General features: G+C 50.7%; 3 protein-coding genes across 8 annotated transcripts; 1 reads left to right on the forward strand and 2 right to left on the reverse strand.

Annotated features, from left to right (window-relative positions):
• Nucleotides 1-30,780: 30,780 nt before the first annotated feature.
• Nucleotides 30,781-156,975, reverse strand: RNF144A (ring finger protein 144A). Of its 6 annotated transcripts, none has more exons than XM_032592726.1 (9): nt 129,420-130,214; nt 83,452-83,585; nt 79,942-80,087; nt 68,747-68,905; nt 68,584-68,644; nt 61,201-61,408; nt 54,883-55,030; nt 48,917-49,006; nt 30,781-35,096 (listed from the first exon to the last, which is right to left on the reverse strand). In XM_032592726.1, the coding sequence occupies exons 3-9, from the start codon at nt 80,074-80,076 to the stop codon at nt 34,965-34,967; spliced, it is 933 nt and encodes a 310-aa protein (XP_032448617.1). In that variant the 5' UTR covers nt 80,077-80,087; nt 83,452-83,585; nt 129,420-130,214; the 3' UTR covers nt 30,781-34,964. The 6 variants fall into 6 exon arrangements, with proteins under 6 accessions (XP_032448617.1, XP_030167565.1, XP_030167562.1 ...); XM_030311705.2 differs by having other exon boundaries at nt 68,801-68,905; nt 129,420-130,211; XM_030311702.1 differs by lacking the exons at nt 83,452-83,585; nt 129,420-130,214 and adding an exon at nt 156,812-156,975.
• Nucleotides 156,976-170,031: 13,056 nt separating this feature from the next.
• Nucleotides 170,032-187,104, reverse strand: RSAD2 (radical S-adenosyl methionine domain containing 2). The gene is made up of 6 exons (XM_032592727.1): nt 186,453-187,104; nt 180,275-180,436; nt 176,351-176,580; nt 173,594-173,743; nt 172,748-172,780; nt 170,032-170,877 (listed from the first exon to the last, which is right to left on the reverse strand). Exons 1-6 carry the CDS (start codon nt 186,805-186,807, stop codon nt 170,713-170,715), a joined length of 1,095 nt encoding a protein of 364 aa, XP_032448618.1. The 5' UTR covers nt 186,808-187,104; the 3' UTR covers nt 170,032-170,712.
• A 7,155-nt stretch (nt 187,105-194,259) lies between these two features.
• Nucleotides 194,260-207,367, forward strand: CMPK2 (cytidine/uridine monophosphate kinase 2). The gene is made up of 5 exons (XM_030311709.1): nt 194,260-194,934; nt 196,536-196,650; nt 197,571-197,772; nt 203,608-203,841; nt 205,787-207,367. The coding sequence occupies exons 1-5, from the start codon at nt 194,275-194,277 to the stop codon at nt 205,902-205,904; spliced, it is 1,329 nt and encodes a 442-aa protein (XP_030167569.1). The 5' UTR covers nt 194,260-194,274; the 3' UTR covers nt 205,905-207,367.
• The last annotated feature ends 79,574 nt before the right edge of the window (nt 207,368-286,941 follow it).

Raw genomic sequence — 286,941 nt, forward strand, 5'->3', positions numbered from 1 at the left:
GTGTGGCAGGTGCACGAAGAGGTACCTGTCTGCCCCTCCTTTCCGGAGCCTGGGCTCCCCCTGCCTGAGGTCTCTGTTGCTGGCAGTGACGACCGCCAGGCCCACGGCGGGGCAGTGGCCCCAGAGTCCTGGCCTCAAGCTCGGAGGGCAACGCGGGGCCCGCCCGGCTGTCCCAGATGCTAGCCTGTCCCCTCTGAAACTGACCACTTGCTTTCTCTTTTTTGCTGTCCTTTCTTATTTCGGTTTATCTCGCGCGGGATGTGGCGGTAGAAAGTATTCTAAGAGAAGCTGAAAGGAAGCTGGGTGGGTACAGGGTGGAAGGCCCGGAGGCAAACACAAAAATCCACCACTAACAGGCAAAACAAAAACACCCAAATAAAAAACAAAGTCACAAAAGAATGCAAAGCACAGGCCCGCCTGAAACTCGATAAACGCAGTGCTCGGGTGCCACCTGCTGGCCGCGTCTCGGCACCGCATGCTGGCAGGCGGCTCCCCATCCAGGACCTTCCACTTTCCAGCAAACCCCACAGATCTCAGGCTCCTCCCCTCCAATCCTGGCGCCGCAAAGTCTTTCTAAAGCGTAGGACTTAACTGTCACTTCCCAATCTAAAACCCTCCAGGGGCTCCCATTTCATACAGAGGCAATTTCCCCCAGGAGGGCATCAAAACCTGACCCTCCTGATCCTTCCAGCCTGGCTCCTCCGGGCTCCTTGGTGAAACCACCCGCCTCTCTCTAGGTTTGGCTCAAGCCTCCCTGCCCTCCTCCCCGCCTTTCCCAGCCCGGCACTACTTTCGCCAGCTCCACGCAAGGTTCGTGCCCCTTCGCGCACCCATGGCCCCTGTAGGTTGTGAGGTTCCAGCGGGACTGGTTTCTCCCTCAGAACAAGGAGCGTGAAACATCAGAGGCTTCCAACCGCTGTGTGTTGAGTTAATATTTGCAAAGAAAATGCCGGTCCTTGGACCAGGCTCCAGTTCTGCTCCTCTTAGGCTAAGAATTGGGAGCGTTTCAAGCACCGGCTGTCTCGCACAGTACAGTGGTGACGAAGGTCCTGTGGTCGGTCTCCTGAAGTTCTGCCCCGGGGACCTAGCGGATCCCTTCTTCCTGAGCCTTGTGAGCACGGCTGCCCCCAGGAGGATCACTAAGGCAGCGGGAGGCTCTGTCACCCCCCGCAAACGACCTAAGAGTGTCCCCCTCAACTATCAGTTCCCTTCTCACTTTCTTTCCTGGAGCAGAGCCCTGTCCTCCCCACTGCCAGCATTTTCTTGCTCATCAATCTTTCCTCCTATTTGCACCACTCAACACTCTCATCTCTGGGCAACAAGTCTAGCCTTGAAACAAGTGTTTTACAGGGAAACCCCTCAGACGGGGCTCAAAGGATAAACCTGTCGCCAAGCCTGTTCTGCCCCTGCGGAAGAGTCTAGAACCTAACCTAGAGTCCCGCCAACCCAAGAGTCCCTGCGGAAGTCTAGAACCTAACAGCCAAACTGGTCGTCTTTCCACTTGGATGCTCAGCGCCACGGACGACTCCATGCATCTAAACTCCTCAGTTCCCTGCTCGCTTCAAACATTCTCTGCCTCCCGAGGTCCCTGTGCCGAGCAGAGAGGCACTGCCATTCTCCAGATGCCCAGAAATCTGGGATTCCCCACCAGCACCTGGTCTCCCTTGCTGCCTGCATCCCTCACGCACCATGTGCTATCGATGCAACCTTCTCGGTATGACCATGAAGAGTGCACGTCTCCCGGTGGCCGGTGCCCCTCATTTCAGGCCACCGGGGCCTGTGCTGGCCGAAAGCTCAGCCCTCCTACATTACGATGAGAGATGCAGTGACCGGAAACCCATGTGAGCCCCTGACTCTAGCCTGTCAGAAATCTAGTGCGGTTCGACGGAAACTCCGATTCCAGAGACGGCGACGGCTCCAGGCCCTCCCGGATTTTCCTCTTGCCTCTTACAGGCCGATCGAGGGCTTCCCTCCACGCCAACCCAGACCCTGCAGCAGGTTTACGAGGGCGGACACGCACTTGCGTGCACGCGCACGCACGGCTCTTTCACCCCAAGCACTCTGGGGGGCTAATTAATGGCCGAGAAATGGGGGCAGCGCCCCAACTCCCTCCGCCGTCTCTTAGCACCCCCTCCTGCGTCTGCCCCCACGCTCTGGCAAGAACCGCGACTCCTCCCCAAGTCTCCGGGGATTGGGGGCGGCAAGCGGGTCCCAGCTTCTACCTTAAATGACCCCATCACGGAAACTTTTCTGGAGTCTCCCCCGCTTGTCACATCCCTGCTGCGTAATCCTCCCTCACTCGCACTGCCGGGGCCTCGAGCAGAAAGAATCCAGAGAGATTTGCCTCCGGTCTTGAAAAGGTGGGAACGGCCACGTCTTCTGACTTGCCAGCATTTACCACAAGTTACAGGGTTCTTTCTCCCCCCAGATTAGAAAGGTTTTGTGCAAACAATTTAAAAAGCCTTTTAAAGGTCGGAGCGCCTGGGTGGCTCAGTCGGTTAAGTGTCCGACACTTCGGCTCAGGTCATGGTCTCATGGTCCGTGGGTTCGAGCCCCACGTCGGGCCCTGTGCTGACGGCTCGGAGCCTGGAGCCTGCTTCCGATTCTGTGTCTCCTTCTCTCTCTGCCCCTCCCCTGCTCGCGCTGTGTGTCACTCTCTCTCTCTCAAAAATAAACAAACATTAAAAAAAAAAAAAAAAAGTCTGACAAAGGTTAAGAATTAGGGATTTACCAAATAAATAAGAAAAAAAATAAGGATTTAAAATCAGATTGAGAAGCTGAACTCAACCTGGCTCACTCAGTCAACCCCAGGGAAGGCAGGAGCAGACTTTGAGGCAGAAACCCGGAAGGCACTGCCTATCTCCAGGCCTTCCCAGCCTCCAGCCCGGGGTCAGCTCCCCAGATTCCAGGCCAGCCCTGCCTCCTTCCGGGGCGCTCCTCAGACCGGCCGCCGTCTCCCAGGGCACCTCACCCAGGGCACAGTGATCAGCGTCCCACCTGCCTCCCAGGGCTGCGTCCCAGGGCCCCCGTGTGGCCGGGAGCGGGAGTCAGAAGGGAAGAAAACCACATTCGGAAGCAGAATAAAGGCCAGAGGAGAGACGCCAACTGTTTCTTCAGTCCCAAGGGGCCGGTGTGGGAGCAGAAATAGGGATCGGGGCCAGAAGGCTGGGAGCCGAGCAGCTCAGGGCTAGAGAGAGGCAGGCGTGAACCCGGGGAGGGGGCTGAAGGGAGCCGACGCCTGGACCAGAGTGGGAGTGCAGAGCATCGTGTCTGCCTGCAGGCTGAGGGGGGCGAGGCTCGGAGAGGGCAAGGCACACCCGGAGTGGGGGCTCCTGACCAGGACTGACTGTAGCCGGGCACCTGCATCAGGCTGAGGTCTAGCCGCCCGGCTGCTCGCACTAAGCTGCTGAAATGCGTGGACTTTCGTCCCTGCGATGACCTCATGCGCAAACCGACCCCTCTTCTACCTTTAGGATCCGTAGGGAGAACCTGCCTGTGTCTGCACTCTCGGTCACTCACGCACACACGCACATCCATACAGGCCCACGTGCGTGCACAAGCCCGTGTCTGCCGACGCACACTCTCATACAGGCCCACACTCGTGCACAAGCACGTATCCACACGTGTGCACTCTCATGCATGCACACGTGCGTGCAAAAGCCTGTGTCCACATACACACACTGATATAGGCCCACACTCGTGCACAAGCACATATCCACACATGTGCACTCTCATGCATGCACACGTGCGTGCACAAGCCCTGTCCGCATACACATACTCATACAGGTACACATTCACACACAAGCACGTATCCATATATGTGTACTCTCATGCATGCACACGTGCGTGCACAAGCCTGTGTCCACATACACACACTGATATAGGCCCACACTCGTGCACAAGCACATATCCACATATGTGCACTCTCATGCATGCACACGTGCGTGCACAAGCCCTGTCCGCATACACATACTCATACAGGTACACATTCACACACAAGCACGTATCCATATATGTGTACTCTCATGCATGCATATGCATGTGCCCAAGCCCGTGTCCACATATGCACACTCATACAGGCACACACTCGTGCACAAGCACATATCCACACGTGTGCACTCATGCATGCACACGTGCGTGCACAAGCCTGTGTCCACATACACACACTGATACAGGCCCACACTCGTGCACAAGCACATATCCACACGTGTGCACTCTCATGCATGCACACGTGCGTGCAAAAGCCTGTGTCCACATACACACACTGATACAGGCCCACACTCGTGCACAAGCACATATCCACACATGTGCACTCTCATGTATGCACACGTGCGTGCACAAGCCCTGTCCGCATACACATACTCATACAGGTACACATTCACACACAAGCACATATCCACACGTGTGCACTCTCATGCATGCATATGCATGTGCCCAAGCCCGTGTCCACATATGCACACTCATACAGGCACACACTCGTGCACAAGCATGTATCCACACACATGCACACGCGCGTGCACAAGCCCATGTCCACACACGCACACTCATACAGGCACATGTAGTTGGGCACATGCACACGTGCACACTTCAGTCCCGCGACTTAAAAACAAAAAAGCTTTGGCCAGAAATCTTTTTGGTGCATCTTCCATGTCAGGGTGAGCCCCATGCACAGGCCCTGACCACAGACAGGAGGCTACTTCTCAAAGCAGAGGCAGCTCTGGGGCCTCCCGGACCCGGACACACCCCCTGGAAAGCATGAGTCACCCTCCTGCTCTCGGCCACAGGCCCTGGCCTCCTGCCTCTGCTCTGCCTCCCACGGGCAGCAGGTCGGGGGGCCCTGTCCAGGCTCCTCGGCTCCAGCAGGACGGGCCCTGGAGCAGAGGCCGCCCTGCGCATGAGACTCCGGGGCCTTGAATGTCAGTGCCCACAGCCCTGAGGAGGGCCCGTCAGAGGTCAGCTCCAGGGACAAGGAGCGAGCAGATGGGGCTTCCAGACATTTCTGAACCTACCTTGAGGACAGTGACCCTGGGAGTGTTCAGTTAGAAACGGATGCTAACCCAGGTCACATGAAGGTTGATGTTTTGACACATTAAGGCAGCTTTCTTTTCTTTTTAACGCTTCTTTTATTTTTGAGAAAGAGAGAGAGACAGAGACAGAGGGAGAGCAGGGGAGGGGCAGAGAGAGAGAGAGACAGAATCTGAAGCAGGCTCCAGGCTCTGAGCTGTCAGCACAGAGCCCAACACAGGTCTCGAACTCACGAACCCTAAGATCACGACCAGAGCTGAAGTCAGACGCTTAACCGACTGAGCCACCCGGGCGTTCCAAGGCAGCTTTCTTTTCTACCCCAAACTTTAAACTGGGACCCTGACATTTACCAGATTACGGTGGAATCAGCAACGTCCAAGTCCACATTCATAGGAGACGCCACATCCTATGTCTCTCATGAGATTCTCAAGGCCAATAAATAGACGAGTCACATATAAAAGCAGCACCTGTAACTGTATTAGCCCGTCATGTCCCCAAGGCAGGAATTGACAACAAACTTCTCCGTACCCTCCTGCCTCCTTTTAATGGGGTGGAGCACAAGGTGACGTCTGCAGAACACCTGTGGCATATCACCAGTGCCCCCTGGAAACCTGTCTGGGAAGCGCTGGTCTGCAGGTCAAAGGCCAAAGTGTCGGCGCCATGACAGAGGTGACCGCTGTCCCGTCCTCCCCGTCACGGCTCCTCCCTGTTCTCGGCAGGTGCGCTGTGTTCCAGTCAAGCCAGACAACTTAGTTTCCTTGTAGGCTTTCTAGCGTCTGTGTTGACTGCGCTGCTCTTTTTGAGCGGGCTGCCCTCCTTGGATGCCGTATGTCCAAACTGTACCCACCCCTCTAGGCTTAGCGCAAAGCCCCCTCCCAGCGAAGCTTCCCCAAACCTCCAGTCACGGCACCTACCCCCGCCCTCTGTTCTACAAAAGCCTTGCTCCTGTAGCTGCCCCAGTCTGTGAATACCTTCTGAGCAAACTCTGCCGTGCGGCCCTCCCTGATTCATCCCCGGGCATCTCAGATCCCGAAGGGCTGGCAATTAAACAAGCCCGTGAAATAAATGACCTGTACCTCCGTCCTTCTTCGCATTCCTCAAAATGGAAACTCAGACTTCCAGCTTCTGCTTCTCATCAACCCCCCATCTCCTAACCAGGTTAGAAAGAAATGCCCCATGTCCGGGAGGCCTGCGCTCTCATTTGAAGTTAAACTGATAGGGACTGAATCAAGAAGGGACCAGAGAGAGACGTGACTTTGGGTGAATCACTCTTTCCTTCTATGACTTCATGGGCTCGTCGGCAAAGCTAAGGGATTAAGTCGATGATCTTTTAAAGTCTTTTGAACTTCGACCATCTGTAACTCCAAGGTTTGATAAAGTGAGTTATTTTAAATTTATAAATGAAGGGTTTTGAGCATGAAGTGGACAGCACAGAGGCTGTAACAAGTTTTTTTAAGAAATATTTACTTGGGGTGCCTGGGTGGCACAGTCGGTTAAGCGTCCGACTTCAGCCAGGTCACGATCTCACGGTCCGTGGGTTCGAGCCCTGCGTCGGGCTCTGGGCTGATGGCCCAGAGCCTGGAGCCTGTTTCCGATTCTGTGTCTCCCTCTCTCTCTGCCCCTCCCCCGTTCATGCTCTGTCTCTCTCTGTCTCAAAAAAAAAAAAAAAAAAAAAAAAAAAAAAAAAAAGTTAAAAAAAAAAAAAAAAAGAAATATTTACTCATTTTGAGAGACAGCACACACACACACAGGGAGAGAGAGGGGCAGAGAGAGACACAGAATCCCAAGCAGGCTCCACGCTGTCAGTGCAGAAACCAACAAGGGGCTCGATCTCATGAACCGTGTGATCATGACCTGAGACGAAACCAAGAGTCGGACATTTAACCGACTGAGCCCCCCAGGAGCCCCAGAGGTTGGAGTAGTTTTAATGCCACGGCGCTACTTCATCCATCACTGTGATCCTTTTCACTAGTCTTGTAATTACCATTGACTTATAACCCTCTACGTGCCTGGAACTTTGCATACGTTTCCTTCCGTACCGACGATGACCTACAAAGCGGAATCACTGGTTTATGGAGCGCTGGGTTCAGGCCAAGGAATGTTCCAGCATTGCACATGTGGCCACGCAAATCCCATCATCTCCAGTTCCGAAGCCTGTGGCCGTCCCGCCCCTGGAGTAGGCAGGGGAAGTCCCATCATACCTCTCCCGGCGTGGCTTCCACAGGAGGCCCTGAGAGTGTAATGAATGAAAAAAATCCGTGTTCCTGCAGCATCACGGAACACGGACTGTTTGGGAGGAGGCCTGGCCCAAAGGGGCAAGCAGCCTCATCCCCGTGGATGGGTCCCTAGAAAAGCACTCTGCATTAGAGGGGCTGGGGCTGGGCATGTGGGGAAGGGAAAAGCCCACAGAGGGCAGGGAGGAAGACAAAGGCGACTGTGTGCAGGGAGGGGGCCACCCCCAAGGAGCAGCAGAGTTGGAAGACAAGCTCACATCACGCCGCACACAGCTGACCCCAGATGGGACTGCAGTGTGTTTAAGATCTAAAGGGCAAGCCATGCAGGAACAGAAAAGAGGTCAGGGGCGGGAGTGACCGAGAAGTGCGTCTTTTTCTAAGAACATGCTTTCACCTCCAAGATACGAAACATGAAATTATTTCCCTCGATATTTTTAAACGCCAGATTCTTACACGCTTGGGAAATTTTACACTTTTTTCATGACTGAAAGTGAATGGTCTATTTTAGTTTTCTAAGTGCAGTTGCTTATCACGATCGCCAGGGGGAGCTTGCAGCAGGTTTTACCCACCCCCCCTCCCCCCAGGCTCCATCTCTAGAAATCAGGAACCATTCGGTCTGGGTCTACATTTGGGAAAAGGTCCAGGTAATTCCAACGTACAATCCAACTTAAGTACCACTGTGTCAGGTGACTGTAAATTATCAACGATCACAAGATTCATCTATTCATACTTTAAAAACATGGTTCAGTGATTACTCAGAGCCTAGCATTTTATTAGGGGACAAGCCAAGGCAAATACAACCTTAGTCCCTACTTCAGGGAGCTCACAGGCTGCTGGTGATGGAGACCTGCTAATGCTAACCATGGGCTGCCTGTCGGTGCCGGGACACACCCTTCCCCTTCCCTCCAGCAAGTGAGGGCAGAGTTAGTCCCACTGACATTCTGTCGAAGGAAGGAAGGAAGGAAAGGAAGGAAGGAAGGAAGGAAGGAAGGAAGAAGGAAGGAAGAAGGAAATGAGGAAGAAAGAAAAGAAGGAAGTAAGGAAGGAAAGCAGGAAGGAGGGAGGATAAGAATAAGGGAAGGAAGGAAGGAAAGAAGGAAAGGAAGGAAGGAAAAGGAAAAAGGAAGGAGGGAAGGAAGGAAGGAAAGAGGAAGAAAGGAAAAGAAGGGAAGAAAGAAAGAAGAAGGAAGGAACGAAGAAAGGGACAGAGGAAGGAAGGAAGAAGGCAAGGAGGGAAGGAAGGATAAAGGTAACACATGTTTGAGGGTAATATTAATAATTCATATTACTCTATCTTTAGAGAGAACTTTTCATGACCTTTCCAGATTAAACACAGCCCTAAAAAAAGAGAGTAGTGAAAAAATGTTCCACATCATATGTCAGGAGGGAATTTAAATTAAAACAACGAGATACCATGACGTAAATATCAGAATGGCCAAAACCCAGAACACTGACCACATCTAATGTGCTGAGAATGTGGGCGAGCGGGAATGCTCTCATCGCTGGGAAAGAAGAGAAAATGCTGTGGTCACTGTGGATGACAGTTTGGCGTTCTCTTACAAACCCAAATGTACTCCTGCTATATGACCCAGCACATGCACTCCTGGGTATTTAAACAAAGGAGCAGAGTGGCACCTGGGTGGCTCGGGTGGCTGAGCATCTGACTTTGGCTCAGGTCCTGATCTCCCCGTTCGTGAGTTCGAGCCCCGTCTCAGGCTCTCCACTGTCTGCGCAGAGCCTGTTTCGGATCCTCTGTCCCCCTCTCTCTCGGCCCCCCCTCAAAAGTACATAGACATTAAAAAAAAAGAAACAAAGGAGTTGAAAACTCACGTCCACACAAAAACCTGCACACAGGTATGTGTGGCAGCTTTATTCATAACCGGCAAAAGCAAACAAGATGTCCTTCGGTAGGTAGGCAGGTAAATAAACTGTAGGACGTCCAGATAACAGAATATTACTCAGCTAAAAAAAATGTGCCATCAAGCCAGAAAATGACATAGAGGAAACTGAAGTGCATACCACTGAGTGAGAGAAGCCGATCTGAAAAGGCTCCACACCGTATGATTCCAGCCACATGACATTCTGGAAAAGGCAAACCTAGGGGCGCCTGGTTGGCTCAGTCGGTTAAGTGCCCAACTTCAGCTCACGTCACGATCTCACGGCCCATGGGTTTGAGCCCCGCATTGGGCTCTGTGCTGACAGCTCAGAGCCAGGAGCCTACTTCGGATTCTACGCCTCCCTCTCTCTCTCTCTCTGCCCCTCTCCTGCTCGTGCTCTGTCTCTCTCTCTCTCAAAAATAAATAAACATTAAAAAAATTAAAAACAAAAAAGGCAAATCTACGGAGACAGCATGAAGATCAGTTGTCCCCAGGAGTTGGGGGAAGGAGGAATGAACAGGCAGAGCACAGAGGACTTTCAGGGTAGTGAAAATACTCTGTGATTTTCTAACGATGGATACATGGCATTATACATTTGCCCAAACCCACAGAAGGTACAACACCAACAGTGAACCCTAGGGTAAACTGTGGGTGCTGGCTGATTACTATATGTGAATGCAGATCCCTCAGCGGTAACAAGTGTCCCCCACTCAGGTGTGGGGTGTGGATGCCGGGGGGAGGCTGTGCAGCGTGGGGTCGGAGGGCATATGGGATGTCTGCACCTTCTCTCAGTTTTGCTAGGAACTTAAAATGACTTTAAAAAATTCAATCTTTTTTAAATTTTACTTATTTTGAGAGTGAGTATGTGCATGTATAAGTGGGGGAGGGTCAGAGAGAGAGACAGAGGGAGAGAGAGAGAATCCCAAGTAGGCTCCATGCTGTCAGCACAGAGCCCTACTCGGGGCTCAAACTCATGAACCGTGATATCATGCCCTGAGCCAAAAATCAAGAGTTGGATGCTTGACAGACTGAGTGATCCAGGCGCCCCTAAAAAATTAAATCTTAGTAATTTTAAAGGACAGTAGATCCAGAGGGATTCTCTGTTATAGGTGGCTTTCATACTGATGAGAATGAGTTCTGGGAAAGACAGCTAATTCTTCTTGCCTTAAGCCACATATGGTCCAAACGACACAAGTGGACAAAGTCAACTGGGACGGTGAAGCACTGTCAGGACAAGGAGCTTTGTTCTCTTTGCCTCCCTGTAGGTGGATCCAAGGGCAAGCGTTTCCATCTGGAGGCAGCGTTGTTAGCGCACCAGGCTCTCGCCACGTCCAGGCAGTGGGACGGCAGCTCCGTGGCCCACACGTTGGTAATGGTGGAGTCATCTCAGCCTGTCATCATCTGAACCCGTCTTTGGAAACCCAGAGCTAAGCCAGGAAGGTTGGCAGACTGGCAGATCGGCCAAGGTCAGGCTGGCTTCCAGGGGCCAGAGGTGACAGCCTGGGCTGGTTCCCTAAAGCACACATGGAGGAAGTCCTTGGACGGGAGTCAGGGCTCTTTTGGGAAAGGAGTTCAAGCCAGAAGAGCAGAGTTTTGTGGTCAAGTATGGAAAGGGGTGAGCAGAGGTCTGGCCGCAGGAATAAAAGTGAAGTGAGGAGCCCCCTACCCTGTAACACTCAGGGCTCCGCAGAAACCAAGCACATCATGGGGGGACTCCTCCAGTGTCCAGGGAGGGGGAGCAGCAAGGGGGCAAACCCGGAGACGCATCTGGGATATTCTTCACCTGTCCACAGGCCCGGCACGAGGTGGCCTGACCACTGCTTCAAGTGTCAAGTCCTGAGAGGTGAGACTTTGGGATCACCCCATGCCACTTTCTCACGATGCCACCTTCTACAATTTTGCTTATGGTTTCTGCCTCAGTTTCTCATCAGCGAAAGCCCAGCACCCGGGATCGAGGAAATGACGAGTCACAGGGAGGGGAAATGGCTGAGCGGGACACGTACCACCGAGGTGGCCCTTGATGGCTGCTTGCTCCCGGCGCTGGTGACAGTGGTTGTCCCAGCGAGTGCGGGCGTGGGCAGGGAGCCTGTCGTGACTGCATTCCTGGCGGAGGAGAGCCAGCTGGGAGCAGGGATGTGAGAGAGAGAAAGGGAGAGAGAAAGAAAGAGGCCGCAGGGACGTGGCATGGCTCGGTCACAGCCCTTTTTTGCACGGGGTGGCCTGTCACTGGGGCCACTTGCAGCCCAGCGGCGGAGCAGATAAACCACTTCATTTTCACGGCGTTAAATTACGGCCCCCTAGACACGCTGCTGAAGCCACTCTCCCCACGGCTTTGGCAGGAGACAGGGCTTCTCCGTTAACCCTGGCAGGTGGGGAACTGCCCCCAGCCACGCCCTGGGGAGGGCGGGGGTCTCCGGAGAGCAAGGAGGCCAAGGCCAAGCCCGGATCCTCCCCAGGCGCACGCGGCCCCATGGGCTGGCTCCAGCCACGAGGTCTCTAACAGGAGTGCTCTCTGAGCAGAGCTTTGGAAAAAGAACCGTGTGCTGTGTTCAGAAACCGGTTCCGCGCTCAGGAAGGGCAAGTCTTCGCCGTTGGCCGGTCAGTTCCTCAGCGGTGCTTGTGGATAAGTGTGCAGGCCTGCACGCGGCTTCCCATCCGACCCGCCGCTCCCTCTCCCTGCGGACCTGCTGGAGCCCCCGTAAGCCCCACATCGCTCCCCCTGTTCAGGTCCCAAGGTACAAAGGATCCTTGGAAATGAACTGACCCTTTTTCAATTATCCCCCCCTCTTTTTTTCTGTCCGGGGAACATCTTTCAAGACCCAATTTAAACGCTAGCTCCCCTGGGACCCCCCGCCCCACCCCATACTTATTTCCAGAAGCTGTTGCATCACAGCCCCGGGACGTGAACACATCTGCATCAGTCTGCACCTGCCCCTCTCACGGCCAGTGCCCATCAATCCCAAATGCTGGCTCACAACCTTGTCTCTATCTTGTAGACTAGCTTCTCTATTGAGAAACCACCCCCCAAAATCTGCATACAGATCCCTGGCACGGGGCCTGGCACACACTGAATGCTCAGTAAATGTTTGATAAGCTGAATGGGACAGATGCTGTGAACAGGAAGGCGTTAATTTTTGCAGGAACGCACGTGCTGGGGAGGAAGGTGCTTCTTCAAAGCCGTGTGATGGTCTATCAACACCGCGCCTATCTGTAGGCCGCCTGTGTCCCCCGGGACCCGGCGGAATGGGCCTCCTCACAGCCCAAGGCCAAGGAAGCCTGGCTAATTTGCAGTAACTCCATACAGGTGAGCCTTGGGAGAGCCGGTGCTACAGGCCTGGGACAGCACCCTGTAAGCCTGGTGGGGGCTGGGGGGCTGGCTGCATCCCGCAGGCACCTCCGATCGGAAGCTGGGCTTTGGCCGACCGGTAATTATCCTCCCGATGACTGCTTATGTCATGCTACTGCACAACTTCCCTGATTACATTCAGGAGCACAGAGTACAGCCGTGTAGTCAGTATTAACATGGAGAAGTTGACTTTCATCCCCACTGCCCGGTCAAAACAGCATCCCATAGATCGGCCATATGCACCAGGGCCTTCAGAATGCTTTTAGCGTCCCCCGAACCATTTATTATCCTTCTGAGAAACTCCCGAGGAAATGATTAGCCGGCAAGGACCGCAGAGTTTCTGCAGGATCGTCTATACGACAAAAGTGTGGGGGAAGAAGCTGTATTTACACAGGATTTCTAGTAAAATAAGAAATCAATTGCAATGTCCCTTTTAATTCAACGTGATAAGCAATTATATTAACAAAGGGTTTCTCACAACGGCAACGCATCCTCAACCCACACAGTTAACCTTCAACCACACCGGCCATCTACCCTCAGCAAACCCGGGGGAGGCTAGGATTTGAGAGCACGCACTGTGACAAAGCCGTCCCGTGTGCACAGGGGAGCACTAGCTTGGGCGCCCCCTGCAACATCATTCACAGAGTCAAGAAACTTGGAAACTACTTATGTAAGTAAGTTCCATCGGAACAGCCTGACATGGTAACTGGAGGATATCAAACAGAGATTTTTCAAATGTTTTTTGGCCACTAAGCACAAGAGGAAACACATTTTCCACTGTGGACCTGCTGTGACTGACGATACATTCCCAAGAAGCCTCAGTAATACACCCTGTCTCCAGGGCTCTCTTCCCTTTGAACGTGGGACAGCCTTTGTGACTGGCTCCACCAAGAGCCTGTAGCAGAAGTGACGCCATGCGACTTCTGCAGCTGAGTGGGAAACGTGCCATCGCTTGAGCCTTGTTTGCTTGGAGCTCAGCAGCCATGCTGGGAGGAAGCCCAAAGTGGCCCAGGCGGAGAGACCACCTGGTGGATGTTCTAGCCGAGAGCCAGCTGAGGCCCCGGAGGGCACCTGTCACGACACGTGAATGAAGATGGTTCCTGATGCTTCCCAGGGGCCAAGCCTCCCCATCTTTGATTCGTCCCAGCTGGGCCCCCAGACGTCACGGAGAAGGGAGGAGCTATCTCATGGGTCCTGCCCCCAAATTCCTGCTCTGCGGGACCACGAGCAGAATACGATGGTTGCCCTGAGAAGGTTTGTCAGTGACCATTGTAACTGCATCACCAGCGTGCATGTATACGTATAGGCAACAGAAATAAAAGTTTTACAAAACAATACTTTCCTTTTTAAAAAAATCAAGCTATACTATAGGAAAAACCTAATGAGAATTAACCTCTTCCTCCCTGTCATTCGCTGGTGTCTCAGTCACATTTCATTCCAAGAAATTCTAAAGATACAGGACTTCCTTCCTTCCCTCCAGAGTCGTTTATTTGTTCCGGGCCCTCTGCTCTATTCTGAGGTCTCAGAAGTGAGAAAGACACAGCTGTTCCTGGCACAGGGCTTATGACTGAGAGAGGAGGAGACACACTGAATGACTTTCAACAGGCTTAACTCTTAGACTCGAAGGCATAGAGGTTTCTAAGAGCCTAGGAAAATATGTCACTACCATCACCACCAATGAATCACTGGCTACAAACTTTTGTTTAGAACTATAAAGTTTAATTTGTAGTTCTCTAAATGTCTCCAAGAGTAACATGTCAACTAGTCAACTATAACTCAACTCCTATAGTTGTGCATTAAGATTACGTGTGATGGGGTCTGTGGTTGCCTCCTGGACCCTCAGTACGATGGGAGGTGGGGTTACCGGTGGGCAGGCAGGCAGGTGGGCAGGTGGGCCTGCATGAACACAGATCTAGTAAGGCTCTGGAGGTGGGTGGTGCCAGAGAGGCTCTCGAATAGTACACAGAATCCACCAGCTTTTATGTCAGGGAAGGTTCCCAAACCCCTGAAAACTGGCACCATGTCACTGAGCCACTGTAATGTAACGGATTTCCTCTCTGTGCAAGGTGTTGGCATGGGATGGGGGGGGGGTGCCGGGGAAGGCAGAATTACACCTGCTCGCAGGAACTTGCTCGTTCACCCTGGGCATGGGCCAGGGCTCCGCCCTCCTGAATACACAGAAGAGTCAGCTCTGTGGCAAGACAGATGGACAGAAGCTCTCTGAGTAACACTCAAGGGGCTGAGGGCAGAGAACGGGGGTGGGGAGCTGACTTTGGGAGGTGGCCTTCCCTCTCGGTCTCACTCCCAGCACAGTCTGGGTTGGAGGAGCGGGAAGAATGTTCCACGCACTATGGCGTAAACCTGGGAGGGCCAATTTATGTCTCTGTGCCTCACCTTTCTCACCTGGGGAGTAAGTGTCTTCCTCGAGGTGTTGTTCATGCATAAATGAGTTCATGCATAAAAAGCATTTAGAACAGTGCCTGGCATGGTGTAAGCGCTTAACAAACATCAGCTTGTTATATTGTCTCCATTCACAGATAGGACAGCAGTTACTTAGCACGTTCAGCCTGCCAGGCGTTGGGTTACTCTGCTCGGCACAGGGCAGGAGTGCCAGACCTCACGCCAACACACCGTTATCCCTGATGAGCCTTTGACTTAATTTCAAAAAGTCACCCATCCCTTAGGACATTCTTCCTGCTTCTTCCAGAAAATTATCACATATTCAGAGAAACGTGAGACAAACGTGAGTATGAATCAGACATCTCAAGCAGCGTCCTGACCTCGTGTCGGTCTTTGTACAAACAGGAACATGAGGTTGCTCCTGCCCTCCAAAGCTCAGAATCCATTTCCAAATAGTGACAGGCATCCTTGCAATCTGGTGTGAACACGGCAGGATTTCTCGGCAGTGAGACACTCAGCAGACTTGGCAGAGGGGAGGCTGAAAAAAGGGTTCCTAGAGGAGCTGCTGAGAGCCGGTCTTGAAGGCTGAGCACACCTTCCCGGGGGGATGAAGACAGGGGACTCATCACTGGCAAAGGGACCGGCCAGGGGAGGGCCCGTGGAGTGACGGAGTTCAGTGTCCCTTAGGGACCTCCACGTGTCCAGTGCAGCTGGAGGGGATCAAGGCATCCAGCAGGACCATGTCGCCTCCGAGGCCCTGGATAGAACCTGGCCTCTTCCAGCTTCTGGGGCTGCTGGCTACCCTGGTGCTTGCTCCCTGGCTTGTGATGACAGAACTCCAGTCTCCGCCTCTGTTTTCATGTGGTATTGTGTGTGTGTGTGTGTGTGTGTGTGTGTGTGTCCAAGTTTCCTCATTTTATAAAGACACCAGTCATGCTGTATCAGGGCCGTCCCTAATCCAGAATGACCCCATCTTAATTTGATTACATCTGCAACAAGTCTATTTCTTTTTTTTTTTAAGTTTATTTTGAGACAGAGAGAGAGAGCATATGTGCACACAAGTGGGGGAGGGGCAGAGAGAGAAGGAGAGAATCCCAAGCAGGCTCCGCACTGTCAGCACAGAGCCCGACAAGGGGCTCGAACTCACGAACTGTGAGATCATGACCTGCGCCAAAACCAAGAGTCAGACACCTAACCAACTGAGCCACCCAGGCGCCCCCTGCAACAACCCTATTTCTAAATAAGGTCACTGGTAGCATGGGTTAGGATCTTCACATTCCCTTTTTGGGGACATAATTCAATCCACGCAGGTTCAGACACTATTTGGAAGCTATTTCCCTCACCTGGTCTTCATTCAAAAAGCTCCCTTTTTAGACTTCTTGTGGTGGTCATTTTGCAACATATGTAAATATTGAATCGCTATGTTGCACACCTGAAATTAATATAATGTTATATGTCAATTATAGCTCAATCAGAAAAGAAAAAAAAAAAAAAGCTCCCTGTTACTGTCCATGCAGTGGTCTTTATCACTCCATTCTTCTGGAAGTCTCCTAAAGTCCCCAAACCCAGTCCCTTTGACACCATTATTAAGTGACATTATTTTAGCACTTCCAGGCACAGGAAAAAGACAACTCAGAACCTTGAGGAGAAGCCCCAGAACTGTTGAGAACGAAGCTGTTTCTGTCACTCAAGGCACAAATTCTAAAATATTTCAGGGAGTTCATCTCCAGGATGGTAAGAGACTTCTATCAGACCAGCGAGAACTGTGTCTTCACCACTGTGTGGATCGATCACTTTCTGCAGAAGTTTCCTGGGTACAAGCGGGAGTCTGATTTCTCATCCACCTGAACACGAATCCCCTGCCCTCATCCCTCCGAGATCTGGGAAGAGGAGCAAGAGAAAACTTGCTGACAATCTGTAATTATTTACAAGGGCTAGAGACTCTGACAGTGAGAGAACAGGACACAGAAAGAGAGACAGAGACGAAGGGAGACGGGCGCAGAGAGACACGGGTGTACGGAATGAGAGAAAAGTAGCAAGTGACAGAGAAAGAGAAAGAAACAGAAGCAGATGGGAGAGAGTACTGGAAAGAAAAGAGAGTACTGGAGGTACTCAGGAGGGTACACAGGTACCGCTGGAACGACGTCATGAAGGGAAAAGAAAAGCCGGGTAGAAAAAAGTCCTACCAAGTAGTATGCCGGGGCCCAAGCATGCTTTCAAACTAGCACTCATTTGTTGCTGTAAGTGTGGCACGATCCTGCTATCCATTGTGACCTGCCAGCCCCCGCCAGGGCTCCTGGGGGCTGAGGCAGACCTCCCCGTGGGCCCTGGGCCCGTGCACAGCAGCCATGGGCAGTGGGTGGGGGGCTCCAGGTGCACTGGGCTGCGCCCAACAGCGGTCCCCACAGCCCCTCGCCCGCCACATCCAGCTGGGCCAGCCCCACACGAAATTGGGGGCTGTGGGGGCCGACGGAGCTGGACTGCTTTCCCGGCGGGCTACTACTGACCTAGGGCAGACAGACGCACCCCCCAGCTCCCAGGTTCCTCAGCTGGAAGACGGAGCGGTAACTACCTCCCAGGGTCGCTGTCAGGATGAGGTGCTGGCGTGTGCAGAGCAGGGGCCCAGGGGCTGCAGCGTGGGAAATGCTGGTTAACCTCCACTTTCCCATCCGTAGGGACTTCAGTGTCCCTATTGGTGACAGTCAGGCCTCTGCCAGCCCCTGGGGTCCCAAAGTCTCCACGCCCACCTTAAGTTTCATCAGCGGGAGGCTGCTGTGATGTCACCACTCCACGATGCTGCCCTCCGGGAGCTGGCTATACCTTCTCATTGTCCCTTCCTCTAGTCCCTCACAGCTGGCGGCCGGGACACTCACTACACCTCTATCCCTGTGGTGCCTGCGGGCACTCTGAGTCTGGCTTTTCTTGTCTGCCTGGCAACCTCCAGCCCAGGCTGCCATTTGGAATGCCCCCTCTCCAGTCTTGATGGCCTCAACCTTGACTATCATGTCAACACTCGGAATCATCACGATCTCTCTCATTTCTTATCCTTGTTTGTTGTTTCTGATAGTAACACCACCCTCCAGGCCTCCTTTCCCCCATAGTGTCTGAAGCCTGTCATCAGACCCCACCATCATTTTCATGACTAAATTTCTCTTTGGCGTCACCTAAATTATTTACCTTTCCTGTTTTAGTTTCCTTGTCTTTCTGTAAAAATTATGGTAAGAACGCTTAACAGGAGATCTACCCGCTTAACGACTTTCTGCATGTGCGTTACGTTTTTCTGGACCCTTCGTGTGCTGTCGTCCAACAGGTCTCTCGAGCTTGTTCATCCTGCCTGACTGAAATTTGATGCCTGTTAGTTAGTAAACCCCCTTCCTCCTTCCCCTTAGACCCCAGCCATCACTACTCCACCCTTCCATGCTGTGAATTTGACTACGACAGATACCTCGTACGAGTGGAATCAGACAGTGTTCATTTTCTGTGGCTGGCTTATTTCAACAAACATAATGTCCTCAAGGTCCATCCATGTTGTCACAGGTGGCAGGACTGCCATTTTTAAGGCTGATTAGTGTGTTTAGACCATTGTATGTATTTATCTGTTCTCCATTCCCCTACAGTTGCACACTTGGGTTGTATCCATATCCTGAGTATTGTGAAGAACTCTGCCATGAACACTGAAGTGTTCATTTCTCATGGAGATCCCAATCTCAACTCTTTGGGATAAACTTCCGGAAGGGGGTTTGCTGGATCTTATGGTAGTTCTAGTTTTCATTCTTTGAGGAACCTCCCTCCTATTTTCCACAGTGGCTGCTCCGTTTTACGTTCCCACCAACAGGGCTTGAGGGTTCTGTCTTCTCCATGGTCTTGTTAATGCTTGTTGTCTTGTTTTTGTTTCTTTGTTTGTTTGTTTTGATAACAGCCATCCCGACAGTCATAAGGAGATATCTCCTTGCAGTTTTGATTTGTATTTTCCTGATGATTAGCGACGTTGAACATTTTTTCACTTACCTGTTGGTCCTTAGGTTTAAAATGTGGGGTAAAAAAAAAAAAAAAAAAAAAAAAAGGGGTGCCTGGGTGGCGCAGTCGGTTAAGCGTCCGACTTCAGCCAGGTCACGATCTCGCGGTCCGTGAGTTCAAGCCCCGCGTCGGGCTCTGGGCTTATGGCTCAGAGCCTGGAGCCTGTTTCTAATTCTGTGTCTCCCTCTCTCTCTGCCCCTCCCCCGTTCATGCTCTGTCTCTCTCTGTCCCAAAAATAAATAAAAAACGTTGAAAAAAAAAAATTTAAAAAAAATAAAATGTGGGGTAAGAGCACCTGGGTGATTCAGTCAGTAGAGCATAAGACTCTTAATCTCTGGGTCGTGAGTTTGAGCCCCACACTGGATGCAGAGATATGGAGTTTACTTAAAAAATAAAATAAAATGTGGGGTAAACGATCGAGCTCTCAGGGATGGCACAGAAATTAGACATACGGACACTACTGACTTATCCCGACTCCCCACACTCATCCTGCTATTGAGGGACCTGCTCTCCTGGCCCTGTTGGTTCTCAGTGGTCAAACGAGAGTAGCCATTCGATGACCGTCCAGGCCCCCGGCTTCGGTTGATTCAGCCTGAGGAAGGCACTTGATCAACTCCTTCCAACTAGAGTTCTTCCCCAAGAATTGGCATTTGGAACTTAGGGATGCCCACATCAACTTAAGTCCTCTTTGAAGAGTGAACGTAAGCAGTTCTTGCCAGGAAACTGATGTGTGGGGAACCGATAAAGTTAGCCTTCAGGAAGGAGGAGAGGTCAATGCAAGAAGATGGAGAGAAGACTGAGTTCACTGTAAAGACCACAGCTTTTTTCCATCCCAATAGATTTCCTGTACACCTGCCTGTATCCTTGTCATGAATCCATCTGCCTTCTTCTTGCATGCTTAAAATAGCTTGATGTGATCCCTGTAGCCCAAAGAGCCTGAACTAATACACCATGAACAGGGGGCACTGTTTTCTAAGAGGGCTGCCCCTGGGAACCAATTCTGTTTCCCCATGATTAGGTGCATGACTTTGGACCGAATACTTCATTTCTAAGTCTCCTGTGCTCAATTACAAGGTAGAAATGAGACCACCAAAGTCACAGTGTTGTTGAGAGCTTTAAAGAAGAAAAGGCGCCTTCTAAAACACTAAGTGCCATGTTGGGAACAGGTTAAACCCCCAGGGAATGTTAGCTTCTCTACCATTATTGTTGTTACAGCCGAGCAAAGTCACGGACGTGTAACAAGCCTGTTAAATGCAATAGCTGTTTATATTTACCACAAGCTGGCGTCCGTGACTCTGCTCTCATAAAATCTTTTCTTCGGGATCACCAACGCTCTCCTTATGGCTCTAAATAACAGATACTTTCAGAAAGAGCTAACCTGAATTTTATGCAGCATGAGACATTAGACCATTCCTTCCTTTTGGAAATGGTTTATTCTCCACTCCTATTTTCTCCCTCTACCTTGCAGACAACTTCTCCTGAGCCTTCCTTCTATAGGTAGCTCTTCTTCTGCCCATGCTTTAAAGTTAATTCCCTGCCTTGGGCCTCTTCTCCTTTGGCAACTCTCTCTCTCATCCCTCTTTGGCTCCCATATCCTTACCGTCCACTTGTATAACAATGCTCCAAAATTAATATCCCACCCTGAATACTTACCTAAGTGTTATTCTCATATATCCACCTGTCCTTCGAATACACCCACTGGGTGCTCAGCCTGTCCATAGCTAAACCAACAATTTCCCTCCCATCTCCATCCTGTTTCTCCCCCATAGTCACTATCCCAGGGCACTCTGCACATTCATTCAGAATCTCAAGCCAAAAACAGGGAGCTGCTGACTTCTCCCTGTCATCTCCACAACTCTGCACCCAAGGAACTGCCAAGTGATGTTCCTTACGAACATCACTAAATACAACCTCTACTCTCCAACCCAACTGGCCTTGGTCAGGACCTTCATCATCTCGCCGCTGAACTCCCGCCACAGCCAGGTCTGTGCTCCCAAATCTTGTGTCGGCAGTCACCCGGGACTGAACTGCAAAGCCGATCGTGCCCCCGACCTGCCTACAACTTAACCTGAGGATAAACGTCAAACTTGAGCTCTTCCGTCTCTACTCAGGGCTCAGACCACAAATATTTCCAGCCGAGTTGCTGTCGTTGTTTTGTTATATTTTTGTTCCTCCTAAAGAAGGGTCTAAAGAAAGGAGAGGAGCTGCACAGGTACTTACTGGACACTGTTCCATCTGTAGCGTGACCACCCCCACTATGCTGCAGGGGCAGAAGTTGCATATCTGAGCTGGTGAAGAAGCAGTGAAGCCAGTGATCGGTCTGTACCACAATCAGTCTCTGACCCGAGGAGAGAATTCACTTCTCAGTGAGCAGAGATACGGAGAGAGAAACTGCATACGTGTCTCTACAGTCTCCTCTGGCCCGTATCACTCAACACCGTGCGCCCTGGAACCAATGGTGAGCAAACCTCATTTATCTCACTCCCCTCCAGAGATGCCTGCCATCTATTTTAACTTGGGACAATGATGTCCTTCCCACCATGGATGCTATGCCTTGTGACCTTTCCTTGTTGAGACGGAAGGCCTCCTTTCTATCCCTCTTTTCTCGAGTGTTCCGAATCATTACTAAGAACACAGCAGTGACTGGTACCCGCATGTCCTCCCTCTGTCCATGTCAAAATCCAAGTCAAAGTCAAAATGAAATAGGTTCGAGCCTAGACTACCAGTGTGGGTGCCTGTATCTGCTCTTTCTCTGACCTCTGCCCAGGCCAGGCTGAGGACAACAGCAGGAAATAAGAGGCCACACAAAGCACAGCCGAGTCCATCCAACTGCCCCAGCTGAGGTAAGGGACACGGGACAGGCCCCAGCCTCGACCCGGAGAACCACGTACCCAGCTGACCCGGAGCTAATCCCAGGGGCCTGGGTGAGCTCTGCGGAGGCTGGAAGAAGTGTCCACACCACCACTCGATGCATGGACAGTAGTAAATGTAAATGTTCATGGTTTTCAGCCGCTAAATTTGGGTGGGGATGATTAATTACCAGTAGCACACTGATACGCTCCTGCCTCTTTTATCTGGAGTAAAATGGGGGGAAATGCCTACCATACAAAATAGATGACTTATACTACATATGATACTTGATAAGTAATGCCTGTCGAGTAATAGGTCTACAGCACAGAGTGAGCATTCCTGCATATTAACTTCTGAGACTCTAGAACTGTTTCTCATTCTCGTGTTGGGTAATTTGAAGAGCTGCGATATCCTTACCACAAGTAAGCGTGAGATGTCATTCTAGGCCTCAGCATTTGGCCTAAATCGTGAATGCCAAAGAATGGGTGTGCTAACAGTCAGCAAAATTGAACAGCAGGAGACTTATTCCTGAGCTGTGCCCTCCCTGAACTGGCTGCCTGGGGATGGAATTCTGCCCTGACCCATGGAAATGTGCGCAGATGGGTACAGGAGACAAGCAGTTCTCTGGGAAAGCTTTGGTTGATGTTAGTCTTCTGCCCATCCGGGAAGAAAAAGCCATCAGAAACCTCACCACGGGGCTTAGCTCCAGCATGTTCCCTCGGAATATGATTAATCACTCTCTAAATAATACAAGTCTTCCAGGAACAATAGAAGGCAGTGACTACAGAATATTCATAAATATTCAACCGAAGCCTAGTGGAAACGTTATACTCCCAACAGGGTTCTGTGCTGACATTGGAAGTCAGACCCCAAGTCAGACCCACAAAACCGTGCAGAAAAATATTTACATAAGCAAGCTCAGTGTGGGCTACGTTATGCTTTTGCCTGGACACTGGGAATGAATTTGGGCCTGATGATGAAGCTCCGGTCTGAGTGCCAGCAGCCTATTTATGTCTGTGACCCACTTTCATGTTGTTGGGGGTGAACAGAGTAGGGCTACTGGGGCCACTGCATTAGCAGAGCCCAGGTCATCGAAATATTGTCTTATTTGCCTTTTGATTCTGTGGTGTCCATTCGCCCTTCTAGATTTGGTATCCAACCCCTAGACACTAGGAAAAATAAAGTGTAGACTCAGGCCCTATGTTCTCTCAAGGAAAGTGCATTCCACAAAGGAATACAGACTCATAAATGTGTCACTGCAATTGATCTCAAGTGTCAACCTGGTGACTAGACCGAACGGTAGGGGGCTGCAAGAGGAAGGAGGGGCTGCGGATGCTGGTCTCAGAAGGTGAGACAGGGTGGTGGCCAGATCTGCAGGTAAGTCTTCACAGAGGATGGGACGTGAGCGGGTCTCTAGGAGGAGATGAGAATTTGCAGGTGAGAAGACAGGGCGGGAGATTCCATGCGTCTCTGCTGTGGTCTGGGACAGTGAAGGCCTGGGTGGTGATGGTTAGGGAGCATGAACTGGAAAAATCGGAGCTAAATCTGGAACAGGAATCTGGAGACCCAGAAAAACACAGTGGCCTTTCCCTCCATCTCATGGTTGGTGAATTCTAGCTGCAGTTTGGGCGAGAGAGGACGACTCGGAGGGCACTGGGCTATGAGGCTGGCTGACTCCTTTGGAATCTGATGGGAACAAAAGGAGCACCAGCCCTGCAGGCTGCCGCGAGCTTCGAGAATGGGCTGGCGGTTGCCTGGACATTCGTGCACTTGGACCTGAGCCCTGTTGTCTTTGTCAACGTCCTCCTGGCTACTGATGTCTCTCTCTCTGAGAAAGCAGAGTGCCAGCAAAATCCAGCCAGAAGCCTCACAGTTAAAAAAAAAGCAAAACATTAGAATCAGATCTCAGACCTTCCAAAGTTCTGAAGAAAGTACCAAAAAGGACAAAAGACAGAAGAGAAAACCGTGCGAGAGAAGCACAGTGGCAAGTGTGCGGGAGACAAGGAAGCATGGCCGGTGGGGCTCCGTGGATTCTGTCTAGAAAGCCCTTGTTGTGAACCTTATCCTGACGGGCTGCCGCTAGGATGGGCGATACTTCGAAACACTGCTGTGTCCAAAATCAGCATTTAAGCGCCACTTTCCCCTGCCAACAATTTCAGGTCCTGAACACCACGTGTGCAATCGTGACACCAGGCTTTCAGCAGATTCGGAGAGCCACAAAGTAGCACTGCATTTTTTTTTTTTCTGCCTCCAGCACCCTTTTCGCTCAAGAAAATGAACTTTTAAACAATTCCTATTAAGCGATCCACTCAGGGAGCTTCTCTGCAACCCCCCACCCACGACCCCTGTGATTGGCTTAGGGTTTCTCCCTCACCCCTGCCGACTTTGACTTGGGCTAAGTTCCAGGGTAACAAAGCACCGGGTGGGAAAGCTTGGGGTTCTCAGTAGTCAGCATCTCCTGAGAATTGATGGAGATTTCCATTGGACTCCTGACCCCTGGTTACTGGCACCAACACCGACTGAGGTATCTGCCTCCACTTGGCCCCCAGGCCTCTGTCTACAAGAAGCACCCTGCATTTCTACCAGAAGTTTTGTTTTCCCCTGCGTCTTTGGTGCACTCACTCTACCCAGAAACCTCAGTATAGACACCACACTGTTGCCCGACTCCAACAGCGCTGGGCTGGCGGTGGTGGCAAACACAGAGGACGAGAGAGCAAGAAACACTGAAAACTAAAACCTTAGGTTAATAGTACAACAGTGTCCTAGTTCATCCATGGCAACTCTCACCAGGCCTCATTGGGTCTCCTCTACCCACTCAGGTTCTTTTTTTTTTTTTTAATATTTATTTATTTTTGAGAGAGAGTGTGTGTGCATGTGTGCAAGTGGGGAAGGGGCAGAGGTGGGGGGCAGGGAAAGAGGATCTGAAGTGGGTTCTGTGCTGACGGCAGACAGCCGGACGCGGGGCTCGAACTCACGAACCGCGAGATCATGATCTGAGCTGAAGTCGGATGCTCAACCTACTGAGCCACCCAGCACCACCCCCCTCCTTTAAGTTCTTCATAAAGGCACATCTAGACACAACAGGCATGTCCAGGGGGCGTAGAGAAGGGAGCATGCATACAGCACCACAGAGATGCCGTCCAAGAAATACAGAACGTGGGAGCCCTCTGTAGGAAACACGGCTCCCTCTTTCACAAAAAAATATTGTAAGGAAAAAAATCTGAGGGAAGAGAAAGCGGCAGAGTCAAACACATGTAGATATGCCCAACCACAATGTTTGGACCTTTCTGAGATTCTGATTAAAACCAACTAATGCAAAATCTGTGGAATAATAGGGGAAACGTAAACACCGATTAGAGATTTGTGATATCAAGTAATAATAGCTGATTTTTTAGATACGATAGTAGTAGCAGACTTATAATTAATAGTCCTTATCCTTTAGACACACGCAGGGGCACCTGGGTGGCTCAGTCAGTTGGGCATCTGACTCTTGACTTCTGCTCAGATCCCAGGGTCATGGGATCGAACCCCATGTAGCACTCTACACCGAGCGTGAAACCAGCTTGAGATTCTTTCCCTCTCTCTCTTTGCCCCTCTCCCTGCTTGCTCTCTATAAAATAAAAGAAAAAAAAAATTTTTAAAGAAAAAAAAAAGAAATACCTGGAGAAGTGTTTAAACATTGATAAGATATCTGATATTTACTTCAAAATATAAAGGCTGAAGAAAGTAAGATATGGAGAAAACCAGAGTTTCTGGCCATGATCTGATAATAGTTGAACATAGATGTTGAATTCATACGGGTTCCTCATATTGTTCTATATCATTTTGTATATGCTTGAAGTTTTCCATAATACAAAGCTAAAAATAATCAGTCTGATAACAGCTTTGTCTTCGTACTTTCCCTATACACACCCTCTTGTTTTACAACTGGCCTCCATTGCTTGTGCTGTTGTGTTATCCTCTGCCTGGAGCACCCTTGTCTTGATTCTTAATTTTCTTCTCTTTCCTCCATTTCTGACCTAATCCCTACTCCTGTTGGCTCTTCGAGTCTTCATGTGGTGGCCACCTCACCTATCACGCTGATTCATCTTTGCACCTTAAATATCTAGCACGGTGCCTGGCACACTGTTGATACCTACATTAAAAAGAAGACTGTTATTTTCGTCTCTTCAGTGTTGTGGGGATTAAGTCACATGTGTCCACTGACAAGTATCGGCTTACGTTTGCTCTTCCGGGAAGATGTCTAAGGGAAAATGTACCATGATTCTTTTCAGTTCTTACCTACCCACCCCGTGGGATTATCCTGGAGTTCACAGGACTATGTAAAATATATCAAGGACAGCCTGGGTGGCTCAGTCGGTTAAGCATCCAACTCTTGATTTTGGCTCAGGTCATGACCTCATGGTTCGTGGGATCGAGCCCCATGTCGGGCTTTGCGCTGACAGCGTGGAGCCTGCTTGGGATTCTTTCTCTCTCCCTCTTTCTCTGCCCTTCCCTCTCTCTCTCTCTCTCTCTCAAAAATAAAGAAACTTTAAAAAAATTAAAATATATTCAGGTTGATGGAGGGCAACTAGAACTTGATAATTCTAAGACTGTTAGTAAGATAACTCCAATCTCCATAGGAAGAATGGAGCCACTCCAGTAATTACACACAAAAAACAAATAGTAACTTCCCCATCCATTATGGTCATGCCATCAACAGAGTCGACAGAATGGAGGTTATCTTCACTATTTGGCAAACTTGGCGATCAGAGAAAAACACTTGTCCCAAGTTCATTCAGCTAATGAACTGAGAATGAGATCTAGCTCTCGTGATTCCCTGATGCCCTGGGGCCTCTATAACACTTGCCAGAGGGCCACCCAACTCCTGTTCCTCCAGATCAGAAAGCCTTTCCTCACTAAGCTGTCCCTAAATCTTGCTTCTGGAATGAACCACGGAGCACTCACTCCGCAAATATTAGATCTTCAGTGTGCATCAGGTGCTGTGCTGGAAGTGGAGCTAGACAGGTCAAGAGAAAACGGGCTGGCTGTCAGCTTCGAACGTATTGCAGATAGATTTGACACAAGCCATTGTGTCACCGTCTCCAATAAGGGATATAGAGAGCTCCGTGTGACACAAAGACAAAGCTTGGTGGTTTTAACCCTCAATTTGGCCACAGTTAAGGCTGTAACGTACTTCTCGAAGTCTCCCTTCTCACCTCCAGCTGATGAATGAGCCATTTCTTTGGATAATCCAGACTGGCGAGAGCTCTCAGGGGTCAGGACCGAGCAGGTCCTGGGCAGGGAACGTGAGGCATCTCAGCACATGAAGCTCCAGAGAAGAGCTCCGAAGGGAGCTTGCCCACATGCCGCACCAGGCAAACGGTCGGGGAGCTTCTGGTGTACATGGGGATTATGGCTCTCAACGCAGTGGATGCAGAAACCGGAGATCTGCAGATGACCAAGGCACCAGTGACTCCAGCAAAGTAGACACTGAAGCAAGGGAAGAGGGGACCAAGCCAGGTGGGAAAGCCATGCAATCTGAATTATAACAAAACACGCAAAGGCAACTCCCTAACAGGAAGGAAAGGTTGAAGGCTGTGACAGGAAATGCTGCTGAGAGAATACCGAAGGCTGGGGGTGGAAATGAGACAGGGCTGCAGAATTCACTAGAACGACCCAGAAAAGATCTATGAGGCACACGACCCTTAGGTGGAGTGTGCTGAGGAGGGCCAGTGGGCAGGGAGCTACTGTCCCTTGCAGGCCTGTGTCTGCCTCGCCCTCTGCCTGTCCAGTGTGCATTTTTTTTTTACAGCTGTATTTTGCTTGCGTTTTGCAAAGCAGAAGTTCGCTTTGTTGTAACTGCCCTTCTTTTCCGCCCTCGCATTGTCTGCTTCTCCTAATTTGTAGTAACTCCCCGTCTAGTATCACCTGCATGTTTCATTACGTGCTGATTGCTCCTGTCATGAATAAAAACATTAAACGATTATTTAATATCCATCCTGCACTGACAACCAATCAGTTGTGCAGAATAAACAGGTTACACTCTAAACATGCCCCAGTCCTTCTGCCCCTGAAAACTTCTCAAGCAACTGAGCGTGGGTAAGTTTTTGCCCTTTCCCCTTCGTGGACCAAAAGGATTATTTTTTCAGGATCTTGGGTTTCAGGTGGAACCAGAAAACAAAATCTCCAGAGATCCTCTCTCCCCAGAGGGATGTAACGTTACCTAATTAGTCCTTTCTTGTCTATTGCTTTTGTTTTTAAGAACTTACATCCTGGGTGTCTGGATGGCTCAGTCGGTTAAGTGTCCAACTTCAGCTCAGGTCATGATCGGGCGGCGCATGAGTTCGAGCCCCGCGTCGGGCTCTGTGCTGACAGCTCAGAGCCTGGAGCCTGCTTCAGAGTCTGTGTCTCCCTCTCCCTCTCTGCCCCTCCCATGCTTATGCTCTGTCTCTGTCTCCCAAAAATGAATAAATGTTAAAAAAAAAATAATTGATTTAAAAGAATTTATGTCCTGCCAAGGTTCCCGTCCTCTCATGTAGGACAGTGGCTTGTAAACACCACCAGACCTTGAGCCCCGTGAGGATGGGGGCGAGGAAGCTTCGCATCTTTTGGTGTCCTTGTTGCTGGTGATTTCCGCAGAGCAGGTGTCTGGCATCCCTTGTTTCATCCATCTCCTGCGCATTCATACTCAACCTTCAGCTAAAGTGAATCTCTTCCAGAATGAGCTGAGTGGCCTTTGCCAACATCTGCTTCTGTGGTTTCCAATTTCATCCAGGATCTTATTTTTATTCCAGTTCACACCCTGGGGAATGTCGATTTCCAAGGTGATCCTGTCCTGGGAAGTACTTTGCTGTCCTGGGAGAACCGTCTGGAAAAATCCTCACGGTGCTGTTAATGCCCCTCGATCCTAGCAAGGCTGCCCTATTCTCACGTCTCTGAAACCCTTTCTGAAGACAGGTTCCCTTGGTCACCACTGGCCCCTGCCCTTGAAGTGCTTACATCCCGAGTTTTCTTTCTACACACCGTGGGGCGGGGCCTCTGCTCCACAATCCACCAGTCACTATTACCGGGAAGAGTCAACAAGAACACACCACGTGAGGATGACAGAGATTGGGGCAACACATCCACCAGGCAAGGAAGGTGAAGGACTGCCCCCAAGTGACACCTGCACACCCTGAGCTCAACTCGGAATAACCTTCCCTGCCCACGTGCTGCCCATCGGTGCGGCCCCCACCTCTGGCGCCCGGTAATCTGGGTCCCTCTGAGTCTTTAATGTTGCCAAATATCACCACCGAGGCATTCTGGGAGGGAAACAGATCATGTGCCTATAGATACAACATGCATACAGATTTCTCTGCTCAAAATTGTTTCTCAGCAAGAGCATTCTCTGGGGCTATTCCTGCCTTCCAGATTAGCTCAAAGAATCAAAGTCCAACCAGAGTGCGGAAGCCCTGTTTCGGGGAGGGGAGCTTCAGCAACAGGGGTTCTGGACCCCAGCTGGGCAACCCCTCACCTTTTGTTCTTGTCTGGCCTCTGACTGGCCTCGCCAGGGCAGGACCATCCACCTGTGGACCATACTCCCTATTATAGGTTGCACTGTGTCCCCAGGAAGGATGCTGGGAGTCCTGACCCCCAAGACCTGCGATTGTGACCTTACTTGGATTTGGGTCTCTGAAGATGATCGAGTGAGGATGAGGTCATAGTGGACCAGGGCAGGCCCGAATCCGATGACTGGTGTCCTCATAAAGAGGAAAGGTGGACACACACACACACACACACACACACACACACACACACACACACAGACACACACACACACACACACACACACACACACACACACACCACACACACAGGAAAACACCACGTCAGGATGACAGCCTGGGGCAGTGCATCTACAAGGCAAGGAGGTGAAGGAGTGCCAGCAAAGCACGAGAGGCCAGGGAACAGGCTGGGATGACATCCCAGCCCAACGGTCCTCAAAAGGAAGCGACGCTGGTGACACGCTGATCGCAGACTTGCAGCCTCCGAAACCATGAGGGAATAAACTTCTGTTGCTTAAGCCCCCCAGTCCTCCAGTAATGTGCACGGCAGGCCAATACCCACTCCCCACAGCTTTAGAGCTGGGTTCCCAAGCTCCACACACTGGGCCCTCCGAGGTCGGACACTTGGGAAACTGGTACCCCGATGGGCCGGATGGACCAACTTCCTGGACTGGCCACTCCCTGAACGCTCCCGCCCCGAGTTTTGCTTAGCTGACGCCTACTCATCTGCAAGGCCACACACGGCATCTTCCCATCAGCCTCCTCTGACTCGCCACCCTCGCCGGGCGCGGTGCATATGTATGCCCTCCACATAGTACTTGGCACACCTTATTCTCGGCACCAAACGGCAGACCTGCGTCCCCTCCAGACTAGGAGCTCCCGGTGACTAGGAATAGTGTCTTGGGTGCCAGCAAATCACCAGTTAACAAAATACACCCCCTCTGATCGGCACCTTAAGCTTCTAAGGATGGTTTTAAATGTAACCACAATACAGGGAACAGTCCCCATTCTTAGCCTGCTGCTTCACGTAAGTAAGGTATATATTCTCCCACAAGTTTAAATGCAGCAAATGAAAATCAAAATGAGTTACCAGACTCACTATGAAGACAAGCAGAATCTGTATTTATTCTTCTTTTCCTGGTAGGAAAAGGACGCTCATGGATTGTTATGACGCTGCCCGCAAATCTTGACAGGCTTGTAAATATTCGTCTTGGCACGGAAGCAGCCAACAGGGAGATGCTTTCTGATGCCGCGTCACTGGACCGGAACCACCAGGAGGAGAGGGGAATGTGTGGCCGCTTACCCAGCGACCCGGCAACTCAGATCAGTTTGGCACCAGGAGCTGTGAACACTCCCAACGGAGAAAACCTCAGAAGAGGAAAGCGGTTCTGCCCGTGACGGGAGCCCCCCCCCCCCCCAACCCGCCCTCACTCCCGCCTCCAATCGTCGTGTTTTCAACCTCTGGGGCCAGGAGTCAACGAAGAGGGGACAAAGATGGAGCCAGACCAGATTTACAAAAGTAACCTGTATTCCAGCCAAAATCTCTTTAAAAAGAAAAATCCCTTTTCTAAAGTGGGGGGGGGGGGGCGGGAGACAAACTATGTAAGACACAATACATTTAAAATATGTATTGAAATTACAAATCAAGCTTTTCCATGTGATTCCAAAGTACAAAACACAACATTAAAAGGCATTCAAACAGCTCTTTTATACATCACAGTGTTAGTGGCACAAGATGGACTGACATGTCAAAAACGAGAACCGAACTTTTGTTTTTTACCACCGTTGCCAATACATACCGTCTACGTGTGCATGACCCATTCGTGCATATTTTTATACAAGATAAAAATACACCCGTGGCAAAATGAGCAAAGAATGAAGGAAAGGTCAGGCATGTGGCTGGTACTTACCCCCAACCAAGGCTCCCAGGAGTGTGGAAGACGAGATTATACCAGCCGAGGAAGAAGGGCGCCCGTGGGGCTCTATCAACCAAAACAGCATGCTCCCCTACTACTGACGCATTAGCAACTATATTTGGGCGCAGGCCCTTCGTTCCATGTGGCATTTTGGGCAATACCAGTCATCACCTCTTCATTTTGTGTATCTTCCTAAGGGCTTGGGTTAACTATAAAGAATAAACAGCTTTGGTATTTTTTAAAGAGACCTTCACGAAGCTTTAGACATGCAAATATTTTCCCTTGATGATTTCAGTGTCATATATATATGTATATATACACACACACACACACATATATATATATGGAGACTTATTAATAAATGAGAATCTGAGAAATATACAAAAAGCCCACCCTGGTTCTTTCCAATCTCCTAATTTTTAAAGACTATCAAGGGAAAATGTCTTCTCCCAATTTCTTAAATAACTTTAAACTTTGCAAGCAAGATAGATGAAAAAGATAGACTCATCTGGAGTAATTTTTAGATCTCTGAGGATCCCTTTCCCCACGGGCCCTGGACTCTAAAAAGGAACCGGCCTGGTCCCACACACACTGGTTTTTATGGAATACTATTCCATAAAGAGAACTTGCTCCCCTTTGCAAAAGGTGTGAGCGGTGGTGGAGGTCAGTTCCCCGGGCTACGGCCACTCCCACGGGGTGAGGAAGAACTGATATGGACAGCCGGTCATGCTTTCCAAGGATCTGATTATGCTCAGGTCCTGAGTTGATCTCTGCTACGCGAACATCTACAGTGACTCCTCCTCGGAGGGCGCCGGCCTCTTGTGACCGCTGCAAAGCTCGAAGGCCAGGCTGCAGGGGACATGACAGCCAGACTGACAGACTAGGCCTGTCCCGCAAAACCACCCAACGGGGTCAGAGGGACTCGGATGACCCACAGGTCACCCGCACCCTCCAGGGCCACCCCAACTGGACACCGGTTGAGTCAGCCATGACCTGAGGACCTTCTTCCCTCCTCGCCAGGATTTCAAGGGCCTCGAAAGGGGTAAACATACATGTGCTTCCAGAACGTCGGCATGAAGACCATCCGTGAAAGGGAATGTCATCTTCAGTTAAGACAAGCTATGCCATGTAACAGCCCACCACCAAGTGCAGAACTCCCCAGGTTTCACCAGGGAGTGAGGGCAAGGTTAAAATCCAAGACGTGGGCCATCTTCCCAGGTTCCGTTTACATTTTACATCAGGCATGGTTAGTACTGCACCCCCATGAACAATGGGGTTGGCGTTCCCTACTGAAATAAAAGCGTCACACGGAGGAAATTGCAAGTTTATGTAAGGATCCCATTGTAATCCTGCTGGTATCTTCCCAAGGAACAGACGATTTTAGCTGTATAACTACAAAATCAAATTGAGGCATGCTTGGTGCAAAAACTCGGGAGCAAGCAGGTGCCAGTGTGGCTGCGGCTGGCCCGAGAATCTTCATGGTCCCTACCTGGGTGAACCACGTGCTTGTGAAACGTGTCAGGGGGTGAAGGCACAGGCTGGTGGGGGCTATGAATGGGCAGGGCCTGCTTACAGATTTCTCCGGACAGACGAACAGCCCAACCCGCTAGGAATAGAGACCTGAGCTCTAGCCCAGGGAATGCATCCTTTCCAAAGGCTCCCGTTCTACCTCGGAGGAGAGGGGAACGACCGCGGGGACTTGTGCGGTATGCAACAGGACAGGGATGGGGTGAGGCCTGCCCCCTCCTGGATCAAAATGGAAACAGGGCCGCAAGCCGGCCGCCTCTGACAGGCATTTTAAAGGGTGCCACTAGACAAGTGCATTCACTGATCCCAGCCTGGGCCACTGACTCGAGCCTCAGGACTCACTCTGAGTGTCACCTCTCCAGAAAGCCACCTACCACAAGGCCCTGTCGCAACAATTCCAGCTACAGAGACTCACTGCCCAGGCTCCACTGAAAAGACAGTCTCAGGCATGTTTTTATTTTGTTACTGAGTAAGAATTCAGCTGTGGTCATAAGGAGAATGTTCTGAATATGATTTTGACACAGACTAGCTTCCTAATGGCTTCAGTTTCATAAAGATAATAAATACTACAGGTGAAGAGTGAGGTGACGCTGTTCCTTCTAACCTAGCAAATGTTAAGAAACAAAGAAGTGTCTACACGGGGAAGGAAAGCAGGACCCGAGGCCAACGCAGAAAGGTAGAATCAAACACACAAAAAACCCGCCACATTTTACAAATGTGCTCACAATAAGCAAACACGTCAGATTTTCCATTTCACTCCTTTGTGGAATGTGTAATAAGTTTTAAAAAGTTCCGCGATAATAAATCGACAACAATTGCCTTTCTGTTATTTCAGAGGCCCCCAAGTTCAATGTAATCGGTTTGCTCCTTAAAAGCACAGGTGGCCTCAAAGGCCATAGGAGAGCCAACTCTCTGTAAAGACGCGTTCTCTGCGTTTTAAACTCAGCGGGTGGAGCAACGTGTGTCTTAGTCATCCGCGCGTTCTGCTGCCATGGTAACAGTCACACACGGCCTAGGAGAGACCGAGTGGTACAACCCCCTAAGTGAAAGGGAAGGTGTTTTCAGCGGGGCAAAATGGTTAGCAATGGGACTCGGAACTCTGTAAGGTAACAGGATTTCTCCAAAATAACTTAAGTCATTTAAACAACTGAAAATCAGGAAGCTTGTCCCCCAGGCCCCAGGGGCGTGCTCCAGTCCTGCCAGGAAGCCCTGCCTAAGAGGATCAATAGCACTATTCGCTCCTCACTGTCTGCGCGAGGAGGCTGGGGCAAGCAGCCAAAACATACCGATTCTCCGCAGAGCCATTCCCGAGTCAAACATTTGGTTTCCAAAGACATTACAAAATATCTGCTCATACCTGGACGAGAAGAGATAAGCCCCATGAGCTGAGCTGAATCACCAAAGAGAGAAAAAACAAAAGGAAAATCTAGTGATGAAGATACTCCTTTAAACACGTCAGTATCGTCAAAGAAACGCAACAATATAGAAAGCGCGTTTCTAACAGCACACCGCTTACGGTGTTCAAAACGTCGTCACAGGTTTCAAGAAAAACACAAAGAGCGCATAAGGCTTTCTAAATCTCCTGAAAAGTGGCCGAGCCAGAAAAGTCATTTGAACAGTAACTTCTTAAAATGCACATTTCAAGAAAGGCATAGGATGGTTTAGATGCACCTTGTTGATTTTTCACTACTCAGTTGGAAAAACAAAAAGACACCTTCTAAAAAGGATTTTACTAAATGCCATTAGTAATAAAAACAGTTGTCATAAACAGAGTGCTTTTCTCAAGTCAGAATTATTGGATTCTGCCTGAAGTGAGTTGTAATCCTTAAAAGACTCCTTCTCTCAAAAACATGGCACCATCAGGACGCCAAGGAGGAGACGGACAGCATTTTGCACAAGAAGGTCTCTGAAGCAGCCACCAGACACTCCTAGTCTATCGCCACTGGAGAGAAAACTGCCCGGGGGCCTTGCACAGCGCCTCCCTTGTCAAGTCGGCAGAGATCGATTGTGTGGGGACGCACCCTACCCACTGCAGCCTGCCTTCCCCATGCCCAGGTGACTGCACCCGGGGCCTCGGCAAGCGCTCTGACATCAGTCCCTGAAATCACGGCATCCAGCGTGACACTGTGAAGCTCTATGGGGCACATAAGGCAAGAGAGATGTTTAGTGAGGGGGGCGGCGGGGTGGGGTGGGGGCGGGCCACGCTTCCCGGAGGCAGGGGTCTCGTTCCAGCATCGCGCCTTCCTCTAGGTGGGTAATGGGTCATCGTCACCTTTACTGCACTTGCACTTGCAGCAAAGTACAAACGGAGTGGCCAAGAGCAGGAAAGGCGAGGCCACCAACAGCAGGAGCCCAAATCCAGCAAAAATGCCCACGACCTGCAGGAAGGAAACATAGGAGCAGAGGGTAAGGTGGCTAGTCTGTAGGTTCCACGACTGAAATATAAACCACACAACCATCCATCCTCCCATCATCTACTCATCTGTCATTCATTTATGCATCTACCCAGCCACCCATCTACCATCTAGCCATTCATCCATCACCCATCCATCCACCCATCCATCCACCCATCCTGCATCTACTACTCATCTACCCACCCATCCATTCATCCATCCACCCAACCCATCTTTCCACTCAGCCATCCATCCAGCAAACGATCACCCATCCCCATCCTATCCCCCCATCCACCCATCATCCACCCACCATCTACCCATCCGTCATCCATTTACATCCACCCAACCCATTTATCCACTCAGCCATCCATCCATACCTACATATATCAAACGATCACCCATCACCCATCCTATCCCCCATCCACCTATCATTCTATCCTTCATCCATCTACTCATCCATCCATGCATCCATTTGTCCACCTATCCATCAGTACTTGCTTCCTCTCACATCCCTGCCCTTTCATTTCTTTTCTTCTTCCCTTTCCTTTCCACCTCCGTCCACCTAAGGACCCAAACTACCATCCATTGATACACCCAGTTAACAAACAAGTATCCCCTGAGCCAGACCTGTATGAGGTCTTACAAATACAGAGACACATCAGATCATGGCCCTTGAGGAGCACCATTCAGTGTGAAAGAGAGACTGAGATTCACCAACTGACAACAATACATTTACAGAAACTGCCATCAGGCTCCAGGCATAAAGGGAGTCCAAGGGTCAGACACTGCATTTGCTAAGGGAAGGAAGGCTGCCAGTGGGGGACATGCCTGAGATACAAAGATAAGGAGGTGGTTAGCGTACAGGAAAGACTAGGATAAGACGGGAGAACTCGAGAAAAGGAACCAGACCTGTGTCACTCCCAGAGTTTAAACCCAGCACTGCTTTTAAAACTGACTGTTTACAGGTTCTGACTTTGTTTTATAACACATGCTTATGCCTCAGTATGAGCAGGTGCCAAGAGGAATAAGCCTCAAATGTAGACACGTTGTCATCTAAGTCAGACAGTGCGGTTGGTCAGGAAAGCAGGGTGTTCCTATTTTGACAGCCCAACATTCGCCCCCCCCCCCCCCACCCCCCCCCAAGCAGAGGACAATGCAGACACTGAAACCTGATGACAGAGTCACAATGCCACCTAGTGTTCACAATGATAAACATGACCAGTCCGGGCACTCTGTAATGCTGCTGACCTTTCCGTGTTTCCCTCCTCTCTGCGCCTCATTTTCTCAATACAAAATAACGTGAGATAAAAAGAAATCTAAAGGTCATTTATAAGCTCTGAAAGAAGGATACCCTAGGCTATAAGCACTCAAAGAAAGGAACCCCATTTTCCGTTTTGATTTCATGCCTGAAAACCGTCACACTGGCATCGCACATTGCATTTATAACAATAGCAACAAATGCTAGGTAAGCTAGTATGCTTTTGCCCAGTTGGGAAGTCCATTGTCTGAACATAGATGCGATGGGAATATAGATGATTGAAATCAGATCGGCTTTGTTAAAATCACATGCATGCTGATATTTTAGAAAATATGAAAACACCCGAAAGCTGTTACTTGGAAGGCCCTGGAGCCATCTCCACTACCTGGAACGTACTGTCCATCCCAAAGAAGGGACACTCTGCGATCGGAAACATATCAAAATCCTTGACCAAATGCACCTTCCTGGCCAATAACACATCCTAGTTTCTACCCCGTTTATCCTGCCTCTTGCTTCGCATGCCATGTAGTAAGCAAGGTTAGCCACCCAGTCTCCTGCGATGCAGATACTGCCAGAAGGAAACCAGCTACCAGTAACGAATCAGACAGGATGCAAATATCACAAAACAGAAGTAGTCAGTGAGCATGTTATAACGTGAGAGGCACTAGATTGTATACTACAGGTGATACAGATGAGTAAACAGTTCCAGGCTCTGGAGGGACTCACAGCAGAATGTTGTTCATCCTGGCAAACTCTGAGACTTAGAGGTACAGCTTCTCGGGCCACCTGGGTGGCTCTGTCAGTTGAGCATCCGACTTTGACTCAGGTCACGATCTCACAGTTAGTGAGTTCGAGACCCACATATGGCTCTGTGCTGACAGCTCAGAGCCTGGAGCCTGCTTCGGATTCTGTGTCCTCCCTCTCTCTCTACCTCTCCCCTGCTCATGCTGTCTCTCTCGAAAATAAGTAAACATTACTCAGTCGGTTAAGCGGCCGACTTCGGCTCAGGTCATGATCTCGCGGTCCGTGAGTTCAAGCCCCGCGTCAGGCTCTGTGCTGACAGCTCAGAGCCCGGAGCCTGTTTCAGATTCTGTGTCTCCCTCTCTCTGACCCTCCCCAGTTCATGCTCTGTCTCTCTCTGTCTCAAAAAAATAAAACGTTAAAAAAAATTTTTTTTAAATAAACATTAAAAAAATTTTTTAGGGGCGCCTGGGTGGTTCAGTCGGTTAGCGCCAACTTCAGCTCAGGTCATGATCTCATGGTCTATGGATTCAAGCCCCACGTTGGGCTCTGTGCTGACAGCTCAGAGCCTGGAGCCTGCTTCAGATTCTGTGTCTCCCTCTCTCTGCTCCTCCCCTCTTTGCACTCTGTCTCTCCCTCTTTAAAACTAAACATTAAAAAAAATTTTTTTCAAATTTTTTTAGGGGTGCCTGGGTGGCTCAGTCAGTCGAGCATCCGACTTCGGCTCAGGACGTGATCTCACAGTTTATGAGTTCGAGCCCCACGTCAGGCTCTGTGCTGACAGTTCAGAGCCTGGAGCCTGCTTTGGATTCCCTCTCTGCACCTCCCCCATCCATTCCCTGTCTCTGAAAAATAAAAAACGTTAAAGAAAATTAAAAAAAATTTTTAAAGTATGGCTTCTCAAATTCAGACTGTATCTTCAGAGTATAACATAGGTTCTGTGACCGTATAAGCCTCTGTGCACAGACCAGTGCATCTCCTGTAACAAACATGCAACAGACATTTAGGAGACTGACCCAGATGAACAGAAACTGGTACGTTTTGAATCCTCTCCTCCAGAGAGTTCTAAAACCACATTCCAGCACTTAGGAACTATACGCCAAAATCAAAGATGCAATAAGGTGAATGTATGGAACCCCTTTAATTCTCTGACACTTGGCATTTGAACACGACATCGAGGCGCACCCAGCACACCACACGCCAGATGTGGGAGAGCTGGGACAATGACAGGAATAAGGGACCGAGGGCTGTGGTCGCTCACGGGTCTCCTCCCAATTCTCCCTTCAGTGCCATCACGGGGCAGCACTTGAAATAGCCAGGATGGGAGTGTTTACACCGCAGGAAGCAAACACCCCTGCCAGGTAGGCTGCTGTTAAATGACTATCAGCGGGTGGAGGCGTGCCCTTGAGGCAGGGGAAGCCACAAGGTAAGCGTGGGGGCTGTGTGGAGTCTAGCCAGGCGCTAGGTGACAGCTCCGCTCTCTCCTGCCCACCCTTCGTAACAGCTCCTCTTTTCTCCGCTTAATGAATATCTGTTGTTCTGAACTGTGCGGTGCAGGGCGATTTGTTCTCTGAAAGACGGGGGTGGGGGGGCCAGCAGGAGGCAGGCAGCCGCAAGCAGTGACAAAGGGCTGAAGAGTTCTGGGCAGAAACAGATTTGAGACTCAGAAAACAGGTGCTGGGAGTTCAGGGTGGCTCCTTAGGGACGTGGCAGGGCCAGCAGGTGTGAGCCAGGTGTGCACGGGCTGAGGCATCAGGAAGAGAGAATTTCAGGCCGGCTGTAGGACGGTACAGGAAACAGAAACACAGACGTGTGCGGCAGGACGTCCGGGCGGGGTCCGGCAAGGCCAGAACGGAGAGCTCAGGATCCCTGCTCGCAAGTTGAGCATCATCTCGTTGAGAAACCAAGGGGGTAAGTTCCAGGGGCTTTGTGGAGGACGGGTCCACAGTAGGGAAGATGGGGCTAGGAGCCTACAGGACTCACAGCAGGCCGGGCAGGTGGAGGGAGGGGACAGTGACCAGAAGAGGCACAGACGCAGAGGGTGTTCAGAAAGCAAAATCAGCAAGACCTGAAGGCCTCCAAGAACCGTGCACTCAGTTTTGGCTTGAGGGGGATGGACGTGCCGTCTTGGTAACGAGAAGAACAGTGAGCTCCATATGGACGTTCCGAGTCTGGGAGACCCGCGGGCACCCAATGGAGATATGGAGGAGGCAGTGGGGACGTGAATCTTGGGCTCTGGGGAGAAGCCAGCAGATTTCAGGACCATTAGCACCGAGATGTTCAAACGAGTGACTGTCTCCCAGGGACGGAGCACAGTGAGCAAGGGAATGAAGCCATCCCACCACCTGTGTGCAGAAGAGAAGGCCATCTCAAAGGCCACCATAACCACACACCACAGAGGGTCCCAAACACTGGACATCTGTCTTTCTTCCACAGTCCTCGGGGGCAAGAAGCCTGAGACCCAGGTGTGGGCAGGGCTGGTTTCTCCCGAGGCCTCTCTCTGGGCTCACAGACGGCCGTCCCTCTGTGCTGGTCTGTCCCCATCTCTTCTTATAGGGACACCAGTCATACTGGATTGGGGCCCACCCAACAGCCCCACTGTAACTTCATCGGCTCTCTGAGGGTCCATCTCCGGATACAGTCATGTTCTGAGACACCTGGGCTTACACTGCAACACGGGAATTCTGGGGGCGCCTACCCCAGCCCTTGACAAGGGAGAGCATCAGGACTGGGATTTTAGTCTATGTGCTGAAGTGAGCACAGGATTGTAGGAGAATCAGAAGAACTCAGTGTCGGGAGCCCCCGAGTGGAGAGGGAGGAGGGCGGGGAGGAGTGGGGGCAGAAGCAGGTGGCAGGGGACAGATGCACTGATTCTCCCACCTCCCTCCAGGTCTGAAGGCTGGGAGGGGCACAGGAGACTCAGATCCCTCGGCACGGGCTCGGGGTGGCCCCCAAAGGGCTGCCTGCATCCTCTAGACAGACGTCTCCTCGATTCCCTCTCTTCATCTCCTGGCTCCGGAGGGTTCCGGGTACACCCACGTTCCACCTCTGCCCCGTGGGCTCCGGGGACCCAGACAGTGTGTTCCACGGGGGAGGGCCGGCCACAGCCGGGTGAACAGACACATTTCCACGAGCACAGGGCAGGGGTGCCGCCGGGGAAAGCAGACAGGGAGGGACCTGGGAGTGGGGTTCAGGGAGCAGAATAGAAACACTGGCTGGAGGGGAGCAAGCAAGCCCTGAGGAAGTGGGGGTCCAGGTCACTGGGGCCTTTCGTCTGAGGGCCATGGAGGCCAGCAGAGCACTTCCCACAATGGAGGGGGCTTGGAGGGAAAACCTCAGTTCTGCCCATACACGTCCTGTCCGAAATGTCCACCAGGCACCCACGTGGGGACAGCGAGCGGCATGAGATGCCTCTGCTGGGAGGTCAATGGGGCTGCGACACAGGCAGGGCACGTGGTCATAGGAGGGGCAGGGAGGACACCAGGAGGGCTCCTTGTTGTCACAAGGGCTGGTCCCACCTCCCTACAAAACAGGATGAGGAAGTCATTTCGGGCCTAGATTACAGTCCAGCCCAGTGCTCTCATTTCACAGTGCAAAATCTGTGGCCAAAAGCGATTTGAACGGTCTCGAAATTTGTTTAAGACAGAAGGGCGGGCATCCTGAGTAAGTACAGGAGACAGTGCGTGTCTCTCTCACTGAGCTCTGGGAAAAGTACTGGTAGGACAGGGCCCTGCATGAGGCTCCCAGGACAGGGGTGTCTGTGGAACAGGACTCCCACCCGTCAGCCTGGACTCAGAGGGCGTCAGCAGCACGCCTCCACGCACACACATGAACGCAGAGACCGGCCATCAGCTGGCTATTAAACGCCATCCTGTGGCTAAAAGTGAGCTCTCCCGGGGCGTCCGGGTGGCTCGGCGGGTTGAGCATCCAACTGTGACTCAGCTCATGATCTCACGGTTCGTGGGTTCAAGGCCCGCGGCAGGCTCTGGGCTGACGGCTCGGAGCCTGGAGGCTGCTTGGGGTCCTTGCCCTCTCTCTCTGCCCCTCCCCTGATCGTTCTCTCTCTCTCTCAAAAATAAACATTTAAAAATAAATTAATAAGTAAGTAAAAGTGAGCTCTCCTTCACTGTGAGGTGTCCCTGAGCACGAAGACGGTGACGCTTCCTGCTCAGAGGGGAAGGAGGAGCCCGTGTGGAGAGGGCCCTCCTCCCCCGTCAGGTGCTGGCGTCCAAGGAAGTAGACTTATGTCGTGCAGAGGAAAGGCACACGATGGCCGAGTTCGGGGCCAGCAATAGCAAAGGCACCGCGGTTCACAGCAACCCTGTGTAAAGTGACGCGCGGGGCCGAGGGCAGAGCACAGCTGTCCACCCCGGCTGCTCACCCCAGGCCTCCGCAGCTTAGTAAGGAGCGGGCCACGTCTCCACCCCTGCAGCCACAGCCGACACACCCGCTCCTCCTTCCTGTTTGCAAAGGTGCCCTTCCGCAAGGAGAGCCTGCCGAACGAAATCAAAACAAGGACATCGCTCGGGACAAAACGGAATTGTATAAATCCTCTACGCGACAAAGATGCATTTTTCCATTCATCTGGCAGAACACTAGGTAAAACGTGTCTGGCATCTAATGTTTTTACTCCCACCACAATATCGAGGGCAGCCTGCAATCGTCACAAGGAAGCACCACAATTCTCACAAACGATCTCTTAAATAATTTTACCGAACTATCGAAAGGCAGGAAACGCGAAGGAGCAGGAACCTTGTCCAGCAAGAGATGACACTGGGCTTTCAACCACAGCCCCTACACACAGGAGTCACAGGGCACTGCCTTCAGGGCCGTGTTTGCAGTACTGCGGAGGTCTGTGTCGGCGAGGCCCCGAGCGGCCGACAGAGAGGCACTTCCCTGAGGAAAGCTGAGGAAGCCAACCCCGGGCAGAAGCTCCAAGCGACATCTGTGTGCCTCAGGGCAGCACCTGACCCGTCTGGGGGATGGTGAAGCAGTCTGGGGGTCAAGACCAGAACTTTAGTAAACAGCACATCGAGCAGGTAGGATACATGTGGGTGTGTGCAAGTACTTGACGGGTTGAAGGGGCTGTGTGTTTCTACCTACAGGTCTCAGTCAAGTTAAAACTCCAAAGCCATTGTTGAATGCGCTACGGCCTGGGTATGTGATGGCGGGGGACAGGAGCAGGTGGGGGAGTAAGACCCTGGTCCTGAGGGACCAGGAATGCCAGGATGAGAAGTCTTCAGGTTGTATCCCATCTGTGCATTCTACTCTGCTGCTCTTAAGCCTGCTGTGGCTCCCTAGTGCCACAGTTTTTAAGTCAAAGCATGACACTGGGGGTCTTCTCCAGGCTCAACATACTCTGCCCCAGCTTCCCATCCGCTGCACTGAACCTCCAGGCACCCCCATCCTGTCCCCAGGGTCACATTCTGGGCCCCTGTTTCATGGCCCCACACGCCACAAGTCTTTTCTGCAGCCTCCCATTTCAGAAACTTTATGGTTAGAATTCTTTGCCCCGCTTCCATAGTTTTCCTCAAATCTTCCAGCCTAAATAATCAACGAGAAATACTTCTGTGCTTCTCACATCTCCCTCCGCCTTGCAGTCCTATGAGCTCCTGAAACATGCTTGATCATTGTCTGCTGGGCTTCCCTCAAAGTGCTGCAGGAGGCCACATAGGTCAGCCCTGCATAGACAGAAGACAGACAAGGTGGCAGGAGAGATGGAAGAAGCCAGAGGACCAGGCGGGCCCCTGGAGGTGATCTAACAGGCGGACAAAGATGAGCCCAGGCGAAGCTGGGGGTTTCCAGGCAGGGTGGGTGTCCTCTCAAGTGCTGCCCCCTTCACCTGTCACTCTGTCACACCAACACTCCTGCCCCTGCTCCTTCCAAACACACCTGCTCCAGGTCCAGAGGCCACTTTTCTTAACAGGAGCCTTTTTGTTTTCCCCCAGACAGGGAACAAGTCACAGCGCCTCCCAACGACAGCCAAGTGCTATTTCTCCTGAACAGTCCCCAGCCGCCATCAGGCCCCCACCAGGACACCAGCAGCTCCTGCAGGATTCCTGGAGAAAATGGGCCAGCCGGACAGGCCCCTCTGCTTCCTGTCCCACCCAAAGGGAAAAGTAGCTGAGTGAACAAGGACAAAGGTCCCTCCAAAGACGGCTGGCTTTGAGTAGGAAAGCCGTGAACTAGTCACAAGAAAGCCAATCAATGGACCACAACTTTCAACCAGGTTGATTTCTGGAGCATCTTCTGGCTCAGGCATGGAGCTGGGGCGTAGGGCCACAAAGATGAGCAAAACAAGTCCCAACTATGGAGGACAGTCTATCTCTCTTAAGAGTTAAGCCACACGCTCGAGAGGGGAAAACAAGAGGGGTCGCCATAAGTGATGGTGTTGAAACAAATGTTCGCCCGGGGTGAGGGAGGGGGGCTCTGGTAACAGTTGCGGGCGGGGGGGGGGGGTCACGGAGGACGTGACCCTGACCTTGGCTATAGACAAAGGGAGTAGAATCTCCATGAGCCAGACTGGGACAAGCAGAGGAAAGAGAGAGCCGGGGAGATCAGGAGGACACCGGGGTTTGGCAGGACCGCGGTCCCGCAGGCCAGTGAGTGGAGAGCAGATGGCGTCGCCAGGCCCTGGAAACAGGGTCCCACCTGCCGTTCTGGGGGTGTCCAGGCATCGATCAACCACCACCCCAGGCGCCTCACCAACACTTCCCGGACATTTCAGAGATGAGCTGAAGGGGGACAGGAAAACCCATTTCTGCTCAAGAAGCTTTGCACTAACACAAAGTGAGGCTCCCCCCGCACCGGGATCAGTAAGAAGCCTGCGGGGAAGTGGGCCCCAAGCAGGAGCCTGTGTGAAGGGGGAAGGGGACCCACGGCCCCAGCGGCTCAAAGGGCGGGAGACGCACACCGAAATGAGGACTAAGCTTCCACCCGATGCTTCACCCTTAGAAGGAGCCACGAACGCCCAAGAGCCTCCGGCGGTGGGTGGTCTCTACCTTGTGCTGGCGGTGGTCCTCACTGTCAACACCGAAGGCTCAGGAACAGCTGGGGCGTCCTCTGCACACGAACATCTCTCCCGGGTGGCTCTAGCCTCCACGCCAGACTCCCTGGGTGCGTCCAGCCCACAGGCCTTGGCTCCACCCCTTCCCACTTCCCACAGTGCCCCTCGGTGAGTCCAGCCCACAGGCCTTGGCTCCACCCCTTCCCACAGTGCCCCTCGGTGAGTCCAGCCCACAGGCCTTGGCTCCACCCCATCCCACAGTGCCCCTCGGTGAGTCCTACCCACAGGCCTTGGCTCCACCCCTTCCCACTTCCCACAGTGCCCCCTCGGTGAGAGTCCAGCCCACAGGCCTTGGCTCCACCCCTTCCCACCGTGCCCCTCGGTGAGTCCAGCCCACAGGCCTTGGCTCCACCCCTTCCCACAGTGCCCCTCGGTGAGTCCTACCCACAGGCCTTGGCTGCACCCCTCCCACTTCCCACAGTGCCCCTCGGTGAGTCCCAGCCCACAGGCCTTGGCTCCACCCCTTCCCACAGTGCCCCTCGGTGAGTCCTACCCACAGGCCTTGGCTCCACCCCTCCCCACTTCCCACAGTGCCCCTCGGTGAGTCCCAGCCCACAGGCCTCGGCTCCACCCCTTCCCACAGTGCCCCTCGATGAGTCCAGCCCACAGGCCTCGGCTCCACCCCTTCCACAGTGCCCCTCGGGTGAGTCCAGCCCACAGGCCTCGGGCTCCACCCCTTCCCACAGTGCCCCTCGGTGAGTCCAGCCCACAGGCCTCGGCTCCACCCCTTCCCACAGTGCCCCTCGGTGAGTCCAGCCCACAGGCCTCGGCTCCACCCCTTCCCACAATGCCCCTCGGTGAGTCCAGCCCACAGGCCTCGGCTCCACCCCTTCCCACAGTGCCCCTCGGTGAGTCCAGCCCACAGACCGTGGCCCCACCCCCTCCCACTTCCCCTACTTTGCGTGTTTTGTGATTTACCTTTTCTTCGTTTTGACACTGGTTTCGCAAGGTGTTTTAATAAACCGTTTTCCCCCAAATCTAACACTAACCTTTGGACACCCTCTACTTCTGTAGCTATGACCTTATCCGTTCCGGGAGCTTCTCGCACCACAGAGAAGATGTCTCCGTGGGACCCGACACAGTGCATGCTTCTGTTCAATTCTCCCGCTCAGTTCCTGCGATCGGGGGCACCCAAGTGGCTTCGGGACCTAGCTCGGAGCGGGCACTCAGGAGCCAAAAAGGAGCTGGTAGAAAGGGGTTTCAGGCTAGCGCAGGGTATGGACCCTTGTGTCTTGGATTCTTTCTCAAGTGTATTTCTTTAGTCCTGTTAATGACTGTTACCAGGATCTCGGTGCTGCCCAGGACCCCCCAGGGACATGTAACTCTCTCCGTCTGAATGAACAGGCACACGTGATAAGGTGTGACTGCCCAGGCTCCAGGAGAAAGGGGGACACAGCTCCCATCTTGCCCTCGCTCTGTCCTGGGGCTCACGCTTGCCACTAGCTGCCATGTGGTTAGAAGTTCAGGCCACGTGGACAGACACGGTTAGGAGCTCCAGATCCAGCACCAGCCAGGGCCCTGCTGTGTCCAACTACCCGGAAGGAACTGAAGGACACTGAAGGAACTTCTATCCCGGCTAATGCCAACGGGGACCGAGACAAGCCTTCTGTGGGCCCTTGTTCACACTGCGGATGGTGAACACGGCGAACGTGAGGATATGAAGCCAGTGCATTTGGGGAGGCTTGTCACAACAGCAATAGGTAGCCACCTTTGAGCAAGTCACATTCCCTCGGCTGGGGGCTCATTCCCTACATGGGAAAGGCTGGAGCAGAACATGATCCCTGAGTCCTCCCTTTGCCCTGATTGCCAGTGATCCCGCACAGGTGCACACGACAGCCTCCCCTTACGGGGCTGCTGTGCCAAGGCAGGGAGCCCAAATCAGTGCGGTTCATCCCCACCAGACACGGGAGGAGGACAGCAAAGGAGGAACGTGGCCTCGCCATGGTTCCCTTTCCTGCGTGGGGGAGAGGGTGCGGATATCGTTATGGGTAGAATCCTGTCCCCCCAAATATGTTATGTGGAGTCCTGACCCCAGGACTTCAGAACGTGGCCTGATTTGGGAATCGCATCTTTATAGAGGTCACCATGTTAAAATGAGGTTCTTAGGGTGGGACTGGTGCCCTTACTGAAGGGGAACAGGGACCCAGATAGAGTTGCACAGACAGACGGCCCGGCCAGCACTCAGGACTGGAGGGAAGCATCTGTGAGCTGAGGAACAGTGCGGACCGATGGCCCCCACCAGAATGGGCAAGATGGGGTCCCCTATAGGTTTCAGAGGGGGTGTGGCCCCGTGACACCTGGTGCCTGACATGGCTCCAGACCCTCAGGCACACGCTTCTGCTGCCGTGCTGTTCCAGACGCTTCCTCGTGAATGACCACAGACGGCCAAACTCACACACAGGCGGGGCTGAGCCCCAAGGTGGCTGTGCTGGCAGGAGGCAGGACGCGCACCTGTCTCTCCAGACCCTGGTCGGAGCTCGGGCCCGGGGCCAAGTCTCTAACAGCTCTGCTGGGCTGCACAGCGCGCACCGCCGACAACCCACCCAGGCGGGTGCGCGGGTCACTGGTGTCTGGTGTCCAGAGAACCGTGCGACCGCCACCACTTCAGTCCTCCACCCACTTCTCAGAGGGCGCGGTCCTGGAACCCAGCCACAGATCTGTGTTGACACACTGCCCGCAGCTGCTGCTCTCCACGAGGCACATCTGAGGGTTGCGACAGAGAACTCACCGCTGGCAACCCGACACTTTCTGCCACCGGCCCCCCCTGCCGGAAGGCCTGAGTCAGCCCCCTCCGGCATGCACCTCGTTGGCTCGGCCACGTGGGCTGTAATGATGGCGAGTGAGTGACTCACAGGGCATCTGCCCCGAGACCGGCTCCTCTACCCGAGATGGGCCGGCGGACCCACCTCGGCCAGCCGCACAGGCGCTGAAACGTGAGAGTGGGCAGAGGCCCTTCGAGCCGCTGGGGTCTATCCTCTGACAGCATCTCTGACCCTCTGCCTCACCCTGCTCGGTCTCCTCGGACCTTCACGCCAAGGTCCTACCAGTCAACCCTCCCTGTCCCCTCTGCCTGCCTGACTGTCCCCCTCCTCTGCCTGACTTTCCCTCTGCCTGGACTGTCCCCTGCGCATACGTTCCCCCTCTGCCTGGACCGTCTCCCCTCTGCCTGGACTGTCCCCTATGTCTAGACCAACCCCTTCTCTGCCTGGACTGTCCCCTCCTCTGCCCCGACTGCCCCTCCTCCGCCTGAACTGCCCCCTGTGCCTGGACTGTCCTTCCTCTGCCTGGACTGTCCCCTATGTCTACACCACCCCTTCTCTGCCTGGACTGTCCCCCTCCTCTGCCTGACTTCCCCTCTGCCTGGACTGTCCCCTGCGCATACGGTTCCCCCTCTGCCTGGACCGTCTCCCCTCTGCCTGGACTGTCCCCTATGTCTAGACCACCCCTTCTCTGCCTGGACTGTCCCCTCCTCTGCCCCGACTGCCCCTCCTCCGCCTGAACTGCCCCCTGTGCCTGGAATGTCCTTCCTCTGCCTGGACTGTCCCTTCCGCCCTGTCCCCCTCTCCCACAGCCAGCTCTTCTTCGTCACTGTGAAATTCACTAAAGGAAACTTCACTTAAAAGGCATCAGGAGGCCAGCAGGTAGAGCTCAGACGCCACCACTGTCCTCAAGGGCAGACCCAACAGGGACCTCGCACTTGGATCCTACTTTAGCTACTACTTTGTTTCCCCAGAAGGAGGAAGGACACTTTCCTCCCCCACCACCCCTGCCACAACCCAGCCAATGAGCCGCTCACAACTCAGCAGTGAGAAGCCACTACGTTTGGAGCCCCCCGGTTTATTCCAAAGGACTTCTGATGTGTGTGAGGGGCTTGCCAGCGCCCCCTTGCTTCTATGAAAGAGAGTTCCTCCCCTTTGCTCTCCAGACTGGTCTGTGATTTGGCTGTAGCTTGTATGTCCCAAGCTGCATTTCCAGGCTATTCCCAACTAAACCCATTTTTGTTGGTAAAATAGCTGGAAGTTTTATTTTTAGGGTTAATACCACTCAGCACTCCACCATGGGTACCACCGAATGGCCCTTCCCGACCACACAGTCCCCATCACATCCCCTCCACAGTTGAACTCCTACCACGTATGTCCTGCCGGTGTATTATACACGGCACGCATCTATCTTATTCACTGGAGTACATCTATCTTACTCGCTGGAAGTGTTCCGGTGAATAAGACAGATGAATCTTACTCTTCCAGTGAATACCCTACCCTAGGATAGCGCCCGGCACGCAGCAGGAAATAAACGCATGTTGAAAGTATGAACGAATATTAACGCACTGGCCCTCTGTAAACCCCCACAGGCTGCTGCTGCTCAGACACTACCAGGTAGAGACTTTTTCCTTTCTTTCTGCTTTTCTTTCCTGTGACTAACTTGCTTACCTCCAGGCTTCTAGAAAAAAAGCTCTTCATTAAGGGCCATGCAAGACAGAATGGATCACCGCCAAAGCCACGAGTAAGGTGCAAGAAACCTACAGTCTGACGTTCCAAGAACCGCCACGCGCCAAACGCGACGCCTGTTTGCCACAACTTTGGGCCGGGGCTACCAGAAGCACAATCGCAGAGCAAGAAAAGTTCGGGCAGGACCCACCTTTACCGGCTCTACTTTTCTAAACAGCACGTCTCCAACCAACTGGCTCGCACACACACTCTCTCTTCCGGGGATCAAAGTTCCAGGTGAGTCACCTCCTACCTGTGTCCGATGCCAGATCACAGATGCCCTGGAATGGCCCAGCTTGTTCCGGCACGGTCCTTTATCGTAATGGATCAGGAGGAAGTCATCCTGGAAGAGGAGAGAGAGCAGGGTGGGTGGCAGGTTCCTCGAAGTTCAGCGAATGAGTCCTGCCTGGGCCAAAGTAAGTGGGGGACAGGGGTGGGGGGTGGGGGGCACAGAGGAAGGGCTCACACCCACAGCACCGGGCCGCCTCCTGGGGACCTCCCTCCTCCATTCTCTCCCCGTGGCCTCCCCAAGGGGACGTGGCCTCGGGCACTAGAGGGAGCCCTGCCCCAGATCTCTGGCTTTTGCAGGGGAGAGGCTCTCAGTGCAGTGGGGCTTGTGAACAAGTAGGTCAGAGGCCCCAGCTACTCCGCCAGCCACTCCCGGGCCTGGCTGTGTTTGATGCCCCCAGAGCTCGGCTGCCTTTACATCCTCCGGCCGCCCGCCCGGCAGGATTACCCCCGGATTAGATGATTCTCTTGATCTCCGGTTCATCCTCCTCCATTAGTGCCGGGCTTCCCACCTGGGAAGTGCGGCTTCCTTTCAGCTCAGACCATGAAAACCTACTCATTCCTCAGCAGCAACCAGCTCGGGCACCATCTGCCGCCTCCAACTCCTCCAGATGTCTGAAGTGAGTTCTGACCCACGGAAACATCCTGTTCCCGCCTCCCTCCGGGCGCTCTCACCTCCCACCCTCACCTCCCGTCTGATCGCTGTCAGGTTCTTGGGATGGGGACCCTCAGCCGGGGACAGTCTCTAACTATGTTCGGGGCTCAGCGCTCGGCCCCCAAATCCCGAGCCCGCACCAAGTGAGCAGGGAGGGGCTTTGCACACAAAACCCTCCGCTCCCCCAACTCCAGCAGGAAATGCCGTTTCTCTCCCGTTGAACACGAGAAACAACAGCCCAGTAAACAGTGCAGAGGAGGGGCCCAGGGCCGCGTGCTCATTTAACTGGGGGTGTAAGCAGCCGGCCTCCCCCTGAGAAAGGGATGAATGAGCACGGGGCCCCGGGTCTCGGAGAGGCCCGGAAGTCACTCTTCCGCGAGCCCCGTGGAGCCGGACATCAGCCGTGTGCCCGGCCCTTAAACCCAGCTCTGTCGGAACCGGACTGGGCGGCCGCCGTCCCCCGGCCCTCGGCTCATCCTGAGAACGACGCTGGCAGAAGATCCGGGGCTTTCACGGGCCACCCTCGCAGTGCCAGAATGTACACCCACATCAGCAGACCCTGGCTTTTCTGGGGCAGCAGCAAGAAGCTTCTGCGGGAGTTGCCGTCCCAGCCTGCGGCTCCTGCCTCAGGGCCTCTACCGGTCCCCGCGACTGTGGAAGGAAGCCTAGGTACACGTGGACACAAAGCTTCTTCCAGCCGGTGCTTCATCTGCTGTGAAGCTACTCCTGACGGCGTCTGTCCACCGCGAACCCCCCTCGCTTCCTTGAACTCTGAATTACGCCCTCCTTCATCCTGATATTAACTTACTCATACACTGAAATTAATGTTTCATTGCTATGTCTCATTTTCCCGGATAGACTATCATAAGGCCTTGAACCGGAGGCTCCTGAACAGCTTTTGAATTTGTTTTCTGAAATACAAAAAAAAAAAAAAGCGGGGAGGTGGGGTGGGGTGGGCAGGGCGATCACTGGCTCCTCAAGATCATGGACTCCGCCAGCCTCCTGGAGACAGCCTCCACCCCAGCCTCTGCTCAGAGGAGTCCAGTGGAGCCTGGACACTGGGGGCCAGCTTCCGGAACAGAATGAAAAGCTTGTTCAAATAGGTCCTTTCTTACACCTGACGAAAGCACTCGAAGATGCTTTTACAAAACACACTTGATTTCATTGTGATGTTAAGCTTCCTGGCGAAGCCCTGGGGCAGAACCCCCCACCCCCACCCCAGGCCCTGCCAGGAATCCAGGTGTATTTTTGTGGGAGGCCAACATTTCCCTTACTGTCGTTCAGGGAAGTTTCATTGAGCCCCTGGCTGGAAACAGAAACAATGGCGCGTGAGCAGAAAGCTGCAATCGCTGCAATCATGGAGAGATTCAAGGATAAAAGTAAATCCCCCCCCCAGGCCTTTTGTGTCAAATTCGGGCTTGCACCAGTGGGTTCTCCCCCCAAACTGTTGTCTTTTAGAGACTGAAAGATCAAAGAGTAGAAACCATTAAATCTTCCCGGATTCCCCTTGAGAAAAGGAAGTACAATAAAACCTTGGATTGCAAGTAACTTGTTCTGGGAGCATCCCACGAAGACGAGCACACGTTTCTAATAAACTTTAACTTGATAAACCAGAGATGTCTTCCAATAGGAGACCTACGCGATGCCGAACGTCACGTGATCACAACTGAGCCAATGGTTCTTGAAATTCACTCTGATATACAAATGCTTTGGATTACAAGCATGTTTCCAGAACAAATTCTGCTCGCAAACTAATTCCAACTCCCACAGACAGAATGCGTGTAGTAAATCAAATGAGTTTGGGGAGGCTGGGTGGCTCAGTTGGTTAAGCGGCCAACGTTGGCTCAGGTCATGATCTCACAGTTTGAGTTCGAGCCCCATGTCGGGCTCTGTGCTCAAAGCTCGGAGCCTGGAGCCTGCTTCTGATTCTGTCTCCCTCTCTCTCTAGCTCTCCCCCGTTTGTGCTCTGTCTCTGTCTTTCAAAAATGAATGAATGTTAAAAAAAAATTTTAAATAAAATGGGTTTGTAGAACAAATTGCACAGGGTGGGCCATGTAACAATTACTTCATTAAAAACTATCCTCCCAAAAAATAAAAGGAAGAGAGTACATGTGTCCCTTTCAACTGTGTGGCGATGGCGGGGAGCAGGGGGAGCACAACGTGCACACCAGTGAGGGTCCGGGCCAGGTGCAGAGAGGAGAATAAGGCCCACAATGGAAGGAAGCAGCCTGATGTGATTTATAACTCCTCGACGTGTACATGTGCAAGAGGCTGTCTCAGGTGGAGAAGTTCCCGAGATGAGAAAGACCAGTAAAGTGCACTCCTGTCTTAGAAGTACTCCTGGCTTCCAGCCATGTGCTCATGCACCCGTCTTAAATCATGGTTATTGTCCCTGATAAATGGCCCCAGGGCAGACTCGCTTTCCTTGAGAATCTGCTTTCTAAGCCACAGGGTCATTTTTCAGCAGCTCTTCCTTTACAGAGACTAACAGGAAGCACTTGGCCAGGAGGATGATGACTTTCAAGGTGGAAAAGGGCAGAGACGTTCCTCTGTCATCAGTTCAGGCAGAGCCAGGAGGGTCCAGGCCTTCTGCACAGGGTGGGGGAACCCGGGCCTCAGAACGGAGTCAGACAGACAGAAAGACAGACAGACGGGGTGTTTCTCCAGGGACCAGAGCAGAGCCAACAGCTTTGTGTTCAACGGAGACCATTCCCTTTCTTGTAACTTCATCAAGGCAGCACAGTGATCTCCCCTCCCCACCCCAACCGAAACTAAACCTGTTGTCAGCTCCTTTTCAATCCGTCCCCAGAAAAGTCTCCCAGGAGATTTGCTAACATGTAACACAACTGGCATTTCCCTTCCTTTCCCCTGTAGGAAAAGTTGTAAGGAGTCGCAAATTGCAGACCAGACACTAGATGATAACATCAGAATTTAAAAATCAGATTTCCCCCCAAATTGGATTATGGTAAAAATGCAAAATTATAGACATAACGTAGAGAAAGGCCACATATAATTTTATATACATACATTTGTAAGAACTTTAAGGCCCCAAGGACTTTGCAGCGCTTGAGACATCCTTCTAACATCTCTCCCCACCACGCAAGGTCATAGAACAACTTGTTTGGATCTACACTAAAGAAGATTAACCTTGCCAAACCGATTTATGAAACTTGCCTAGGATGAGAAAAGGAAGCCTCCAGGATAGAAAACAGGTGATGACTCACTGAGATTTGTTCAGCTACACACGGTTCTGCTGTACATTTCATAACTGAAAGTTAATAAAGGAACAGAAGCCTTTTCCAAAAAACAACACAAAAGAAGCAATCTAATATTTTTAAAGATGGCCCTTAGGTTACAGATCTGTTACCTTCTTTAAGATTCCATCTCAAATATGCACGTATATTCCTGACAATCTGTAGGCCCGTCCTGAGGACGACAGGCAAACTTTCAAGGTCACTGACCACTCTGATGTAGCCCCTGAGAGGGACACTCACCCAGACCAGCAGAGTGATATCAGAGTGAGGGTAGCAGGGGCAGGCTGTGGGCAAATGAACTCCTAGCGATGGAAAGCAGGGGTGTGTGACAACCCCTCCTCTCTTTCACTAGTTTTAGAAGAGTTGCACACAGTCATCCTTGCTGTCCAGGACATACATACACAAACACACAGGACACGGGACTTGATTTGCTTGGACTGTCACTGATCGTAATGATTTTAACAGATGATCATTTCTGGTACTTAATGATAGTTTTTTTTTTTAATTTTTTTAATGTTTTATTTATTTTTGAGACAGAGAGAGACAGAGCATGAGCAGGGGAGGGGCAGAGAGAGAGGGAGACACAGAATCCGAAGCAGGCTCCAGACTCTGAGCTGTCAGCACAGAGCCCGACGCGGGGCTTGAACTCATGGAGTGTGAGACCATGACCTGAGCTGAAGGCAGACGCTCAACCGACTGAGCCACCCAGGCGCCCCTTAATTATAGTTTTAAAAACCTATGTACAGGGGCACCTGGGTGGCTCAGTGGGTTGAGTGGCCAACTCTTGGTTTCGGCTCAGGTCCTGATCTTGTGGTTCATGATTTCACACCCTGAGTCGGGCTCTGAGCTGACAGTGTAGAGCCTGCTTAGGATTCTCTCTCTTTCGGTCTCCCTATCTCTGCCCCTCTGCACACGCCCTCTCTCTCAAAATAAATAAAATTTTTAAAAAAATAAATAAAAACCTATGTACAAATAAACTCTTGTAAAACTAAAGTCAGAATGTCATCACTTTGGCAAGATGCCCAGTCTCCTCATATGGTTGAAGAAGAACATCGAACTGAAATCAGTATCCTTTGCATCTGGCCTTGAAGCTCCAGAGAAAACCAGGTGCTTCGAGAGGGGAGGGTTGTGTGCTCTCGGTGGGGACTTAGCACATGCAGAGCTACTGGGGTACAGAGTGCTTGGGACACATTCAGCACAGGGCACACTTGGGAGAAGGTGGCCATATGAGGCTAGAAACTTCCATTCTGCCAGATGGCACAGAGTGTATGTTTTTCTGCCCTGTGGGTGACAGAAGGTCACTGAACTGTGCCACTGCCAACATGTTCCCCAGTGCCCTGCCTCTGTTTACCCTTCCTATTCCACTAACACTCCTGCTTTGGCCTGCGTGTTTGCATCCTCCCCTCCCCCTCAAATTCATACATTGAAGCCTGAATCCCCCATGTGATGGTGTCCGAAGGTGGCACCTTTGGGAGGTGATCAGGTTCAGATGAGGTCACGAGACGGGTGGGTGCCCCAGGATGGGGTCAGTGCCCTTATTCAACGAGGAGACACCAATCTGTCTCTCTGCTACGTGAGGACACAGTGAGGAGGCGGCCGTCCATAAACCAGGAGGAGGGCTCTCTTGCCTCTCTGGGCACCGAGGGAGGTCAAGAGCCAGGAACCGCATCTGCTGGCACCCTAACCTTGGGCTACCGGACTCCAGAATCAATGCCTGTTGTTCCAGCGCCCACTCTCTGGTGTTCAGTTACAGCAGACTGAGCCCAGATGGTCCCCGCAGACAAAACCAAAGACCTTGAGACCCCGCCCCCCACCTGCCCAGGCTCAATCCAAGGCTGAGCCGCCCTTTTGCTTCTGGAACCTCTGCACGAATTGCCATCTTCTGGCACCACTGCACTGGGGGAATTAATATTTTCAGAAGCACAGAAAAACATCTGATAATGTTCTTTCGGCTTCCCCCGGGCACACTCTCTAAGCTCCTCAGGGCAGCAGGTGGGTTTCGCACCCAGAGGCTCTACTCACGTCCAGAGACTCGAGGCAGTACCAGCAGAAGGCGTGCTTGCAGTTCTTACACATCATCTGCGCACACCCTTCGTCCCGCTCGATGTACACCTTGCACTTGGGGCACCGCTTGATGGGCGCGTCGTCCTCCTCCAGTTTGAAAGCAGAGCTGCGGGAGAGAGTCTGTCAGTGATCCGCTCAGCGGGGCCCGGGAAGGGGAGGGGAGGGGAGAGGCGTGGGCAGGGCCGGGCTGCAAGCTCTAGCTCAGCCAGAGGGGACGAGGCCCCTTCTCTTTTTATTTTGTTTTAATATGAAATTTATTGTCAAATTGGTTCCCATACAACATCCAGTGCTCATCCCAACAGGTGCTCCCTACGATGCCCATCCCCCCCTTCTTATCAGATGTTACAGAGTGAAACCGATGAAGCTAACCCTCCAAAAAACAATCACCAAAGAAACTGTGGGTCAGCCAGTTGGGTTCAGGGGGGAGGAAAAAGCAGTGTCAGGAGGAATTCACGTTTAGATATGTGTAGACAAACAAAAGAAATTATGGCAGGGCGCCTGGGTGGCTCAGTCGGTTGGGCGTCCGACTTCGGCTTAGGTCCTGATCTCACGGTTCGTGGGTTCGAGCCCCGCGTCGGGCTCTGTGCTGACAGCTCGGAGCCTCGAACCTGCCTTGGATTCTGTGTCTCCCTCTCTCTCTGTCCCTCCCCCGCTTGCTCTCTCTTGCTCTCAAAAATAAATAAACATTAAAACTTAAAAAAAAAACTTTCTCTCCCCCACTCGCTCTCTCTCAAATAAAATAAAACATTAAAAATAAATACATAAAATTATAAAAAAAAAAGAGAGAAACTATGGCAAAGGCCTATAATGACGGTATCTGTGTAATGGGATTATGGTCAAATTGTATGTTCCTTATTCATGTATCTGTATAATTTCCAAAGGATCGATGACAATTTTTATACACTTTGCTATTATCAGAAAAAACAGTTACAGATACATGCTCAATCGTTTAATTAGATCTACTGGGCCTGTCTTGACAGAATCGCTTTCCTGGCAAGTCTGGTTGTCCTGAGGGGCTGGGGAGTCAGGTGGTTAGCCTGAGGGGCTGCAGGCCTGGGGTCACGTGCTGGCTCTCTGCAGACAAGCTCTCTGGGGTCACAAGCTGTGTAAGAGCCGCTCCAGGCCTCAGCCCTCCCAGCGTGTGCATGCTAGACAGTGACGCGTGGCAGGAGCCCAGCGTAGCACCGAGCATGGGTGAAGTGACCGATACATGACAGCAACGATTCTATGCTAATAAAGACATGACAGAGATGCGTCACTGTGACGGTCCATCCCACGCTATTAAATTGAAAGGGAAGGCTAAAGAAATATGCATGGAAACATCTGGAAGAATAAATGGTTAACTGCTACAAGAAGTTATCACGGGTCATGGCAACACGTTTGCCGTATTAGCTGAACCCGCTACATCAGACCAACACCGCCAGGGGAAAAATGATCTGCCCCTGGGACCGAGCAACCCTTCCAGAACCCCATGCGTTCGTGAGCATACGTTCACTGAGAGTGGGCAAATTCTGGCATTTTGGGTGCGTTCTGGCTGGCGGATCTTCCACAGGCATCACAGTAAATGCAACGATCAAAAACGGTTTGACTTCAGTAGAGCTAATCTGATGATCAGTGGAGGCTCCTCGTCCGTGAGGCCTGGGCTCCAGCTGAATGCGGTTCTGTTCTGTTCACTAGCAGGTGACCAGGGAGGACATGCTGGGAGGAGGCAGGCTGTCGGTGAGGAGCCCCGGGTCTAAAGACGCGTGAGTCCCGGCCCTGCCACTCGGGTATCACCAGTGTTAGTGTCCCCCTTCCGCCACTAGAAACGAGGCTGGTGCCTCCCCATTGGAGGCTGTTGTGAAGCTCAAAAGGGTCTCCGTGCGTGTAGTACATTCACACGGAACCCGGCACAGGGGTAGCAAGGCCCGCAGTAGGTGGCAGTGCCTGTCATGCTGTCACCGAAAGATGACACTGTCTGTGGCTCAAACTCTTCTCTAAAGGGAAGGCAAAACGCCCCGCAGGCTGGTTGCACACGTGACTTAGAATGAACCAGGGCGGTCACGGTCACAGGCGCGGGCAGGTAACCCTGTGGGAGCCTCCGGCAGGACCGGACACAACGCGAGCCGGCCGCTCCTGAACATGAATCTGGTTTCTGCAGAGAGCCAAAAAGTCACCAGATCCGTGACTGAGGCCGGCTATCAGCTTAGATAACACTGTTTCAGTTTGAAAGCCGGCAGTGACCTTCACGTCATGAAAACCAATCTTCTCACGTGATTCATGAACGGGGAGGGGGCGTAACATCAGTGGAGAGTGAAGACCCTCTCTCAGGGAGACTTTTTAAAATGGAAACAGTTAGGGGTGCTGGGGGTGGGGGGGCTCGGTCAGTTGTGCGTCCAGCTCTTGATTTCGGCTCAGGTCATGATCTCACAGTTCATGAGATCGAGCCCACACTGCACTGGGCTCTGTGCTGACAACACAGAAACTGCTTGGGATTCTCTCTCTCCCTCTCTGCCCTTCCCCTCTCCCGCTCGCTCGCTCTCCAAATAAATAAACATTAAAAAAAAAAAAAAAAGATAGAGGCGCCTGGGTGGCTCGGTCAGTTGAGCCACTGACTCTTGGTTTCGGCTCAAGTCATGATCTCACAGGTCTGGGGATCGAGCCCCAAGTTGGTCTCTGTGCTGACAGTATGGAGCCTGCTTGGGATTCTCTCTCTCTGCCCCTCCCCTGCTCAAGCTCAGTCTCTCTCTCTGTCTCTCAAAATAAATAAAAATAAACTAAAAAAAAAAAAAAAATGGAAACAGTTAAAATATGTAAGCTCTGGTGTGTTGTGGCATGTATAGAAATTTACACGGTACGGACAATGGTTTTCAAACATATTTTGGCATTTGAATTATATTTCAAATTACTACTAATGACAACTCTCACTAGAAATTCAAAGTTATGAAGGCAGATAGGAGCCCTCGACAGCTTCCTCATGATCTGCACGTTCTGATGTCTTTATGCGTTTATTTTTTTTAAGTTTATTTATTTGAGAGAGAGACAGATAAAGCTGGGGAGGGGCAGAGAGAGGGAGAGAGAATCCCAAGCAGGCTCCATGCCCCCAGCATAGAGCCCGATGAGGGGCTCGAGCCCTCGAGCCTTGAGATTGAGGAGAAAAACAAAGGCAAGAGAAATGTAGCTTAGATTAAATCTCCTTACAACTCACAGCCCACAGATAGAGCTGAAACATGCAGGTTCCTTGAATCAGGTCAAGGAACTCATGGCTGCCTCACTTCCTTAATGTTTTTGTTTTACTAAAGACTAAAAGTAACCTTATCTTAACAGCAGCTACTCCAAGGTCCTGAAAGCCTTGCTTTCAAATTCCTTAGAGACTTACGCCATCCCTCACCCCAACCTCAAAGTATATAATCAGTCACTCCTCACAACCCCGGTGCAGCTCTGTCTGTCCACGGTCCTGTCCCCTCACCTTTTTGCACCAAAGACATCTCAAGAATTCTTTCTTAGCCGTTCACTCAAGAACCCCATCAAGATCACGACCTGAGCTGAAGTCTAGAGTCTAGAGTCGGACGCTTACCCGACTAAGCCATCCAGGCACCCACGCATGTTCTGATGTCTTTAAGGGGTAGACGGGCCAACACAGCCGCTGACACCAGTCAAGCGGTGAAGGGAATGGGGGAAACAACCCTACCGCAATGAAAACAGCTGAATGTACCTCAGTTACAAACGCCACCTGCCATCAGCCCCAGGACCAGCGAGCAAGAGGGTGTGGTCAGGACTTCGCAGGCTAAAGACAGCACAAACCCCCTTCTAAAGAGCTGGCTGCTTCTGGGCTCCGGCGACTGCCAGGAATTGGGGATGCAGGATGGCTCAGTGTGGCTCCGCGAGCCAGAAATTCAGATTTTTTACGTGACATCTTTTGATGTTTACGTTTCCGCAAAATGAGACTGGTGAATTTGGATCTAAATTTCCCTGTGCCATTTTTTTTTTTTACTATGCAAAATGTGATATTTTTCACTTTTGTTTGTTTTTGTTCTTTGCGAGGTGTACAATGTGATGATTTAATACACGTGTACAGGGTGCAATGGCTGTCGCCCTCTCCAATGACCTGAAGAGACCAGAACATCACAGGTGAAGAAATACTAAGTCATCAGCCTCCCAACACTCACTAGCTTCAATCTGAAGGTTCTACGCTTAAGAAACATCACGGCTGGGTCCCTCCTCCACCCCACCCAGGATGGGGCATCAACTCTTTCTCACTCCCGATTTTCCTTCTTAACAGAATGTAGAAACCCACTCACTTACTGAGTTTCTCTCTCTCTCTCTCTCTCTAATTTTTTAAAAAAATTATTTATTTTGAGAGAGAGAAACAGAGAGACAGAATCCCAAGCCTGACGCGGGCTCCATCCCAGAAACCTTGAGATCATGACCTGAGCTGAAGTCAAGAATTGGATGCTTAACCGATCTACCCAGGTGCCCTGGGTGTTTTCTTTTAAACAGGTAACCGGGTTGCCCACCCGCCTCCTCCTTACCTGGTCCCCACCCTGGACACCCAGCTCTCCCAGCGATGTGCCCTCTGACCACACAGAAGTGTGTTTCTTCTTGCAAAGTTACGAAACATTAAGAACCTAAAATACGAGGTAAGTGACTCATTCGAGCATTTGAGTGCCTGCTGTATATGCCAAGATCTGCGGCGACGAGAGTTCAAACCAACACAGGCTGTGATGTCAGGAGCTCAGCCTCGTGGAGGAATCGGCCACGTAAACGGATGCCCCAGGGCACAGTCTGGCTGGCCTCGTAATCCAGGCAGGCCAATCTCCAGTGGGGGCACAGAGGGTGGGGTCACCAGCCCCGCCCTGGGGGCTGGGCAGCCTGACAAAGGACGGACCTGAGCCGTGCCTTCCAGGGTGGCGAGTCGACTCCAGGTAAAGGAGGAGGGTGGCGAAGGGGCGTCCAGACACAGGCGCAAACGTGCAGACTCGGGAGAGGAGGGCTGTGCCCGAGGGACAAGAAACAGTAGGTTCTTTGTGCAGGTGGAGCTTCGAGGAGCGGGGGCGGGGCAGCAGAACAGGGAGAAGAAAACGGGGAGCAGCTGGTGACCACACGTTCGGGTGGATGGTGGGAGTCCCTCCGTCAAGAACGCAGCCTCAGCAGGCACAGGGCCCACGTTGTCTCGGTAAGCCATCTGTGCCACAGACCTTGCAGGCCCAAAATAGCTGAATATTACCAATGTCTTGTGATTCAGCCTCCTTAACTTCAAGGCACACACACTGATGCCACAGGGCCCACCTGGTGGTCCGGCGGAGGGTCCGGCCAGAGGGCGGAAGGGCCTAGACGCAGTCCTGCCGCCCCACGTCTTTCCGACCGCCCCCTCTGCCAGGCAGACGTAACCTCTTGGTCTCGGGCACCTGGGAACCTCTTTTTGGGGATGCGTCTGGTACTTACAACCACGGCCCACCCACTCCGGTTCCCGTTCCTGCCCCCGTTCCTGATCCCGTTCCTGACAACGGAGTGTCGGAAAAACTTCAGGTATCACGGGTCATAAAGCCCGCAGTGACAGGCGTTTGTCACGCGTCTGTCTTTCTGGAGAGGCAGAGTGCGGTTTGTCTCCTACAAACTTTACAGAGCCACTGCTTTGCTCGCTACCCGACATGTAATCGGTTCTCAAAAATAGTCAGCCGGGGCGCCTGGGTGGCTCAGTCAAGCATCTAACTCTTGATTTCAGCTCGGGTCATGATCTCATGGTCCGTGAGTTCCAGCCCACATCCGGCTCTGAGCTGACAGCATGGAACCTGCTTGGGATTCTCTCTCCCTCTCCTTGTCTCTTTACCCCTCCCCCACTTGCGCGCGCGCGCTCTCTCTCTCTCTCTCTCTCTCTCTCAAAATAAATAAACAACAACAACAAAAAAATCAACCAACCAACCATCCTGGGTTTAAATGAGGCTGAAGAACGGGGCGCCTGGGTGGCTCAGTCGGTTGGGCATCTGCCTTCAGTTCAGGTCGTGATCTCTCGGTTTGTGGGCTCGAGCCCCGCGTCGGGCTCTACGCTGACAGCTCGGAGCCTGGAGCCTGCTTCCGATTCTGTGTCTCCCTCTCTCGCTGCCCCTCCCCTACCCACGCTCTGTCTTTCTCAATAATAAATAAACGTTAAAAAATTGTAAATGAGGCTGAAGAGGAAGAGACGGATCCAGATGGCGGTCGGATCTTCCGGAGACACATTTCGGGAGTCGTGTTCTTCCCTCCCCCCAGCCCCCAGCCCCAGCCCGTGCCTTCCACGGCCGCCCGTGAGGGATGTACCTGGTCTCTCCGGGAAGGAAAGTGATGGGCATGGTCTCCGGGCAGCCCTGGCCGGGATGCCAGCTGGCTTTGCAGGCAGAGCAGAATTCCACGTCACAGGCCTTGCACCGCACCAGCTGGGGTGTCTGCAGCCCCATGTCCTGGAGCTGGCACACGGCCTGGCAGGTGGAAGTTGGGCACCAGGTCCGACAGGGGTCCAGCAGCACCTCTAGCGCAAGGACAAAAACAGCCACGTCAGAGTCCGCACACGAAGGATCTCATGGTATGTTCGGACTGAGGGATCTCGTCAGCGCAGGGCTGCGGGTCTGTAACGGGGTGGGAACGTCCGGACCACGTCGTCTGACATTCTACGCCCTTCGTGATCGGGTGCCCATCTGGTTCTTTCTCCTCCCCTCCAGACACTGCCTATGACCCCCCCGCCCCACACAAAACACACTCAGAGTCCTTTAGAGATGCTGCTGTCTGAACCCGGGTGGTACCCGGGATGCCCCTGCCTGCGTTGCATCCAGGAAGCCTTGCCCGACGGCGGGGCAGGATTTTCTCCGAGTGCCCACAGGCCACGGTCCAGGCAGGCCTTCTGCCCCCTCGTCTGCCTCCCCAGGACGCAGTTCTCTACAGTCAGGCCCGTGTCTTCAGTCTTGCAGCCTCACCACCTCGCCTCCGGCGAGGCGCGCAGCAGGCGCTCGGACGATGCCCAGTAAGGGGGACAGAGAGAGAGGAGGGAAGGAACGTGGCCAAATTCTTCTCCACAAACGGCCCGTTTGCCCAAGGCTGCCGCCCTTCCCAGATTTCAGTCTAACCGGGGGCTAACTACTGTGTGAAAGGGCCGGGTTTCCCATCCAAGTGGAGCCCAAACTGCTAAGAAGCCCCACTAAGGGAAGTTAGGGAGGAAGCGCGTTTTGACAAACAGGATACCCTGATGTTCCCACTCCTCCGTGTCCCGGTGCAGAACTGGCAAGTCTTTGAATCATCAGTCCCGAGCTGCCCCTGCCTCATAAGCCTGGTCATTCGTCTCATTCAGCGCTTGTCTGGGGTGACACTGAATCCTCAGTGACGGGCAGCAGTCAGGACCCGACAGGAAACCGCACAGAATGCGAAGTCTCTTCCAGAAAGCTATCGCGGGCCAAAGGATTACAGACTATTTTCAAAGGCCCTCAAGTAGGCCACTGGTTTCTAAGCTTTCCAGCAGTTGCTCTGGGGAAGTAACCCGAGACCGCCGAATTTTGCCAGGGAAACTTGGAAGGCAATGAAAGGCACTTGCAAGTTTCCTGGCCGTGTGACCCACCGACGGCCAGGGTGGGTGAAGCTCACCTGCGTGGAAAACGGGATCTGTGTGCACTAGGGATCTACCACAGCCTGGGGGGCTGGACGTGTGCCCAGACTTCACCTACACGGGCCGCCCCGGGACACACGTAGGCGGTGCCACGTTCCCCAATGAAACAGGGAAGCCGGATTCAGCCCTCTAGGAATAAGCTGCGTCAGGTACAACCCTGAAGACTGTCTTCTATTCTGGGAACTGGCAAACGTTTTCTGCAGAGGAGTAGACAGTGAGTATTTTGGTCTTTGAGGGTCATGCGGTCTCTCTCCAAGCACTCAGCTCTGCTCCTGGGGCACAGAAGCAGCCATGTTGATCTGTAAATGAGGGTTCCAATAAAGCTTTATTTATAACGCCAGGCCATGGGCCCGGCCCCTCTGGCCAGCTGGCCATGGCTGGCCCACTCCTGCTCAAATGCAAGTCCTCCCCTGACCTGTTTTTCTGAAGGAGGAGTTAATCGGGGGGCAGGAAACCATCACATTGGTAGGTCTAGGGGAAGGTTTAGTAGAACCTATTAATACAAAGGAACTCTGGAATCCAGGAAAAAGTGCTGCTTTTTAACCGATTTCTGTTAGAGTAATGAAAAATCTTTATGATGTTCCTAATTGTGAGTGAATGAGTAAAATCAGCTCTTCTCATCAGTTGAGTTTCAGGGTTTGCTTTTTTAGGAAAGTTTGTGGCCGTCAGATCCCAGGTGGTGCCTCCAAGGCACATGTGTGCGGAGCCAGCCTAAGCTGATGGGATGGGAGAAAGGAGGAGGGAGCGAAGGCCCCACGGAGGTCCCCCCTGGGGAATTAAAGCTAGGCAGGTGACCCCTCGGCCCTCCCCCTGCCCGGCCTGATTCATGTCCTCATGTTTCTACACGGCTCTCTGCCTTGGGTGCTCGTGAGTGTGTTAGGGGAGCCCAGCTCCACCCCAACTAGATTCTGGGGTCCCCTATGGGCACAGCCCCTGAGGGAGGGCGATGCAGGATGGGGGCCCCCAGCACAGCAACCCCCACGTGACACGCAGAGAAATCCTCAGCCTGTTCTGTTTTCTTTCCAGATGGACCCCATGGTTAGTGCTGATCTGAGAGCTTCGGTGAACACGCTGCCCTTATGCAGACCCCTCTGGTTCCCAGGACCCTCCTGCCCCTTCCTCTACTCTGGCTTCAGGGAGGGGCTGGCTCCCCACGCCGCCGGTGACCCCTCCTCATGCACCTATGGCTGTGCCCCATCCCCCCTCGCCCAGCAAACGGAGCTACGAGCCAGCCTCGTCCTCAAAGGCCCAATTCTGTCATGGAGTGCAGGGTGAGCAGATCCAGTTAAGGTTTCCATGGCAATGACTTAAATTTTGAGACTTTTGTCCTCGTGGAGCTGTGACAGGCTCTCCCCTGTCCCCTGGGGAGAGATTCCCTATCAGAGAAGCAAAGGGCAAATAATCTGTCCCATGTGCCAAATGCAAACATCCTTCCCCTGCTGCCAGGGCACCACAAAACCTGTGAATATGGCCCCAGGGTTTTTGACTTGGACTTCTATTAATATTCCTCTCTTCACCCCCACTCCTGAATTTTGCCAGCTGGACAGGAATCGATCAATAAGAAAATCCACTGGGAAACACCAGAGCGCTATTCTTTTCAGGACGCATGTAGGTATACACATCTAGACCTGTCAATCACATACACGTATATATAAAGTACGTTATGCATGTTGTATCTTGTATGTGTTATATCCAATATTTTATATAGACATTTCTATGTATAGCAAATATTGTCAAACAAGGCAAGCAGCATATTTTTTGGCATACCAGAAGAAACCAATCTCAGCTCCCATCTCCCAAAGATACATGAATAACAGATTAGGGGCGCTTGGGTAGCTCAGTCGGTTGAGTGACTGACTTTGGCTCAGGTCATGATCTCACAGTTTGTGAGTTCGAGCCCCACGTCAGGCTCTGTGAGGACAGCTCAGAGCCCGGAGCCTGCTTCGGATTCTGTGTGTCTTTCTTTCTCTCTCTCTCTCTCTCTGCCCCTCCCCCGTTCACACTCTTGTCTCTCAAAAATAAACAAACGTTAAAAATATTTTAAAAAATAGATTAATGAAGCAGGTCCCTAATTGCTCTGTCTATAAAAAGCCCAAGACTTTTAAAAAGGGCACTTTTCTTTTTTAAACATGGTTTTCTCTGAGAAGCACACTACAAGAGAGGGCGTGCCTAGCGTCCCGTCCCTCACTGACACGGGCTTTCACGGCACCGCTGGCCAGGCTGGCCAACTGGCTACGACACGGAGGCAGTGAGTTCCATCCTGTGGGGATCCCTGGCTCTGGTCAGGCCTGATGACCGATGGGTGAGCCCAGCAAGTCGGTTCATCTCTCCGGGCTCTATTCTTGTTTAAAGCACCGACACAATGCTGGACAAGACTCCCCTCCAGCATGCATCTGACTTGCACGCGGCTGTCAGACGAACCCGGGAGGCTGCAGGCCCTGTCTCTGGGTGGCAGGGGCTTTGGGACAGAGGAACACGCAAACGAGCACCAGCAGCCCGGCCTGGCAGAGCTCAAACAGGAGCACAGGTACAGCGTCGTGGGGCATGCGAGTGAGGGAGTCTCCCAAAGAGCCTACCTCCACCAGCCTCTGGAGGCTTCCAGATGGGCAAGGGAGCACTCGGGGGAAAAAAACAGAGGCGCCCGCATGGCTCAGTCAGTTAAGCGTCTGACTCGGTTTCAGCTCAAGTCATGACCTCACGGTTTGGGAGTTCGAGCCCTGCGTTGGGCTCTGTGCTAACAGTGTGGAGCCTGCTTGGGATTCTCTCTCTCCCTCTCTCTCTCTCTGCCCCTACTCCACTCGTGCTCTCTCTCTCAAAATAAATGAATAAACTAAAGAAAGAAAGAAAGAAAGAAAGAAAGAAAGAAAGAAAGAAAGAAAGAAAAAGGAAGGAAGGAAGGAAGGAAGGAAGGAAGGAAGGAAGGAAGGAAGGAAGGAAGGAAAACAAGCCCCACAGCCTCCGGCTTGTCAGAAACCCAACTGGAGGAGTGGGGGAGATCAGATTAAAATCAGGGTTGCTAGACTTGAAATTAATAAAACATGCTGTGTCAACCACACTTCAATTAAACAAGAGAGAGCAGAGCGATCAAGGCTGTTATATCAGATGAGTCATTCTAAGACCCAATGGAGACAATGTCTGCAACTTAAAGCCACCACAGAACTGTTCAGTAACTAACTGTTGTCAGAAGATCTGGGAACAGGGTTTTCTTCCAGGGTATCCTCCCTGGCTGCATTTCAAAAGGACAGAACAGGCTGAAACTTGCTCTATGATCCTACCTCAAAACTTGTTCAGTGCACTAACTAGAAGTAACAGCTTTACTTTTAGCTCTGACATCTTGTTTTTTAAGTTTATTTATTTGTTTTGAGAGAGAGAGAGTGAGTAAGACAGGCAGAGAAGGGCAGCAAGAGACAGAGAGAGAGGGGGGAGAGGGGGAGAGAGAATCCCAAGCAGGCTCCATGATGTCACCAGAGAGCCTGACACGGGGCTCAAACTCACCAATGTGAGATGAAGACCTGAGTTGAAATCAGACGCTTAACTGACTGAACTCCCAGGCATCCGTCCCTCCTTTAGCTCTGACATCTTAATGCTTCATTCAGAAGGGTCTTTGGTCATACTGAGTCTGAGTTCACTTGGTGTTTTTGTGACTTTTCACATAATGCTAGCAAAATGTTCTAAAGTCATGGGTTTGAGAGATTCCATTAACCTAAGTCAAGCTGGCTTCCTTTTTATGCAAAGTTTTTATAAGAAAAAGTCTTTGACTAAACCAAAGCACTGGAAATTACAAAGTATTTGAAAGAACAAACTCAAAATTATTAGGTAGGAAAATTTATCCAGCTGCATTTTTAAATTAAATTCCAGGCCAGGAAAGTTAATTTTCTTGTAACCCAAATAACTGCCAGTTTCTGTCAGGATTCTCTCCAGAAAATATTTCCAGGAGAGCCTGAAAGTCTCAGAAATCCGAATTCATCAATTTTATAGCTCCACATACTGACTCTTGTATCACATGGCATTACATTTAAGCTGTAAACCACCCCAAACTAAATGATATATGGCATTTAAATAAACAGGCTCTTGAAAACAATTTCAGTGCCATCAAAATCCTGTTTGATTTTATTTTTTTTAAGTTGGCCACACACTGCCTTTTTTTGTTTTCCAGAAGTAAGCCTCTAAAAGAAATGCAACTATCTTTAGCATTTCTTAAGGAAAAAAGAAGGAGGAGGGGGGGAAGGGGAGAAGGAGAAGGAGAAGGAGAAGGAGAAGGAGAAGGAGAAGAAGGAGAAGGAAGGAGAAGGAGAAGGAGAAGGAGAAGGAGAAGGAGAAGGAGGAGAGGAAGGGAAGGAAAGGGAAGGGGAAGGGGAAGGGGAAGGAGAAGGAGAAGGAGAAGGAGAGGAGAAGGAGAAGGAGAAGGAGGAGAAGGAGAAAGAGAAGAGGCGCCTGGGTGACTCAGTTTGTTGAGTGTCCGACTTCAGCTCAGGTCATGCTCTCATGGTTTGCGAGTTCGAGCCCCACATTGGGCTGTCTGCTGTCAGCCCAGAGCCTGCTTCGGATCTTCTGTCCCCTCTCTCTCTGCTCCTGCCTGGCTCAGGCTTGCTCTCTTACTCTTGTGCACTCTCTCTCTCTCCCAAAAATAAACATGGGGGAAAAAAAGAAAAGAAAAAACTTTCTACATTCAGCTAAGCTGGGAATCTCTTGACACTTGGCTCTGGTCCATTCTGCCTTCCAGTCCCATCTTGATGGTGTTTCCCAGGGTTGTGTCTCAGTCGTGAGCACCCGATGCAGACCAGGCTCTGGGTACCAGACCGGGAAGAGGGGAGGGCATGCTCGGACCATTCCAACCTGAGCTGAGGTGAGAGTTCGGATGTGTTATCTACACAGTGAAGTTTTGCATGAGGAGCGTCACCTACCCACATCTGTTATTCTGCTCCTTTTCAGAGGAGCCCAAGGTCCAGGACATATATGCAAATGAAGGCAAATGGAATTGATGGGCTCTTTAGAACATCATCTGATGACCCTGGCACACTTCAGAGAGCAAAGCTAAAGACCAGTCCTGGATGTCCAACCCGTGTGAACGCTTTGTGACGGCCACCTCGAAAATGACGCCGTCGCTGCTCTGCACATGCCACACCGTGCTCCTGGAGAACCCCGAGGTCTACGGCAGGTCCGGCTCCCACCACGAGGGCTGTGCAGGGCCCTCTGGGGGCCTGAGGGGGATCTGGTCCACACTGCGCCCCACCCACTAGAGGTGGAAATCAGGCGAGCTAGTTAGTCTCTGGGGTGTCCTGTTCACACATGACGACAACCAGCAGGGCTGTCCGGACACTTACTGAGACCAGGGACTCAGCATCAGGTGCACAGTGAATGTGGAGGAGCAGGGTGCTTTCCTGTCTGGATGGCAGTCATCATAACTCACCTATGCTTGGTCTCAGAACTTCCTTGTGTGCCTTTGGATCTTTTAAATTCTGCATAGGTCCCAGAATTTGGTCCTCAAACTATTAGTCCTAACCCGGCTGAAGAATAACAACACCCTGTGAGGGTGAAATCTCTTTAGAACACCCCCTAAGGCCAAATCCCTGTAAACGAGTTATGTTTCATGAATCCTTCTTATGCCCAAATGACCTTATGACCCAACAACAGTCCTTCCAACTGTGAATTCTCTGCAGAGAATTCAAGGTGACAAATTTCACAGGGTGCCTGAGTGGTTCAGCCGGTCAAGCGTCCATCCAACTTTGACTTTGGCTCAGGTCATGGCCTCATGGTTTGTGAGATCAAGCCTCACGTCGGGCTCTGTGCTGTCAGCAAGGAGCCTGCTCGGGACTCTCTCTCGCCCTGTCTCCCTGCCCCTCCCCCAGCTTGCACACGCTCTCTGTCAAAGATAAATATTAAAAAAAAATTTTTTGAGAGTGACAAATTTCAGAAATCCAATTTACATTGACTCTCTCACTGTGGTAGCCAAATGATGCGTAATCCTAGCCACCAGAAGCGCTCTCCCCGCCGAGTTACCTTTCTTCTATCACAGGAATCATCACCGGCTAATATGCTAGGCCACCTACCTCTTTCAAATTGTAGCTTTTTATATCTTTGCATAATTTCAGCCGCCACCATGCACTCGATCTAGAAAGAAAAAAAAATACAAACAAGAAGTGTAACAAGCCGACGGCTAGACTATGATACCAGGTCAGCCTAAACCGAACCCACGGCTCCCGCAAAGCCAACCGAGCAGGGCACAGTTGCACGCGTTAAAAACCGGATTTGTTCGGGGGCTCGTGCCTCGTCCTCCTGCAGGTGGCCTTGCTTAGGGCAGGCGGCATCGGGGCAACTGATCGCAGTTTCCAATCCTTCTTTGATCAAGAGCTCGACATACTGTTTCAGGCACTAAAAAGAAAACAAATCAGAGAAGTATCTGTAAACATCTTTACTTCCTTAAGGGAGAAAACTTAGCAGGTGCGGAAGAGGTGATGAATCGAGCACGTTGTTCCCTTACGGTTTCATATTTTCCCTAGGTCGCCCATAGCAAACACCGAATGAGAGGTTTCATTCACTCGAGTACTGATGGGGCGCCCCCCTGTGCCATGCTGGTCACAGAACTGAGGCTGCGGGTGGGACCCCTGCACACGACCTCAGCAAACACCAAGCCAGTGAGTCTAAGAGGAGGAGGAAGGTCGGGAAGGAGTATTTCTCAAATACATGTTAGACATCGGGCACCGGACTCAATTGTTATACTCCATTGTTTCATGTACTCCTTAGAACATTCTTTTTTTTTTTAATGTTTATTTATTTTTGAGAGAGAGAGAGTGTGTGTGTGTGTGCGCGCGGGGAGGGAGAGAGAGAGGAGGAGACACAGAATCTGAGGCAGGTCAGAATCTGAGCTGTCAGTATAGAGGCCGATGCGGGGCTCGAACGCACAGACCACGAGATCATGACCCGAGCTGAAGTTGGGCGCGTACCCGACTGAGCCACCCAGGTGCCCCTACTCCTTAGAACACTCATACAGGACAGGCATGACTGTCCCATATTTCAGGTGTGAACACTGAGTCACCAAAGGAACTTGCCAGCTTACCCAGATAGCAAGGGCAGAGCCCAGATTCAAGCCCAGCCTACCTCGACTCGGAAATGCCCCCACGCTCCCCCTTAGGACCCTCTGCCGATCCTTACTGACACCCCGCTTACTCAGTGATAACTTACTACAACCTCCCCTACGGGGTGGACTGTTGCAAAGTCTCAGGTCAGTCAAACAGAAAAAGCAGGAGGCACAGCAGGGTTCTAGCGAGGATGATGAGGGTGTACCCCGTGCCGATTTACTCCTGCTTCAGTCTACCAGCCTGGGAAGCCCACACTCCCCTGCAAAGCACATTATAAAGCCCAATTAAAAGAAAAACATGGGGGCGCCTGGGGGCTCAGTCGGTTCAGCATCCGACTCTTGATTTCAGCTCAGGTCATGATCTCCTGGATTGTGGGATCGAGCCCTGAGTCAGGCTCTGTGCTGACAATTCAGAGCATGCTAGGGATTCCCTCTCTCCCTCTCCTTCTCTCTCTCTCTCTCTCTCAAAGTAAATAAATAAACATTAAGAGAAAGAAAGAAAGAAAGAAGAAAGAAAGAAAAAAGAAAGAAGGAAAGAAAGGAAGAAAGAGAGAAGAGAAAGAAGAAAAATCGAGAAAAAGAAAAAACGCGACGAAAGACACTAAAGAAGACCTAGACATCGAAAAAGGAAAAAACAAAGAGATCGCTTCTATCTCGAAAACAAAAGATAGAGCGAGAGAGAGAAAGAAAGAAAGAAAGAAAGAAAGAAAAGAAAAGATAAGATATAGCCTTCCCCAGGGAGCTCACTACCAAAAGTAAACAGAGACAGACTTTGAAGAGCTCAGAGAAGAACTCAGAGTACTAAACCTGGGGCCATTAAGTGAAGAGAAACCAGTGTAAAAATGACAACAGCATATCCTCAAATCAACTTGCGATCACAGCCCAGTTCAATATTTGGGGTTCATGAGGCCAACACCACTGTTATAATAACACTATTAAAAGTAATGGTGATTCATCGAGAAAAGCCCATAAGCTATGTTTCCCAAGCCTCCACTTCCCCCCAGACGTGTTCCGCATTTCCCTAGAAGGATGCGTGGTCATTGCTAATGGGTGTGCCTCAACTGTCCCTGTCCCTATGCCCGGGCTAAGCCTTCCTCTCCTACCAGCCTCGTTTTCCCGACCTGCACTTTGGGGTGCGTTAACCCACCTCCTGGTGGAGCTGTAAGAACTTCACGCAAGAGAATCCAGAAGACCGTGTGGAAAGCAGCGTATGCCTGATTATGTAAAGAATAATTTGATGTAAACGGGTAATTTCCACCGTCGTAGCACATCAGGATACGTCGTCCACGACAGACCCCAGGTAGCAATTTCTCTTAAAAATACCAATCAAGGTCATCCTCGGAAGGAGCCATTCCCCGGAGCCTCCCTCCAGAGCGCTAAACAGAACGCGTGGCTTCACCTGTCACCTGCCACGCTGGTGCCCAGACCCCGGCCCCGAGTTCAGCCTGCCCTCCTCTGTCCTGCCCGGGCCCCCCGTGAGTGCAGTCGCTCCGAACGTCTGTCACTCACAGACCACAGACAGTTTACCGGCACGACGGCTGGGAAGAGAGCTCCCGGAGAACCAGGCGTGGATGAGCCCCGCAACGAGGCACAGGGTGGTCCCGGGGGTCCACTCATCGGAACCAACGTCACAAGCGGGGGAACAGCAGAGGAAGAGGGAGCAGTCACACGGAGCCTCCGGCGGGCCCGGGCCCCGCCGCAGCAGCTGCTCGGGGAAACGGCAATGTCGCGGCTTGGCGGCCGCGACCCTCGCAGCAATGGTGTGTTTACAGCCAGGACGAACGTGGAAATGTCCTGTTTACGGCTCGTGCCGCGCGCGGAGGGAGAAAGACCACAGCTTTTGGAGCCAGACAGACCCATGGAATCCTTGTAGGCAGAGGCCACGGCCGGGCTCCTTGGCGGGTTCGGGCCGCAGCTCCCTCGGCCATAAAATAGGGATGCCCCGCTTGCTGGGCTCTGGGGACTGAAAGAAAGAACGTCAAAGCGCCCGACACAATTCCTGGTATGCGGCCCGAGCCAAGCAAACAGCGACTCCCGTTTCCTGCGCTCTGTCTACCTGTGCGTGTTTCCTACAGTCACGGGCATAAAAACAAACCAAAACCGTAGCCACAAGAGGATTCGTTTACGGTTTATGATCAGTTTGTCTTGGGGCGCCGGGGTGGCGCCGTCGGCCAAGGGACCGACTTCAGCTCAGGTCAAGCTCTCACGGGCCCCGCGTCAGGCTCTGTGCCGATGGCTCGGAGCCTGGAGCCTGCTTCCGATTCTGTGTCTCCTTCTCTCTCTGCCCCGCCCCCGCGCATGCTCTGTCTCTGATTCTCTCTCTCTCAAAAATAAATAAAAACATTAAAAAAAAACCACAACAGACTTGCATGGAGCAACGATGAGTGTGTCATGTTTGGCTGGGAGCGAACATCCCCGGCCCCTCAGATGCATCTGTGCTGTTTGCAAAATGATTATAACGAGTACGCTCTGGGAGCATCAATTTGTTTACTACATGAAGAGAGATGATCTAAGTGTCTGACCAACCATCCACTGAAAACAAGCCCGGTCTTCTTCCAGATACGCAGTGGGTCATGACTCACAAGTCACGGCTTTCAATTTAATAGCTAAAAGATGTCTTAAAAGGCACACACAAAAATAGGCAGAGAAGCTCAGTAAACTACGCAGTACAAAAGCAGATATCAATGGACTTCCTGCTATCATATTAATTATAGCTCCCAGTGATCAAAGGTCTTCACGTTAGCTGTTAGCCCACTACCCACAGCCTTCCATTTCCCAGATGAGAAAACAAAGGCTGGGGGAAGCTCAGAATGGCCCCGAAGGCATACTCTGTAAGTAAGGGAGCGGGGACTCACGCGTGCCAGAGTCCAGACAGGTGAGTCTTTGTTTCTTGATTTTAATTTCTGCCTTCTTCCTCAATTAACAACCCTTTCAAATGTAATCATCTATTATGCATCTTCAGTGACCTCATCAGTGTTTTTGTTAGAACGGAGAATTGTATGTTCTTTAAACTGGCAAAGTCTAGGGGCGCCTGGGTGGCTCAGTTGGTTAAACTGGCAAAGTCTGAGTCAACCAGGAATGTATCTGTACGTGCCCATGACGCTCAGATGCAAGGACGGTCCCAGACACCAAGCCCCGGACAGCCACTGCGGGGGGAGGGGCTCATCTGCAGGTCATGGTCGTGCACTGTGCCCGACGTCCCAGTGGGAGGACAGGGGCCCCACCCGGACGGGGTCAGGAAGGCTCCCAGAGGTGACATGCTGGCCAGAGGGACAAGGACATCCCAGGAAGGGGGGTGTCTGCTGCACAAAGGGCAGGAGGAGGGAGGGGAGGTGTCGAGAGCCACGGAATGTTCCAGGAATTTCCTTTGGGACAAGGACATCCCAGGAAAGGGGGTGTCTGCTGCACAAAGGGCAGAAGGAGGGAGGGGAGGTGTCGAGAGCCACGGAATGTTCCAGGAATTTCCTTTTCCATTTCGTCTTCCAACAGCCTGAAACCCAGTTCCAAAGAGGAACGGCAATCCATTTCCCACCGAGCAGAAGCGGGCCAGAGACGCAGGGCCCTGCCTCGGCTACAGCGAGTCTGAAGGTTGTGTGTTTTCTCACTTGAGGGCCTGGCGGCTGTGGAAGATCCTGAGAGCAGGAGAAAACTCCAGAAACCGTGCTCAGAGGGGCCCGAGGAGCCCAATGCTCCGCAGGGATCCACTACTTAGGAACATCACGTGCAGGCAGGTCCACGCAACGGCGGTGGGACCCCAGTGAGCACTGTTTGAAGGGCAAGGACCCCGGAACCGCACAGCTGGCTTCACCTCCCAGCTTACCAGCTTGGCAGATGTGAGCAAGGAGCTTCGCCTCCCCGAGCCCCCCGGGGTAAGCCTGCCGCCAAACCCGCTCCAGCCACCAGACCAACCTGCGGCGGCTGCGGTCACCGGGCGGGCGGGCACCACACGCCTTCCTTGGGCCTCAGCTCTGCAGCCGCCTGCAGCCACCGCCCCCTCGGGTATCAGCGCACGGCTGGCCCCCCACGCAGGGACACGGGCGTCCTATAGCCCTTCGTAGGCCTGTGATTACAGATGCCGGGTAAAGACGCGGAGCGACAGATTGGCGTGGAACCCTCTCCTTCCAGAGCACCGGGGTGGAGGCCCTCAGGCACGGCTCTGTCACATGTCTGGGGTCTAGGTCGATTCAGCCAGTAGGCACGGAGCACCTGCTTTGGTGACAAGGACCGCTGGAGCTTCGTGGGGGCAAGGGGGAAGCTTGGGGGGCCCTCACTTCACAACAATCAAAGCAAAGAGAGACACGAGCCAGTTGCGGGTGGCATGAGGACCGTGCTGGACGGGGCGGCTGCTCATTCAACACAGTCCGGCAGAGAAGGAAGTGTCCGTCCCTGTGTCAGGTCCACACGAGGCACACAACGCCAGAAGGCTGTCTTGATGACCGGGGGTGTCAAGCAGAGTACCTGGGGCTGGACTGGACTTGCCCCATCAAAGGCTACATCACGAGAACCCAGTCTCAGCGGGGGGAGGGGAGACCTGAGCGGGGCAGGGAGACCAGGTAAAACGGCTCAGGCCCATGGTCCCCATCAGGGCCACGTGGCGCTCCGGCTTTGGGCAGCGGTGGTGGTGACAGCTCACGGGTCGGGAACTGGGCACATCCTACAGCCCGGCCTGAAGCCACTAGGGACTGGAAAACTTGACCATCGAAACGCGGCATCCCCCGGGGTCCCGCACGAGGCACAGGCAGCCCTGTGGACGGAGCGCCGGAGGACGTTCCAAGAGCCGGGCCGTGCCCAGTGCCCGGCGGGCTCCAATGAGGCGGGACCCGGAGTGGGGTGCAGTGCGGGGCTGAGGGAAGCCGGGAGGTGATGGTTAGGATGGCCTGAAGGGGGCCCCATCCTGCTCTGACAACCTGCAGGCTTGCTGGGGATTCAGGAGCCTGGGCACTGCTGCTCTCCGCAGGACGGATACCCCAGGGGAAGGAGGACTTTCTCCCGCACAGTGACCGACCGGGGGCTCCCGCACTCCCTTCCTTGGTGCAGAGGCCAAGCTGGCCAGTGGGGAGTGGACAGGTCCCAGAGAGTGCACCACCCTCCTGCAGGGAGGACACGCTCCTCCCCAGGGAGCACAGCCTCCTCGAGGGGGCATACAGTCCTCCCCAGGGAGCACAGCCGCTTCCAGGGAGCACAGCCTCCTCCCTAGAGGTCACGCCCTCCTCTGGGGAGAACACACTCCTCCCCAGGGAGCACACCCTCATCCGGGGAGCACACCCTCCTCCCCAGGGAGCACAGCCTCCTCCCTAGAGGTCACGCCCTCCTCTGGGGAGAACACACTCCTCCAGGGAGCACAGCCTCCTCCAGGGAGCACAGCCTCCTCCCTCGAGGTCACACCCTCCTCTGGGGAGCACACCCTCCTCCAGGGAGCACACCCTCCTCCGGGGAGCACAGCCTCCTCCCTAGAGGTCACACCCTCCTCCCACCACACCTGTAAATAAGCTGCAAGGGAAACAGCAGGTGTGGACGACGCTTTCTACCTGCTGAGTGTGAAATACCAAAGCCACAGAGGAGCAAAACTGAGTGACCAAACCTCACCTTCCTCACAAAGAAGGCAGGTCAGAGGTGTCTGGTGGGATGGGGTTAACACGTACGCTAGAGATGGGAACACTAAGAGGCCAGCATGCCATCCACTCAACAAATTCAGATTCACCCCCGAGCAAAGTCTAGAAGCCAAAACCGTGCAAGAACAGATGAGCCCCGGGGGGACGTCTGCCAAAGGGAGTCCGCATGCTTCTAAGTGCGGCTCTGGGATCACGCGCGTGTGGGGTAAAGGCCTGTGAGAGAAGGGGGTGCACGTATATGACTCTGAGGACCCAAGCGGTGCAACTGCTCAGAGCTGGGGATGCCTGAGGGCTCATTCCAGTAGAGGGAGAGGCCGCTCCTCCCACCTCTTCAGGCCACGCGGTCTCCTCTGTCCACACCACTGAGGATGATTCCATCAAATGGCGATACCAACGGTTTGTTTGTTCTTTACCTCAGATAAGAAGGGGCCGGGAAGATGGGTGGGTGGATCCATCCGGGTACCTTGCCCAGGACCCCACCTGCCACAGACCTGGAAGGGTCTCCTGGATGCGAACACAGAGGTGGGCTTGGGGATGGAGAGTCAACTACACAAGACGGGGACAGAGAAAGCGGGCTGCGAGTGCCCGTTCTGGGTTGGAAGGTGCCAGGATCCAGGGATATATGACCTAGAGAGCAGCACGCGGATGAGTCCAGAGCGTCCCTCTAGCCCTGTGCGAAGTTCCCCAGAAAAGCAGGCGCCAGGAGTCAGCGTCGTCTTAGGGGCCGCTGGTGGATAAGCATCACGTCTGGGTGCAAGCGGCCAGTCTAAGCAGGCCTTTTCGTCTTTCTGGGCTGCAGTGGCCCCTCGTGAGATGGGAGAATTCTGCCCACTTCACAGGGTTTTATGACAGGTGCATGCGGTAAGTCACCAGCAGTTAACAAATCTTATTCCCTATCCTTTTCTATCCGCCAGGTAGAGCTTCAGGGGGACCCTGCAACAAAAACCACGCTGGCATGCCTATGAGCGGCGTGGACAGAGAATCCGAGGGGTCTGGGTGACGCCTTGAGGCAATGCAGATCAGGAAGCATGTGGGCCACATCGACACGGAAAGGCCTTGCAGAGCTACGTGGCCACAGGCCTGTCACCTTGGCAGCTGGAAGCCCCAGCCCTCTGGTCCATTCTCAGCCCTGGGCCCCAAGGCACCTCAGCCTGCAAGTGTGCCTTTTCCCATCTAGAGACCCCAGACTAGGAAGAGGCCCTCTACACCACGGAGCCCCCAGCCCACGGAGAAGAGGCCGGGAGTCTGTGCCCCTCGGAGGCCCAGGGTGCTCAGAGCACTTGGGACAGAGATAATCCACCGGGCTCGTGGCCCCCAAACACCATACTGGCAGAGCAGGCCTGGGTTCAACCACTTCACATGGTTTCAGTCTCCCCTGTAGACTCTGGTTTGAATAGAGACCCTGAACTGCAGGACCCTTTGAAAACTACTTCCCAGGATTCACTCCTACCCTGGGGCGAGCCAGAGGTAGCTTCCTCTAACTCTGAAGACACTAACATTTCTCAGACTCATCTCAGAGAAGGAGAGGCAGGATCCGAGCAAGAGTAGTTGCGACAGCGAAGAAGAGAACAGTCAGAGAAACACCTGAGCCATTTTAGAACTCAAGCTGCCTGCCGTTCCAGCAACAAACATTTTGTGTGAGCTCCACTATGTGGACCATGACACAAAACCAAATCCCTGCTCCTCTGGTGGAGGGTATAGGTAAGCAGACATCGTGACAACACAGTGGGACGAAAGGAACCAGAAAAATAACAGGAGCTGGAAGCTTCCGACAGTTTGGAACCATTGAGTGTAGGAATAGAGGAAGTGGACAGAGAGAGTCAGGAATGGAGCTTTGAGGCTGGATAAAAGGGAGGGACCCAACTGCACGGTGGCATTTCCACTCAAGAAGAGTCTCAACTCCAGAGGGGGTCACTTGAACTAGCTATTGAAGGACACGTGAGTGTGGACAGAGCCATCACGGCAGGCAAGCAAAAGTGGGGGTGTCATGGTGTGATGGGGCCAGACGGGGAGGGTTTTGCTGGGGTTTCCACCGGTTTCTAAAGCGTAACAGTGACATAGCCGGCGGGGCCTGGAGGGGCTCCCGACCAGAAATCGGCAGTGTAGACGTGGGGGGAGATGAGCAATGTGCTACCTGCCCGGAAAGTGGGCGCTCTGAGGGCAGCCTTGGGTTATCCACCTCCCACGCCCGGCCATGGCCACACAGGAGGCAGAAAGCGTGGGGGTCCAGAGTAGTGGGACAGGAGGACAGGAAATTGCTTTTGACCAGTCAAAATTGCTTTTTGACCTTCTTCCAGTCAGGCCAACTTTTCTGCGTGCCACAGTTTGCCATCGTTTGGCCGCTGTAGGAAGAGCATCGACTACACAGACCGCGAGTCTCGGCTCGCTCCGGGATGGGCTCCACCATTAACTCCTGGGGAACAGCATATACGGATGTGGCAAAGAGGCCCACGAGGTCAGAAACAGAGCCTGCATTTCAAGGCAGAGACGCCAGACTGTAGAGTCAGTTTCCCCATGAACCCTTTCCTCCTCAAAATCAATGTACCTCAGAACTTAAGTGTAACTCTTCTGTGATTATTTATTAAGAGGGCGTCCTCTGGTCTCGCACAATTTTCTCTCTTCGCTCTATCCCACGTCCCCACGTCTGTCCCCCGGGACATCACAACTCTCTGGCTGTGGCCGTGGCGGTGGGTTGGGGTGACGTGAGGCCCCACACCGAGAAGGAATGGGGCGTGGGCACCTGCCCCACTCTCGGTCGGTCAACACGCACCTGCTTCCCCTATTCACGCTGCAGAAACGAGCGGAACTGTTCTCAACATTTTAATTTTTAATACCTGGTGGTGAAAAAAAAAAATCTCCACTGTCACGCCATCTCCGAGAGCTGCAGGTACCCCGTCTTTGAGGGGACAGAGCTATCTTCCCCCTTTCAAAGTCCCCTGGCTTACATTAAGCATTTGATGTGAATTAGAGTTGCTTGTTTTTACTACAATTCTCTACGAACAGAAACCCCAAACAGCAACAGCGAAAGCGGGTGAAAGGCCAGGGAAGGAGCAGATGGCAGAGACACAGCAAAGTCGCCCAGAGGCGCAGGGCAGAGGGGACTGGACTCCACTGGTGGAGACAGGAAGACTTCGCTTCCGCCAAGAGGGAGGCGATGTGCACAAAGCGGATTCTCTAATCCACCCAGACTTTCTCCCCCATCCTGGCGTTTCCTCTAGAAATGAAAAGGAGTCCAACACGCTGCAGTAAGTAGCTGGAGGTCTATCAGTCCGCCCCTCCCGCGTCCCCCTCCCTCCCATCCTTCGCCATCTCAGGAAAAGGTCAAAAGCAATTTCCTGTCCTCCTGGTTGAAGTGACTTTCCTGAGGCTTTAACGACACACACTTCTCGCACGTCAACACCAACGCAGACTCACTGCAGTTTAGGCCAGCGACCCTTCAGTGATCAGTGATGACGAGTCCTGAGTAAACCCGGGGTTCCAGCCCCTCGGAAAGCCAGCGGCTGGTTCAAGCCCAAGTCAGAAGATGGAGACATAAATGTTTGCCGAGCTCATCTCCCCCTCTGTGAAACGGAGATGGTAACATTGAAGGTGCCGGTGCCCCAGGGACATCAGGAGACAAGCGAAATAAGGCCTGTGAAGCGTGGCCAGGAAGGAAGAACGCGTCTCCTGCAGAAGGCCAGGGACAGCCAGCTAGTGCCCGGTACTAACCTAGACATCTGAAACATACACAGGCAGGCCACCCAGATGGTCCATTTATAACGCGGTTAAATTCAGAAGCAACTTCTTTGGTTTCTTATAGTTGGAAGAAAACAGTTCTTTTTTTCTTTTCTGGACTTCCCCCCCCCCCCCCCCCTTGAATGGGAAGAACCATCAAGTAGAATTCAATTAAGATGATCTGAAAATAAACCCCTACACCCTCATTTTCCCTTTCCGAAGGGTCACATGCTGGGTCTGAGTTAGGCCTGATGGAAAGAGAGGTCCCTATAATCACTACCAGCAGATCATCTGGCCCCCAAATAGTGCTGGAGACAATCTGCAGAAATTTAAACGTGATGTCAACATCCCCTCTAACACTACACCAGCGAAAGGTGACGCGAATAGCTGAATATTCAACCTGTGCACGATCACTAGGTCAGCACTCTTGTAACCTCAAGCACAGAACTGTTCAATTCAATTTAAAATGAGGAACGGTAGGGGCGCCTGGGGGACTCGGTCAATTAAGCGTCTCACTCTTGATTTCCGCTCAGGTCCTGATCTCGCAGTTAGTGAGTTCGAGCCCCGCATCGGGCTCTGAGTTGGCAGTATGGACCCTCCCTCTCCCTCTCGCTCTGCCCCTCCTGCACTCCTGCTCGCGCTCTCTCTCTCTCTAAATAAATAAATAAATAAATAAATAAACTTAAAAAAAAAAAACTAAAAATTGAGGTAAGGTGAAGCTTTTCCCTTCTGGAAAGGCGAGCACGCGCCGTGATCAGGTCTTCTAAATTGCATCATCACTAGCTTCTAAAATTCTGTTTGATCACTTTTGGATCACGAGCACCTGTGACGGCCATCTACCCGGGTGCCCGACTGATTTGAAGGAGGATTCCTTCAGCAACCGCGTGACAGACTCGGTCGCTGGCAAGGGTGGGGTCAGAGATTTGCCGGGTGCCGCTAAAACCGAAAGCGGAGGCCTCCTCCCGAAATTCCTTCCAATAGTGGTTTTCTCCGGAAGGACCAACCAGAGTACAGAATATGCACTGGCACTGGGCGATGGTGGTCATCTGCTCCACCGGGTACTCCCCAAGACACAGCTTGCACGACACCAGCGGATCGAGGGCCAGGTCCCACGTGGGCCGGTACCGCGCTGTGGTCATGGCAGAACAGTCTGAAACGAGAGAAGCACAGGGCGTCAGACCCCCGCATGGCCTCCAGCAGAACCGAGGCAGGAGTCACCTCTCTCGACTCCACGTGGGGCCCCAGGGAGTGGCCAAGGGGCGGTCGATGGGCCCAGGGATTTAGCTCATTTGGGTCCTCGGAGCTTTAACCAGGGGTCCCTGGGTCCCCTGGGTCTGTGGGTGATCCCTCCCCCACGCAGAGGGTAACGATCATGTCTACCCTCCAAATGGCAAACGACCCACCCCCTTGCCGCCTTCCCTCCATCCTTCTGATGGGCACTGAGTAAGACACGCCCCCACCCCCACCAACCGAGCCCCTCGTCTAGGAGGGCAAATCCTCAGCAAGCATGGAGAAGAAGCTTCCGTTAAAATAGTCTGATCAGACCGGACTGTTCTAGGATTTCTGTTGCAGGAACATCTCAGGGAAGGCGGTGGAGGGGCGCCTGGGTGGCTCAGTGGGTTGGGTGTCCGACATCGGCTCAGGTCAAGATCTCATGTTCACGAGTTCAAGCCCCGCATCGGGCTGTGTGCTGACAGCTCAGCGCCTAGAGCCTGCTTCAGATTCTGTGTCTCCCTCTCTCTCTGCCCCTCCCTTCCTCTCTCTCTCTCTCAAAAATAAACATTAAAAAAATAAATAATAAATTAAAGAAAGAAAGCGGTGGGTGTGGCCCCTCCCCCTCAGTCTTCAGTGCCCTCCAAATGGAATCCACCTTTCCACACCACAACACCCAGGTGTTACCCGGCCCCCCCAGAAACAGCCCCAACACCACTGCCTCCTTAAGCACTGGCAGATTTTCTCAAACGTAAGCTTCAGGGAGACAAGGGCCTCTGGCAGACTTGTTCATTTACACGGGTCAAGTGCATCCTACGGTGCCTGGTGTGAACCCCAGGCACCCCAGGAACTTCCCCATCCTGCGGGGACGTTCTCTGGTCACTTCCCAACCCGCCCACAGTCTGCTTCCTGATAGCATGTGTTTTCTCTTTGTATTTATCACACTGATTCCCACTGCTTGCTGCTTGGGGAAGACAGGGAAGGTGCGTGCCTCTAGCCTCTGGCTCATCGCCTGACCCACAGCGACCTCTCAACAACTGCCTGTTGAGTGAATGAACAGATCCTTGTATCTCGGGCTACGTCTTCTCAGTCTGAACCCCTGGCACCCGATCTAAGCCCGGCAGTCAGTGTGCACCCGCAGTAGGTAAGCGTGCCCGTGCTCCCCAAACTCAGAACCGAGTACGATTCAGTTAAAATTTCAGGCGCAGTCCCCAGCCATCTGAACTCTGAGAGAGAGCTCCTACTATCCAGCTTTCAGGATCCAAACTGATTTAGACAACCTGGCATCCTTCTCTGCCCAACCTCACCTTTGAACTGAGGGACTAAATGACGTAGACAGCAAGAGACACCTGCGTTCCCTGGTAGTTTGTGAGGCCGCGAAGGGAGGATCTGTCTTGTCCTGCCTCATACTTACAGCCGAGGGATGGATACAGAATGACAAAGACCTAACCCATGAAGGAACAACAAAAATAACTTGGAACACCAACCAACGGCCGGCACATACACAAAATGATTCTAGCATCTTGGAAAGATTCAAAGATGCAGGAGACACCATTCCCCGCCTTGGGGCGTCTTCAGATTCGGTTCAGGAACCCGGAACCCGCTTGGCCAAAGAGCAAGCTAACCGATACTATAAGGCAGTATATGGTTTATGTGCGAAATCGGTGCTCAAGGCACTTGGTAAAGATGAGAGTAAGTCTGGGTAGAAGACTCCTCAGCAAACTGGAAGAGCTTCATGAGGAAGACGAAGCTTGAGTGTGGAAGGGAGGCTACATTTCACATGGGGAACAGGGAGTGGCTATCAAAGCAGGAGGGAACAGGTTTCACCAGGCGGACCGAGCGTGGCAGGACCACAGCAGAAGCAACAGGAAACTCTGTGCTCTGAGGGCAAACTGAGCGTCTAGAACAATTACGGTGCGGTTGCCTGACCGTCGTCAGCCATGGTGTGCTTCCGTGGGTGAGGGGGTGGAGAAGCGCCATCTCCCGGGGTCGTTGTGAGGTCGAGAGAGGTCATGTGCAGGACCTGGCACATGTAGGAAATGCTCAGTAGAGACCCCCGCTCCTCTTCCCCTGCAAGGTCTCATTTAGCCAGCTACTCCCAGGGGCGAGGAGTTGCCACGATTGCTTTCTACAATCTACTCATATTCCCTTCTCAAGTTTCACCAGTCGTCGCTGTGGATCCTACACTGGGTGTCCAGGGCGGGGGAGAAGGTAACTGCAGAATCTTGAACTCAGACGGATTAGACACAAAGAACAAAGGAGCATAAGTGATGAAAAATAACGGAGAAGCAGGGGGAGACCCTGACCTTTAAGAGCCCAAGCAAAGGAGGGCAGTTACTGGAGGCCGGCAGGAATCTGCACAGAGACAAAGAGGAGAGATCAGCGGTCAGGGCAGGAAAGGGACGGCACCCAGGACCCCTCCCCGGAAAGCTAATCACTGGGAGCAACTTAGTCTAAAGTGAGTGTATTTTCTGTTGTTTGAAAAGAACTCTTTGACACAAACGCAAGGAACTTTTGGATTGGTCAGAGTCTCATAATTTGACCTACAAGCCAACGGGCCAACACTTAGGTGGCTTGGGGTCAGTGAGCTATCTCGGGGCACACATAACCCCCCCACACCCCGTGGGATATGTGTGACATTCTTCAGGCACTTCTGGGTGCCCAAGAGCAAAGGAAAGGACAGAAAACAAACGGTTAAACTGATAAGAGTTCACATCAGTTCACAAACATCTTAGTACAACTACAAAAAAGGGGCAATCTTACCAATAACCTAAAGTCCAGAAACTCCCCCGTGTCTTAATGCTAATGCTTTGCTAGAGGCAAAAACCACCTTAGCCTGACCATAGCTAGGCCTCTGCTATCCCGGGAGTCTACTTTAGCATATGGAAATCCCTTAAGAAATGTCTTCCTGACTGTACCTCCCCCGACTACATAGTGTATAACCCGTCACGCCTCACAACCCCAGTGCCGCTCTTCCTGCCCACGGGTCCTGTTCCTGTGCTTTACTAAAATCACCTTTTTTGCACCAAACACATCTTCAAGAATTCTTTCTTGGTCATCAGCTCCAAACCCGTCCCCCTCCCCATACCTCATCATCATTATTATTTTAAATGTCCACAAGCATTTTCTGAATCCTGGGCTCGTGAACCAAGATGTTTTTTCTCTCTCTATCCCTCCACATCTTCTTTTGTTTTATTCCTCAATGATTTTTTTTTCAAGTAACAATGCTTAAAGCTCACTGTACAGAGCGACGATTCCATTTTGACTATGGAGGTCCGCCAGCCCTAAAAGGGATCACAAACCTGTACCAGAGGCGTCGCAGCTATGGGCGGCGGCTGCTGACTGGTGCGTCCCTCCCGGACAGCTGGGGGTAGGTGGCTGGGAGCTCTGTCGCAAAGGCCCAGTCTCGGATTCTGGAGGGCTCTGTAGCAGCGGTCTGAGGGTAAAGAGGTCCCACGTTGGAAGGGAGAAGGGTTCTGCCACTTGGGTCACTGACTTTGGACAGACTAGGAAACTGTAGTTGTTTTCACGGCATAAAATTACACACCGTACCCTCCCGCATCCACTTGCTGGGAAGGGTGAGAAGAAATAGATTTAGGACTCCTGGGACACTTTACCTGTCCGGGAAGTGGGAGTCACTGTCCTGTGTCAGGTTTAAAGCCCTGGGCATTAACCCATATGGACTAAAGGGACAGACAAGGCGCGAGCATAGAAACTGTATGATCAACTTAGTCTTTCAGGAAGTGCCAGGGACGGCGGTAACCTTCAGAAGCAGCACACGAAAGCCGAAGGCCCCTGCTTTACTGTCCGCTGTTCAGTGTGGCCCCCGATCGGACGGCACCCCAGAACGCGCCACAGGACGGCTGACATCTAACCCTTCAACACAGAGTCCTCGCAGCCCCCACCCCGAGTCCCGGGCAGACCAGGGGTCACGTGAACGCTCGCCTGCCCCACCCACTGTGTACCACCTTCACCCTGGACCACTGGTCGCCTCCTGGCCTGGTCGCTCCCAGACTCTCCCCGCTCCTCCTGGCTTCTGGGCTTGGCTCTGTTTCCTGTTTACGGCCTCTCTGAAGATGTGATCCTTAGCACAAACTACAGGCTTGACCTCTCACTTCCTTTCCTCCTAGACCATGATTTCCACTTGACTTCTGGACACCGTGGCTTCCCACTGCCCTGCACGCCCGGCAGCCCGGCCCCTCATTTCCCTCTCTGGGCGCTACTCTTAAAGCGGGTCAGATGCCAATTTCCTGGTCCCTCGTCAGTCAGTATTCTTTCTCCTCTAGACTGGATACTCTCTGAGGTGCCCCAAATCAGGATTCAAACGGGGGACAACGGGACATAACAAAAGATATTTTTGAAGCCCGTCATGGACCTTCCCGACACACAGGATGGGCTGAATATGATTTTACAAACACTGAACAGCTGCAAACTTGAAATAGGAATTTGCTAAGAAAATCACAATGCACAATAAAAGAAAAGAAAAACAATCTTTGTTTTCCTAATGTGAAGGTCAAGTCCTATGAAGCCAACTATTTTAAGCACATCTGGTCAATGACAAGCGTTGCTCAATGTAAGTAATTCAGAATGTTTACCAGGCAAGTTACTTGTTAAGCGTTGCAGGAGTCACGCAGAGCAGGCACTGTGGCGCGGGAGGTGTGGACACGGGAGCAGAAAGGGCCGAAAAGGAAGGCAGTCGCATGTGAACACGAGCTCTGGTTGCCGTCCAGAGACGTCCCCCCGCTGGGCTAGGGGCTGCGTACTTGTGCGGGTCCCTACGCTCCCCGCCTTCACCCCTTCCAGGAGAGCAAAGGAAGGAGGGGTAACTGACTGCCAGCCGGTCACTGCCCACCCTTCCCTCTCCCGAAGACCACGCACAAGCCCCCGCTGGCCGAAGCGCTGTCTCCCCCCGCATCCTGCCTCCCCCCTGCATTCCCCCTTCTTCACCAGGGGTCTGAACCCTCCCAGCCCTTCATGCCCACCATCAGCCCCTGGCGTTGTGAGGTCCCCCCCGGTCCTCTGAACCCATCAGCTGCTGACCTGTCTGAGTCTCTGCTGCACGTGGTCATCGGCCCTGAACACGCGCTCCCCACAACACCAGCATCGGCACCGCCGGAGGACTTGCTGGTAACCCAGACCTTCAAAATCAGAAACTCTGGGGGAGGGCGGGGAGGAGGGACAGACAGAATGTGCGTCTCCACGGGCCTTTCCGGGGATTCTCCTCTACAGGGAGGGTTGAGAGCCACTGGTCTACGCCATTCTGCCTCCGGCACCCCCCACCCAGGTCGCGGGCTCCAAAACCCATGTGGGCTTAAGCCCGACAGACACATCATCCCTCCAAACATCGCAACCGAGCACCGTGTCTGCCAGGCACCGGCGAGACTCGGTATGTTGATCTTCATTTATTCTTTTTAGGACATTCTCTGGGGGAGTGTGGCTTTCCAAGTCTGCCATATGTATTAGCTTCTCTCTCCAACTTGCTAATATATTATCCAAGGCTAGGTGTCATTCTCTCTCCTTAACAGTGCTAGTCACAGGCACACACTCATATTCTATATGCGCATACGTATGTACATGTAGACACGTATGTACGTATAGACACATCTTGGTTGCTTAACGTGCATCAGGCATCACGGTCATCACTTCCATGCATCATTTCCTTTCTCCACACGGTGCCTTTGGGACTTTAACAGTCTGGGGTTATTCCAATTTTACAAACGAGGAAACCAAGGCACAGAGATAGCGTGACCTGGTCAAGCACACACACCCACTGACTCGCAGTCTGCAAGGTGCTGACGCACAGGCACATGACCGCCCTGCTAGACCTCCTTTGTGTCTCCTTCTGGATCACGGGAGAAGGGCGCCTCGGTGAATGAAATATGCCAGTTTATTTAAGTGGGCACATTCAGACAATAAACTATTACTCGGGGCTGGAAAAACGGGAGCTATGAAGCCACGAAAAGATGTGGGGGAATCGTAAGTGCGTGTTCCTAAGAAGCAGATCCGAAAAGGCTACGTACTGTGTGCCTCCAACAACGTGACATTCTGGAAAACGTAAAATTATGGAGACTGTAAAAGAGATCAGTGATTGCCCACGGGGGGAGTGGAGAAGGGGATAAACAGAGTGAACAGGCAAAGCCACAGAACATTTTTTAGGACAGTGAAGCTACTCAAAACGGTATTGCAATGGTGAATATGTGTCATTCTACATTTGTCAAAACTCACAGGATATATAAACAGCAAGAGGGAGCCCTAAGATGGGTGCTCTGAACTGTGTTCCTGCTCCCCAAATCCCTAAGGGGTGGCCCTAACCTTTAATGTGACCGTTTGCCTTTAGGAGGTAATGAAGGTTACATGAGGTCATAAAGACTGGGGCTTTCTGGGTGGCTCAGTCGGTTCAGCGTCCGACTCTTGGTTTCGGCTCAGGTTGTGATCTCACGATTCCTGAGATCAAGCCCCGTGTGGGGCTCTGTGCTGACAGTGTGGAGCCTCCTTGGGATTCTCTCTCTCTCTCTCTCTCTCTCTCTCTCTCTCTCTTCCCTTCCCCTGCTCATGCTCTCTCTCTCTCTCTCTCAAAATAAATAAACTTAAGAAAAGAAAAAGAGCGGGCTTTGATCCAGTAGGACCGTGGCCTTATAAGAGAGGACAATGCGGGTACCTCCCTCTCCCTCCCCCACCGTCTCTCATCCACTATGAGGACCCAGTGAGAAGGCAGGCGTCTTAAGCCGGAAAGAGGACTCTCACCAGAACCTGAGCGTGCTGGCACCTGATCTCAGACTTCCCACCTCCAGAACCATGAGAAATAAAGTCCTGTTGTTTAAGCCACCCGGTCTGTGGTGTTTTGTTCCGGCAGCCTGAGCTGACACAGTAAACCATGAACTTTGGGTGATTATGATGTGTCACTGCAGGTTCATCCATGTAACAGGTGCCCCTCCGGTGCATGATGTCAATAGTGAAGGAGGCTGTGCCTGTGTGGGGACAGGGCGGATACGGGAACTCTGTAGTTGGCCCTCAATTTTGCTATGAACCTAAACCTCTAAGAAACAAAAGGGGTTTTTTGTTTGTTTTTTAAGGCTACATACTGTATGGTTCTAATCATAGAACATTCTGGAATTGGCAGACTGTAGAATCAGTAGACAGATGAGCAGTTACCAGGAGATGGGGAGGGAGGAGGGAGAAGAGGGCTGAGCAGGTGAGGCGCAGGGGGTGTGTGAGGGCATGGAAAGTACTTTTGTAGAATACTGTAAGGACAGATGCGTGCCCCTATGCATTTATCAAAACCCATGAAACAAAACTTCACAGCACAGGGAGTGAACCTGGATGCATGCACGTTTTTAAAACAATACTCTAGGAAGAAGGACATCCTGGCATGGAATGCAGGCTGGGAAGAGAAACTCGAACTCTACTACAAGGGTATCAAATGACCTCACCGCAGGGGTGGGGAAAAGCCCTGACCTGAGTAAGTCTGGAAATGAGTGGAACCTGTAAGACCGCAGGCAAACGGAACTGTCCATAAGCCCCGGACCCCAGCAGACAAAGCGGTCTCCGCTCGAGTGTGGGTTAACAATTCTGAAACTACTAGGCATCCGTGTACTAGAACAAGCAAGCAAGCGGACTGTGGAAGGTGGGAGTCAGGCTTCTCGCTGTCAGAGTGGAAGGTCCCAGACAAGCGAGAGAAGGTGGCTGGAATGATCCACGAGGTCCTGGCTTAGAGCTGGAGACATCAGCACAGACTCAACGATTAGCTCAATACAGGTGCAGCCCACCACACTCGGCACGTTACAGACACACGCGTCGTCGAGGGACAACACACGCACGGCCGTTCCCCTGCTCTGCCGGCTGGCGCACACAGGCGAGGGTGCCCCGGCTCGCCACAAAGCACACCAAGTGCCCAGAGCCTGCTTTCTGAGGCCACGCTGCAACAAAGGAATGAGGGCTCAAGGGCGGCTTGAAGGGCTTGCACAGGAAACGTTCCGGATGATCCTGGAACACTCGGTAGTGCCACAAAGCAAGGAAGTACTCGAAATAAACAGCCACACTGCTGGGGATGTGTCACGGCAACACAATGGGCTCCCAATGGCTGAAGCTGGGACAGTCTGAGCGACAAAGTCATAGGGACCATAATCAAAAATATAAAATAAGTGTCCATAAGCTCACACTGATATACATAAATGATGGAATCAGTAAGTAAATGAAATGTGTCCATAAGCTCACAATGATATACATAAATGATGGAACTGATAAATAAATGGTGGAGAAAAGGCATATTCCATAGCTGCTCCCCGCCCCCAGGAGTTGGGGCACAGCTCCTGACTCTACGTGTGGCCGCACGGGGCGACATCACGCAAAGGGACAGGGTGGATGCGGGGAAAGAGTAACTGCACACGGAGAAACCTGGCACATGCCTCGGCCAGGTGATCAAGGCAAGCATCAGCCGCGGGGAGTCACGACGATCGCACGGACCCTTGACGTGACAGGACAGAAACAGCACTTGTGCCTCTGTGGTTTTCTCCCCACAACCCACAACCCCAGCCTACTCGCCACGAGGAAAACATCAGACAAACCCCAGTCGAGAGGCATCTACAAAATACCGACTGGTCTTCCCCCCCTAAACTGTCAAGGTCATCGAAACCAAGGTACCGGTTCATGAGCCATGGCAAGTGCAGCACACTCCTACCAGATGTCAATAATAAGGGAAGCTGGGTGTGGGCGCAGGCGAGCTCCTGGTACTTCCTGTATCTGGGTTGCTTTTCTAAACCGAAATCCAAATCTGCTAACCTAAATCTAATCTAAATCTGTACATCTAAATCTAAACTGTGCTAAAATAAAATGCTTATGAACAAAACAACTTTGCCTTTCCACTTAAACCCAAATAAGACACAGGAATGCAGATTCTACTGGAAAGAAAACATTCCAAGCCATTGTTTTCCCAAACAGACTTATCAAGCGTGACGCTAAAAATCTGAGGAATACTGTCCTCAGTCTAGTCGGACAGGCTTGTTTATTTTTAACGATTAAACTCCGTGTGGTTTCTAACATGCTGACGAACCCAGTGACGCTCCAAGAAGGACGTCGAGTAGGACCGGACAGGACCACACACGCTCACTCACATGCAACCACACGCCATGCAGGTTCTGTAAGGGCGGAATAAACTTCCCCCGTAACAGGCTTCCCTGCCTTCAGAGTCTGCAGGGGCCTGAGGGGAGCAGATACGATCAACAACGGAGAAGGGACGGACCAGAGAGAGGGCCCTGGCCTGTCCGAGCTGTCGTCACGCAGAGGACCAGTTCTTAACAGATCCACTGGAGAAACAGCCATAGCCACGCGGAGGGCTTCGTTCCTCACGAGGACACACACCTGCACAGGTGAGGGAGAAGAAGAGGCCCATCATTTGCAGCTTCCTAACCGCACAGTACCCCAAGGTCGACGGGACTCTGAAGAAGGCTCACGTCACGGGAGCCGTTTCCTCCCACGGAGCAGGCCCCGCCCCGCCCCCATCACGTCACCCAGAGTCTGTGCACCTGCCCTGCCAGAAGAAAACGTCACGACTGATACAGAGACCGCTGGCGGAAAACTTCCCGTAGCAAGGCCCCCAGGAAACCCACGCAGATGTGACAAAAATCCTGCTGAAAATGCCCCCAGAGGAATTCCCGGTGGCGGCCAGGACTACATATGACCTTGAGGTATGACCTTGAGACTCTTCCTCCCCAGGCTGAGCGGCTCTGCGGACCTGCTCCCCGAAGCTGCCTCCCTGGTGGGCCGCGTGGCTTGGGAAACGATCGGCATTCACGGCAGAGAACTCACGGTCTCGTTTCTAAGGCGGATAAAATACTCCTTATTTTATGCAATCAAATATGCAAAAAAACGCAAGCTGCAAATGCCTTGGTGGCTTCCACATCACAGATGACTTCCCACAGACGGCCCCAGACAAGCCTGCCTCTCTGACCTCCGTCCAGGAATGAAGTGCAGAGGAGACACAAAGGACCTATTGTTTCTACTTCAATTTGCCCGCAAAAACATTACACTTTGGCTACGACAAGTGACACTTTAGAAGTCAAACATAAAACAACCATTACATTCCAAGGCCGAAGGGGGTCTTTGGATTGTTTGTCCTCTTAGAGATGATTTCCTTACTCTATGCCATTTAGGGATTTGCTAAGAGGCCACACACCGGCCCCAACACCACCTCCTGCTACCCGATAATGAACTACCCTTAATGTATTCTGGCCGACCTGCCAGTGACATAGTCACGGTCTCCTACTTTGTTTCAGATAAGGGCACGGGAAAATGAGCACCTGGATATACTGACGTCTACGACAAAGGCTGAGCAGCCGTGGGCCGTCCCGGCTCCCTGCCCCGAACCACAGGACACGGGCGGGCTGCGGGAGGCTGGTTTCCGTGGTGGCGGGGAGGTCAGTCCTGGCCGGCGGCAGGACGGTTTGGGGGGCACGGCTCCGGCCAGCTCGCGAGATTGGCAGGCCAGGCGCCAAGTGGGATCCCTGCTGCCAGGACAAGTCTGGGGAATTCCCGGGTGTGGGGTCTTGTCGATCCTGTGAGTTCGGGGCACGTGATGGAGGGAGGAGCATGTGGTGGGGGTAGAAGCAGGCCTCTGGGAAGAGTCAGGAAACCGGGGACGTCATCGTCTCTGCTCTGCTGCTCAGCGACCACGCAAACCCTCATGGTGCATCGCCATCCTCCGTGGACCGACGGCCTCGCCTCCACCGTGGCTGGGAGGGCTGGCCTCCAGGATCCCCCCGGCTCCTCGGACCCACCTGAGCAGGTGCAACTCTGCTCCCGTGACAGGCCTCCTGCTCCGGCTGCTGCCATGGCAACAGAACGTCTTCCCGGAGGTGACAAATGGGTCCCGACGTGAGAGCGGTGGAGGACAAACACGCCTCCCTGAGAAAACCCTGCTGCCACAGCCCCCAATTCAGAGCACACGATGTGCCCGCGCCCAGGGGCCCCGTTCTGTCCATTAGAGCATGTACGGCAGGTCCTGTTTTACGAAGCAGCTCTACCTCCCCAGGTCCTGTCCCTCCTGGTCCTGATTTACACTCCCTAATCCATTCACACGGTAACTTAGCCACCGTCTACAGGTTCCCACAACGTTCTAAGCACTGTTCTAGACTCGGGATTACGAGCAACAGAGGCGCCACGCACAGAGCACCCACTGATAACCCAAACCCTCTTTCTCTGCCTAATGCACCTGCTTTGGAAGATCCCATCCAGAAAGAAAAAGATCAAGTACAAGGTATAAAATGACAAGGGATCTGTTCAGAGAAACTGTAGGGAAATCGAGGGGAATCACCTTCTTACCAATATTAGGCTGTGGTTTTAACTTATTTGATCCACTTCAACGAGAAAATTAAGTAAAATCTGTGACTTCCAATTACGTGGAGCGCATTTCTTTTTTTTTTCTTTTTTTAAATTTTTTTTTATTTCTGAGAGAGAGAGAGAGAGAGAGAGCGAATTGGGGAGAGGCAGAGATAGAGGGAGGCGCAGAATCTGAAGCAGGCTCCAGGTTCTGAGCTGTCAGCACAGAACCCAATGCGGGGCTTGAACCTACAAACCGTTGAGATCATGACCTGAGCCCAAGTCAGACGCTTAGCCGACGGAGCCACCCGGGCACCCCGGAGCACATTTCTCACTGCACAGATATTCAAGAATATTTCAAGATATTTCAAAAATATTTCAAAAGTTCAAGAATATTTGGATTTTGTCTTTGCTTTCTGTCCAGAAGCTGGACGGGGAAGGTAAGAGGGCAGAGGGTCCCTGAAAACACAGCAGGAGGCAGGTGGGAGCGCTCTGGGAGGCTGAGGGGCTGCGGGAGAGGGAGGCAGGAGCTGCGGGCGGTTCCAGAGACAGAGAACTGGCAGGAAGACACTGGGGCCCACTGATGGGTCTCAAATCACCAGGAGGCATCGGTGGACCCCGTCCCAGGTCCTGGAAGGCACACACGCAGCCCAGGACCAAGGCACATGCCAGGGGAATCACGCAGGCCCTGCACAACGGGGAAGGGTATACACGCTTAACAAATGGAGTCATTCCCGCCCAGCTCAGCAAACTGAGATCTGATTCCAGTTTCAGCCTCTCCCAGGAATGTGACCTTTTAAAAGTCCTTCCGAAATGTCCCGATCGGCCCCGGGGAGGCCATCCGCGGGATCCAAACCCTGCTGTCCTTTCCCCCTGAAAAGAACACGACCTGGCCTCAAACAAGCCTTCCTTTTCTTCCCCCGGTAGCTCCTTGACCCGCCGTCCTTCCCACGAACACCTGTCCCTGTGCGGCTGCTGGGACATCTCTCCGCTGGCTGCATGCCGTGCTGCCGGGTTCAGGGATCGCTCTTCACATTTACTTGGTTGGGTTTTGTTTTTCTAACGCTACGCACACACTCGTCATTTTCAAATGCGGATCGACGTCGCTGGGGTGGAGAAAACCTGAGCCGCAAGGGTCCTTCGGCTCATACCTGCTGCAACCGAGGGCGGAGACCTGCACCAGGTCACCAACCGGAGGGGACCCCGCAGCGCCCGGCCCGAACGCTGTTCCAGTCACCGGGAATGATACCGCTGAGCAGATGCACAGTCCAGGCGGCCTGCCCTCTGGGAGCTTACGGTCCACGGGGGAACGGAGAACGCGTCCGTAAGGTCAGCGGGTACAACGCACAGCATGCTAGCCAGTACCGTGAGTCCTGTGGGGGGGGCATTAACCAGGGAGGGGGAGGGGGTGCAGAGACCCTGCGCAGGGATGCAGGGTGCTCCTTACGCCAGCGGGTGAAGGGGAGCCTACTGGGGAGTGACTGCAACAATCCAGGTCAGAGGTCGGGGCCTGTCCTGCAGGGAGGGCACAATGACAAACAGGACTGATGACAAGCGGTCACATTCTGGACAGACTCTGCAAGTAAAGCTGCTGGAAGGCTCACAGTCGGGTGTGGGTGTGAGAGGGGGCGGCGGGCAGCCCCAGGTCTCTGACCTAGCAGGCAGGACAGGGCAAGGAGCGGCCACAGGAAGCCGGGGAGGGCAGGTGTGGCGCCTTCCGGAGCCGCGGGCTGCGGGAAAATCAGCGAGACCCCTGAGCCCACCCGCTCCTCTCCCGGGAGGCAGGCACAGTGCTGTTAGCAGCAGAGAAGGCAGGCGCGGGCCTTCCTGAAGCAGGCTCCGTGTGCGGCCAAGGTCCAGGCCTTTTCCTCAGATGGCCTTCAAACTCGGAATACTTTTTTTTACATTTTTAAAGATTATAAAACGACCGAGTCGCAAGCACACAAAGACATGTAAGCCAGCAAAACTCACATACTCACTATCTGGCCCTTTCCAGAAAAGTCTGCCGACCCTGCTTGTAGAGGCTGGCATCTCGGCTTCCGCGCAGGGGGCCAAGCAAGGATTCCTGAACAAGACTGTGGCAAGTCCTGCCGGAAACCCCCCGCTGAGAGCAGATTCCCCGGTCAAGACCACGGGAGGACTGCAGGGGCCTGAGTCTCAAAAACGCCACTTAACACGCGCACCTGCTCCGCACGTGACATGGTGGGTGCTCGTGACAGAGGCATGCAGCCTCTCAAGGACATGTTGCCATTTCCGCACCTGGGCGCTCCCGCCGCTGAGACCCACAGGCTCCCAGGATGTGTTCTAGAAGGAGGACCCAGGCCAGAGGGTGCAGCCCACACAGCCTTAGCTCTGAGGACACTTCTCAGAGGGAATGCGAACAGGGGCCTTCCACGCGCTTCTGCTCTCGGGGGCCAGGAGCCCGCACGGACGGCCCCGCGGACAAACTCTGCAGCCCCCCGGGAGTCCACCCACGTTCAGTCTCCTCGTCTCGCGATCTGGAAGCCGTAGCAGGTGACGCCTGCCGAACACAAGCGGCCACACTGACCTGGGGCACGCCGCACACGTGACAGAACTTTCCGGTGCCGTCTCCAAAAGGGACTCCACCTCGGGGTATCGTCGGAGCTCACTTCTAACTGCTCGTAAACCGCAACCCGCTGTGCACTGAGTTGCGCAGCACCCACGTTATGGGACACGGGGCCTCAACCATCTTCTCGGTGTAAAAACGGTCTGAGAATCGTGAAAGGGCCCCATTTTTTAAGTTTATTTATTTTGAGAGAGAGTGAGAGACTGCCAGCAGGGCAGGGGAGGCAGAGAGAGAGAGAGAGAGAGAGAGAGAGAGACGGAATCCTAAGCAGGCTCCACACTGTCAGCCCGGAGCCCGACGTGGGGCTCAAACCCATAAACCCTGAGATCATGACCTGAGCCAAAATCAAGAGTCTGAACTCAGCCAACTGAGCCACCCAGGAGCCCAAGAAAGGGCCCCACTTTGTTTTTAGACTACAAGTGAGACAAGCCTGAAGAAACACATGTCACTCCAGCAGGACCATCACTGGGACAATAACGTCACTAATCTTTGTTTTCCAAAGCACGGTGGTCTACAGACCATTTACATCCCCCACTAGCTTTCAGTCCTCTGATCACCCACATAAAAACACGGGTACCCCCTAACCCCAAGTACACCCTAACCGCTGCACCTCCAACCGCCTGCACCCCTAACCACTTGCACCCACAACCATCCACACCTGTAACCCCAAGCACCCCCAACTGCCTGCGCCCCTAACTGCCCACACCCCCACCGCTCGAACCCCTAACCGCCCGCACCCCTAAACGCCGGCCTTTCTAACCCCAAGTACCCCCTAACTGCCCGGACCCCTAACCATCCACACCCCCTAACTGCTGGCACCCGTCACTCCCTGTCACCTTCCCCTCTCACCCACCCCAGCCATTCTCTGACACACACTATGTGCACATCATGTTCTGTTTGCCTTCTTCCCCCTGAAGAGAGTAAGCTCCACGACGAGGGTATTACCATTTGACAGTTGAAAATCCTACTCAAAGAGAAATCCTGCCATACATTATCCTGTTCTCTCCTATACTGCCTCGCTAACTGGGTAGAAAAAAGTACTCACATCGATGGGACGATGCCTGTTTCACTGCGGTGGAGAGAATTCCTTTCCCCAGCCGCCGAGCAGCCAAGCAGACAAACTGCCCCCTGCACTGATAAAATAGGGGAGGTTCAAGACACCGATTTTCTCATCGAATCACACTGAATGGCGTCTCGTGATGCTCTTAGGATTAGCTGCCCTGTGCTTTAGCGTCAGTGTCCCCACTTCTACTCTGCAATTCATCAATCCGCCCTACCGAGGCAGGAAGTCCGCTTAATTATCCTCCCTTAACCCATGAAGAAGTGAGCCCGAAGAAGATGAATAATTGGCCCAAAGTCCAGGGTGACGAGTAGTAATTCCAGGATTCTAACCCGAGGCTTACGAAGCCCACGTTCCCTTCCGGCACCAGACTCCCCGGCCGCAGCAGGTTCCCAATGCTTGCACCACCCCACCAGACCCCCGTCTGCCCCATCAGCACACAAAGGGGTGACGTGACCGCCCATCCCGTGTCCCACCTGCTAGGAAACAGAAGAGGCTCCCCTCTGAGGAAATACACCTCTGACGTTTTTAGCTTCCTGCACCTGAGAAGAGTATTTGTCATCACAGAGACCCCTCCGGTTGTTAAATGAGGCATCTGGATGGTGATGGTAATGATAAGACCACTCGGCTGGCTACGATGCAGGAATCCATCCAGCACTCAACCCCTCAGTCTTCCCACAAGGCCAAGGCCAAAGACTGTAAAAGCTAATACTCGGGGAGGCAGCATATCTCTCATTTTAATCGGAGTCTCCTAATGTCTCCATGAGGAAGGCTGGCCCTCACTAAGTCCTCACACAGGACCATGAGGAGATCAGGAAGGGTGTGCCCACTACAGCTCCGTCCCACAGTCAGACTATTCCCAACATGACTTGCATATCCACACCCCAGGCTCAGCCCCCCACCCACTATTCCAGAATTCACGTTGATGCAAGGCCATTCCAATCTCCCCCTCTCCTGGCCTGGCCGAAGAGACCCCAAGTACAGATGAGCTTGCCAGATGGACAGACGAAGAGTCACGAAAGGGAATGGGACGTGTGATCTCACGACAGGGACAAGTGATCATGGCGGTGCTGGGAACCCCTGCACGCCCCACCTGCTCCCCATGCCTCGCCCATCCCCACACTTCATCCTTCGGCTGGAGGATGCTGGGAGCTCTATTACATATGAAAACAAACCACAAGACTTACTCAAAATCAGCTCTGACATGGTGGCCTGGATCCACGGTGTAGAAGCGCAGCTGTAAGTTAAAGAGTATTCCAGGAGAGAAGAAAAGCCCCGGACGAACGAGGCCGGTGCTCTGACGGCAGAACCCGTTCACTGTTTCCTGAACGTGAAGCTTTGTTCCAAGCCCACCCCTGAGGGATTCGAACATAATCAAATAAACTGATGCAACCTTTCCTGAAAGGGAAACACAGACGCAAACTTCAAATTAATCCCAGGAAAACACCAGCAACAAGCTGGGAGCAGGCTTCCAGGAGGAAGCATTCCTGCTGGGAATTCCCATAATAACACGTGTCTGTAAATCGTATTTACTTCCAGCCCAGGGTTAGAACCTGGATCCCCGCCCCCCCCAACCAGGGCCGGTGCCCCTGTGTGCGAAGCCCTCAGCTGTGGAGAACACACAGGGCGGCCTCAGAAGGACCGAGTCGTGAAAGACCTCAATGAAAGACAGGAAGCCATCAAAATCCTCGAGGAGAAAGCACGCAAGAACCTCTTTGATCTTGGCCGCAGCAACTTCTTACTCAACACGTCTCCAGAGGCAAGGGAAACAGAAGCAAAAATGAACTATTGGGACCTCATCAAAATAAAAAGCTTCTGCACAGCGAAGGAAACAATCAGCAAAACGAAAAGGCAACCGACAGAATGGGAGACGATATTTGCAAATGACACATCAGATGAAGAGTTAGTATCCAAAATGCATAAAGAACTTATCAAACTCAACACCCAAAAAACAAAGAATCCAGTGAAGAAATGGGCAAAAGATATGAATAGACACTTCTCCAAAGAAGACATCCAGATGGCCAACCGACACATGAAAAAATGCTCCACCTCACTCTCATCAGGGAAATACAAATCAAAACCACAATGAGATACCACCTTACACTTGTCAGAATGGCTAACAACTCAGGCAACAACAGATGTTGGCGAGGATGCGGAGAAAGAGGATCTCTTTTGCGTTGTTGGTGGGAATGCAAGCTGGTGCAGCCACTCTGGAAAACAGTATGGAGGTTCCTCAAAAAACTAAAAATAGAACTACCCTATGACCCAGCCATTGCACTACTAGACATTTATCCACAGGACACAGGTGTGCTGTTTCAAAGGGACACATGCACCCCCATGTTTATAGCAGCAAGACCAACAATAGCCAAAGTATGGAAAGAGCCCAAATGTCCATCGATGGATGAATGGATAAAGAAGATGTGGTATATATTTACAAGGGAGTACTACTCGGCAATCAAGAAGAATGGAATCTTGCCATTTGCAACTACGTGGATGGAACTGGAGGGTATTATGCTAAGTGAAATTAGTCAGTCAGAGAAAGACAAAAATCCTATGACTTCACTCAGATGAGGACTTTAAAAGACAAAACAGATGAACATAAGGGAAGGGAAACAAAAATAATATAAAAACAGGGAGGGGGACAAAACAGAAGAGACTCAGAAATAAGGAGAACAAACTGAGGGTTACTGGAGGGGTTGTGGGAGGGGGGATGGGCTAAATGGGTAACGGCCATTCAGGAATCTACTCCTGAAATCATTACTTCACTATATGCTAACTAACTTGGATGTAAATTTAAAAATAAATAAATAAATAAGAAGGACCAAGTCGTTGAAGCGATAATGGGTCTACAGGGACCATGTTCTCCTACGGACGTAAAACTTGGGTCACTTGAGAATCATCAGTATAGAATTATGGGACCAAAACTAATACAACCGACTCTGTGCAACCCATGTTGTCCTCATTCACAAGTCCTCAGACACGCCAACGGCTGTGGACGGATTTCCTGGTGTTCCAGAAGGACAAAGGTCCAAGTTCTGCAGGGCTGTGTGAGACCAGGTCTCCGCTCCTGGGCCGCTCACCTGTGCGAAGATGAAGGGAGGAGCTGGGGTGCCTTCTCTGGGCTCCCCGCCGGCCGTGTGCCCACAACAAAGTGACCTCGGCAGATCTCCCCTGCCTGCAGACAGCCAGGGTTCCCCCCGGTGTCAGGCCTCATAAGCCAACTCATCACCCTCTCCCCACACACGCTTCTAAGCATCCTTCCGGACTTTCCTCTTCTCCCCGGCACTTATCTGTCTTGTTCAACTTCCTTCGATTCTGTCCCCACTCCAGGATGTGCTCTCCTTGAGGGCAGCAATTTTCATCTGCTTGGCTCTCTCCCGCGTCCAAAGAACTCACACGGAACTGGCATGGCAGAGAAAGTCCATAGAAGCAGGTCCACACCATGCGACGCACCGAAACTCCTTTCCGGGGTAACCGTGTTGAAAGAATTACCTCTTCTATTATCTTAGAAGCGTCCTTCGTAACAGGGAGGATTTTTATGCCCGTGGAATAGCAACTACCTGGGAGAATGTTCTACATGACACCTGGTATAATGTGCTACATGGAGAGTATCTGCAGAGTGGAAGGCTCAATGACTACTAGCAATTAGGTGTGATCTGCTCTACAGGGAAATAAAAACACTCGTTTGGGCCCAATAAATTTATGTGAAAATTGCCCAAGGAACCATGTCATCACCCATGCTTTGGTGTGAACTCGTGTAGAAAACGTGCCAGGTGTCTCTTCCTGGGAACGCGGGCGCTGGCTTCTGGGCTCGGGTCTGCCTTTTAGCCAGCTCCGTGACCTTGACATCTCTCAAGTGCTCTGCACCCTGATTTACACACGTAGGAAATGATGGGGTTGATTTTCCACCTGTAAAAATCAGCTGCACGTTTTCTAAATGATAATAACTTGGTTCGAGTCAAGGAGAAACCCATCAACGTGACTGACGGCAAGAAGCGATGACAGGCCTTAACAGGCAAGAGGCGAGATTTACCCACGACCTTCAAGGCGTTTCAATCCTTTGATCACAAAGCCCCATTTCTAGGAATTTGTCCATAGAAGAAAAAAATCAGGGGCATGAAAACGTTCATTACAGTATTTCTCACAATGTTATAAAAGCTGAAGGGCATAAACGTAATTTTTTAAAAGACTATCAAACCAGAAAAAGCAGGAGAATGGAAAAGGGTGGGCTTACACGCTGAAGTTCAAAATGATACAGCACGTGGAAAGAGTTTTTTGTCAAAATCTACAAACCTTTACCTACATTTACCCACTGACCCAGATATCCCACTTCTATGCACGTGACCACTGACTAAAGAGAATCCCGGTGGTCCTGTTCAAAATGCCAAAAGATTAAAAACAATGCGAGTTAGACACTGGTTAAATAAACCGTGGAACGTACACTGTGGATACCACGCCACCACAGACAGAGCAGAAAAGCCTTCTACGCATTACGATGGAAAGATGTGCAAAAGACATTAAGTGAAAAGAGCAAAGTATATGCAGTGGCACATGTTATATACCAAACGTTGTGTAATCTTCATGCATACTCCCATTTCTTCTTGTTTGCATAAAGAGGCAGTAGATAAATACCCTATATTCTAATTTTTTTAATGTTTATTTATTTTTGAGAGAGAGAGTGTGTGAGTTGGGGAGGGGCAGAGAGAGAGGGAGACACAGACTCCGAAGCAGGCTGCAGGCTCTGGGCCATCAGCACAGAGCCTGATGCGGGACTCGAACCCACCAACTGTGAGATCATGACCTGGGCCCAAGTCGGACGCTTAACCGACTGAGCCACCCAGGCGCCCTGATCCTAGTTAAAACAGTCTTCTAACAGGACGGAGAGGCTTGAGGGTGGAGAAGAGAGAGGCAAAGAGAACTTCCCGATATTTACAATTAAATTAATTTGCCTGTGAATGCCATGGGTAGCTCTATTTTGAAATTACAAAGATTTTAATGAAATGAACTTAAACTTCATAATCACAGTAGTTTAGGATAAGTAAAGGGTCTCTTTTCTGATCCTTCAATCAAGAGGGTCGTGTCTATTCATTCTACACACCTGCTTGCCTACTTAAAGTTGGGAAATGTCTGTCAGTATATACAAATTGAGAGAAAAGTTCCAAATGATATTTAGTAGCACTTTTTCCTCTCGGAGCTAGCTCCGAGTTCCAAAAATGTCAGTGGATATCTGCTCTCCTACGTGTCTCTTCCGAATTTAAAATCTGACATTTATTTCATCGTCAAAAGACCCAACATCCTCTGATCAGCTGCCTGTCAGCGTTGAGATTTCAGACAAGTGCCTGTCAGCTCAGGGAGTAAGGCTTTCGCAGTTCCAGGCTTTGGGGGAGAGTTTTTGGTTTTCCCACAAGGCAGAAAAAAAAAAAAAAAGCCACATTCATTTGAGCAGGAATTCAGAAATAATAATAGTAGCTCATGTTTATCGAGATCTCCTCGGCCACCAGCCACCTGCTCGCAGGACGGCTTGGGGAGGTGGGGGCCGGTGTCCCACATCTGGTGGAGGACCCCAGGCACAGGGAGCCCCGTGACGGAGACGGGGTCCAGTCCCGTTCTCCCACCCACAGGCTCTCCCGTCGGAAGTGACACGGGACTGTGCGAAGCCGCGACACTCCTGGCCACGTGCAGAAGCACGCGCCAGTCACATTCTTGTCTTAAGGATGGTCTTGTGCACACACTACACTCCCGGAGAACAGGTGTACGAAGCTCCCCTCCCCCCCCCCCCCCCCCCCAGATCAGGAGGTGGTAAACGAGTGAGCGACGATCCAGGGACGAGCACAAACCATGGCCCCTACACGACGGAGTCCAGAATTGTGACCTCGTCCTGATTTCTGCGGCCCTCCTCCGGCTGCCGCCCTAAAGCCCAGTACAGGTGCCGAGCGTCAGTCGGCAAATTGTGTCCATAAAGGGTCAGACAGTATTTTGGGTTCCGCGGGCCACGGAGTCTCTAGCAATGACCGGACTCTAGTACTGCAGCACCCGGGCAGCCAGAAACGATTCCTAATCCGCCGTGGTCCCTGGTGCGGGGCCCCTTTGGGGAAGATCCTGCTCCCACCATTCCAATCTCTCCCCTTCTCCACACACGGGTAACTAACAGACTTAGTTAATTCGGTAACTAAATAACACCGTTAACTCATGCTAACAAGGGTTTTTTTCCCCCCCTAAAATTTCACTTCCTCTCCAAAATGCCTGAGCCTGCTGTGAAGACAGGTCACGGCCTCATCCTCTGAGCCTCACACAGGACTCAGACCCAGTCTACACAGAGAGAGAACATTCTATTCTGGCCACACACCCTAGGGATTATTGTTCGAAGAAGTCCGGGCCTTCCCACTCACGGCCTTCATGGCGCCCGTCCAGTGGCACAGACGTCCACCCACCTCGTTCTCCACCTGGTGAATCTGCGTCCCCCCCTCACGAGCCAGCTGATGGCGTCTCCCGAAACCCCCACAGCACAGGCACGAGGACCCCCTGTGAGTCTCACGGGCCCCGTGTCCGAGGCACCTCACACACCACTTGCCTCCACAGTAAGGTTACAAGAGTCTCAGGGTCAAAGCCATACCATCTGGCCCCATGCCCCTGACTCTTCTGTGGCTTTGAGGACAACACGGCGGCCTTACGATCCCCATACACACAGAGAGGTGCAGGACCTGCCCTAAAATGAATCCAGACAGACGGTGGTTACACAGGTCGTGCAGTTCTGAGAGAAGACCCTCAGTCTCCGTATCCAAGGAGCCCAAGACGCCACTTGAGCCTCACACAGACAGCGGCCTTCGCGGAAGGCGTGCAGTCTCCAGGATCAGGGGCCGCCGGGTTTGAATCCCAGCTGAGCCAACATGTTACCACGTCAGCCGTGCTACCACGGCAAGTCACGTAAATAAGGCTCACAGCTCCCGCGGCGCTACCTTAAATCGTATGACGCGCACATCGCTTCATTTGATCCTCTCGCTGGCTGCGAAGGACACACGCCTACCCCACGTCAGACAAGAGGGCTGAGGTGCTGAGGTTCCACAAAGTCTCCAGGGTTGAATATCAGAGCCCTGATTCCCCCGGGTAATCTAGGTCTCACGGCTCCGACCATGCACTCAAGGCCTCGGGGGCCACGGCGATGGCGATGGCGATGTTGTCTGCTGTCATCGCCGGTTATTCAACGTGGGCTGTTGGGGTTACTCTACCCCCATTGGTACAGGTGTGCACCGTCTGGCTAAGTGAGCCAGAGAACTGGCCTCCCCGCCTCTCTCCCGTGCAGCCGCAAGTGTCTATAAAACGTTCTCCTCTGCGAGTTTCGGCCAGGACACGGCCCAGGGGTGGGTCCCCTGACCTCCAGGTTGGACACACCCCGGAGACACAGCCGGCCGCCTTGCCAGCCGTGGTCACAGGAACCACCTGCGGCAGGCAGCCAATGTCTTAGGTAAGAGTGTTCATAAGCTGGAGGGGCCGGGAAGCAGAGGACCTAGAAAGGGGAAGGGGTGCCAAGGCGAAGCGAACCCCCCATTTCCACTCCAAGAATAGCAAACAGCCCAAAGAAGAAGCCACCTGGGGCTGTTTCCGCTCACTCCAACCGGCTGGAAAAATTCTCCTAAAGGTAAGGATGACTTACAAACATATGAAGACGTGCGACTTAAGACGGGTGGGGGTGACCGGAGGAAGTTATGTAAGATGCCTGCCGGAGGCTGGGGGGAAGCTGTCTCCCAAAGCCTGACAAATGAACAGAGGGGCACGGCAGCATCTCAGGCTGTCACTCGGTCTTGCTGCAGAACCGCCACGCAAATGCGCGAGCGAGCGCGTGCCCGCAACCCCCGCCTGGGAGGCAGAGGAGGGGGAGGCAGCGGAGGAGGGGGGCCAGCTAAAATTAGAGTCTACTGAGCGGTGCCGCTGTTGCTCGGGCTTCCAGGGGAACGGGTGGGTTCCCCTGGCTCCAGCCCGGTTTGCTGCTACTTGGGTGAGGCTGCGAGCATGGAGGGGAGAGCCGTCCCCCCCACCCGGCTGCCGTCCGCCCCCTTTGCAAACCGGGAAGAAAAGAGGAAGAAAACCGCATTCAGTTCAGCAGCAGCAGCAGAACAGGAAGCTGGAAGTATCTCTTCTGTGCTTTCTTAACTTAGGGGAGGAGAACATTCAAGGTCTCATTTCGAAGGTGGAGGTGCAGGTACAGGTTAGAGAATGAGGAACGGCATCCGTGCCAAAAATGCGGCAGAAGAGCGAGGGAGGGGCCCTGGGAATCCTGTCGCCCGAGCCCTCATTCTATAGAGTCCAACGTCGCAGGGCTGAGGGGCGCAACCAAGCCAGAAGACGGGACTCCCGATTCCCAGATCGTTGGAGTTGCCGGCCCACCACACGGAGATCCCAGGGCTTAGCCTGAAGAAGAAGGGATGGCCCGTTCCTAGCAGGCCGTTCCGCGTGGCTGGAGTGATGGGCAGAGGGCAGGAAGTCTGCCAGAGTGAAGGCCCAAGGAAAACGCTGAGTTACCCTGAAACTCCGTCTGGTTCTTAGCCAGACGTCACCTAAGAACCCGGTTCATTTCTCAGCCTTAACCATCACATCGCAATTTTATTTTTATTCCGCATTTTATTCCGCAACATTCGTGATCTCTCTGGCACCTACGCTGAACAGGATGAGGGTCATCCTATACACCAGACAGGCCGACGGGTGGGGCCCCCTCCCACCACGGCCAACCTCACCCCCTGCAGATCTCTCGGTGCCAGAGAGATCGGGCTGACTCAGGAAGCGAGACACCTGCAGGCCGAGCGTCACAGACTCTTGGAAACGGAGGGAACTGAGAGACCACCGCTCCCCACGGCCCTCCCCGAGGCCCCGAGTGACTTCCGGGCCGGGGCCAAGCTCAAGCCAGCCGGAGTTCCTGCCACAAGGACCACAGAAAGGGGCGGTGGGAAACCAGCCGTCACCAACGATAAAGTAAAACAAAATGGTGATCGGTAGTTCTGACTTGATCTCCACTTGCCGGATATCCTACAAGGTGCGTGCTCCACTTCGTAATACGAAAAACGGGTAAGAGAACGTGAGAACGAGGAAAGAAATGTTTAGGAAAACAAAGTAGGGCCAGGCGTGATGTCGGTGTACAAAACTCATGTCCTCGAGGTTGGTTTATTTGTTTTAAGAAACATTTTCGTGCACTAAGTTTTGTGCAGGCCACGCTTTGGAGGCACTTTAGCTCAACACTTTGAACAGGGCTGAGGGCACGGGGGGAGGAAGGACAGGAGGCACTGGGCCACCTGAGGAGTCGCCACAGGAAACCGGGTCGATGACCTTGTACAGGAGGAAGGACCTCGTACATGAGGCCCTGGGACCCGACGGCCTGGGGCCTCACGGGCCTGCAGCGCCCACTCTCCAGGGAAACTTGGGCAGGTGACTGAGCCACTCGTGCCTCGGTTTCCACAAAACGAGGATGACACCTGGATTAGTTTGCTAGGGCTGCGGTGAGTGGCTGGAACAATTTACCGTCCGGCTGTTCTGGAGGCTGAGCCCTGCGATCAGGTGCCGCGGGGCTGGGTCCTTCTGAGGCTCTGAGGGACAGTCTGTTCCAGGCTTCCCATCTGCCCGGGCTTGCAGGGGGCTATCTTCCTCCTGTGTCTGCCCTTCTTATGTGCCCGTCTCCAAATGTCCCCTTGTCATGAGCACGTGTGAAATGGTGGGTTACGGCCCGCCCCGACGACCCCGTTGCCACCTGATTCCCTCTGCAAAGGCCCCGTCTCCAGTAGCAGCACATGCTGACGCCCCGGGGATGTGACTCTGAGGGCACACAGCTCAGCCCACAGCGGCGCTCACCTCAGAGAGCTGTCGTGAGGACCACATACCTGAGCAGCTGGGGCACTCCACTGATGGTGCCCCAGCTCGGTCATAACGTCCCCCGCCCCATCACGGACGACGGGCCATCACCACGGTCGCAGCCCCGAACGGGGAGGCGGGAGACCCGAGTCACGCGATGCCACGGCCACGGTGTCCCTGCCCCGAGACCCCATCCGACCGCCAGGAGTGGGCCACCATCCGCCAACCTCACACGCCCTGCCAGGGAATGGCGTGGTGCTCAGGGGACACAGTGACGGTCACCACCCGTCCCGATGTTGGAGGAGGGTCACGTGACTCTCAGAGCCACTGGCAACGGCCCCACAGGTCCCAAACTGAACGCTCTGTCCTGAGGGACAGTGCTCGGCTTTTCCCTAGACGTTGCGGCCCCACCGCTTTGTAAACGACAAACCGACAGGTACTCCTGGCTGCCATTTCGTCTGTCTGGAGGAAACGAGCCACTTGCCAAGTGTATGCGCCCCCCGCGAGGACCGCGGGCTGGCCCTGCAGCGCGGGGGGGGGGGGCTCTCCCACCCCCGACTCCTGCGGGGGGGGGGACGCGGGGCCTCGGCACTGCCTGTGCCACGGGGCGCGATTACTGGACTAGTGTTCCACGCGCCCAGAATAAATCACCGGCTCGCCCCGGCTCAGGATGTGCATAGCAGTCGGGTAAAGCTGGAGACTGCCGACCAGAAGTTTGTTCTGGCATCGATTCTGACCTGGCTTCCTTCTGTGCCCTAAATGTTCACCGTCCTCCTCCTTCAACCAAAATAAAATACAAACGAACTCTGCCAACATATTTTAACTCGTGAGTCATCCTGGAGGATATTCTCATTCTGTATTTTCTAATGCAAATAAGGAAAGCCAGACGGTTCCAGAACCTGTGTCCAGAGTGGCCGCGAGAGAAGACACTTGATGAAGGGACACGCGCAGGGCTGGGGGGGGGGGCGCTGGATGCCGCCCTGCTGTCTTTCCCGCGCACAACCCGCAGCGGACATCCCCACCCTCGTCCTCTGTCGCCTGTCCCACGGCACCCTGGCAGTGGCCGGGCAGGAGGGGCACACGGTTAAAAGCAACGGACAACAAATCCCAGAGAATTAAGAATCCTTTTGGGGCGCCTGGGTGGCGCAGTCGGTTAAGCGTCCGACTTCAGCCAGGTCACGATCTCGCGGTCCGTGAGTTCGAGCCCCGCGTCGGGCTCTGGGCTGATGGCTCGGAGCCTGGAGCCTGTTTCCGATTCTGTGTCTCCCTCTCTCTCTGCCCCTCCCCCGTTCATGCTCTGTCTCTCTCTCTCCCAAAATAAATAAAAAACGTTGAAAAAAAAAAAAAAAAGAATCCCTTCGAGAGGAAACCCTTTCCCCTACTCCCCAGACGTCAACAACTCCCTGCATGCAGTGACGCATTTCTGGAAAACATCAGGGCTCCCTGAGATGCTAATCAGAGGCCCACCGAAACACAGATGCCAGAAGCAAACAGATTAGTGCTTTGAGTTTAAAAGTCCGTTCGCGTTCTTCAACGGGTCTGGTTCTCCCAGCAAGCTCTTCGCGTCACACCCGGGAAAACCGAAGCGTGTGCAAGACTTGACCCACCTCCCCCCGCAGCAGGGACCCTGAGACAGAGACCGACGCCGGTCGTTTATCTGGGAAGCGATGCTGCAACGGGGCTGTGGCTGCGGGGGTGTGGGGGGGGGGGGCTGGGCCAGGCAGCCGGTAAGGACCTGTCCTCAAGCAACCGCCAGCGTGGTTACCGGGAACTGATCCCCCTGGGGACGGTGGGGGCTCCTGTCACACCCTGCTCACCGTCTCGGCATCCTGGAGGTGGAGAGGGTCCTGTCCCTACCTCTACGCCAGAGGGCAGGGAGGGCTCCAGGAGGGGCCGGGGTGCTCATCTCTACACCTACAGCCTCCACAGGGGCAGGCCGAGGGGGGGCTCCTCGCATCAAGTCCTCGGGCAGGAGACGCAGGTGCCCACAGCCGGGCCACGCCGGGGGGCGGGTCTCCCGTCCTGCCCCAAGCCCTGTCCTTCCAGGAAGCTTTTCTGCGGAAGGTGACAAGGAGCTGGGTTCTTCTGTGGATGGGGAATTACGTGTCTCCCGTAACATTTGCGGAGCCTGATGGGCGGTAATTTGTCAGAAAAGGCAGATTCCTGTTGGGGCAAGAACAACCCACAGGCACAGACATGGGTGAGAATGTATTCCGCTCCGTGAGAGACCTGCTAAGAGCCTCCAGCCCTGGGGTGACCACGAGGAAGGAAGGCGCAAAGAATGGACCCCGGAGAGTCCCACGGTGGGGGTGGTGACCGGGGGTGTGCAGGAGGACGCGGGGACGGCAGTATCGCGACACCGTTAGCAGAAATCGGGCAAGAACGCGAGGGTTAACGTGGGGAAAGGTGTCTGTGCAGGATAGAAACATGCATGTGCAAGCACAGAGGGCCTCCAGGTGGCGGCGTCCAGGCCGTGTGCCTGTCCGGGTACCAGCGGCCCAAGGATCCCGGCAAGTGCAGATCCGACCGTCGCTCCTCCGTGTCCCGCACACACAACTCCTGCCCTGGTTACTCCTCTACCGAACAGAGAGGGTCTCTGGACCCCGCACAACCGCCTCCAAAGCACGGCCTCCCGGCGGTATTTACTAGACTGCAGAATGCGGGGCGGGGGGGTCATGGAAAAGGGACCCAGCTTCAAATGTTCTCTTTATAATAGGCCGTTTGGGATATTTCTGGTGAGCAGGGATTCTGACAGTGGCAATTTGTCCTTCTGCCAAAACAAACCTCAAAGCCCAGCCTTTCAGGTTCTGGGAAGGCCGGGGCCGGCCCGCCGACGGGACACTGCCCTTCAGTCTTCGTGCCGGGCTGTTGTGGGTTCGGCAGCCCGGCTCCCGGGTGAGGACAACATCCCCCATGCGGAGAGTAACCCCAACGTTAAAAAATTCCCAAGCCGCCCTGGCCGATGTGCCACGATTAGATGCACTCGCATGGTCGACCAGGTCGCCTCTTTTTCTCACTAAATACAGGGCCTAAGAATGAAGGCAAAGCTGGTGCCTCACAGGATGGGCCACACAAATGTCTGCTGACTGAATGCCTCCTCTCGCGCTGGATGTGTGATTGGGGTGTTTTGGGGTGTTTCCCTTTCTTTCTTTCCTCTTTCTTTTTCTTTCCCTTCCTTCCTTCTTCCTTCTTCCCTTCCTTTCCTTCTTCCCTTCCTTCCCTCCCTACTTCCTTCCCTTCCTTCCTTCTCTTCCTACTTCCTTCCCTTCCTTCCTTTCCTTCCTCCTTCCCTTCCTCCCTCCCTCCCTCCCTTCCTTTTCTTTTCTTAAATAACACTAAACGTTTAACTCTCGCAAAACCACAATGCACACCCTGTTTAAAAACAGGAAACAATAAATGAAACCACAGTGAACACACTGGTTCTTAAAACAGAGATTCCCTTTTTAATATGACGCAACTTAATTACAGACAAAATACTGTGCCCATTTTGCCGTTTACCTGAAAGGACAGGGGCACGGCTTCCTCTGTGGAGTCCTAAAGACACTACCCTGTGCCATTTTCCAGAAGTGGACGCCACTGGCTGTCCACTCTGGGTCTCTGGTGAAGTCACATTCACATGCACCTGCTCTCCACATAAAACGCTTACATCCGTGTCCACAGTGTAAGAGGGGACCCGCCCCGCGTAAGGCACTGGTCCCCAAAACTCCTTAAAGGCCCTAAATATACAGAGCTTCCCATATCCGGGTAATTGAGAGAAAAGGCCCTCCCTGCGGAAGGGGCCTGGGGCCGCCAGCCCACTGATCCGGCACTTTCCACCGGCCCCAGTGAGCACGGCTCTGCAGACACCATCGGACATCTCAGCCTCCTCACAGGATCGGAAAACCTGCCTCCTGCCACTGTCCCCAACACACCCCCGGACAGCACCCAAGGACACATCCCATTTCCCTCCCGGCCACCTCAGGGACCAGTGTCTGCAGAGCATGTGACATTCCTGGTGACAATCCATCCTCCCAGCACGCGGCCAGTTGAGCTGCGCGACGACACTGGTCCAGACGCCACTCCACTCGGGGCGTCCTGCACAAGCCCTGGGAGGGCTCCTTCAGACGCAGCGAGCCAACCTCTGCACCGACCCTCCTCGCTGCCTCCTGGGGCTCGAACCGCAGACGGGGACTCCCACAGGAGGAGAATCCGGGCAAGGGAGAGGGGGATGCACTGTCCTTTACATCTCTGCTCCTCTGGCAGTGGTGCTCCTCTTGTGGTTGGTGCTCCTCTTGTGGCTGGTGCTCCTCTGGCGGTGGTGCTCCTCTTGTGGTCGGTGCTCCTCTGGCGGTGGTGCTCCTCTGGCGGTGGTGCTCCTCTTGTGGTCGGTGCTCCTCTGGCAGTGATGCTCCTCTTGTGGTCGGTTCTCCTCTGGCGGTGGTGCTCCTCTTGTGGTCGGTGCTCCTCTGGCGGTGATGCTCCTCTTGTGGTCGGTGCTCCTCTGGCGGTGGTGCTCCTCTGGCGGTGGTGCTCCTCTTGTGGTCGGTGCTCCTCTGGCGGTGATGCTCCTCTTGTGGTTAGTTCTCCTCTGGCAGTGGTGCTCCTCTTGTGGTCGATGCTCCTCTGGCGGTGGTGCTCCTCTTGTGGTCCGTGCTCCTCTGGCGGTGGCGCTCCTCTTGTGGTCAGTGCTCCTCTGGCGGTGGTGCTCCTCTTGTGGTCGGTGCTCCTCTGGCGGTGGTGCTCCTCTGGCGGTGGTGCTCCTCTTGTGGTCAGTGGTGCTCCTCTTGTGGTCGATGCTCCTCTGGCGGTGGTGCTCCTCTTGTGGTCGGTGCTCCTCTTGCAGTGATGCTCCTCTGGCGGTGATGCTCCTCTGGCGGTGGTGCTCCTCTGGTGGTTGGTGCTCCTCTGGTGGTGGTGCTCCTCTTGTGGTTGGTGCTCCTCTTGTGGTTGGTGCTCCTCTTGTGGTCGGTGCTCCTCTGGCGGTGGTGCTCCTCTTGTGGTCGGTGCTCCTCTGGCGGTGGTGCTCCTCTTGTGGTCGGTGCTCCTCTGGCGGTGGTGCTCCTCTGGCGGTGGTGCTCCTCTGGCGGTGGTGCTCCTCTGGTGGTTGGTGCTCCTCTGGCGGTGGTGCTCCTCTGGTGGTTGGTGCTCCTCTGGCGGTGGTGCTCCTCTTGTGGTTGGTGCTCCTCTGGCGGTGGTGCTCCTCTTGTGGTTGGTGCTCCTCTGGCGGTGGTGCTCCTCTTGTGGGTGGTGCTCCTCTTATAGGTGGTGCTCCTCTTGTGGGTGGTGCTCCTCTGGTGGTGGTGCTCCTCTGGTGGTGGTGCTCCTCTTGTGGTTGGTGATCCTCTGGCGGTGGTTCTCTGGCGGTGGTGCTCCTCTTGTGGTCGGTGCTCCTCTGGCGGTGGTGCTCCTCTTGTGGTCGGTGCTCCTCTGGCGGTGGTGCTCCTCTTGTGGTCGGTGCTCCTCTGGCGGTGGTGCTCCTCTTGTGGTCGGTGCTCCTCTGGCGGTGGTGCTCCTCTTGTGGTCGGTGCTCCTCTGGCGGTGGTGCTCCTCTTGTGGTCGTTGCTCCTCTGGCCGTGATGCTCCTCTGGCGGTGGTGCTCCTCTTGTGGTTAGTTCTCCTCTGGTGGTTGGTGCTCCTCTGGCGGTGGTGCTCCTCTTGTGGGTGGTGCTCCTCTTGTGGGTGGTGCTCCTCTTGTGGGTGGTGCTCCTCTGGCGGTGATGCTCCTCTTGTGGTCCGTGATCCTCTAGCAGTGGTGTTCCTCTGGTCTAGGCCTCTTCATGAGATCTCCAACAGCTCTGCCCACACGCTGGTGACACGGGCCAGTCAGCGGGTGAGGAATATGAGACTCCAGCTCCCAAAGGGACGGTCCTCAAATGCACACCTGCCAACCACGTGCAGGCCGCGGGCCCTGCACCTTCCCCTCGTCTGGGGCTGCTTGGGGGCAGGAGCCACATGCAATTCGTCCTAAAAACCCCCAAATCCTCACCCAGCGGCTGCATATAAAGGACATTCGACCCAGAAGCCCTGAGTTTTACCTCTAGATGTGTCATTAACCAGCTAGAAGGGTTTGACTCTTCAATTCAGAGGAAGGACACAGGGAAGGAAAGAAGGAAGAAACACAGAAAAAGAGAGAGAAGGACAAAGGGAGGGAAGGAAGTCAACCTCCTTGGTTTATTGGACCCTCTTGTGTAATGTTCTTTCATTCTATCATTTTGGATGGAGGCGGCCAGGGAGACGGCATCCACATGGGTCCACACATTCAATTACACACATTAACTCTGAGAAGGGGATGGAGCGAGACGAAGTGGTTTCACGTAGGAAAATACGACGCCAAGGAGCAGTTGAACACGTGACAAGGAAGGTCTGGGAGCTTGGAGAGGGACACGGCCCCAAGGCCGAGCAACGAAGCAGGACAACGCCAGCGCAGGGAGGGGATCTGACCAGGGGGTGCCGCCCACTAAGTCCGACGCCCCAGCCAAAACCCAGTGGAAGTTCCTTCATCTCTAAAATGCACGGGCATGTTTCAACCCAAAGACTCCTTGCTTGGCCAGAGAGGGTGAATGGAAGTCAGGCTCGCATTCTGAGGTACTGAATGCTCCCATCATCTGAGATCTCTCTGTGTGACCTCGACCCCTGCTCTCCAGACCTCTGTGCGTCTTTGTGGAAGGCAAATGTCAGACAGAAATGTCCTCACGCATCTCACAGAAACTGGATTTCGCGAGTCAAATGCTTCTCTGGGACTCGTAGCCTCATTCCAGGCCACGTACAGCTAACTCTTCTCCAGTCCTCTGCTTTAGCGCTCAGGACGGCCCCTTCTCAGGAAGGCCTCCTCATTCGGCCATCTTTTCCAATTACCATTATGCTCACGTGTTCTCTCTTCCACGGCCAACCCTACCGTGGTCCAAAGACCGTCCCCCGCCAAGGGTTCAGCATCCACCTCGTGATGGTGCAAACCATAGGAAGAGCATGGGGTTGTCCAGACACGAGCTGAAGATCTTCTGTGTATGAGCCCTGATGTGGGGCTCGAACTCACAAATCGTGAGATCGTGACCTGAGCCAAAGTGAGACGCTTAACCAACTGAGCCACCCAGGTGGCCCTATATTTTTCTCTTTAGAAACATCATGTGAGGGGGCGCCCCGCGTCGGGCTCTGTGCTGACAGCTCAGAGCCTGGAGCCAGCTTCAGATTCTGTGTCTCCATCTCTCTTTGCCCTCCCCCACTCGAACTCTGTCTCTCTCTCTCTCTCTCTCAAAAAGAAACAAACGCTGAAAAAAAGAGAGAAAAATAACACAAAATGCATAAAGAAAACAAAGGCTAAATCCACAAACCAAGAAAGACATCAACGACACCAGGTTTATCTCAAACACCCAAGCAGTTTTTTTAAGCTCTCCCCAATACCACACGCACACGCACACACCCCTCAAATTGGCATGACACTGACCAATGACCTTACGCGATTCCTTCACTGCCAAGTTCAAAATAAAATGCGGACCAGTTTTTCCTTCGGTTGAAGGAAGTACACAGACCCCCTGTGAACGTGGGTGCCGGGACCCCGTGTGTGCGCAGACATTCCGGGCATTTCCGCGCCCATCGTGCAGAGAACAAGCTGTCGGCTCCTGTAGCTTCCATCAGCCCACCTCTGCACCCCAACTCGTCTGAGTCATGACTGCTCTCTGCACCTTCCAGACTGGATCAAGTTTCTTCGGCTGCGTGGGTTGGAGAACACCTTCCGGAATACACACCGGCCACTCTCGTCGCCCTGCCGAAGTAGCAACCGGGGACCCTGGGAGACTCATCGCACGCTGCCGCTCCGACAGAACAAAAGCAGAGGCTCCCTTCCCAGCATCAGAAGCAAACTTTTGCTCGGCTGAATTTTCAAAACTAAGAACGCAGCCAGATTCCAGGCTGGTTCTTGCTCCGGAAACTTCAGAGAGCTCGGCTCTGCTGTGAAGATTTCCTTCCAAAGGAACAAACGTCCACGCGGCCCATCCTAGCCCATCCCGGGGGAGAAATGGAAGAGAATAAAATCTAAGGGCGGCCTTGAGCCGAGAGCCACGCCGAGGCAGTCTCCTTTCCTCACCCCGCGTTTCCATGCGGTTCTCCGACGGCCTCCGCCGTCACGGAACATCCTCCCAGACAGGACAGGTAGCCTGTACATTTCTAAAGAAAACCTGATTCTCAGAACCCCAGAATGTGAGGGCCGGGCAGCAGGTGGGTCTTAGGAAACCAAGGGTCACGGCAAGGAAGTGACACGGTGCTAACCACGCAGGCCCCGGGTGAGAGCAGGCGCTGAGGTCAGAGACCGATTTCATGCCAGACAAGCCATGCGGAGTCCCATGGGCCTGGGCACCCCACGTGCTGCCCCAGCTGCAGTCCCCCCCCCCCCCCCCCCAAGGATGTGAGCAAGCCAAAGGACCCCAGGGTCTCTGTGTTGTTATTCAACCATGAGACTACTTTGCAGAAGCTCTCTGCACCCCACCTCTCAATTCCTCTGCTTCCTTTCTACCCTGTCCACCTCCCAGCAACCCCAGGTGTCTCCCAGGAGAGCAGGCTGGACAGTGGCAAGGCTTCCCCGACCCAGAGACGTGGGTCCCCGAGCCCCCTGGAGCTCCCTGCTGGCTGGGATGCTTCCGACACGTTCACCAGCCTCACGGGGAGCTGGGTCTTGGCCAAGGCAGCACCTTTTGCAGCATCCGGTGACCCTGGCCTCCCACGGGGAGGGGTGTGTGCCCGGGACAGGTCTGGGGCACTTCAGTGGGACAGTCACATGTCCTCCCTAGGGCACTAAGAGAACAGTGATGCCGGGGGCACCTGGGTGGCTCAGTCTGTTAGGTGGCCAGCTTCGGCTCAGGTCATGATCTCGTGGTTCATGGGTTCGAGACCCGCATCGGGCTCTGTGCTGACAGCTCGGAGCCTGGAGCCTGCTTCGGAATCTGTGACTCCCCCTCTCTCTCTGTCTCCTTCCCAGCTCATGTTCTGTCTCTGTCTCTCAAAGGATAAATAAATGTTAAAAAAAAATTTTTTTTTAAATAAAAAAAAGAACGGTCATGCCGGCAGCCAGTGCTGCTGAGTAATGACCGTGAGCCAGCAGCGGGCTCGTAAGGGCATCGTTTAGGGGGTAGTCATGGAGTAAAGCGGAACTCTCAGCTTGGTATCCGAGGGCCTTCAGACGGGCCCAGGCTCTTGGCCGTGGTCTCCACAACTGGCCCCAGCAGCACCCTGGACACCTGACCCTGGTCACGACCCTGGTCCTTTTCCTAACCTCTCCTTAAAGGGTGTTGTGAGTGAACTGGCCTTTCACCACGCAGAGGCCTCGGTACATAACGCTGAGCTGGACCGGGCGCAGGAGAATGGGCACCGATGGATAAAGACCATCCGACGCCCTCACGGCCCTGTGAGCGGACCAAGGTGTGCGAAGCAAAGGAGGCAGGATTTGGAGCCGGGAAAACCGGGCGTGACGTGTGGGTCAGGCTCCTAACTGCTCTGTGGGCCCGACCTTGACCTCTCTGGGTCTCCGTTTCCTAACATCCAAACCCAGGTGGAAATGCCCGCCTCTTAGGTCACTGTGGTTACACGTGCAAAGCGCCCAGCCCTTCGGACAACACGGAGTCCTCACTGTCCTTCCCTGATCACAGGAAGACCTTACAAGGGACGGCCGTCTCAGTCACCAGCTCATTCCAGAGTCAGCCCTACCCTGAAGGGGGGAGGGCGTTTAAACTTCTTCTCAAGGGAAAAACACCACGAGCGCCCCCCCAATTTTTAACAGAACACATCACGTCCTAACCGCAAGTGCTTCTGAGATGCGGTCAGTGAACGGGCTGTCTGTCCCCCGCTGTCGCAGATGCGGACAAAACTCGCCCTTCTGAGCACACAGGGGAAGGCCGGGACCCACGATGCGGATGCAGGTGGCCTTGAGTCCACGGGGCTCCCAGAACATCTGAGCCAGCGCCCACGGAGACTAAGGAGAGCTCGTCCCAGTGCCGCCTCCAGCCCCTGGCGTGTGGCTGGAGGACAGGGAGAGGACCGCCTGGGCGCCCCGAAGCCAGCAGCAGGCTACACACGGGAGCTGCACACGGAAGCGGGGGCAGGCACAGGGTCTGAGTCCTCTACCCCAGCTCAGGCCGCACGTGCTATTTCATTTGAAGAAAAAGACCAAAAAAAAAAAGTTCTGCTGCCTAAAGAAAAGTGTTCTGGAAGCATGAGGCCTGCACGAGCGCGGAGGTCCCCGCGGGTCTGAAATACTCTGCAACCCCGCGGCCGTGAACAGGCCTTCGGTCTGGTAAGGCCGCCCACCCTGCCAGCCGGAACGAGGTCGGCGAGGAACACAGGACGCACGGATCTCTCCGAATGCTGCATTTCCAGGCACGTGCCACGCCAACCAGGGTAGCCGTCACCCGCGTCCATGGGCCAGGCCGAGCCCCGCACGTCCCCGTGGCCCCGCCGACGTTCACAGGAACCACTGCCCAACCGGGAAGGAGCGGCCGGCGGGACCCTCTGGGAAGTCAATTATGGTCACAGGGACGTTCCCAGAATAGCGGACGATGAGGCTTTGGCTTGGCCCAGAAAAGCCACATCAGAGTCCCCCGAACTGGCCCCTCTGACTCAGGAGAGAGTCTGCCGTGCGTCAGCTGAAGGTGCGGGTCACAGCTGAGCTCTACAACTTCCCCAGGGGACCTGGAGCTCCAGCAGCCAGGGGCTTCCCAAGTGGGTCACACGGATCACCTTCCCAGGTATACACCTGTTTAGTAGGTGGCTCTACCAGAACTATTTTTTTCCTTCCACACTGGGTATAGAGCTAAAGGGGTGGGGGGAAAAGCAAGGAAGGTTTGTCCTCATTTACCTCTGTCCGTCTGTCTGGGCTGTGTCACTGCAGTTAGCAGACTACCTGGGATTTGTCTTGAAACGTCCCTTATACTCTCTGGACGTCCGGCCAGCCTTCCCCCTGGAGGGGCAGGTCAGAGCAGTGAGGCTGCAAAGAGGTGGGGCAAGGGGCGGCGGTGACCGGCGGCCAGCACCCCACGGAGGCCACGCGGGACAACCTTCCCAAGCCAGCTGTGTGTTTCCATCTGCCAACTTCCAGGCGCGATGGGACGGAAGCCGTTGGCAGTCCACACGCACCTGTCATCCTAACCCCCTGAGCCTGCGATGGCCTAACGGGGCACGTCGAGGACCAGGCGGCCTCAGTGCAGCCTCCAGGAGAGAGGCTGAAAACCCAGTATCAGGCTACTAAAAACCAGACAAACCGGGACTGGGTGGTGGGCAGGGGGTGGGGGTGGGGGGGGAGATGTCCACAGCACCTACAAGGTGGAATCTAGTTCAAAGACTGGGGAAGGGGTGTGCGAAAGAAGGGCATGTCTGTTACTTAAAAGGAAGCATTTGCAGAGTCGGTTCTCGGGAGTTCTCTAGGTCTCGGATGATGCCCAGAAGCACAGCGTCAGTCTCGGCGCTTAGAGAAATCACAGTGTTATTTAATCCCATGAGCACCAGCTCACGCACACAGGCACACAGAGCTGCCGGGAGAACACGGGGACAAACAACGCAGGGGCACCGCTCCGCCCGCAGACCCCATGGCGCCCTGTACACCAGCGCGTGGAGCCAGGACCCCCGATGCCGCAGAGGACAGCCGGCAGGACCGGCCTCCCCCGGACAATCACCGCACCGAGCTCCTGCCCCCTGGGACGGTCGTGCTCACGGCCACACTTTGCACACACTCCACACAAGGGGACACAAAAGGGAACCTGTATCACTGCTGCTCATTCTTTGGGCAAACACTCAACAAAATGCATCCTGACCTCCAGGCGTCCTCTGAGAGCCCAGCACGCGCAAGGCCTTCCACACGGAGCGCACGACGCAGTCACCGCTGAGGAAATCCGTGGCCACGGGGCCCAAGAATGAAGGTTACGACAGAAGCAGGTACAGGGGACGGAGAAGGGGCTTCTGCACCAGACTTGCCCCGGCACAAGCTTCCTGAAGACCCCTGACTGAGGGGAGGGAGTATTCGGTGAAAAAGCACCCAGCCAGGTGGTCACCGGGGCCCAGAGAGCACATGAGAGCGGCTGGCGGGGTTCAGATAAAGAGTTTGAACTTGGCCCCCGAGGCCCTGGGAGCCACTGACGGGAGTTCTGAACAGACTCTTCATGTTTGTCATTTTAGAGCAATTACTCCACAGCTTAGGGGCAGAGAAACCCAGTTAGAACTTCGCTGCAGACAAGTAATAATGTGGAAACAGCCTCCACGTTTTCCGTAGCGTGTGGACTCAAAGCCGATCACGTAATGAGTAAGGGAGTGGATTGCACAACACCGAGCCTTCCAGAAGTGACGTGCTGAGTGGGGGCTGAACAGCGCCCCCAGATGCTATAGATCAAAACAGAGCATCTCGGGGCGCCTGGGTGGCTCCATCGGTTGAGCAGCCGACTCTTGATTTTGGCTTAGGTCACGATCTCACGGTTCTTGAGTTCGAGCCCCACGTGGGGCTCTGTACTGACAGCACGGAACCTGCTTGGGATTCTCTCTCTCCCTCTGTCTCTGTCCCTTCCCTGCTCATGTTCTCTCTCTCATTCTCTCTCTCTCTCAAGATAAATAAACATTAAAAAAAAAAAAAAAGAGCATCTCTGAGGATCCACCTGGAGGCAAGAGTGAAATGGAAAGAATCCGTGTGTGAGATTCAGCCGACCTAGACCCCACACCCAACTGCCAACTGGATTCCTGAGCTCCCGCCCTGCAAGCCTGCATACTACACCTGCCGGGCGGCCACAGGGGTGGGTGAAATGGCGTGCACACGGGGGCAGGGAAAGCACCAGAGGCACACGAACGAAGGAGAGCGGGAAAGCGGGGAGCCAGGGGCCGCCCGCAACCATCCAGGCACATACCGTGCTCCAGACGCCAAGGACACCGGGGCGATTATGGAAGGTGTCATCCTCGGCGACTTTACAGGAAAACAAATGTTTCTGACTGCGTGTCTTCCCTCAGGAAAACAGAAACTAGGAATTTGCCAGCCAGCAGCCAAGACTCCTTGGTGTCAGACACAACTCTCTGTGAATCAGAGCCCCCTTAACCTGTAATCTGGGCTATTTTGGAACACCCCATAAGCCTTAAAAAGTTCTGGAGGGATCACCTCGTTGTCAAAGGTCTCAGAGGGCCCCCAGCCACGTGGTATTTTTATAGCCGTACGGATTTTGTACTCACTCCGAATTTAACTAGTATTTAAGTGTGCTGATTATAGCTGCAAACACACTGCTTATTCCAGCGTGCGGTTGGAGAGGAGGACGGGGAAGAAGCTTTGGAAATTTACAGCACAGAAATAGCATGTGGTCTGTCTGCTGGAAAGAATCGATCCCTCTGTGACCAGCAGTGAGAAGACTAGCAGGGGCCTGAAGCAAACAAAAGGCAGAGAAGAGACGAGTCTTTTTGTCACCATGGCCCTGTTACGGGACACTGGACAGGCGTCTCCCTGGTCTGGCAGACCCCCCAAGGAAGCTCGCAGCAGACCCAGGGCTGGGACTAAGAAGACACAGCAAGTCTTGGCTGGAAAACTGGGGTCACCCAGGCCAAAGGCCCGGATCCACAGGAGATCTGGATTTGAAGAAGCAACTCAAAGTGGACATGTGTAACTCACGTCCTACTCGGCTTCACGTGGGGTAGCAACTCTCCCGGGTTGTGGAAACGAGCCGGCGGTTGCAGAGAACCCAGAAGGGGCCAGGAAGCGCTGAACTCTGGTCCAGCTACCAACCAACCCGTGACTCCCTTGCTGCTTCCGGTTTCTCTTCTGCTGAAACGTAGGGGTTAAATGGAAAGGGTTTTTTGTGGGTTGTGCTGCTTCCTGGCTTTGCCTGGGGCCAAGGCGGGGAGGCCGTAGCTGGTGCGGGCTACAGGTGCCCCGAGCTTGTTCCGGTCAGAGCCTGCGCTGACTTTCATTTCTATTTATTTTTAAGACCTTGGGCTTCCAAGAGACTTACTTGAAGAAAGAGGCCACTGCACCATCACCTCCCCAAAATAATTTTGGAAACGGCTGTCCGCAGAGCTCCCTGACTTCCTCTGAGCTGAACGTTCTACGATTCTACATCCAGACACATAGGTGTGGCCAGACAATGAAACATCAGGAGAAAAGGCACATCTGATGTGGCCCTAACAGGGTCTGGCGTAATGCCACAGACACCTAATAAACACACCTGATCACGAAACCCTGTGTCCCGGAATCTCAAGTCACCGACGAAAACACGAGCCAAAGAGGTGTCTTCTAAAGAAATACATCCCGTTGGCCTTCTCTTTCGTGGGGGGTAATGGGGCGAGTCTCCTTACCCATGTTGATATACTATAGAAAATAAAAGTCAAATGAGATCATAGAATCAAAACATCTACACTACCTTGTTGACAGTAACTAATTTTAACAGGGATGTTCTTTCTGTAATGCTTGTATGACGTAAGAAGGAGCCGCTCTATTCACATACAGGTTAAATCTGGTGCACACTGACTGACAACATGTCTTTACGCTCATACTTGTTGCACACACTTCACTGACAATCTACACAGAAGTCATGGAAAGCTTGCCATCAGGGAAGGGTTTAGCACCCTCTGGGATGCTCCCAGTACTGACATGGGTGTAGGACTCAAGAGGCCATACCTTTCATAGCAACAAAGATGCAATTACTGTAAAATAAAAATGAGAAACAGCTATGCCTCTCAATATAATGAATTCGATTCTATAAAGGTCCTTCACATTGCAAACTAAAGTCCCCCACCGAAGAGCGTGGCTGGCATATAAGCCTCTAAATTAATCACAGTGTGATTGGCCAAGCTGTTGTGTATTTTAAAAACTGAGGATTTAAGAGATTTGCCTTAAGCTGTATGTATAACATGTGGTAAAATTTCAGTCGTATCCACTAAGAGAAGGGAAGTAGAATGTGTAACTGCCAAATTATGAAAGGGAAAAAATGCAGTAAGAACACAAAGAAACCTGCCCTTAAAAAAAGAAAGAAAGGAAATAGTATAAAAATACTTTGGGAGAAAATAAGCCAAAGATATTAAAGATCCTACGAAATAAATGGATTACACTGGACAGCCAAAAGGAAGAAAAATGATAAAACCACATCATCAAATGGGAGAGATACACGTAAAACCTCATGGAACTGGAAAGACTGTAAATCAAATCACAGAGGAAGGTGATCCAGGAAAATGCTAACGAAAAGAAAACTATTGGATAAATGAGAACTTAAAGCAAAAAGCAGAACTAGAAAAAAGAAGGTAACTATGTAACAGTAGAAGGTCCAATTCATTATGAGGCTACAGTGATTCTAAATTTGTATACACCAAATAGCTTCAAAATATGAAAAACAAAATTGACACGGTTACTGAAAAAATGGCAAAAATACCATCAGAGGGGAAATTCATTACATATTACTTAATATAATAAACATACAAAATTAGTAAGACCATGGAAGGTATAAAAAGCACTATTAACCTAAATTTAATAAACGTCAATCTCATCACCAACAAACTGAGAATTCACAAACTTCTCAAAACTACGTAGAACATTTACAAAACCTGACATCACACACAGTCATAAAAAATGACTCCACAAATTTCAAATAATGGTATCACACGGACCAGGTATTCTGACATTAAGGCAGTCAAGACAGACATCAATAAGGAAAAGAGGCCCCACGTCTGAAAACTGTAAAAGACTTATGAGTAACTCATGGGTTTAGAACAAAGTACAGAACTTTAAAAAAATGTAGGACTAAACAACAAGAATATTTTTTGAGAAAACCTAGGAGACACCATTAAAGCAGTATTGAGAGGGAAATTCATCATCTTAAATGCTTCTATTAAAAAAGAAGTCTAGGGGCGCCTGGGTGGCGCAGTCGGTTAAGCGTCCGACTTCAGCCAGGTCACGATCTCGCGGTCCGGGAGTTCGAGCCCCGCGTCGGGCTCTGGGCTGATGGCTCGGAGCCTGGAGCCCATTTCCAATTCTGTGTCTCCCTCTCTCTCTGCCCCTCCCCCGTTCATGCTCTGTCTCTCTCTGTCCCAAAAATAAATAAACGTTGAAAAAAAAAAAAAAAAAGAAGTCTAGGGGCGCCTGGATAGTTCAGTCAGTTGAGCACCTGACTCTTGATTTCCACTCGGGTCATGATCCCAGGGTCGTGGGACCAAGAGGCAGCATGTAAGGTTCTACCTTCAGCGTGGAGCCTGCTTAAGATAGTCTCTCTCTGACTCTCCCCCTCCCTCTCCCTCTCCCTCTCTCCATCTCTCTCTCTCTCTCTCTCCCCCTCTCCTCCGCTCATGTGCTCTCTCTAAAATAAAAAAAATTTAAAAAAAGAAAGAAAAACAGTCTAAAAATTATAGAACTGTCCGTAGTTTAAGAAGTTAGGTAAGAACTACAGAATAAACACAGACTAGAAAGAAAGACCAGTTACAGGTAAAAACAAAAACAAATAAAACACAAAGTAAAGTTAAAATAAAGAGAGGCAACAAAGTCAACAGTATTTTTCTTTGAAAATAGTAATAAAACATATACTCTTTGGCAAGTCGGTCAAGGAAAAAAAACGACATGGCCCCAACAAACTATATTTGTGATGAAACACAGCCAGCAGACACTTAAAATTAAATGAATAATGTTATGCTAATTTTAACTTGAAATATAGGGGATGTAAATACACACTAAAACCTTGGTTTGCGAGCATAATTCGTTCTGGAAACATGCTTGTAATCCACAGCACTCACATATCAAAGGGAATGAACTGCGAGAACCGTCCGGCTCAGTTGCGATCTCATGGTGTTCGGCATCATGCACTACTCGTATTGTAAGACCTCGTTGGTTTATTTATCAAATTAAAAGTTATTAAAAGTATTGCTTGTCTTGCAGAACAATCGCAGAACAAGTTACTCTCAATCCAAGGTTTTACTGTACTCCTAGAAAAATATAATTTAAGAAAATTGGCTCAAAAAGAAAGAGTTCAAATAATTTTATAAGCCTTGAAAAAAACTGAAGCGATAGAAATCCTCCAACAAGAAAAGGACTAGGCTCTTGTTTGCAGCTGAGTACTACCAAAGTTTCAAGAGCAGATAACTCAAATCACATACAAAATCCTGCAAGGAATAGGGACAAAAGGAAAAAAAAAAAAAAAAAAGAAACCTCTTTCTAAATCATACATAAGCAGTTAAAGTAAGGAAAAATATAGGCAAACTCACTTATGAGTAAGGAAAAAACAATTTAAACAAAGTTAAGACCAAACAGAATCCAGATGTGTATCAGAACTGTATTTAGGGGAGAAAAACCATAAAGTTGAACAAGCTAGATTTATCGTAGGAGTACAAAAGAGTTTGCCGTTGGAATAATTCATGTAACATAACATAGTAGGAGGAAAACAGTGGAAGCCATATGGCCATCTTAATAGATGCAGAACAGCCTTTGATAAAACTCAACATGCATTTATGATTAAAAACATAAAACACAACTCTGCAAAACAGAAACATAAGGGAACTTCCTTAACCTAATAAGGAACATGAAAAAGAAAAAGCGACAGCAATATCATTCTTAATTAAATTAGAATATTCCTTATAAAAATCAGGAACAGGGAAAGGACATCTTCCATTACTTCAACACAACACTGTATTAAAAGCCCAAACTCGGGCACCTGGGTGGCTCAGTCGGTTGAGCGTCTGACTTCAGCTCAGGTCATGATCTCGCAGTTTGTGGGTTCGAGCCCCGTGTCGGATTCTGTGCTGACAGCTCAGAGCCTGGAGTCTGCTTTGGATTCTGTGAGTGTCTCTCTCTCTCTCTCTCTCTCTCTCTCTGCCCCCTCCCCTGCTCATGCTCTCGCTCTTGCTCTCCCTCTCAAAATAAATAAATAAGCACATAAACATTAAAAAATAAAAAACTCAAAATCAGAGATAAGATCCTCGATGGATTCAGAAAACCCATTGTTGGCTCACTATCAGTCGATTTAAATAGAACATGGATGGTTTAGCAGAGCTGGTGGCCAGGTCTCTGAATGGAAATCCGAGTAACATCTACACCCTCCCCTCACCTCCATGTCCACGGCCAGAGACCCAGCTCTAGGCTACAGAAGGTTCAACTCCAATGCCAGCTCTTAGCATCCATGATTCTGTGATCCTTGGTATAGAGCACATCCTTCTGTCCTGTCTTATAGCAGAGCAAGAATCTTCCTCAGACCATGCACTTTTGATTTATTCTCTATTTTACTGGAAACTTTTTGATGCCTTTAAAAAAAAAAAAGTATTGTGAAATGCTTTCTCCAGGCTAGCACCCCCTTCAAAGATTATGAAATATGATTTTTCCCCATCTTGAAGCAATTTATACACAAAACATCCTGTTTCTTCTTAATCCTCACATTCACTCTCTTACGCATACAGTGGAGAAATCACAGAATGCTCTTTCTTCCGATTTTTCAAAACCTCATATTGCATTTGATTTTCTTGCTGGGGCAGGGTGATAAGGTTACGTTCTCTGGTGTTCACTCCAGCTTATGCCAACATTGAACTCAAAATGGACAAGGAGGATCCAGAAAAAATCACACAGTACTGCGTGGTCACCTTGCATGGCCTCACTTCCAGGGACAGATGCCCAAAGCCCACTGGTACCCCTCCTGTCGTTCACCAACCCTGTCCATTCATGGTCTTAACAGTGACGGTCCTAACCTGTGCAAATAATTCATCAGATTTCAATACAGATGGCCCCTCTCATGGCTGGGCGCAGTGACCAACGGGACTCGGGAGATCTCTGGACACCCACAAAGCACCAGTTCAAGATCAATTTTGCATATACGGACATATCCGAAAACAGATGGTATGTCTAAAAATGGAACTCGCTTTTTTGTACTTCTTCCACATGAATGCCAAAAATCACATAATCATAAAATAAAAACTAGTGTTAGTGATCCGCCAACAATTTAATCGGTGGATTTCCTCAAAAAAACAAAAAACAAAAAAACAAAAACACCTGCTCTGCACAAGAATGAACTATCAAGTCATCTATCATTCAAGGTCCAATTTCCGGGAAGTACGTCAAAACAGTACACTAAAGCTACAGAAATATCTTAATTGTACTCATTACTTTCTCTTAGAGGCACCTCGTTTAAACCAACACATTCAGGAAGAATTGAAAAAAATATAAATTTTATGGGGTGCCTGGGTGGCTCAGTCGGTTGAGCGTCCGACTTCAGCTCAGGTCATGACCTCAGGCCGCGAGTTCGAGCCCAGCATCAGGCTCTGTGCTGACAACTCAGAGCCTCGAGCCTACTTCAGATTCTGTGTCTCCCTCTCTCTCTCTACTCCTCCCCCACTCATGCTCTGTCTCTGTCTCTGAAATAAACATTAAAAAAAAATTTTTTTAAAGAAAAAATATAAATTTTAATGTACCTTTCATACAAAATATGTTAGTGCACTGTTTTATTGTAACAGGGCTTCATTGTATGTTTGTCCATATTATTTGTGTATTTAGTGTGTTCCAATAACTGAAGAGGCAAAGACCATTTTCACTGCCAAACCAATCAGCCTGTCAGACTTCCTCCCTATCAGAAAACGTTTCACCTTATTATTCAATTCAAGTAAATGTGTCGATAGACAGACACTTTATACAACACTAGAAATAAATTATGGGACACACTCATAAAATCAATTATTAAAATCAGCACAGTCAGAATGAAAATGAGATTAAGGCAACTGAATTACGTTATCCCTTTTGTAATAAATTATAATGACCCGATACTAATGGTTTCCTCATTGATATTTAATCAAGCTGTGTTAAATGTGGCTGAGATCGTTAAGTCATTTAGGCAACTCTAAGGACAGCAGAAGGCATGATGTTTCTTTGGTAACTGTGTATGCAAGAGTCTGTGAGCTCTGTTGTTAGGCTTTTAGGATGACCAAAAAAAGTATTGTATTTTTAAAGCGGGGGGTGGGGTGGGGGGGGTGGGGGGGGGAAGTCCCTTAATTTTGTTAGGTCACATGATCAAATGTTTCTTTTTGACTCCTGGCTGCTTCCAATCTTGCCTTCATATTGGAAGCACAACAACCCCCAGTGAATCTGTCCAAAGCATTTTTTTTTTTTAAATCCCATCACTACCAGGGCGCCTGGGTGGCTCCGTCAGTGAAGTGTCTGACTCTTGATTTCAGCTCAGGTCATGATCTCCATGATCTCACAGTTCATGAGATCAAGCCCCTGGTCGGGCTCTGCACGGACAGCATGGAATCTGCTTGGCATTCTCTCTCTCTCTCTTTCTCTCTCTCTCTCTCTGCCCCTCCCCCACTCTCAAAAATAAATAAATAAACTTTAAAATAAATACATAAATAAATCTTACCACTACCTTTCATTTTTATGGTTCTCCATCAGCCACAGGATAGATTCTACCTCCAAATATTCAGGGCCCAGCACACGTGGCTCCTGGCACCTCTCCTCTCTGCTCCTGTCCTCTCCCGTGGCAGGACAGCTCATGGAGTCTCAGTGGCCAGGGGACCTTCCTGTCCTCGGCAACCCCTCCTCTTCGCCTGGGCTTTGCTCTGTCCTGAGCTCAGGACACTGTTGACATTAGTCACAGAAAAACACACAAGCAGAATCTCCCCCCTTCCTCCCCTCCCGGGCCCCGCACCTGGCCCTGCTCGGAAGGGATGCTCACAGGATGTCTGCCGATGACCCGTCCAGAGAAATCTGCTGTCCCAGGGCCACGTTCTCTCTCTTCTTACCCCTAGAGCCCACTGCCACCAGAACCCGGCACGGGCAAGTTCACGGTGCTTACAGAGGACGCGCCCAAGGCCCTGCAGAGGCCCGCACGGCAGCGAGCACACACACGAAAAGTGACCCAAAGCTCTCAAACAAAAAGGAACAAAAAATAAATACAAAGCAACTGCCACTACGATGAATGTGGAAAATGTGGTTGTGATGATTTATTCTAACAGAGCCTTCAGCCACAGCATCTCAGAACAGCATCTTTAACTGTTTCCCTTTCTAAAAATATCGCTCGCCTAACCACCTCAGCCACTCTGAAACCCAAGCGGAGCAAAGCAGGGTATTGATATTTTCTATTCTAGTTAGCGTTTTAAACGACCTTTGCCTTAAAGCTTCACTAGCCAAGAGCAGAGGTGACTGACCGGAGCCTCACTCGGCCAAGGCCGAGTCCGAGTTTTTCTCAGCCCGAGACATCTTTTCTCGCCAATGACATTCTCCACTTGAAGAAAAAAAACCAAACACCAAAACAGAATTAGCTTTCAGATTTAGCGTCTACAGTCACAGAAGTGTGAACTGGGGGTGGTTTATGGTCCATGAAGACTGTTTCTCTTTATAAATCCTAAACATTTTAAAAGATGTTTTGCTCGTGCTGGAATGTCATTTTCTGGTATTCTGGCCTCTTCCACATGAAATCTTTTGTGACTATGAAGCCGGTTCACAGCTCCTGGAATTTGCTGGAACGTCCTGGGAGGTGGGTGTGGGCAGGGAAAAAGGCCCTGCGCCTCCAGGCCTTACAGTGCATTTTCTCGGGGGAGCCCTCCTGTCTCCCTTACACCTGACACTCTCCAGACCTCTGGGCCAGGAAAGATGTAAGAACCCCAGAATGTTAAAGTTGAGGTTAAAAAAAAGAAAAGGCCAGCAAGCACACAGCCTCCAAGGCATGTGAAGGAGACCAACGATGGCAAATCTCAACGTCCACATTTCCTCCTTGCCGCGGTGAGGAGGGCCCCAGACCCCGCTCCGGCCCAGCCGAGCCCTGCGCTCCTGGCAACACATTCCCAAGACCGCCCCGGGACGGTGTGGGCAACACTGGTTTGTGGTTGGGGGTTCAGCAGGATGCCTCAGGCAGGCTCTCTGGTCAGACAGTGAAAGGCCAGGGCAGGTAACCAGGAGCCTGGCCAGAACGAGGGACTTTAGGTACCTGCAGGGGCCCCATGGTCCCCAGTGCCCTGCCCAGCCCCACCCCACCGCTCTCTCAAGCGGTCTCTCAACCACTCCCACCTGCTCCCGAAGGGGACAGTGCTGGCCCTCCTCTAGGCCTCCCCTGCCCGGCGTCTGGCCCCGGCCCCCTCCCTCCCCCTCCCGCACACACTGTCACAACTCAGGCCATCCCCCTCACTTTGCCCCCTCGGCTGGGCCAAACCAGAATTCAGCTCCTGGCCCCCGGGGCGCCTTCAACGCCCCAGCCAGCTGTCTAAAGAAACACACGAGCACCCTGATGGGGGAGGGGGAGGGTCTCGAGTCAGGTGCGCGCTGCCTCCTGCTACCACGTGACCACTCTTTCTAGGCGGCTTTTCACTCCTCGCCCGGTCTCCCCAAACTCGCAATCCCCCCCTCCGCCCGGGGCACTCTCTCGGCTGGCCACCGGGTTTCCCATTTCACGAACGAACACGATAGAAGCAACCAGAAGAAAACCGCAGGGCCTCCTCCCCGAGGGCCACCTCCGGGACACCCGCACCCGCACGTGTGTCCTCAGCCCCTCCCCCGCTCCCCCCACCCCGAACTTGTCCTTGGCCCCTCCCCCAGCCCTAACTATCTGCACTCCTCCTCCAGCAAGCGCTGTAGTACAAGATGCGCCTCCCACCTGCTCAAGAAATGAGGTCAGCAAGGTCCTTCCAACATTCCCAGCTTTTCAGTCTCTACTGAACCGCCGCCCACGGCACGAGAGCCAACGCTTCCAACTGAAAGTTGACTCTCTTGGCCTTATTTACCCCGCCGGACACCACCCCCTGTTCCGCTCCCTCTGCAGCCGAGCGGCCCAGAGCAGCTGTCAACATCCGTCTCCCGGTCCTCCCCTCGGGCCTTCTCTCCGCAACCACTCCAATGGCGCTTTTGGGCCCACAGCCACCAGACCTCCCTGTTGCTCCCAGAGCCACCAGTGAGTGACCAGCACGGAGCCGACCCCAGAGACTTCTCAGCCCTCCCCTCACCTGCGCCATCAGCTCAGAACCCCCCGCTTCTGAGATGATTCCATGTGGCTTCCAGGATGCCACGCTCTTGGTCTCCCCCTGGTCTCTGGTTGTCCCCCCTTGGTCTCCTTTGCCGTCTCTTCCTCTCCGCTTGCTCCTCCGACAGCTGGAATGTCCCAGGGCCCAGTCCTCAAAACTCTCCTCTCGCTGGGATCTCATCCGATCTTACTCCCCTAAATACCAACCAACCACGGGTCCGAAACTCCCACTACACCCGAGCCGGATCACCGGCCTCCACCATCGGATCTGTACGGACCTGTCCACTCAGCATCTGTCTTACAACCTCTCCACACGCTCAGAACCGAACTTCTACTCTTTTCGTGACCCAACTTCCTCTACCTGCAGACGTCCCTGTTTCCATGGGTGACAGCTCCGTCTAGTGACCAGCTAAAACCCTCAACACACTTACAGACTCGCCCCTTCCTCTCACACCCCACACCCATTCCGCCAGGACATCTTAAGGACCCTGTCTTCAAACCGTATCCAGAATGTGACCACTTTTCGCTCCTTCCACTGCTACCATAGAGCAAAGCCACCATTCTCTCTTGTCTGAACGACTCTGGATTTCTCTATTGGCCTCTCATTGGTCACCTGGTCTACCCACATCTTCCACCCCTACCTCCCATATGGACACAGAGGCCAGAAATGTAGATCCTGTCCATCCCCTGCTTAACACCCTGCACTGATTGCCCATCATAAAACCTAGAATTCCCCAACAGTCTGCGATGCTAGACACGATCAGCTTCCTGTTCAACCTCCCGACCACCCCCCAAACTCACTTGTGACTGCTGGTTTTCCTCCAGCCACCCTGCCTCCTTGGTGACTCTCCAGCACGCCAGTGGGTCTCTGCACCCACTTGTTCTTCTAACTGCAATGCTCTTGTCCCAGACACTAAGTGGTTAGTTAGCACAACTCCTTAAATCCGTGTTCAGATGTCAACTTTCTAATGAGCCCTTCCTGACCAACCCCCTTTCAAACTGCAACCTCCTCCGCCCTCCAAAACTTGGTCTACTTTTTCTTCTCTCCACAACATTCGCGCCTTGTAATGAAACATACAATTTCCTTCTTCACACTGGTGGCTGTCTGTGGTCTGTCTGTTCCCGTCCCCACCCCCATCCTCCACTCGCACCCCCACTCAACTAGGAGCTCCCTGAAAGCAGGGGCTTGTGTCTGTTGAGTTCCCTGTGTGTCCTGAGTGAGAACAGCACCAGGCACAACCCTTGGTTCTCGAGGAGTTAATCAATCAATGAGACCTTCAATACATCTTCTGAACCGGTTTCCTCATCTACGAAGCGAGACGAGCAATATGGACCCCACGGGTTCTTACAAGCAGCAAATGAGGGCCCATCTGTAAATCTTCATAAAGTACTAATTACTATAATAGCTTAACATAATATGTTGAGAACCATCCTCAAAATTAACAATTGTACTAGGCAATTGTTTCCATGGTGCAGCTTAAGAGGTATGGAGAAATCCACCCAGGCAGGGCTATAGTCTTTCTGGTGGCTGAGGTTCCGCTAAGAAGACATAAATGAAGGTTTTCATTTTTCCAAATTCAAAATTACCTCCGAGAAGTCCTGGGGGAGGAAAGGAACGTCTTCTGGCCAAATCCTGGTGTCCTGCTACGCTCACGTGCGCTCAGCCGGCCCCTCCCTTCGTGACCGGCCACCCTCACGGAAACGTGGGAGAAGGTCTCGGGCCCTGGGGTCCCTCCACACGTGGGGACCTGGAGCGGTCCACACTCAGCAGGGTGCTCGGCACCTGGGAAACGTGGGGACAGCACAGGAGCTCAGAGAGCAGGCTGCAAGGAGGAGGCAGAAAGGACACCACGCTGACTTCCAGCCTCCCCAGCACCAGCCTCTCAAATCCCCAAGCCCGGAGGGAAGGCTGTTGATACGATTACTAGAAACTGTATCAGATCCAACATTTGGTAAGTATCCTGGTTCACTGGAGAGGTCTGTGGTATAAATAATTCCACCAAGGAGTTAACAGATAAATCCACCAACACAAGTAACTCTCAGATAACGAATCGTCCCCGATTCTCTCTTCTGTCCCCTCCTTTTCGGTTCACAGCCATTAGACTTCTAATCGGATTCCTATAGGCAAAGGTTCAGGTCCACTGAAAAGCTTACAAATAAGACAAGACTATGTTGACTGTAATCCCTAAGGCAACCACTAAGAAAATAATTTTAAAATATGTAAAAAAATAAACAACTGAATTAAAACGGTATTCAAGAAACCATTCAGCATAAAAGAAAGCACACTGGAGGAATAAAAGAATACAAAGGATGTAAGACCCATAGGAAATAAAGAGCAAAATGGTAGGCATAAATTCTACCTTACTGGTAATTATGTAAGATGGTCTAAACACTCCAATCAAAAGGCTGAAACTGGTGGAATGGCTTTTAAAAATGCGCCCTTAAAGAAGAAACACATTTTAGAAGAGCATCAAAAAGAATAAAATAGTTACAAATAAATTTATCAAAAGATATGTAAGGCTTGTACAGTGAAAACTACCAAAACATCATTGTAAGACTTCAAATACCTCAATAAATGGAAAGACATCAGTGCACATAGGCTAGAAAACAGTAAAGACAGCAATCCTCCCCAAACTGATCTTCAGATTCAAATGTAATCCCTATTCAAATCCGTTTCCCATTTTCTTTTCATTTTTTTTTTTCAAAATCGACAGGCTGATCCTAAAATTCCTATACAAATCCAAGAGACTCAAAATAGCCAAATAACCTTGAAAAAGAAAAGCAAAGTTGGAGGAGTTGCCCTTCCCGATGTCAAAAAAAAGCTACAGTAATCGAGATAGTGTGGTATTGGCATAAGAACACAGAGATCACTGGATTAAAACTGCCGGTTCAGAAATAAACCCATACATTCATGGGTAATTGACTGTTGACAAGAATTCCATGACGTTTTAAAGGGCAAATGACAGTCTTTTCAACAAATGGTGCTGACGTGCAAAAAATGAATCTCGACACAGACCTTATAACTTTCATAAAAAATTAACTCACAATGGGTCAGACCTCAACATAAGAGCTAAAATTACAAAACTCTTAGAAAAAGATCATAGAGGAGTAAATCCGTGTGACCTTTGATTAGGTACCAGTTTCTTAAATATATCACCAAAAGTGCAAACAATAAAATAAACAATAAATTTTAAAATTTCATGTGTCAAAAAACACCATCAATAAAGTAAAAAAAAAAAAAAACAAGGGAGAAAATACATACAAAACATATGTCTGACAGGGACCTAGTATCTAGATTATACAAAGAACTTATACAACTTAACAGTAAAAAGACAAATAACCCAAATCAAAAATGGGCAAAAAGTTTAAAAAGACATTTCTCCAAAAAAGCCGTTCAATGTCCAATAAGCACAAAAAAATATCCAACATTCAATTAATACCTATTTTGTATGTTGTATGTATTATATACTGTATTGTTACACAAAGTGAGGTACAGAAGAGAAAATGTTAAGAAAATCATAAGGAAGAGAAAACACATTGACTGCCCTGGACTGTATTTAGCACAAGAAATCTACATATCAGTGGACCTGGGCAGTTCAAACCCATGTGATCCAAGGGTCAACTGTACTTTAAAATGATGAATTTTAACCTCAAGGAAACTATCATTTAAAAAGAGGCGCACCTGGGTGGCTCAGTTGGTTAAGTGTCTGACTCTTGGTTTTGGCTCAGGTCATGATCTCAAGGTTCTTGAATTCAAGCCCCGCATCGGGCTCTGTGCTGGCAGCGTGGAGCCTGCTGGGATTCTCTCTCCTCTCCCTGCCCCTTGCCCCCACCTCTCAAAATAAATAAACTTTAAAAAGGAAGGAAGGAAGGAAGGAAGGAAGGAAGGAAGGAAGGAAGGAAGGAAGAAAGAAAGAAAGAAAGAAGAAAAAAGGAAGAAAGAAAAAAGGAAGGAAGAAAAAAGGAAGAAAGAAAGAAAGAAAGAAGAAAAAAGGAAGAAAGAAAGAAAGAAGAAAGAAAGAAAGAAAGAAAGAAAGAAAGAAAACATAAGGAGCACCTGGCTGGCTCAGTTGGTGGAGCATGTGACTCTTGATCTCAGGGTCATGAGTTTGAGCCCCATATTGGGCATAGAGATTACTTATATAAATAAACTTTAAAAAACTGGAAAAAGTCTAAAAAAGAGTAAGGCAAGATAACTCCTGAATTTCCCAAACTCTCTTTCCTCAAGTACAGTGTCTGCTCAGGAACTCAACACCAGCATCTGAACTTGGCTTATTTTTAGGCATCTCCGGTCAGAGAGCAAAGCACAAAATCAATTCTGTTTTTCTAGTCACTTCAAAGAAGGGCACAGAGAGCAGGCAACGTTTAAATCTGAGCAGACAGGAGATACATCCCGATGGATAAACCCACAGCTATTCCTTCCTCGCTGCTCTCTCCCATGACAAGCTTTCCCAAATGCATTCTCTTGCGATGTTCACATCCGAGCGCCTGAGTCCAAAGCCTTCCAAGTTAAGGCTGAGAGTTCGACCTGCCCCCAGCATCACCTGGCCCTTGCACAGAGCAAACCTCTTGACCCACAGAAAGCTACACCTCCTTGGTCCCGAGGCATCAAGATACGGACTCCAAAAAACGTGATCCCATTGTTTGCAAGTCTACTGTCCACCTTTACTTGGCAATACATTCAGACGCTTCCAACAACGCACAATACGAGACAGTCTTCTACTACCTGCTTCTGCACTTTTCCCAGGTTAGAAGAGCCAGGAAGTAGAATTATAATCTCCGGCAGGAAAGGAAAAGCTCTCCGCTCAGCTGGTGCGCGGTCAAAGGAGATTTTTCTAGCTGCCTTTTACAAAGATTTATAAAGGGAGGCTGCATGCAGAGCTCTCAACCCGGGGGGGGGGGTGTGCTGTGAGCCCACGTGGCTTGTGGGCTGTTCGCAGGTTGCAAACCCCCCCGACCCCACCTTTCCAGAGCCCCACTGCCAGGGAGCTGCTGGCCCCTGCACTGCCCTGGCACAACACAGGCAGGAATGAAACAGTTGTAGCATCTCCTGCGGTGGCTTTCGTGTCCGTGTTGAGTAGGACTTGTGGCAGCCTCCAGCCGGGGTTCGATCACCCGGGTATCCAGCTCTCAGCAGTGCTCTGCCTACGAAGCTGCACGGAGAGTGAGTGGCCAGTCCCTATCCTGACATTTCCCCACAAGCCCTGCTATTGTTAGTGCACAGTTCTGCAGGGTACCAGGAACGCACAGACTGCATTGTAGCCAAAACACCAATGGTAGCTAACTCAGGGATCCACCTTTCCTGCCCTCATACCATCTGCTGAGATCCCGTGTAGGAGTGATACAAAAATGGATGGAATGTGGGGTGCCTGGCCGGCTCGGTCGGAGGACTGTGCGACTCTTGATCTCAGGGTCAGGAATTGGAGCCCCACCCTAGGTGTAGAGATTACAAAAAAGAAAAACAAAACTTAAAAATTAAAATGGATGGGATACAACTTTGCTCTGAAGGAGTTCAGACGTTGTAGGAATCTTTACGTCCATCCGTTACCCTTTGAATGCTTAAAAAAAGTTAACTGTGTTAGTGGTTGCCATCTGAAGTGTTCGTTGCTGGAACCAAATCTGCTGTACTAAAGTATGGGATGAGGCTTCTCCTTTTGTAAGAGTACGCCCCTGTGGTAATTTCAATTTCATTAATTCTCTCCTTTATGTGAACACGGACGCTACATAGAATTATGAACAAAGGATTCGGTTGTTTGGGATAGCCTGAGAAAGCCAAACTGGTGCAAAAATACGCATTAAAGAGGTTACTCTACTCATTTATTTCTTTCACCAATTGTATGTCCGTCAATACATAAATGGGTCCTGTTAGCACGTATATATAAGATTCTTCTTCGTTAAATTAATTCACCAAAGAACAGCTAGAATCACTAAAAAAAACGGGGCTAGGGATAAGCATTCAAAACCTTTAGAAATTTGATATATACGCATATGCACATATACACTTAGGTATTCCACATATACACACATATATACACTCGGATATACATAATGACATTCAGATATTAAATATATATACACCCAGATTTTACGTACATACATGTATATACATACACTCAGATATTACATATATACATACACTCAGGTATTATGTATATACACACACACATCTATATACGTACAGTCAGGTATCATAATAACATTCATATGTTATATATACATTCACATATTGTATTTGTACACATATATACATACACTCAGGTATTACATATATACATATACACACTCAGGTATCATACACACACACACACACACACACACACACACATATACACTCAGGTATCATACATAATGACATTCAGATAGTATATGTACATTCAGATATTATACATGTACACATATGTACATACACTCAGATATTACATATATACATACACTCAGGTATTATGTATATACACACACACACCTATATACGTACACTCAGGTATCATAATGACATTCATATATTATATATACATTCACATATTGTACACATATGTACATACACTCAGATATTACATATATACATATACACACTCAGGTATCACACACACACACACACACACACACACACATATACACTCAGGTATCATACATAATGACATTCAGATAGTATATGTACATTCAGATATTATACATGTACACATATGTACATACACTCAGATATTACACATATACATATACACACGCGGGTATTATATTCACACACATGCCTACAGTCAGATATTACATGTACATACATATATAGCAGATAAACACCGGGACTGCTGGAGCCTGCCGAGGGAGCACAGTGGTCGGACACAGGGTGGCAGGGGGCCGGGATGAGCATTGCGCCCAGCTCCATGCAGCAGCTCAGGTGCAAGCACACAGCAGCAGACAACCGTGTTTTAGCCAAAGCTGGCTTCTGCCAGGTAACCAGGGAAGGAGGAGAAAGGACCGCTTTCCAGAAAGAAAAGGAGTGTGGTCGTAGGTAAGGGGGCAGCGAACACCAAGAAGGAAGCAGGGCCGCCGGTCACAGCAGGGATGAAGTATTCCGGTGCACGAGGATAGCTACCATGGGGGACGATGGTGATCCGAGCGGGCGCTAGGCGTCCCGGTGTCAGAACCACCAGGTACCACTCCGGGAACAGGCAGCTGCCATAAGACAGAAGCCAAGATGACCGGAAAGGAGGGCAAGGGAGAAACAGGAACCTACTTTTCTTTATTTCTTTATGGACTTTAAACAGGGTCCTACTTTTAGAATGATCTTCTGTGTAGACAGATCCTGCAAATGCGGGAACAGGAAGGCAGACATGGGACTTGTTGGTAAAATCCTCAGTAGGCATGGAGGAGGGCCGGGGGGGGGTCAGCATAAGGCTCAAACAAGAGGGGATGGGGATGAGAAAGTCTGATGCTCATGTTTCAAGGGAGCAGGGGATATTTAGGGAGGAAGAGGGGCAGTGGTCTAGAAGCAGCAAGGAGAAGAAAGAGGCATCGGCCCCATCCTGATAAATGTGTTCGCTGACCCAGTAGCAGGTGCACATTGGCAAGAACACAGTCACTGCACAAGGGCTGTATTCACAGATGAGAAGACAGGTAAAACCCTAGTCCGTGGCCAGACAGCTGGGCAGGGGCAGCCCTGCCTGCACCCTCTACCACATGGCATCTTCTATGTGGATACTCTGTGGTCTCCAAACAACTAGAGAAAGACTGGTCTTTCACAACTAGTGTTGGGACACAGGCTGCACATGAGAAAAAAATGGGCTGTGTCTCCTAACAATGCCTTGAGGTAAAACCACAACTTTACCAGCAAACCTCAAAAGTAAAGAAGTCAGAAAGATCTAACTATAAAAATTGGGTTTCTATATGGTAAAAAAAAAAAAAATACCGTAAGTCAAATAAGAAATAAGTGAAAAACTTGGCATCGTTCCTGTTATATGTAATAAACAATTAACATCCCTAATTGACAAAGGAGAAAAAGGAGAAAAAATAACAATAGAAAACACTGCAATAGAAAAGCAGGAAAAGGATGTGAACAAATAGACAAAGAGAAACAACATGAATAAGTATTTGAAAAGATGCTGGATCTCACTCCTAATTAAAGAAATGGGGTGAAAAGATGCCATCAGAGCAGCAATGATTAAAAATGCAACATTGCTGGATAAAAACTCAATATTGTTGAGTGTGGTGTGAGAGGAACTTCCATTTATTTTTTTAGGAGTATGATAATGGGTGCCATTTGTAAAATAAATTAAAAACAGATCCAAATATACAACATGAGTACGTTTGACCCACACATGCCACCGTAAGCATTAATTCTATGGATAGACCGGCAAAAATATTCCCTATGTGTGTAAAAACATATTCTTGGTAGACTTATTTGCAAAAGCAAATACTGGAAATCTACTTAAATACTCATCAGGAGGGACAAGTTGAATAAATTATATTGTGTCATCCATACAAGTAAAGAATGAGCCAGACCTACAGGGATTGGTATAAAAAGATGTCTATGACATAACAGCAAATAATAGGACACAGTACAATTTTTACAATAATGCAATCTGTGAATATACATTTAAGTAAGACACTCACACATAAAGGTTCTAGAAAAACGTAAAAGAAGAAAAAAAACTTGCTGATAATCACTTTAGACTAAAGGGAATTTTACTCATTTTATTCCTTCTAAATTTTTTTTTAATGTTTATTTATTATTGAGAGAGACAGAGACAGAATGTGAGTGGGTTAGGGGCAGAGAGAGAGGGAGACACAGAATCCGAAGCAGGCTCCAGGCTCTGAGCTGTCAGCACAGAGCCCGACACGGGGCTCCAACTCACGAGCTGTGAGATCATGACCTGAGCCGAAGTCGGACACTCAACCGACTGAGCCACCCAGGCGCCCCTTCATTTTATTTCTAATTGAACTGTTGCGTTTTTTTTGTTCTTTGTTGTTTTGTGTTTTTTTTACTTTCTGCCTTTATAACTCTTATGTTTTTAGAGCTAAAGATTTTTGATGTATTACCCATGAGATAACACACATTGAAGGAAAATAATTAGTTTTCTTTGGCCTCACCAAAGACCATGTTAAGTACAACATATTGCAAGTCTGAATTAAAATCCCACAGAGGGGCGCCTGGGTGGCTCAGTCGGTTAAGCGTCCGACTTCGGCTCAGGTCATGATCTCACAGTCCGTGAGTTCGAGCCCCACGTCGGGCTCTGGGCTTATGGCTCAGAGTCTGGAGCCTGCTTCCCATTCTGTGTCTCCCTTTCTCTCTGCCCCTCCCCCGTTCATGCTCTGTCTCTCTCTGTCTCAAAAATAAATAAACGTTAAAAAAAAAAAATTTAAAATCCCACAGAAAGACCCCACTGCTTTGCATTCTCGGGTCCATGAAGCAAATTCTTGGTGTGAGGCTTGCTCTGACATCTGTGCGGAGAATAGTCGGTAGAAGCTCAGGCTTCTCCTTGCTGTCTCTGTCTCCTCTGTCCCCCTCTTCGTGGTGAATGCACTTTCAGACTTGGTGTTAAGCAGTCATCAGCACAGGCTCGTGCTCACTTACCTACTACTCCTTCCACACACAGACACAAAAGGAACCCAAAGGCAATCCCTCTGCTTCTCCCCAGTCTTTCCATTCCCAAGCTGAGAATTTCTTTTAGCTGCTGCCTAACGTGGAAGTTACTGTTCCCCAAATCAACACAGATCTATGCGTTTCGGCCTGTGCAGCCACAATGAGTGGAGGCCTTCGTATGTGCCATCTGTTTGACTTTATTATGAATAGAGGTCTTGTCCAGCTTCAAGAAAGCGATCTCTGTCTATGGGCATTGTCACTAATGGTCGTGCACGCTGGGGGACAGAGAGCCCCACAGGCATCCCTTTAGAGCTGTCCTGCACTGACTTACTCCACCGTGGTCTCCTCTGGGGGAAAATAAAATACATTCTCCAGTAATGGAGACATTTGTGAAATTAGCTATGGAACAAATTCATTGGCTCATTGACTATCAATTAATTAAATGCGTTGTTTTTTTTAATTCTCCTGTTGTGATAGAAGGCATTTGGCTAATTCCACCATCATTCCTGATTCTGAGAAATGACTCATAAAAAGGAATTTGATTCTCAGCTTTAAACCTGCTTGCACAAAAGGCTGACTGATTTACCCCACTGGATACTGAATTAGGAACAAAATAAGAAGCTTGTTATAGTACAGGTGTTACTGCAGGGAAAAAAAAAAAATGGAATGATGACATAAAGCCTACACCAACTTTAAAGAACTTAGAAAATAATTCCTTTGACTATGTAGTCTGAAAACAAATAAGGTAGATTTTATGTGCTGATAGGGGGAAAAAAATCTCCAGATTAAGTAGAAAAAAGCAATAGGCCGTATTTCCCATTTAAAAAGGGAGGTGAGGGGGGCCGGTGTGCAAGTATATGTAAGAAATTGATAGGAGGCCAAAGGCCTAGGGCAGGAGAAAGAAGGGCTTTGCATTGTGAAAGTTCCTGTACTACTGGGTTTTTTTCATTTTTAATGTACTATATATTTTTTATTGAAGTGAAATTCACATAACAGAAAATTCACCACACTAAAGTGAACGATTCAGTGCCATTTACCACATTCACAACGCTGTGCAGTCAGCACTTCCATCCGATTCCAAAACGTGTCCATCATTCCAAAATAAAACACATTACCCACTCAACAGGTACTCTCCACTCCCCCTCTGCCCAGTTCCTCACAGCCAGCAATCGGCATTGCCTCCATGGTTTTACCTATTCTGGATCTTTCATAAAATTGGGATAACACAGTCAGTGACCATTTATAGCTGGCTTCTCTTGTAGTTCATTTTTTTTTTCAATATTTATTTTTGAGAGAGGGAGAGAAACAGAGTGTGAGTGGGGGCGGGGCAGAGAGAGAAGGAGACACAAAATCTAAAGCAGACTCCGGGCTCCGAGGCGTCAGCACAGAGCCTGATGCGGGGCTGGAACCCATGAACTGCGAGATCATGACCTGAGCCGAAGTGGGACGCTTAACTGACTGAGCCACCCAGGCGCCCCTGTACTTCATTTTAAAAAACTAACATTTAGGGGGAACCTGGGTGGCTCAGTCGGTTAAGCATCCAACTCTTGGTTTCGGCTTCAGGTCAAGATCTCACGGTTTGTGAGTTTGAGCTCCACATCGGGCTCTGTGCTGACAGCACGGAGCCTGCTTGGGATTTTCTCTCTCTCCCTCTCTCTCTGCCCCTCCCCCGCTCTCTTGCTATCCCTCTCAAAATAAATAAATAAACGTTAAAATAAAATAAAATAAAATGTTCTGACATCTTTTAAAAAAAAAAAACAAAAGAAAAAAACCCTAACATAAATCAAATATTTCCCGGAAATATTTTATCCAAGTCATTCACTGTCACTTTTTTTTTCAGAAATATTTGAAAAGCCTAACATCTGTAAACCCATTATATCACGCCCCAAAGATGACAGAGAAATGAAACGATCCCTGCAAAGATTATCCAGAGAAGCATTTTCTGCTCAGTAGTGCAAAAGTTATCAGTCAACCGGAAACTTTGAACACACAACCTGTGCCGAATATCTTGCAAGGTGTCCTGAGTCGTTTAGAAGAAACAGAATGCTAGGTTCAGAGCTGGAAGGGAATAGAGGGTTCATTACCTCTTACTCAGAGGTCAGAAAGTCGCAGCCCAGACCCACAAAACTGGCTGGCTTCACGCTGCAGTGTGTCCTGTGTCCAGCTATGACCCGTCCTCTACCACGGCCAACGCCTTCAAGGGGCCTGTGAGGGCAGAGACGTGAGCGAGACAGAGGAGCACGTGTGGGTATAAAACTTGGAGGGTGGGAGTCTGAAGTTTCAAGTCCAACACGTGTAGCACAGGGAAGCCATTGGTCGCATCCTCGCGAGGAAAGGTCGGACAAACCAAGAATCAAGGGCTTCTTGCAACCATCGGAAAAACGGGGCAGAGGGCAACCCACCCCCCCAAAATCTGGCGAGAGGCGAGACAAAGAGAGTCACAGCCGAGATCTGCTCGCTGTCAGGGCCACAACTGACAGGAACACCTGCATGGCAACGGTCACGAATTGCTGGAGTCTGATGCACTAGCTCAAGAGTGAAAAGGAAACTCCGAGGAGCCACAGTCTTGAGAGAGCCCCACGTATTTGTGGGTTTGCCCCCCCCCCCCAACCCCAACCTGCCAGGAGTCCCACCAGGATCGTACGGCAAAGGGCCAAGAACATCCCAGCCCCAGCTCAGGCCGGGGGGAGAGTAACCAAGCGAAGTATGTGTGGGGTGGTCCACGTGACACAGTCTCCCCACCTGACGAAGGACAGTGACCCGACCCCAGCCCCACCTCCTCCTCAGCTCACCTGAGGAGCGGCAAGACGGCTCAGGAACACTGGAGAGGGCTGGCTACACAGGCCTGCTGGAAGCCTGGGGTTGAATCCTGAGAGTAGAGAACGCTTTCCTGCCCCTCAACTTAGCACCCGTTCACAGGGTCCCATCTGATCACGATGGGTGACAGCTCAAAGAGCTGCAAGAAAGGGACGCTGCTGAATGAGGAAGAAACCCCCGAAGACCACAGGCCAGATGAAAACAGGCCCCTAGAGGACCTGGGGCATCTGGCACCCACCGCTTCTGCCCTCGAGGAACACAACTCAGCTCCTATCCAGATGAACCCGAAACCTCACACTGAGGTCACTTCGTACACCAGATCCATCACGCCCAGATATCGACGACAATGAAAAATACACAAAGCAGGCCAAAAGGCAAGGAAAATCCCAATCTGCAAGGGCCGCAAGCATCGAAACCAAGCTCAGACAGGACACAGATACTGGAACCATCCGACAGGGAACTTACAAATAATTGGGATGAATGCGCTAAAGGCACTACGAGAAAAAGCAGACGAGCACACGGGTTATAACCAGCAGGGAGATGGACTTTTAAAGACAGAATCAAAGACAAGGGTAGAATGAAAACCCAGTTAAAGGATGAAGAATGCCTCTGTCAGGCTCACCAGTAGACTGAGCACAGCAGACAGAAAAGGCAGTGAGCCTCAAGACTTTGACAGAAAAGTTTCTAAACTAAAATACAAACAGGAAAAGATAAAAGAACAGCACATACAAGAACTGTAGGATAATTTCGAAATACATAACATACACATAACCAGAATACTGGGAAGAAAAGAGAGGATGGGGGCAAAAAATATTTGAAGCAAGAATGGTTGAGAAACTTCCCAAGTCAATGACAGATGCCGAACCCTGGATTCAGGAAGCTCAAATAACAAAGCAGGGTAAAAAAAAATGTACACCTACATATCACGGTCAATGGCAAATATCGAAGACACAGTGAAAATCTTGAAACAAAAGCCAGAGAAGGGGAAAACACTGGTACTTTAGAGGAGCAGGAACAAGAATCAGGTCTGAGCTCCCTTCAGACACCATACAAGCAAGAAGAAAAGAGTGAAATATTTCAAGCATTGAAAGAAGACCTACCAGCAACCTGAAATTCTATTTCCAGCAAAACTCTCCATCAAAAGTGACAAAAAAGAAATACTCTCAGATAAGCAAAAACTGACCAGTGTGGGACCAACTGTGTTGCACTCCAAGAAATGTTAAATGTTCTTCAGAGAGAGGGAGAGTTCAAATGTTAGAAACTCAGAGGAACATAAACACAGGAAGAGAGAGAAGGGACAAGCCAAGTTAAAATACTTTATTTTTCTTATTAAATTGATCTGAAAGAAAATGGCTTAAACAATGACGACGACGACGTATTGGGTGATTATAGCATATGGGTAAGGGAAATGAGTGACAGGAAAGTCATAAGGGAAGGGAGACCAGAACAAGGAATACTCTGTATCTTAGGTAACATTATTACATATCAAGCTGTAGAGTATTATTTGGAACTGGGCTTAAGTTTACTTGCAAATGTGTATTGCAAACTCTAGGGCAACCACTGAAAATGTTAGAAATTAGTATAACTGATGTGTCAACAGAAGAGATAACAAGGAATTATATACAATACTCAGAAGCAGAGAAGTCAGTAAAAAGAAGGAGGGGGGGAAAAAGAGCAGGTGTAATGGATAAAAACAATTACGAGGTGCCTGGCTGGCTCAGGTGGTGGAGCATACAACTCTTGATCCTGGGGTTATGGGTTTTAGCCCCACTTTGGGTATAGAGGTTACTTAAAAATAAAGTCTTTACGGGGCGCCTGGGTGGCTCAGTCGGTTAAGCGTCTGACTTCGGCTCAGGTCATGATGTCACGGTTCGTGAGTTCAAGCCCCTCGTAAGGCTCTGTGCTGACGGCTCGGAGCCTGGAGCCTGCTTCCGATTCTGTGTCTCCCTCCCTCTCTGCCCCTCCCCTGCTCGTGCACTGTCTCTCTTTCAAAAATAAATAAAAACATTAAAAAATGTTTAATAAAATAATATCTTAAAAAATTGCAAACACGGTAGATATCCATCCAACTGCATCAACAATCACTTTAAATGTGAACCGTCTGAACACACTGGATAAAAGTTAAAGGAGAGATTTTCAAAGTGGATAAAAAAGCAAGAGTCAACTCTATATTGTCTAAAGAAATACCCTGTAAATAAAAAGGCTTGGGTTAAAATGAAAGGGGTAAAGAAGGATATACCATAATCCAAAGAAAGCTGGAGTAGCTGTGTTAATTTCAGACAAAGCCAACTTCAGAACAAAAATCATCAGAGATAAACAGGGACATTACATAAGGATACAGGGGTCTGTTCTCTAAGACATGATAACACTAAACATGTATGTACCAAACAACAGAGCATCAAAATACAGAAGGAAAAACTGACAGACCTTGCAGGGAGAAATACACAAATCCACGATGATAGCTGGAGACTTCACCCCTCCTTTCAGTAACTGACAGATCCAGAAGGTAGAAAATCAGTCAACACATAGCTAACCCAAGCAGCACTAACAGTCAACTTGATTTATTTGACACATAGAATATTCCATCCAACAGCAATAGAATGCACATTCCTCTAGCTCATAGGGAACATTCTAGGCCATAAAAGCTACCTTAGTAAATAAAAATCAAAGCCAAAATCATATAAGCTTTGCTTTCACATCACAATGGTATTAAACCAGAAGTCAATGACAGAAAATTGGAACATCCCCAAATATATGGAGATTAAATAGACTTTTAAATAACATTTGGGGCAAGGGCACCTGGGTGGCTCAGTTGGTTAAGCGTCCGACTTTGGCTCAGGTCATGATCTCACAGCTCTTGAGTTTGAGCCCCACGTCAGGCTCTGTGCTGACAGCTCAGAGCCTGGAGCCTGCTTCAGATTCTGTGTCTCCCTCTCTCTTTGCCCCTCCCCAGCTCATGTTCACTCGCTCTCTCTCTTTCAAAAATAAATAAACTTTAAAAAAACTTAAAAAAAAAATAATAACATTTAGGGCAAACAAGAAGCCTCAAAAGAAATTACTAAACATTTTGAGCTGAATGAAAAAAAAAAAAAAAACTTACCAAAGTATGTATAATGTAGCAAAAGCAGTGTTTACGGGGAAATTTGTAGTATTTTTTTTGCTTTGTTTATTTACTTATTTTGAGAGTGTACAAGAGAGCATGAGCAAGTGGGGGAGGGGCAGAGAGAGAGAGAGAGAGAGAGAGAGAGAGAGAGGTAGAGAGAGAATCCCAAGCAGACTCCATGCTGTCAGCCCAGAGCCCAACACTGGGCTTCAACCCATGAGCTGTGAAATCATGACGTGAGCTGAAATCAAGAGTCGGATGCTTAACCAACTGAGCCACCCAGGCACCCCAGGAAATTTGTAGTATTAAATGCATATATTAGAAAATCAGAACAATCTAAAGTCAGTACTCCAACCTTTCTTTAGGAAACGAGAGTTAGAAAAGCAATTTAAGGGGCACCTGGGTAGTTCAGTAGTTAAGCGACTTTAGCATCTCATGGTTCACGGGTTTGAGCCCCACATCGGGCTCTCTGCGGAGAGTTCAGAGCCCGGAGCCTGCTTTGACTTCTGTCTCCCTCTCTCTCTTTCTGCCCCTCCCCCAATCATGCTCTTTCTCTCTCAAAAATAAAATAAACATTAAAGAAAATCAGAACGATCTAAAGTGATTACTCCAAACTTCCTCTTTAGGAAAAAAGAGTTAGAAAAGCAATTTAAGGGGCGCGAGGGTGGCTCAGTCAGCTAAGTGTCCGACTCTTGATTTCAGGTCATGATATCACGGTTCGTGAGTTCAAGCCCACATGGGGCTCTGTGCTGCTGGTGCAGGGCTTGCTTGGGATTCTCTCTCTCCCCCTCTCTCTCTGCCCCTTCCCCACTGACTCGCACGCGCTCTCTCTCTGTCTCTCTTTTTCTCTCAAAATAAATAAACTTAAAAAAAAAGGGAAAGCAATTTAAGCTCAAACAAGCGTAAGAAAAGACATAAATTTTGGTGCAGAAACCAACGAAATCATCAACAGGAAATCACGATCCGTTTCCCTGAAAGATGAATAAAATTGATAAACGTCTAGTCAGGCTAAAATCGTGAAGGGTATGATGGGTACAGAAGATGTTAGGGGTGTATGCCTTCCATAAGAAGTTGTGGCGAACTCAGCCCACGGCCAGGTACACGTCCTGCGTCCACCAGCATTGCCACATTTGCTGGCATCGTCACTGAAAATTTGAAGGAAAACCACCACCAAAAGAGAAAAACAGGGAAGGGTAGCCTGCCCTAGTTTTAGTTGAAAAGCTAGAGAAAATAATAGCAGCCTTGATGGGCCTAATGGTTTCCGTTTTCGCAGACCAGAAGTGCAGTATTTTATTCAACCAGAAAGTGTTTTCCAGATGAATCTGGGGACAGCAGACAGCGTTCCTGGAGTGTCCGCAGCCCTCCCCACTTCCTCACATCTCGCACCTGCCAAACCCAAGGGGTCATCTGTGATATCTGCTTTTTGGACACGCCTTAAATGGTTTCTCTAAGTTTTCTTAATCACGGTTGATTTCACCCTAGCAGGAGCCCGGAAAAGGCAGTCATCCAAGTACTATTCTCACTTTTTAGATGAATAAGATGGGAAGTTTCCAGACAGGTTCAAGGTCTTTGCAGAGGACCCCGTGGGCACTGACTGGAACAGGATCCGAAGCCCCGGAGCCCCTGCCTGGCGGTCGTGCTACGTTCCCCTCAAGTCGTGACCACAGCGGCTGAACCGTAAGGTGCTCCTCGGGCCACACCGTCACACGCAACTGATGTCAGCTGCCCTTGGTCAGACCTGCACAGCTGTGGCGTAAAACCCCCCGCGGGGGAAATGTGTGCGTTCCGATGGCTTCTTTCCCATTTATCGATAACAGGGTGCCTTCTCCTTGTTAATTACCCATTCCTCGTCAAACCCACGGTAGCGAAATGTCCACGTCCGGCCGGAGACAGTTGACTTATTTGTTGAAATATGTATCTGCTGCTTCTGAACCAACAAAATGTAGGCAGGTGTGTTGGTGGGCAAGATTTACAATTAAAAAAATGTTAAAAACAAAATCACGTATTTCACCATAAGACAGAACCACAATAAAGAGTCAAAAGTAGAAGAAAACGCCACAGTCCTTATGAGTTATGAACCCTTTCCTCAGCATAGTTTCCAAGGTTGAACACATGTTGTACACAGTAGTTCAGTCTCCTGATTGCTTTCGCTTCATGATATATTACGAACATTTTCCCATGTCCACAATCTCCAAAAATCTTATCTCATCAGAGCAGGATATTTACATAACCATACTTCGATGTTTTCCATTTGGGGCTGTTGCTTAAAAAAACAAACAAGAGAAACATTTGGGCCTAAAGATTTCTTTTTGTCCACATTTACTATGGCTTCCTTGAGCTACGCTGCCCAGAGTGCAACTGTCTGAAGTATTTGCGGTCCCGAATAAAAATCATGCATTTAAAAAAAAAAAAAGAAACTCATGCATTTATCCTTAAGCAGTCCCCTCCCCCATCCCAGCCGTATTTAGGCCTAGAAATGCCTGCCTTCTGAGGCAGCATAATTTATTCTTAACCACTTCCTGCTCTGCCTCAGAGCCCACTTCGTATTAGCAAATGTGCCTTTAACCTATTCCTCTTAGAAATTCTTTTAAATAAGAAGTTCCTCTTTACCAAGAAAAATCTTTCTGACCATTCAAGTTATTTATTGTCACATAATGGTAGTTACACTGTAACCACACTGACTTCTAGAGAAACAGTATGGTGTAGATAACGTAGACAGAGCTCATACACGGAAAGATCCATATATAATTGAAGCGAAAATCACACAAACTACATTTGTGGCACCCAGATGATTCTCTTTACTAGCAGCTCGGCTAAGGGTGTTTGCCACTGGGGTCAGTTTATAGATGCCATTAGTCTTAAAAATCACCTTAGAGTAGGCTTTAGAAAAACCGAACACATAAACCCTGGGGCAGATCTGAAGATCCTTTGTATTTTTTAATGTATCGAGTTGAGTTACAAGTTTAACATACTGGGCACCTGGGCGGCTCAGTCGGTTGAGCGTCCAACCTCAGCTCAGGTCATGATCTCAAGGTTCGTGGGTTCGAGCCCCACGTTGGGCTCTCTGCTAACCGCTCAGAGCCTGGAGCCTGCTTCGGATTCTGTGTCTCTTTCTCTCTCCGCCCCCCCCCCGCCCCCCGGCTCATGCTCTGTCTCTCTTTCTCAAAAAAATGAATAAACATTAAAAAAAAATTTTTTTAAAGTTTAACATCCTGAAGCTAAGCGGACCAGGTCCTGTGCTGGGAATCCCTCGAGGAGCCCAGCTGGCAGCACGTTCACCCCAAGAAAGAGTGACAAATAAGTGTGGAAGTCTGAGTCCCAGCTCAGGCGGGAGACGGGCAGGATGACCGGGACAGAAGGCAGCAGGGATGCAGGAAGGAGCAGGTGACGCGGGGGCGGTGGATACCCTGGGATGCCCTGGACCACAGGGGCGTGTCAGGTGACAGCCAGAAACACAGCCAGCCAGGGACAACAGGACAGAGAGTGGAACCAGCCAGGGGAACCCACATGCTTCCGAGATGCAGAGGAAATCACTGGGAAGCTATGAAAGCAGGGGTGCCCTGAGGAAAAGTGGGGGTGCCGTGAGGAAGGCACCGCTTCCAGGAATGAGGCAAGCGGCAGGGAGGAGGTCGGGGAGAGCTGTCCTGGGCGAGGGGCTCACCAGCTGGAGGGCAGCTCAGTTTCGTATTCTAAGACTAAGCTGAGACACGCTGACTTAGGGAGCAGGTGCTAGAGTGACAAAATGTGGGGACAGGCTTCTCTCAACCAGCCTTCGCTGGGCTCTACCCTGTGGGAGATCCGGAGTACGCTTGACTTGATCCCTGCAGGGGGGCAGGGAGAGGGCCAATGTTCCGGAAAAATCACAGCAGGGGCTGTGAGAGTGACAGGTGGACTCCCTCTCCAGGGAAGGGGGACAATCAGGAGGTCCTGTGGCAATTAACCCGCTTCCAAGGTGACAGTGGAGGCAAATTTCAAGGACCGTGGTGTTAAGTTTGTCCAACCCGACCCCCTCATTTTATACACTGAAAAAAACAAAAAAAACAAAGTCCGAGGATATGTGCATCTGAATGGATACTGACCTGAGCCCAGTCCCCTGAAGAGTTGAATCTGAATGACACAGGCTACATCCAAGGGAGGCACAAATGTGCCAAATCAGGCAGGAATCTCAAGTATCTGGGGCTAAACTCAAGACATTGTCACTGCAGAGTGACAATGAGAACACGGCCCAAATCAGGGCCAGACACGCTACTGTGCAGCCAACCGGTGTTGGTGACCCCCATCCGAGGACGCACGGGCCCTCTATGGGGGGGGGGGTGAGAGGGGCAGGAGCTGTTCAGAAGGCCCGTGGACCTCCAAAGAAAGGTATTCGGCCCTGTCCCTCCAGACCAGCGCTATGGCAAGTACAGTAAGGAAATATGACGTGAGCCACATCCGTGATTTTAAACTTTCCGGCACGGTTTCTTAAAAAGGAAAAATAAGCAAGGAAAATTAGGGTTAGTCAACACTGTACGTAAATAAAGTGAAATTATCTCAACATGCAATTGATACAGAGTTATTACCGAGATATTTCACACGTGCATATTCTGTCTTTCACAGTAGATCTTCGAGACCTGGGTGCTGTCTACACTCCACGCTCACAGACCGGGTCCCTCGGGACGGGCCACACCGCCCAGCCAGCCCAGCCCTCCACCTGCGCTCCCCTCTGCCTGTCCGGCGCGGTTTGCCTCTGCTCCTCCTCCACCCGGAGGAGGAGGTCCTGCCTCCCCTAGACAAACACCATCTTCCAGGGAACAGCCTTGTGTGGCCGGCCGGCGGGACACAGCCCGAGCTGGTCGTGAGCTGGTCCCCTGGAGAGAGTCCGCACCCACTGCCTGTGGCCAGGGACCGAAAGAAAACAAGGTCACTGTCACGGACGCAGGGCGTGGGGCCAGCGGAGAAAGAGTCTCGGGAGTGATTAAAGTATTGGGGCGCCTGGGTGGCGCAGTCGGTTGGGCGTCCGACTTCAGCCGGGTCACGATCTCGCGGTCCGTGAGTTCGAGCCCCGCGTCGGGCTCTGGGCTGATGGCTCGGAGCCTGGAGCCTGCTTCGGATTCTGTGTCTCCCTGTCTCTCTGCCCCTCCCCCGTTCATGCTCTGTCTCTCTCTGTCCCAAAAATAAATAAACGTTGAAAAAAAAAAAAAAAAGTATTAACAGATAAGAACCGTCCCCCTGGCCACCAAGCTGCTATGGGAAGAGCAAGTCCATTTCAGAATAAACTGAAAACGTTTCCTCCTGAGACATGTTCCCGTCTGGGCTCAGTGAATATTCATTCAACACAAAAACAAAACAAAACAGCACGCACCTTAAGTGTTGAGCCCCTTCACAAATAGGTAAAGTGCAGGGTGAGCAGTGATGCCCGATGGAAAGGGATTCCTGTGTGTCCCGACTGGTTGTTTTTACGCCCACGAAACTGGAATTTATGAAATTCCAAAAGCTTACGGGGCGCATACCTGCCTGCTGATTACAGAACAGCGCACCCCATCTGTTCTGGAAGGGCCTCGCCGGCCCCCTTCCCTCCCTCGCGCCCTGTCCTCGCCTTCCCCCCTGTACTCCTTCATCTGCCTTGGAACCGAGGAGGTTTGCCAAGTGAACGGACAAAAGAACAAAAGAAGGAATGGACGAGATTGGTTTCTGGCCTCAGATGTCTTTGAACGGGGAAGATGCCGGGTTAAGTTCCACAGATATTTAGCCGGTGCCGGACACACAGGCATCCAGAAATCAACAGGACGGGACAGTGATTTCCTCGGTGCCCAGGGCACCTGAAACCACAAATACTCAGAGGAGACTCACATTGGCAAGACACCAAGGACACCTAAGCCGCGTGCACCTTGGTCTGGACCTCGTCCCCTGAGGACTGCTGCCTATCACAGAACAGGTAAGAGAAGCAGGGACAGTTTATGACAGCACAGTCTGGCCAGGCACCACTGGGGCGCTGGCTTCATGGTCTGTCCCGTCCAGTCTCTCAGGGATGGTCTTCCAGGTTCTGGCTGCTTCTCACCTGCCGGGCAGCCCGGTTCAAGGAGACACGTGCAGAGGCAGCCGCGGTGCTTTGTTTATTGCGTTTTGTTTCAGTTTATTTACTTTGAGAGGGAAGCAGTGCACGAGGAGGAGGGGCAAAGAGACAGGGAGAGAGAGAGAGAATCCCAAGCAAGAGCCCGACGCGGGGCTCGATCCCACGAACCATGGGATCATGACCTGGGTGGGGATCAAGAGTCGGACGCTTTGAGCCACCCAGACACCCCTGTGCCGTGGTGCTTTGGGAAAAGCCTGTTCCTCCTTGATAAAAAGGACAGACGCGGCCCCCCTCTCACGCCACCTCAGACACGGATGTGAGCCGGCAGCTGGGGAGAGCTGGCTGGACCCCGGGGGTACCCAGCATGAGGGCAAAAGACAGCATGCTGAGGACGCAGGTGACAGCAAGAGCGGAACCCGGTTCTGGCCAGCAGCACGGAGCGGCCCCCGTGCCGTCGAGGACCCAGAAACACGCTAAGTGCGTGTTAACAGGTGCTCCGTTGCAGGCCAGACATACAGTAACGTACGAATGCACACAAGCGTGTAGGACCTGACGCTGGTAGGGGTGCCATGGGATGAACCGTGTCCCCAGAAGGGACGCTGAACTCCTAACCCCCGGTATCTGCGAAAGTGACCTCGTTAGGGGTCTCCGCAGGCGGTCGAGTCGAGATGTGACCGGCAGACCGGCGACCAGCCATTGCTGCCTGTATCTGCCCACGCCAGGACCCCCACAGGATGGGTGGCTGGTAAACAGAAGCGTTCACTTCCCGCAGCGCTGGAGGCCGCAAGTCCAAGATCCGGGGTGTCTGTGGAGAGCCCGCCGCCCGGTCCAGACAGCCATCCACTCACTGTGTCCTCACAGGGCCGACGGGGCGAGGGAGCTCCCTGGGGCCTGGTGATAAGGGCGCTGGTCACGTGGATGAGCGCGCCCCGCTCACGACCTAAGCTCGTCCCAAAGGCCCCGCCTCTCACCCCATCGCACTGGGGATGAGGTTTCCACACAGGAATTTGGCGGGACACGCACTGAGCGCACCCTGACCCAGAGGTGGCTTCTTCGGGTGCCACCAGCCGGCGGGACAAAAACACCTTCTTTTCTTCCTTCTTCCGCAACGTCGGGCACTGTCCGCCACCCCTCTGGCCTCCGGAAACCACAGGGCCTGGGATCCCGGGGCCTGCGGCTAATGCCTCGTGGAGACACAACGAAGGAAGAGGTGAGTGTGACCTCAGCGGAGCGGTCTCACGCACACGGGGCACTGGGGCCGCCTGCCTGTCAAGCAATTAGGAAGACGTATACACGGTTTTAGCCAACAAGTTCGAGATCAGGGTCAGAGCCTCCCGGAAGCTCCTAATTCCGCTGTGCTAGCGCGTGCGTGCTACCAGGACGCACAGTGTGGCCATCGGGGCGTCGGGAAGCGTCGGTTTACGGTTTCTCCGCCTGCTCGCTGACATAACCAACGGCGGCCCCCAGGGTCCCCCCACGCCTTCACGCCTCCCGAAGCAAAGCCGCTCCTGGGCGCCACACCCTGTGTCATGCCACAGAATGGGAGGCGTCACCGCAGACCAAAGGAGGGTGCAGGGCACTCAACAGACTCCTCAGAGGCGGAGAACACACGGAACATTCTACACGCAGCGAGAGGATCTCCGCAGCTGCTCTGTGATTCCTCCGGGCGAAGAACCGTGCGATTCAGGGGCCCGCAGCGCATTTACCCGACAAACACTCTTCCTGGGAACTCTGGCCGCCTTTTTACCCAGAGCACCCCAGTCTCCTACTAGGAGCTCTTGCCTCACACTCAAACTGACGTCATCTGCTGTCTACACAACTGGAGGACCCAGGACCGGCAAGGCCTTCCTCCCTGCATCCCTGACCCACAGGGCTGTGGGCTCCAGCCCTCCCTTCTCCGACCCCAACCGACCCCCACCTGCCCTGCGTTCAGCTTCTCACCGTCCTACAGGCGCACTGCTCACACTCACCTCCCAAAGGGAGAACCCTCTCGATTTGCTCAGGTCAAGCTGGAGTACAGAACATAAACTGGAATCCGACTTCTTCACCAACAGTCCACCCAAGGTTTCCCTTCTGAGCCAGGTTTATCTTGTATTCAGCCACTTAACAAAAAACACGCATTTAGAAACTGCATGACGTGCGCGGAGAGAATGCAAAAATGAGTAAGTTCTTACCCTTGTAGGGCTTACGGTTTAGCAGAGGAAATAAAACGGTTACATAAATCACTAAAATTAGATTAGAGAGTTTCAAGGGCAATCACAGGTTCTGAAGGAAAAGTTGCCATGGAAGCACCTGGTAGAGAGAACATTTCGGCCCGCGGATGGGAGACAGAGAAAGCCAGGACTTGGCAGGGAAGACGCTGGCATTCTGTCCTGTGCTCCACACACCGCCAGTGTCCCATCTGCAAGATGCCAGCCCCCGGTGGGTGGATCTCCACGATCCCCACGTTAATGATCCTGCAGCTTTGAAAAGAAGGCGGTACGTGTGCTGAGCCTGGAAGGACCGCTAGGAATGTGGCCCACGGAGACGGCAGAAGAACGTTCCAGGGCACACGCTTGGAGACCGTGGGGGGTGGGGGGAACCGCACTGGAGAGGCGGGCTGGGGCCAAGCGATGAAGACTCCCGGAGGCTCAACCAAGGTTGCACCCCCCTTAGTCGACAAGCAAGGGAGGTAGCCGAGGGTGTCCCAGCAGCAAAGTGACAAGACATGATGAGGGACCCGGGTGGGTGTCACACAAAACTTCCCAAGAAAGTCAAAAAATACCTGCATCGTTCTGGCTTCAGAACACCTGTCGAAGAGAAGGTTTTACCCGGATGAAGAGGAGGGTGCCTAACGCAGGGGTCTGCACGTTTCTGTGAAGGGGACGCGTCCCACTCTCCCCAACCCAGGGGAGAGTGACAGCCTCCCTGATCAGCAGGCTACCCTTCCCGCAGGGTAGGAAGCCTCGATGGGAGGAGGGGTGGGTGAGCAGGGGAGGGCAGGTGGAATTCGGGAGAGCCTGCGGACAAGCCAGCCTCCGGGGCAACTAGGAAGGACCACACCCCACCCACTGCTGTCCCCCTAACACACGTCCTGGATGCGGACGGACCGAAGGGAGGGCGGGCGCCCTCCCTGTCTGCATGGCTAACAGATCAATGGAGGTCTGAGAGGCATTCTCTCCTGGTCTGACGCAGCCTGCACAGGCCCACCGCCCTCCTGATAACCTCAACACGCTGCCTCCCCCAGCGTTAAGTAAACACACCCCGTTCCAAAGAACTGTACCCAAAAAGGTCCCAGGAAAACCACGTAGGGGGAGGCGTTCCGAGGACAGACACAAAACCCCGCGGAAGCAATAACCCTCCTAGGGCCACCATCCGTAGCAACTCTGTGGGTCTGGAATGTTCCCCTCTGCTGTGCTGGGTCTGGGCTCAGGCTCCCACCCACAGAGCTGTGTCCGTGGGGGCAGAAGCTACCGAAGCCCGCACCTACAGAGGATGTGGCTGACGACCGACTGGGAGGTTCTCAACAGCAGGCAGGCTGCTACGGGCCCGGCCTTGCTCAGGGGGCCCTGAAGACAAGAGGCAGGTTCCTGGATTGCTGCCTGTGGTTCCGCTCACCTTCTTTGAACCGAATCTCCTCCAGCCCACAGACCTGGCGGGTGGGAAGGGAAATGGGAGGGGCAGGGGCTCTAAAACTACACAGTGAGCCCATCCCCTCCCCACCCCCCGGACGGGCAGGAGCTTCTAGAAGACACCAGAAACGAAAGCACCTCTTTTACTGCCCGGAGAATCTTGGTTGGAACAGCCTTCAGAGACAGCCAGCCTCCTGGAGAACAAGACCACGGCAGAGCCGTGGGCTCTAAGCTCCCAGCCCACCCTGGCTACTGCCTGCTGTTCCCAGACCCAGATCTGACCTTGGGCCTCCAAAGTGGCCTGGCTAACCCAGACTCATCCTTCAAGTCCTTGGCATCACCAGCTCTAACGGGCAGACTCCTCGCCACGCCCCACTTCACTCGGCATTCCAGCCCCAGCCATAGAACAATCTACGAATGTGCTTCCGCCCTCAACATCACAGAATATACCCTTTCCTGAGGACTCCGGGTCTCACACAGGCTTCAACGTGTACCAAGTGCATGGCCTTGGCCAACCCAACGGCTCTCGGCTTCACTTCCCTCCCCTGTAGGTCGGGGACAGCAGGAGCGCCTGTCCCGCGGGGCTGTGTGAACACTGGGTCCACCGCTAGGGCCCGACCAGCACCTGCTGATACAGGACGCGCTAACTGAACGTGAACTACGGTTTCCTCTCTCCCTACGGCAAACGCTAGGAGACTGAAATGTTGGTCGACACACTACCTCACACCATCCGGGGGGAACTCATTTTTCTCTGTTAACAGTACATCCGGCTTGTCAACCTGCTCTGCAGAGGAAGTCCTGCTCTCCGAGTCCACAGGCCATCCAGGAAACAGGTTCCAACTCAGGTTCTAGATTCCGGGAATGAAGGACGATGGACATTCTCATCACCAAGAACCACCCTCTCCAAAGCCTACCTCTCAACATAATCACCTGCAAGGGAAGGCGCTCTTCTTGATAAATCCTTAAAATTGGTTGCATCTGGGGAGTTATCCGGCAAGGCTGATTTTCCCGGAAAAGCCGTTTAAGGCAGCCCACTGTTCTTTCTCGGTTTTGGAAATCATTCAGGCCAACACCTGAGTTTTACAGTTGAACGAACTGGGGCCCCGCAAGAAGGTTAGGACACTCGCTCTCAGTCCCGTAGCGGGGTCAGAGAGTTGGGCAAGCTCTGTCCTTCTGGAATAATCCCCAGCAGGTATGTGAACAGTTGCTGCAATTGAATTTCATCACCTAATTAAGAAAAGCTGTTCATGTGTGTCAGCAATGCAGAAACAAAGGACGGAGGAGGCTGGTCCCGAGAATGATGACCTCAAACAACTTTTCTAGTCTTAAGGAAAGGCACCTTCAACTTAGTCCTTGGATCTCCAAGGTAGGAGGCTACCCGGAGAGGGTCCATCCTCCTTAGAAGCATTCCATTCTGTTCATGGCCCCCTGGCTCCCTCTGATGTCCCACCTCCAGAAATCTGGGTGGGGGGGGCACTCCATGCTTGGTCAGATAACCTGTTAAGAGTCTGAGCCTCACTGTCATCCTGAGTGATTCCAGACCACCAGACCCCCAGAGGAGCTGACTTCGTCTCCACTGTCCCTAGCCCAAGCGCAGAACAGAAGGAACAGCAGACAGGAAAGGGGATGCCGGGCCCAGGCCAGCCATAGCCCTTGTGTGCATGGGTCCCCAGGCTGGGGTCGCAGGCCTGTCTCCTCTCCAAGTCACAACGAGTGGCTGGGCTAGGAATCTGTAATGACCATCCAGCTCTGGGATCCTCAGTCTGCAAGGACACGACCCCCTCCTGTCTCCACCACCAGAGAGAAGGCTCTCAAGAAGAGGAGAAATTTGAACAAAAGAAGACAGCAGGGCCAAATTATGAACCACAACGGAACAAAGAAGCGACGTGGCTCCTAGCTTCTGGCTGAGCCCCAAGTTCACCCGCCAAACGTCAGCAGCTTCAGCCGAAGAGTGCGTGGGGTCCCTCCCAAGTCCCCAACCACAGCGGGTCCACAGGAGAAGCACCGTCCTCTAGTGCAGACGGGACGCGGGAATTACACACTATCAAACCAGGGGCACCGAACACGCTGATCAAACACGCATCTGAAAGTGGCCTTCCGGCTGTCAGGACCCCATCCAGGCACAGCCTGTGGGTGCCCACGGTGCGCCTTCGTGGCCTCAGCTCAGCCCTCAGCGTTTGAGTCCGCCCTTGGGTAGCTCTCCAGGCCCACTGCATTGGTGTCAGGGCCCCTTTAAACACGTAAACTTCCAAACTCCAATTCTGCTGGATCTGGAAAATTCCCACCCCATCCAAATTAGGTTATGTGCGTCCCGTTTTCTCACGAGGTCTGCAATCCGTGCCCGACCTTTGAGAAGTGGTGGAGGGGGAAGCCCACGCCCCAGTAGGTGGGAGGCGGGGAGGTGGGTCGGATTCTCCAGGCGGCACACGGCACCAACACCCCCGTCATCACACAAAGCAGCGTTCAGCTCGCTCACTCTCCTCCACCTCCGAAACCCTCAAGGGCTCCCACGGCCACTGGATCGAGACCAAAGTCAGCCCCGAGTTTGAAAGATGGTGATTTGTCTCCAAATTTCCTTTGCATTCTTTACAAATCATACAAAAACAAAAACCATAAAGTCAACCAGAAAAGTAGGAAACACCAGGTGCCCGGTGCCAGGGAAAAAAAATATCCCTGCACACCGTGGTTCCCACCCCGCTGCTGGGCCAGGCAGATCCCTCCCGCCAGGTGCATTTCCGGACACCCGGACCCGCCCCGCCTTCCGGCTTTGACTCAACAGCCCTCCTTCACACGGCAGCCCGACCCTCCTCTCCCTCCCGGGGACTCCAGCTCCACAGGAATCCGCACCAACTTACTTTGGGCCCTGCCCTTTTCTTCAGCACACAGCTCCTCCGCTGGCCGCTCTCTCCTAAGGGCACCCCCCACCCCGCCCCATTCACTAGAATGTGTCCTTACAGATCCCCAGGCCCCGCTCCCAGCAAAGAGCTTCCTTGCCAGAACTGTTCATTGCAAGATGTCCAAGTCAGATGTCTTTCTGGTGCCGGGGCCAAGGCCCCCTCCCCCAGGGCACCCACTCGGGATATTCTTGGGGAGCCTTATCCAACCCTTGTCCGTTACCCGGACTTCCGCCCGGCGCAAGACAAGCACCGGGTATTTGTTGAACGGGCATTATTATTATTATTATCATTCGCTGCAAAGAAAGGCAGAGAGAGAACTTTGGAAGTGACCATCCTAGACCTGACTATGGAGATCACGAGGGTACAACAGGGAGCCCCTTGGTCCCCGGGACAGGAGCCTGGCCCGAGCGCCCAGGATGGTGCCGGGGTGCTGGGGGGGGGGGGAGTGCGGCGCCGGAGGGCGGAGCGCCCAGACCCCCGGGAGGGGAGGGCGCGGCGGGAGGGCAGCGGCCGCGGTCACCCGGGTGCGGGGATGGGCAGAGCGGAGGACGCGCGGCTCCCGGCCGCCCCGGGCCGCGCCGCCCTCCCCGCCGCCTCCCGCGCGCGGCCGGTTCGCGCTCGTCCCACCCGGCGGCCCGCAGCCTTCCCACCCCCCACCCCGCCCCAACCCGCCCGACCCGCCTGCCGGAGCGCCGGGGTCGCCGCGCTGCAGACCCGCGCCAGGCGCCGGGGCCACCGAGGGACAGGGCAGGGCCAGGGTGGCGCCCTCGGCCGGGAGCCTGCGCGTCCCCGCCCCGACCCCAGCGCCCCGGGACCCCGGCCGGGTCCGCCCCGCCCCGCCGCATCCCTCCGTCCCCCCCACCTCACCCCCGGCCGCGCCCCGCTCCCGCGACGCCGACACAAAGCGACGCGCGTCACCCACCTGGTCCCGCGCGGCCGGGGCTCCGGGGGCTGCGCCCAGGCCGGGTGTCCGGCGCCGCGTGCGGGGTGCGCTGTCCGGTGCCCGCGCCCGCCGGAGCCGCCCTTTATCCCCTGCCCGCCCTCCAGCGGGGCGCACCGGCGGCGGGGGGCAGAGCGGGCGGCGGCGAGCGGCACAAAGACGCGGGCGCCCGGGCTCGGCCCGCGCCCCCGCCCGCCGCGCAGCGCCCCCTGCCGCCCGCCGCGCGCCCGGCCTCCGCCCTCCGCCCTCCGCCCTCCGCCCGCCCGCCCGGGGCGGCGCCTCCGCCCGCCGCGCGCCCGGGACCGCGGGGTCCCGCCTCGTCTGCGGCCGCCGGGACCCGGGAGGGGGCGGGGGAGGGGGGCGGCGTCAGCCGGCTGGGAAGCCAGCGGTGACCCCCTCCGACCCTCAGCCGGGTGACCGGAGAGCGCCGCCCCGGGCCAGACCCGAGCCCGCAGGACCGCGGCCGCATCCCTGCCGGCCGAGGACCTGGCGGTCACGGCCGCGGGCCTTTCTCCGCCGGCGTCACGGAGATGCCTCTCCATCCCCGCTACCTGGTTGCTCGGACGGATGGAGGAGAGCCGACCCGGACGGTCGGAGACGCGAGACCCCCGGCAGAAGCAATCCCCTTCCTAGTCTCAGGGCTTCTGGCTTGTTGCTGTCGAAGACCGTTGACGGCAGAATTCCTACAAGATTTATTTTTGCCCCTCCCTTTGGTAGCTAGAAGTTCGCCAAGTGTTACATTATATGCCTGTCGGGCATGCAGAGCCGAACAAAACTCGTTGGTGTGTGTGTGAAACGATGCCTCCTTCAATGCAGAGACTGGGTTCTCCAGAATTGTGGGTCAACCCCCCGCAGTATCTTCCTTCCTTAACACCATCCCCGCCACTGTGGGCTCAGAATTCTAATGCCTTCACCTACCGGCCCCCTGTGCTTCCTAACTTCTCTGTGCTTCCATTGTTTTCCCTGGAAATGCAGGTGCGTGTGTCTCAGGGATCCTCCGAGGGGTTAAGTCAGTCAGCTACGCACAGAGCAGTATGCACGTAGCTGATAATGCCCGACTCTAAGGACAGCAGTGCCCTTGGCTGTTATTTCTCCCCTTTACCCCAAACAGGCACACTACAAGATTCTCAACTTCCTCGACTTTGTGTATAATTGATCTTCCTCTATGGCATACACGGCTGTTTTTCAAAAACATAAATCTGTCTCATCCACATTGGGAAGTTGCTCCGGTAAATATTTCCCCTCCTCAAAGGTACCCGTATGAACGTATGAACGGGTACCTGACTCCCAAGGTCTCTCAAATTCCTCATGGAAATGTCGTTGATCAGGAAGGAGGCATAGTGAGATGAACCCTAACACTTTTACTCCAGATGCTCGGTAGGAGGTGAGAACGGCCCAGCACGGGGGCCGGAGCCTCACAGAGCACATAATCACCTTTCCCGGACTCTGTGTGACAGGACCTATGGAAGAATGTCAGGGGGAAGGGCGGTTGTGGATCCATGAAGAATGGAAATGAGCCTGCCCGCTCCGTGACGCCTGGGTCCCTGCTGAGATGCAGACGTGAAATCGAATCAGAGGAGTTGAGAAGGAGCATCTGGGGCTGGAAGGGGGTGTGCTCTTAGCCGGGGGTACACCTGAGCTAGTAAGTGTTTACGCAGTGACTTGTATATGACTTCATTCCCGCTCTGACTTTGGTAATGAGATCGTCTGAGAAAGAGGACATCCTCATCGATAATATAACTTGCATCCAATGCGTCTAGAATAGAGTTGTTTTCTCTAGAGGCTTCCCGATCAATCGCCTCTTCTCCCACCCCCCAGATCTCTGAACTTGTGTAATACTGAGCTTGTTTCTGTGCGGACCATGGCATCGGTCACACTCACGTTTCGGATATTTACCGTCTGGTTGTTAGATCTTAAGATTCTGTAGAACAGTGATGAGGCCGTTTTTCTCTGTACTCCCCCATAGGGCCTTGGGCATACTAAGCCCCCAGTAAAGAGTGAAATCGTCCACTGTGAGTTCTAACCTGGGAGCACCCATCCTGGCTCTCTCCAGCAACGAGCTGCCTGGGTCTCTCAAGGTCATTTCCACTCATTGCTGTTTGGCTTCTAGTCCGATCCCTTCACAGGTGGTGACGTTGGGCCATCTCCCCCAGAGGTTTTGTCAGAGGTTTATCACGCCAGGCCCATTTTAAAAGATACCCATTGTTCCTAAGTGTTTGTGACGCATCATTCCTCACGGAACAAGTGCCTTTTTGGTTACCTACTGGAGGCAAGATTCTGGGCTCGCTGGTAAACAGGCTGCTGCCTAAATGGTCCAGAGGCTGGAGAAACGCAATTCCATTCTCAAGTTTCTCCTCCAGACACAAAATTGAGGGAAGCTCCAGATTCACGCTCGTGGATTAAAAGAAAAACATTTCAGACGCCGCAGTTTGTATGACTTTGCAATCACACATTCTTTAAGTACAGAAAGTTCACATTTCTTTAATTTTTAAAATCCGTTTGGATGCCATGCCTCGTTTCAAAGAGCGTAGCCAGCAACTAAATGTCACTTATTGTTGGCCACAGTTTCTCTTCCACGGGGTCAGCTCCCCAGGTGGCCCAGGTGGCCTGCGAGGGACAAGGCAATGCCAGATCCCTTCCTGCCACTCTCAGGGCATCCTGGGAAATCTCCCCTGGTGACCACTCCTGCGTCCCACCTCTCGGAGGCCTCTCCCTTTTCCCCCAACCTACACATCCCAAAGAATCTCATCCGTGCCCAGAACGTCTACATAAGACAGGATGCAGGGAAATTGTCCTCAGCTCTGCCTTCAGCTTTGCAAACACCCCGGAGCTGAAAATACTACAAGACTCAGCTCTTTTCCTAGACTACCTGGAGAGAAGGTACAAAAAAAGCAAAGTTACATTGCGATCACTTGAAATACGTGGTCGAAACAAAAAAGAAGCATAGCTTAAGGAAGAAAATCAAAACTTCAAGTAAGAAAATACAAGTGGAGAGAAAAATTCATCCCTGTGGTCCCTTGACGGCACTGCTGTGGATGGAATTGCGTCCCCTCCAAATTCTTATGGTGAGGTTCTAACCACGGCTAACTCATGATGTGACCTTATATGGAAATAGGGTCGTTGGGGATGTCAGTAGTTCGGATGAAATCATACTAGAGTAGAGTGGGCCCCGATCCAACGTGGCTGGTGTTTTTCCGAAAAGAGTAAGTTTGAGGACAGACGTGCACGTCAGGGAGACGCTACTGTGAACGTGAACATGAAGGCAGAGGTTGGCGATGCTTCCGCGAACTGGGTCTCGCCAAAGATCGCAGGCCAGGCGCCAGAGGCCCAGAGGAGGCTGGGAACAGATTCTCCCCGAAAGCCAACCCCTTCATCTCAGACTTCCGGCCTCCAGAGCTGTGCCCTGATACATTTCTGTTGTCTGAGCTATTCAGTCCCTGGTGTTTTGTTCCAGGAGCCCGAGCGACCCTGTACAAGCCCCCAGAAGGTGTCCAATGTGTGACTACAATTCAGGCAATAAGCGTCACAACAAAAATCAAAACGCCATATACAAAGGCGGTAAAAATTAATGGGTGTGTGAGGATGAATTAAAAGGACACCGCACGGAAGTAGGAGTCAGGAGGTTGGGCAGAGGGATCTCTCGGGCCCTTTCACTCCTGGTCATTGCCAGTCCGCCTGGACAAGAGGGGCCTGGCAGATGGATGTTCCTTTACCGCACCCACCTGCCGGAGGAAGGAAGGTCTTCTCCTCCAGGGCAACAGCCCAGCCAATGAGAAACCGTCACATCTCAGCCCTCGAGGAGCCACTACACTTCCAGCTCCTCGTTTACTCCAGTGGACTCTTTACGTACAACAGCCTTCCCAACGTCCTGGTGTCCTTGCTCCTTTCCTTTGTTTGTGGACTTGCCTATGGTTTTTGCCATAGCTTGCTTGTCCCAGATGGCAATTCTCTGTTATTCCTGAATAAACTGGTTGTTGCTGGTACAACAACTGGCAGGTTTATTTTTTTTTAATTTTTTTTTAACGTTTATTTATTTTTGAGACAGAGAGAGACAGAGCATGAACAGGGGAGGGTCAGAGAGAGGGAGACACAGAATCCGAAACAGGTTCCAGGCTCTGAGCTGTCAGCACAGAGCCCGACGCGGGGCTCGAACTCACGGACCGCGAGATCGTGACCGGAGCCGAAGTCGGCCGCTGGCAGGTTTATTTTTAAGAGTAACAATCGTAAATAAGAAGGTTGCTGTGTCAATAACGAAGTAAAACTGTTGTGCTTGGCATCTTTTGCAGCACACAGAGATGTTTTCTGCCCTGTTCCCCACCGCACTCAGCTCAGGAAGGACAGGTTCTGGGCACGTAATAAGTATTTGTTGAATGAAGTAAATGAATCTTGTCTTCTACGGTCTCACGAACTACGACTTCTGTGTGGCTCGGACGTAAATGCCGTAGATGTACACAGACGTTGAGACCAGGGAGCAGGTTGAGTCTAATCTTTTCATTGCACATCCAGAAACACCAAGGTTTAAAGTGGCCTTTGACGGCTCCAAGATCACCGCCAGCTAGTGGCATAAATGGTGCTATTATTCAAGGTTCTTGGCAGATTCGGAGTTCTTGTGACATTTTATTACACTGCTTTTCTATAGTGATCAATAGAATATGGCCCTTGTGGCTCAACAAAATTTAAAAGGCCTTTTTCAGCTCGGAAGGAATGATTAAGTTATATTCAACATTCGATGGACTTAATTGCGGGCAGACATTTAATGCTCACTAAATATCCCTGTGTTTCTCCACATTTCCCAGCCTCCTTGCAGTTAGGTGGGGACACTTGACTCATTGTGTTCAATAGACTGTAGGCAGGAGTTTCACTTTGGGGCTGAGACAGAGAAGAATTTCAAGACCTCCACCTTGCCCACCCCTACCATAGTGATGATAGACCCACCTCTTGAGATGTTTGGATCACAACGTGAAATCCGCCTGGATCTCAGAGTCGCCTCTTCGTAAGACAATTCCCGGGAGAACATAAAGTCCCATGTGTCGAGCTATTGAAATTTTAGGGTGCATTTGTGACTGCAGCTTGGTCTCGTGTAAACCAACTGACGCGTTCAGTATAGACTGGTTTTGAGTAGCAGCGATTCGTCGTTCGGCGTCTTAAAGAGAGCCAAAGTGTGCCACCAAGGAAGGAGAACAGATTGTCAAGTGTCAGACACGAGAGCGCATTTGAGGCAGGTAGCAAGGAGCCAGGAAACTCTGGGAACCTGGAAGGAATTTAGGGATCGGGTTGGCAGTAAGGAAACCGGCAGTGTGTCAGGACAAGAGGTGGGGTGCCCAGAGCACATGCATCCTGGACGTGGCCACGTGGTATCATGTCTTAGAGGTACAGAGGATGGCGAGGCGGGTGTGGGACATAGCACCGCATCCACTGGCCGGGGTTTGGGTGAGATTTCACGGGTGTAGCGAATGCCACAGTGACTTGTGCAGAAGCACAACACTCACTCCCCCAGCCGCTGGGGGTGCGTGGGGGGGGGGTGGTGACGGCACGCCTCCCAGGAACTGTCCTCTCCCAAAGGAAGCTGCTGCACCCACATTTATACCCGCTTTCTGGAGGCAGCTTCCTCCAACGACTGGTCCGTGCCAGGTTAAAGACCTGCCCTGCCGCCCTCACCCTGAGCCAGTCCCCTAGGGTCCCAGCCCCCAGATCCACCCGCTGAGTCTCCACGGTGGATGCACCCCAGACCTGCCGTTCACCACCCTCTACAGGGGGCGGTCCTGACGGCACCTCCAGCTGGTAAACAGCCATCCCGGAACCGCTTCACGGGGATCCGACCCGTGTAAGTGATGGCCCCTGAAGAGTTCCAGCCACCGCAACGGCGAAAATCGGGTAACACCTTCCCCAGGACGGACCGTCCGGTTTGACAGGACAGAGGGTTTGTCCGTTAGAAATGAGGGTGGCAGCTGGGCGCGGGCCTGGGATCCACCTGTGGATGGAAAGGTCTGGGGCCAGGACTGTGGAGAGTCAGAATAGAATTTGGGGCTATGCAGACCCTTTCTGGGCCTAAAAAAGATGTAGAGAGCTCTTTAGAGGCTGTTTTGTTTGGTTTCTAAGAAGGGTTTTGTTTGTATTTAAGTTTTATCCCGCTGTGATTTTAAAAGTACTTAGTGGCACCTGGGTGGCTCAGTCGGTTGAGCGCCTGACTTTGGCTCGGGTCATGATCTCGCGGTCCGTGAGTTCGAGCCCCGTGCTGGGCTCTGTGTTGACACCTCAGAGCCTGGAGCCTGCTTCGGATTCTGTGTCTCCCTCTCTCTGCCCCTCCCCTACTCGCACTCTTTTTCTCCCTCTCAAATAAATAAACATTAAAAATTTTTTTTAAATAAATAAAAGTGGTAGTCTTAAGATTGTTCAACCTCCTTAAAATGCAGACAATCCATAAACACCTCTCTTTCTCTCTGTCTACACACACACATACCACCACCACCAATAACAACACAACAACACACACATGAATTCCCTACCCCTTGGCGGCCTGGCAAACCTCTCCTACTATTTCAGACCTCGTCCCAGTGATGCCCTTGGTAACTTCCATGACTCCTTCGGATGCGTTAATCTGACTGTCCTGTTCCACCTGCACTTTTGCTACGTTTTCGTTTTACGTGTGTCTGGAGCCAGACGTGGCCGCCTGAGAAGTTACAACGCAGGGTGTGGCATGTCTCTTTCCCCGTTTTGTGTGTGTCCAAAGATCTAGCCACCCCCTTTCCCCTTGGCTCCCTCGCCCCTCTCCTATCCGGGCACTAACGTCGTCGTGGGATCCCCGGGGCTGTGTTTCTGAGAACTTTTTTTTTTAATTTTTTTTTTTTTCCAACGCTTTTTATTTATTTTTGGGACAGAGAGAGACAGAGCATGAACGGGGGAGGGGCAGAGAGAGAGGGAGACACAGAATCGGAAACAGGTGAGAACTTTTATTCCAGGACCACAGGGTGAGGACATATCCCATTTGCCCGAAAGAAGACACACCCTCACATCTAACTATCGGAGAAGGCCCCACGGATTAAAACAAATAAGCAAACAGCAAAACAGAAGCTGAGGGCAGATGTGGACTCTGGGTCCCTGGCGGTTGGGAAGGAGGAGGGAACAGGTCTCTCCCTCATCTTGGCTCTGACGTTGGTCTGCGCTCTGAGGAACTCGGGTGCTGGAGAACAGAGGGGTCTCTGCCGTGCGAGGACAGGCCAGGGGGAATCGCATACCCATGTTAAAAACAAACAAGGTTTGACTGAGTAAGTCTGAAGACCATATTGGCTTTATTAAGTGATTCCTGAATCAGGAAGCATCCCTTTAAGCCAGCGGGGAGATGTCCCAGCAGCCGCACAGGGGCAAGTGTTCATGGGAAGGACAGCGGGTCAAGGAGCTACCGGGGGAAGAAAAGGAAGGCTTGTTTCAGGCCAGGTCGGGTTCTTTTCAGGGGGAAAGAATAGCAGGGTTTTGATCCCGCGGATGGCCTCCCCGGGGCTGATCGGGACATTTCGGAAGGATTTTTAAAAGGCCACGTTCCTGGGAGAGGCTGAAACTTGGAATCTTAGTTTCACCCTCAGGAGTCACGTGACTCCACTCGGGGCTTGTTTCGTTTTTTAACACCTGGAACCAAATCAGCCAGCACCTTGATCTTGGATTTCCAGCCTCCACAACTGGGAGAAACACGTCTCTTTTTAAAGATCCATCCCCCCCACCCGGTCGGTGGTATTTTATTATGGAGCAGTAAGTTATCCCTCCTGAAAAGACACGGTTCCAACTTCACATATTTTCCTGTTCTCTGACTCCTCCGTAACAACTTGCTTGCGGGAAAGAGCTCGCAGAAAGTTGATTACAACCCAAACCTCAAGAAGTGACAGAGGTCAGACTCTTCAGTCGAGGAGCTAAGGGGGTTTCAGAGTGTGATGCTGTGATTTATACATAATAAGAAATAAGGGCGCCTGGGGGGCTCAGTCGGTTGAGCCTCCAACTTTTGGTTTCGGCTCAGGTCATGATCTCACGGTTCGTGGGATCGAGTCCCGAGTTAGACTCCATGCTGGCTGTGCAGATCCTGCTTGGGGTTCTCTCTCTCCTTCCATCTCTGCCCCTCCCTCGGTCTGTCTCTCTCTCTCCCTCTCTCTCTCAAAATAAATAAGCATTAAAAAATATTTTTTTAAAAAAGAAATATATCTCTGGCCTTTGTCCCGCTTCCTGGTACAGAACTCCTAAAACCCTCGGAATTTCCTAAGGGATCCTATCCTAATGAGAGGGATAAAAGTGTATTTTGTTATGTTAATACGGTGACTTCAGAAAATCTGGAAGGCTAGGAGCTGGTTGCCAGGGGAGACAACCCTGTGATTGGAAGGTGGGATCTTTTCTTCCCACCCCCAGGCCTCTGGGAGGGGAGAGGGGCTGGTGATTGAGTTCACTCACCAATGGCTGATGATTCCATCGATCACGCATCTGTAATGATACGCCATAAAAATCCGGAAGGACAGGGTTCAGAAAGCTTCCAGGTTGGGGAACATGCAGAGATCTGGGGAGACCAGTGAACTTGAAAACTGCATGGGGGCTCCTCACCCTTTCCCATGGCTGGCCCTACGCACCTCTTCCATCTGGCTGTTCCCGAGTGGTAGCCTTTTATAATAAACCAGTGATCTACAACGTAAAATGTCTCTCTGGGTTCAATGAGCCGCTCTAGCAAATTAATTGAACCTGAGGAGGGATTGTGGGAACCTCCAATATATAGCTGTTGATTCTCTGGACTTGGGACTGGCATCTGAAGAGGGGTGTGGGGGTCGGTCCTGTGGGAGGGACCACTTACCCTGTGGACCTACCGCTATCTCCAGGCAGAAATGTCAGAGCTGAGCTGAATTGTGGGGCACCCACAATTGGAGAGTGGCTCAGTGGTGGGGAAAAACCTCGCAGATCAACTTGGGAGCAGAATCAGGCAGGGATAAGTTGAGACGGCCCTGAATGAAAAAACACTTCACCTTTGGGGGGTCTCCCAGATCCTCCAGGAAAGAGCTTGCACGGAGAAGCTGATTTATAATTATAAGTATGTTTATATAATTATAATTATATTATATTTTATATATATTTATAAAATATATATTATATATTTTATGTATATTTTATATATTTATAATTATATTATATATTATATATATTTATAAACTATATATATTATATATTATATATATTTATAAACTATATATATTACATATTTATATATATAATATATTTATATATATTATATATATTTATATATATTATGTAGTAATTATAATTATTATTATGTATTTTTTCTAGATAAAGTGACTTCCCAGAACATGCGATACATTCACGTTCATAAACAAATCTGTAAGCAACTCAAAACCCAAACCCAGGGATTTTTTTTTTTTTTCAAATCAACTGTGGTTTTTGGAACGACATTGAACGTCCTTCCATCTATTAGTGTGAATTGTGAGGAACTGGCCTTTCTCATTAAGGTATAAGAATGCTCATTGACTTTAAAAACCTTCAGAAGGTTTTGTGTGGGAAACAAAATTGAGAATGAACTTAACTCTCTTAAAAAAATATGCCTGACCGGAAAGACCTGAAGCAAATTAGCAGTTACCTCTGAGTGATAGAGTTATGGATAATTTTTTTTATTTCCTTCATTTGGCTTTACTCTGTTTTTCAAATATACTCCAAGCGTGTATCGTTTTAGAATCATGAAGGGGCATCTGGGTGGCTCATCCCGTTAAGCGCCTGACTTCGACGCAGGTCGGGATCTTGCGATTCGTGAGTTCGAGCCCTGCGTCGGGTTCTGTGCTGCCGGCTCAGAGCCTGGAGCCTGTTTTGGATTCCGTGTCTCCCTCTCTGTCCCTCCCCTGCTCACACTCTGTCTCTCAAAAATAAACATTAAAAAAAAAAAAAAAAGAAGAGGAATCGTGAAAAAAAAATGTTAAAGCCTGAATTTTGGAGCCCATCTCAAGAGCACCTGAGTTGGGCTTGCTGGGGGGGTGGGGGGGGTGTTGGAGGTGGTTCTGCACAATTTGCCCTTTCGTTCACCATGGCTGCATAGGGCACCTAGCACCAGGGGCCTGACACGGAGTCGTGCACCCCAGATGTGGCCTGGACACACGACCGATGACCCGAGCTGCTCCTTGAGACTCATTGGCTGGAAGGAGGTGCTGGATCTGCCCCCTGACCTCTGGGGCTGGAGCCCAGGGTTAGCGAGCGTCCAGGAGGGTGAAAGTCGTGAGGCCACATCCCCTTGGAAGAAGCGAGTGCTGTAACCAGAGGTCCGGGGCACAGGCATGTCTGAGAGAATGCTGCATGGCCGAGGAGGACCAGAGCAAGAATGGAGGGCACGAGGGGGACACCGGGGCCAGGAATGCAGAGCACTTGGCTGTGAGAGCCTGGAATTGGGAGCTGAATGAGACAGGGACACGTTGAGATGCCCTGAGGGAAAAGATGAATCACTTATGGGAGGGCCGGCTGGGAGGTAACAGCTCTTCCTGTGGGGCAGGAGCAGGGCCAGGGGGTGCCTGTAAGGAAGGGGTCAGGAACCGACTGGACGGCCGGGAACCAGGGTGCCAGGGGTGCACCTCCTTGGACCCCAGGGCCAGGCACCGGCCTGCCCCTGGGACTGCCGGACGGCTCACACTTCGAGCGCCGAGCTAGGCCCACTGGTGCGGAGGCTGGTGCTATCCCTGACGTGACCGGGTTTTGGACACCTGGCCCCCAAGACGCAGGTTTTCATTTTAGAATACAAAGGCCATTTTCTCCGGTGACTCGTCTCCGCTCCCTGTGGTTGGTGATCGGGTTGTCTGCAATGTGCTTATTAATTATTGATAAACTTGTTGATTTTTAAACTGTACTTGCCTTTAGCAATGGCAGTTTGTAAAAGCACACGATTACTTTAAATACACACCCAGGAGAGGCTTCGTTATATTGGCCCACTGAGAGAGGAGGCAGTGTACAAACAATATTTTAATATATTACAACGTCTTACAATACATCAGATCAATACTCCAGAGCAGCACATATGAAGAAAAAATATATTTTTTCCCCTAATAAAGGAGACCTTCTATACACACTCAAGACAAAGCTTTAAAATCTTAGGGCATGATTGGTCTTCCTCTAATCACAGCTGATTAAACAGTCTTTCAACCAGAGGGTAGTCTATGGGAGGAATTATTGCCCGATAGAGTCTCACTGAGACTTCGCTTGTGTTAGTATCACGTTGTGTCTCTCCCAACACAGGGACTGGACTCCAGACTCCAGCAGCGAAGGAACAGGAGTCTGCCTTTCAGATGATTCAGCTCGTGATCTCACTCCCCTTTAACCTTAAAAGAAAATAGGCAACTTTCGCACCATCTATCACTGAATGGCAGAGTCGATTCATACTTTTGAAACCAACATGCTATTACTATTGTCTGACCTTTCTAGGTTTCCTAAGACAAAATTCTACTCATATCACCACCATGTAAACATTAGCAACACTCAAAAGCACCACGAAACCTTTGTTCTTCACATTGAAATGGAGATGCCTCAGTTAAATTTACCATTTGTTTTTTTCCCCCTTTTTGTTCATTATTTTTTTCCAATTCCAGTTAACGTACAGCATCGTGTTATTTCAGGTGTACAATATAGTAATCGAGCGATTCTATACATTACTCAGTGCTCATCACGAGACGTGGACTCTTTTTTTTTTTTCAATAAAAAAGACTGTGTTTCACAAAACTGACACTCATATTTAAAACTGAAAATATAAAGCAAAAGGTTCTGTAGTTCAAATTTGAATTTTACTCAGTGTTAAATGTCCCAATTTCTCCCCCTTAAAAATGAACATTTAGATATTTTAAACATTGCCGATCCTAACGGTGCATAAGGAAGGGGAATAGTGATGTAAAAAACAGCTGGAAACTAGATGTAGGATACTTATTTCTCTGGTGCAGTTTTGTTTTGTTTTGTTTTAGACTTCCTTTGGGGAATGAGTAATACAATTTCCTGCATTTTGAGTTTGATCGAATTTGAGAGAAATTCATTCCAACTCAGAGGATTTGGACTTTCAATTTAGATTTTGTTTCATGATTGAGCACCTGCTGTCTACCAGACAACGTCTTCGGTGCTTTCACATACGTGAACTTCGTTTGCTGAACTTACTCTTGTTGAATAATGTGAAGATCAGCAAAGTGTGGTCATGTTATGCAAAAAAAATCAAAAGTTTTATATACTGATTATATACACTAAGGTCATCATAGCTTAGTTACGGTCATAGCTTAGATATGTTCAAGGCCCATACAAGGAAAAAGCTTTCTAATTCATTTTTCTCTTAAAATATAAAACAAAAAAATGGAAAATGCAGGACAGCCCATCCTATTTTATTTTTTATTTATTTAAAAAGTTTTTATTTTATTTTTTTTAACCCATCCTGTTTTAGATGGGACACAAATATATTTCTGTTGTATGATAGTGACTTCAAATTTGAAGTAGAAATATCTTTTCCGGGAAAAAAAAAAATCACAAACCAAACTTTCAAAATCACCGAGTCTGGAAAGTAGATTATGAAGCGAATCTCTGTGTGGCTGCTTCACAGACTCGGGCAGCGTTCAAACGCCACCTAGTGACCGACACTGGCATGGCAGCTGGGTTACAATTTCTCCAGGCTTGGGCAAAAAAAATGGTCCATGATTTTGCTTTTTTGAAACAATGATAGGAAATTATTGTTTTCCAGGCAATGAGATACTGTCTAAATTACATAAACAAACTGTGTGTGATATTTCCACAAGTAGAGAACCTTTTCCCCTGACCCAGTTTAAGTGATATTTTCCCAAAGAAGCTAAGAAAAGGAAGGCACGGGTTTTCTCCTCTTCGCCTAGATTTTTTTTTTTTTTTTGGACCCAGATTATATCCTTGTTTCAAGTGATTCAGAGTTAGTTGAGAAATATTATATTGAGCCATGGCTTCATTTATGTAAAATCCAGGTACATTCTAGGCGTTTCCCCTCGTTCTTTCCTAGACAGCATCCCAGTGCCTTTTCCTAACAGATCAGACCAATCTAGTAGCCGTGATTTATCACAGACACAGGGACAACTGTCTATTCACATGCACTCATACGTTGTTGCAGGGAAGATCCCGGTGGCTTGGATAACAGGTGCATACAGCAATCTGAACCCTGACCACTTTGTCATGAAGTGTAAAGTGTGTATTTGTTTTGCTGAGACTCTTGGAGGAGAAAAGGGACTAGCGGAGAGAGCTAACATTCACGGAATAGTCAACATGGGCCAGGGGCCGTGCAGAGCGTGGGCAGATGAACTATCTCCGTCTAGGCCCTTACTGAACACCGATGAGATCATCATCTCCTGCTCTCTGAAAACATCTGTTGACTATTTCTAGACTCTGGGTTAAAAAGTCCAAGACCACGACGGTATGAAGGCAGAAAGGACAGAGTTACAGCGGGCAGACTAACCAGGGGAGGGATTGTGTCGTTGTTCTAGATGTGAAAATTGCGATCTCAACATTTAGCAAAAAAACAAAACAAAAAACAAAAAACAAAAACCAAAACAAAAAAACAAACAAAAGGCCCCCAACTCTGTCAAATGAAAGGTCTGATAAAAATAGCTTCAAAATTAGGAACACGGGAGTCGCAGAAAACACTGCTCAAAAAACTAAATCCTAAATAAGCGAATTAACTAAAGTTAAGGGTTTTGCATTATCTGTGGATTTTGATGATCCAGGAATTACCGTGGAGAACCAGGTAGCAGGTGCAACAGAAGATGGGATTGGGGGCCGTTGAGAAATGCAGCAGGAATTCCTGCTGAGCCCGGCCAGCACACCTCAGGTCCGAGCGAGCGTCCCCACGGGCGCGTTGAAGGCTGGGTCCACTTCCGGACCTACCAGTCCAGCTTCAGGTCTGCCTTGCTCCACACATATTTGCCTCCTCGCTTTAGAAACATCTTTTCATCAAATCCACTGAATTTTATAGCTTCTTCTACGCCAACATCCAGGATGGACTTGGAAGGATCCTTCCGCCCGTTCCTACAATTCAGGAAGCGCATCTAGAAAATTCATGACAGAAAGGGGATATGTTTGTATAACTGATTCCTTGAAACTCAGTGTTGGGGGGTTAATCCAGAATGATGTTTGGCTCTGGAGCCATTTCAACAAATATTTAGCGACAGGTGTTGGCCAGACACTACACTGAGGATGCCGACCTCCTAGAACACTCCTTCTCTGCTCGAAGAGCTCACTTTAACCAACAGAAACACGTTAGATCGACGAGCACATGATAAACCAAATTACATGCCTGCCACATGTCCCTCCATGGGTCGGGGGGAGGTAATGTTTAGAAATTGTAAGGTGGGGGGGGACCTGGGTGGCTCAGTCGATTAAGCGTTCAGACTCTTGGTTTGAGCTTAGGTCATGATCTCATGGTTGAGCCCCTTTGGGCTCTATACTGGCAGCACAGAGCCTGCTTGGGATTCTTTCTCTCCTTCTCCTCTCTCCCTGCCCCTCCGCCACTCGTGCTGTCTCTTTCTCTCTCAAAATAAAAGAATAAACTTAGAAAATTTTAGAAACTGTTAACTGGAGAGAACGGTGTTATAAATGCACAGAAGCATGACACAGGCTGGCATGTAGGTGATACTACTGGAATGAAAACTGTTCACGCACAGATATACAGGTGTAAAGTTAATAAAACTTTCTTTTGAGAAAGGGAGAGAGTGGGATAAGAAAGGAAATACCAAGGCGGGCAGGCACCAGACTGAAGAGTCTTATACGCCCTGTCAGGCGGGAATGAGGTCTTCACCCTTCTTAACACCCACCATGTCACTAAGCACCTTACGGTAATATTTGATGATTCAGAATGTTCTTAAATTACCAAAAGCAAATTTTGGTTCCACTATGTTTGTGCCAACTGTGTGGAGGCCAGAGAGTTTGTGAAGGAGCATTGGTCAAAACCCCCTGCCTATCATGATACTCCAAAAACAGAAGTAAATTCTGTTTGACTTTTCCTCTCTACCTTGAACCCTCTAACACTGGACATTAGCATCATTGCCTTTCTCCTTATGCCCCATAAAGAGAGTTTGTCCTACTGACAGACCATGAAATGGCTGTGAAGCATCATTGGTTAATTTGAAAATAATAAAATACCAAAAGTCAAAATGAGCATTTCTCATTTTGACAAGTTCCATGCATATGTTAAAACCATTGTTGTTGTCGGAGTTCATTTCTTTTTTTAATGCTTTTTTAAATTTATTTTTGAGAGAGAGAGACAGAGACAGACGTACCAACAGAGCATGAGCAGGGGAGGACAGAGAGAGAAGAAGGAGACACAGAACCAGAAGCAGGCTCCAGGGTCGGAGCTGTCGGCACAGAGCCCGACGCAGGACTCGAACTCATGAACCTTGAGATCATGACCTGAGCTGAAGTTGGGTGCTCAACCGACTGAGCCACCCAGGCGCCCGTGGAGCTCGCTCATGTCTTAGAAACAGGTCTTTGAATGGACTTGTTTGTCCTGTACTAGAAATATTGGCAATGGTTTATGAATCTAGCCAAAAAAAAAAAAAAGACGAAAGAAAAAAGTAATTTGTTTTCCAAATTTGAGAAGGGGAATATTTTCCTTCTTCTCTGGAAGGCAGAGCGGGTAGCAATCGTGTCAGTGACTTCTGGAGAGGAGCCGCAGGTAACCTCTTCTCACCAAAGCCAAGATTGATCAGGGGACAAGCTGGCAACATCAGAGGTATTAAAGGTGATGTGAGGTGTGATAGGACCTTCCTCCAAAGTACCCTGGGTGCCCTGGTGCTGGAGAACCCCCAGCCCAAGACAACAGGACACGCAGTGCCACTTTCTATGTGACACCTGAGGACCCATCGCCCCACGGGAGAAAGCCTGAGCCTTTAAATTTTATAATTCATGAGAAATACTCACATACTCATCCAGAATAAGGTAGGAATCTTTCATCTGCAAAAGAGAAATTAAATACAAATTTAGTTTCAAGTATATTTTTCAGTATGTGCGCTCAACGGTCGGTCTTACGGGGTTTGCGTGTTTGTGTTTTACTGCTTCCGGAGTCTGCATTTCTTATGCCACGTGAGTGTCTTTGGCTCTGTCCCTTACGAGGGGATCCATCAGTCAGGGCCCCTGTCCCCACCTAACATACATCTCCAGGGGCATCTCTCACAGTTTTCAGCAGGCTGGATTCTCTGCCCCAGGCTGAAAGGGTCAAAGGACACTGAGAGAGCTTCTCCGAGGATGAAATCCCCAGGCTAATTTCCCCATTTTCTCAAGCTGTGGGAGAGCCTTGTTTTTTATTCAGCATTCCCAATGGCTATTTTTCCACCATGCGTGGAATTTCCCCCATTTTCAATGGAATTAAGCTTTAAGGCTATTAACCTGGGAGTCTGCCTGCAGATTTTAATGTCACCTTCATTACCCGTAACTGGTTTTACCTTCTGTGGGTATATGAAAGGTGTCCCTATTCTCCTAGAGGAAGCTATACCTACCCTCTCGAGGCTGCGTCCTTGGAACAGCTCCCACCGCGGGAACGGTGGGCGGACACAGAGTCCAAGGACAGGGGCGGGGGAAGGGAACCTGAAGGTCTTTCAGAGGCCCTACAGCTGGCAGGTGTAGGGCTGGTGGTGGGTTCCAGCCCGAGGCTGCACCCTCCCATCCTCCTCGCTGAGCCCTCTAAAGGAGCAGTGTGTGGATCCCTTGAGCTAGAGAGGTCCCTGCTTGGAACAATCTCAAGACGTGACCATGTCTGCTCCATTATACCTTCTGGTTAGACTCGGGCACCAAGCAGGACACCTCTTTGTGGCGGTCTAAGAATCCTTCAAATTCTTCATCGCTGATGATGAATTGTTGCGCTTCTCTCAAGGCGTCTTCTCCAGAATTCTCCCCCTCAATGAGGAGGCACTGGAAGACCTGGAAGGCGAGGAGGGTGTTTGCTTAGCAGAGAGTGACCCCCCCCACCCCCCATGTTTACGTCCCAAACCTCACCTCCCCAGACCCGGCTTCGTGTCCTCTATGCAAGGAAGAGTCCTCTTACTAAAGAACATTATAGAAAGACATCGCTCTGGGTCCCTCAACGTCAGAAAGTGCAAACGGTCTGAAAATATAAAACTGGTAGAGTTTATGTTTGAGCCAGTCTGGCAATCTAACCTTTTCAGACCACCAACTAAGTGATGTTCACCACAGGGAATGAGAGTATGAAGAAAATAGACGAATCATTTGCGATCCACCAAGAAATAAGTATTTTCGAAATGCTGTCTCTGCTGACTTCAAACATCCCTTATTAAGCCCTCTACACTACGTGGGGCTTTTTTCAGTAGATATACAAGGATAGTTTCCAAAGCCATTAATAGTCTTTTAACATTCTTTTAAGTAAGTAAAGTGTGTGTGTGTGTGTGTGTGTGTGAATTATTATTCCATCATAAGGAATACCATCCTCTGAGAAGGAAAAAAACTGTCCCAGGGACCTGAGCAAGGTGGTAATAGGTGACAGCTGATCAAACACAGACCCAGCACAGAGCCCAGGGTTATAGGGTTTTCATGTAAGGGAGGGGGGATTACGCACAGCATGTAATTAACATTTTAGCCAGCTTAGAATTAATTTTGAAGCACCCTACATGTTGCCTTCTTTGCTCACTCTATTCCCACCCCCTTCTTCTCTGCTCCCTAGTCCTTAAACATCCGTCCCCGTGGACCCTGGTCACACGGTAGATTTACTATTTGCTTTCCTGGCTGTCTTGCTCTGTAGCCTGGGAGCTTCCTGGGAGGGGACACCTCTCATCTTTGTCCCCGCGGCACCCATCCCCAGTCCAGGCACAGGGTGAGGAGAGAGAGGAGGTCAGAGGAGGTCTCCACACAGGTGGGAATCCCAAGCCGGCTTGAATAGCAGGTGCAGTAAAGACACGCAGGGACTTTGGCCCTGGTGACTTTGGTTCCGGAATCCACCAACTTCAGTGGGGCTTGAGATGCAAAACAGGGGGAAGGGTGGTGGGATTAGATGGGGAAAGTCAGGTGCAGCCTGCTCTGTTGTCCCCAGAGCAAGCCTGAAGGTGATGGCAGACCCCCTGTGGACGAACACTGAGGTTTCTTCCCTCCTACTCTCGTTCAGTGCTGGAGTACTGAGCACGGGGCCTTCCGTGGAGGACACGGCCTCGGGGGTCCAGGCACCTGACCCAGGGGTGCTGCGTTTCATCAGTTTGCGGCCTGCAGACGCCAGTGATCTGATGCCAAAACTGCTTTTCAAACAGACAGTAGCTAATCTGCTCCCTCCAGAAAACTCAGGATTTTGAAAAGGCGATTCTGGAGTGACTCAGCACGCAGAAGCCACAAGAGGAGTTACAAGATGGGAGGAAAGAAGCTGTGGGATCAGGAAGTTACAAGGAGCTCCTAGCAAACCAAAGCCAGGTATGTATGTATGTATACACACACATACAGGGAGAGAGAAGCTAAAAAGAGAATAATGAGGAAGCCAGTAGTGGAACAGAGATAGGGGATCAGGGAAAAGGAGAGTGTCCGGCAGGTGGTTCTAGAAGGAGAGTCTAAGAGCTTTGAGCCTCGCCTCTGGTCCTCGTCCATCCCCCTTGCTGGACCACAGCCTTCGTTCCTGCCCCTGTCTCTCTTTCTTGGCTTTTCTCTAATTCCTTCGGGGCATGGGACGCAGGTCCGAGAAGCTGCGTTTCAAACAGTTCCTTGAGTTGAGTCTGAGGAACAGCCAGGGGTAGGAAAGTTTAATTTGTCGTTATCTGCAAGTGTCTGTCCATGGTGGGTGCTGTAATTACACCTTGAATTGGAACGTTAGACTTTTAGTAGCTGATGGAGGGATCGAAAGCACGAATCTCGGTGAATGAACTTTGCTGCAGCTTGGGGATGGTGTGGCCCCAATATCTACTAATAATTCAGTGAATAATATATTAACAGAATTTATGAAGAACATATATCCATTTATGAATAAGCCAAGAGTTTTAAGAAGAAATCCAGTATTACCATATTTAATAAAGAAATATCGGTTAGGTGTTGTATGGATATATGCTTTATTTTTTTAATGTTTATTTTGAGAGAGAATGAGAGAGCGAGGGAGGGGCAAAGAGAGAGGGAGAGAGAATCCCAGGCAGGCTCCGTGTTGCAGGCTCCATGTGCGCGGGGCTCACACTCATGGGCCTTGAGATCATGACCTGAGCCGAAGTCCGACACTTAACCGACTGAGCCACCCAGGCGCCCCACCTATGGACGTATTTTTTTAGAACACCTACAAGCATTGACTATATCTTTTGACCTTTATCCTCCCAATATTCCAGAAGGGAATCGGTTCCAGTTTTTAGAAGGGGGAATTGAGGCAAAGACAGCGTAAGCAGCCTAAAGTTTAACAGGGCTGGAAGAAAGCATGAGGACCCGGTTTCCTGGCTGGCTCCTTCAGTCCAGAGTTCTCTCTAACCTTGACATTTCGGGTTTCATTGACACAAGCGTCTCCCAAACATTTTCTGAGTTATACTCGGCAGAAGCGACACGGGACACGGTACTTACTTTCCAGCGGACCGGGTTCAGGGCTTTAATCTGCTCCCTCATATCCTCATCCACGTTGAATCGATTAATGACAGAATTTATTTTGAAGGCCACTCTATAATCTCTACACCATGTCCTCAGTTTTCGAAGATTCTCCACGTGGTTCTTCTTTCCTTGGCCACGACCAATGAGGACGTTGACTTGTTCATCAAAGCTGTCACAGGAGATGGCAAGGATGTCCAAATATTCACCTGAAGGAAAACGGGCATCTTTAAGCTTTTCCATTCAAGGACCAAACCTTTTAGGCCATTTATAGGTTTTTATGATAAAACGTGTCTTGTTTGTATCTAATTTTTCATTTTTTTTCAACTTTATTTTATTTGGGACACCAGGGTGGCTCAGTCAGTTAAACCTCTGACTCTTGATTTCAGCTCAGGTCATGATCTCACGGGTTGCGAGTTTGAGCCCTGCAATGGGCTCCGTGCTGACAGTGTGGAACCTACTTGGGATTCTCTCTCTCTCTCTCTCTCTCTCTCTCTCTCTTTCTGCCTCTTCCCCCACTTGCTCTCTCTCTCTCTCAAAATGAATTAAAAAACCTTTAAAAAGTAAAGTTTATTTTATTTATTTTGAGAGAGAGAATGTGTGAATAGGGAAGTAGCAGGGAGAGAGGGAGAGAGAGAGAAACCCCAGCATCAATGCAGAGCCTGATGTGGGACTTGATCCCACGAACCGTGAGATCATGACCTGAGCCTGAAATCAAGAGTCAGATGCTAAACCTGAACTTAAACTTACACTGAGCCACCCAGGTGCCCGAAGCCCAGACATTTTCTACCACCCACTCATTCCCCAGCCACATCTTCCCAGTGGACTAGGTTTGAGCTTTCCTCATTATTAGGACTTTGCAGAATTGGTTGCAAAGTTGATTCTTAAAACAACTCCCTAATTATAGAAACTAGGGGTTCCAAAACTCTGTAAGCAACTATTTTCTGATTTTCTAATCAGGGAGCAATTTGAAGTACGATGTGGGGGCTAATACGTTATCCACACGTACGTCCTCCGCCTCTCAATACAAACTGGGAACTGATGTGATTGGCCGTCCTGAACTCTGAACCATGAGTTGTGATCTATTAATTAATGTAGCTCCATCGTAGGATAACTAATCTTTAGTTTCTCCAAGGACAAGCACTTGTCTTTTACTTCTTTTAGAGGCTTAAAGTATCTAGCACAAACTGGAACCAGAGTGGGCAACTGACCATTATTTAAAACAACTCAAAATGGGGCACCGGGGTGGCTCAGTCGCTTAAGCACCTGGCTCTGGGTTTCGGCTCAGGTCATGATGTCATGGTTGGTGGGTTCAAGCCCTGTGTTGGGCTCTGTGCTGTCAGTGTGGAGCCTGCTTGGGATTCTCCCTCTCTCTCTGCCCCTGCCCCCTCTGGTGCTATCTTTATCTCTCTCAAAATAAAAAAAACTTAAAAAAAAATAAAGCGACTCAAAATGTTCTAAACATTGGTCCCAGGTAAATTCCCAATGGCTTACGATATTGAAGAAAGGAATGAACTGAGAGAGTGGTCTCTAACCCAAACAAAATCAAAGTTCCAAACTAGAATAGAGACCTGTCAGTTATGTTATATTAGTTGATTTCCAAGTCAGCTGAGCATCTCTGTCCATTAGTTTATTCTGTCGCTTCTCCAGCTTCTGCTCTATGATCATGATGCCCCCTCCTCCTGCTCTCGGATTTTCTTGTCGGAGCCCTTGTGAAGAGAGAGTCAGCAACGCAGACCTGTGTGCTCAGTCCTTGTAAGTCTCCAGGAAAGCCTGGAACCTTGATGGAGTCTTGGCCGATCCCTGCATATATGGATGCCAGCACGTTCTCTGGGTCTCCCTTTGATGATGTATGTATGTCTAGGGCACGTTCTATCAGCTTGTCAAGAGTTGTTGGGATTGTTATGCAAGATTCATGACGTACCTGGTTTCCTTGCTGGGAGTCCCGAGTTTCAGTTGCCGTGGGTGATTGCCCAACAGTGCGAGCCTAAGTGACCAGCCCTGCATAAAAGTCTCAGGCCCCAAGACTCCAATGAGCATTCCTCGGCAAAAACATTCCAAACACGTCCCTGAAGTGCTCGGCCAGAGAGAAAGCACGTCTTGTTCGCCCTGGAGGGGAAGGACCCGGGAGCCTGCGTCTGGCCTCTCTGGACCCCAGGGATGCACATCTTCTGCTGTTTCCCAGCTGTGTCCTTGGCTCTCAGGAACCTTAGCTGCGGCGATAAGTGGCCACTGAGTCTCGTGAGCGCTCCTAGAAAACTACCAGACTCAGCAGCTCCCTTTGTCCACTCAAGCTCACAGACTTACCCTTGGTCCTTTAAACCAGAGGTGGAAAACTGAGGCTTACAGACCACCCGGTGAGACACAAACGCTGCGTGGCTGGTCCTCGTGGCATCTCAAAATATTTCAAATTTCCGTGCAAATATTGAATTGGGAGATTTCACAGAGCATGTGGATTTCTGAAGTATCTTTGAGAGTTTCGGGACGTGGCGACACGTACCCCAAACCCCACGTAGGACAAACGCCCTTGGAAGCCCGTGGCCAGCTGGCGGTCAGCTCGTCCACCATGAACAGGACTCGGTGCTTCCCATCCTTCACAGCCTCGCGCTCTCTCACTGCTCCCCGCGGCTGGAGTGGGCTTTTCTCATGCGCTTCCAGCTCCGCTAACTCCCCCTGCCTCTCCCACACAGGCATCTAGGCTTCTGACCCTGGAGTGCAGCGAGCCCGCGGGGCCTGCTCCCCGTACCACGATGGCGCCCACATAGAGCCAGTGCTGGAGGGAGGACGTTACGCAGGGACACTGCCGGCAAGCCCGACCGATCATCCTCTGCTCACACGGTGCCCTAAGCCTCTGTTACCTCTCTGAATCTGGTTCCCAAAGTTTCCTCTGATGCTTCTGACCCTGATTCACTAAGCGGCTCCCTTCACAGTCTTCCCGGATTCACCTTTTCCGGACACTTTCGAATCTTGTCTTCCTGCTTACCTTCATCCCACGGGCTACACCACCCACATCCACCACTCCCTCCCCCCCACCACACCCGTGTCTTCACCATCTCCGGAGGGGCGTTTGGTCAGAGCCTTTCTGTGAGCAGCCTCAACAGAGAATAAATGCGGCCACGTTTTCGGTGGCGGCCAAGCTCACACCGCTCGTCCAAAGGGAGGACAGAACACTGTGCTCTAAGAGTTAGGTAATTGTCTCCTGAAATGATAATAGTAATAACCGCTAATATTTTCCGGGGCTCCCTAAGTTCCAGCCTGTGCTCTAGGGATGTTACATCTATGGAAACTCAGCTGTGAGGGACCTCCAGGGTCTTAGGATCCATGGTTCGCCATCCCGGCTGCAGAGCGGAGCCCCTCGGAGCCCCTCAGGTTGGTCTGTCCACACGCCGCGACGTTCTGACATAACGAGTCTGGGGTTCAGTCCCCCACGCAGATAGTCTATTTAAATGTCTTCAGCAGCCGCATATGTAGCCAAAGGAGGGGAGGACAGTTTTGGCCCAAATGCTTCACCGATGAGACTAACAGAATGACAGTTCCTTCGAGATTTAACAATTGAGCATTAGCAGCAAGCCATAAGGGTTTATTCTGCAGAATGGTGTCACTGTCCCCTGCTAGCGGCTAAGCTAAAGCCACAGGTGCCGATACCTGCTCACTTGGGACGCACAGAAGAGTCGCGGTTGCTAATATTTTCTGTTATCTGTCTTGCCATGCTTGTTTACGTGGAGCCCTGCAGCATGAAAACCTCTAACTGCGTGCCAGCCTTGTAAAGATATTAGAGTTTGGTTTCTCCTCCCTGCCCAACCCCCCCCCCCCCCCGCCCCCCAGCCTAAGGCCCCGGGATGGAAGGACCCAGAACCAACACTCACAGCGGCCACGACTCCCGCGTGACGCCAGGCAGCTCACCGTAAGTCCTGAACCAGCGCTCCCGGATCAGGCTCCCGTTGCTGACGATGCTCACGCTGGGCAGCCTCAGCTCCTCCTTGCAGAACCTCACCAGCTGGCCCAGGTACTTGCCCCGGTCATGAATGAATGGCTCTCCCCCCGAAAAGTTGATCTTCTCCATCCCTGTGAGAGGCCCGACGTGAATCTTTTATTCCCCGCCCCCCACTGCAAAACACCCCTTGTTGCTTTAACCGCAAAAGGGCTGTTTTCTCAAGGTAACAAAAACGAAATGATTATCTCCCCCCCCCACCCCCAAGCCTGGCTCCCCGTGCTTCCCACGGCGGGGAGGGACTCACACACACACAAGCCGGGGCCTACCCCTTGGCCCCTGCTTGAACACGGATGCATCTTACTAGGGAATCAGTTACACGGGTGAGAGACTCTCTTAGGAGGCAAAGGGGGTGCTGAGTCAACACAGGGATGTGCGAAAACCTCCTCCATCCCATCCAGAATGGTCTTTCTTGGCACCTTCTCAGGCCTAGACGGCCCCGCACGCTGCCCTGGGGGGGTCCCTTCCCTCTCTGCCTGCTGGATGCCTGTGGTTCCAAAATTCCTGCCCTTTCCTCTCTCAACGTACTCCCTTGGTTTGGAAAAGGCTTTCGAAAAACAATATGCAAACTATAGGACTTATGTTTCAAACGACACCTGTGATCAGTTGTTTGACCAGGTATATTATTCTGGGTGAAATCACTTTGCCCTCGGGATTTTAAGGGCATTACTCGTTGTCTTCTAGGTTTTCATACTATTGTTCAGAAGCCTGATAATACTTTGATTTGTAATCCTTTCGAAGGACATGATTTTGTTTTTTTCCCTTCCAGAAGCTTTCTTTCCAATGTCCCCAAATTTCAAGGTGATGTGCCTTAGTGAGATCTGTCTCTATTCACTGTTCTGGCCACTTGGCAGGTCCTGGATGGAAAAATACAGCTCCTTCGGGAACGGGAAGTTTCCCCTATTTTGTCGGTAAGTCCCACATCTTCTCGAACCTGCTTTTCTCCCTGGAGGTTCTGGTCTGTTGGTGCTCCGCTGGTAACCACCGCGCCCTCGGGCTGTGTCTCTGGAGTCCCATTTTCTCAGGACCTTATCTTTTAGTCTTTCTATCAAAATTCTAATTTTGGAAATCCCAGTGTCCACTCTCCAGACTCTCCCATATCCTGACTGTTTTCTCAGCATTGTGTTCCTTCTTATGCATAATAATTTTCCTCTCATCTCTCTGGGATGATCAGTTACAGATTTTTTTTTTTGACGTTTTCCTCTATTCTCTTTGCTGATTTGTTTTGGCATCTGCCTTTTACTTTGGGGTTTCTATTTGTCCCTTCTAATTTGAGTGAAGCATAAAAGAGCGGAACGGAATTTCCGTGATTCAGGAAGAAACCACGCAGATGGAGCGTTTCGGTACAGAGTGACAGAGCGAGAAATGGACTTATTCACTGCATAATGCCCCACATGCCGGTAGCCTTGGTGTTTCCTCTGGGCCATTTTGTTCTCCTGGAGAAGGACTCTTAATCTCCTGCTATGCCTGACCACCTGGCTGCCTGTACCCTGGAAAGTACCAGCAGGCAGGTTCTCAAACCCCGGCCTTCAGTGAGGGCTCTCCTCCAGGCCCCACCTGGGGTCCCTGAGCACAGCCTTGGTGGTCCAGATCCCTCAGAAAAGAGGCCGCCTGTCATCTGCAGGACTTGGAGAGGGACCTCGTTTGACTGTGGTGGGGAGAGCCGTGGAAGGGCCTTTGGCCTATTTCCTCCCTCCCGCCTCGCCCCCTACTTGTGGATCAACGCTGTGCTTCTGCATGATAACATGCTGCCCGTCTTTGAAATGTCCTACATTCCATGCAGCAGGCTGGTGAGCCTCTTACAGCCACTGCCCTGCAGACACATGCTGAAGGCGTCCGAGAGCCATAAACCGTTTAGGACAACAACCTGTGGATTTCCTTGTGGGCTTATGCCCCTTCTTTCAATGATGCTATTGGAACTTTAGTGGCATGAGGGAAAGACTGGAAGGACGCTCAGTAGAAAGTCCAGAAGGCCTAAATACACTTAGAATTTCTGCAGCGATATTGTCATAGTGGAGTTCATTTCAATTCAGTTCAGTTCAACTCGGTTGACTGCGTCTCTACCAGACGCTCTGTTCCACTGGCAATATCAGAGCGGGACGTTTCCAGAATGAACCCTTAATCGGCAAGCAACTAGCTCCGCTAAGTGAAGTTTGAAACGCACGCTTCATGGGACTCTAAGGGTGCTGATAGCTCAGGCACCGGACAGCCTGCTCGGATTAGAGACAGAAGCCACCACACTTCAGAGCATGCGAAGGAAAGGGCACAGGGTGACAGGCTGCTGAAACAGAAGCGTGTGTGGGCATCAGAGGTCAAAGGAGCAAGCATGAGACCAGTAAGAGCAGCAAACAGACCGAGTCATTGGAATAAAATAATTAGAAGCACCAAATAGACTAACGGAGAAGGTTGGGGATCTTATTAAGGGCCAAACAGCACAATCTGCCACAAAATTCCCTAAGATTTTTATTTGTGAACATCCATTCAACAAACTTGGTCCCTACAAAGTATGGAATACCGTGCCTGGCCATTTCATTTGTGCAAACTCACGGTAGCCCAGCTTTTAAGATGCTGTCCGGACCCGGTTTTGAGGTCCTGGCTGAAGGCTGGTCATCCTTAAATTCATCCTTAAACTCATTCAGCAAGGAAGGACCCTGGTTTTTATTATTTATTTATTGTTTAAAGTTTATTTCTGAGAGACAGCGAGTGAGCGTGTGCGCACACACGCGAGTCGGGGAGGGGAGGGGCAGGGAGAGGGAGCGAGGGAGTCCCAAGCAGGCTCCGCACTGTGAGCGCAGAGCCCGATGTGGGGCTCAAACTCACCAAAAGCAAGATCATGACCTGAGCTGAAATCAAGAGTTGGGTGCTTAACCAACTGGGCCACCCAGGCGCCCCATCCTGGTTTTTAGTTGCAGGGTTGAGCCCAGAAAGGTTCACGAATTATTCACGAATACAAGGCTAGGGGAAAAAAAAAAAATGCTGAGATGGATGTCCAAGCTCCAAAGCCTTCCATTTTGTCAGCGGGGCGGCCCTTCACCCCCGCTTGCCCAAGCTAGTCCCGCCTGATGGCAGACCAGATGTCACCTGTTATTCTTTTCAACACCGCCTTTCACGCTCCGGTGGGCCTACGACTGGACAGTGATAAGTCCTATCCCCTCACTGGTGAGGGCTAGGAGCCTGGCCGTGTGGCGGCGGTTATATTTAATAAAAACATCATTATTCCCTAAAGTGTGGTTAAATAGGGTCAGACAAACTAGAGAGCGTGAGACAGTGTGTTGGCCAGTGGCGTGGCCCTTGATGAGTTTGAGGGTAAGACGTAGAGGGGATGAAAGGAAGAGAGAGCTGAGGGAACGGGATGTGGATGCGTAGTTAAGATCTTAGATGTGGAACAATGACTTCACAATGATCTTTTTTTTTTTTTATTAAATTTTTTTTTTTCAACGTTTATTTATTTTTGGGACAGAGACAGACAGAGCATGAACGGGGGAGGGGCAGAAAGAGAGGGAGACACACAGAATCAGAAACAGGCTCCAGGCTCTGAGCCATCAGCCCAGAGCCGGACGCGGGGCTCGAACTCATGGACCGCGAGATCGTGACCTGGCTGAAGTCGGACGCTTAACCGACTGCCCCACCCAGGCGCCCCAGACAATGATCTTAACATACAAGGAGTGATCCTATTACAGCCCAGATCACTACTGACCCCCAGAGTGGCTACCTTCTATTCCGTGTTCTCCGTGTAAAAGCGAGAGGAATCAGTAATATTCTGGAGAAGCATCTTCAGCCGGAGTAGTACATTTTAATTGTAAATATAATTTGCATTTAGATTTAAATTTTTAATCACCACCAAAGTAGATTTTTCCTATTTTAGACAGAAATCTCACCTACAGGGCACATAACCTATACTACACCTTAATCATTTTAAGTAATTTTGGTTTTATTTACTTAAAACTGAGAGGTCACCATATAAGGGTTTTAATTATAACTAAAGTAGTTTAGGCCCTATTAAGAAACATCTGAGCATTTGCTTATCTGTGCCCCGTAGCTACTTTTTGAGGTTGGCATATGAGTTACCTTTACACACATTTTAAAGATTAGTTAACTTACATTCAGAAAAGTTAAATGTCTTGGCAAGTCACATAAGTGCTGCAGCAAGAGCTCAAGTCCTGCCTTGCGAGTCAAGAGTCTGAGCTCTTTCCAGGACGCCAGACCTCCCTTCATTTGCTCATGTCTCCAAAAACATTTATTACCCCCCTATTACATTCTAGATATTCTCCTAGGCACAAAAATACACAGAATGCTAACATTCAGCCTTGGAACTCAAACCCTTTGGGGACCCAGATATTAAAAATAAAACAGCCTGGGGTGCCTGGGTGGCTCAGCCGGTTAAGCGTCTGACCTCAGCCCAGGTCATGGTCTCATGGTTCGTGAGTTCGAGCCCCATGTCAGGCTCTGTGCTGACAGCGTGGAGCCTGGAGCCCGCTTCGGATTCTGGGTCTCCCTCTCTCTCTGCCTCTCCCCAGCTCATGCTCTGTCTCTCTCTCAGAAATAAATATTCAAAAATTAAAACAATGGAATGAAACATAACTTAAAAAGTTGCTATAGTACACGTTCATAGCAGGCACCGTGGGATCACAAATAAGGGGACAGGGCGTTCCAGAAAGAGAGGATAGCGTGATCACAGGCCTGATTTATGCAGGTGGTGAAGGGGAATGAGTATAACATGATGTGTCTGGAGCATAGGGCACTGAGGGCATTGGGGTGAAGGATGTTGAGGTCCCCGTGGGGGCAGCAGAGACGATTATAAGAATCGCAGCAATCCAGCTGAGAAATGGGGAGACCCTGAGCCAGACCCCACGGGAACAGTGAGGTGGGACTCCACTTGGCTGAGCGGCTGTGGATGGTTGAGCAAACACCACGGGCAACAGAAGAAATCAGATCATTCCATTACGTAAAGTACAAAGTCAGGCAAAAGCCATCTGTCTGTTAGAAGACAAACTCGGGGTTACCCTTGTGGGGGCGGGGCAGTGATGGAAGGGAGACGTTTCTGGGCGCTGGGACGCTGTCTGAGTGCTGTTTATCTGGGCGTGGTTATTTTGTGCAGTTCACTCAGCTATGCCCTCAGGACGGGCGCGACTTTGTGTATGTGTGTTCTACTTCTACAAAAAAGCAAAACAAAACAACACAACAGTTAAGCAAGTTGAGAAAAAGTTGGCAAGGTTGCTGAAGTTGCCAGCTTCCCAGGAGCTCCGGGAAAGACAGGAAGACCAGGTGAGAAGGAAGGACGGATGTGGAGGGGAAGGTGCTGCCTCGGAATCACGTACATGCCGAGCCTTCTCTGAGATGCTTCCACTAGCGTGGAGAAGCTCAGTAGGCAAGTCTTGGGATCAAAATCATTGTCGTATTTGTACTGCAAACAGTTTCTTTACAGTTTCATGGGAGAGGGGTGCCTGGGTTGGTCAGTCGGTGAAGCACCCGACTTCGGCTCAGGTCATGATCCCATGGTTCCTGGGTTCGAGCCCCGTGTTGGGCTCTGTGCCGACAGCTCAGAGCCTGGAGCCCGCTTCGGATTCTGTGTCTCCCTCTCTCTCTGCCCCTCCCCCGCTTGCGCTCTGTCTCTCCCTGTCTCTCAAAAATAAACAAATGTAAAAAAAAAAATTTAAAGTTTCATGGGAGGCACACATACATAATCGAAAGTAAGAGACTGGAACACTGTAGTTCCCAAATCAGAGTTTCTGTCTTTGTTTTCAACTTTCCTCGTTAATTCTTTCTGGAAACCCCCCACTGCTTTGGTGCTTTGGACAAACTCAGAGAGTAGAACGGTCCCAACCTGCTTCTTGGCAAACGGTGGGGGGGGGGGGGGCACTGGGAGCCCGGCAGGTGCAGGGACCTCTGCTCACCTGGAAGCTGTGGGAGGGATGGGTTTGCGGTCCCTCCGGGCTGCACCAGCCGACTGGTTCCGAAGGCCCGGGCATCGCCCCCAAACTCGCCCCAGTTCTCCCTCGCGGGACGGACGCGCTGCAGGCCCTCTGCCACCTGTGCGCATCCCCAAGCCCGTGGCCGCGCCCCGACTTCCTCCCGGGCCCGGGGACTCACCGGCTTCCTGCAGCAGCCGCAGCCCTCGCTTGGCCTCGCCCAGGGGCAGCACGAAGGACGTCTTGGCCGTGTGGAAGCAGAAGCCACACTTGTAGTTGCACCGGCGGGTGAAATGGTAGTTGACGCTGGTGGGGGTGGTGGGCTGGTCCGGGCCCCGCCCGCCGTCCCCTCTGCTCTCCTGCGGTTCTCCCCGGCCCGGCTGCTGCGGTGGCCGGGCGCTCTGGCCCCCTGGCAGCCAGAGTGTGGCCCTGAGCCAGAGGACCCAGGGGACCAGGCCGCTCCAGAGGGAGCGCAGGGGCTTCCTGAAAGCGCTCAGCAGCTTTCCAGCAAAAGCCACGGGCACCAGCATCCACATGGTGGCCAGGCTCCCCGAGGCTGTCCTGCCGCCTGGAGACAGGGCTTATATGTGCCAGGAGCAACCTGTCACATGGGCTGGACGGACACACTTCTGACTAACTCTCGGCTGAGCTCAAGTTTCGATTTTCCTGTTCGTGAAAATGAAAGTTGGGACGGGGCCAAGGCTGAAGGCTGGGGATCGGGGCCAGCATCGGCCCGGCCCGGCCTCACCTTTCACCTGTCTTGGGGGCCGGCACGGGCCTTCTCACTGGACACAGACCAGGACCTCGCTCTCTGTCCGTCTGGCCCTCCGTCCAGCAGGGAGCCGCAGCCCGGACAGAGATGCCCCGGCTCTCCGGGCGGCACGTTCCTCACACATGACGCTTCCTGCCGCCTCCCCCAGCGAGAGTCTGGTGTGAAAGCCACAGAATGAATGGCACGGGCAGCCCTTGCAGGGCGGGGACAGGACCCGTGGGCCTCGGCGCCCCTTGCAGACCGTGGTCCAAATGCACAGGCACATAATAACACCCATCTTCCATCCACCTTTAGCTGTCCATCTCCACCTTCTGTATTTTCCCAGCGTTGAAACTCAGACACTTACACTCTCCTGCATTTTATTGATTGATTGATTGATTGATTGATTGATTTAAAGTTTTTTTTATTTTTAGTAATCTCTGCAACCAACATCAGCCTCGAACCCACGACCCCAAGATCAAGAGGCGCTCGCTCCTCGGACCGAGCCAGCCAGGCACGCCATTTCTATTTTACTTTTTTTTTTTTTTCAACGTTTATTTATTTTTGGGACAGAGAGAGACAGAGCATGAACGGGGGAGGGGCAGAGAGAGAGGGAGACACAGAATCGGAAACAGGCTCCAGGCTCCGAGCCATCAGCCCAGAGCCCGACGCAGGGCTCGAACTCACGGACCGCGAGATCGTGACCTGGCTGAAGTCAGACGCTCAACCGACTGCGCCACCCAGGCGCCCCATTTTTTTTTTTAAATATATACTTCTTTTTGTGAGAGAGAGAGTGGGGGGAGGAGTAGAGAGAGAGGGAGACACAGAACCCGAGGCAGGTTCCAAGCTCTGAGTTGTCAGCACAGAGCCCGACGTGGGGCTTGAACTTGCCAACTGTGAGGTCATGACCTGAGCCCAAATCACACGCTTAACCAACTGAGCCACCTGGGCGCCCCATTTCTATTCTACATTCAAAAGACCATAGGAAAATCAGAAGCTTTGCTAAGGTTCTTGTTCATTGTCAAGAATTACAGCAGTTTCTTCCTGATTTTCAGTTTCCTAGAGAGCATTGTCGAATTTTGTGCTGAACCTTTTTTTTTGCTTTAGCTGTCTTTAATCAGAATTGTCTTAAAAATTCTTTTTAATGTTTACTTTTGAGGCAGAGAGAGACAGAGCATGAACGGGGGAGGGTCAGAGAGAGGGAGACACAGAATCTGAAGCAGGCTCCAAGCTGTCATCACAGACCCTGACACGGGGCTCGAACTCAGGGACTGTGGTTCGAGCAGGTGGTCTTAAGTTTTCCTGAAGCTCATGGAAAGTTGGGACAGTCCTGGTAGGTAAGCTTCTGGAGCCACAAACCGAGCTCGTCACGTACTGGCTCTGGGGCTTTGGTAAGTTGCTTTATTTCTCTGGATCTCCGTTACCTCATCTGTAGGTCCAGATAGCTCATGCAGCTTTTTTTGTGTGTGAAGACTGAAAGTTCTCATTTCTGTGGATCACGTCAACTGGGACGGTGTCTGGAAAGTGGCACGTGATCACTTGGGGTTGGCTATTGTTATTCTGGCGGTGTTGTGTTCTAAATAGAAACAAAGATGACTTTCACTTTACTTGGAAAGAAAACTGAAAGCAAATTCAGCAAAATAGCAAGCCTGTGTGTAATGATTTCTGGTTACACACTAATGGATATAACGCAAGTGCTTGAAATCTTAGCCCAAAGCATTGTAAAATCTCACTGTCGTGTGGCTCAATCAGGAAATACTTTTTTTTTCCCCCGGATCACATGTGTTTGAAGAAATGAAAACCAAATCGGTTTACATTTCAAATTGAGTATCAGGTAAGGCACAGAGGGTGACCATGTAGGCTTTTCAAACCAGACCTTTTAAGGTCTGAATCCTAATTCGGCCAAGAGTGTTTCATTTGGCGTAAATTTCTTCATCTGCCTGATCTTGTTAACACATCTGGAAATATGGATGGTAATGTCACACTCACACAGGGCATTTTAAGGATTCAAATGTATATTCAGCACCGAGAGTAGTGCTTGCGTGATAAATTAACCATATCTAGCATACCATATAGCGTTGTGCACCAGGCCCCGGCCTACACTTTGCATGCACTTACTTATTTTACGGCTGGAGAAGCTCATGACACGCAGGGAGTGTTTGAACTGGGATGTAACACCTGGAAACCCGCTCAATGATAATTATCAGCACGTTAGTTTAGTTTTTCCTAAATCTGTTCTAAGCAGGCCAGTTTCTTTTATGCATTCATTTGTTCCTTCCTTCCTTCCTTCCTTCCTTCCTTCCTTCCTTCCTCCCTCCAGGCATTCTCTCTTTCCTTCCTTTCTTCTTTGCTTCAACAGGTGTTTATTGAGAGCCTCCTACTTTTCAGAGAAAAACTTGGTAAATGTGAATAAAATACAAATCAGATAAATAAGCCCAAGTTTTTCCAGCAGAGAACTCACAAAAGTCAAGTCCTTATGGTATTCCTTGAACATATGTCCTATTCCTTCCAACCTGTCTTTTCCCACCCATTTAAGAGTAAGGTTCAGGAGCGGTAGACTTTCTTATTCAAAGTCAGGGCCTGCACAAGCCAGGGAGGGATTTCTTCCTCTAACTGCTCAAGATGGGGGTGGGCTGGGGGAAGCACAAGGCAGGCCCGTTTTGGCTCTCTAGTGGGAGTTGGCCATCTCTAAAGGCATCCACACGCAACTGGAAAACAGTCAAATGTCATCGTCATTTTTCTGTAGCCAGGGACTTTTTTTCCTAAACACCTGAACATCTGTAACGTACTCCATGCTCCCTGATGTGTACCGTTTCCTGCAGGGATGTCCCAACAGCGGCTGCAACACATCAGCCGAACGTAGAATCCGTTCAGTTATTTGCAGACATCCTAACATCTCTGTGGTAAGTCTTTTTCTCACGCATACCATACGTCAGGACTACCCATCAACTACTATGCATCCCATACATCAAAAGGTACACAATTTGTAAATGCACAGCACGATGACTCTCTGGTAGACTGAACACATGTATGTAATGAGCATCTTGATCAAGAAATAGAACTTTGCCAAGAAGCCTCCAAGACCTTCCCTCAGGCCCTGAACCCTACCTCTGCCCCAAAGATAACCCTGTCCTGTTTTCTAGAAACCGTACTCTAGGTTTGCCGCTGTTAAAGTTCATGTGGATGGAATCACAACATGCCCGCTTTCTGTCAGGACTTTCTCACTCAATGCTGTTTGTAGACTTATCCATGTTGCTGTGTTTAGCAGTAGATTGTTCATTTTCCTAGCTAGCATTTATTGATTCTATTGTTTGAATATACCACAATTCATTTAATTATTATTTAAAAAAATTTTTTTTAACGTTTATTTATTTTTGAGACAGAGAGAGAGCATGAGTAGGGGAGGGCAGAGAGAGAGGGAGACACAGAATCTGAAACAGGCTCCAGGCCCTGAGCCATCAGCCCAGAGCCCGACGTGGGGCTCGAACTTACAGGCCGCGAGATCGTGACCTGAGCTGAAGTCGGACGCTTAACCGACTGAGCCACCCAGGCGCCCCTTATTTTATTATGATGAACGTTTGGAATATTTTGCTATCACACCATGAATATTCTTGTATATGCCTTTTGGTCAACATATACATGTGCGTTTATGTTGGGTATATACCCAGGAACGGACTCATTGCCTCATGTGGTGTATGTGTGCTCCCCTTGAGCACATATCTGCAAAGAGCTTTCCAGAGCGCTTGAACCAGTTTACATTCCCACCGGAATACTGTAAGAGTTCTAGCTGCTCCACATCTTCCTTCTCATTTGGCACTTTCACTGTAAGATTTTTGTTTTGTCTGGTTTAATTTGGCCACCCAGTGGATATGTAATGGTAGCTCTTTTTAGTTTCCAGTTCTCTGATGACTAGTGATATTAAGCACCCTTATATATGTGTATCAGCCATCTCTTTTGTAAAGTGCCTGTTCACGTCCCTTGCCCACTTTTGTATTGGACTTCCTGCATTCCACCCTCCCCTGCCCCCACAGTGGACTTTCTGTATTTTTAGTACAGATTTTTAGAAATTCATTGTTTATCATGAACTTTCTTGGTCACACACATTGTACATATCTTTAACTCTTTGGCTTTCTTGTTCACTCATTTACTGGTTGAAACTTAATTGATTTAATGAGTAGAATTTTATTAATTTGCAGAGCTGTGGTTTTGTGTATCCGTGTGAGTATTTAAGGAAATGAAATGGACTATTAAAGTGCTTCAAAATAAGATATTGTTCCTTGAAATTTTTACTTAGCTGTCTTGTGTGAGGGGACTGGCTAAAAGGATTCATACGACTAAGGAGCAGGTTTAACTCCCTGTTAGGGTTTATTCCAGGGAAGGGATGCAGAGTGAAAACAGGAAGAAGATGAAAACTCAGACTGGGTCTGGAGAGGTCTGCACAGGCTTCTGAGCCCTTGGCCTGAGTTGCTTAGGATGGACTTTCTCTCAAGCAGTGCACTACAGGGACAAGTACAAATTAGTTGGTCAGGGAAGCCTGCTTGAGTCTCAGAGTCTGGGTTTATGTGGAGGGTTAGACGTGTAGGTGCATTCACCTGTGACTGGCCATGGTCACCAAATCTAAGAAACCCAATGGTGAATGAGGCGCCCATCACCAACCTTGGTGTGTGCAGAACAGTGCTGACAGGCCGATGTGGCATTGCTCTGGTATAGACACAGAATCATCAATGATTGGTACAAAGAACCTTCTGAAAGGCACGTTTCTAGGGTTTGGCCAGGATCGATCGTGGCTCCGGTCTCCCCTGGAGAGATGCTCTGAGTGAGTTGTGTTGACTCTTTCTTCATGGGATGGCACATAAACTCTATTAGTGAGAAAATCAACTCCACAATACAATAGAATATTTTTCAGATTGGAAGCTCACAAATGCATCCAAAAGAACTTTATGAAAGAGAAATAGAAGGCTTATGGACTAGAGGGTTTACCTGTTCCTTAATAAAGCAGTTACTTACTAAATGTGTCTACTTTGGGGTCCTTCATTACCTTCTTTCCCAGGGTTTAGATTACAGAATCATCACTCCTTCCCGGATCTATTTTGTCAATTCTTAGTTTCCAACTTCACCGTTTATTTTGTGACATTCAGACGTATTGATGTAGAATTGTATGTAATATTCTCTGTTTTTGGAGGCCTTCACAATCTGTGGCTTTTTCCTTTCTTGGATACCTATTGTGCTGATTGCATTTTCTTTCTTTTTCTCCATTTGAATAGTCTACCTAGAAGTATATCTACTTCAGCAGGTTTTCCAAAACCAATCTCCTTTCCAAAATAAATATTAGTGTTTTCATTTATTATTTATTAATTACTGCATTTATATTTATTAATTCTTCCTTTCTGCTCCCTGCCCCTCCCATGAACAGAGGGGCCAGGATAGCTTTAGTTTTCCCATTTAATACTCCAAGTGTTGAAAACCATGACTTAAAAAAATTTTTTTTCTAAATGTTTATTTATTTTTGACAGAGAGAGAGAGAGAGAGAGAGACAGAGAGACAGAGAGATACAGAGAGAGACAGAGCATGAATGGGGGAGGGGCAGAGAGAGGGAGACACAGACTCCCGGCTGTCAGCACAGAGCCGGATGTGGGGCTCCAACTCACGGACTGCGAGATCATGACCTGGGCCAAAGTTGGAGGCTTAACTGACTGAGCCACCCAGGCACCCCGAAAAATACGACTTTTTTAAATGAACGAAGCTGTGTTATCCATTCACCGAAAGACTTCACTGAAGGATCTTTCCAGCTCCCAGCTTCTCTGCTCTCCACCCACAAGGGTAGTTTGTTCCATCGAAACATCCACTTAAGTTGGGACCATCAGATTCTCTGTACAGGAATTTGAAACTGGAGCTCAAAAATCTGACAGATTTTTTTTTCCCTTTATGAGTGAAAATATTCTATCTTCAATTGTCAACAGATATGAAGGTTGACTGAGCACGGGGGGGGGGTGCAAGGTCTTTAATTTCACTGTCTTCTTGGTGGGGGGAGGTAGGTGAAACGGAGAGGAAAACAAAGAAAGGACAGAGGCAGTGCGGAAGGGGCGCGCGAAAAGGGTCAAGAGAGGCTCATGGGAGGACGCAATATGGGTGTTTTCTTCTTCTGTCTCCCGTGTGCTGATTATACACGTGAAAACACTTCTGCCCGCTAAGTGCCCCAAAGTCAGATTGCTCACAGAGAGTAAGAATGATCCTGTTCTCGAAGAGCTGCACTGCCCCTGGTCTATTAGCCCATAGTTTAACCTCAGGTCTAAAAGTTCCTGCTTGTCAACAAGTTGTATTCCCTTCGGGATTACACATGCACCTGCGCTGTATTCAAATTGCTTAAATCGTAAAGTTTATTTGCTCTCCGTTCGGCCAACGTTTTCCACCTTTAGCTCAGTTGTGAATTTTTGACTCCTCCCCATAGGATTTTGGTTTTCAGTCGGCCTGACCATCATCGTCCAAGATATCCTCAGCTAAGCAGTGAGCACACAACGATACGTCCAAACAGGCGTGTAAAAGTTGCCGCACAAGGGCAGCGATACCGTCGACGGCGGACTTCTGGCCGATATAGCTGCTACCACCACCGACTGGGACCCGAATGCGGGCCTTTGGTTTGGCCCACGCGCACATCGGGAGACAACCGGGTTTGAGAGTCAGCAAAAGGAGAGGGGTAAGTCCCAGAAGAGGGAAAAGCGCTCCCCGTTTGGGCAGTCGGGAGCAGCTGCTAGGACTTGGGTGGGAGTGAGGGCCAAAGAGCCGGTCAGCGGGAGGGCTGAGGTTGAGCCAGCGGCCTGTGGGTAAGGAGTCTGCACTGAAGGGCCAATGAGGGTGGGGAGCAGCGAAGAGTCCCGATCTCTCTCTCTCCCTCTCTAACGCGCGCGCGCGCACACACACGCGCGCACACACACCCCACCCGGGACGTAAACAACAGCGGAGGCATCGGCAGTGCAGGGCCTGGGGCCCCCGCCCCCTCCCCGCCCGCAGCGCCGGGCCCCGGGTACCCTCGGGGTGGAAGCCGGCGGTGGGGACCGTGCGCGCCACCCGCGGCCGCCCCCTCCCCGCCGCCGCCGTTCCGGGCGCGACCGCGAGAGGGCGGAGGAGGCCGAGGCCGCGGCCGCCCCACCCCTCCCCCACCCCTTCCCCCGCGCCCCGCCCGCCGGTCACTTCGCTTTCGATTCCCCGGTGGCGGGGGCGCCCCGGGCGCGGCGGGGGCGGGACCGGACGGGCCATGGCCTCCGCCCTCGGCCCGCGCGCCCCGCTGCCGCTCGCGCGTCTCCGCGGGGCCCGCGCTCTGGCCATGGCGCCGCCGCGCCGCTTCGCGCTGGAGCTGCCGGGCTGCGGCCTGGCCCACTTCGCCGTCGGCGGGGACGCCGCGGGCGCGCGCCTCGACCCCCGCGTGGCCGCGCTCCTGGGCCCGCCCGGCCGCAGCTACTCGCTGTGCGTGCCCGAGGCGCCGGGCGGCGGCTGCGCGGCCCGGGTGCGGGCGGCCCGGCTGCACCAGCGCCTGCTGCACCAGCTGCGCCGCGACCCCCTGCGGCGGTGCCAGCTGCGCCGGCTGCTGTGCTACGGCCCCGGCGGCGGGGCGGGCGGCGTGCAGCGCGGCTTCCTGCTCCGCGACCCCGGCGACAGCCCCGACACCCGGCGCGCGCTCTTCTCGCTGCTCGGCGACGCCCCGGGGGGCCCGCGCCTGGGCGAGTTCGTGGGCGACGCGCGCCAGCAGGTGTGGCAGAGCCTGTGGGAGCTGCGGGACGGGGCGGAGTGGCGGCAGGTGGGCCCCCGCGAGCGCGTCCTGGCCGCCCCGGAGCCCGCCCTGCACCCGGTGGTGCCTGACCTGCCCAGCTCCGGGGTCTTCCCGCACCGGGAGGCCGCCCGCGCCGTTCTGGAGGCGGTAAGAGGCCTGCCCCTTCATCGCACTCGGGGTGGACCCCCCCCCCCCCCCAGACAAGGAGGAGTGGGTTCTCGGGTGGGGGTGGGGGGGGCCGGTCTATCCAGCCCGGGCGCTGTTGCCGCGGGGAACTGATTGACGTCCCTGGACAGATCGGGCCGTGAACCTGAGTGCCCGCCTCCGGTTTAGACGCTGCGGCTCTTTTCTGGATCCTCAGCCGACTGGAACTTTTCCCTCCGAGGCGGCCAGTGATGGATGTCCTGAGGCCGCGCTCGAGTTCCTACCCTGAATGCGCGGGGAAGGCTCTGCGGGAGGAGGAAAGAGGCCGCTGGGTGCCGGGAGGGTCACGCCATCTGGGAAGCCGTCACACTGTTGGGAGGCCGGGGCATGAGTTTTGGGGAGAAAAGGGCCAGGGTTTGGGGTTTGAGAAACGCGGACTGAATCTGTGGCCGTCTGCTTTTTTCCTGTCTCGTCTGTGAAACACTCCCCTTGAGGTGTTTAGGACAAGGAAACATCTGGGACACAGCAGGTGCTCTGCGAAGGAGCGCCGAGAATCTTTTTCCCCGGGGCAGCCTGGGCAGGGTCTGGGGTGTCCAGACTCGACTTGCTGAGGCTGCGCAATGGAGTTTATTCAGTGCCTTCTGCAAGCTTTTGGGATAGTATTAAGGAGTGGTGAAGAGGGGAGGACCAGTCTCCTGGGCTTAAGTCCAAACTCCGGCATTTGTTACCTGTGTCACTTTCAGTTTCTTAAACCCTCCTTGCCTCAGTTTCCTTAGTCTGTAGTTGGGAATAATAATGCTGCCACCCTCGCAGGGTTACTGTGAAGGCTGGCCATGTTAATCCTGGAGAAGCACGTAGGAGATCAAGCGTGTACATAAACAAACGTGTGGGCCTCGCTACAGAGCGGGAGAGCGGAGGCGAGAACTTTGAATGCCCAGCACCTCCTGTGCTGCTCCCTGGTGACCGCAGTGCAAGGCTGTCTTCTCCCCTCGTAGCGGGGGCAGGAAGGGACCGGCTGACTGCTTCCGGGAGCTACAGTCCTAGCTGGTTTCCCACATCCCACATACTGTGCCAAGCGGGGCCTGTGGCCCCCCCCCCCCCAGTTGTGGCCTTCCCTCTCCTTCCTCTGGGGTAGCTGGCCCGTAAGGCTGAGGGATCTCAGCCGCTGTCGCCTTTTTGAGCCAGAGCTATTCAGTAGAAAATGGAGGGACTCAGCCCCTCTCAGGTTCAAAATTGCTTTTCTTTTTACATGTTTATTTTTGACAGAGACAGAGAGAGACAGAGCACGATCTGGGGCAGGGCAGAGAGAGGGAGGCACAGAATCCCAAGCAGGCTCCAGGCTCCGAGCTGTCAGCACAGAGCCCGACGTGGGGCTCGAACCCATATTCCAGGAGTGGTAAGATCATCACCTGAGCCGAAGTCAGACACTTAACTGACCGAGCCACCCAGGCGCCCCAGCCCCTCTCAGGTTCAAAACAGCATGATTTTGGTGTGGTGTGAAACACAACTTATGTCTTATTAGCACTGGGCAGTCTTGTTCTCAGCAATCAGATATTGCAAAAGCCCCGTTGCCTCACTACGGCTGCACACGCGTTGTTTTACAGTGTATACCCTTCATTCCTGAGGCCCAAGCAGTGCTGGACCTGGTTGACCAGTTGCCGGAACAAGTCCACAAAGGGAAGTTCCCGGTCATTGCTTTTGAAGGACTGGATGCCACAGGTAATATTACCTTTCGGTTACAGGCAAGGAGAGACATTGATCTCTCGTGGGAATAGACAGGGCTTCACAAGTACAACTTTATACAGAGTTCAGCTCGTAAGCTTCATGGCAGCGTCTACTGTGTGCCACGCACGGAGCGGGACAGGCGTGCGATGCAAAGGTGAATAAGGCCTTGAGTGGGAAGTCAGGGGAGGGGTGGAGGGGCTGAGCCTCAGGTGCTCTGGCGACCACGAGAAGGCACTTAAGGCAGCCTCCGAGTGGGGGACGGAGCGTGGTTGGGGTGGCTCCCGGAGGACTGTTTTCAGTGCGGATCAGAGCAGGTCAGGTGAGGAAGACAGAAGCGGTCCTCCGGGCGGAAGAAACGGCATGGGCCGAAGAGAAGGGACTTGAGCCAGCCTGGGGGCATTTGGGAAGCACAGGCCATTCCGAGGACCCTTTGGAAGTACTAGGAAGTGGGGGGCAGAAGCGTTGGAGCTGGCAGAGATCTCGGAGTACAACGGACATACCCACACTTGGCCCAAAACACAAAAGTAGGAGAAGTAAGGCTGTAAGGGCGGCGGGAGAACAGCCAAGGACAAGGTGGAGCCTGGGCTGAAGTCACGTGGTTCAGTGTGAGGCGGGGCTTCCCGGGTGCAGAGAGTGTGAGGGAGCAAGGAGGTTATCCCAGGGCCCGGAGGTCTCTGCCAGAGTTTATCATTACTTTGTGATGTCTTTCAAGTGTTCTGATACCACACTGAGCAAACCCAGGTTCCTGAAGGTCTGCATCTTTTTTTTTTTTTTTTTTTAAATAATCTTGGTAGGTAATGAGCTACACTGGTTTACAGGTGGAAAGAGTGTCTTTGCTCTGAGTTCATCTGAGCAGTTTGGGAGTGATACCGTGGCCATGGTAATGAAGCCCTGTGTTTGTATCTGGCCCGCAGGTAAAACCACTGTGACCCAGTCAGTTTCAGACACACTCGGGGCTGTCCTCTTAAAGTCGCCACCTGCTTGCATCAGCCAGTGGAGGAAAATCTTTGATGATGAGCCAACTATCATTAGGAGAGCTTTTTATTCTTTGGGCAATTATATTGTGGCTTCTGAAATAGCCAAAGAATCTACAAAATCTCCTGTGATTATAGACAGGTAGGTATGAAGATCCTGAGTTTGGCATTTTGTTCCCCAACATTGTAAGTGTGTGTGTGTACCTGCACATGCATGTATTCAACTGCGTATGTTAAGTCAAACCGCATGATGATAAGAATAGGAAGAATGCCTATGCTTTATTAATCACCTACGTCACAGGCTGGCATTTCGCTAAGAGCATGCATACCATTGTTCGTTATCTGGAACAATTATGCATGGTTAGTGGATACTACGTGTTATCCCCAATTTACTGATGAGAAACATAGGTCTTGGAAAGGTCGGGGCGCCTAGGGAGCTCAGGGGTTGAGCGTCCAACTTCGGCTCAGGCTGTGATCTCAACGGCTTGTGAGCTCGAGCCCCGCGTCGGGCTCTGTGCTGACGGCTCAGAGCCTGGAGCCTGCTTTGGATTTTGTGTCTCCCCACTCTCTGCCCCTCCCCCGCTCATGCTCTGTCTCTCTCTCTCTCTCTCTCTCTCAAAAATAAACATTAAAAAAAAAAAAAAAAAGGTTAAGTGACCTGCCAAGTGACTAAGCTAGAAATGGTGTATGAGGATATTGGCCAAAGGCTGTGCTTTTAGAAGTTGATGCTTTCAGTGGTTCATTTGTTCACCGGCTTATTTGTAAAACACTGATTGGGCATCTCCTACGTGCCAAAGATGGCTCTCAATTTAGGGGATTCGGCGGTCCGTGAGCTAGACGATGCCCTGCTTGCGTGGAGCAGACATACTGTTGCAGGAGAAGTTGATGGTCAAGTGCATAAAGAACTGGGATACTATCAGAGAGTGATAAATACTCCGAAGAGGGTAAAGCGAAGTGGGTACGGCTGAGGAAGGCCTGTATAAGGGGGTAACATTGATCTGAGCTCTCAATGCCCCAGAAGAGGTGGAAATGAAAACTGTGGAGTAACAGCGTTACGGTCAGCAGAGTCAGTAAGAGCAAAGCCTACAGACAGAAGTTGACATAATCCAGGACTAGAAACAGGCCAGTGTAATGAGCACATAGTGGACCAGGGGCTGCTTTCTGGGTGAATGAGCAGAGAGAGAGAGAGAGGCAGAGGGTAGAGGAGAAGGGCCCGTAGGCTGAGAGAGAGTGGGTTTTATTCTGAGCGCCGAGGGGAGCCATTGGAAGGTTTCAGATAATGAAGTGATGTAAACTGATTTGTGTGTTTCCAATTCCATACGTAAGAAATAGCTCAATATACCACACAAATGGATGAAAGCAAGTTATCCTAGGCTTTAAATCACCGGGACTCGGTGGTACGGAAATTGCAGTCGCGATGAGATCGCAGCTTGCTCTCATCAGGTTGCTGAGAACCAGTTAAAATGCCCTAATGCCCAGAGCTCAGAGCTGGCGATCACGTGCACGGATTGACGCCCTCCAGGGTGCTGGTGGGGGTGGAGGGCTAGGAGAGCAGTTCGTGGAGACACAACAGAGTGGAGAGCGCTTCACCGCCTGAAGAAACTGAGATGCCTTCAGCTGTGTTCAGATACTGAAAAATGTGAAAAACCAAAGCCCATCAGTAGAAGAAAGGGTGCATAAATGCCAGCGTATTTGTAAAATGGGGCCCCATTCGGCCACACAGACCAGTGCAGTGTATCCCTGTGCAGAAATTACAAAACCGTAATCTGAAAAAATCGAGTTGCAGACGGGCGTTCAGTAGAATACATGCAAATTAAGACAAACTGTAGAGTACGGAGGGATGGAAGGTTATTGAGCAAATTCAGGAGAGGGCTAGGGAAAGAGACGCACGGTCGATAAAAAGCACAAAAGGTCGTGAGCTGTGTTTACGTTACTGCTTCGCATCCTGTGAATGTTTGTTGCCCTTTGTGCAATTTTGCTTATTTTTGGAAAGATAAGAACCGCATTGAAAGTATGACAGGAGTTCAGGAAAAAGCAGGAATCATAACTGTAAATCTCAAGGAATTTCAAGTAGGGAACACACCCAAGTATAGCCCGCACCCGTGTCCGGACTTAGGACCTCACCATCCCCCATAAAGCCACCTCCTTCTCCTACCCGGTCACCGTCCGTTCTCCCCTCCCGCCCCCCCCCCCCCCCGTGGTAACTGCTGCCCTGACCTCCATCACCGTGGACTTGTTCCTTCTGTTTTTGAACTGCTTGTCCACAGAGGTGTGCATTACTGCTCTTTGCGTCTGACGGCCTTCATGCCGCGTATGATACTCCCCTTGCTGCTGTGAACACGTTTTAACGTTTTTGTTTTATTTTATTACTATTTTTTTTTTTTTGAGAGAGGGAGAGAGTGTGTGTGCATGGGGGAGGGGCAGAGAGCCAGAGGGGGAGCGGGGATCCCAAGCAGACTCTGCACACTGTCAGTGCAGAGAGCTCAACACAGGGCTCGAACCCACGAACTACGAGATCGTGGCCTGAGCCGAGATCAAGAGCCGACCGCCTAACCGACAGAGCCACCCAGATGCCCCTTGCTGTGGACATTTTTTACGTAACTCTGGTGCCTGTATATCTGCGGTTCTGGTGCAGAGATGCCCGGGAGCGGAGCTGCAGGGGCGTGGGGGTTCACGTGTGTTCAACTTCAGCAAATATTCCAGAAAGTTTTTTGAAGTGGTTGAAACAACTCACAGCCACCCCCACCCCCCACCAGCAGTGTTTGAGAATTCCCTTTGACTCGCATCCTGGTCAACACTTAGCATCGCCAGCCTTTTATGCTAGGCTTTCCCCTTGTTCAAGCTGGTTTGCCACATCTGGAAACTTCTACCCCTTTCTTGAAATACCTTCCCCTGTACTTTCCTGTACAGGCTTTTCTGTAGCTCTGCAACACCCCACGGAAAGGCGGTTCTGAGCGTGTGCAGGAAATAAGGCCTGAGGTGGTGGGTTGCTGGGCGAGAGGAAAACAGTGAAAATGAGTTAGAAGCCGGGTACTCTCGTTGGAGCGACCATGCCGGGAGGTAGTTTTAACTTCGGGGATGGCAAGGTGGTTATTTCAAGAGGTTGAGGGTTGGCAAGAAGGGTGAGAAACTGCATTCCTTTGTGGGACTTCTTTGGGGGATGTTTTTGCCCCGTTATTAGTAAGGGAATCTGCCATATTTGAGATTTTTTTTTGTTTTCATGCAGTGTCCTTTTTCAATGAGAAAAGCCTGAACTTCTCCTCATATGGTGCGACTCGATGAGGCGCATTGTTTCCTCCGATGTCCCAAGTGCTGAAGCTGCGCTGGCTTCTGTGTGTAGGTGGATGCCGATCCCCTCCGCTCCCGGCTTCCTAATCCGTTAAAGGGAGGGAGCCCTCCTCGCTTCCCCACCTACCATTAGGACTGGTGATGAATAGCCATTGAGTTGATACAGGGAGAAGTGCTTCAAAATAGCAAATCGCTATGAAGATACAAAGCGTTATTATAGAAGCTGTGTATAACGTGTGGACAAATTGCATCTGATTTGAACCCATGTGGTTTCCCTGAAGGCAGAATGGAAAATACTAACTAGCGGAGAGTCTGAAATTGATGGCCAGAGGGTGTGATTATTTGAAATGAGCCACGGCGTTGTCAGTGAGAGAGCTCTAGCTATAGAAAACCGGGCTTCCATTTTTACCTTGATTTTCCTTCTTTGTGTCTGCGAATCGTCGGCAATTTTGCTCTTTAAAGAGATACTGTATCACCTTGTCAGACGGGAAGAAAAGAGCAGTTATTTGTTGTCTGGGTGGGCTTTGTTCATGTGTAAAGATTTTAATGAAATCCATTTTAGACTATACCCTCATCTAGCTGAAAAAAACGAGGGAGACAGAGTAGTTTTTGATGGTGACTGTGGTTAAGGTTGGCAACTTAATCACCCTCATTACCTTTAAAAGTCTATTTTTGCTGATGGTTTTTCTACAAAAGGAAGGCTTTTAAAATTAAGATGATATCAGCCTCTGTATTCATAGCTGAGTATTTAATTCAGTGAACACGGAACATGTGCAAAAAAGCAGAATAAATTGTAGTCTGGCTGCCAAGAAACAGAAAACCTGGACCCTTCATGGATTTATTCTGCTTGGGAGACGAGATGCATCTGAGAGAGAAGGTGAAAGCACACGCTTGGAAATGGTGACTCAGGGACGCGGCACAGAGAAATGCTTCCGGGCAGGACTCAAGGAGCTGGCCGATACGGTGGCCACTTCTGGAGGTGGATGAGGGCTTCGAAGGATGGATGGTGTGAGAATTGCTCACCTCCCAAGTTAATTTTTATTTGTGTCTCCTTTTCAGTACCGTTTGTATCACCATCATTTGAAAATGCAGCTTTAGTTATAAGCGGTATCCGCTAAACATTAGGGATTTTCTTTTTAAAAAAATTTTTTTTAACGTTCATTCATTTTTGAGAGACAGAGACAGAGTGCGAGCAGGGAAGGGGCAGAGAGAGAGAGGGAGACACAGAATCTGAAACAGGCTCCAGGCTCTGAGCTGTCAGCACAGAGCCCGACAAGGGGCTCGAACTCATGGACCTCGAGATATGACCTGAGCCGAAGTCGGACGCTTAACCGACTGAGCCACTCAGGCGCCCAACATTTGGTGTTTTCTTTTTAACTTAATTAAATTAATTAATTTATTTATTTTGGTGTTTTCTTATAATGACAGTGTGATACACAGATACGGTCTATGTTTGCGGCAACTGTGGAAGAGAAACGGGGTTTTGCATGCTTTTCATTTTCCCGATGACGAAATTGAGACTATGTTGGCTTAAATGAGTTACCTGTGTCCGAAGAGCAAGTAGGTGGCAGAAGGTAGATTAACACACAGCTCAGATAACACTGTGAATTCGTTTGGTAGATGCCAGTCCGTCCTTTTCACTGGGAAAAGTAGTTCAAGTCTCCAATGGTGAAGAATTTAGGATGTTAAAACATTGAAGTTAGTAAGTTGAAAATACACACAAGGATGGGGCCCTGGGTCCTTCTCCACCCTGGAATGTTTGTAACTGTTTCATAAATATCTGTGATGAGAGTCCTTTGATATTGAACTTGGAGTTTCGTAGCCTCTTAAAATTGGAATATGACATGAGCAGGTCAAGATTATAATAAGCTATGCCAATTAATGAAATGATTCCAATTTAGTCATACGCACACCCAGAGAACATTTATTGTGTACCTACTGTGTGCCACACGCTGGTTTCAGGTTTTGGAAGGCGGGAGTGACTAAACAAGAAATTTTCTAACGGAGGAGCCCGAAGAGGTCATGCCTATAAACAACTTGCTTTTCTTTACCGTGAGAAGTTCTTCCGTAGAGTCGGGCGTGAAGGGCATTGGGAGCCCAGAGGAGAAAACAGTGAGCTCTCCGTGGGGCTCCGTCTGAGTGGGACTGTGCAGGCAGAGTAGGAGTTTTGCTGACTGAGAGCCTCACTCCCGCTGGAGGAAAGTGTGAAGACAGGCCCGTGTGGAGCCGTGTGCCTGGACGCACACTCTAACTGTGTCTTCATGAGGCTGGACGTTTCCGGCAGGCAGTGGAAAGCCATTGGGCGTTTTGGAACAGATGTTCTTTTTTTTTTTTTTTTAACATTTATTTATTTTTGATAGAGAGAGACAGAGCACAAGTCGGGGAGGGGCAGAGAGAGAAGGAGACACAGAATCTGAAGCGGGCTCCAGGCTCCGAGCTGTCAGCACGGAGCCCGACGCGGGGCTCAAACTCACGGACCGCGAGATCATGACCTGAGCCGAAGTCGGACGCTCAACCGACTGAGCCGCCCAGGCGCCCCCAGATTGAGTTTTATTTATTGAACAAATCGCCATGCAGGGAAAACTTGAGCAGAGCCGTGCTGGCTTCAGCCTCTCGCGCAGCACGTTTTCAGGTGCACCTTGACCTTGGCCTCTGCAGATGGAGATCTCACTCGTCCTCTCCTTCCCAGGTACTGGCACAGCACGGCCACCTACGCCATCGCCACCGAGGTGACCGGGGGGCTCCAGTACCTGCCCCCGGCCCATCACCCTATATACCAGTGGCCCAGGGACCTGCTCAGACCCGACCTGGTCCTGCTGCTCACAGTGAGCCCCAAGAAGAGGATGCAGAGAATTGAGGGCCGGGGCGTGGAGCGGACCAGAGAGGAAGCTGAACTGGAGGCCGACAGCATGTTTCGTCAAAAGTAGGTGTCCCGGTGCGAACGGCAGGGGTTCCTGGCCGTGGCGGAGAGCCGGGATGGGCGCCGGCTTTAGGAATGTGGAGGAAATGACGTTGTTCTCGTTGTTCAAACCCGAGAGGCAGCATCCCCCACGGTAGTTCAGCTCCTTCTGATGGTGCAGTTCCCACACGGCCACAGCATTGGTGACACGCACGGCCACAGGGCATCGGGGCTTCCTTCCAGTCCTGGCTGTGCCAGGAACAGCGTGAACCCGGGGAAGACAATACACGTTTCTGGGCCGTGGTTCCCCAGTCCTAATAGAACGGGCACAGAGCGCTGTCCGATGACCTCACTGTGACTTTTCCTTAGAAGGTGCTTCCTGTGTGTCAGGCATCTGGGTCCAGATGCTCTCTGATGCGCACGAGGGCGACGTCAGCCGTCTTTTACGGTTTACAAAACTGAGGCTCCAAGGATGAAGTGACTTGTCTGGATTTGCATAGCTACCGTGTAGGAAACCTGGGATTAAAATCAGGATCTTTTTTGATTTTAAAGGCAGTGCTTTTGTTTTCATGAGAGAGCTGTGGGACGGTAGCTGGAGACCCTGGACCAGAGCCTCACTGTTTCAGAGCCGAGGTTGAATCCGTTCTGTAGGACTGGTTTGAAAAGCCAAAGCCGGGTAGTTTATATAAATAAACAATCATAGGGGCGCCTGGGTGGCGCAGTCGGTTGAGCGTCCGACTTCAGCCAGGTCACGATCTCGCGGTCCGTGAGTTCGAGCCCCGCGTCGGGCTCTGGGCTGATGGCTCAGAGCCTGGAGCCTGCTTCCGATTCTGTGTCTCCCTCCCTCTCTGCCCCTCCCCCGTTCATGCTCTGTCTCTCTCTGTCCCAAAATAAATAAAAAACGTTGAAAAAAAAAATTAAAAAAAAAATGAATAAACAATCATAGCACCGCTGTCATAACACAACCCTGTTATAAATAGTTAAATAACAACTCGGCTGTGTGCAAAGAAACCGTGTCAAGCAGTTTACTCGTATTAATTCAATTAGGCCTCGTGACACATCACCGGGAAGGCATTATTTCAGCCCTCGTTTTACAGGTGAGAAAACCGAGGCGGAGGGGAAAGCAGTTTGATGAGTTCACTGAGCTAGTGAGTAGTAAACAGCACGTGTTACAACCACATGCGGTCACGCTTCCCTAACGCCACCGGCCTCCGTCATTCCTACACGTCAAGGCTAGCTAACACCCGAAGGAGTTCTGGAACAACCTGGTGAATTTTTCAGAGACTCGTCTGTGAAGACAGTGGCCGTGCCGAGGGCCTCTGGCTTGTCTGAAATCCTTCGGGGCACAGACTGTGGAGCGATTTCCTGTGTGCCCAATTAGTTCACCTCTTGGAACCTGCTACTTTCTCTGCAGAAATGGGGGTGACACGGTTCCCTTCCTCAGGTCACCCTGAGTATGAAAACAGAAGAAGCACGTAGAACGCTGATGCCAGTATAGAAAACAGGTAGCCATATGGGGCGCCTGGGTGGCGCAGTCGGTTAAGCGTCCGACTTCAGCCAGGTCACGATCTCGCGGTCCGGGAGTTCGAGCCCCGCGTCGGGCTCTGGGCTGATGGCTCGGAGCCTGGAGCCTGTTTCCGATTCTGTGTCTCCCTCTCTCTCTGCCCCTCCCCCGTCCATGCTCTGTCTCTCTCTGTCCCAAAAAAAATAAACGTTGAAAAAAAAATTAAAAAAAAAAAAAAAAAGAAAACAGGTAGCCATAAAGGCTAGCTACTAAACGTTACTCTGAATTTGTTATTTATTAACCAAAACGTGTCACACGTCTCCTGCGGACAAAGCTAGCGGCTGAGGGCAACAGCGAGATAAATCAGATGGGGCCCTTGCTGCGTGCATCCTGGTGGGGAAGTGGCATTTGTGTGTAGAGCCTTGTTAAAAAATAAGCCAACTCTTCGTTTCTGCCTGTCCCCAGGGTAGAAGTGTCCTATCAGCGGATGGAGGACCCCGCCTGCCACGTGGTTGATGCTAGTCCCTCGAGAGAGGAAGTCCTCCAGACGGTTTTAGGCATAATCCAAAATAATTTTAGCTAATTGTAATTACTCCAAAATGTAATTCTGCATTTTGGCAGATTTGCCGTCGTTTGATACATCTAGGCCCACGGCGGGGTACACGGTTTTCCCAGATTTCTGTTGCATGACCATGGCGTGTGCTAGAAAGCCGAAGACCAGACCATTTCGATTTTACCTACACCGTTATACTCCCTTCTGACCAAAGGACCCATCAAGGTTGAGACCGTCACGTTCCAGCCAGAGATCAGTGATTGCTTTCTTCAAGTGTAACAAACGTTTTCCTGGAACGCGTTTTCAGCTACGTTCCTACCAAATCCCTCCAAGTTTTGTCTTATCCAGAAAGCGTGAGGTATACAGAAGTAACCAGGAAGATCTTCCAAATCGGCGGAAGCCCCTCCGGCCCCTCCCATACCTCCTCCTGGGTCACTGATGAGACCCTGATGTGACATAGTTGCCTCCTTCCCAATATGGCCTCACTCCGTCATTGGGGGGCTCAGCCCTGATCCTAGAGCTAAATGCTCCTGAAGAAAGGGTCCACGTGTCCTGGCTGTCTGAGGACAACGCCCACAGGGTCGCCTTGTGGGTAGGCGACACTTACAAAGAAGGCATCTGATTTGTGTCTCACAACCCCTGAGACGATCCCCTCGTGGTCAGAGTCAAATATAGAGACTGCCAACCCAGATGCTCTCAATACAAATATACCAACCCACTTTGGATTATGTTCTGTTTATTTATGTTCCTTTCCTTTCCTCTGAAAACACGGCTTTGGATATAATGAGTGTTTTGGACTAAACTAGATGCATTAAAACTTAGCCAATGCAGCAATATATTTATGTTGATATTTACATCATGTTTCTCCTCGGTGGAGGGGCTATGCTTTACTAATTAAAATCAAAGCCAAGAAGCTCAAGGCAGTACTTGTGTATTTTCATTACACAGATTTAATTTATCTTGCTAAATAAGCACAGTGGATCCTGGAATGGGGTTTCTTAGTAAATTATCTTGCACTTGAATGTCTTATGATTACATATGAAATCAGCTTTGAGATCTGTTTGCTTAGGAAAAAGAAATGGCTGAGGAAAGAGGAAATTTAATAGCTATGTGGCCTTGGGTGAGTCGCTGAACATCAATAGCCCACGTAACTTGATCTGAAAAGTGATAATCATCCTTTATTTGTATTAAGGAGTTGGCTGAACCAGGTGATTACCTAAAATCCCTCTGGTTCTAAGATAGATGAAGCTTGCAGCTTGTTTTGGGGGGAATGTCTTCTTGCCAAGACATTTAAGTCTTAGACAAGGCCTTATCCGGTTATGTGGGGACTTGAATGATAATAAATTTCATATTAATAACTGTATCATACTGTCTTTCAAAAGAATTCCAGGTAATTTTTATATAATGTATTTGCATATATAACTATGTAATGGGTTTCTGTTGAAAATATTTTTTAAAGCTAATAAAGAGCATTAGGTTCCTGTAAGATGTGATATCTGTGTCCTTGGTATTATTTAGTCTGAACATTTTGAAGAGCTTGTGTTGGCAGTCTAGAAAAACAAACATTTCATGCCTGCCTTCTGTACCTCGCAAATGAATAAAGTTGTTGGGAGTGTCCAGTTTATGGTGGTGTCCCCCATATATGTTGTTTGTTCTGAGGCGTCCCTCCAGTGTGGCCTCCTGGAACTTTTGGTCAGCAAAGCGGGGAGGTGTGAACTCGTGGGCCAAGTGGGATCTCTGGCCAAAGTGATTTCAGAGGAAGGGGGGTGTGTTCACTTTCTTGTAAACGCTGTTTCAGGAAAGTAGAATCTTTTCTTCATTGCAGATATTAAGAAGAAGAAATCGTTCTTTGTACACTTCGGTTCTTTCATGCACCGATAGGTGTGTGATTTGTGGGCATGAGACAGGACAGCACCTCCTACCCAGAAACTTGATGACAAGGAATCATTCGCTTGGCTCGGTTTCGTGACAAGTTGGGTTTCGCTTCTGGTCTTGTGATAGACCTTTGGTTGTCCCAAGTATTTATTCTCCCTTTCTTCCACAGTAATAGAATTTTTGACTTGACACATGGCTGCCAAGAATTATGAGTACATTCCCAAGGCTTCCTTGCAGCTAGAGCGGCCAACTGGGCACGTATAGGTCTTCCAGGAGCCTGTGAGCAGAGGGGCGTATGGAGCGTCGCTTCCTCCGCTGACCCTTCACGCTGTCTGGTATTCGGCGGTGACAGTGAGCCTTCCTGGGACCGAGGGACAAGGGTGACACTGTGGAGGTGCAGAGGCAATGACAGGAGGCTTGAACGGAGGCTGCCTTTATTCCTGAAAATAGATGTGGACGAGGGTATGAATGCGTAAAGGGCATAAAGGGCATCTACTTAGGGCGGGGCCGTCAGGCAGACCCAGGGCACGTATGGTACCTCAGATTCCTCCTCGTCCACAGCCTGCCTCTCTCAGTGGCACGTTCTGAACTCTTTTTTGTTTTCCAGAGTGTTTTGTTTTTATTTTTATTTTTTTTTGCTGCGCCCTCTCTCTGTGACCTCTCTGTCTTCTAGGAGCAATGTGTAGCATATTTTTCTTTTAAAGATTTTCTTTTTCTTAAGCAATCTCTGCACCCAACGTGGGGCTCGAACCCACGGCCCTGACCTCAAGAGCTGCGTGCTCTACTGACAGAGCCAGCCAGGGGCCCGAACTGTGTAGCATCTTCAAAGTGCTTAGGCCCTGGGATCTTCTTGGAATGTGTACCAGGGAAATAGTCGGTGAGGCACATACAAATGTTACATCATCTCCGCATGACACACTTCAAGCGATTGGGGCATATGTATGTATTTGCATGATGTATGTTTATGTAGAATATGTATCCGTTAAATACATCAGGGTAGATCCTTTATTATGAAGATACTTATTTATTTATTTATGAGAGAGCCTGTGCCCCTGTGTGCGTGAGTGAGGAAGAGCAGAGAGAGGGAGAGAGAGAATCCCAAGCAGCCTCCGTGCTGTCTCGAACCCACGGAAGCCCAAGAACCATGAGATCGTGACCTGAGCCGAAATCGAGAGTCAGCCGCTTAACCGACCGAGCCACCCAGGTGCCCCGAGGGTGAATCCTTTTAAGGGACTCCTGAGCAGAGTACAGGACACCTAAGAAGGTGTAAAGCATCAAAAATACTTTTCTCTCAGTGAGAGCCGGTGATTTCAATTTCAGCCGAAAGCAAAGATACAGCTGAAATTATTTTACGGCATTTCACTAGGTTGGCAGGTCCAGGATGGGAGCTCTGTGTACGTGAGAGCAACAATGTGATTGCAGGTGTGCTGGGAGACGGGTGTTTCTGGCCTTAGGCTTTCTTCGTATGCAGGCTGTTGTTTTTCTTTGAACCTGGGAGCCAGACCGTAAGCTATGTTTCACGTTGGCAAATACGTCCAACTAGCAAGTTCGTTTGAACCTTAGGCTTCTGTAAAGGTAGCTGTGTTCATATACTTGGATGTATTTCTCGTGGGAGCAGGGAGAGGAGAAATGAATGCTGTCTTTTTTCCCCCAGAAGGTTTTACTTTCTTCCTCACTTTATTAATGTTTAATTTTTTAAATCTTTATTTATTTTTGAGAGACAGAGACAGAGCACAAGCAGGAGAGGGGCAGAGAGGGAGACACACAGAATCCCAAGCGGGCTCCAGGCTCCGAGCTGCCAGCACAGAGCCCGACATGGGGCTCGAACCCACGGGCCATGGGATCATGACCCGAGCTGAAGGCGGACGCTTAGCCGACTGAGCCACCCCGGTGCCCCGTTTTTTCCTCACTTTAAAAGCTTCATGAAATCCATTCAGCCCGTTGGCGCAATTTGCAACTAGGAGATGTTTTCCCTTTGCATTTGGTCTTTCTCATGAGCACTGTAACTGGTTAGTGGAGGAAACAGGTTTATTCCCATCAGATTTAAACTTGATGTGATCTTTTAACAGGCCCTCTAGGTAATGTACACTCTTGGAGAGAAAATGCCCAGTGGCTCAGATACCCCCATCTTCCAAGCCTCACGCTGGCCTTTCTCCGAGATGGCATCTGGGTGGCTGGAACCTCATTTAGGCCACCTTGAAGATGAGGGGAAAGGGGTCTGTCGTCAGCGTGCCCTCTCTCTAACTGGGTGTGGATTGCCCTGATGGCACAGGCAACTGAGATGTGTTTCCTTCAGCCCTTTATGATGAACTTGGCCTCAGTGGGGGGTCTCACCAGTGTTTGGGTCTCCTGAGTCTGTCTTCCATGCAGCCCCAGCCATAGTTGGCTTCATGGCCACTTTCAGTTCTGCAGCCCTTGGATCCTCCTCTCTGGGGGCTCACAGACTCTCGGGGCATGTGCAAATGTCAAGGAACTGAGAACAGTCGAGAAAGTAGATGTGGGGGCGCCTGGGTGGCTCAGTTGGTTGAACATCAGACTCTTGATTTTGCTCAGGTCACGATCTCCTCGTCGTGAGACCGAGCCCCAATCCACACCCAGGGTGGAGCCTGCTTGGGATTCTCTCCCGCTCTGTCTCTGCCCCTCCCCCGCTCGTGTGCACATGCCTTCTCTCTCTCAAAAATAAATACACTTAAAGAAAGGAGATGTCAAGGCTTCCTTTGCTCAATCATTCTGCGCAGCCTGGTTTATTTTGACAAGACTTTATTCTGGGTTGGTTCAGAGAGGTTTGAGGTCGCGACTGGAGAGACTGGTGCTCTTGATGTCCCCTGGGGGTAGTCTGGGGGCAAAGCCTGGAGCAGGAAGTTGGGGGGCATGGGCCTCAACATGTCCAACCTTATTTTTTCCTCTCTGGAGCAAGCAGGACCTTCCGCTTGCCTACTGGATTCTAAGTTTCGCCGTCACATAATTCGGTGTATGTTTTGCTGGGTTCTCGCTGGGTCCTTTCAGTCTGGAAACTCACGTCCTTGAGTTTTGGGAAGTTTTCTCTTGGATTGTTTCCTTGATGAATTCTCCTCACTCTTTTCTCTTTATTTTTTTTCAAACATAGTTTATTATTTAGATGTTGGAAATCTGCTGTGAGGTTTTTAAATTCTAAAAGCTTTCTCTTTCTCTCTCCCTTCCTTTATCCCTCCCTTGCCCTCTTCCTTTCTTCCTTTTCTTATCTAAATATTCTTGTCTTAAAAAATAACGTCTTTTCTTTTTTCGATGCTAGGTCTTTACTTCTCTTTTTGAGACGATCAACTGTGCCTTGTTTTAAAGTTCTTTTTATAGGGGCGCCTGGTGGCTCAGTCTTGTTGAGCGTCCGACTCTTCATCTTGGCTTGGGTCACGATCCCACGGTTCGTGAGTTCGAGCTCCACCGTCGGGCTCTGTGCCGACAGTGCGGAGCCTGCTTGGGATTCTCTGTTTCCCCCTCTCTCTCTGCTTCTCTCTCTCTCTCTCTCTCTCTCTCTCTCAAATAAATAAACTTAAAAAAAATGAAGCTCTTTTTACAAAGTCACCATTTCTTCTAAGGTGGAGTTCTGTTTATTTGCATCTTCCCGGTAGGATGCTTTCCTCAGGTTCTGGTATCCCTGGGAGCGGCTCACGACTGATGTGTAAGACCGAAAACTTCGTGTGTAGCTTTTGGTCTCATGGAGTGAAGCTCTCACCTTCTGGATTCTTGCCGTAGACACCCAGTGACCTCCGGCTCTATTTTCCCTGTCCCCTGTTCCTCTTTAAAGTGCAGATATCATAACAACTCTTCCTTGTGGAAAATCTCTCTCCCAGGACCAGGCAGGCCTGATGTTGGAGTGGTTAGCACCATGAATTCAGCCCGGACAGCATTATTTGATTTTACTTAAATACAAACAAACTTTTCAGCACCGTGATCTTTAGACAACTGAAGGGTGGAGCCTTCGGAGTCACAGCCTGTCCACCTGTGTCAGAGTCTCTCCGCCCCCCAACCAGTCTTCTTCTCCAGTAGAGTAAGGGGTTCCTACCAGGAGCTCACAGTGCAGGTACAGAGACAGAAACACACACCATCCACGTCATCGCCATACTTTCTGTGGCTGGTGTAGACGGTTAAGACAAACCAGGGTATGGTTTATGTTGCCTGGGGCGTGGCAAGAGTGGCTTCAGAGATGGAAGCAAAAACCTCATACAGAATAGGTGTAAATACATGTTAAGCTGGATTGACATGAACATTTCTTGCCCAACCTTGTGCCGTGCTGTTCAGCGCCGTGTCGCTTGCCCTATTCGGTAAAGCGCTTTGACGCACTCATTTTCCTAAGTGAACTGATGTTAGGATTCTTGTGGGCGTATACTAAGATACACAATATCTAATTTGGACCAGGGTGTTTCGTTTGAAGACTGTGCATTGGTCTAAATCTACTTTGCAAGTTTTTATTGTTAATCTTGATTTTTTTTTTTAAAACAAAGTAACATATATAAGGCATTTGGGCAGAAAACTTGCAAGAAATTGCATTTGGTTGGATGCCTGCTTAGGACTTAAGTCACACTAGCTGTTTTCTATTTTGTCCGACGAAGACTTGAAAAATCAGTTCCGTACAGAGCAAATACATTGCATTTCCACTAGAGGGAGGAAAAGAGCCAATTTTAAATATTTCCAAGGGAGCCGTGTCCCTCCTCGGTCCTGTGCCGAGATAATCACTTCCCTCATTACACACAAACTGTGCTTGGAAAAACAACAGTGGTTTCTTTCATTTTTATTTAAATGTCTGCTCTAATGGGAGAACAAAGGACAAAACATGGAACATTTCTAGGTCAAAGTAGCACGCCTTTAAAAGTGGCTAATTTCTTGCTTCAAGAATTCTAAATACAGCCCCGGGGTCAGAAAAATATTCAAAGAAAGACCTTAGTGATCAGAGGACTCAATCTCTTTCTTTAATAGTTGTGGAAAATGAGGCCAGAGAAAGGCTTCTGCTGCCCAGGGTCATATGATTTGTTAGCCGCAGATGAGGGGATAGAGGAAGGTTTTCCAATCCTTCCTCCCGAGCTCTTTGTAACATGGGAGACGGTTGTCAGCTAATCTGATGCAGTAAATATTATAGATACACACCTCCCTAGACATATTTGTGTACATGCATATGGATGTATGTATTTTCTTCCCTGTGAGGTTTATGATTTGAGATCTGGCACGAAGAAACATTCTGGGGTTTTTCTGTGTACTTGTTTATTTGCTTTTAAAACCTCCCTTTCCTTATATACTCTAGACGCAAATGGCACTGCTCATGTTGGGTGCGGCTAATGGATTCCACAAGGTCCAAGCTCTTGTAATTACTGACCAATCACCAACATACCACGGTTTAGAAAACACATCGTAAACTCTCCTGTGAAGTCTCCAAGATTTTTATTAACATGCATGACATTAATGGTTGTGCTGATGTTGCCATAATTGAGGGCGTGTCCCGTTTCTCTGAAATAATAAGGCATTTGGGGGAGCTATCAAATTTCACTTTTGGCTGAACCTGGTCTATAAACTTTCCCAAATGCAATGCATTTGGTGTTCATCTTTGAGGTAGGAAAGATTATTTTCCGAGTTTTAATTGGAAAAAAAAAAAACCCACCCAACTATTCTATTCTGTAGTTGTTAAAAAAAAAAAAAAAAAAAGAAAAGCCACCGATGAATCTGGACGTGTTTGAAGGCATAAAAGAGTATTTCTTTCAACGTTTTCTGTAGTCAAAACTTCTGTTAAGGAGTTTCCTCCATGCTGCTGAATATTCTGACTCATAGCTCGGGGCTGTTTCTACCTAGAGAAACTTGCATAAAAGATGAGGTTACGGTCCGGTAGAAGATGCAGAGATCTGTTTCTAAGAATGGTGGTCATTCTTTTACTAAAACAATCGTCTTCATTTTCTATGTGCATCAATAAGAGGTGATGGGTGCAGAAAGAGGCTGGGAGCAGAGGGAGGCGTCATTGCCAACTGAGTGGCTATGTGACCTTGCCCAAGTGCCTCCATTTGGAAAACAAGATCAGGCTGGAAGGGGTCCGAGAGCTTCCCACTTCTCCGGGCCATGACTTCACAACTGCATAACGGATTGGATCCACTTAGAGTCCTAAATCCCTTATGATTTTTATCAGGATCAGCACAGGATGTGTTGTTTGGTGCCCTTTCGTTGCCGTCTCAAGAACTTGGGAAAGCACGGTGCGGGCACGTACTGCATTACGTCACGCCTTGGTTCCCACAAAACCTTTAAGTAAGTTAGTCTTGTATTTAAAAAAAGTCCCTTTAAGTTCCCTAGGGAAATCTAACGTGACGTGGTGTGGCTGGCGAGGACCACTTCTCAGCAGTGCTGGCACCACTACTCAGTGGAGCCCCCATGTTCCTCCTTAGGAACTGCGCCGATGACCTCTTCGCTGGTATTTCTGCCTACACACTACTGCTCCCTAGAGTCTCCTGTTTGCATAGCACCCAACCTGATCCTTCCAGGCCACCTCGTACATCACACTCCGGGCTTCATTTTGGTCTTTTTTCAAGTCTCTGTTTAGCATTACTCGTAAGAAAGGCCTTCCCCATCGTCTGGCCTAAACTACCATTCATCTTTCTCTTCTCTTTAGCTCTGACTCGTCACTACAAGTCTCTACCTGTGTCTCTGTCTATGCCTGCGTCTCTGTCCACATTTGTTTGTTTGTTTGTTTGTTTTATTATTGAAAGACAGAGACAGAGCATGAGCTGGGCAGACAGAGGAGGAGACCCAGAATCCGAAGCAGGCTCCAGGCTCCGAGCTGTCAGCACAGCGCCCATGCGGGGCTCGAACTCATGAACCGTGAGATCATGACCTGAGTCGAAGTCGGACGCCCAACCGACTGAGCCACCCAGGCGCCCCTCTGTCCACATTTACATCTATCATATCCACATCCATGGCTCTATCTGTACCTGTATGCATATCTATACGTGTATACCCATACCGTAACTACAAACTTATATCCATAACTATATCCACAACAATATTTGTATCCGTATCTATAACTGTATCTCTTTCCCTTTGCATGTCTATAACTCTATCCATAATATATACATGTTCATTTGTGCTTCTGTGCTAGAATGCACACTCCATGGAGCCAGGGGCATTGTTTGCTCATTGCTGCAACCTCAGTGCCTAGAACAGTGCCCAGCATATAACAGGAGTCCAATAAGTATTTGCCCAATGGATGAAGGATCTCCTGCCTGTCAGACCTGGGCTGGGATTTGAGTTTTGGCTACTTTATGAGCTCTGTGGACAAGCTACTTAACTTCAGTGTGACTTCATTTTCTCATTTCTGCATCAAAGACATCATCCTTTTCTTCAGATTATCTGATGTGAGAGAGAAATCAGACACTACGATGAAAAGGAGCGATCAGTCCTTGCCCAGACAAGACAGTGTGTTACGGTTAATTCTCTTCCTTCTCCTTCTATCTTGCTGAGCATCTCTGGACTCTCACAGATGTTTGGGCTCAATGAAAAACACATCTCTTAATATTCACTGCTGAGTTATTTTGCGAGCTGGCAAACTGAGACTCTCCAGCCCTGGAGTTGTGTCAACATATACATTATTTTCCGCAGGAGGATTGCCACAGCGCAGAGCAAATTTATCCGAGAGTTTACGCACGACGACGGTCCACATCTTTTCTCACAGTCAAGAACATTGGTGGCTTATTATTGAATTTTACTAATAAAGAAAAATGAAGAGTTAAGAGCTACCCCTTTACCATCCAGGTAACAAGAGCTTAAGCATTTGCCCCGTGACCCAAGAGACAGCCCAGCAGATTTTATAAATGAAAAACTTTCAAGAAGACCTGTTTCCATGTGTAGTTAAAAACCAACTTCTTTTCCAACAGAGAATGTTTGTCTCTTAGAAGTTGGAGTCACTGTAGTCGATGAAAAGAGCACGAAGCATCTGCTAAGTGTTTCACGTGCATTATTGTATGTGTTGTTCACATTAAAACCTAGGAATCATCTACTGCTGTTGTAATCGGTGAAGATACAGTCTTTGGAGTAGCAGGAAATCAAGTGACACAGGCACAAATTATTTTACAGCCGCAAAAAGTCTCCTTTAAGGAGCCAGTTCCATATTGTAAAGGTGAGCTGCGTTTGGCTGAGGACCGCGAAACCCAATCGAATGGACATCGATTTCACGCATTTGAAGAAAAGGCCTCATCTGAGTGTCGGGAAACGGCCAGCCTGGGGTTGTTCTTAATGTGAACCCGCGTCCCGCCTTCGCGTGAAGACCTTTGTCAGGCCTGCTTTTGGCTTCAAGTGGTCTTTCTCCATCGACTAAAATCTTCCTGGAAGATATCACACACGTTTATCGTATTTCCCAGAAGATCCCAGGTTCTCTGGGTCCGTATATATGAATTATCTAGAGTGCAGTTAAATGTCACAGAGTCATACAAGCTGTTTTAATTAATAGGATTCATAAGTGCTCACTGGAAGTCAGCACTATAGGATCCATTTTTTTCGAGCTGACATTTATGTAGCACTCTTTAACATTTAAAATATATTGTCTCATTTTATTGTCCCAACAAGACTGTAAAGTGGCTGAGTAGGAGAGAGGTCTCTTCTTCCCTCCTCTCCTCCCCTCTCCCCTCCCTTCCTCCCTCCCTTTCTTTTCCTTCCCTCCCTCCCTCCTTCCCTCCCTCCTTCCCTTCCTCCCTCCCTCCCTTCCTTCCTTCCTTGTATCCTTCCCTCCTTCCCTCCCTCCTTCCCTCCTTCCTTCCTTCCTTCCTTCCTTCTTTCCTTCCCTCCTTCTTTCTATCCTTCCCTCCTTCTTTCCTTCCCTCCTTCTTTCTATCCTTCCCTCCTTCTTTCCTTCCTTTCTTCCTTTCTTCCTTCATTCCTTCCCTCCCTCCCTCCCTCCCATCCTCCCTCCTTCCTTCTTTACTTCCTTCCTTCCTTTCTTTTTTCCTTCTTTCTTTCTTCTTTTTTTCATGAAGAAATGGAAAGTCAAGTGGTATTTAACACGATGGAAAGTGCTGGAACTCTAGAGACCTAGGTAGCTTTTTCTGTGAGGTGTGGTCAGACCCCTCAGGAAAGGCACATCACCACCAGGTCAGGCTGTGATGGCGTGGGTTAGGATGCCGGCCGTCCCTGCTGAGGCTGCAGGCACTCCGCGGGGTCCTGTTTGCCCCCAGGGACACGCTGCTGGTGGAAGAGGAATCTGGAGACCAGGGTCCGGGGCCAGGAGTGTCATTAAGTAGCTGAATAAATTCGGAGGAATTGCCTGACTGCTGTGGTGTGCCCTTCTCTCATCTGCTAGGGAGGGAGTTACATTTTGTTCATGGAAGCATGTGCCTGCAGCTGTCATTTCCTGCCGGCGGTGGTGCCGAACTCCTTACAAACATGAACTCGTTCAGTTTTCCGGACACCCCATGAGGCAGGTAACACGGTGACCCTCATTTTACTGATTGGTAAACAAAGACACAAGGGGGCTCAGGAGCTCGCTCGAGGCTGTGGGCCGGCTAGTGCCTGGCCGAGTAAGGATCCGGTTCTGAGCAGGGATTCAGTTCCAAGCAGCCTGGCTCCATAGCTTGGCTTTTCAATTCTATGCTCTCTCTCTCGCGCTCTCTCTTCTCTCTCTCTCTTTTTCAAAGTTTATTTATCTTGAGAGAGAGAGAGAGAGCACATGTGTGGGTGGGGTGTGCGGCAGAGAGAGGGAGAGAGAGAATCCCAAGCAGGCTCCACACTGTCAGCACAGAGCCCGATGAGGGGCTCGATCCCACGGACCACGAGATCGTGACCTGAGCTGAAAGCAAGAGTCGCACGCTCATCCGACCGGGCCACCCAGGCGCCCCATCTGCGCTCTGCCTTTTGGTACCGGAGAGTGAGTCCCCTGGCGCCCTCCCGTCTGAGGAGTACGATTAAATGAGACGAGATTTCGGCCTGCAAGGAAAGCTCCTCTTCTGATCCTTCGCATCGAGCCGCACACGCCTGTCTCTTGTCCCGCCTTCGCTTCAGGCAGGTGTCCCACTGGAAGCATCCACCGTGCTGTTCAGCCTGGACGAGGGCTCGCTCGCGGAGGCGGGCCCCGGCTGATACCAGGATTTGCGTTTCTGAACTCCTGGAGGTCTGCAGGCGGCCACGTGGGTGGGGGGCCGGCCCAGGGCTCCCTCTCTGTCCTCACGAGCACCTCTCCTGTCCTGTGGCCTCAAGCCGCCTCTACTGATGACGCCAAGCGGAGTCACCAGCCCCCAGCTCTGTCAGGATCACAGATTTGTAGGTTAAGAAGCAGCCGCAAGCACGCGTCCTCACTTGCTCACCCGTCTGCCCTCTCCCCGCCCCTGGAGTCTGGAACCTTCTCTATGCAAGAGGCAGGGCCCTGAACCCACACCGAGGCCATTCAGTTCCCGCCCTTCCCTCTCCCCTCCCGCTTCAGTTCTCCTGTGAGGGGCACACAGGACGCTGTGACCTTTTCTCTGGAGGCAGTTCTTGGGCTTCTGAGGCTCTTTCTTTTTTTCAGGCAAAATACATCTTATTCCTTTAACTGTTGCTGTAGATCTGAATTTCCCATATGCTGCTGGCCTTTGTCACCCCCAAGTCGGATGCGTGCTACACAGTATCCTCACCCTCTCTCTTAAAAAAAAATTAACGTTTATTTATTTGAGAGAGAGAGAGAGAGAGAGAGAGAGAGAGAGAGAGAGAACGAGCGGGAGAGGGGCAGAGAGAGAGGGAGAGACAGAATCCAAAGCAGGTTCCAGACTTTGAGCTGTCAGCACAGAGTCTGACTCGGGGCTCGAACCCACGAACTGTGAGCTCATGACCTGAGCTGAAGCCGGGCCCCTGACCCCCTGAGCCACCCAGGCGCCCTTCACCTTCTCTCTTAAACTCTGTCTCTCTGGTCAACCCAGGTCTGTGTGGTCCACGACCTCCCCTGCCTGGGGCTCCCTGGAGTCTGGGACACTTCCTCCTTTTTTGGCCCTTCCTGTGCCGTCCCTGTGTCCCTGATGTGAAATGACCTGTGTTTGTCACTTCCCGTTCTCTTGCTGTCTTCCCAGCTTTTAACTGGACACTCGCCTCCTGTCTGTGACTCTGCTCCAACCACTCACTCCATCCCCTAACTTTTCTGAAAACGACCTTGCTGGTTAAGAGCCGTCACTCGATCTCTTTTCTTTCTTCATGAGTAAAATAACTCCACACGGATATATGTTTTGTTTTCTGTGCGTTAAAACACATGGTAGCTGGGGCGCCTGGGTGGCGCAGTCGGTTAAGCGACTGACTTCAGCCAGGTCACGATCTCGCGCTCCGTGAGTTCGAGCCCCGCGTCGGGCTCTGGGCTGATGGCTCAGAGCCTGGAGCCTGTTTCCGATTCTGTGTCTCCCTCTCTCTCTGCCCCTCCCCCGTTCATGCTCTGTCTCTCTCTGTCCCAAAAATAAATAAACGTTGGAAAAAAGAATTAAAAAAACAAACAAACACATGGTAGCTTAATGCATGTTTTTTATACTTTGGTTTTTTTTACTTAAAATGCATCTTGGAACTTTTTCACAAGAGAACACAGGTGTGTATTTAATCCATTTTCCTATCCATTTAGTGTTTCGTCGTATGTGTAAATCCTAAGTTATTTAACAGATTCGTTTAAAAATTTTTTTAATTAAAAACTTTTTGTTATTATTTTTTCTAATCCAGGTTAGTTAACAAGTGGTGTAATGTTGTTTTTAGGAGTGGGATGTAGTGATTCATCACCTATGTACAAAACCCAGTGCTCATCACAAGTGTCCTCCTTAATGCCCATCCCCCATCTAGCCCATCCCCCACCCCCTCCCCTCCAGCCACCCTCAGTTTGTTCTCTGTATTTAAGAGTCACTTATGGTTTGCGTCCCTCTCTTTTTAGCTTAGCTTTCTTTCCCTTCCCCTATGTTCATCTGTTGCGTTTCTTAAATTCCACATAGGAGTGAAATCTCACGGCGTTTATATCTCTCTGACTTCGTTCACTTAGTACAATACACTCTGGTTCCATCCGCATTGTTGCAAATGGCAGGATTTTATTCTTTTTGATGGCTGACTGGTAGTCCATCATATCTATATCTATCTATCTATCTATCTATGCCACACGTTCTTTATCCACTCGTCAGTTGATGGACATTTGGGCTCTTTAAATTCTTTTATTTTTTCAATTCCAGTATCGTTAACATAGAGTGTTGTATTCGTTTCAGGGGTACGAGGTAGCGGTTCAACACTTCCGTACATCGGCCGGTGCTCCTCGCAAGGGCCCTCCTTAATGCCCTTCATCTCTTACACCCATCCTCCCCCCGCCTGTCTTTGGTGGCCACTAGTTTGCTCTCTATAGTTAAGAGTCTGTTTTCATTTGTTTGTCTCTTTTGTATCTTTGTATTGAACATATTCTTGGTTGGCTGACCGTTGTTGCCAGCTATTAGCTGTAATGATCAGGTGCAGCAAATGCACCCCAGTGTGTGTTTGCATGCGTGTGCGTGTGCAGGTGTGTGTGTGCAGGTGTGCACATGTGTGTGAGTATATGTGTATGCTTACATATATTGGGTATTTCTGAGAGTATGTCTGTAGAATTAAGTGTGTAACAAAGTAACCACGGAGTCAAATAATATATTCATTTTATTCATTTTTAATTTATTCAAAATTGACCGATTTAGCATCCAAAAATGTGTTCCAATTTAGTGACACCAATGGCGTATGATGTTCCCCCATCTTAATTTTTGCAAGTTGTAGAGGTAAACAATCCTACCACCTTGTTTTAATGTGTATTTCTAAAATATAAATGAAGCTGAGGAACGCCTGGGTGGCCCAGTCAGTTAAGCGTCCGACTTCGGCTCAGGTCACGATCTCACGGTTCGTGGGTTCGAGCCCCTCATTGGGCTCTGTGCTGACAGCTCAGAGCCTGGAGCCTGCTTTGGACTCTGTGTCTCCCTCTCTCTCTGCCCCTCCCCCATTTATGCTCAGTTTCTCTCTCTCTCTCTCAAAAATAACATTAAAAAATTTTAAATGACGCCAAGAATCAATTTATGTTTCTAAGTGTTTTGTATTGCTTTTTCTGTCCACGTACTTCACCAAAGCATTCTGTTGGGCCTCTGTCTTTTTATAATATTGCTTTATGAGATTTATTTATATATTTAGGCATTAGTCCTATGTCATATGTGTTCTAAATATTTTGCCAGTTTGGTTTTGTGCTATTTTCTGTGTACAAGTATTACATTTTTTTATGTACTGAAATCTTTTCCTTAATGATTTCTTTATTTTCTAAAAAGACATATTTTAAAGCACTTTTTCTATGGAGCATCTGGGTGGCTCAGCCGGTTAAATGTCCAAGTCTTAATCTCAGCTTAGGTGTTGATCTCAGCGTTGTGAATTCAAGCCCCATGTTGGGCTCCTTAAAAAACAAACAAAAAAAAGGTTTCCTTTTTTTTTTTTTAACGTTTATTTATTTTTGAGACAGAGAGAGAGCATGAACGGGGGAGGGTCAGAGAGAGGGAGGGAGACACAGAATCTGAAACAGGCTCCAGGCTCCGAGCTGTCAGCACAGAGCCCGACGCGGGGCTCGAACTCACGGACCGTGAGATCATGACCTGAGCCGAAGTCGGCTGCTTAACCGACTGAGCCACCCAGGCACCCCAAAAAAGGTTTTCTTAAGTCCACTATAAATGAGAGAAATTTTACATCCTAATTTTCTTCTGGTTTGTGATTTTAATCCGTTTGAAATGATTTCAGTATTAGAATATGTATTTATTTTTCTCTTCCCCTATCTCATGAATTATTTTGATGGTAAGAGCTAAATTTTGCACTTCTTTGAAACCTACCTAAGATGTGGTAAAATATTTGGCATATACGTGATACTAAATACTCTATTTATTGCCCCAACGATACATACTTGCTTTAAATTTTTTTTTTTTCAACGTTTATTTATTTTTGGGACAGAGAGAGACAGAGCATGAACGGGGGAGGGGCAGAGAGAGAGGGAGACACAGAATCGGAAACAGGCTCCAGGCTCCGAGCCATCAGCCCAGAGCCCGACGCGGGGCTCGAACTCCCGGACCGTGAGATCGTGACCTGGCTGAAGTCGGACGCTTAACCGACTGCGCCACCCAGGCGCCCCCATACTTGCTTTAATAAATATGAAACAGTACCACTGACGTGTAGGAACAGCTAACAAAGGAATAACAGCTACCGTTTGTTGGACAGTTACTATGTGCTGGGCGGATGCTCTACAAGATTCTACCCATTTTTAAGTCCTACAAGGTATGTATGCGTACTTGTCTCGGTCTTACACATAAGGGCATAAATGATCTCGAGATCACACATCTTAAAAGTGGCAGAGCTTGGATCTGAATACGCGCTGGTATATCTTCAAAATCACGAGGTTTTCCAACATCCGTTGCCGTTGGTAACAGTGGAGAGAGGAGGTGAATGATGCACGGATATATGAAGTCACCTCTTTCTGGCCCAGGAACTGGAATTTATAGTCCTACAGGCTCAGTCTTCACATCAAATGTTTTATTGAATTGGATTTAAACCTCTTCACTGTCTCGTGAACCTGATGAGGTAAGACCCAGTAAATGCTTCGTGTTGGCTTTTGTCCCAGCGCAGCGGATACGAGCACTTTACAGTGATAATTTCCTCCTAATTGGTTGTAACGAATGCACTGCCATTCTGGAATTTGTCACTTACCGAAATGGACCCTAGCAAATGGACCATGTTCTCCATCTAAATGTAAATTCACACACACTAAAAAACAGCCTGGTGGAGACGCCAGCGAGGTAAAGGGAAAAGGTGACCCCGAAGGACACGCCTGAGTGGGCAGGAGGTGACCTAGTGAGAAGGCCACCTCGCGCTAAATCCTGTTTGGTTGAGGGAGGATGGCCAAAAAAGCAGGACTCTAGAATCCTCTGCCAGAAGTCGGTCTGTGTCTCCCGGGTTAGTCTTTCCTCTTCGTAGATCTGTTTTCTCGTAAGTGGAATGCGGAGGCTGGGTCGGGTCTGCGGTTTCCATGGCGAATAGTATTCAAACCACTGGGAGTGAGGGTCCCCCAGGGTGCCTCCAGCCGCCACATGCTGAGATCGCACGGCTCCTCCCCGTCTCCAGTGGCCCCAGATGCACCTGCTCTGAGGGAGGTCAGTGTGGCGAGCGCGGTGTGCATCGCAGGCCCTGGTTTTCCAGGACCTCCTCGCCGACCGGGGGCAAAACAGAAGAGCGGGGGAGGGTGTCATAAAGGGAAGCGGGGGGGGGGGGGGGGGCGGCCGGGGTTAGTCTTGGCACGTCCAGGGAGCAAGTAAGCAAACACTCGAGGGGCAGCCAGCCCACTGAAGGGAGCTAATGTAGCGGAGGGCATAACGGAGGGCACCCGTGCCCCACGGTGGTGAGAACATGCGGTGCGCCCGCCTGCCCCAGTTGAGGCGGGCGCGGCTTTTTCGGCGAGGGGGGCATCCGGTTCCAGGAAGGGGCCAGGAGCCTCAGGGGGAAGGCACCAGTGACACAGCAAGGCATTGAGGTGCCATGAAACTTTCAGATAAAGAGACACGTTTTGCTTTCTTTTTGTAAAAAGCCCCAAATAGCAACGGATGAATCTCTCACTTTCCCTGTGTCTCTCTCAGTCTCTCTATCTCTGTCTGCCTGTCTCTCTCATCTATCCTCTGTTGAGCGGTAATTTCCCAGTAATCCAGGGGTCTTAAGGTTTCCACACCAACGGTAGCAAAATCGCATAAGAAGTGTGGATGTTAGTGTGAATCCTCACTAATCTTGGGCTAGGCTGAGACCCATAAGGCTGAGAGAGAGAGAGAGAGAGAGAGAGAGAGAGAGAGAGAGAGAGGAATTCAGAAAGATTTGCAAGGGTCCTTTTTTGGGCTGGTGGGAAATTAGCAGATCACTTAACCTGTCCGAATGTCCTTTGTCAGAACAGTTCAAAGGGATTTCGGTTAACCTTAGGTTCCTGAAGCTAATCACGTCTACTTTCCCAGTCTGTTTTGGTGGCTGTGGTATTGCACAGGCTGACCCCGCCTCTGCTGCCCCTGCACATCCGTGCGGACACTTCGGTCACGACTTCACGCCGTGTCCTGTTCCCTTAGGCAAACGGAGCCCACCAGGCACCTGTGGGGCTGTGTGAGCATCTCATTTCCCGGGACTTGTGCAGAGGTCAAAGAATACAAGTTTGGAGGAAACGTTATAAAAGAACGCCTTGAGTCTCAAAGGGCAGTTTTCTACTTCCAAATTCTCATCTTTTCTCACCGCCTTCTCCCCCAAATCTCCAGCCTTCTCAGGAAACCTTTCCAAATCGAGCAGCAGTCAGAAGCAGGTGTTGGCAACCCCGGGATGTGAGCTCCAGGCCCATCCTTCATTTCTTGCCTGCTTTGGGGGGCACGCCACTTCCGGCCTGGTCTGGCATTTCCTTTTCCGCCAAGTGAGCCTGTTGGACTTAATGCTCCTGAAGTCCGGTCAACCCCTGGAAAGTTCTGCGATTCTCTCCCTGCCCATCCTGAGGCCATGGTTTTTACGCTAAACTTCAGAGACCCGGTCTGACGAGTTCCAAGTGGTGATGGAGAAATTGAAAGACGTCTTTGAAGTCGAAAGAGTGTGTGCCTGACTCCTTGTCAGTATTCTGACGACGTGAGACCTGGTCTGTTCCCAGGCCTGTTGCAATGCTTTCCAGTCCACTTTGTATTAAGTGTGTTGCAAATTCTGCATTTTTGAAGTTTCCAGTTCTCTGTCTCTGGGCACTCTGACCCAGCCTCGTCGAGAAAGTGTAGTGGCCTACAGTGTGGGTTCTAGACCTAACTACAAAGACGGATGATTTGAGTGTGTCTGATAAATTTTCAGATTCGCCTGTTGTGTTTTTGGGTCTAACTTTGTTTTTCTGAATGCCCCCCCTTTTATAAAGTTAAAAAAAATTGTGGCAAAATATGCATAACATAAAACTTACCATGTTCATCATTTTTCAGTGTCTAGTTCAGTCGTGGTAAATGCATTCATATTGATGTGCAGCTAACGGGACCTCCAGAAGACTTTTCATGTTGCAAAACTGAAATTCTGTCTCCATTCCCCTCCACAACCACGCCCCAGGTCCCCATTCCTCTCTCTCCTAGCCTCTGGGACTTGCATTCTGCCTTCTTTCTGCATTTGACCTAGACACCTCATATAAGTGGAATCAAACACGATTTGTCCATTGTGACTGGATTATTTCACTTAGAGAATGTCTTCGAGCTTCATCCATGCCATAGCATGTGTAAGAATTTCCATCCTTCCTTAAAAAAAATTTTTTTTTACATTTATTTATGTTTGAGAGACAGAGTGAGATAGAGCGCGAGTAGGGGAGAGGACAGAGAGAGAGAGGGAGACACAGAATCCAAAACAGGCTCCAGACTCTGAGCTGTCAGCACAGAGGCCGACACGGGGCTCGAACCTACAAACTATGAGATCATGACCTGAGCTGAAGTCAGATGCTTAACTGACTGAGCCACCTCAGGCACCCCGCCCCCACCCCGATCCTTCCTTTTTAAGGCTGAGTAATATTCACCGTGCATATATAGCATTTTGTTTGTCGTTCATCCCTTGATGGTCATTTGGGTTGCTTCTAGCTTTCGACTCTCGTGGTTAATACTGCTGTAAACAAAGATGTACGTCTCCCCTTTTGTTACAGCATTCTATTCTTATTTCGTGGGGGCAATGTCTGCATTATCTTACTTATCACAGGAAATTAATAGTATTCTGTACTTGTTTTTGATTTTTCTCTTGGTTTTCATTCTCTTTTTGTTAAAGTTCCCGTCTTTCCCTCTTCCTGCCTTCCCTTCTGTAGTGGGTTGAATGGTGGCCTTAAAATAAATATGTCCACAACCCACTTGGACCCTGTCACTTTATTTGGAAAGAGGGTCTATGCAGATGTTACTAAGTTAGGGGTCTCGGGACGGGGTCATCCTGGATTACCCGCGTGGGCTCTAAGTCCGTTTGCAATGTCCTTACACGATACACGAGAGACAGAACAGAAGCCCAGGTCAAGATGGAGGCAGAGATTGGACGGCAAAGTGAAGGCGCTCCGGGGGTCCAGGAGCTGGACCTTAAGGAGACCCGCCTGTGCATACGCTGTATGTTACGTACACGAGGCTCCTGTTCCCGGGGTGGAGACTTAGAATCACAGTGAGGTAAAGGGACCGGCCCGTCTCTCCGTGGTCCATCTGCGCAGGCGTGAGTGTGTGGGGGGGGTGGGTGGGCGGGATGCCCAAACCGGTCTGGCCGGTCTGTCCCTGTGGGAACCTTGAGCTGTTATTGCTTGAGGGATAGTTTCCATCTCTGTCATGGGATGTTAGGGTCCTCGCCTGAGTAAGGAGGCGAGCTGGAAAGAAGAGCTGAGGGAAAAATGTGGGACAAAGGCCGGTGGCTACAAGCAGGTGAGCTGTAAACGTCAGGTCTTGGGGTCCGGCTGTGACAGCTGGTGTCCTGGATCAAGGTCCTTTGGTCCCACATCTCCAAGCTGACCCCAGGCCTTTTGCGAGGGTAGCTCCCCAATTGCTTCTGTAAATTTCCACCACCCTGCCTGCTTCTAGAGCCCCAACCCCGCCTTCCAGCATCCACTGTGTTTTCCAGTCCACCGGCCTCTGCCCAGCCGAGTCCTGCCTGGATGGGGGCAGCATTCTTGGGGCCCGGGTTTCTCTGGTCTGCTGAGTCCGGGCCACTGGGGCGCTCTCCGGCGCCGAACTCCCCTGACCGCTCTGCCCGGCGTCTTCTCCCGTCCTCTTCGTCCTTTGAGTTTTTGCCTTTTATCTCTTTACTGTCATTCTCATGGGACTTCAGGAGGGAAAGATATTCAGTCCGCCTGTGTAAACAAACCCCCCCTCCCCTCCCAGCTCTTTCTCTAAAAGCTACGTTGAATACTCTGGGCGGAACACGGGGGAATAGCTCCAACAGAAGCTGAATTTGGTGCAGGAAGAATGGCTGCAGAGGAGAGAGGAAATGGCCGAAATGAAAAGCACCCTGCCCGGTGATCGCTTCACAAGCGTCTTTTGAGGTCCAAACACGGGGAGGTGAAAACAGTGCAGTGTAGCGCAGAAACAATCCGCTGACCCTCGAAGAAAACTGGGAAGTCCTACGTGAGGACGTACCCTCAAGAAAGAACCCTGAAAGGCGCCTGCGTGCGTGCACAGCGGCGCTCAGCCCGGCTGTACGCGTCCCTCTCTCCGGATGCACCTGTCTCCTGGGCCTCCTCTCTCCCCCGCCCTTGACTGAGGGTAGACTAGGTAGGAACTGGCGGATTTGACGGACGACGGAGCATCCCACCCCCCGCCAGTTGTTAAACATTTACCAACACATCACTGCATGTGGTTCACGTGCACACACGCACACACACACACGCACACACCTCTCTACAGGTGCTGAGTGAAAGTTGGCATGTATGGTCTTCCCTGATGAAGGCCTTTTACCCTGCACTGGCCTTCCACGGTATAAGACCCTCGCGCCTCTGAGTGGGCCTTCCTCCGGCTGCACCCCTCCTGTCCTTGCCCTGCACTGACATGGCCGGTTTCTCTGTGTGCCTACGACCTTCTCCTGCAGGGAGCCTCCCTGTGTCCCGCGGGCGGGATTCGGAGTCTCTCCTCTTTGCCCCCAGAACGGGCTCTGCTGACCTCTCTCTGAGCCCTCACACTCTGTTCGGGAATCTGCCGCTTTCCCTGGATCCTGAGCTCCCCGCCTCCCCCCTGCCCCAGCACCTGGCCCCAGCCTGCTTCTCAGAAGGGCTCAGGGACTGTTGAAGGAGTGCGTGAGCACAGCAGTCCTGATGGTCTGCATTCGGTAACGGAGCGGAGCCCCAACCCTCGGCAGGAGCACAGGACATCTCACAGATGACCACCTTGTGTCCCCACCTGCTGGTGACTGCCCCGACCCCAGCCGGTCCCCAACTCTGTGGTCTCGAGCAGTCTGCGTCGGTTTCCTGGCCCACGCCTGTCCAGTGCTCTGTATCTGTGCCTCCATATGCTGAGACCCACGATGGGGACCCAAGATGAAAAGAGGTAAGCCCGGCCGCCAGTCGCTCACGGTCTAGCTCGGAGACAGGCGAAGATACACCAGGAACATTGGAAGGGGGGACTAACGTGCAACAGGAGAAGAGGAAGCTCCTCAGGAAGGATCAGGAAAACTTTTCCCCGGGGGAGTTAGGACGCACACCGGAAAGGAACACGCCTTATTTCTTGTACGAGAAGTCGGGAAGAAGGAGAAAGCCAGTCCAGAAGATGGATGTGGGGGGGGGGGGGGTCCTGAGACCACGTGGGTGGAGGTAAGTAAGTTGAAGGCGGTCCCCACTGGGCATTTCCCCCCTTCTGCTGCGCTCACCCACGCAGAGATAAGGAATCATTTTCCCGCGCATCGCTGACTGTTTCTAGGGGATCCTTGGACTTGCTCTGCCTCTGGGGCCGGGGACCGGCCTGTTGGCAGTGGGGAAGGTCGTGTCCCCATGCAGGCGGGAGGACGGGGGGTGCATGGGGTCTCTGTGTGGGTCCCGCACGCCCCGTGCGAACACTCGTGGCTGGACCAGGCCCGTGCTCGCCCCCCGGGCACGCCTGCTCTCCCTGCTCTCCCGCGGGACGTGGGGAAAGCCTCACCCAGAGACACCAGCCGTGCGACGAGGGCTCGGAGAGTGGCTCTATGACCTGCGGAAATGTTGTGACCGGCAGCCTCCCCGGTCCTCTGCCCTCAGCTCCCAGAACGTGGGGAGCTCACCCATCAAAGGCAGTGGTGACGGGAGGACAGGCCCGGAGCCCCTTTGGCTCTGGGCATCTCAGGAAATGAAGGGACATGAAGCTGTTACCCGGATAGACTGCGTGAAAATCTCATTAATTCATAACACAAGGGAGCGGGCAAATGGATTCTGAATTAATTAGGCTTGCCTTACGCGGAAGTGTCGCTGGGGAAAAGAGGGCGTCCCGTGGCTAAGAAATCCCCACTCGTTACACTGCCCGACGCGGCGTCGTAGGTAGACCGAGCGGGACGAGGAGGTGTCCCGTGTTTGGGCACAAGTGACGCGTGGCTGGGGGCGCAGTGGTCACGGCCCTCTTGGCTTCTTGGTCAAGTCGGCTTTATCTTGCCTGTTGCCTCGGCCTCCGGCCCATCTGGGCGGTTCTCAAGCCCTTTCCTTCCATCGTTGTCTTTCTTTCCTTCCGAGTCCGGACCAACCGAATGGCTAGCCAGCTCTCCCACGGTCTGCTTCGGATTTATCGATTCCTAAAGATTCACTGTTCTTTCTTTTTTGTGGCTGTTGTTCATTTCAAGATCTTGGATCCTGTCTTTACGCGTGGCTCCTGTTCATCGGCTCGTGTGCGGCTTCTTCCTCTTTTTTGTTTTTAAGGATCTTATCATTTGCATCCCATTTTCAAACCATACAGAGACTCTCCGGGGATCCCGTGGACACCCTCCCCCCCACCCCCACCCCTGCTCGCAGCCGCAGCCGGGCTGTCTCATCTTTGGCTGCCGAGCACGACTTAGCGAGTGTGCGGAGGTATAGATGAGCAATTGCCATGTCTGTGCTTATTAACCTTTTCTTTTTCCGCCAGAGTCAGCTTAACCCAGGGCATTGAGAAGATTAGGCTGTAATGAAATACTAGCCTGAACGAGGGGGAGAGCGGCCCTGCCAGGTGTGGAGTCGCGGAACCCCGAGAGGGCGGTAGGTGTGATAAAGAACACGGGAGGGAGCCCAGCGGGGGTCCCCACTTTCGCAAACGCCCTTCACTGCCTCGTGCCGGTCCCCTCCCCGTCCCCCCTCTCGGGCCCCATCTCCTGCCAGCCGTCCATGTCCCACGGGGGCCAAGGGAGGCCTCCGCTGCTGCGGCCTGGGGCAGGCCAGCCCCGCACTCTGTCCCGGGGCACCAGGCTTGCGGGCCCATCTGCACCGGCCTCGTGGAGGGAGGCGCCTGAAAGGCCTTTGCAAATCGGGCCGTGGACAGGGGCTGGGAAGGAGTGCACCAGCTCAGGAAGGATGCTCGGGTCCCTCCTGAGCTCTGCCTGGTCCCATGCCCAGGCTGCGCCGCCCACGTGGGGACCAGCCCCGGAGAGCCGCGGGGTGGGTCTCAGTCACCAGGCTGAGACGCTCACAAGGCAGGCAGCCCATCCTCTGCACACGCTGGCCCCAGGGGCCTCCTCCTCCCCCTCCTCCCCCTCCTCCCCTCCCCCCACTCCTCCCCTCCCCCTGCTCCTCTCCTCCCCCTGCTCCTCTCCTCCCCCTTCCTCCCCCTCCCTCTCTCCTCCTCCTCCTCTCCTCTCCTCTCTCCTCTTCTCCTCCCCCTCCCCTCTCCTCACCCCTCCCCCCGCCCCTCCTCCTCCCTCCTCCTCTCCTCCCCCTTCCTCCCCCTCCCCCTCCTCCCCCTCCCCTTCTCCTCCTCCTCCCTCCTCCTCTCCTCCCCCTCCTCCCCCTCCCCCTCTCCTCTCCCTCCTGCCAGCTCTCAGCGAGGACCTCACTGCCCTTGGTGCTGGTGACTTTTCCCTTTTCAGACTGTCTTTCTAGAATGAGAAGGAAGGAAGCAGACGATGATCAAGATGATAAAGCTGGAATCAAAGGAGGCTGAGCTCCTTTTTTTAAAATTAGCAAATGGATTTGGGACGTTTGAATAAATGTGTGGGGTCAGGGCAAAGGAGCTGATGGAGGGAGGAGACTGAAGGTGTAAAGAAAGAGTTGAGCGTCGAAGCAGAGCTGTGCGGGAGGTCAGAAGGGGTGGGGCCCTACGGTCAGCCCTGTGGCGGGGGGCGGGGGGGGCGGAGCCGTTGGGCTGCACGGGACCGACGGCCACTGTGTTCCAGTGAGTTGGGAGAGAAGGAAAAATCGTCCTATAAGGCAATTTGTGTTGGGGCTCAGCTTTCTTTAGCTTATTTTTAAATCCAGGCTGATTTAGGATTTTATCGATTTCTCCTGCACCCTCTTTCAAACCCTTAACTCACAATTAAATTTCTGGTTGATCATTTCCTTGCCATGGGTGAGTGGTTCTCACTGCAGGCCACCTGTCCTGCTTTGGGACACCCTCTCACTGCTTTACCCAGGGCTAGAGAGGGAGGGGTTTCCTCTAAATCTGCATTGGATACTGGGTGGCCCAGGGGACCCAGAAAGGGGGAAGCAGACTGACATCTTAGCCTGGAGGAAGCAGGTTTTCGTTGTTGTTCAAGAATATTGTATATTTAAACGTAAATTCTTCATGCTTTTTCACAGCCTCGGAATAATGTGTTCTGAATGCAGAAAAAGAAATCTGTTAAACTTTCTGAAAGATATTGATTAAATGCGCACATGCTCGAGCCCCCCCCCACCCCCCATGGCCTCCTGGAGATGGCGGGACAGGGATTTTTAGTTTGCGTGGTGTCAGGGAGCACCTGTCTCTGCGTCTTGTGCCTCCGTTTCCCTCAGAGACGCGCCATTCCGTGGGGATTCGGATGGGCGATCCTGAACTGGATTGTCTTAAGCCTCCTTCCAGCAGTAAGAAAGCGTGACTATTCAAGTTCAAGTTTAATCTGAGAGCAAACCATGCCTAAGCTTTCCTGCATCCATGACTGATGGATGGAAACGGGTACTCTTTTTGCGGCAATGAAACATCACGTGTGTTTCTTCATCAGCCCTCCTCTTCATCCTCCTCACAAGCGTTTCTGGAATTTTCAGCAACATTGGTCTGTGCCTACAGCCACAACTCCCCGGTGTGGACCACACGTTGCTAAGTGAGCCAGCCCCAGCCGCCGGAGAACTTGTTCCTTGACCCCTCACCTGCTTGCCCACACCGTCTGGCCTGGCCGTGGCACTGTTGGAAGGAGGGGCCTTCTGCCTCAGTCTCCGGTTCCCATCCGAAGCAGTCCAATCTGTTGGGCAGATATGGCTGTCGCCCCTCAAGCCCCTGGACGGAGGTGCCGGACTCTAAGCAAAGGCAAGAGAATGATCACTTCCCCAAGCCAGTGTCAGTTCTCTGCTCAGCGGGACCTCTAACTGTTCTGTGTCCAGACTCACAAAGTTTCTAGTAAAGTTCTCCATCTTCACTGGCTCTCCCCCTTACCCGCCATGGGAAACACACACTGTAGCGTCTCTCCCAACCACCTTATCTTTACTCCCGGCCCCTCAGATCCTCCAAAACTCCTCTCTCTTTTCCCCATCACTAGACAAAAGCTCCCATCTGCATCAATGCATACAAACAATCCCCAGTGGTGTTGCATTGTCTACACTGGCAGCACGGGAGGGGGGCGGCTCTGGCGAACTCTATTACACAAAGTCAAAAAATTGAGAGTCTCTTGAGCTCTTTGAATATGAAACAACTGTTTTCTGAGCAGTCAGAAAACCTGGGAGAACAAGTTTACTTATGGGACAATGGGGTAGGGCATTTGTGACCAGGAGTCTACCCAGGAGTCCTGGATCCTGGGTTGACGTCGCAGACAACTGTGCCCTTGGGAGGGAACTGCCTTAAGGAACATTTGGAAAACAGGCTAAGCCTGGACACGGAAGCCCTCGGACCATACCGGTGACACCACAACATACCATTACACTCTCGATACTGTACCAGGGGCTTTGTCTACACTGATTCTCATAAAACCACAGAATAGATATGGGCCATCTTCTGCTGGAGCGGATAACATTGTATCTCCAAGAGGTGATCTGTCTAAACACACATAGACAGTGAAGGGCAGTCAGCTGTCAGCATAATTCTAACCCAGTTCAGACAGGTTCTGAAGCCGTGGCTCTTGTCACACCGCCACGCGCTGGGAACGTGTCTAGTCTTCCCGATCCCTTTCCTGGTCCGGGTCATCCCTTCCAAGGACCCTGCGTCCTCGGAACAAGGATCCAACAGGAGCAAGATTCAGATATTTCAGCTCTTTTCACAACATAGTTACCAATTCCTCTTCCTTCTCTCCTAAAGTTGGATCGCATCTCGAATTTCATTTCCAGATTTCCCTGGCTTTGGGTTTGTGCTTCCTTCCCCCAAACCCTATCTTACCCTTTTCCCTGAGGACACATTTGCCTTCCCTGAGATGAGGCTCTACGGTCCCCCTGCGGGAGGGTTCTGGGCTTACCCTGGATCCCCCTGATCTAGCTCTGGGGGCTGGGACTTGCCTGTCACTGGACATCTTCACTTCCAGTGCCTCCAGCACCATCTCCAATGGAGGGTCCTTCAGTCTCAGGAGGCAGGAGGGTGCAAGGTGGGATTCCTTCAGGAGCCACCTAGAGGGGCTACCAAGGGACCCAGTGCAGCCAGAGCCATGTTGAGAGGCGTTGGGACAATGTACCTGGTCATGGAATAAGACAAGAGGAGGTGGGCCACATTAGTACATCCCCAGGCGATGATCCGAAGCCCTCTGGAAATGGATTGGAAAAGAGCCTGAGACATCTGGGCTTGTGGTTTCTGTCCTTATCTGCTGCTTGACCCATGCGTGTCCTCATCAGTGGCCGTGTGATAACCCTGCCCTGACCTTGTGGGCTCACTACCCCGAACAGCCTGTGATGTTCTGAATGGCTCACATCAAATCTGACCTCTTAGATGCCGACTTCCAGCCTTCAGTTTGCCTAGGAGAGGCAGAGAAGACCGGCCATTTCAGAATATGCCAATAAAATTGCTCATGGGTTGAAAGAACCGCAGGCCCTTTTGATTTACATCAGCAGGCCATGCTGTTCGTCAAATGTGCTCGGAGGTTCTCTTCTTGAAATTTCAAGCTGTAAATAAGACAGGCACCTTTGCCTGGGAAGTACCTGCCTCTGTACCCCCATTTGGTAATTCGTATAGTAAAACCAATATGGTGGCAACTCATGGCCTGCCAAGAATGAGCAACAGTGTGGCCCTTGGCATATGCTACATCAGAGGCCCTTAGATATTCTGATACCTATTTTTAAGTGGCCGATAAATTATTATTTTATAAGAACAGTACAGGATTTTCATTGCTTTATAGTCACAGAAAATTTGTAATTTCAGGGTATATGATTTCCGTGCAGCTGTAATTGTGGCACGTAGAAAGTTTAGTAAAAGTCAAGTTTTTTGAGCTTTATCTTCAGATGATCAGGATCATTCATTAGTCTCATTTTATGTTGAAACAACATAAAATGTCATAATATTTATTAATATGTATGTATCAACAATGGAATTTTGCACAGTATTAATAAATATGTTCATCTTCAGATATGTCGATTTCTTGCAATCTTTTTTGAACTCATGTTATCTATTGCACGTTTTTATAAACTGGGGCATCCACGGATGGACCTCAGAAGGACTGTAATCCACTTTAAATTATATATAAATTTTGGCAAGAATGCCTGTATGCAGTTTCTTTTTTCCCCTGGGGGAAAGACTGGAGTGTTTTATCAGTTTCTCAAAGGAATATATACCCCCTAATTGTGTAAACTCCATTGTATCCAGAATGAAGTCCAAGGTTCTTAGTGGCTTAGATGACACTCTTACACACACGCACACACACCCCTGCACACACAGTCACATCCCTGAGCACATCCTGCACACGCACACACCCCTGCACTTGCATATACTCCTGCACATGCTCACACACTCCTGCACAAGAACATACTGCTGTGCATACACAAACACACTTCTGAGCACATCCCTGCACATGCCCATACCCATGCATCTACCCTTGCACATGTGTGCACACCCCTGCACACATGTGCACATACCTGCACATGCACACACACCCCCGAGCAATCCCTGCACACACCTATGCACACACACACCCTTGCACACGTGCAAAGACCCCTGCACATGTGCACACATACCCGCACACACACACACACACACACACACACACACCTCCAAGCACATCCCCACACATGCACACACCCATGCACACATGCACAGACCCGTGCATGTGCACACACCCCTGAACACGCACATACCACTGTGCATGCACACACACACACCTCTGCATATGCACACACCCACACATGTTGCTCTAATTTGCTTTTTTAAAAAATTTTTTTAAAATGTTTGTTCTTTGAGAGAGATTGACAGAGCGTGAGCAGGGGAGGAGCAGAGAGAGAGGGAGACACAGAGTCCGAAGCAGGCTCCTGGCTCCGAGCTGTCAGCACAGAGCCTGACGCGGGGCTCGAACCCACGAACTGTGAGATCATGACCTGAGCTGAAGTCAGGTGCTCAACCGACTGAACAAACCAGGCGCCCGTAATCTGCTTTTTATTTCTCATTTACACTTCTTTCCTTCTGGCACCTTAGCCTACAGCTTTGTCAAAATTCTCTCTGTTCCCCAAAATAGTTATTATTTCCACGGAGGGCGCGCTTCATGTCCTTTGACAAACCACTGCCCCTGCGGGGTCTAATGCCTCCCCTGCTGACGTGCAGTCTTCCACTCCGTCCACCCTGTGCCCTTGAAAGGGCCTATCTGCGAGCCTGTCACAGGCCACCCCCAGCAGCCATCACAGTGCCCGCGGACCGCAGCTCATCATCAGCACTCGTGGAAGACAGAAATGAGCTAACTAGACAGTTGTAGCCACCATCCTGTAAGCGCTCGTGTTGAAAGATATATCTCGTTTTCCTGCCCATGACTGAACAGCTCAAGTTCCGCCAGTCTACATCTTTGAAGAGGGAGGGAGGGCAATGGGAACGCCATCTTGTTTTTGTGCGTCTGCGCCCATTCATCTCCAGTCTCTGTGTCACTATTATTATGTTTCCAGAACATTCTTTAGTCATTAAAAAAAATGGAGGCGTGTGATTTTCCATGATTTTGTACACCCTCAATGCGCTATTTATCATCTGTGCAGATATGTTCTATTGATCAGCAGTATTCGAAACCCACCATCATGCCTTTTTGGCAACAAGATTTGATTTATCTGTCGTACTTTGGCACGGCTCTGTCTCGATGGAGTCCATTTGTTTCGACGCCATGCTGCTTCACTTCAGCATCCACAGAACTTTCTCGTTGTTTTATCTGGCCGAAACAGTGGGTAGGTCTTCATGTGCTTTTGATCTGGGCTTCACAGGCTTTCTCTGGGGAGTGGATTTTGGGAAGGAAAAAAAAAAAAGAAAAAAGGTTTAATGGTGGGAAGTGAGCCTGCAAATGTGGGCGTATAAAGCCCATCCTTCGAGAAATGGGCAAGGTCATGGATGCAAGACAAGCCTAAGTGCAAAATGACTGTGGTGAATGTGTGTGTGTGTGTATGTGTGTGCACGCACGTGTACATGCACACATGTGCACACTGGTAAACGTTTATTTCCTTAGCTCTCCTTTTGCATTTCCCGACAGTGGCTGTTGTGAGGGGGAAGGAGATCACCTGTAAAGCAGTCGTGGGCTGTTGGCACATGTCGGGCCTCAGGAAACATCGGCTGGTATCTTGAAGCTTCTCATTGTTCTTTGGAGTGGTGCTGATAGTTCCAAACAGCCGCATCCTATGTAGGGTGTCTGTGACCCTTCTTTCTTGGTGCCTTGTGCCTTTAAAAGGGCATTTCCTGTCCACAAAAGCACAGAAGCCCATGGAACCCAACCGGTGCTGACCTCCTGACTCCCGTGCTCAGGTCCTGATCCACGGTTGTCCCTCCATGTCCCGATCGGCAGACCACTTGGTCCTGCACCCCAGCTCTGGAAGGTCTTCTGCTGTGAGCTGTTTTGGACATACGTCTTCAGCTCAGCCTTTGGCCTTCACTCTTATTCTTTGATTTTTGTCTCCAACCTTCTTGGTCTGGTCTCAAGTTGCATCTCTATTGAAACACTGAAGCAATCACCTAGAATCTTCTGGCCTGGATCCTTAATAATTCATGCAAAAATCGCTGTTACTGAGGAAAACACATTTGCCATGTGGAAATGAGGTAGGAGTGCGTTCTTTAAAACTATGAGCTCCAAAGAGCCAATCCCAGACCTTTTTCTTCTTGCAAGATTTGTGACAGCAGAAGTCCCCATTTGTAAAATTTGTTCATACTCCCCACCTCTCCTGTCTGTCCGCATTGTCTGGCTGAATGAAATTCCCAGATGGACTTTACGTCTTCTTCTTTACCGTTCCTCAAGTCAGACAGTGACAGCACAAATTGTGTGTGAGCAGCGATTGGAAGGATCCTCATTCCATGTAATTTAGAAACAGAGATAGTCTGAAAGGCTCACTGATTTAATTACAGGATGTAAAAGTGGGCAATGCACGGCACACAACTGACAGCTGATGGGGGACCCCGCCGGATAGCCTTGTTTTCATCTCTGAAATCATGCTGACAACCCCCAGGGGGAGTTTTGAGAGGACAGTCATAAACAGACACTGTTCCTCAACTGCCAGGGTAAATTACCAGGTAACTTCGGGGGAAAGTTGCATCAATGTAACATGATCTCTTTCCCCATATTGCCTTCTTTTCTTCTTATACCTTTTAAAGGCCATCTGTCTGTTGGGAGGACGAGGGGAACAGAAAACGTCCCTCACGTAGGTATTTTCTGAGCACGCAACGTCCTCTTTTGTAGTGCGTGGCATATCTGAGCAGGCTGGTGATGGGCTCCGTGCAGCACAAATCTACAGACTTGCCCTGTGTGGGGACTGACCTCAAACCACAGGGGAAGTGTGCCCCGGGCTTCTAGAGATGTCACCAGTCACGCTCGTGGCCGCCCACTTTCCAGTTTGGTAGCTAACCTTCCCGAAGGTCTGACTCAGGATGGAAACCTCCAGTGACCTTATTCCTTACCTTTTATTTTGGCCCCTGGCTGGGAGGTTCTGCCCCGGGCCGAGTTGTTGATTCCAGATTGTTGGAGAACAGAAGGACAAAATTTCATTCCACCCTGGGAACCACTGTACCCCCTCCCCCATCCACACCGCTCCCTGCTACCCCGCCTCACGCAGGGCTCCTGGACCACACACAGGCGCCCCACCTGGGGCTGCTGGCCAGTGCCTCCGCACCACGTTATCCTTGGTCGGACGCCTCGGCAGCCATGCGACATAGTTCTTGTGTTTGAGCTTTTTATCTACCCAAGGGATAGAGGCACATGGATGACCCGTGGACCAATGGCTCCAGGGCAAGGCTGGTCACTGATGAAGGGCCACCATGTCACCAAATGAGAAGCTCTGGAATGACACAGCAGAAGAGAGGCTGTGACAATCACAGGGACAGTTGTCCTCACCTTGTCCTGCATTTCTCTTCAGGATGTCGAGTCTAGCTGACCCATCCCTTTGCTTCCTGTAAGTGCCTGCCTTCTGCCATCAACTCACACCCGAGCATGTGACCTTTCCCCTGTCCTCATGCACCTCAGCTATCTCCTGAGGGCCAGGTGGATCAAGTCCTCCGTCAACTGCTCATATCGCTGCTCTGGTGACATCACTGCTGTCTCATTCGTGTTGGCACTCTGGTCCCTCCACTGTCTTCTGCCCTCTGGTGATGGTGTCACAGCAGATGCATCCGAAGTGTCCTCGTGATGTTTGGCTCTCCTGTTCCACGAGCCCCACCGTCCTTCTCACTCTTCAAGACGAGGCTAGACTCTTCCACCCTCCAGGAGCTCGCCTTGTCATCTCCATCCACAGTGCTCAACAATCAACAGCCACCAGCACCACTTTTGGTCCTCCTAGTATCATTGTGACATAGTTATTATTATTATTATTCCCATTTTGTGGATGAGAAAATCGATGCTCGGAAAGGTTACGAGTTGCCTGAATTGTTACAAAAAGTAACAAGCTTTAATCAAGTGCCTATCAGGCACTGAGCTGAGCTCTTCATATACGCTATTTTATTTAATTCTTAAAACACCCCCATGCAATAGGCATGGTTTTCGCCCATTTTGCAGAGGAAAGTAAGGTCAAGACAGAAGAAATGACCAGATGATGCACAGAAGAGCCAGGATCTGAACCTTAATGACTATGGTTCAGCTGCTCATCCAGCCCCATAGTTTCGTTTTTAAACCCCATGCCAAAAGGGCTTAGTAATGGGCAACTGTTGTCATTCTTTAAGAAAGCATTCCACAGATCGCAAAAGACTCTGCCTGCTTCCCGATCAGGCGCAAGGCTTGTTCTTACTTGTAGGGAAATATCTGTAGATGTGCATCGCAGGAGGCAGAGGCAAACACCAGCGTCGATAGGAACACTGTAATGTGTATTTCGTACAGGTGGACTCGGACCCAAAGTGACTAGACGATAGCGAAAACAGAAATAAATAAAACAATAATTTGTCTCATTTTATATCTGCTTAATTACCCTGGTCGATGTGCAAATGTGTCGTTAAAAAAACAGCTCTACTTGGTCATGTTTTGCATTTTGCTTCCCTGCTTCAGCTTTTTCTTCCCCTAAGTAACTCTTAACATACTTCAGTGCTTTAGAAATAGCCTTATCCAAGCTAATGACATGAAAATAAGGAGTAATGTATACTCAATTGTACATAATAGGGTTGTAACTCCACGGAGAGATGCCTGAGTGCTTTGCTAATGTCATCAGAAATTCAACACGGAATTCTAGGCTCCAGTTAACGCGCGGGGTGGTTTGGTTGGTTTGCCTGTCGGGCAGCCTGAGCTGACTCTGCTGCAGGACGCCGCTCTCAGAGGGGCCCCTCCAGGGACCTGGGCTATTGGGGAAGTGGCGGCAATGGCGGGCTCTACCAGCTCCTCTTAACGCGTGAGGATGCCCTTCCAGAGCCCTGCCTATAAAGAATGCGACGCCATGGACCGTCTGGGTGTAAAGTGTGTTCGGTGGAGATTGACATTCCCAGACCGTAATAATACAGTATCATTTGCAGTATAGGTCAGGTTCTTCTCAGTGATCAGAGACCTTGAGCGAGGCATTCCCACCCCGGCAGAACACCCTGCTCTAGTTATTAAGTGCCCTCCCTCTCTGCCACACCAGTATCCAACCAATACTAAATGGTTGGATAAATGTGTAAGTCTCTGTGCTCAGCTGCAGTGGGCATGGGAGTGAGGACCCCCAGGGGAGCCCACTGGGAATATCCTGAGGTGGCGAGGACAGCGTTGCTGATGATGCAATCGGGGCCATCGTCTAGGCGAGCCGGGATACCCGCCAAAGCTGCATTTGAAGGCTGGCGGAGTCAGGGATGGAGCTGAAACAGGGCCAAGGGTGAGGACGGTGAACGAGAATGAACAGCCCCACTCGGCAGCATGTGGCTCAAAGGAGCCACGTGAAGGCCACGCAGTAAAGAAGACGCAACGGTCAAGAACAGCAATGGTTTCCGTGTTGTAACTGGCAACCTATTTTCGCATGCATGATTATTCTCACAAAACCCCATGAATTCCAGGAGGAGCACTGTAGGTCACATGACCTAGACCAACATTTCTTAGCCTGGGACTCCCAGATCCCTTGAAACACCAAGCCGGCCTCAGGGTATCACGTGCTGGTTAAGAGCCCGGAGTGGGAGGCTGGCGAGCACGGGACCCGCCTGCCTCCCCGCTTAGTAGGCACGCGATCAGGATGAGTCACTGTCCCCCAGGTCAGGTTCCTCTTCCTCAGAGTTGGAAGGCAGATGCTACTTTTCTCACGGTGTTGTTGACATAATTCACTGAGTTAATAGGATGGCACACAGGGACCACTACAGAAGTTGAGTATCACTGGGCACATTTTGTTTTGGAGGGACTGTCTCTTGCTTTCATCACATTTTTGAAGAGTATAAACATCTCCCCCCCCCACGAACAAACCACACTTGACCTGGAGGAGGAGAATGAACGTGATTAGCTGAGCTGCCCCAGCCCGGAAGGTGGCATGAGACACAGGGGTTCCAGCACGGTGGCGGGGTGGGGAGGGAGGACGCATGGAGATATGCTGGGCAGGGGCCACTGGCCCTTCTCACAGGGAAGACTGGGGACGACGTCCACGGAGGGCGTGCATGTGGCGGACACAGGCTGAGGTCTCTATACACCGTGTGGCACTCGCTCCTCAACACCAGAGGGCGAGTCCCCCTGTTACCTTGACTCGACACAGCAGGAGCAGAGCTCAGGAGCTCCCCGGCCAAATCACAGCCCCCACCCTTCTGGTTCTTGGGGACAGGCTGGTGACGTCAAGGCGGGGGCAGTGTTTGAATGGGGCCCTGATGCTTCCTTAGGATCTAGGAGAGTAGGGAGGTGGGGTGGAGACAGGGCGACACTGCTGGGGGCTATGCTGGGGGTGCTTGTGAGCAGAGCTTACAAAGAGCTGGCAGTGATGTGGTCTGGTTCAGGTGCAAAAGGCAGCATGCAGGACAGGTGCTCTTAACCTCTGCCTCACCTCCTTATCTCTTCCTGTTAGGTCTTCAGGCTTTTGTGGAGAAGGAGGTGAGGGGTTTGTGGGGGGGGGTCAGAGAGAGCGAGGACACACCAGAAAGTGTGGTGTGACCTGCTAGGTCCTTGACTTTTCTTCTGGAAACTCAGTCTGGACATGGTCACGGTTGCAGGGTCCCCGTGTGTGGCCCCTTCAGCTCTCACAAGGGGCGGTGTGCCGCCGGGGAGGAAAGGACCCTCTGGGTCGGGATGTCCACACGGGCTGGGCGGTGCTGGCTTGTGGAGACCCCACGCAGGCTGAGGTGGCACAGGCCACCTCCCGCCCACCACGCTTAGCTCCCGCCCCTCTGGCGGCCTGGGGCCTCAACGTTGTTCCTTTTCACTGCGCCTCTCACAGAATTAACTTTTCTGCTGGGCAGGGTCAGCCCAACTGAAGCCCGAGAACCACCATGAGCTGGTGTCTTATCTCTGCATCTCCCGGGGTTCAGGTATTACGGCTGATATCTTCGTCATCATCACCCGTGCTCCCCCCTTCGCGCTGGGGCTCATCGGTGCTTTCTCCTCCTCGTTGTGTCTCTGTCCCTAGCTTCTCTTTCTGTATAGCTGAGGAACAATGACAGTGGGTCTGCCATCTCCTCCAAATGCAAAACCAGACAATCGGCTCTTACGCCGAACATACTGATTTCTTAACGCTGGTTAAATCCTGGACAATTTGCAAATCACCTTCCTTTTGCTTGTTCATGTGGCTGTCCGTTCAACAGGTGCATCATGTCTGACTCCCACCCTCCTGTTTTATCTGGCCACTTCTTTCCACTCAGTGTGAGGACGGTCCCTTCACAGGGTGGTGCCGAGACCCAGGAACCCCAGCGGGTCACACAGCAGGCCCCGGCTCCGGGCATCCAAGCTCTCCGTCCAGTGGTCCTCGGTCTCCAGCAGGTTCAAAGACTCTGGTTAGCGACAGAGACTGTACCGTTTGGGAAAGCGGGAGAAGTGAAGTGCCCGGTAAAATCCCCGTGCGCCTCCTGAAAAGTGTTGTTTTCATTAGAGTGACTTACAATGGGATTTTCATTCTAAAAAGCTCCCGGCTCCAGAATGATATTTGTGAAATGCTTAACCCCGTGGGGGATTCCTTCCGATAGGCAGACGAAAAAGTACCATCAATCTTTTGTTTTATGGAAATACATGAGCTACGCCCTCGTGCGGTGTGCCAAATTAAGTGCATATAGGAAGCTGAACTTTCATTAAAAGGTGACCACCGAATGCCATAGACCAGCAAGGTCAGACCCGTCCACAGTTCTCTGGAGAGGCAATGGGGAAACACCTGGCTGGGTCGGCGGCTGCCAAGGCTAATTTCAGGTGGTTTCTGAGCAGGCCGTGCAAATGCCCGGTACAGAGAGTATGGACGTTGGGCCACTAGCTAGCACATGCCTGCCGTCAGATCGGGGCAATTCACCCCTACCGGTCACCAGCACCAGGGAACGCACACAGAGAAGAGTGCAGGTCAGACACTGAGAGCTCAGCAGATGCCAGAAGTGTGCAGGAGCCAGGCACAAGGAGGACGCAAGGCAGAAAACCCGCAGGCTCCTGGTCCGGGCCGGGCCTGACTCGCTGAAGTGGCCTTCACTGCACACAGTCTGTTCGGCGGGCCATCGTGGGATTTCTCCGGAATCTGGGACACTCTGTACCCGTGGGTGGGTGAAACAGACGACTCACTTGGCACCGATTTGAGGAAGTCGGAAAAGGCCCAGAGAACCCAGAACGAACCGGACTTCCCCCTCCCCAGAGCATCCCGAAATGCCAGCCACCCGCAGTCACTGAAGCCACCGCTTCGGGAACCTTCCCTGCCTCCGGTCCCAGACGCGGTGCTGACGCGTGTCTCTGAGGGAGGCTCTGGGAGCGACCGTGCACCGGTGAGCTCGGCTGTGGGGCCGAAGCACACGGAAGGGAGAGAGGCAGGGGGCTACCGGTGGGCTCTTGTCGGCTCTGCCCCGCGGGCAGTGAGCCCAGGCTTCCGCGGGAGTGTCGTGCGCACCAGCCGTGTGCCCGGCCTTTCCTTCCGCAGGCTGATCTTCGACACGACCCCGGCCCGGGGGGTTGGGACGGTGGTCCCCGCTGAGCTGCTGTCGGGCAGGACTCAGGTCAGGCTCCTCGTGCGCGGGGCACAGACGGACTTCGCAGGGGACGCGTACAAGACAGAGGGAGCAGGAAGGCAAGGCCGTCCCCACAGAGTGGAGCTCGGGGCCGGGGCTCTGTGCCGGAAGTGCAGTGTGCGTGCGGGTGCGTGCGTGCGTGTGCATGCATATGCGCGTGCGTGCGTGCGTGTGCGTATGTGCGTGCGCATGCCCAGGCCGGGAGACGGGCGGTTTCCTCGCCCGCTCGGGCTTCTTAAGGCCACGGTGTGAGGCGGCCGGACCGAGGGGTCCAGCAGGGAACTAAGCCGGTCAAGGCCTCAGGACGTGTGTGAGGACACAGGCCAGCTTTGCGGGAACTTTCTGGTAACTGACCTTGGGTGCAGGGGGCTCAGGTTGCCCGGAACCTGCCTCCGCCCCCTGTCCCCACCCCCACCCGTGAGGCCAGGCTCAGCCCGACCCCCCCAGGGCCGCCGGCAGTGAGGACACCGAGCCTCCCGCTCGCTCCGCCTGGCTGTCCCTTCACTGCCCTCCGTGTTGCCAACGCAGTGGCCACTTCCGGCACGTGACGTGTCGTCTCGGGCCTGTGTCCTTCCTTCTGATGGCCCTTCTCTGGCAGCCGGGGTTCTCACCTCTGAGAACACCCTCCACACACATCGTGTTCGCACACCCGCCCCCCCCCCCCCCCGCGCCACACCACCCACGTGCCAAGGCACACACACGCCACGCCACTGACGCGCACGTCACGTCACACACACCCCATACCACACACACACACACACACACACACACACACGACACAAGAAGGGAGCTAGTAAGGATCGAGTGCCTTCTCTGGCCGTGCCCTTGCGCCACATCTTAGACCCAAGTAAGTTTCGCAGCAATATGGGGAGGCGTTTACTCTGGTTTATGTAAGAGGAAACCGAAACTAAGAAAGTCAAAGTGACTTCCTCCAGCTACACAGCCAATGCCTGCTGTCGTGTGGGAAGATGACGCCAGCCTGGCCGGCAGCCAAACACAGACATCTGTTTCCACAGAGGGGAAGAGCGGGTGCGGGGAGGGTCCCCGGCGGGGCCGGGTCCCGGAGCAGCTGTTTCCAGGCGTCGTGGCCTCCCGTGGCGCCCGCTCCCTCCGGGATTCTGAGGGAAGCCGCCCTCGACCGCGGCCACCGGGCCTTTGCCGCAGAAACGGCTGGTCCCGGGAGCTGCCGTCGAGAACACGAAGCAACGCCGCCGGCAGCCGCCCCTCTCGTGATCTCTGGGGCAAACGTGCTCCTCAGAGCCACCGTCGGCCACAGCACGAGGACACGGGCTGGGTGGACCCAGTGGCTCGGATGTCTTCGTCTGGCCATCTCGTCTCTCCCCCAGAGGAGGGGACGGCTCCGTGGTCTTTCAATGCCTGTCTCTCTGGGGAGCGAGGGCAGGGGTGGGTCAGGATCAGGACCGGGACACTCGGGCCGGGAGCCACGCCAACCGAGCGTGTGGGGCGGGCAGTGGGCCATGCTGTCCGTTAGCTGGGCTTCAGGCGGTGCTTGATACCGCAGGCCCCGCCCCCACCTTCCTGGGTCCAAAATGAGTATATTAATGTGTAGCTCATCCTCAGGAGCATCGTGAGGAGTTACCTGAGATTATGCACAGGGTGGGAAGTAAGGGAGACGATTCATTTTCATAAATGCCGAATAAAAGCTGTGCTGTCTAGTTAACAGTAGGTTTACAACCTGTTGGAAATATGTAGGAACCCCTGCGCCCACCCACAGTGGAGTCCCAAACCCTCAGGCCCTTCACTTCCTGGTTCTTCTTCCCCTTCCCCGTTTGGCGGGCTTTGCAATGAGCGTGTGCCAAAGGACAAAGGAGGGACTGAATGTCTCTGCATCACCTCAGGGAATGGACATTTGTTCCAGTCAGGCTACTTTTTACATAGGTGTCATCTGGGTCAGGCTGTAACCTCTGCAGCACTCAGCCAATGAGGAACCAGGGGAGGGACTTACCTGTGCAGCACTCAGCCAATGAGGAACCAGGGGAGGGACTTACCTCTGCAGCACCCAGCCAATGAGGAACCAGGGGAGGGACTTGCGTGCTAGGAGATAAATTGTCTGCTGTAACCTCCCAGAGCGTGCCTGTCAGACACCTGCTTCTGAAAGAACCTGGATTAAAGCCTCGCTTCGTGCTCTGAGTCTCCGGAGCCTCCTGTGATTGGGTCGGTGGGTGTATTTCTCACAATAAAAAGTCCAGATACAACGTCAGTGGGATTTCTGTTCCCCTGGCCCGGGGTCCTCTTCCTACACAGCCTCTGCTTTTAGCTTGGATGCCACTCTCTCCCATGGGCTTTCTAGCTCCCCTTGTCCCGTCTAGGTGTGTGAGTAATTTAGGGAGGCTTTTGGCTGCGAGTGGTGGAAGAGACAGGAAAGAGGTGAGGTCAGTTCTGCTACAACAGATTGCAAGGACTTCTAACGCTTGCCAAACTATGCAAGATCGGACGATTAGTCGATGAGGGGGAAAGTGGAGGGAGGGGCACAGCACCGGGAATCGTTATCAGTGACATCAAAAAGCGTGAGAACCTCATAAAAGCAGCCCTGCGCTTTTACACACGGTTGAGACTGCATTGGTCCTACAGTAAACACGGTAGTGTCGTAGCTCAATTAACACCGAGAAAGGCCCAAGGTTTGCCTGAGGACTGGAGGCTGGACGGTCAGCCTGCGAATGGAGGGGGGCTGAGGAAGGAGGCAGATGTGGCGTGCGAGGGCAAGGTCTAACACCAGACTGGTGGGTGGTCTGTGGCAGCTGGGAGGTGTGTGTGTGTGTGTGTGTGTGTGTGTGTGTGTGTGTTCCCAGGCTTGGACCCGCGGGGTTCAGTCTGTTCTGTTGAACTCATGTTTCTGCGAGTGGAATCATTCATCTGCAGACACAGCATTTACTTAATTCTCAAATTGATCCGTCATATATGAACCACATTGACACAAATATGTGTGTCACAACCAGCGTCGGAGCAGAACTGGCCACTGCAACGTGCACAGGACCCTGGTGCTCCCACTGCAACGGGCGTCAGTCTTCCTGAGGAAGAGCGGGAGGTCCCTAGGGCAAGGATCCGTGGCAGTGTCCGTGGCCTCGCACGTTTCCAGTGCCACGAGTGACTGCAGGTTACTTGTCCCCGGTCGAGTGCCTTTGTAGATTATTTCACCTAGTTTGACTTTGCTAGAGCTCCGAAGTGGGTAAGTACCTTAAAAGTACTTCTGCAAAAACCATGGATTGAGGTTAGTTACTAATATTGGAAGTGCAGGTCAGCAAAGAGGAAAAAACAGAGCGGCTGGATGTCCTGCTCTCGATGCTAGCTCCTCACCCGTCACAACTGGATGAAAATGGCGACAGCCCGACAAAATCTGACAATAACATACACCGACTTCAAAATTAGGAAAAAATATTATAAATATAGATTTACATCCACTCTTGTTAACTGTGAACCTCACCTTCTGTGTGCAGAGAGTAAATGCCTCGGGGTCTTAATGAATACAAGTAGGCATCTATCATAATTAGCGAGGCATTGAAAACTAAATCCAAATATGGGGGCAGGCATTTATAACTCCTTTGGCAAGGCTAGAAGTTTTATGTTGTGTAATCACATACCTTGCAAAATTCCCCTAAACTCAGTGATAGTGCTGTAAAGCCTCTTTTGAATTTCCTTAGTAAAACAAAACAAAACAAAAAAGACAAAAAGCTACACCAATTAATCAAATATTTTCCGTTCGGCTTGGTAAAAATGGCTGAAATAACATAGAGGAAACAATGTGGCCTATATACACAATGGTACCGTCTGTCTTCAAACGCTTTTGGAAGATGCATGCAGATATTTTGGACAGTGGCAAGACACCAGTTCGTGAGTAAATTACTCAGTCTTGGAGGTCAGCTATACCGTGGGGTAAAGTACAGATGTTGCTGACACGTTCAACCTTATGATATTTGCTGGACGCAGTTTCAATAATGGAACACACCAAGAACAACTTCTTTACGATCCACTAAAGAAAGATGTGGTACAGCTCTATTCTGAACAGCAAATTATTCGGTTAACAAAGCAATATTTTGTAACCAAAATATATGTAAGGGTAACCAATGATGCTTTGCCTAGTTACCAACAACAGCCCAAACAAGAGTTCTGGTACCTATCGTTCATTCACAACATTATTCTTAGGAAGGGAGCCTCAACCATGTTGCAATACTTTTTAAAGACTTGGAAAATAAATACGAAAATGTTTTGTAGGAAAGACGTGTTTGCTGTTTATCACGTTGCCGAGTACTTGAAAGGGTTGTCGAACTTAAACATCTCCATATAATTGCTGAAAGGAATCGAGACACGGTACCCAAAGTTAGGAAGTGCAACGAATGATTTGCTTCAGTTTGGATCTCTTATGCTTTGGTGACATCTATTTTTTTAACTATGACAACAATTTAATATCAAAAATAAGCCGACACTTTATTGTATCACAAAGCATCACACTAAACAAAAAAAAAGAATATTTCATCAGATTTCTTTCACTAAAATATAATTATTAACATACTTCTTATGATAGCACAGATTTTTGTTGATACGTTAAAATTAATTTTAAGAATTATTCATTTCTCTTATCTCAGCCTTCAAAGTGTTAATTTTTGCCCCCGTTCTATAATGTACACATACCACTAGTTGTGTGTCTATAATGAATGAATACATAGATATGCACAGGCATTTTTTATTTGCTCAGATTGTTTCACCAAATGGGTACGTGGTCAGAGAGAACGAATTGGGCAATGCTGTTCTGAAATGAGTGCTGCTGTAATACTCTGACAAGGGCTGAGACCGACTGAGAGACCGCAAGGCCAGGGAAGAGGGAAAAACGCTTGAGGACATCCGACGATCTCACCACTAATGAACCCAACTTTGGAATACACAGACACACAGACACCTGTAAAATGACCGTGACTGCTAGGTGTGCTTCCCCCAGAATCATTCTCGTGGGTAGCTGGAGGAGAAAAGCATATTTACACCACCTCAAATTCTGACTGCCAGCATTTGTCAGTAAGACTTTCCCTATTGTTTTGATCTTTTTATTCTAAATCCAGTAAAATTTCTTTTAACGTTTATTTATTTTTGAGAGACAGAGACAGAGCACGAGCAGGGGAGGGGCAGAGAGAGAGAGGGAGACACAGAATCTGAAGCCAGGTGCCCTCAGTTCATTTTAAAATTAAATTCATGTTGGGACGCCTGGGTGGCTCAGTCGGTTAAGCGTCCGACTTCGGCTCAGGTCACGATCTTGAGGTCTGTGAGTTCGAGCCCTGCCTTGGGCTTCGTGCTGACAGGTCGGAGCCTGGAGCCTGCTTGTGATTCTGTGTCTCCCTCTGTCTCTGCCCCTCCCCTGCTTGTTCTCTGTCTCTCTCTCTCTCTCAGAAATAAATAAACATCAAAAAACATTAAATTTAAATTTGTGGTTCTCAATAAATGGTAGCTGGCAGATCGCTGGTTCTCAATAAATGATAGCTATTACTGGACAAGTTATCATTCATTACAGCGAATTCTTTACAACGCAATGGTAGGATGGTGATCACTTACTGTTGGATTACAGTTTTCAATCCTCATAAGTCCCTATAATCCAAGAGCATAGAGACCGAGCAATGCCTTTGTCTCAATTGCTTCAGTCCTAAGATGCCTGACATAGTAGACATTCAACTAGTATGACTGAATTCTCTGAGAAAAGATATTTTAGGTTATATCTTATGAAATTACTCATAGTTGATGATTTTTTAGGCCATAAAATAGCAATATCACATGGCTTAGTCTACTGATTTCCAGGGCTCACTAAATAACCTTTTCTGAAATAACTCACTTAAGGGAGAATTTTAAAGGTTCCAGTAAGTGATTAGTTGAAAACTTCTTGGAAAAAAATGATACTATAAAATTTTCTTTCTAGCACAATCTCTTCTCTATAGATGAGGGGGGAAAAAAAGTCACAGACACTGTGATTACTCACATTGATTTGGAGAGATAAGGCCAGAGATGAAGTTCAAGTACGGATACCAAGATTTTGCCTTTGTACTTTCTGTCTCAAGATTCGGGCATTTCTGGGGGCACTTGGGTGGCTCAGGCGGTTGAGCCTCCGCATCTTGATTTCCGCACAGGTCATGATCTCATGGTTTGTGGGATCGAGCCCCACATCGGGCTCTACGCCTGAGAAGGCAGAAGACTGCTTGGGATTCTCTCTCCCTCCTCTCTCTCTGCCCCTCCCCTACACGCGTGCTCTTTCTCTCTTTCTCAAAATAAATGAATAAAAATTAAAAAAAAAAGATTCAAGCATTTCTGATTTGAGAACTAACCTATTCACCAACAAGGATGTTTAAGCATCCACCGTGCGGCTAAGGAACTAGGGGGATGCTAAACAAGGAAAACACACGAGGAGACCCAACGGTAGAACAGGGGCGCCCAGAGCAAGATTGAGGAGCGTGGACACTAGTGAGGCATGCTGGGAAGAGGTCTTGGGAGCAGAGGCCAGGACCCAAGTTGGGCTTCCAGCTCTGTGAAGGGGAGAAGGGCCAACGTCCCGGGAGAGGCAGAGCATGAAGGATGGCGGCAGGAAGATGGGCAAGCTTCAGCCGGAAACTCATCGTCCTAACTCTCATTGCCATCGATGTCATCATTTGTAGCCACTTTCTCCACGCGTTTTATCCCACAGGTGGGAACACAGCAGCCCCCACAGTAGAGCGACTAGTCCAAAGTCATCAACCACGCACGGCCCACGTTAGGGCACGATTTTAACCTATAAGGTTGTGACTCCTTGCGGTATCTCTGCCACTTTTTCCTGTTGGGGAGAGAGCGCACCCCCCCCCCACCCCCCCAAGTGAAGTTTCACTTGTGTAGATCTTTGGAATTGGATTGTGGTATATATCCACGAACTAATTAAGCAATTCAGTAAATGTATTTAATTTAATTTTCCCCTGGAATATGTCATCACCAGTATAGCTATTGGGGGGGGGGGGTTGGGGAGGGGGGGAAAGAAAACGAAACAAAACAAGAGAAACCATTCCTCCGTTCTGTGCTCACTGCCTTTTATGGGCATTCTCAGATTTCCCCATCAAGGTGGCTTTGAATCAGTACCAGGCCTTCTTTCATGTGGATAACAATTTAAAGATGTGATTTTCGGGGCAAGCAGCTCATAGGGGCGGGTTTTCGGTGCAGTCCGGGGACGGCGAGCGAAGACAGGGAGTACCGGGCGCGACCACTGGGGGGCACTGTGGCTCCATGGAGGGCTGCCAAGGGCTCCCCAAGGACCCGCCAAGCTGAGCACAAAAGGTGGCATTTCCAAGGTGTGCACAGCGAATTTCTTGATGAATTTACCTCCTCTGTGGAATTCTCCCTTTGAGGCCCCCCCCCGACCCCCCCATAGCCTCGCTGGAGGTTGCCTGCTCTCCGACTGCGGGGTCCGGGTAGAGCACGCGGGTGTGGCGTGGCCCCGGCCAGCGTCCCGCCGCCCCACGGCCCCACGGCCCCCCAAGAACGCAACTTCATGTCACAGGGACGGCAGTCCTGACGACATCACTTAGAAGATTAAAAATAAATTGAAGCACATGTCACTTCAAAGGGAGCCCGAAAAGGACATTGGCAGGATTTGATGCATTAATGAGAAGGAGCCTGCTCTCGATTTGAACTGGATGGAAAGAGATAAGATTTTAAAGCTTGTAAGCTGCTAGTATTTCCAAAGGAATGGTTCGATTTTACGATTTAAAAAAGGAAGCCCTTCCCTCCCCCCATCCCTGCACTTGAAACCTCCTGGCTTTGACTTGGCTGTGCGCCCCACGCGGGGCTGGAGGGCGGGCTGGGGTGTGTGGGGTGTGGGGCCAGGCACCCGGTTTCCCCACGCCTGGATGGTGGGGGGGGCGCGGTCTGCAGGGCCAGCAGCCCCCTCCGGGCCGGGCCATCTGTGCTGCCTGGGCCACCTCCCCCTGGGTGGCCTCCATCTGTAGACTCACCTAAGAGCCATCCACCTCCGGCTGGTCTTTTGTTTCAAAGACCTTCCCCAGCAGACCCAGCCCCTCTCCCAGCCTGAAATCCCACAGCTTCCAGCAGCCACTTCCTGGCTAATGGGGACGGAGCCTAATCATTCTTGTTTCTCAAGCCTCATCAGGAGGCCTGAGCGCAGAGAGAGAGGGCAGCTCTCGGGGAGGGGAGCGTGGGCAGATGTCCTCATGAAAAATTTACAAGGAATAATCAGAGGCTCTTGCTCTTCCCCCTGCGGGCAAAATCCGCCGCCCCCACCCCCACCCCCCTGCTTGTTGCTCAGGCCCCTGCAAGAATATTGGAAAATGCCCCCTCGTTTTGAAGAAAATCTGGCTCCGGGAGGCTAATGCATGGTGTTTGATGCGCTCGGCTGTCCTCCTGAGACTGGGTTGCAAATGTAGTTCAGGCGAAATTGATGAAGTATCAGTTAATCTGAGGCTGACAGTTTAGAGAGGTCACAGCTGTGAGGGCGGCCAGGGTCTCAGAGAGAACAGACGAGGAAGAGTTAAAGAGGCACAGAGAGCCCGGTGGAAGGGAGACATCGATCTTCTTGGTGGACAGGTCCCAAACCTTTGTATGTTGCCATATCTCTGAGCTCCCCCGCCCCCGCCTGCCCCCTTAAGGACCATCACACACACACACACACACACACACACACACACCCCTGCAGAAGTCCAAACCCACGCCCCTGATGTTCCTTGCTCCTTAGGAAGGAAGGCGGAGAGGGCTCCTGTTCCTAATTGAAGCAGGCAGTGAGCTCGCCTAATGCAAATTTCCTTTTTTTAATTGGAACTCTGAGTCATGTCTGCCCCTTCCTGCATTTCCTGCTCCAGGAAGACTCGTCTAGGTAGATGGCGTATCTGCAGAGGGGGAGCCATGCACCGCTCAGAAGAGGTTTTCTGGGAGTGGTTATCAACTCTCTGGAAAGAGATGAGAACAGACACAAATTCACGTTTATCCCGAACTGTTTTCTGTGTGAAGATCTAGGACTCCAGGACCCAGGGATCCAACACGGAGCGATGGCTGCAGTGTGGCCGTGTTATCCGTGTGCCTTCCAAGTTACCATGTGGCTTTTACGTCTCGATTCACCAATCATCGGGCTTTATGGGATATGAAGCCGCGGGGGGTTTGGACTCGAACAGCCGGACTTTCCCTGAGTTCCGAGAAAGATTTCAGCATGACTGCCATTTGCTTGCGGGAAAATAGGACAAGAGGTGGTAATGGACTGAATGATTAAATGGCTGGTAGATCAGAGCTGGCATTCGAACCCAATGATAATACGGGCCGTGGTTAACGTGCACCCAGCCTTTATAAGGTGCGGGCTGTGCCAAAGCCTTGTATATGCAAGGACTCGCGTATCCCTCGCTGCAAACTCGGGGGAAGATACTTTCATTATTAGTGTGATTATTACCATATTATCTCTTTTTAAAAGAAAGGCAAATTGAGGTTTGCCAAGTAGTTAGCACAATCCATTCCCTCTGTCTCTTCGGGGCTGGGGACTTTTTCCTTTTCCTGGAGGTGGTGCTGGGATTTGGCTGGGGGGGGGGTGGCTGTTCAATGCAAAGGCTGAAAAATATGACTATGAGTGATGATAGCCAGATTGAAATAACCGCTACTTTGAGTAATTACAAGAATGTGTCTTAACAGAAACACAAGTGCTTCTTCCCGAAGTTCATGGGAGTAGTATACAAAGACAACAGCAGCCTCTGGAGGAAGGAACGAACTATTTCCCCTGGAAACAGGAAGTCGCCGCACCTTCAGAGGCACCTGTAAAGTTCGTGCAGGCGATGTGCAGCGGGGGGGGCCCCGGGGCCCCAGGAGCAGTCGCAGGCCGGGCCCGTGGTGCCGTGTGCACCGGGCGGCGCGGGAAGCGGACGCGGCGATCCTGGGTCCGTCACGATCCTACAGGGTGTGTGAGGTGTTGTTCTGAGGTCCTGGATCGGGCGTCCCCCCCGCCGTCTCCTCCCCGCGCGAGGTGGGTGCCGGAGTCGCCTTCCTGGGCCCTCCCCGCCGCCCCCCTCTCCCGGGCCTGCACCGCCTGAGGGCCCGTGTCTGAAACCGCCTTGAAGACGTTCGCCTGGTGTTTCCGCGGCTTCAGGCTTGAGAGGTAAATGCGATCACTCCCCCCCCCCCACCCCCCGCGAGGCCAGAACCTCACAGCTTGTGCCTGTGGGTCTGACCAGACAGCACACCCCACATGCACACGCACAGCACAGGTGCATACGCGATACACGTGCACACACACACGTAACTCACACATGCACACACATATCACATACACACACACCACCCCCCCACATCACATGTACATATACACCACACACATACGTACGCACGACACATTCACATAAACATGTATCACACGAACAGACACACACATGCCACACGTGTTACATGGCACACACACACACACACACACACACATCAGAGGATTTTCTGTCCCACAATGTAGACACGGCTGAGTTCCGAAGGCCGCATGTGATTTCATGATGAGACAAAAGGACCACATCTACTAACCTCAGTGGAGGACAACAACGTGAGACATTTCGGATCCCCCTTGTCGGTGCATCGGGCTGGAACGTGGTGGCCCAGAATTCCGTCTGCTTCTTGCCCTGGGTTTTCCTGCCTGACGTTTGTAAGCCTAACTTTTGGGTCTCAGTTTTCTCACCTGTGGGAAAAATGTTGGGACTCTGTGGGCACATTAGCAGCAAAAGGCAAGGCAGAGATGATGTGTGACAGGGGACCCAGAATGGAAGAGCAGGGGAGACACAGACACTAGGAGGACACTGCAGGGGCGCGTCTCTGGGGCCCGGCTGCCCACCCACCTAGCGAAAGCGGGCCAGTCGGCTCACCTCCGCCCGAGCCCCTGGGTCGGATCCCGGGCCCAGACCCCCTTCTCCCCAGCAGGGAGGTGGACGTCACAAATACCTGACTGAGGGATTTCACGGGGAGTCGGGGAGACCCCGTGGCCACACGCCTCTGCTGCCCACGCCGATCTGGAACAGCCTTGTGCCCTTTAACCTTTGATCCTTAGTTGCAGAGAAGGGAGAGAGAATCTGTGAGTGGCATCTGAAAACGTGCTTCTAAACGTGGGTGCAAAAGCACGTAGCAGCTGGCATGTTGTGTTCTTGTTTCTGACTCTATAATACACACGGCAGTGCAGCTACCAGGGCAGTGACCAGCGACCGGTCCCCCCCCACCCCCGGGGACAGAGAACTGACCTTCACTTGGGTGTGAGGAGCAAGCGCCCCCTCCTGGCCAAGGAGAAGCTCTGCACACAGGTGACTCCAGCCCACCTTGGGAAAGCCAGGCACAGCGCACATGCGCTTTTCAGTGCCCTCCTCTGCGTCGTCTTTCTAAGGAAGAAGAGGGAGGTGTTTCTGTGCACCTCTGTCACATGGGAGGGCTTTGCGGAAGCCCTCCAACCCCTGGTTGCTCCCCAGAGCAGCAGCACTGGGGAGGAAGCACGCAGGAAATGTTCCCGGAGGGCCATGTTGCCTTTCTGCAGCCTGAGTTGATTTGGGGCCGGGGTGAGCCATACTCTTCACGAGTGTACGTATTCCACACTGCTTGCTCTGCTGTTTAGAAACAATATCCAGGGGCGCCTGGGTTAAGACTCAGTTGGTTAAGCATCCGACTCTTGATTCTGGCTCAGGTCCTGATCTCAGAGTTAGGGAGTCAGAGCCCTGCGTTGGGCTCAGTGCTGACAGCACGGAGCCTGCTTGGGGTTCTCTCTCTCCCTCTCTCTCAGTTCCTCTTCCCCTATTCTCTCTCTCTCTCTCTCTCAAAATATATAAACGTTAAAAAAAAAAGAAACAATATCCATTAACGGTAGAGTATTCTGATCAATTCAAAGAGTTCCTAACTTTAGAAAACCTTAGCTAGTTGTTGTCTTAATTCAAAAAAGGGGGGAAAAATAGAAGACCACCAAGAACTCCTGATGATTTACAATTAGTATTAGTATTAGAATTATATGCATCTAATACGGCGACCCAGTGTGGGGCCGGGCCTGGGCCCAGTAGTGCCACTGACAACTTGCTGGGACTACAAATCCCCGCCCCCCCCCCCCCAGACCTACTTATAAATATTATAACTCCTCCAATGGTTTCAATCGATAGCACATCTTCTTTTGTTTTGTTTCACTTTGCTTGACTTTTATAAGAATACAGTCAAAAGTTCAACGAGATACAGTGAGAGAAGAAAGGCAGGAGCCCTGGCTGCATTTCAGGGGCCTCAGAAACTTACCTTTCTGTGTTCATCCCCGTCAGTACCTGGGTCAGTACCTGGGTCAGTACCTGGGTCAGTACCCGGGTGCCATGTTGGATTTCCCCAAACGAAACCAATGAGCCGTCGGCATCATGTGAGATAAGAAATTAAAAATAAAAAACATTCAAAATCTCCTAATCTCGCAGCTATGTAAATATTTATCTCAAAGGAGGTTTTCAACATGGTTTCACTAGGATCGGTTCTCTGGTAGGCTGCCCAGTTTTAACAGATGTTTTGAAAACCAACTCCAGTGAAAAGTAGGCTTTGTAACTTTATCACAGGACCTCTGAGACCGCATGGGTCAGTGAGAAGCTGCCTTTAGATTATCACGATACTAAGACAGGAAAGGAAAGGCATCCCCTGTGGGCCAAGGTCATGTGCCTGAAGACCTTTGGTGGAGAGTTTAGGGCTGTGTTGTCTGCCCCTCAGCCCCGGGCAACCCTTCGGCAGACCTTCCTGTATCCTTCAGGGAGCCAGATTGGCCTTCGTCGCTAGTCTAATATATGAACTTTAAGACACAGATTTTCAAGCATCAGTCCTCTGAGAAGGACACACGCAGGGTACTTGAATGTCTGGTGGTGAGAAGGTGGCACAGAGCCTTTATCTCTAGGTGTGCACGTTGGCTTGGGCAATTCTGCTTCCGATATGTGGTTGGACCTTTTCACGCAGAAATCAGAGGCTCCCGACCACAAAGATGTCTTGAAGGCAGTGATTTCCTTTAAAAGAAGATAAATAGCTTCAAAATATAGTTTGCATGTGAATCAACTTGTAAAGTACATTAGCCTATATTACTAAGTTGGATTTGGGCAGACCTGTTTCAGGAAGTACACTTTTAACATGTGTTCAGGGCTGATAAGAACTGCGTCTAGGCGCTGATTTCTCTGGGCACATAAAATGCGGGAGGTATTGACAGGTAGATCAGCACAGAGCAGGCTGTCCTATCAAGGACTCATTTACATGTCAATGCCAGGCCGGGCGGTTTGATTACTTTGCGCGCATCTGAGCTTCCAGAACAAATAAAAACAGATAGATAACATTTGTGACTCTAGAGTTTCTTTTGCTCTCTGGTTACTTGTGTGTGTATTCTTAACAGATAATAATGTGAGAATGTGGGAAATCTGGAACTGTTTTCATTTTCTAGTGCCTTTTATGCAGTGGTGGCCATTTGGATGGCGAGGTGAAACTGATTAACAAAATTGCCCATGAGGCCGCTCGTGTAATGTCTTAAATTCTGTGATCAGTTTTGAAGGACAATATCTAAACTATTATAACAGTGAGGGTCTGGGGTAAAAAGGAAAAGAAGAATTAGTATACCAGTGTTGATTCCTTTTCAACTCTCTGTCCCTCTGTCCCCACCAATGAACAGCCCCTAGTGGACAGTGTCTTCTCACGTGAATGCTTGTCGAGATGGGTATCTGTCCTTCAGCTGGGATAGTTGTCACTATTAAAATTTATTTGGTACCAAGTGACAAAATGGAATTGTCCCTTAATTGGACACGCATTTGTTGAGAGGATAATATATTCGCTAGCTGTCTGCCATGGACATCTGGTGTCTTCCTCTGCCCAGCATCCCTTCCCGTCTTTTCCTGGAAACAATACCTTCTTCCCTAGAGGAGCGGCCCCTCCTCCCTTCCATGGGCATCCGAGACCGGCCCCTCCTTGTGCTCTGTTCTCCTGGCCCCGGTGGTTAGCACAGGAGTGGCATAGCCCCCGGGAGACAATCCCATGACTTTCATATGTAGACTCTGGAGAAAGACAGTCCCTTCCAGCCTCCTGTGGCTGAGGTGATGAAAACCTGTGTCTTCCTGAGGTCATACCTCACGGTCCCCTGACACCCGGAGGAAGACTGTGGACATTGAGATGAAATAATGTCACCCCGTGAAGGAACCAAAGCTGAGAGACCCACAGAATTCGGACAGAGTCAGAATTTGGGTCTCTGGACTCTGTGAAGTCAGCCCCATGGTTCTCACTCACTATGAAGGAGTGAACCAATTCCTCGTTGTGTTCAAGTGAGTTTGGATGGTGTCAGACATGTGCTACTGAAGGAGTGTGGAATAATACTCTGGCCTACAGGATAATTTGTCTTTGTGTTTACAGTATTTATGAAGCTAATTATATCAAGTCATTAGTTCTAAGCACATTATGGAGATTTTTGGACACCTCTAAAAGGGATTGATAGCAACATTCCCTCGTGCTCTTTTTCCCCTTCTCTTGCTTCTTTTTCTCATGACGAGGATTAAAATACCATCCTCTGTTTAAAAAGAAACAAGGGGCCCCTGGGTGGCCCTGTCAGTTGAGCATCCGACTCCGGCTCTGGTCGTGATCTCACACTTCATGAGTTCGAGCCCCTCGTCAGGCTTTGCGAGGACAGCCTGTCAGCACAGACGCGGCTTTGGATCCTCTGTCCCCCTCTCTCTGCCCCTGCCCCGCTTTTGCTCTCTCAAAAGTAAATAAATATTTTTAAAAAAGAGAAAAACAAGTGCAAAATAGGGTAATTTGCCACCGTGAAATGAAACCAAGACCTGATTTACTGTTTCGGTCTCTCGCAGAATCGTGACCGTTTATTTTTTTTATCTGTGATTTTGTTTTCAATTATCTTAGGCCTTATCACATAATTTACACATCTGTGGTGATGCTACATCTCCTCTAATTCCAATGAGTTGGCGAGAACACCATCTCTAATCATACATACGTGGTAATTCTACAGTTGTATTTTTGAAGAGCCGTTGAGAAGACAGTCCTGAATGGTAACTTGAGTCTGGCTTACTAAAGAATTCACAAGCCAGGTTGGCTACAATATCTTGTCACACTGAACTTTGAAAGCATCTGACCTTCTGGATCATCTATAAAATGCGAGAAGGGTTACATACTCTTTATTTAATATCATATGTAAACCACACTAAAATCCTTTCATTAAGCAAAGGGCAACATTTTAGGTGCAGGGAATTTTATTTTACTTTTTTAACTTACTTTTTAATTTATTAGTTTTTTATGAATATAATTTATTGTCAAATGGGCTTCCATACAACACCCAATGCTCATCCCAACAAGTGCCCTCCTCAATGACCATCACCCATTTTCCCCTCTCCCCCACCCACTCCCCCACCTTCAGTTTGTTCTTTGTATTTAAGGGTCCCTTGTGGTTTGCCTCCCTCCCTCCCTGTTTGTAACTATTTCCCCCCCCCCTTCCCCCATGGTCTTCTGTTAAGTTTCTCAAGATGCACATATAAGTGAAAACACGTGATATCTGTCCTTCTCTGACTGATTTCACTCAGCATAATACCCTCCAGTTCCATCCACGTTGCTGCAAATGGCCAGATTTTATTCTCTCTCATTGCCAAGTAGTATTCCATTGTATATATAAACCACATCTTCTTTATCCATTCGTCAGTTGGTAGACATTTAGGCTCTTTCCATAATTTGGCTATTGTTGAAAGCGCAGTACAGGGGATTTTAATTAAACTGACATAGTTGAGACCAAAAAGATACCGTGGACCTTGTAGCTTATCTTCAGCTCTTGCAACATGACTTGAAACACAGCTGGGTTGGGGCGCCTGGGTGGCGCAGTCGGTTAAGCGTCCGACTTCAGCCAGGTCACGATCTCGCGGTCCGTGAGTTCGAGCCCCGCGTCAGGCTCTGGGCTGACGGCTCGGAGCCTGGAGCCTGTTTCCGATTCTGTGTCTCCCTCTCTCTCTGCCCCTCCCCCGTTCATGCTCTGTCTCTCTCTGTCCCAAAAATAAATAAAAACGTTGAAAAAAAAATTTTTTTTTTAAAGAAACACAGCTGGGTGTTGCTGTTCTATGAGACAGTGAAGAGATTTCTTCGGTATTTAAACATATTCATATGACCCGTTCGATAAACCTAAATATAAACCCAATCTCCTACACATTCAGAGATGGCATTCACCATGTCTGTGAAAAGCTCACATCGCTAATTGATTCCAATCGTGTCTTCAGAAGGGGAAATCAGTGATGGCACTTGGGAACCAGAATTCCTGTCAAGTTCTAAACGCTGGGCGCATGCATTTAGCCATGAGCCAATCTGATTTAGATCATCACTGTCCATGAGAAATATTCTACCTGCCATTTGTGATCTGAATTCCGGTGTACAAGATCCATTGAAATACGGCACGCGTAAAAAACGGTCATGAGGCATTTTTGCTCGTAAATAAATAAGGCAGTGGCTGACTGTTTCTCCTTAGTTGCCTTTTGGGGTAAACTATCAAGCCTACCTTTCCCCTGGTCTTCTTAAAGCCAACGAAGATGGTTTTGTTCTGTGGATGCATTTCTTGGGATACTCCAAATACTCCATCAGTGTCTCCCCTCCCCCAGGTGAGGCCTTTGTTCTTGTTGGCAGCCATGTAAGAAAATCCAAGGGCCCGGCCTCTCTTTCGCCCAAACAGACCACAGAGATTTGATAACAGTCTTGTTCTTGCCTTGCCTCTCTTTCGACAGCATGGTGCCGGGCACGCTACCGAACGGAATCTTCTTGCCCTTCTCAACGTCATCCATTTTTATTTTTTTAAATGTTTTATTTATTTTGGGGCAGGGGGAGAAAGAGAGAGAGCGAGAGAATCCCAAGCAGGCTCTGTGCTGCCAGCCCAGAGCCTGATACGGGACTCGAACCCATGAACTGTGAGATTATGACCTGACCCAAAGTTCGATGCTCAACTGACTGAGACACCCGGGCACCCCGACATCACCCATTTTTTCTTTTCCTTCTTAAGTTTATTTATGTATTTTGAGAGAGACAGAGAAGGGGGGTGGAGAGAGAATCCCTATCAGCACAGGGTCCTAAGCGGAGCTCGAACTCACGGACCCCTAGACCATGACCTGAGCCGAAACCGAGAGTTGGATGCTTAACCAACTGAACCGCCCAGGTGCCCCTATTTTTAAACGGCTCTTCCATCACGTGCAGAACAAAGGTTCCTGCTGGCAAGCCAGATGTCAGAAGTCCTTCTGAAGTGTCCTGGCCAGCTCTGGGAAGGCCATCTGCGGGATCAAAACCCTGCTGTTCTTTCCCCCCAAAAGAACACGACCTGGCCTGCAACAAGCCTTCCTTTTCTTCTGCCGGTCGCTCCTTGCCCTGTCGTCCTGCCTACGAACACCTGCCCCTGGGCGGCTGCCGGGGCCTCTCTCTTCTTACTGGATGCCGTGCTGCCTGGTTCAGGAATCGCTCAATAAAGCCAGCTGGGTCTTCCCATTTTCCTGGCTGAACTTTGTGGGGGTTTTTGAAGGACCTCAAATATCACCTGGACTTGATAATTCAAATCCATCTACTTAGAAACACACGTGCTCTTTTGCACTTCGCGTATTTTAAGACGCTAGAGAGGCAGACTTAGTCAGCGTTACAAAACAAAGGACAGCTAGTTCCAGTATCAAAGTAAGAACAGTATAAATGCACACAGAAAGGAGTTACCGTGAGGTTTTAGTGCTATTAATTATGTCAAGTTGTCCCCAGAACACCGTGTCCACTGTGGCCACGCACAAACTCCTGGAGGCAACTTTGTACACAAAGGAGGGGAGGAAGGCCACCTAATACTTTATTATTAGCTAGCTCACTGGACCCCAACTTTAGCACAGGGCAGAGTGAACTGGGCTGGACATTGCAGAAAACTTTATTTTCCTTTCATTTGTTTAAAAAACACATTTTTGTAGCCAAAAAAAAAAAAAAAGAAAGAAAAGAAAGGGAACGTTCGCTGCTAGGAGTTTGTTGCTGTGCTAAATTTAGAATCTGGCACTTTTATCAGAAGTACTGTGAAATATATGCTTTCGAAAGTGCCACCTCGGGGCGCCTGGGTGGCTCAGCTGGTTGAGCACCTGACGTTAGCTCAGGTCGTGATCTTGTGGTTCTGGAGTCTGAGCCCCACGTAGGGCTCGCCGCTGTCGGTCTCTCAGCACAGAGCCCACTTTGGATCCTCTGTCCCCCTCTCCCTGCCCCTCCCGTTTGCACTCTCCCCAAAATAAATACATGCTTAAAAAAAAAGTGCCACCAATGCCTTTCTGTTTACATGGAATGTTTTCCCTTCACTTTTACATTTGTTACATTCATGAAGGTGTTCCCAGCGCTTATGAGGTTGCACTTATATGAGAGAGAGAGAGAGAGAGAGAGAATTGCATGAGACCTGGTGGTTATTTGTACCCTTTGTGGTCTCGAGTCCTATTTTTTCCTTCTTTATTTATTATGTGGGTGCTATACCCCCATGAAACGCTACTGTGAGCCCAGGAAAGGATTGTTGCCATGCCCTCAATATCTCAGATGTCCGAGAAACCTAAGAGCCCTCTGTGCTTCTGGATGGATCTGAAGATAGTGGAACTCGAACAGTCCACAAGCAGAATATGGAAAGGACTTCAGAGCATCAAGGGAGCCTGTGTGGCTCAGTCGGTTAAGCACCCGACTTTGGCTCAGGTCATGATCTCACGGTTCGTGGGTTCGAGCCCCGCGTCAGGCTCTGTGCTGACAGCTCGGAGCCTGGAGCCTGCTTCCGATTCTGCGTCTCGCACTCTCTCTGCCCCTGCCCCACCCTCCACTCAAATATGAATAAATATTAAAAAGACTCTAGATGAGCATCAAGTTGCCAAATCCCTCCTACCACAATCCTGATGAGGAATGTGGGGAGGGTCTTGAAATTGGGGGAATAGTAGGAAGTATTGTACAGCGGGGAGGAGATCCTTGGAAGGGACAGATGTCCTGAACAAGTACATCCGCCTCTGAGAAGGTGTGGGGCGTCACATTGCCTGCCTGGCGAGCAGCTCTTCGGTGTCCCTAGGCAAAGGGCATCGTGCAAGCCTGCACCCAGGTTGGTCCTGGCCTCTCGGAGCTGCCCTGCAGGCTAGATACCGTGACTCCAGCTGTAGCCAGGAATAGAACGAGAGCTTAGTGTTTTTTCTTCAGTGGATAAAACTGAGCTCATTCACAGACATTGAAAGAACCTGCCACTGTTATTGATTCAGAATAAAATCCTCTTTTATTTATTTATTTATTTATTTATGTTAACGTTTATTCATTTTTGAGAGACAGAGAGAGACAGAGCGTGAGCAGGGGAGGGGCAGAGAGAGAGGGAGACACAGGATCCGAAACAAGCTCCAGGCTCCGACGCGGGGGTTCAAACCCACGAACCGTGAGATGGTGACCTGAGCTGAAGTCGGATGCTGAACCGACTGAGCCACTCAGGCATCCCAGAATAAAATCCTTTTAAAAGGAGACTCTGGAAAGACTTTGAGCTGAGAAGGATCCCAGCTTGGGATGTTGTCGATGGACGAGTGGTCGCAGCTCCAGAACTGAGCTCCAAAGGCCTGCAACTCTCCAAACCCTGCTACCTCACTCTGGTGGTGTTCTTTTCTGAGTGGAATGTTTTCAGTGTTCGGACTGTCCTACTTGTCCTTTTCCTTCCCTGGAAGCTCTTCTCTGTCTCCTTTGCCATCCCACCCTCCTTCCCCCGTCCCTAAAGGATGAAGTCATTCAGCTTGGCCCCGTAGCTTCCTCTCTCTCCTACTTTCTGGTGACCTCATGCGGGTCTGCAGCCTCAACTGGAAGGGAGTTAGTTCTGCACGGAAGGCCCCGCATTTACATCAGCCATCTCTCTGAGCTCCAGGCTCCGACCTCCACCTCCCTGTGAGTCTCCAAGTTTCCCGGGCCCCGGACTTGGCCGTTACCCTTAGAGATTCTCTTTTTCCACTGTGATCTCTAGGCCCAAGCCATTTCTGCTGTTTCGCCATCAAAATGAATCCCACGTCAAAAACCCATCGCTCTGTCTCCTGCCAGGGTCCCGGCCAAGCCGCTCTCACCTCTTGTCCAATGAGTGCAACAGCATAGTAACTGGTGTCCTTGTTTTCATTGTTTCCACTCTTCCTCACTTCCGACGCTCTGGACCCTACCTTCAGGAACGTGTTACGTGAAATAATCTTTTTTCAAATACAGAGAAGTGTGCTTCTGTCCGAGCCCTCCGTCGGCTTCCCATTGCAATCAGAATCAAAGCTAAATCGTTCTTCACGGTCTGTGGACTCTGCCTTCTGCCTTCTGCCTTCCTGGCCATCCTCTACCTCCCTCCTGGCCTCCTGCACAGCCTCCTTGACTCTCTACAGGACATACTCGTCAGAAAGGCCCTCCCGGCCCAGCAAGTCTGCATGTACTTTTTCTTTCAGCTCTCAGATCGCAAGTGTCCATTGCCAAGAAGGCTCAGTTGACCTCTGTCTCTGGTGTATCCAGTCCCCCTCCCCCCGCCCCCGACACTCGTCCCGCTTTCATTGATTTCATTTGTCAACATAAGAGATTATCTTCTCGATTTTATTTTTGTATTAGTTAATTATCTGTTTCCCAGTGAAATATAAGATCTGTCAGCCCAGAATCTATGTCTGTCTCATTCACTGCTTTGTCTGGCACAGGGTTCCAAGTGCATTTGAAAACTGCACAGGTGAATGAATGAATGAACGGATGGATGGTTGAACGAAGTACAATTGTAGAGCAGGGCGATCTCTGAAAACCTACCCCGCACCTGAAACGCCCAGGCACGTCCACGGCTGCCATTTGTTTCTTCATTAAAGGGAGAAGTGGTCCCTTTAGTAGAGCTTTTCCTTTCGCAGCGCTGGTGTGACAGATCCAGAGAGGGGTGCCTCGGTGCCACAAAGTCTGTTGACAGATTGGAGGGGGCTTAGAGAAGAATATGGGATGAAAGGACCAAAGAGATTGATTTATGAGCTGAATTAAACCTGCGGAATGCGTGCCTAGAGCACTGCGAAACACGGGCAGGAAATACTGTACAAAATTTGGAACCTGTACAGAGGTAGGACAGAGATGAATTATTTAGCTCTGTGCGCATATTTGTAATTAGCAGACGGAGGACGAATGGAGCCTGGGCTGTTAGGCCCGAGGAGCTGCCTTCCCCAGGACGGTCACGGTGGTCCTTTCATTGATGGACAGAAAAAGCTACCAAAGGCAAACATGGGAATTGGGGATTGCTACTTCCAGCATTTTCCTAATGAGGTCAATACTCCGAAAATCTTTGAAAGAGCAGAGGAGCATTCTGGAAAAGTGTCATCACTTTTTATGTTTACTCGAACTCCTTATCCATCATCTGGCTCGGACTCAGAATTCAGTCGAGGTGGTCCCAAGTTCAGATTAAACAGATTTTCAGGGAATGAAACGGGAATGGTGGCTTCTCACACCTTCTACTGTGTATGTCCTACTGCTGCTGTGACAGATCACTCAGCACTTAACAACTTCAACCACACAAATGTATTCGCTTAAAGTTCTGTGGGGTGGAAATATGACACAAGTCTCACTGGGCTACAATCCGTGGGTCAGCCCGCTGTGCTCCTTCCCGGAGCTCTAGAGAAGAATCCATTTCCTCGCTTTCTGTGGCTGTCAGAGGCCTCCCACGTTCCTGGCCTGGTGGCCCTTCTTCCATCGTCAAAGCCAACAAGGAGGTACTCTCTATGCCTTCCTTCAGTGGCCGTGTCCTCCTCTAACTCGTCTTCTCTCTCCCCTTCCGCAGGGAAGGACCTTGGTGATTACAGCGGGCTCATCTGGAGAAGCCAGGATAAACGTCCCTTTTACCGGAGAGCCGATGTGTATCTTGATTCCATCTGCGACCCTCACTCTGCTTTGCCGCATCGCATAACACATTCACAAGATCTGGGGATTGGGACGTGGGCATCTTTGCTGTTGGTGGCAGGGCATTATTCTGCTGACGGCATCGAATGAGGGCATCTGTGGAGATGTCGGGGGCGGTGCTGAGGCACAAAGAGGTCCTTCCTGAGCTTCACACCTCTGGTTCTGAGCACTCGGGCTCTCCCGGTGATCAGGTTCACTTTTAAACCTGTATCGAGGACACATTAGTACTGTCGGCCAGTCAGGATCCCAAGGAGAAACAAAGGCATGCTCTCTGACCTGCCGAGTCCTACCAGGAGCCTGGGGCAGGATGGCCTGGGCCACGTGAGGGCATAGAGAGGAGTAGACAGCAGACATTGACATGCAGAGTTTAGAAATGAAGACACGGAGAGGCAGGAAATTTGTGTCTGTGGCTCATGGTCAATAACCAGGGAGTTGTGGAGCTGGGTCAGAATCAGGCGTTGAATTCTAGTGCTTTATTCGCCACGTTCTACCTCATTAGCCATGACATGCGTCCCCTTAGCCGACTACCATAACACGGGGAAGGACACTGAGAGGTGACGGGAAGAGCTGTTCCCCTGAGGCAAACAGAAAGATGCTGAGCGAAAGCCAATAACAGGGGCACAAAATGAAGAAACAGTGAATATGTGAGAAAGATCACTTCTGGGGGAGCTACAATATTTGCAAAGTAGGTGGTGACAAACAGAGGCCAAGGGCAAACGGAATGCTCACGTTCCCAATGTGGTGGCCGCGGCCAAGGACACAAACGATGGTGAGAAAGGAAATTGGTTCCACAGCTTTGTGGGGCAGCTGCTAGCCCAGGCGTTGGCTGATGCGCTTTGTGGCTCTGAGCCTTCGTGTTCATGGCCAAGGACACAGGATGGCCGGTGGCTTAGCCCCAAAGAAGGGACTCCTTTCCCTCCAACAGACCTGAGCCTCGGCCTTGACTTAGATCCTGAGTTACACCTGTGTGGGGATTCAGAACACACACACACACACACACACACACACACACACACTGAGCTGGTAGCCACTTAAAAATTGCTCGTGATGATTTGGGATTCTAACATATTTACATTTCTTTAAATGGATTTAAAGCTCCTCCCCAAACCTCCTCCAACCACACAGTGTTAATAAAATTTCATCCTACTACTAGTTAATGATGGGTTTTGATCGAAAAGCTCTAAATAATGCTCCGTAATGGTGTCATTCATTGTGACCCTACCTGCTGTCGTTTGTCTGGGCACATGGACCTCTAGATCCCGGATCTCACCTTGTATCTTGGTAAAATCAGAGCCTAAGTTTTAATTTTTAAAAACCTTGTACTTTTGTAATGGACGTCGAATAAAAAATTTCCACATTACATATCTGCAAGGCAACATTTAAAACTTGGTGGAGGCGGGGCGCCTGGGTGGCTCAGTCGGTTGAGCTTCAGCTCGGGTCACGATCTCATGGTTGGTGGGTTCAAGCCCCGCGTCGGACTCCATGCTGACAGCTCAGAACCTGAAGCTGTTTTGGATTCCGCGGCTCCCTCTCTCTCTGCCCCTCGCCTGCTCGTGCTCTCTCTCTCTCTCTCAAAAATAAACATTAAAAACAATTAAAACTTTGTGGAGATGCTGCCCTCTTCCAGCTCAGGCTGCAATTCTGTAAGGAAAAGAAAATGTCATGCTCCTTCAGCAACAATGATCTTTCTGTGCGTTTTGTGTTCTTGAGCCTGTTTGTTTACATTGAAAGTGTTTCTAATAAGCTGTGTTTCATATGAATATGCGAAAGGATCAGTCCAGCTTATCTTCTGAATTAAAGTTCTATATATGTGCTCTCCCTGCTACTCTATGAGGCAATTTCAGCATTTTCTTAGAGTGATCAATAAAATGAAATTTTAAAAAGAGAAAAAAATGACAAAGACGTCTCTGTTCAGCTGCCGTAGGCAGATGACTTTTCTTATATAAAGAGAACATTCCTGGAAGTGGATTTCATTAATTTCGAACAGCAAATACATGTAGTTTTTAAAAGGGGAAAAAAATAACATTACCCACCTAAGCCAACAACACTACAGCAGGGGATTCTTTATAAAATCATAAATCTAGTTACTACAATGAGCATCACAAGCATAATATAAGGTATTATTGCTACTTATGTTATAAAAGGGTGCATACATTAGCAGCATGGGGATTGTCTGAGCCTCTACCCTGCATGACATCTGCTTTCTTTTAACAACAACAACAGAAACGAAACGAAACAAAACCATGCTCATTGTACCTTAAGGTTTCAAAAGAATAAAATGCAAAACTGGATTGTGTTTCAAGGTGAAAGTCCTCTGTTGACTAAGGATGCTTCCATTTTCATTGCAACTGTGGTTCTTGGTCTCTTTTTGGTAAACTTTTTGCCATCACAAGCTGAGGCGTGGATATATTTATAGTTCAGTTTCATTTAACTATGTTCATTTGTAATGATCTGTGACAGATTTATACGATCATAGATTCTTGGTGTCACTGTTGGATTATTTATATTTCTATAAATTAAGGCCATTATTATCAAAGATGGCCCCTGACAGTACGATGCAGTGGTTGGAAATAACATTTAATATTTCCTGAGCCCTGATGAATTCTCTCTGGATTGCATCCTGGTGTAGACTAAGAAATCATTGTCTTTGCTGGAAAAAAGGAGGTCTTGAATAATAATAATAATAATAAGTCACTAATGAAAGACAAAAATTTCAGGACTATTTGTAGACACTGGTTTTTAATCTTCCTAATAATAGCCCTGACGATAAATAGATGAGAGGGATAATACATAGCTGATAACACCAACGGACCAGGCTCCTCTCCCTCCTCATTGCGTGCAATTAGCCTCTAGGATAGATTCACATCATGCATTTTAAATCTTCCTTTTATCTCTGTGTTGGAGGATGATGTCTCCACCAAGCCATTTTTAAGCAAGAGGTTTATGACAGATGGGGCAGATGAGAACCTTTCTCTCCCTGGCACCAATAAAACAATCAAAGTTAATTGGTGACTTCAGCATAAAACAGTTTATTTGTGACTGTAGAATACTGCAAATTAATAGTCAGATATAGAGGACGGGGGCAGAAAAGATGAAAGGAAAATGGGGGCCTCAGACTGCTTTTAAAAATCTCTTTATAGAGCCAACCTGGTTGCACAAGCTGGACACAGCAGGGCTGGGGTCCTGGCTTTGTCCCATCCTGGCTGTGTGACCTCTGTCCAGTTGTCCAATCTCATTGAGCTTTGACTTTTATGTCTGTGACACTGGGCTGCATTTGTCACAGAATTTCAGGGGTTAAATGCAACAAATTAAATTAATGTGGATTAATCTAAGATTTCTAAAATGGGTAAATTTGCCAGTCATCTGTCCAGCGTATGGAAACAGAATGAGCATTTATTATGGGAGAGCTAGAATATTCGACAGTGAAACGATTGGATTTACCAGCCTGGAAACTAGAGTGTGTGCTGTCTGTCAGGAACGCGATCCTGTCTCAAGAAAGCAATCTCTACATTACCAGCCGTTTTAATTCCCCATTCGGATTAAGCTACTTGAGCGATGGTTCATTTATAGTCAACAACACTCTCTGGTGTAAGTGTGGAAAATACCTCAACTTCATAAATTAAAAAAAAAAAAACAACCCTGATTTTCTGCATTTAGTATTTATGGAAGTGCCATAAACCATTAAGCGCATGTAAACATTAAAAAACAAGTCCAGGAGGGAACTAGCCCAGGACTTTGGTGTTAGGTTTGACTGCGTCCTAATCCCAGCTGTACCTTTCCCGGAAAATGCTAGCTTGTTTTTTCAAGCTGTGGTCTCCTATGTAACAAAAGGGGAGCAGGGATGCCTACTGATGTCGTCTGCAGGCTGGATGGACGGCGGGCACGGAGCCAGCTCGGCGATGGCAGCCAATCTCCTGGGGCTTCCCCTTCCCCCAGACCGTGGCCCATGTCTGGTCCTCACCCGGCCCCAGACATGGTCCCAGACGTGTCACTGAGGCAGTATTCCTGAGCTCAGCACGAGGGGCAGCCCGGGGGGGTGTCCGGGAGAGATTTGGACTTGGGAATCGGAGGGACTGGAATCCGTGTTGGAACATTCTAGCTATGGCAAACTGGAGCCATCCGTTGAGGCTCGAGACTCCTCGTTTTGAAATGGAAGGCCTGGGGGCCCCTCAGGTGGCGCCACCTCGCCCCAGAAACTTCTGGCAACGGTAGGAACCGCCTATACTCAGCTGCGTTTCAGCGACATCGTGGTGGTTTCATTCAGTGAACCCAGGTTCGGAGGATTAAACTCTCTTGAGCGATAGCCCCTGTGGTTATTTCTCGTTCATCTGTAAATATGAAGTTGATTGCAACCTTCTATATGCTCGTGGCAGGATACACGAGCCCTGTCTTTGGTTGTGGATGAGAGCCTGCTAGCGTTTAACCCGCTGGATGTATCTGGCCAGCAGAGATTTCTAGAAAAGAGCAGAAGATTACCAGAAAACTTGCATTCAAGGCTGAGCTTTAGAAGGGGAGATTAATCAGAGGTTAAAAGGGACATTATATATATCGTTTTAGTAATTTCATTCCGCTGTAGGTGGCCGATCACCGTGTAATGTTTCTGCCCCCGAATGGATTCTCGTAGAAGCTGAATCTGCGGCATCATTGTGCTCGGGGCCACACGCGTCTTGTGGGGTAACTGGAAATGCAAGGGCTCAGCGGGCTTGCGTTTAGTGAAGGCCTGGGGGCAACCCATCTGGTTCGCACCCATCTTGGTTAAAAATACGACCTCGCCAAAAAATGTGTGAGATAGTCCGTGTCAGGCCACTGGGGAAGATCACCCGAGATCTAGCGTATGGTGCTGAGATGATCCAGATGAGCTAAACCTGATTGCCAACCCCCCACTGGACACCCTTGATCACTCAGTGTGTCTGACATGCCAGTCCCGTCCTCACCAGGCATCCTGCTCTTCAGCAGCAGGCTCTGGACCTCCTCCTGGGGCTGTTCACCGAGGGTACTGTGGCTCTCGCTGGCGTCCCTGTCCTACTCTCCCTCCTCTGCTGTCCCCTTCTCGTTCAGGACCCTGATCTCTGCAGCTCCTGCTCTGACCGTTGTTGGTCGGTACTTGATCTTTCCTGGGTCTGAAACCACGCCTGACCACCCGGCTCCTGCTTGGTTCGTCCCTGGATTAATGAACTGGGGTCCTCATCTTCCAATCCCTGACGTGGGCCTCCCCTACGCAGCCAAGGACGGTGGGTGGTAGGAAGTACATCTGGAGCAGGTGGAGTGTGAATGGACGTGACCTTGTCTTCACTAAGCCATCCCTTAATTAACACGGTGGCCACCACCTTCCATGTTGGCTTTCTGAGCATGGGTTTCCCAAGCTGACCTCACGGAAGCTTTCCAGCTGTGCTCGCCTGCGAGGATTTTGTTCCTGGTTTGGGGTCTATTTCCATCAACAAAGCTGTTCAGGAAGACTGAAAGGAAAAGGAACTTTTATAATATTGTAAATCTACCCAGTTCCCATCTCCGTTTTGTAAGTCTGTTCACAATGCCTTATCTACTATTTTCTTTGGCTAGGTTCGGAGTTACAGATTGGGGAAAAAATCTGAACAAAATTATGACTTTAAATCAATTATATGGTTTTTGTTTTTGTTTTTGTTTTTTTGCACATGAATTAAGTACTTCATTTTTGCCTTGCTTCTTTTTATTTGATAGTTTTCTTAAGAGTGAAGAGTCAAATAAGATCGAAGAACTCTCCCCTTAGGAGAGATATGCTGTGTGAGATCACCTGAGCGGCCTGGGAACTAACCGGCTTCGAGGAACCCTGCTCCACGGCGGGCACCTGCCCAGGGAGAGGGCACGTGAAGGGCAGTGAACGCTGTGAAGTTACGTGTTGTGGGAGTGCCATCTCTCACCCCAGGGGTCAATTCCATAGCAGAATTTCAGAACAAATTATGATCCTTGAAGTTTACAAACCACTAATCTGAAACTGGGGTCTCACAGGCGAGGGCTCTGGGACTCAGGAGTGTTAAGACCCAGGGGTGAATGAGCATCAACGTGGGCGTAGGGCTGGCCGCGGTGTCTGGTCGCTCGATTTGTCTCCCTGACACAAACACCGGGACGTCCTCGCTGTCGGCCAAAGTGCAGCACTGGGAGTTAGAACAGTCTGCCCTCTGTCTCTCATTTTAGCGGGGGACCGTTGGGCGGATTCACGTAACGCCCTGAACCCCAGTCTCCCATAAGAGTGATAACACCCCCATTGGGGTGCCTGGGTGACTCAGTTGGTTAAGCGTCCGATTTCTGCTCAGGTCATGATCTCACGGCTCGTGGGTTCGAGCCCCGCCTCGGACTCTGTGCTGACAGCTCGGAACCTGGAGCCTGCTTCAGGTTCTGCATCTCTCTCTCTCTCTCTCTGTCTCTGCCCCCCTCCTTTCTTTCTCTCTCTCCCTCCAATAGAAATAAGCATTAAAAAAAGTTTTTTTGTTTTTGTTTTTTTTTCAAAAGAATGATAATGCCTCCACTATAGAGCTGTTCTGGGATCAAAGAATATGGTGTATGTGACACTGACCACGAGCTTCTATGTCTTAAGGAAAGATTTGTGAACCGTTTGGTTGTCTTAAACCCCATTTAGATGTAAGAATTCTGGGGGCCAAAGGTCGCATAACAGGACCCCTGCTTTCTAACTGTTGCAACCAATGCTTTTCCTGCGTATTTAAAAAATTTCTTTTTTTTAATGTTTATTCATTTTTGAGAGAGAGAGACAGAGAACATGAGCGGGTGAAGGGCAGAGAGAGAGGGAGACACAGAACTTGAAGCGGGCTCCAGGCTCCGAGCTGTCAGCACAGAACCCGACGTGGGGCTCGAACCCACGAACCTTGAGATCACGACCTGAGCCGAAGTCGGAGGCTTAACGACTGAGTCACCCAGGAGCCCCTCCCTGCTACTTTAATTGGCTCCCATCTCCCGAGGAACTCGTATGGCTCACTTCATTAGAGAGAGCGGAGAAAGGGTTCTGGCACACTAACACTCTTTAACATGTGTTTTTTGTCCTTATCTTATTGACTCAACCTGCAGATACATCTGCCAGAAATGTCCAATTGCTCCTTTGTCTGAAGAAGATTTTATATTGATCTTAATCTAATTAGCTGGTCTGAACTATGGTTTGTGTCAGGATTTCCGTCTTGATCTAATTAGCTACTGTAGTCGAAGCAGCATGGAACTGAACTCATAGTTGCCGGTGTGCAGAAGGCTCTCCTGTCAGGGTCTACGTGCTGGATGGAGACATTTCTAAACACTGCAGACCACTGACGGCTTAAATACGTCTGCTCAATTGACTCCAAATTCTTCTAGAAATGTCATTGGACTCGAAGCCAGAAATATCCATGAGCTCAAACCTCGGCTCCTCATTTTCGAGCTGTGTGACCTTAGGCAAGTTCGCTTAATCTCTTTAAGCCTCATTTTCCTTATCTGCAAACTAGGCAGGGCTCCCAGGATTAAGGGACCAGACAGCTAGCCAGGTAGCTGTGTACAGATTCCTACGGAACTAGCTTAGTTCCTGGCACGTGGCAGGTCAGAGCTTCTGGTTCCCTCCTCGCACATCTTCCTGCAAGTCTGGCTGAGATTTTCTCCGCCCTGCGTGATTTCCCATTTCCTTCTAACCCTCCCTCCCTCTCTCCCTCCCTCTTTCCCTCCCTCCCTCCTGCCTTCCTTCCTTCCTTCCTTCCTACCTCCTTCCTGTCTTCCTTCCTCCCTTCCCTTCCCTTCCCTTCCCTTCCCTTCCCTTCCCTTCCTTCCCTCCTCTTTCCCTCCTCCCTGTCCTCCTCCCTTCCTTTCTTCCTTCCTTCCTGCCTTCCTGCCTTCTTCCGCTTTTCAACCGCACACAGGATTCCCTGAAACCTATTCCCCAAACAAGATCAGAGAAAGACAAACAGCATTCGGCATGTGGTAACATTTAGGAGGAGGGTCAAAGTGGATGAGGCGCCAATCTGAGCAGAGTGAAAGCAAAGCCGGGGGATTGTCTAAAGCCTGGAATTTGGAGAAACACTAGAAAACATAAGGCCAACTTCAGGTGAACACATGAATTTCAGTCGGTGGAGCAAACTTGGGCAGGACCTGCCGGGGCTGACACAAAGCGGGTCAAGGGTGGGGAGCCCAGCACCTTCCCCCAGGGACTCAATCCAACCTGTGGAGAATTTTAGTGACTTGTAACTTTACAGATCGCAGAGTGATTCCTTATTTGCCATTGTACACGGTAAGCATTTTGACCACATTCATTTTCTTTTTTCCTCTCCTACTGTTTCGGCCTAGACCATCCAGCCTTATGGTTAATTAATGGTTAGTGCTGCCCTTTGAAACTCAGATGAATCTTCCTGTAGGATGCATCTATAGAAGTACACGAAGGTTTCCTTCTTTCTTTCTTTCTCTTTCTTTCTTTCTTTCTTTCTTTCTCTTTCTTTCTTTCTTTCTTCTTTCTTTCTCTCTTTCTCTCTCTCTTTTTTTTATTTCGTTCTTCTTTCTTTCTCTCTCTCTCTCTTTCTTCTTTCTTTCTTTCTTTCTCTCTCTTTCTTTCTTTCCCCTCTACTGTTTTCTCATCAGCTCTTGAAAAGAGAAGGTTGGCATTTCTTTTCCAGCTTCAAAGACTGGTTTTGAGCTGTGGTTGACTATTGCATGGAATCCTGAAGGTTCTGCACATACGAGAACAACGCCATGACGTTGTCGAACAGCAGTTTTGAAATCTAGCAAGTTCTGTTAACAGCCTCCGTGGCTACTGCATCGTCATGAAAGCTCCTTCATTGGGAAAGCCTGCTCACCTCCTTCTGGGGATGCAGGAGCCTATTAATTATATTAATTTTGAGGAAATATAAGTGTTATTGCTCAAGATCGTAATTAGGACAGATGTTACTAGCAGCTCCGTTAACCACTCCCATCCTTACCCCAAGATGAAAACCATAAGGGACTCTTAAATACGGAGAACAAACTGAGGGTTGATGGGGGAAGGGAGGGTCGGGGGAAGGGGAAAATGGGTGATGGGCGTTGAGGAGGGCACTTGTTGGGATGAGCATGTAAGCAATGAATCATGGGAATCTACTCCCGAAGCCAAGAGCACACTGCATACGCTGTATGTTAGCTAACTGGACCATAAATTATATTCAGAAATAAAAAAAAAAAAAAGGAAAATATCTTTGGTGTAGTGGACGAGATGAGACACCATCAGTTGCTAACAACACAAGCAAAGGTATGGAAATTGACAATTAAGAAAGGGTAACCGCTTTGCACACTTGAACTAACTTCTGAAATCTTCAGACCTGGCAAAGTCGTAGGACTAAAATCAAAGAGAAGTAAAAGAGAAAACGAAGATAAGCACAGGTGTTCCAACACGCAGATCAGTCTTCTTTTCAGCAGTCCGCGTTATTTCTGTCGTGCCTACGTGCTGCCCGTATGGGCTCATGTGACATCTTCCGAAAGCCTTAACACTGCAAAGTCAGCAGGGAGTGAAATTTTGGAGGGCGGCGCAGTGGACGGGCCTCAAAGCACCCGCGTGCCTTGGCGATCACCACCGTTGATCCCCCTCTGTGTTGGCGCCTTGTCTCCGGGACGTAACAGACATGCCAACACATCAGAATCCGGGGGCCATCAAATTACATAGGAGGTTAGGTCAAGATGGCAGAAAGTTCACATGGCCGGACTCCCTTCCCCCCTAGATCTTTTGAAATGACAACTGTGCGTTGAAAGCAGAACATGTTAGTGTTACTGAATTGGGAAGCGCGGTCCCTGTTTTGGGATTGCCCGAGAGTTTGAAGAACCCCAGAATCTAGGCAAGAGAGGGGAGTGGATTCGCAGAGAAACAGAGGCAGAGAGCCGGTCTGGGCAAGTGCTCAGGGGCTCAGTGCTAGCTCCTGGGAGGCTGAGTCCTTTTCACCGCGTGTGTCCCTTATTGGTTTCCGAGCCCCACGTCCTGTACCTCCTGGGAGGCGCTGCTGCGGGCACGTCTTCACCACCGGCGCAGAGCTGGGCCGAGCACCAGGCTCAGTCCTGTCTCCCCAGAAACTAACTTTACGTGTTTCCCCCAGGTCGTCGTAGGTCTGAAAAGGAAGAGTCATGAGTCTGTACTTCCTAAGTACTTCCTGAGCTTGTCTCCCGGCATTGGCCCTTGGGACTTGGTGTGGGCGATGTCCCTTGGAATCCAGGAGCTAATCGGGGAGCGGGGTCCAGAGCGCCCGCCGCGGTGGCGTTGATCTTACTGACTCTACAACAAGTATCATCATAAGCTTCCCAGTTTTGCAGACGAGCTGCTCTGGCCCTTCGGGCTTTGCGAAATGTGCTTCTGGCTGTTTTTTATCTGCGCTTCTCCAGAACGTGCCGCGCGGCTGGCAACGTGCTGACCGGACACAAAGCGACTGCAGCCGGTCGAAGCTGGTCTGCTCCCAACGGCGTGGGCTGGGAGTCCCGCAGACCCTTCAATACCAGGGGAGCCCCTCGCCCGCACCCCCGGGGCTCCCCCCGCGCCTGCCCTTCTCTCCCTTCTGCACCGCGGCGATCAAGGCTCTGCAGCCCGGCTGCCATCTGGCCATCGGCCTCGCCTCTCTCAGCCGTCTCTTCAACCAGTTTGCAAACTCCGCTCTGGCCTCCGCTAAGCCCCTTCCTCCTTTCCTGTCCACCATGACCTTGGATCAGATCACGGCTCTTCTCAGACCATCCGAGAGATTGTCCGCTGTTTTCCGGCTTTTCTTCTTCTTGCCCCAGAAACGAGCCCCTCAAGCTGCATCCCCGGTAACCTTTCTAAAACGCACATTGCCTTAGAATCAGGCAGCGGCCTCCTCTTGCCCTCAGGATGAGGTCTCAGGCTTGGTCCTGTCCCTCGCAGTAGGCCTACGTCAAGCTTTATACTTGAATGAATATTAAATTGTGGCTTCCCGCACACGCACGCACACGCGCGCACACACACACACACAAATCCATGCCCCTCTATCTTGTGTGTTGTTCCCTTTATGTGGATTCCCACCACCTCCCCCCGACTGTGTTAGTATTCGGAGTCTGTTTCTTCCTTTGAGACTCAAAGCAGCTGTTCTCTCCTCCAGGAAGCCCTCCCTGAACCCAGGTGGGCAGACAGTCCCTCGTCTGAGTTTCTGTAGCACCGTGTTTATTTATTCGTGTAACATTTGCCGTTTTATGCAGGAATTATTTCTTGATGCCTTTCTGTGCTCTGGTGTACTATGAGCTCCCCACCGGCCAGGCTGCATTCCAGATATTTTGGAGTTTCCAGAACCTGTTATAAAAACTTTTGACAAAATGTTTATTCATTTTTGAGAGAGAGAAAGAGAGAGAGACAGAGGCAGAGGCAGAGAGAGAGAGGGGGACAGAGACCCAAAGCGGGCCATGCACTGGGAGCCTGATGCGGGTCTCGAACTCATGAACCGTGAGATCACGATTATGACAGGAGATGAAGTCAGATGCTTAAGTGAATGAGCCACCCAGGCGCCCCCGAAGTAAACTTTTTAAAGCCTAAGTCTTCCGCCTGGATACATCTTCTTTTGTGATGAGGGAGGTTACAAAGCGAAGTAGCATTTCTTGCCGGAAATATTTCCCTTGACTTTCACACAATTCTGTGAACTAGAAGGATCGGCTTCCTGAGCATCCAAGAGCAAACACGGGGATTTGAGCTCCACCCACGGCCAGACTCCGGGCCGCATCCCTGACACCCACCGTCATCAGGAACACTCGGTATTAATCAGTGATACTCAGGATAACCCGAGGAGCTCATTGCTGGTTGTGCAGATGAGGACACTGAGACACAGCCTCCTAGGCCACCAAACGTGTGGGCGTCAGCACGGGGGTCTCCCGCAGCTCTCCTGACCCCGGGACCTACACCCTTGACCTTGCCGATACTTGTATTTCACTGCATTGCTCTCTCGGGCCGCGTGTTTGGGGAAAGTCCCTAGCAAGATCACGCACGTGGCCAGAGCCGGGGAGTTAGATTACGTTCGTGTTACTGCGTGAATGCTCAGCCAAATGAGAGATGTGTGGCAACAGATGAGAAGCCGGCCAGCAAGGGGAAGACGCATCTTTCCACTCAGCCCCCACAGGATCATTTCCCAGGGAGTGGGGAAGCTGGCTCACCAATAGGACGCCGGCCCTTCCCGCCGATGAATTCCTCCCGGAGGCAATAAATAATCTTTCCGGGCCGTGCTGATGATACTTGGAGCATGTGGCACGTCATTATGCATATTGCCACTAGCCTCCAAGTGCTGGGGTGGAAAGTGATGTCTAATTCCATTAATCAGTGTTTTGCCGCTGTCTGTGCTCTGGTGTCGTTTATTATTTGAGTTGGGTTCACACTGAGGAAAAGACATCTTTCCCAGAATCAGGAGGCGCTGAGCTGAAGGCCAGCCTGTGCCTAGAACTAGATCAGCGACAGAATGGAAGAGCTGAGTGAAAAAGTATCTGTGACCTTTAGTTTAGAAACCGTTCGGGGTAGGAATCACTAACGTAGGCGGCAATGTGGAGAACTTACCGATACAAGACACGTGTCCCAGATCTCCAATGCAGTAGGCAGTGGTCGCAGATTCCCTGGATACCTTCGAGACGCCCTGTCCGGGCCACTGCGGAATAGCCTGCAAATGTTTCCCACGGACGAGTAAAGGGCAACAGTGGGAGTGGTCCAGCCCGAGTCCCTTGGCCGGCCCTGTGGGTCTCAGTCACAGAGAAGTGCATCTGTATTCATTTCCTCTCTGGACTCTCCTAACAGTCTTAAGACGCAGGACCCAGCCCCTGATGGCCTCTTCTCGGATTACGAGAGTGAAGCCCTAACGGTCGTTAAATTATTTGCCAAAACCCCAGAGAGGTGAGTGTTGGAGCCGTCTCGAGAAGCCGTGGCTTGTGTCTCTTCCCAGAGTTCCCTTTCTGGCTCCGTCGGGCCGCCTTCAACTTGGAATAAACCGTTCCCGGGTCATCGGAGGAGCGTGTCTTTGCGGGACACCGAGAGGTTCCTGACTCGTGGGGAAGCACGTGGCACTCGCCCCCACGTGGGAGTGGCGCTTCTCCGGGGTCCATCGTGAGCTTGTGGGACGGCCTGCCTGGAGCCGCAGGAGATGCCACCTTCTCGCGGGATGTGGGTCGTGGGCACCCCTGAAAGCAACTGTGCAGAGACCATGTCTCCTTCCAGGGGCTCGGGGAGCCCCGCGCATCAACTCAAGGCATGGCAGCCAGTGTGGGGCAACGCACGCAAAGACCGTGGCCAGGCACGTTGGGTTAGAAGTTGGGCCGTGCTCTCAAAAGCGTGCCGCAAGAAACACGTGGAAAGTGCCACCAGCCAGAAGCTGGGGAAGCCAGGGCTGCTTTCTGAGCCCGCGGACCCCCTCTAGGTATGAAGCCTGCACAAGCGTGTGCCTCCCACCCTTTGCAGTCATTGCTTTAGGGTTCACGGGGAAGGAAGTCCACAAGGTCCACAAAGGCACTTGGAAAAGAGAAACTGATGATATAGATGTAAAAATGGATTAAACGTACATGTGAACACAAGGGAACTCGTAATATTTGTTCAGAAGAAAGAAGGGAGGGCGCCTGGTTGGCTCAGTCCGTTGAGCGTCTGACTTGGGCTCAGGTCGTGATCTCACAGCTCGTGAGTTCGAGCCCCGCATTGGGCTCGCTGCTGTCAGTGTAGAGCCTGCTTCGGACCCTCTGTCTCCCTCTCTCTCTTCCCCTTCCCCTCTCGTGCTCTCTCTCTCCTCTCTCTCTCTCTCTCTCTCTCTGTCTCTCAGAAACAAAAATAAGCATTTTTAAAAAAGAAGAAATAAGGGAAATATGAGGTGAAAGGGTAGTGTTTGTTCAAAGACTAAGCTATTACAAATTTTTTGATAAGCTTCATCTTTATCTTTTCAAATATTGGGCACAGGGGCACCTGGGTGGCTCAGTCGGTTAAGCGTCTGACTTCAGCTCAGGTCATGATCTCACAGTCTTGGGTTTGAGCCCCGCGTCTGGCTCTGTGCTGACAGCTCGGAGCCTGGAGCCCGCTTCGGATTCTGTGTCTCCCTCTCTCTCTGCCGCTCCCAGCCTCACGTATCTCTCTCTCTCTTAAAAATAAAATAAACATGAGGGGCGCCTGGGTGGCGCAGTCGGTTAAGCATCCGACTTCAGCCAGGTCACGATCTCGCAGTCCGCGAGTTCGAGCCCCGCGTCAGGCTCTGGGCTGATGGCTCAGAGCCTGGAGCCTGTTTCCGATTCTGTGTCTCCCTCTCTCTCTGCCCCTCCCCCGTTCATGCTCTGTCTCTCTCTGTCCCCAAAATAAATAAACGTTGAAAAAAAAAAATTAAAAAAAAAAAAATAAACATGAAAAAAAGTAAAATAAAATATTGGGCACAAAAGTCTCTTGATTCTGAAAGTTTGATTTTCCCATCAGTAACTATTGGCAACAGAATTTTTGTTTTGTTTTGTTTTGCGCACCCCTATATGACTCTGTAAAATCTGAACGCCCTTAGGGAAGGACTGCAGAAAACAGCTATCTTCCGAGTGCCTGGGAGGGGGAGACGGGGGGTGGGGGGCAGGGTAACAACACACACTTTGGCTAGTTATTGTTAACATGGCTTTATTTGTACTGATATTATGGTAAGATTTTGGATTTAAAAAATGTATATGTGTATATAAGTACATACACGTAGATATGTGCGTATGCATATGTATGTTTGTAATATATAGTTGTAGATGCTCTTGTGTGTATGCACACACATGCATGCATGCACACACTTACATTATACATACCCATGCATGAAGTGTGCATAGGTATATACGTGTTTTGGGGTTGATTTATTGTGATTGTGTTTTTAAAATTTTTTGGATGTTTATTTTTGGGAAAGACAGAGAGAGATACAAAGCATGAGTGGGGAGGAGCAGAGAGAGAGGGAGACACAGAACCCGAAGCAGGCTCCAGGCTCTGAGCCATCAGCACAGAGCCCAACGCGGGGCTCGAACTCACGGACCGTGAGATCATGATCTGAGCTGAAGTCAGACACTCAACCGACCGAGCCACCCAGGAGCCCCCTGTATTGTGTTTTTTAAATATAATATTTTCCAATAAATTTCCAATAAATATTTTCCAATAAATTTATTTCCAATAAATATTTTTCAATATTTCCAATAAATATTTCCAATACTTAGTATTTCCAATATTATTTCCAATAAATTTTTTTCCAATATTTCCAATAAATATTTTATTTAATATTTCCAATAAATATTTTCCCAGCATCGTGCAAAATTTAAAAACATTTAAATGACCTATTATAATAGGTTTTTACTCCTGTCACCTTATTTTATGCTGACGTTTACGCGTTCGTATTCTTTTATTCTATCTTTGCTTAATAAACTACGTTTCGATGGCTTCCCCTTATTTTCTAATAGAGAAGATCTACCTATCAATTGATATGCTACTTGTAGCTATATTTAACTTTCTCGAAAAGATTTTAAAGTTGTATTCTTGTTATTAGTAGAGTTCAAAATGAAGTTCTCTCTGGAATTCCCTAGTGATGAGATAGGAACTGGACAACCCTGGCTTCCTCCTTCCATTTGTAAGCTCGCCTAATAGGCTGGTGTTTTGAACTCAGGTTAATAACTAGGAATCACTGTTCGCATATATTTCATAAGAATACATTCTGGACACCTGCAGTTATTTTTATCACCAGATCCTAGACTCTCAGGTTTAAATTTGTTTTCAGGGCTCCTAGGGATTCTTACCATTTTACGTTTCCATTTCTAAGTCCTTAATTTGTGACTGAAACACGTCTTTAAGCAACTTTAAAGAATGGTGTAGTTAGTACTGGGGCGCCTGGGTGGCTCAGTTGGCTAAGCGTCCAACCCTGACTCATGCCGTGATCTCGTGGTTTGTGGGTTCGAGCCCCACATTGGGCTCTGTGCTGACAGCTCGGAGCCTGGAGCCTCCTGCTTCGAGTTCTGTGTCTCCTCTCTCTGCCCCTCCCCGCTCTCTCTCTCAAAAATAAATACACATTAAGAAAACAGTGTATACTCTTTCCTTGAGCTCTGGAATGTTCTCGTGCTGCCTGGCTACACGGTCTTCACTGCTCGTAATTAATCTGGACGCTCAGAGAGCAGAAGTTTGGACCAGTGGACCATTGAGACACAGGGGACAATGTCTACACAGGTAGAGATGGTGAAGAAGCATGGCCTTGTGAACAATGGCAAGAGGCAGTCTTCCTCTCAGGGGAAAGGATTTGGCTTTCAGCCTTTTCCTTTAATTTTTTTGGTTTGTTTCTATGACTTTTATAGGATAGGTTATATGTGTATCATAGTAAAGGTCTAATTTACCTTGCATGCATGTATTGGGTATACATGCCCCGAACATATTTTTTAACAATGGGGACACCAAATTTTAACAACCTTATTGTGGGGTGCCTGGGGGGCTCAGTCGGTTAAGTGTCTGACTCTTGATTCCGGCTCAGGTCATGATACCAGGGTTGGTGGGATCGAGCCCTGTGCTGGGCTCTGCAGTGGCAGTGAGGAGTCTGCCTCGCATTCTCTCTCTCCTTCTCTCTACCCCTGCACTGCTCGTGCTCTCTCTTTCTCTCTCTCAAAATAAATAAATAAACATTGAAAAAACCAAAAGCCACGGGGTGCCTGGGTGGCTCAGTCAGTTAAGCGGCTGACTTCAGCTCAAGTCACAATCTCACAGTTCGTGGGTTCCAGCCCCACGTCGGGCTCTGTGCTGACAGCTCGGAGCCTGGAGCCCGCTTCGGATTCTGTGTCTCCCTCTTTCTCTGCACCTCCCCTGCTGGCACTCTGTCTCTCTGTCTCTCTCTCTTTCTCAAAAATAAACAAACATTTGGGCGCCTGGGTGGCGCAGTCGGTTGAGCGTCCGACTTCAGCCAGGTCACGATCTCGCGGTCCGTGAGTTCGAGCCCCGCGTCAGGCTCTGGGCTGATGGCTCGGAGCCTGGAGCCTGTTTCCGATTCTGTGTCTCCCTCTCTCTCTGTCCCTCCCCCGTTCATGCTCTGTCTCTCTCTGTCCCAAAAAAATAAATAAACGTTGAAAAAAAAAAATTAAAAAAAAAAAAATAAACAAACATTAAAAAAAAAATGGCCTTGCTGTAAAGGATGGGGGTCAGGGGCAGGGATGCCACGACAGGCCCGTGTGGAGAGCAGCTGGGGAGGATCAAGTGGTCTGGGAGCAGGGGCAGAGGCGGGGACACGTCAGGAAGCCCCCAGAGGAGAGGGGATGGGTCCTTGTGATTTCCCAGCCAGGAGCTGGTCAGCCCTGCCGTAACGTCTCGAAGAGAGTTAAGGACACTGCCACTAAAAATAAAATGTGGGCTGTCTTACAGGGCCATGCGGCACCTCCAGAAGCTGTCCCCCGGCAGCCCCTCACACAAGCCAGAAAGGATTTCCCCTCTGCTTTGTCGGATAACCTTGTGGCAGCCTGGCCAAGAGCAGGGTGATGGGGGCATGTGCAGCCGTGAATTATCTGGGCTGGAAGCAGCCGTACACAAGGCCACACCAGGCCATAAATCAGCTTGGGTTGCTAAGGTTACTCTCTCTTCTCCGGCGCCCACTGTACCCTTTCCGGAGAGGCCCCTCTTGGAGCAGCGTCCAGCCCTTCTGGAAGGTGTCCTTGCCATGGCCCCGGCCGCTGAGCCTACGGAGCCTGCAATGGCGCCCGTCCACACCCTGGGAAAGGGCCCTGCGGGGAGCCCGTGTGGCCGCTCTGCGGGCCTGTGGCTGTGCGTGCCTTGTCCTGCTGCCCTGGTGACAGGTCACTTGCTTTGGGATGATCATAGCACAGACTCTTTTTCTGAGAGCTGAGTGCTGTTCCCCAGTTCTGCTGGTGGGGGCATAGGTTGGTCTAAAGCTTTTAACAAGATGTATTACATTGCTACGGCTGCCATCATAAAATACCACAGGCTTGGTGCTTGAAACAATGAAAATGGGTTTCTTCACAGTCCTGGAGACGGAAGTCTAAGAACTAGGGGTCTGCTCATGTGTCTCTCCTTGGTTTGCAAATGGCTGCCTTCTTGCTGTGTCCTCACATGGTCTCCCCTCTGTAGGTGTTTGTCTTAATCACTTTAAAAAATTTTTTTAAATATTTATTTATTCCTGAGAGAGAGAGAGAGAGAGAGCACAAGCAGGAGAGAGGCAGAGAGAAGGGGAGACACAGAATCCGAAGCAGGCTCCAGGCTCCGAGCTGTCAGCACGGCTTGAACCCATGAACCGCGAGATCATGACCAGAGCCAAAGTCGGCTGCTTAACCGACCGAGCCACCCAGGTGCCCTTGTCCTAATCTCTTCTTATAAGGGCGCTAGTCAGATTACATTAGGACCCACCCTAGTGACCTCGCTTTACATTGGGGGTTGGGGCTTTAACATATCAGCGTATGGGGACGCGATGGAACGAATAACAGCAACTATTCAAAGTTTTAACTACATTCGTAACTTTGGACCAAGCAAGCTTGCTTCTGGAAATTCCCTTTATGGGTAAATCTGAGATGTAGGTAAAGCTTTAGGCACAAAGACTTCAATGGAAATGTTATTTGCTTACTATAATGGAAGGTTTACCAGCATTCTAGTGGGGCAGCCGGTCTTGACAAAACAGTCAGTTTCAGGAGCTCCTTCCTTCAGAAGGGAAAGACGAGGGAGACAAGGTGGCGAAGTATGTTGGGGAAAGCACGTGGAGTTGCAGCAGCTCTGTGAGGGCAGATTTTGAACGGAGAACATTCTAGAGACGTTATTTAGGAAGTCGTGCTCTGCAATGTCCTATAGAAATGTGCTGCTGTACTCTTAAACGAAACCCTCCCTAACAATCCGTAGTATCGTTTGAGACTTTGGTCAATGGACTGAGAGCTTTGGTCCGTGAACATCAGCTGAAGTTGACCCTAAGGTGGTTCAGCCTTTTAAAATCTACATTACTAATGTGGAAAGATGAAAAAAAAAAAAACAACAAAAAAAACTAAATGCCCCAAATGTGCCACCGTTAAGAAAAATAGATCATCATAGTACCTGCATTTAAAACATTTATTAAAAATAACGTTTAGTGGGGCACCTGGGTGGCGCAGTCGGTTAAGCGTCCGACTTCGGCCAGGTCACGATCTCGCGGTCCGGGAGTTCGAGCCCCGCGTCGGGCTCTGGGCTGACGGCTCGGAGCCTGGAGCCTGTTTCCGATTCTGTGTCTCCCTCTCTCTCTGCCCCTCCCCCGTTCATGCTCTGTCTCTGTCCCAAAAATAAATAAACGTTGGGAAAAAAAATTAAAAAAAAAAATAACGTTTAGAAACTTCCCGTTCCATGTATAAGAAGGTAGGAAGTTGCTACTTTGGCCCAACAATAAGTAAAAAGTTGAACAGGCTGAAAAATCCACAACTCTTGGTTCATAAGAGACGGGAGCACACGGGGCGAACTACCGTTTCCAACACCGGAGACAGAGACAAGTGCAGGGAGTCCTGGCTTAATGGCATAGACACCCAGGAGCAGAAGCCGTGGTGGCAACCAGTGCAAGGGAGGAAAACTTGACCTGTGATAGACAAGCTTGTGGAGGCTCAGTGTGGACAACTCTGAGAGCTAAAAGACTCCAGGGGGACCCGGTTGAGTGTGGGGTGGGGGCACAATAGTGTGAGACTTAACCTCTAGGAGCTTGACCAGATTCCCACACTAAATACTGGAGAAAAGTGTCTCCGTCTTCCGGCAGAGAAAGGGGAGGAGGTGCTCTTGTGAATACGCTAGAGCCCTCCGTTCTTCCCCAAAACGTCCAGCCTTTGGGGGAAGCTGGTCAACCGCAGCTTAACCTGCAGGACTCAACTGACCTGGGGAAAGGAAATAGCCAGCTCCAGCCCCCACTGGCCATCATGTTCCACCTAAAGGGGGAAGAAAAAATGAGAAGCATTTGTGACGTTTACATTCCGAGGACAAAAGATCAGCCAAGGTGTGAGAAGCCACTGACCCCCTACCAGGATGGCCAAGGCTCGAACACTGGCAACACCAAATGCTGGTGAGGACGTGGGGTAACGGGAATCGTCACACACTGGCGGGATTGCTGAAGGCACAGCCGCGCGGGAAGAGAGTTTTGGTGGTTTCTTATAAAAGTACACATACCCTCGCCTTATGATCCAGCAGTCATGCTCTTTGACACTTAGCCCCAGGAGCTGAAAACTCAGGTCCACACAAAAACGAGCACACCAACGTTTATAGCAGCTGTATTCACAATGGCCCAAACTTGGGAGGAACCAAGATGTCCATCAGTAGGTGAAAAGAGGAATCAACTGTGGTCCATCCAGACAACGGAATATTATTTACCAGTAAAAAGAAATGAGCTATCAAGCTCTGAAAAGACATGGAGTATCCTTAAATGCATGTCACTAAGTGAAAGAACCCACCCCGAAAGGGCTGTCTACACTGTATGATTCCAGCTGTATAACTGCCTGGGAGAGGCAAAGAAAATGGAGAGAGTCAAAGGGTCAGGGATCGTTGAAGGGCATTTGGAGAGATAAATAGGCTGAGGACAGAAGATTTGTTGGGGTGTGAACATACTCTATGACATTATAATGGTGGATACATGTCCTTATATGTTTGTCCAGGTCTTCAAAATGTACAACACCAAGAGTGAGCCCTAAGGTAGACAATAGACTTTGGGTGATTATGATGTCACAGTGGGGGTTCTCTGTCAGTAAAGAATGTTCCATTCTGGTGAGTGATGTTGACGGTGAGGGAGAGGTTGTGCATGTGCAGGGATGGGGGGCGGTTCTTAGGGCATATCTATACCTTCCTGTCAATATTGTTGTAAACCTAAAACTGCTCTAAAAATAGTCTGTAAAAAATAATGATCTCTCTAAAATAAAAAAAGGGGGGCACCTGTGTGGCTCAGTCAGTTGAGCACCTGACTCTTGATTTCAGCTCAGGTCATGATCCCAGGGTTGTGGGATCGAGTCCTACATCAAGCTCTATGTTACAGATGGAGGCTGCTTAAGATTCTCTCTCTCTCTCTCTCTCTCTCTCTCTCTGTCCCTCTATCCCTTTCCCCTGCTTCTGCACATCCTCTCTCTCTCTCTAAAACAAAAAATAAATAAATAAATAAAATAAAAAATGATGACAGCTGTCAATGTGTATGAGAAAGAAGTAAAGATACAAATATTAAAGGAGAATGATTTTTTAAAAGCATATAAAATTAAGTTCTCTCATTTGAAAAGTGAGGGAATAGTCTATAAAAATTGACAATTCTGTGGTTCAGCCCAATGGTCTTCCACACATTTAGAGTACAATAAGTTTGCAGAGATTATTTAATAAAAATATTAACATGAAAACATTTAATATGGCCAGAATGCTTTTATGAAACTGATGTATGAAAGAGGAGGAAAGATGCTTAGAGAATAATCACTTTATCAAAAAAATACTATGCACCAAAAAAGGAAGAAAATAAATCCAATGAGGACCCATTAGTTCCTTTCAATCAGGGAACGCTTAGCATTTTCCCACTTGTATTACTTCATATATATATTGTTTCTCAGACGACTGTGTTGGGTACCAATTCACACAGGTCTGAATCTGAGTTCAAACAGTTCAACATTACATGTTTAATGTAATTCAATCATCTTTCATTGTTGTTACGCACTGTTCAAGCTAGAGCCCAGAGATAAGACACGCTGTGCTACTTGAACACAAGGAGCTTCTGTACTGGAGGAAAAGCCAGACATGACAACAATTTAAGTACAAGGCTGTTTGGAAAATCCTATTAAATAGAGAGAACCGCTCTGTAGAGGCAGTGAGGAAGGAGCTAGTAATTCCGACAGAAGGAGAGCCGGGGAAAGTACTGCAAAGGGGCATATGATCTGGGATATTAATATACAAGGTATTTGGGCTGCACGGGACACCGTGAAAAGGGTGTTCTAGACAGTCTGTAGTTCATTCAAGAGGGGTGTGCTTTTCTATACCTCAGAAGACCACTCTGACATGAGTGTAGGGACAGAGACAAAATCTGGGTGAAACAAGCCAGTTGAACCTCTTCCTACAGTAAACAAGAGAAAAGAAACATGCTCTCATGAAGTGGGTTCAGGCAGAAAATTGGAACACTTGAGGTAATTCTCTTTTTCCTCATATCTTTCATTTTTTTAAA

The sequence above is a fragment of the Lynx canadensis genome, chromosome A3 (assembly GCF_007474595.2).
Source record: "Lynx canadensis isolate LIC74 chromosome A3, mLynCan4.pri.v2, whole genome shotgun sequence".
Lineage (NCBI taxonomy): Eukaryota > Metazoa > Chordata > Mammalia > Carnivora > Felidae > Lynx > Lynx canadensis.

Bases quoted from the DNA above. Each gene is read 5' to 3' on its own strand.
- RNF144A (XM_030311702.1), bottom strand. From the start codon at position 80,076: ATGACCACAGCGCGGTACCGGCCCACGTGGGACCTGGCCCTCGATCCG. The intron at 68,906-79,941 runs GTTGGTCCTTCC...TTTTCTTTTTAG, and splicing joins AGTGCATATTCTGTACTCTG to TGCCTGAAACAGTATGTCGA. The intron at 68,645-68,746 runs GTTGGCTTTGCG...TTTTCTTTCTAG, and splicing joins GTGCAACTGTGCCCTGCTCG to ATCGAGTGCATGGTGGCGGC.
- CMPK2 (XM_030311709.1), top strand. From the start codon at position 194,275: ATGGCCTCCGCCCTCGGCCCGCGCGCCCCGCTGCCGCTCGCGCGTCTC. The intron at 196,651-197,570 runs GTAATATTACCT...TCTGGCCCGCAG, and splicing joins TGAAGGACTGGATGCCACAG to GTAAAACCACTGTGACCCAG. The intron at 203,842-205,786 runs GTAGGTGTCCCG...GCCTGTCCCCAG, and splicing joins GACAGCATGTTTCGTCAAAA to GGTAGAAGTGTCCTATCAGC.
- RSAD2 (XM_032592727.1), bottom strand. From the start codon at position 186,807: ATGTGGATGCTGGTGCCCGTGGCTTTTGCTGGAAAGCTGCTGAGCGCT. The intron at 180,437-186,452 runs GTGAGTCCCCGG...GGCCTCTCACAG, and splicing joins GCGGCTGCTGCAGGAAGCCG to GGATGGAGAAGATCAACTTT. The intron at 173,744-176,350 runs GTAAGTACCGTG...CTCGCCTTCCAG, and splicing joins TGAACCCGGTCCGCTGGAAA to GTCTTCCAGTGCCTCCTCAT.